The sequence below is a fragment of the Podarcis cretensis genome (genome assembly GCF_951804945.1).
Source record: "Podarcis cretensis genome assembly, chromosome: 14".
NCBI lineage: Eukaryota > Metazoa > Chordata > Lepidosauria > Squamata > Lacertidae > Podarcis > Podarcis cretensis.
In genome coordinates this window covers 32675729-32934009 of record NC_137183.1, presented here as the reverse complement: position 1 = coordinate 32934009, position 258281 = coordinate 32675729, and the positions used below count along the sequence as shown (strand labels likewise).

At 44.5% G+C, this 258281-nt stretch overlaps 7 protein-coding genes and 1 long non-coding RNA gene across 27 annotated transcripts; 3 read left to right on the top strand and 5 right to left on the bottom strand.

Annotated features, from left to right (window-relative positions):
• Nucleotides 1-28207: 28207 nt before the first annotated feature.
• Nucleotides 28208-42837, bottom strand: LOC307202566. Of its 5 annotated transcripts, none has more exons than XR_013832930.1 (4): nt 42742-42837; nt 38863-39095; nt 28753-30555; nt 28208-28373 (listed from the first exon to the last, which is right to left on the bottom strand). It is a non-coding gene; the product is annotated as an uncharacterized lncRNA (long non-coding RNA). The 5 variants fall into 5 exon arrangements; XR_013832931.1 differs by lacking the exon at nt 42742-42837 and adding an exon at nt 42307-42416; XR_013832932.1 differs by lacking the exon at nt 42742-42837 and adding an exon at nt 41067-41143.
• MEIOB (meiosis specific with OB-fold) lies at nt 41145-63223 on the top strand. Of its 11 annotated transcripts, none has more exons than XM_079952585.1 (14): nt 41145-41261; nt 45798-45881; nt 49979-50036; nt 51065-51196; nt 51676-51748; nt 53061-53256; nt 55944-56044; nt 57955-58007; nt 58112-58207; nt 59748-59849; nt 60546-60699; nt 61090-61276; nt 61584-61670; nt 62183-63223. In XM_079952585.1, exons 1-14 carry the CDS (start codon nt 41238-41240, stop codon nt 62321-62323), a joined length of 1488 nt encoding a protein of 495 aa, XP_079808711.1. In that variant the 5' UTR covers nt 41145-41237; the 3' UTR covers nt 62324-63223. The 11 variants fall into 11 exon arrangements, with proteins under 11 accessions (XP_079808711.1, XP_079808708.1, XP_079808718.1 ...); XM_079952582.1 differs by having other exon boundaries at nt 41148-41261; nt 61087-61276; XM_079952592.1 differs by having other exon boundaries at nt 41214-41275; nt 61087-61276.
• LOC307202538 (hydroxyacylglutathione hydrolase, mitochondrial) lies at nt 61585-88145 on the top strand. 5 transcript variants are annotated; one of them, XR_013832924.1, is made up of 10 exons: nt 65791-65953; nt 73542-73723; nt 75632-75696; nt 77940-78057; nt 80058-80166; nt 81669-81772; nt 83255-83356; nt 84392-84471; nt 85618-87810; nt 87871-88145. XR_013832924.1 is itself a non-coding variant. In XM_079952625.1 (9 exons), exons 2-9 carry the CDS (start codon nt 73619-73621, stop codon nt 85715-85717), a joined length of 783 nt encoding a protein of 260 aa, XP_079808751.1. In that variant the 5' UTR covers nt 61585-61670; nt 73542-73618; the 3' UTR covers nt 85718-88145. The 5 variants fall into 5 exon arrangements, 4 of the variants coding, with proteins under 4 accessions (XP_079808751.1, XP_079808748.1, XP_079808749.1 ...); XM_079952625.1 differs by lacking the exon at nt 65791-65953 and adding an exon at nt 61585-61670 and having other exon boundaries at nt 85618-88145; XM_079952622.1 differs by having other exon boundaries at nt 85618-88145.
• FAHD1 (fumarylacetoacetate hydrolase domain containing 1) lies at nt 62351-65750 on the bottom strand. Its single transcript, XM_079952657.1, has 2 exons — nt 65619-65750; nt 62351-64458 (listed from the first exon to the last, which is right to left on the bottom strand). The coding sequence occupies exon 2, from the start codon at nt 64342-64344 to the stop codon at nt 63670-63672; it is 675 nt and encodes a 224-aa protein (XP_079808783.1). The 5' UTR covers nt 64345-64458; nt 65619-65750; the 3' UTR covers nt 62351-63669.
• Nucleotides 88146-88578: 433 nt separating the features above from the next.
• Nucleotides 88579-96900, bottom strand: CIAO3 (cytosolic iron-sulfur assembly component 3). The gene is made up of 11 exons (XM_079952720.1): nt 96770-96900; nt 95326-95421; nt 94578-94721; nt 93865-93997; nt 93011-93145; nt 92264-92382; nt 91479-91608; nt 90973-91045; nt 90666-90806; nt 90115-90272; nt 88579-89915 (listed from the first exon to the last, which is right to left on the bottom strand). Exons 1-11 carry the CDS (start codon nt 96842-96844, stop codon nt 89677-89679), a joined length of 1443 nt encoding a protein of 480 aa, XP_079808846.1. The 5' UTR covers nt 96845-96900; the 3' UTR covers nt 88579-89676.
• Nucleotides 96901-105242: 8342 nt separating this feature from the next.
• Nucleotides 105243-166754, bottom strand: LOC307202498 (uncharacterized protein). Of its 2 annotated transcripts, XM_079952466.1 has the most exons (58): nt 166713-166754; nt 164461-164555; nt 163136-163203; nt 162775-162793; nt 161298-161325; nt 160015-160090; nt 159440-159592; nt 157473-157681; nt 156321-156412; nt 155023-155129; nt 154119-154483; nt 152981-153084; nt 152639-152757; nt 151044-151220; nt 150362-150570; nt 149438-149529; nt 148323-148423; nt 146678-146848; nt 145606-145668; nt 144064-144278; nt 142776-142879; nt 141576-141694; nt 141028-141195; nt 139831-140036; nt 138663-138757; nt 138413-138519; nt 136965-137144; nt 136536-136744; nt 135781-135884; nt 135505-135623; nt 135016-135183; nt 133586-133788; nt 132847-132950; nt 131956-132071; nt 131015-131173; nt 129809-130008; nt 129009-129109; nt 126399-126517; nt 124359-124526; nt 123827-124038; nt 122644-122747; nt 121633-121751; nt 120866-121033; nt 120369-120565; nt 119661-119764; nt 119252-119370; nt 118597-118755; nt 117339-117547; nt 116649-116752; nt 116386-116504; nt 115825-115998; nt 114675-114877; nt 113431-113534; nt 112699-112817; nt 108588-108758; nt 107558-107805; nt 106966-107072; nt 105243-106492 (listed from the first exon to the last, which is right to left on the bottom strand). In XM_079952466.1, exons 2-58 carry the CDS (start codon nt 164516-164518, stop codon nt 105528-105530), a joined length of 8880 nt encoding a protein of 2959 aa, XP_079808592.1. In that variant the 5' UTR covers nt 164519-164555; nt 166713-166754; the 3' UTR covers nt 105243-105527. The 2 variants fall into 2 exon arrangements, with proteins under 2 accessions (XP_079808592.1, XP_079808593.1); XM_079952467.1 differs by lacking the exon at nt 145606-145668 and having other exon boundaries at nt 105244-106492.
• Nucleotides 166755-196800: 30046 nt separating this feature from the next.
• On the top strand, nt 196801-224975 carry LOC307202508 (mesothelin-like). Its single transcript, XM_079952494.1, has 20 exons — nt 196801-196904; nt 197822-197905; nt 199780-199823; nt 201675-201890; nt 202993-203163; nt 204091-204234; nt 204351-204400; nt 205396-205516; nt 206220-206305; nt 206996-207125; nt 207749-207939; nt 209058-209148; nt 210042-210153; nt 211101-211285; nt 212871-213017; nt 214487-214620; nt 216127-216260; nt 219538-219632; nt 220603-220792; nt 222210-224975. The coding sequence occupies exons 2-20, from the start codon at nt 197839-197841 to the stop codon at nt 222305-222307; spliced, it is 2406 nt and encodes an 801-aa protein (XP_079808620.1). The 5' UTR covers nt 196801-196904; nt 197822-197838; the 3' UTR covers nt 222308-224975.
• Nucleotides 224976-226115: 1140 nt separating this feature from the next.
• LOC307202605 (uncharacterized protein) lies at nt 226116-257886 on the bottom strand. The gene is made up of 30 exons (XM_079952719.1): nt 257785-257886; nt 257651-257678; nt 256639-256687; nt 255740-255901; nt 255349-255563; nt 254736-254839; nt 252431-252561; nt 251515-251661; nt 250024-250214; nt 248368-248450; nt 247809-247945; nt 245463-245587; nt 244695-244830; nt 242692-242910; nt 242076-242246; nt 240984-241130; nt 240804-240853; nt 239739-239859; nt 238801-238886; nt 237816-237942; nt 237145-237335; nt 236496-236586; nt 236231-236372; nt 234970-235154; nt 234490-234645; nt 233269-233402; nt 232465-232595; nt 232084-232178; nt 229591-231220; nt 226116-228326 (listed from the first exon to the last, which is right to left on the bottom strand). The coding sequence occupies exons 2-30, from the start codon at nt 257656-257658 to the stop codon at nt 228241-228243; spliced, it is 5250 nt and encodes a 1749-aa protein (XP_079808845.1). The 5' UTR covers nt 257659-257678; nt 257785-257886; the 3' UTR covers nt 226116-228240.
• Between the last annotated feature and the right edge of the window lie 395 nt (nt 257887-258281).

Genomic DNA, 258281 nt, shown 5'->3' with positions numbered 1-258281 from the left:
GATCAAATTAGAAATTGGGGTGGCTTCTGTAAATCTGGGACTGTCCCTGGAAAATAGGGACACTTGGAAGGTCTACTTTGTGTGCATGAACACCAAAAATAATACAGTGACATCAACAGGCAGGGAATTCCAAAGTGTAGGTGCCACCACGCTAAAGTACTGATTTCTTACAAGTGCAGAATGAGTATTATAAGTGCCTGTTCTGCAGATCAAAGTGGTCAAGCGGGCACATGCAGGGTAGAGCAATCCCGGAGTGATATGGTGCAGCCACAAAGGCCACCATAGGAAAAGGCCCCTTTGCCACAATGAGCCCCCCTGCCTCGATGGAAGCGCTGTGCCAGGTGCCCTGCCAGGGGTTGGATGTCAAAGCCGAGGGGACTCCGTTGTCACTTTTTGCCAGCAGCCCCCCCCCCCAATGATGGACTGCCCCCTGCTTGTTTAGGTTTTGTTTCCAGCCATGACATTCGACCAAATTATTCTCCGGCAAGGGCTTTAAAGATTCCCAAGAGCCCGTGAATGCCGGGAAGTTCCGATAGTGATCCTATTTCTCAGCTGAGTGCCTGCATTCAGGCCGAGGCCCATTGATATGCAAAGCGCCCAAAGGGTCCCAGCTCTGAAAGATGGTTTGTGTCTCTGCCTTGTGAAAAAGGGGAGTTTGGGGCTCGAGGGTCTTTTTTCCTTCCCCCTCCCCAGCTCGACAAAGGGAAAGGCCTGAATCTCCAAAGCCACACAATGCCTTATAGAGTGGAGCTTTTCAAGCATCTGACGTGACCCCAAAACGCATTGAAAGCGAGCATTTGCCTTGCAGACTCATTAAGAGCTCTCAATGGGCTCTTGGCAGAGGCCAGGGCTGAGGCTGGCCGCCCGGATTAAGACTTTTGAAGTGTTACACGAACCCCCTGCTTAAACTAATTGCTGCCCCACCGCTCAGGGGGTCAAGTATTTGCATTCATGGCATTGAACAGGCACCACTTGTGGGGTTGACCAGGTGAAACCGCTACTTCATTAGACGGGGACAATAAAAACAACCCCTCGTGGGGGGGAGGAAGAGGGAAAAGGTAGCTGAAAGGGGAAATGGTCAGATCTTTCCAGAGGATCCCCGCTGCATTCAGAAAAAGCCCTCTTGTTACTGCTGCGAGCTCGCTGGAGTTAAGAGTTGCAAAATGGAGCAAGCCATTTTTAAGTGGGGGACGGGACGGGCGCTTTTGTGGAAGATCTGTCAAGCTATTTGGTAAATCGCCCGCTGGGCCTGTTTCAAAGGCAATGTGTTTTTAATGGTTTGCCATCTATCCAGATCATTGTGACTGTTAGCCTGGGTTCTAATCTCCAAACAGCCAGGAGCGAGGACTGGCAATGTGGTACAGAACCCAGCCTCCTAAGAAGTGCAGTTTTCAAGGATGTGGAGTGTGTGTGCGTCGTTTTTGTTTGTTTAAAAACAAGTTCCTAGTCCCTATGGATGCAAATGCAAGGCTGCAGGGCAACTCCTGCTGAATCTCAGGTGCCAGAGTGAGACTGGTTCCCCAAGGTCAGAGAGAGGGGCTTCAGTGTGCTCCTCCCCATGACTGACAGAAGCAGCATAAATTATGCAAAACAGTAAAAATGAGACCCCATTATAAAACATAAGAATAATTGTGCAATTGACTTGATTTGCATAATGCACCACCCAGTTCAGCTCTTGATCTTACAGACTTTGGGTAGATTGAAGGCAGAAGGGACTGTGGAGAGCTGGCATACTGGAAACAGTACAAGGCTTTCTGGAGCTTGAATTCCCACAAGCCGAACCAGGCATTGCATCGCAGCCTAGCATACCTCATCCTAACGTATGTCACAGGATTGCTGAGAGAATGAAAGGGGGGAACTTGCCCTGCATTCCGTCCTAATGAATGGTAGGATTAAAACAGCATTCTTCAACCTGGGGTCCTCCAGATATTATCGGACTACAACTCCCATCATCCCTGACCACTGGCCATGCTACCTGGGGCTGATGGGAGTTGCAGTCCAACAACATTTGAGGGGCACTAGGTTCCCTAGCCCTAGTATAGATTGCATGCAGAGCCCAGAGAGAAAAGAAACTGATAATACAGAACTGGATAAACTGTACAAAACCAGTCAGCAAGCCTTTTTCATAGCAGGGAGACATGCAACTACTCTTGCAGGGAGGGGAACTCCCTCAGAACTACCCAGCCAATCAGAGAACAAGTTACCTCAGCAAGAATCATGCAATTCTGACTGGTTGCTAGGCAGCACCTCTAGTACACTGTTGACTATGTGACTATCAACAAAATTAGACCTTAGGTACTAAATGAATGATTCTTGCTGTTGTACTTCCAGCATATATGGTTTCTTATTCCTTGGGCCTCGTTGTCTATTCCAGTCCTTGACAATATAGTGAACAGTTTATTTCAGCCCAAGATGTCAAAGGCTTTTTCTAGATCAGTTAACCCTAGTTGTGATCCTTCTTAATTTCTAGATATATCTTGGTCCCTATTTGGATTACAAGCATGGCTTCCCTGGATCCTCCTTGCCTCCTAAATCCAAACTGTATCTCAGTTGTTCATCAAATTTCATCCCAACCTTTCTCTGCATAATCTTTTGCTGGTATTTTGGAAGCACAGGTTAATAACTCTGAGGCTCTTTGCATTTGCCTTCCGCCTGTAAGAACAGTTATAGTGGTCCAAATTGACTGGCATGTTTTGCTACTCTCTGATTAATTTAAACAGATGTTCCTTGAAACCATCTCCTGCAACTTTCCTGAGTTCAACTAGGAAATTATTTGTTGTTGCTGTTGTTGTTATTCCTTCTCATGCTGCATTTAGTCTAAGGCCACTTCCAGGCTCATTATTTTGTGAGGATGATTTGGGAGAAAGTTTTTCTCCTGTCTATAACTTCCTCTGAATGCTATTTCCATATTTCTGCAGTCTTTTAATCTTCTGTCAACAAGATCCGCTGCTCACTTCCGACAGTTCCATTCCTCTCACCACTTAACATTTGTTCACAATCTGATAAACCTTAAGAACAAGGGAGCTACCTTATAAGAATGTAAGAAGAACCTGCTGGATCAGACCAATGGCCACCCTTTCCTCACGTTGGCTGACCAGATGCCTTTGGGAAACCCGCAAGTAGAACCTGAGCAGAAGAGCCCTCTCCCCTCCTATGGCTTCCAGAAGCTGGTAGTCAGAAGCATTTCTGCCTCCAGCTGTGGAGGTAGAGCATAGCCATCATAGCTAGTAGCCATTGATAGTCTCCTCCTCCTCCTCCAAGAATTTGTCTAATCGTATTTTAAAGACATCTAGGTGGATTGACTTCACTGCCTCCTGTGGCAGTGAGTTCCAGAGTTTAACTCAGTGCTGAGTGAAGAAGTACCTTCTTTTATATTTCCAGAAGTGATACCTCAGCTGGCAGCGCATGAGACTCTTAATCTCCAGATTGTGGCTCTGAGCCCCACGTTAGGCAAAAGATTTCTGAACTGCAGGGGGGGTTGGACTAGATGACCCTCAGGGTCCCTTCCAACTCTATGGTTCTATGAAAAATCTCCCAACATTCAGCCCATGAGTTTAGTGGCATGAGAGAGGGAGAAAACTTTTCTCCATCCACTTTCTCCATGCTATGTATAATTTTATAAACTTCTATCATGTCACATCTTACCAAAGTGTTGGTGTTGACCTTTAAAGCCCTAAACGGCCTCGACCCAGTATACCAAAGGAGCGTCTCCACCCCCATTGTTCTGCCTGGATGCTGAGGTCCAGCTCCAAGGGCCTTCTCCGAGCTCCCTGTGGAACGCTGAGGTCCAGCGCCAAGGGCCTTCTGGCGGTTCCCTCATTGCGAGAAGCAAAGCTACAAGGAACCAGGCAGAGGGCCTTCTCGGTAGTGGCGCCCGCCCTGTGGAACGCCCTTCCAGCAGATGTCAAAGCGATAAACAACTATCTGACATTCAGAAGACATCTTAAGGCAGCCCTGTTTAGGAAAGTTTTTAACGTGTGATATTTTACTGTATTTTGGGTTTTTATGGAAGCCGCCCAGAGTAGCTGGGGAGGCCCAGCCAGATGGGCAGGGTATAAATAATAAATTATTATTATTATTATTATTATTATTATTATTATTATTATTCCATCAGATGTCAAAGAGATAAACAACTGCCTGACTTTCAGAAGACATCTGAAGGCAGCCCTTTTTAGAATCATAGAATCATAGAGTTGGAAGAGACCACAAGGGCCATCGAGTCCAACCCCCTGCCAAGCAGGAAACAAGCAGGGAAGTTTTTAATGTGTGACATTTTAGTGCATTTTTGGTCTTTGTCGGAAGCCGCCCAGGATGGCTGGGGAAACCCAGCCAGATGGGTGGGGTACAAATAATAAATTATTATTTAAATATAAATTATTATAAATTATTATTCTGCAACCTTTATTTGTAGGGGAGTTGCCCCCACTCCCTTGATCATATCGCTTGCCCTTTTCTGAAACTTTTCCAATATCTTTTTTGAGGCAGCATAACCACAACTGTGTGCAGTACTCCCAATGCAGTCACAACATAGATGGGCAACTGGTGATGTGCAGTGGGAGGCATCTGGCTCTGACAACTCAAGGGTAGATGCCTGGGAGGGTTTGGGCTCTGGCCCTACAGGCTTTTGTGGTCTGGGAGCTTCCCCTGAGGACTCCTGTCCAATGGTCTCCCTGCCTTTGGCGGCCAGCTCTGAGCTCTGAACCTGATCCCACTCCCCATCTGGTGCTTCTGCAGCCTCCCATTTGGTCTCCCCATTACTGCTAGATTCAGGGGTCACGAGAGCTAGGGCATCAGAGAACTTGAATCCGCTTCAATTGCACATGCCTGAGATCCCAGTATGCGACTGAATCCCTCCCGCAAAATACAAACGGCCTGGAATCACCCAGAGCCATTACATTTTCCTGCCTGATACAAAGAAGGCACACCCATTCACATAAGCCAATCGGCAGCTGGATCTTCCACACAGGTGACAGGACAGCATCCCTCACTGCAGCTGAAGGCCATAGGCTAGCTCAGGGGGTTCAGAGCTTGGAAATCCGGGACACATAGCATTGTCTTTCAAACACCTCGCTGCGGCTCCCTCACCTTCCAGCACCTGCTGTCTGGGGAAAGGCCATAGCTCAGTGGCAGAGCATTTCCCTTGCATGCAGAAGGTCCCAGGTTCAATCCCCAGCAGACCCAAGTAGAGCCCCTGCCAGTCAGCATAGGCAATACTGATCTGGATAGTCCAATTGTCTGACTTAAGAGAAGGCAGCTTTCTAAGCTCCTACATAATATTGCCCTTATTGAGAAGTACTTAGAATCTAGTCTTATTGAGAAGACTAGAATCTTACTTAATGTTTAGGAAAGGGACATAGTAATAGAGCATTTGCCTTGTGTGATGAAGGCCCTAGGTTCCAGCATCTCCAACTGGGGCTGGGAGTGTCCCCTGCCAGAAACCCTAGAGAGCTGCTGCCAGTCAGTGTAGACAATATTGAACAAGTTGGATCAGTCATCTGACTCTGTACAAGGCAGCTTCCTAAGTTCCTATTAAAATACTTGTGAATGTTTTCAGCTTGATCGCCGGGAAGGAGCTGCAAATCACCCCTCTGCCGGCAACACCCTCTGCTTGAGACAAAAAAAGGCACAGAGGCATTGTCAAGAAATAAACAATGAAGGAAGGAAGGGTCACTCACTCTCCACGACTGCCCCAGCTTCTTTTCCCCAAAGCTCTTGGAGTTTTCTGTTGGGATTCCCACTATTTAAACATTTGGGGCTAAAGTGTCAGCTATATTCACCCTTTCTGGCAGGGTCAGCAAGCGATCATGTGACCTTGTCACTCACCCATCGTTGATTCCATCTCGCCGGCTTTCTCGTCATGTGACCCTGTCAAGTGTTTGGACAGAGGGCAGCGTTCGCTGTCAAGAGAGATTAACTTGCACAGAGAAAGTTGCCCATATGGAGATGAGTGTTTGGAATATACAGTCGCTGGGCTTCTTGACTTCTGCTCAAGCCAGTTTCCTTCAGTGGCGACAGAGGTGGGTGGGAGAATTGCAGGGGAAATGCATTCATTTTCTTAGATGGGTAGCCTACCCTACACCCAAGACAGGAGGTGGGCAGCAATATTTAGATCTGGTTCATCTCTTTATCTCTTAAACATAGAATGGTGTGGAAAGAAGCCTCCTAGTGATTGTAGTGATTGCCAGTCCCTCAAGCAGCTACAGGAAGCATGGCCTTGAGATTCCCTGGTTTCACTTCAACCTTGGTATTTTGGGCAAGGAAAGAGTGCCTAGCAGCAATTATAGCCTTCTCCATCCTTCATTTGTCCAGTCCTCTTTTGAAACTTTATGAGAAATGGGTGAGGGAGTTGGGGATGTTTAATCTGGAGAAGAGAAGACTGAGAGGTAATATGATAGCCATCTTCAAATATCTGAAAGGCTGTAACATGGGAAAGGGAGCAAGCTTGTTTTCAGCTGCTTCAGAGGATATGACCTGAAGCAATGGATTCAAATGACAAGAAAGGATATTCTGACCAAAACATTAGGAATAACTTTATGAAGGTAACAGCTGTTCAGCAGTGGAATAGACTCCCTTGGAAGGTGGTGGACTCTTCTTCACTGGAAGTTCTTAAACTGAGTTTGGATGGCCATCTGTCAGGGATTCTTTAGCTGTGATTCTTGCATTGAAGGGGATTGGACTAGATGACCCTTTGAGTCCCTTCCAACTCTACAATTCTATGATTCTAACTTGTTGGTCCTCATTATATCTTGAGGAAGCCCCTTTGACCCAGAGGAGTCCATCACAGAAGCCTCTGAATAACTTAGCTCATCTGGGTCCTGGATATGCAGGCACATGGAGACCAAGATTAATTTTCAGAACATCCTTTTAGGAACATAAGTGTTTGGCTGCTGAATCACACCAGACGCCCAACTTAGCCAAGCATCCGGTTCCCAGTGTGGTCAGCTATGGGAAGCCCACAAGCAGGATGTGAGCACAACAGCACTTCCCGCCCCAGTTATGATTCCCAGCAGCTTACCAAGCAATGTCATTTTCCATTCAGTTAAACATGGATTTACTTTCCTACTACTGTTCTGGCCCAAGCTGCCTTTCATCAGGGTTTGTTTGTTTACTGACGCAGGGAGAATGGGCACATTCTTTTGTTCTTGTGATGGTTATGTAAAGAGAATGATACCTCATTAGAGCCCGTTTTCCTTCTCTTGGCTACCTTCAACTCTGTAATCCCCACCCACCCCACACCTGAGAATGCTCACATTGAATCAATTCCACTCTATTCAAGCCAGTCTTCTCCAACCTGGTGCCCTCCAGATGTTTTGGATGGCAACACCCAATCATCCCCATTCAGCACCCAGCTGGGGTTGGTGGAGGTCATAATCCAAAATTTATGGTGGACATCAAGTTGGGGGAGGTTGATTTTGGCAAACGTGGCCTCCCCACTTTGCTGCAAATTTGAGTTTCTCTGACTATTCTTACTTATTCTTCCTTGCATTCTTGGCTACTTGTCAAACCAGCCACCAATCTGCCCCCAGACATCCAGACATCACAGCAAATATGTTGTGATGTGTGGGCTAATGTAGCAGTGGGAAGAAGTTAGATTGGGATCACTTGGGAGACCTCCAACTGATTTGCAGCAGATCAGAAAGGGTTCTCACTCCCAATTGTTTAACAGCAACAAGGCCTTCTAAATTAGGCAGCTGGAATGAGGAAAGATTGGAGGAAGGGAATTAAGTGGGGGATGGGATAGGGGGAAACAATTATCTGGTACTGGAAAAGAATCCAGAGCCTCAGTCCTTCATTTTAAGAGCATGCTGTGTCTGCTCCACTACTATTTTGGTCCTGGTTTTAGTTAGTGGATTTTGGGATTATGGGGTTAAAAATAAATAAAGCAGAGCGCCGCAAGCATAATAACTGCCCATTCATGGTCTAATGGGTCAACCATTGCTCAGGAGGCTACTATTCATTCATTCATTCAATTTATATCCCACCCTTCATCTTGAAGTAAAAACAACAACAACAGCTAGAAAAACCATTCAAGAAACAGTTGAAAACATTATCTTAATCAGTGATTTCATGGTTACCAGGGACCGTTTCTTTTAGCCATCACATGCCTGGGTAAGCAGGAATGTTTTCAAATTCCTCCTGAAAGTTCATATTGATGGAGACAGACACACCTCACTAAGAAGGGCATTCCACACATGGGGAACCACCATGGAAAAGGCCCTAGTGGGTTAATACCAATGGAAAAGCCCCCAGTAGTGGCAAAACTACTTTCCATATTCAGAGTAAGGCAGTATTATCTTGGTTTGAGAGCAGGCTTTTACCTGTTGCAATCGCACACAGATGCTTGTAGGTAAGACAATAATAACATTGTTTATTGTTTACACCAACCTGGTGCCCTCCAACTGTTTTGGAACAGAACAGCCATGCTCGAATTAGTCCCATCATCATTCGCCCATGCTGTCTTGGACTGATGGGAATTGTAGTCCAAAACATCTAGAGGGTACCGGATTGGCAAAGGCTATGTCTCTATGGCCACGCTAGCTGGGGCAGTTGGGAGTTGTGGTCTAAAACATCTGGAGGGTACCATGTTGGTGAAGTCTGGTCTAGGCACATCCTTGGGTCTCAGATGAGCTGAGTGAGGGCTCTTGGGGTGCCTTTTTTCATACCTCTTTATTAATGATTCAGGTAGAAGTTGGCATAATAAGAGTATATACAGTCTGTACATTCCCAAAAGGAGGAGGAAAAAACAGTTTCAATTTTGGCACTGGCGCTTCTTCCCATCCATCAAAAATATTCAAGGAATTTAAGGCAGACCTCAAGCCAGAGAGAACCAGGATGGGGAGGGGACAGAAAAGGAGAGAGAGAGAGAGAGAGAGAGAGAGAGAGAGAGAGAGAGAGAGAGAGAGAGGAGGAATTACAAACCCGCCAAGTTCAGCAGCTTGTCTGCTGGTTTGAATTGCTGTGTAATCCTCTGACATAGAATAAACTCGTGCCATATTTAAAAAAAAAATGCCCAGGCCTCGGGAGAAGAGAGTAACTATAGCCACATGTCTGTGGGCTGTTTCCAAACCTTGTCAAGTTGAAATATGTGAAGTAAGTCCATTTAACCACTATCAAATGGTGCCATCTTAGATGAGTGTATAAAGAAGAGAACTGAACTGGAAAACGAAAACCAACTGCGTGTTCTAGGGCTCAAATAAGTTCAGGCACTTTGCCTTAATGTCTGCCTAATTACTACACAAGCTGGTGTGTGTGTGTGTGTGTGTAATGGAAATCCAGCTTTCTAATGGAGCCAAGATCATGTTTTGGTAATTTGACTTCCTCCCCCCACCTCCTGCATTTCCATTCTCATTCTTCAAATGCATTGATGATTTGACATTATTTGCCCAGCAAAACAATGGTGGCTAATATATTCCTCTGTAGTCCACCCATAGACCATCTGCTCCAAAGATCTGAAATTTCACTGAGGCTGCAGGGGGCTTGGTGGGATGGGACGGGCTCTGTCCTCGTCAGGCACACAGAGCTTGGCATTGTTCTGCTCCCTCTTTTCTGCTTGATGGGAAGTTCAAAGCTGCCCCCCTGAAAGCTTTGCCCCTTTCCTGTCATTATTACAGGAGGCCTGCCGTGTCTTTGTCAAAAATCTGTTTATCGACATTTTTTAAAAATTTTGTTCTTATGCATGACCTGAACTCTTCCTTGAAAGGCTCAAGGAACAACAGCAACAACAACAACAACAAAAATCCTTATAACATGAGGGAAATGTTTGAATGGTCGGGTGGGTGGTGATTGGAGGGCCAGATGCATTTCTCCCCCTGCTGTTAAATGGTCACCTCACCTCAAAAAGGATGTTGTAGAACTGGGGGGGGGGATCCCCCACTCTCATACCACTAGAAGTCATGGGCCTCCAATGATGCTGAATGCTGGAAAAGAAAGGGCTTCACACATATTTTTTGAAGGTGATTCGGAAACTACAACTAATCCAGAATGTGGCAGCCAGACTGATGACTGGGAGTGGCCGCCGAGACCATATTACACCGGTCCTGAAAGACCTAGATTGGCTCTCAGTATGTTTCTGAGCACAATTCAAAGTGTTGGTGCTGACCTATAAAGCCCTAAACAGCCTCAGCCCAGTGTACCTGAAGGAGTGTCTCCACCCCCATCGTTCTGCCCGGACACTGAGGTCCAGCTCTGAGGGCCTTCTGGCAGTTTCCTCACTGTGAGGTTACAGGGAACCAGGCAGAGGGTCTTCTCGGTAGTGGCACCCACCCTGTGGAATGCCCTCCCATCAGATGTCAAGGAAATAAACAACTATCTGACTTTTAGAAGACATCTGAAGGCAGCCCTGTTTAGGGAAGTTTTTAGTGTTTGAAGTTTTATTCTGTTTTTAGTGTTCTGTTGGGAGTCGTCCAGAGTGGCTGGGGAAACCCAGCCAGATGTGCAGGGTAATAATAATAATAATAATAATAATAATAATAATAATAATAATACTATGGAACTTATTCCCACAGGAGGCGCGGATGGCCCCAAACTTGGATAGCCTCAAATTCATGAAGGAAAATGAGGCTACCAATGGCTTCTAGCCTCGATGGCTATGCTTTCCCTCTATGGTCAGAGGCAGCAATGCTTCTGACTACCAGTTTCTGGAAGCCACAGGAGGAGAGCGTGCTCTTGTACTCAGGTCCTGCTTGGGGGTTTCTCATTGGAACATCTGGTTGGCCACTGTGAAACAGGAAGCTGAGCAAGATGGGCCACTGACCTGATCCAGCTACTGGGAATCACATGTTGCTGGGAATCACATGTGGGGAGATTACGGTTGCACAGCCAGGTCCTGCTTATGGTCTTCTGATTGGTTAGCTTATGTGCAAACAGAATGGCTCAGCAAGATGGACATTTGGCAGCCTGATTCAGCAACCAGGTTCTTCTTGCGTTCTTATCTTTCCCAAAGGTATCATGTGTCTGAACCTTGAGGTTGCACATAACAAAATGATACCTAGTTAATCAGTTGCTGGGAATCAATGGGAAGAGCACTGCTGCTGCTCTCATGTCCTGCTTGGAGGTATCTGGTTGGCCACTGTGAGAACAGGAAGCTGAGCTAGATGGGCTTCAATCTGATCCTGTAGGGCTCTTCTTATGATGCTCCCAGCCCTACCTGGAGAGAGTACTTGGAACCCTTGCTTGCATAACAGATGTTCTGTCATTGAACTGAAGTAAAGGGAGCTTCCAGAAATGGAATGGAATTAAAGGTGAGAAAATGGAGAAGGGGAAGTATGACATGAGTTGGGAAACAATAGGAAAACTTTCACACGATGCAGACTCAGGCAAATTCTATTTTCATGGACCTAACTCCTGCCATAACTGTGCACCCACTGGCTGCCCACCACGGTCCAAGGTGTATATGGAATGTAAAAAGTTGAAGACAACAAGCTCATCACCAAATGTAGTTTTATGTAAACCTAAAGGGCAGCCCATTCATCGCACTTGGGAGGGAGGAACACAAAGCCAGCATCTTACTGTGTACAGTTGTCATGCTGCATGAACTGAGCATGTCTGTTCAATTAACAAAGCAGCCTTGGAATTCCTTCTTTGATTAGATACAGAGACATGTGGCTGAGCAGAACGTGCCAATTTATCTTGACTTTTTAAAAAGAAACAGGCCTCTTCTATCGAAAGAGTGGGATGGAGGAGACGCAAACAGGGGCTTGAGTCCTCTTCCCGAAACACAGCTTTATGCAAAAGGAGTTCTGCCTCTGTTCATTTTTCGCCTTGCAATTGCAGAACAAAAGGTTGAAACTGGATAGGGATAACCTAAAACTCTTAACTTACATTTCCCACAGAGTAGAAAAGCAACCAGTAGCGGTTGAAAAAAAATGTTTCCCCATTTCCATCTCTCTTTAATTTTTCTAATTGACTGTGTTTTGCCTCGGTAATGTAAACACTTAGCCAAACATGACTGGCTGCATAGCATGCTATCCTATTCACTGTGTGATCCCAGACTGGCTGGATCATCTGACCAGCTTTCTTGTTCCTGAATTAAAAGAGCAATAACCAAGGAGGGCAGGGCAGATTAGGGATGCCTGAGTGTCTGGAGTGTCTGGATTACAAAGTGGATTTAGCTGATCCCTGCATGCATATGGATCAGGATGTGGCCTGCATTTCCATCAGCAGCATTGCCTAATTCTATGAGGTGGTCTGGGGGCTGACTTTGACACAGACACAGAGGTGGGCTCAGTTGCCCACTATATATAACCATTCACACATGCTCTCATTTCAGGAAATGTGGGTCACTGAGCACAAGGCATGTGCTCTGCCACTGAGCTGCAGCCCTTCATAGAAGCTGCCTTATAGATAGCAGCTCTCCAAGGTTTCAAATGGGGGACATTTACAGTCCTACCTGGAGATGTCAAAGATTGAAGCTGGGACCTCCTGCATGCAAAGCAGATGCTCTGCCAATGAATTATGGCCCTTCCCCAAGCTCATTGCTGAACACTTAATCAATCAATCAATCAGTCTAGTAGTTGGGGACAAGGTTCCATAGAAGACAGCTGAGGTTACATCACCCACTTGCTCTTCTAAGGTGCAGCTGCTGAACAGTGTTGGTGGACATAGTGGTGCAGAGCATGGAGGGAGTGGACAGAGGAAAGTTTTTCTCCCTCTCTCCTAACATGAAAACTTCTGGACTTGAAGATTCAGGACAGATAAAAGAAATGCTTCGCGCAGCACATAAACGATGGAACTTTCTCCTACTCGGCCACCTACTTGAAAGGTTTAGAAAGAGAACGAGACAAATTCATGGAGGAGAAGGCTATTAACGGCTGCTAGCGTGGATGACTATACTCTGTTTCCATGGTTGGAGGCAGCAATGCTTCTGAATTCCAGTTGCTGGAAACCACAGGTGAGGCTGCTGTTGTGCTCAGGCCTTGCATGTGAGCTCTTCATTAGGGCATCTGGTTGGCCACCATTGTTCTGATCCGGCAAGACTCTTCTGATGTACTTGGACTCTCTCCTGAATTAACTCTCAGAGGAGGATAGGGAGGAAAGGAGACAAGCGGTGTCAGCAACTTGAACCTTGGATGGATGGTTCAGATTTGAAACCCTCTTCCAGGAGTCCAGGAGTCCCACTCCTGCAACAGAGCCACTCCCTAAGACTTCCAAAGCCACCTGGCACACACACATCGCCATGGGAGAGATAGAGAGAGAACAGCCGGTGTGCTCTGCGAAGGAACTACACTTGAAAGTCAAGAAGGAGGAAATCATTTGTCTCACTCTTTTTCTGCCGTGAATGGAAAAAATTCTGGGACCACAAAACCTCAACACTACTGCCTTTTCTGTGCTTCCCGACATACTGGGGACAGATGCTGAGGAGGAAGAAAGGCCCAGGAACAAAGCAGAAGGATTTGCAATGATGTTCTGGTTAAGAGGGTGGAAATAAAAAAAAAAAAATAGGATGGGGGGGAGGCCTCCAGAACAGGCGGCCTTTAATTAAGGACCTTGGAATCCATTCCCAGCTGGTTAACATTGCTGCCCCCATATTGCAATGGTTTAGGAGTAATGCTTTGCTGAAGTAATTCTTCTTCCCTTTCATCATGTGCTCCCCCTTTCTTTATTTCTCTCTCTCTCTCTCTCTCTCTCTCTCTCACACACACACACACACACACACACACAAATCTTTCTGCCCTGGGGTATCAGGGAGGCCTGCATCCAAGTTCCTCACGATATCTGGTTTATCTCCAGGTTGCAATAACACTTACAAATGGTGCCCTTCTGGGAATTCAGGTCAAGAGCTCTGCCACCCTTGCCGGGATAGTCGGAGGATGCTTCTTGAGCCAGACACTGCCCCTCATGTCTTAACATATCAGGGTTTAGTGAACAACAGTAAAATGGCATTGGAAATAATACCAGCAGTAATTCAATGGACTGCATGATGAATTTACACAGACGCAAAGAGCTGCTGGCTTAATAAAGGCCTGGAAATCCATAGTGAGGATGTCTCTGCTGAATCTCTCCTGGAAGAATGTTCCACAGCATGGGACTGGTGGCACTCAGCACCTAAATCCTAATTGAGGCCAATAAGGCCTTTGTAACATGAGGGACAGTGTGGTGTAGTGGTTAGAGAGTCAGACTGGGACCTGGGAAACCAGAGTTCAAATCCCTACTCAGTCAGTCATTGCCTCTCAGCTTAACCCACCTCACAGGGTGGCTGTAGTGATTAAATGAGCAGGGACAGTACCATGTATGCCACCTTGAACCCCTTGGAGAAAAAGGTGAGATATAGATAAAACATGAGAGACAGCTAGCAGTTCTCTTCCGGTATATGTGTGTTTGTGTTTGATATGTAGATCAATTTCTCTCTCTCTCTCTCTGACACACACACGTATATATATTTTCTTATAGCTTACTCTAGTCCCAAGAGGTTTTCAAAGTGGCTTGCAAAATATTTGCATAATACTGTTCAAAAAATAACGCTATTCAAAAAACATTTTGTACAAATAATCACAACTAATCACATGACACCCAGTTTGCTTTGTTTCCCATTGACCCTTCTCTCACGCCTTTGTAATTTGGTGAGCATATTGAGTGGGATGGTTGAACAAACCATGGCTAAAGAACGCTGATGGCTTTGTGTTACATAGTTAAAAGAAGCCAAGGTTCATCAGTCAATAACAAACCGTGATTTCAGACTGTGGGCTCTTGATAGTAAAGAACCCCAAGTTAAGCTGCTGGGCCAGTTTCACACATAATGCTAAGCCATGATTTAATGAATCATAGTTTAATGAGCCACAGTTTAGTGTTATGTGTGAACCAGGGCACTGAATTCAATGAACTCAACAGAGGAATAAAAGCCCCCAAGACAGCGAACATGTAAAAGAATCATAACAATCCTTGCAAGTGTTATATGTATTCTTCTCTAAAAAGTGATCTCCACTATTAAAAGTGTTTGGGTGATTTGCCATTGTTGAGGAATTGCCCCCTCCAAACTTGATTCTGTCTCCGTTCCCCCACCCCTTCCACTCGTACCCTTGAAGTACAAAGCCCAAATACTGCTTCTGGCCAAATATGCAACCCAGACCCAGATTGGAGAACAACTGGTGGATTTTACTAGATTAAAACCAACACGTTTTCTTAATTGCTACCAGACACTCAAAGGGCAACTTATTTGCTCTGCAAAGGAAGCAAGGGAAGCTTCCTTTCTTCTTCATACAGAGGGAGCTGGTGTGATTTGTTTATAGCTGATCGGCCATCTTGTAAGGATTTGCTACATTTGCTGTTGGGGGCAGGGAGCAGTATCAGTAATACTACCCATAGGTCTGTAGCCAGGATTTTTTGGGGAGGCAAGCTTCATGTTAGGGGGATAAAACTTCAGTTAGATGAATATTTTTATTGATACATTTGATCTGGGGGGGGGCAGCTGCCCCCCGTCCGCCCTTGGCTACACCCGTGATACTACTCACCCCTTAACACCTTGAAACATGGCTACGTCTCCTCTTACCACCCTGCAAGAATGGAAGCTGAAAAGGGCTGAGAAATCGGACCAAGGCAAACCTGGGAGACAGCATCTCGTTAGCAAGGAGTGAAACTGCTAAATTCTTTGTTTTGTTCTAGTTTCTATTCAAGCTGTGACCAAGAATTGCTCTGGTTCAGCAAGGGTTCGGCAAGCAATGCAACACAGCCTGGAATTTTTTTGGTTTGGGTTCCCACCAGAGAGGAGCAATTAGAGTAGCAATTTGTTACAACAAAGCATCAAGCATAACTTCAAATGAATATGGTGAAGTATGCATGAAATAAAATTTTAAAATAATGGAAAAGCTGAAGAATGTGGAGACTTGGAAGCAGCAAGCTTGTTTTTGATTTGTGCTGTTTCATTAACATTTGATTGTACTCTCCACCCTTGAAGCAGCAAGTTCCCTGTGTGCTCGCTGATGCTTCACATTTCCTGTGGCAGGGATGAGGAATGTCAGCGGCCCTCTAGCGCTGGACTTATGGCCGCATCTGCAAAATCCCATACCCTCCAACATTTATCCGGTGAAAATAGGGACGTCCCATTCCATAATGATAACTTTACTATTTATACCCCGCACATCTTCCTGGGCAGCTTCCAACATATATAAAAACATAATAATAAAACATTAAACATTTTTTAAAAAAACTTCCCTATACAGAATTGCCTTCAGATGGCTCAGGGGTTAGATAACTCCATACCCTCCAGCATTTCTTCAATGAAAATAAGAACATCCAAATGAAAAGTGGGACATTCTGGGATCAAATCAAAAATTGGGACTGCTTCTCTAAATCAGGGACATCCCTAAAAAATAGGGACACTTGGAGGGTCTGCTATCCATTTAAGGCATTATCATACAGTCATGGCTTCCCTAAAAGAACCCTGGGGTCTGTAGTTTTTTAAGGGTGCTGAGAGTACTCTATTCCCTTCTCTGAACTGCAATTCCCAGAGTAGTTTAACAATCAAGCCCAGAGAATGCTGCAAGTTGCACTTCTCTGAGAGGAACAGGAGTCTCCTTACGGGGGCCGGCCCATCCGTGAGGCAAACTGAGGCAGATGTCTGAGGGGGCAGAATCCAAGGGGCGTCTCAGCAGGCACATCCCTCCTGCTGCCGCCAAAGAGGTGAGGAGAAGCAAGATCATGTAACAGCCCTGCGAGATCATGCAGAGATCATGCACAGCCCTGTGAGATCATGATATTATGGGGGGGGGGGGGTCTCACATGATCTCGCCAGAAGCCAGAAACCAGAGCCATGTGACCCTGGTAAGCGAGGATTCAGCAGCGGTAATGAGGGAGGCGGCAAGGGAGGCAGGTGGCACAAGGTGCTTGTGCAGGGCAGCACCTTCCTGTTTTGCCTCAGTTGGCAAAACAGGACAGGCCACCCCTCCTCTTAACCGCTATCTCAGCACCCATAACAAAGCACAGTTCCCAGAATTCTTTGGGGAGGAAACCACGGCTGCTTAAAGTGATATGATACTGGTTTAAATGTATAATGCAGACAGAACCCAAATTCCTGACCAGTGGCTATCCTGGCCAGGGCCAATGGAAAAAGGGTCTAACTGCATATGAAGGTCCACCCCCTCCCTGCCTTAGAAAGACTGATGAAGGAAACCTATCCCTCCCACCCCCAAAGGATGCTAGAGGCCTGCCAGACATCAGTCTGTCGTGTATTTGTATCACCACATCTGAGTGTCATTGCTTTTTAGTCAAATCTTCATTTCAAATTAGTAGCATGAATTTACTTTATGGCTCTGTGCCAGTTCAGACTCAAGTTGCATTCTATTTAAAGTAGGAGGAGGCTTGGGGTTGGGCTTTTTCCTCACATATTAGATATGACTCCCTATTTGTTATACCAAAGGTCACCAACCTTTTCAAAGCCAATGGTTGTTTTTGGAATTTGGTGTAAGTGCTGTTGGTGTCAGATACAAAATGGTTGCCATGGGGAGGGGAAGGCATGGCATGGCACAAAATGGCTGGCACACCTAATTACCAATGATAGTTAAATAGAACCTCCCCTGGTCCCATAAAGTACCTATTGCTCAGGGAAGGGCTATAGTCTTCGTCTCCTGCATCTGCCTGGACATTATTGGAGATGCTGGATTAGTCAGATCTTGATCTGATTCAGTAAAAAAAGTTCTTCTCATTCCAACAACTGTGTAACTCTACAGCATGATGCCATAAATCCTCTTACTGCATTTTTCACGTGTATGCTTGTGTCCCCCATTCGTTTTCCTTCTGGAGCGTGCTGCATATAGAATCATGAAATTGCAGACTTGGAAGGGAACCCTATGGTCATCTAGTCTAATCCCTTGTGATGCAGGAATCACAGCTAAAGTATCCATGGCAGGAGGTCATCCAACCTCTGTTTAAAAACCTCCAAGGAAGGAAAGTCCAACCCTTGTTGAGAAGGTCCATTCCACTGCTGAACAGCTACTACTGTCAGAAACATCTTTCCAACGTTTACTCAGGATCTTCCTTTCTTGTAATTTCAATCTATTGGTTCAAGTCCTACCCTCTGGAGCAAGAGAAAACAAGCTTGCTCCATCCTGCGTGTGACAACCCTTCAAATATTTGAACATGGCTCTCATATCGCCTCTCAGTCTTCTCTTCTCCAAGCTAAACATACTCAACTCCCTCAACTGCCCCACATAAGGCTTGGTTTCCAGACCCTTGCTCATCCTTATGATTGCTCCTTTCTCAGAAGAGGAAAAGAGAATTCATCACGCAGACACACCCTGCCTTCATAGATTTTCATCTATCCGCCCATTGCAATGGCAGGGAACAGTAAATGGATGGTGAGGGTGTTGCTCTCAAGGAACTCAAAAAATGTGCTGAGCCACCAGAAGAAAACATCAAACATCAGCAAAAATGGGCCACCACTTCCTGGCAGGCAAAGCAGAGAAAAGCAAATCCACTGCTACTAAATGACCCACGCATCTCCTACCTGGCCAAGCCAAAATGTTAGCTCAATCCATCATGCAGGCCTAACATGACAGCCTGCGGAGCTGTTGCATGCTTTAAGGACAGCAGAAAAGGAATGTGGGTTGGAGTGAGGACATAAGAACATAAGGAGAGCCCAAGGGAAACCTTCAAGCAGGACTGGAGCATAAGACCAACCCTCTCCCGCGTATGGCTGCTTAAAGGAGATTCTGATTCCTCCTGGGGAAAGCATCACACTCCCCTCAGAGTTCCCCAGAAGGTGGGCTGTTAATCACTTTTAGTGCCCCATTTCTGATGGACATTCTGAAGGCTATAAAAAGTTTATTACGTAAAGGCCACCTGAAAATGATCTGGCTCCTGAGGAGGGTTGTAAGAAAACACACACACACACACACACACACACACACACACACACACACACACACATTTCCTTCACTATTGGAGCTTGTAAAAAGAGCTGCTGTTTCTGCACAGGGCTCTGAGGTGGTTTCCTTGAGGGTTGGAAGTTTTTTTTTTCTTTTTAAGGAAGTTGTGGGTGGATTCTTAGGCATCCATGGGAGTCGCAAGCAAGGGAGCTGGTTGCCCTCTCCTTTCCACCATATGAACCATAGTCCCCTGATTCCCAGCTTTTATGTTTTACAAATAGTAAATTTAAAATGCAGCACCTGAAACATGAGTATTTGTTTCTCATTTCTTTAGTGAGAAATTTCCCTGTTCCCACCTTTCGGTTTTGTTTGTTTCTTTGTTGGTTTGTTGGTTTGTTTGTTTGTAGTATTTACTCACCACCGTCCCCCAGAATTCTGTGTGTGGCCATGAATGGATTGCAGCATGCACCTGCAATTTTGTATGTTAACAAAATGGAGATCTACCTCACCCTTTCAACTGATAGGTCTTTTCTGAACTCATTTATAGCTCTGGTGACAGAGAGTTCCACAGTCATAGAATCATAGGATTGTAGAGTTGGAAGCGACCCAGAGGGTCATCTAGTACAACCCCCTACAATGCAGGAATCACAGTTAAGTCAACCACACTCTGTGAGGGTTGAGGCGATTAAATTGTACTTTCTTTGAGGAAAGGACACATCCTTTTCTTTATAGCATCCTGAAAAGTACTACATGCATTGCTAACGCTGTAAAACTTTCAGACAACATGCTTATGGAATCCAGTCACGCAACAACAATAATAGAAATTGCAATTTATTCTGCCTGCCTTAACAAACGCACTATAAGCAGTAAACATGCTACATAGGGACCAATGAAGCTGCCTTCTGCTAAGTTAGAGAATTGATCCACCTAACTCACTGTTGTCTACACTGACTGGCAGCAGCTATGAAAGGCTGCAGATAGTGGGCATTGTGAGCTCGACCTGGAGATGTCAGAGACTTGATCTGGAATCTTCTGAAGAAGCAGTGGCGTAGCGTGGGGGGTGCAGGGGGGGCCGGCCGCACCGGGCGCAACATCTGGGGGTTAGGGTTGGGGGTACAAATCCACAGGTTAGGGGGTGCAAATCCACGGGTTAGGGGGCGCAAATTACTTGCCTTGCCCCGGGTGCTGACAACCCACGCTACGCCACTGGCAAGAAGGCAGGCAAGACTGAAAGATGGAAGATACACAAGAAAGCACAGTATCAAGGGAGACAAGAGCATTCTGGCAAGTAACTTCTGTACACCTATGAAATACAAGTCAGGAAAATAAAGCAGGAAGGAAGTTCCACATTTATGAGTAAACATGGACAGGGTCATCTTCCAGCAATTTGACATGGCTTAAAGGGCTTCATTAAATCATTCAAATTTACAAGCAAGGAGCAGCCTGAATGATGGCCAGATAAAAGAGTCTGCTCACTCGCTGCTTCCACTTGTGCTTAAACAGCATTGCATGAAGCAGAGAGAAGTTTCCAAAGAGGCTCTTTCTAAGAAGTAGAGCTCAAAAATCTGACTTTTTTGTGCTCCATGCTGTCCAGGAGCAGCTTGTGGGTCAAACAAGGCTACGTAACAGAAAGCCAAGGGACGCAGGTGGCGCTGTGGGTTAAACCACAGAGCCTAGGACTTGGCGATCGGAAGGTCGCAGTTCGAATCCCCTCAACGGGGTGAGCTCCGGTTGCTCGGTCCCTGCTCCTGCCAACCTAGCAGTTCGAAAGCACGTCAAAGTGCAAGTAGATAAATAGGTACCGCTCCGGCGGGAAGGTAGACAGCGTTTCTGTGCGCTGCTCTGGTTCGTCAGAGTCATGCTGGCCACATGATCCGGAAGCTGTACACCGGCTCCCTCGGCTAATAAAGCGAGATGAGTGCCACAACCCCAGAGTCGGACACAACTGGACCTAATGGTCAGGGGTCCCTTTACCTTTAACAGAAAGCCACCATTGTACAGTGGCCAGAGCGCTGGGCTAGGACCTGAGTGACCTGGGTTCAAATCCTCACTGAGGCATGAAGCTTATGGGAGTGACCTTAGGCAAATTGCAGTTTCACCTTGACCTACCTCGCAGGGCTATTGTGAGGATGGAATGAACCAGATGCCAGATCTCACCATGGCACAGACCATAACTTGCCGACTCTGCTGGAAAGTGGGTGCAGGACAGCCTGCCCCACCCCAGCTAGGCTCAAGGCATTCAGCTGCTGCCCCTCAAGAGCCCTTGGGGAAGGGCCATAGCTGAGTGGCAAAGAATTTGCCTGCATGCAGAAGGTCCCAAAGTCAATCTGTGGCATCTCCAGGAAGGGCTGGGAAAAGAATCCCTGCCTGAAACCCTGGAGAGCCGTAAACAACTTTATTATTTTCTCCCTTATAAGCATCTCTCTCTCTGTGATTGCAACAAATGTACCCTATCTAGTCAAGATTTGCTAGCTAAACACTGCTTGCTCTGTATACAAAAGGGTCTCAACAGGTAACTGACCCAGTTACCCCAATAGTGAGCACCTTGTATTCAGCCCAGAAATGACTCAGCAGCCAATGCAGCTGTTTTGAAATAGGGGTTATATGAGTTCTAAAGGCAACCCCAGCCAATAATCTGACCTCTGCATTTTGGACAAGTTGAGAGCCGGCACAGTATAGTGGTACCTCGGGTTAATAACTTAATTCGTTCCAGAGGTCCGTTCTTAACCTGAAACTGTCCTTAACCTGAAGCACCACTTCAGCTAATGGGGCCTCCCGCTGCCACTGCACCACCACCACACAATTTCTGTTCTCATCCTGAAGCAAAGTTCTTAACCCGAGGTACTATTTCTGGGTTCTGGAGTCTGTAACCTGAAGCGCCTGTAACCTGAGGTACCATTGTATAGTGGTTAGAGTGTTGGGCTGGGACTGGGGGGACCCAGGTTCAATTCCTCACTCTCCCATGAAGCTCACTGGGTGACCTTGGGCCAACCATACTCTCTCAGCCTAACCTCCTTCGCAGGGTTGTTGTGAGGATAAAACGAGGAAGAGGAGAACTGTGTGTGCCGCCTCCTCCGAAGAAAAGTGGGGTATATATCTAATAATAATATTCCTGAGCCATCTTCAATGGCAGCCCTATGTAGTGTTGCAATAAAGATCACTTTATTATCTGTGGATCCTGCCCAATACCCAGCAGAGAGATCTCTGCAATATGCTTGCTTTCTCTCCACTTGCACACAAACATCATAAAGATTGGAATTTCACCAGCTGCTGAGAACAATACTTTGTCCTTTCATTTCAGACCTTCTCTCTGTTAACAACTGTATCTGTGTCAGGGGCAAATATAGCAATTGTAGCTCAGTTGTATATATCCTTGATATAGGAACACACACGTGTGTGTGTGTTTGTGCGCAGGTACAGCTGCAGCAAGAGGGGGAAAGAATCAATAACCTGATTTACTGAACGGTGTTTTAATCTTCCTGCCGACTGTCCTTCTCCCCCCCCCCCCCAGACTGACACAGTGACATTTGGCACAAAGGCGAGCCACCTAATGTGAACATGACTTAGTAATGCCAAACAAGGGAGAGGGGCGGGAGGGGGGAAATCGATGGCCAGCGATAAGCACCGGTAATAAAATATTGATGAGCTGGCTGTTTGGAAATGGCAACGGGAGGCTGAGGCAGGAAGGTGCCTTTTTTTGTCATTTATTTATTTAGCGCAAATGAAAAAGATGGCATACGCTTCAACGCAGAGCACACGAGGACATAGTACGAAGGAGGGATGAGCGAGCAAGGATTCGATTCACTTCACACCTGAAGGTGAGACCAGCTGATTTGCACTCACTGAAACAATAAATGAATGAAAATAAATGCGGCCACCTTCTGTAATTTGCCCATCTCCAAATTTTGCACACAGCAGTTCTCTGGCCGAGCAATGTGTACAGAAATGTATATACTATGGTAAAGTGTGCATGTTAGTGTGTATATTGGATAGGGGGGAAAGGCATTACGTTAGAGGAAATTGCTTGGCAGAAATGTGCATATGAAAAAATTGCATAGAAATATGTGTATATGTGGAGAAATTCACACACAAAATGTTGATGAATTTTCATGAAGACCTTTTTTAAAATTATAAAAAAATTACAGGCTGATGTGGAAACATGGAGAACTGAAGACTGGAAAAATGAGGAACAGAGAATTCAGAATTGGCTGATTCATGCATTGCTTAGAAGAGGCTTGCCGAATCAGGCCACAGAAAGCCCATCTAGTCACAGAATCACAGAATGGCAGAGTTGTAAGGGACCCTGAGGGTCATCTAGTCCAACCCTCTGCAATGCTGGAATCTCAACTAATACATCTAGGACAGATGGCCATCCAACCTCTGCCTAAAAGCCACTGATGAAGGAGAGTCCAGCATCCTTTCTCACAGTGGCCAACCAGATGCTCCAATGGGAAGGACCTGAGTGCAACACAATTATTCCCACCTGCAATTCCCAGCAACTGGTAAAGTAGGGAGCTATATACAGCATCAAGATTTAGAAACAGTGTACCTTTCAGGAAGAGCATAAGAAGAGCCTGGCTGTTGATCCAGGGCCAAGACCCCTTCTAGTTCAGCATTCTATTCTCACACTAGGTAACCAATCAGACAAGCAGAACCCGAGTGGAACTGAGAGCAACTGAAATTGATAGATTTGCCCATTCCTAGAGCTGTGCAAGAACATATGGGGAGGGGGGAAGAGGGTCTCCACAAAAGCAATTCCAGGCAGAAAGTGCTTCTCATATATGTGCCTCTCTCTCTCTCTCTCTCTCTCTCTCTCCCTCCCTCTCTCTCTCTCTCCTCTCCTCTCCGCATGCTGGCATTTTTCAAGGAAATAAAACCAAATAGCCATTTGGTTAGCGGATGTTCACTTATTTGAAACATCCCTCCCCGGCGTACTGTGCCTTTTTAAAGCATCCTGGCAGGATCCCTTTCTGCTTTGAAGATGCAAATTGTGAAATATCATTGTCATATCTGCTTCTCAACCCCTCCCCAAATGTGCTTCCTGTTTGAGATGGGATGGTTGTATTTATTTGTTTAGGAAGGGGAGGGGGACTGTGTTTAAAATTCTACCGAGTTCCTTTTATTGTGAATTCATTTGTCCTCTTGCTTCTCTTCCCTTTCATTCTGGGTTCATTGATATATCCTTGACACAAGACAAGACATCTGTTTTCTCTGATTATGGCCCTTTGAATCGCTCCTTCAGTCTCCCTGTCCTCATGTGCTTTTCCCCCTGCTACTAAGCAGTAACAAGGCCCTTTCAGATCTTTGCATCTTCCCGGCGAATTTTACATATGGAAATAGCACCATATGCTCGAGGGGGAAATGTACCAACATCACTGTGTATTTCTAAACGCAGAGCTTCTCTTAATCTTCTGAAGCTACATGTTAACCTCATTGCTGTTGGTGCTGTTATTGCTTCTTGAGCTGGGTGTTGAAAAAATCCACAATGAGTTGCATCTAACTAAGTTCTATGAGTCACTCCATGGAAATGAATGAACCCAAGTTAATCGTGGCCATTCATGTCAATGCAGTTATTCATGCAACTCATAGTTAAACTATGGAACTGGCTCTCACAGGAGGCAGTGGCAGCCACGAATTTGAATGGCTTTAAAAGAGGGTTGGACACATTAATGGAGGAGAAGGCTATCAATGGATACTAGCCACAAAGGCTATGCTGTGCCTCCATGGTCAGAGGCATATGGTGCTAAAACACTGCTTGCTATAAACCACAAGAGGGATAATAATATAATAATAATAATTTATTATTTATACCCCGCCCATCTGGCTGGGTTTCCCCAGCCACTCTGGGCAGCTTCCATCAAAATATTAAAATACAGTGGTCTGTTAAACATTAAAAGCTTCCCTAAACAGGGCTGCCTTCCGATGTCTTCTAAAAGTCTGGTAGTTGTTCTTCTCTTTGACATCTGGTGGGAGGGCATTCCACAGGGCGGGTGCCACTACCGAGAAGGCCCTCTGCCTGGTTCCCTGTAACTTGGCTTCTCGCAGCAAGGGAACCGCCAGAAGGCCCTCAGCGCTGGACCTCAGTGTCTGGGCAGAACAATGGGGGTGGAGATGCTCCTTCAGGTATACTGGACTGAGGCTGTTTAGGGTTTTAAAGGTCAGCACCAACACTTTGAATTGTGCTCGGAAACGTACTGTTGTGCTCAGGTCCAGTTTGTGGGTTTCCCACAGGCATCCGGTTGGCCACAGGATACTGAACTAGAAGGGCCATTGACTTGATTCAGCAGGCTCACCTTACATTCTCGTGGGTCTACTCTAAGTATGACTAATGGTGGCTACAGCACATTTCTCCCATTTGGGTGGATGCTTCCCTGATTTTGTGTCTTGTGCAAACTGTTGCATTTGCTTTGGGTTGTGCTTTGTGTGAAATCCACTGACCAGCCCATTCCTCAGAGGAGTGTCCCTCCCACTTCTCAAAGATGTTTCTCAGGTGCAACTTTCCCCAACCTGATGCCCTCTGGGTGTGCTGGACTGCAACTCCCTTCAGCACCAGCCAGCATGGTGGTAGGAAGTCAGTACTGATGGCAGCTGTAGTCCAGAACCTCTGGAGGGCACCAGTTTAAGGAAGACTGCATCATGTCTTTCAGCGAAACCCCTCTGACACTGCACTCCAAATTTGCTTTGAATTTAACTTTTGGTAAAATGTTGCAGGCGGTACTGGCAGCTGTGAACTAGGGCAATGGGTTTCACATTCTTAGCAAATGCCACTTTGGCAATGTATGGACCACCTTTTGCCCAGAACCACTCAGTGCCCATTATCCCTCAGCCCCTTCCCACCTGTGACAACAACCTTGCTTCGACCCAGAGCAAATCTCTTGGACTGCAAAAAGCATCAGCAAAGCTGGGGGAAGTGTTCTGCACTCTTCTCCTCTGCTAACAAGATTTATGAGCACAATGAAACAAAGGAAAGTGCACCATGTATCAAAGTCACACGGACCTGCAGTCAAGCCCCATAAATAATGCTGGGAGTTCGTTACTACTATGTTTAACAGGTCACAAATTTTCTTGCCTTACACAGAGGCTGTCTTGCTCATGCAACTATCCAAAGACTGATGAAGGGTTACTACAGCTCTGTCATGTTGTAGTAACCTTCTCTTCTAGCCCTTGTAGACAGGCTCTGACCCACAGGACTTCAGAGGAGCTCAGATTTAAGCAAAAAGCGTAGGCTGATAGATTAAGAGACTGAAGTATTAGATGTCTGATCAGGGGAGCCAGCATATGATCAGGTGGCTGCCAATCTGATACCCAACCAAATTCAGTGTGCTGATACTAATATATATGTCCCTATACATTCCAGGACTAGGTGACTCGAAAGATTGCCTCATTTGTTAGACACCAATTAGATTACTGCTGACTGCGAGAGTTTCTCTTGCAAAGTTCAAGAATCTCAAAAGTCCACTCTGCAATTACTTGGAGCAGGGCTTTTAGTGTGGCTGCCCCTGTTCTTTGGAATAGCATTCTTATGAAGATGTGACAGGTACCCACTCTCTGCAGTATCTGGAAGAGAGTTTTTGTTCCGACTGGCTTTCCCAGGTGGATAAATGGGAAAGTGTTTATTTTCTATTGTTTTTATTTTGTTTTGTTTTGTGTGCTGTTTCTTCTAGCTGTTTTTATTGTGTACAGTGTCTTGAGAAATGTGTGTAGAAGGTGAATAATAATAATAATAATGGTAGTAGTAGCAGATGGAGCTGAGACTGACTTTTTGCTTACTCTATTAAGCTTCTGTGGGGGCGCGGGTGGCGCTGTGGGTAAAAGCCTCAGCACCTAGGGCTTGCCGATCGAAAGGTCGGCGGTTCGAATCCCCGCGGCGGGGTGCGCTCCCGCTGCTCGGTCCCAGCGCCTGCCAACCTAGCAGTTCGAAAGCACCCCCGGGTGCAAGTAGATAAATAGGGACCGCTTACTGGCGGGAAGGTAAACGGCATTTCCGTGTGCTGCGCTGGCTCACCAGATGCAGCTTTGTCACACTGGCCATGTGACCCGGAAGTGTCTCCGGACAGCGCTGGCCCCCGGCCTCTTGAGATGGGCGCACAACCCCAGAGTCTGTCAAGACTGGCCCGTACGGGCAGGGGTACCTTTACCTTTACCTTTATTAAGCTTCTGTGGTTCTGGTGTGCTAGCATTTTTCCCACTTGCAATTCCCAGAAACTGGAATTCAGGGGCATATTGCCTCCAGCAGTTAGAAGTAGAACACAGCCATTGGTACTAGTAGCCTTTGATAGCCTTCTCCTCTCTTTGAATTTGCCTAATCCCCTTTTAAAGTCATCCAAACTGGTGGCCCTCACTGTTTCCTTTAGGAGTGAGTTCCATAGTTTAACTATGCACTGTGTGAAGAATGACTTACTCTTGCCTGTCTTGAATCTTCCAGCATTCAGCTTCATTGGATGTCCCTGAATTCTACTGTTATTATGAGAGGGAGAAAAACTTTTCTCTATCCATTTTTCCGCACTGTGCATAATTTTATATGCCTCTGTCATGTCCTCCCCTTACTCATCTTTTTTGCTGAACTTAAAAGCCACAAATGTTGTAACCTTTCCTCACAAGGAACTTGCTCCAGACATGATTACCAGGTACCGCCAAGCCTCAAGGTGAAGTCATGGCTGTAAGATCTTACATTTGAATGAGTCTTTTTTTTTAATGTGATTACAGGGAACATTAACATGCTGACAGTAAAAAAGAAACTTTTAAACTCTGCCCCTCCTTTTATATAAGCCACATCTATAAAAAGTACATTAAAAATTGGCCCAATCACTGTAATATCACTTATACCACCTCCCATTTAAGTAAGACTGTTTCAAGTCCTTGGTTAAGAAAGACCAGGCCTGTATTTATAAACGCCCACTGCAATAATCCTCCTGGAAGAGATTGCACAAGCCTGTGCAGTCATTAAAAAGAAAAATCCACCTCAGATGGGGGAAATGACATCAGTGATGGGGGTTCCTGGCTCTCGTATCTTCTCCATGGAACAGCAGGCAAACCCAGCACGGATCATAGAATTGTGAAGTTGGAAGGGACCCTGAGGGTCATCTAGTCCAGTGTTTCCCAACCTTGTGCCTCCAGCTGTTTTTGGACTACAATTCCCATCATCCCTTGCCACTGGTCTTGCTGGTCAGGGATGATGGGAGTTGTAGTTCAAAAACAGCTGGTGGCACAAGGTTGGGAAACACTGATCTAGTCCAACTCATGGGCGAGTTAAACTCATGGGTGTAGCTAGGGAGCAGGGGGCAGCTACCCCCCCCCAAAAAATCAATACTTAACTGACCAATTGTATCAGATAACTCACCCCCCAAAAAAACATAAAGCCTGCCCCCCCTAAAATAAATCCATGACCCAACTCCCTGCAATGCAGGAATCATATCTGAAGAATTCATGATAGGTGCCCATCCAGCCTCTGCTAAAAAAGGAGTGTCCATTGCTTTCCAAGGCAGCTGTTCCACTATCAAACAGCTCTTTGTGTCAGAAAGTTCTTCCTAACGTTTAGTCGGAATATCCTTTCTTGCCTTTTGAATTCATTGGTTCCTACCCTGTGAAGCGGGACGCGGGTGGCGCTGTGGGTAAAACCTCAGTGCCTAGGACTTGCCGATCGTATGGTCGGCAGTTCGAATCCCCGCGGTGGGGTCAGCTCCCGTCTTTCGGTCCCAGCTCCTGCCCACCTAGCAGTTCGAAAGCACCCCTAAGTGCAAGTAGATAAATAGGTACCGCTTTATAGCGGGAAGGTAAACAGCGTTTCCGTGTGTTGCGCTGGTGTTGGCTCGCCAGAGCAGCTTCGTCACACTGGCCACGTGACCCAGAAGTGTCTCCGGACAGCGCTGGCCCCCGGCCTCTTAAGTGAAATGGGCGCACAACCCTAGAGTCGGACACGACTGGCCCGTATGGGCAGGGGTACCTTTACCTTTACTTACCCTGTGAAGCAACAGAAAACAAGCTTGGTAGGATAAAAGTTACCAGACCAGGTCTGACCTGAAGTCTCCAGGTTTGCCAGGTGGCAGATGAATCTCCAGATGGGTGAAAGTGTTTTTAATCATCGTCAACAACAATAACAACAACAAGATTGTGCATGCAGTTTGCAAACTTCAGTCCCGCAGATGCTGGCTGAAAATTATAGCGGTGATATTCCTGGTGGTCTGATGCCCTCCACTTCCCTTTCCCAATTAATCTCCGTCTTCAGGGCGCTCCAGTAACATCATCAGGGATTGCTCCCAGGTCTCAGATTTGGGCCCTGAAATCTGAGGTTCTGGGATGCTCCTTACCTGGCAGTCCTAAGTAGGAGACATTGGCCCTCTCCCATATATTCAGAGACCATCCAGGCAGCATTTTTATTGTGCATTTGTTTATTTAAATGTTTATAAATCTTTATTTTCATATTGTATATTGCAAGGCAATACACCATCTAAGAACCCAATACAACCATTAGAAGAATAAGAACATCAGACATATCAATAAAAAATAAAAACTGATTGGGGTATTATTGTTTTGTTTGGATTATGTATTTTGTTTTTTAATCTTATTTTTTTGTTTTGAACTGCCCTGAGATCTATGGATGATGGGCAGTATACAAAGTTTGATGATGATGATGATGATGATGATGATGTTTGCTAAACTATGCATTTTAATTATGTTTAATTGCATTTTTAAAATTGATATTATTCTTGTTATGTCACTGCGCACTTTTATTTGTTTCTGAACTGCCATGGTGTCTCTTCCTAAAATGAAAGGCCGTATATGAAATATTTTAAATAATTTTTCTGTGTGATAAGAGTTTTGGCTCAAATCTCCATATGCCTGTGTGCATTCAAAACGTTGGGTTACATCCAATGTTCATTCTACTCAGAGTGAACTCATTGAAATCAATGGACATGGCAAATTTTAGTTTAATGATTTCTGAGTAACCCAAAATGCCATTATAGCTCCTAAAAAGCTGTCCTCCATTCAAACTCTTCTTCTTTCCTAGCTCTGCTCCTTTCAGAAACCTTTTGGAGGAGAGGCAGAGAAACTGAACAAAAGCCAACCAAGTTACCCATGACAGCACTCGCTCCCCGCAAAACCCAGGCTCAGGAAGTGGCCTTATTCCACCCCAGCGCTATGCCCTAGTGGAGGGTATTTTGCTACGAATGATGAAATCCCCAACTTAGTTCAGACAGAAGATGTGTCTTCTCCCTCCTTCCTGCCTCCGCCCCACACCCCTCGCATGAAACAGTCCCCTGATCAAAGCTGCGGGAATGACTGGCACACAGTAATGAATACCCATCCATCCCGAGCTGAGAAAAAGGGGCCCGCATCGAAGGCAGGGCCTTTTCTTCACAAGAGGTTTTCCCAGCTTGAAACTCCACTGTCTGTCAACTCCAATGATATGGCTGGCACTGGGGCTCTTTCCACTGTATTGCATTCTTTTATGTTTGTGAGAGTGGGGGTCAGAGAAGAAATTCTGAAGAAAGAACTGAAATGAAACTTTTAATACTGTAACATTACAGAAGCCAGTGGAGGGCCCAGGGTGAGGATACAGCAGCATGAGAATAAAAGGGGGAAAGTGGGGTGGGGAGAAAAGAATGAGATTAATAATATGAAAACACACATGCACCAAACAGAAAAACTCTGTATTATAGTCAGAAACTTCTGGAGCATGGCAGGGAGAATCTTGCTCACAACGCCACAAATTTAGAAGCTGCAGGCAGGCTGAAGATTACATTTTTCCTTCTAAGCTCTGTAGCAACAAGAGGAAAGACGGGGGGGGGAATATTTGAGGAAGCTTTCCTCACTCTATTACTGTAACACAAAAAATAAGAAGAGACTACAGGATGATGCCAGTGACCCATCTACTCCAGCATCCTGTTCTCACAGTGGCCAACCAGATGCCTGTGGGAATCCCGCAAGCAGGATCTGAGCTGAACAGCACTTTCCCTTCCTGAGGTTTCCAGCAACTGGTATTCAGAAGCACCCATCATGGACAGAAGCCATTGATAACCTTCTCCTGCATGATTCTCTCTAATCTTTTAAAACCAGTGCTTTTTTTCCAGGGGATACTCAAGGGTTCACTGTACTGGCACCTCTCTTTTTTTGGTTAAAAAGTGTGGCACTTACTGTAACAACTTCAACTTCATGGTGAGTACTGGCACCTCTTTTTCTAGTAAAAAAAAAAGCACTGTTTAAAACCATCCAATTTAGTGACCACAACTGCCTCCTGTTTGAGCAAGTTCCATAGTTTAACTATGCGCTGCATAAAGAACTTTATTTTATCTGTCCTGATTCTTCCAACATTCAGCTTCACTGGATGTCCACAAGTTCTAATGTTATGGGGGGGGGGACTTTTATTATCCTCTTTATCCATGCCATGCATAAATTTGTCAACTTCTATCATGTCACCACTTACTCAGCATAGGAACAGAGGAAGCTGCATTATACCAAATCTGAACATTCATCCATCTAGCTCAGTATGCTCTATGCATTCCAGTGTTTTGGGCAAAGAACATTGCCAGCCCTAACTGGAGATGCCAGAAATTGAACCTGGGACCTTCTGCATGCAAAGCAGATACTTTTCCACTGAGCCACAACCCTTTCCCAACAGCCCTCCACTCCTCTGTCACATTCCGGAACCTGGACGTCACCATTTCATTCCATTTGCTAGGACTGGCATCACCTGTAGATCCAGCAGCCAGGACAAATATGCCATCCATCCAAAGGAAGGGCTGATGTCGGGAATAAGTGGATCTTTGTGCCAAATTCAGTGGGTCACTCCTTATGTTCTTAAGCAATGCAGGAACCACTCACTAGAAATTTTAAATCCCTCTTTTTTTTTGTCTTTCGAAAAGAGAGGGGAGAGACAGAAGCTACACAGGAGATAGTGTGAAATCCATCTGTTCTTTTTATCTCCTCCTCCTCCTCCTTTTGAATGAGGCTTTCTTCTTCCTTAATTTGATCCGTGTTGCTATCAGCAAAAAGAGCACTGAAAAGCCATACATCGCATTCAGCCAAAAGCAGATAATGGAGAAAAACTCATAGCCGGAAGAATTTCATACGCCGGTGATCCAATCTATCCTTTTCTTTTTGAAATGGAGAGTGGCTACTTGAGAACAAAAAAAAACCTGATTCTATAGATTCACCTGACTACAGGTGAACATTTGCCCTAACTGGAGGGCATTTTGCACACCAGATAGCATCCTCTTCCGTTATTTAGAAAAATGAGGCTGGGTTTGTTTGTTTTTTTTAAAAAAAATAAGAAGTCTAGTATCTGATTGGCAGGCCAACCTGAGAATAAATAAATTTGTTATTCTTTCAGGGTAGGTGGGGGGGGGAGCAGATATGAAGTTGTAAATCATGTAATGAGACTGAAGGCACCTTCTTTCACCTTTGGTGGACCTGCCCAAAGATTAAAGCCTTTTGGGAAATGATTTATAATGAAATTAAGAAGGTACTTAAATGTACTTTTCATAAGAAACCAGAGGCATTTCTCTTGGGCATGGTCGGCCAAGTGGTGTCAAGGAGGGACAAGATTTTTTTTATGTACGCCACTACAGCAGCAAGGATTCTTCTAGCAAAGTATTGGAAGACACAAGAATTACCCACACTGGAAGAATGGCAGACGAAAGTGATCGACTTTATGGGACTGGCAGAAATGACTAGCAGAATCCGTGACCAAGAGAAAGAGACGGTGGAGGAAGATTGGAAGAAGTTTAAAGTATATCTTAAGAACTGTTATAAAATTGAGGAGTGCTAAAATGTCAAGGGGAAGGAAGATGCAGAATTACAGCTGAAATTGTTTGATGATTTAAGGTGAAACTGAGAAAGATAACAAGTTTAAATTTAATTGGTAAAAAGGGTTGCTGAAAAATTGTAAAAAGAGGATGCAAAAAGGGTGAGGTATGGGGAAGTCTGAGAAAGGAGGTTTATGAAAATGAGGTTAAGAATTTATATTTGTGTGTTTGTTTGTATTTGTTGATGTCTTTACGTTGTTGTTGTTGTTTTGTTTTAAAATTGGAAAATTAATAAAAATTATTAAAAAAAAAAGATATGAAGTTGTAAATCAACATAGCGTCCCTTTTCAAATGCAACGCTAAATGATGGTTTAGCATTACATGACTGAGCCTCAGGCTTGAATGATTTCTCCTCCCCTCTCCTCTGCTTCTACTTTTAAACTAACCACAGCTCCCCATTTTGTCAAAGTATGGGAGAACACTATGGTTTACAACCTTGACTTGTTCAATAACCATAGTTCAGACTATTCATTTCCCAAGACTGGACATTACAGGGAACCATAGTTAGTTTAAAACTGGAAGTGGATGCTTCTAGTCTTTTCCTCTTGCAGCTATGGCAGAGGAGGGCAGTGCGAAGTGTGCATGTTACACACCTAGGGTTACTTTAGAGATGGCACAGGGGAAAGATCACCAAAGAGTTGTCGTTCTGTATGCTCCAAAGGCAAGTGCTTAAGAACACTGATAAAACAAGGAGCTTAAGTTTCAAGACAATGGTGTTCAGGTTCTGTTACCCACAATGGAACTTCAAAGGGGAAAACTTAAGTTACTCCAAAAGAAGTTACAGGAGCACTCCAAATCATTTGTTCGTGTATGTACACAGAAACTAGTAGATCTAGCTGAAAGATTTGAATAGATCATTGTAATACCTAATCATTCATATTTTCTAAGATTACTGTACAGTGGTACCTCGGGTTACATATGCTTCAGGTTACAGACGCTTCAGATTACAGACTCCGCTAACCCAGAAATAGTACCTCGGGTTAAGAACTTTGCTTCAGGATGAGAACAGAAATCGTGCTCCAGCGGCGCGGTGGCAGCGGGAGGCTCCATTAGCTAAAGTGGTGCTTCAGGTTAATAGCAGTTTCAGGTTAAGAACGGAGCTCTAGAACGAATTAAGTTCTTAACCCAAGGTACCACTGTATAAGCTTAGAAGGTAATATTAATCATATTAGAAGGGGGCATGGCTATGAGGGGGTATGGCTATGGCTATCTTTAAGGGATCTGACACTTCTGAATTTGCCACTATGCTACTGGGAAGAACCAACCACTGATTTCTACAAGGGCAAGGCAGACACTAAGAAGGAGGAAGATGACAGCTGCTACTATACCCTAGACTGGAAAAAGGCAGGTGTGAGCCGGTCAAGGGCAGACTTAGACCAGTGAGGCAGTGGCCCATCGGGACTTACAGACTAGCCTCCAATGCCTAAAATGGTTTGAATGGCAGAATATCAGTTCTGCAAATAATGATGATGATGATGATGATGATGATGATGATGATGCATCCCTTGGCTCTAAGGGTCTAGTCACTGAAAACAGGCACCCTAAGATGACAAGAGCATGGCTTCCAGTTTCAGTTTTGCATTATAGCTACCCACAGGCCTGGCTGAGAATTGGTGCCAGAATCCCCATGTTGCATACAGTTTGTCTCACTTGCTTGAGCTATCTAGTGCCATTTGTTCAATAAGCAGCACCCACACCTATATGTCTTGGGGTATGCACAGTTTGGAGAGGTGGGTGGCCTTTGCCTTTCAGCCAGAAGACTGAACAGATGGTCTTCTTTGACTGCTCTTGCATTTATGGTGCTGAGTTGGGGAACCTCTAATTACCATAAATATTTTGTACAGTTTAAAGCTGGTAGGGGGGAGATAGGTCACAGAAGGATTTTCCTCCCTTTTTGGTGTGACCAAGATTGGACAAAAATAGATGTTCCCAGTTCGCAGAAGAGCTCTCTCTGCTCTCCACCCAAACCAAAATGAGCTTGTCACCCCTTCGGCATGTCATTTGTCATCAAGCGGTGTATAATTATAATGGACTTTATTGACATTGTAACTATGAGTGCACAGGTGGTATTCATTTTCAGCACTTTAATTGAAGACAATGAAAGATCTTGTAATACGGAGCCGACATGGTGGATTAATCAGACTAGACCTCAGCTTTCAATAGCCATGACCTTCAGGTCATAAAATTACCGATCAGGAGTTTAAAAAAAAAATTATGATACAGAAGTGGAATACTATTGATTTCTTTTATTTTTAAACATAGAGCAAATGGAAAGATGAACTGGCTTGCTTAGTTTTCATGAGGATCCAAGGAGTAAAGCTCCTTGATGGATACTAATAAGAGGTGCAAATATAAATTGTAATCCTTGTGTCACATATTGCACACAGAAGCAAAATTTGCACAGGAATCTACCACTTAACCCAAACTGCCATACCCCAGCCTTGAAGAATGAACACACATGCTTGGAATTCAACTCAATTTCAGTGAAGCCGATTTCATATAAACGGGTTTAGGTGTAGGGCAGGGACAGCCCAGAAGCTGAATAAGGCCCTTGCTATAGGCCATGACCTCTCCCTAGGCCACACCCCTTCTCCCTAAGCCACACCCTCACTAGCCCTGTTTTGCATCCTCCTTGTGTCAGGACTCTGCTCTTGAATAAATCTATGTTGGCCATCATTATCTCCACCTTGGACCTGGCTCCTTAATATTAGCACCGGAATTGTCTCAAAGAACATGATTCTGAGGCCATGGAACTGAGGGGAAATAATGGAGAATCACAAATCATACAACCTGCAATGCTGCTCATGGTGGCTTTATGATCCATTCATGCTTCAGTGTTCCTTGCAAGCCATCCAGTAAAGCTAAAAGTTGGAAGATTCGGGAGGGACAACAAGAAGTCCTTCTTCACATAGCACATAGCATTTGCTACCACAAGTAGTATTGATGGCCACCAACTTGGATAGCTTTAAAAGAGGATTAGACAAATTCATGAGAGATAAGGCTATCAATGGCTGCTAACCACAGTGGCTGTGTTCTACCTCCACTGTCAGAGGCAATTGGCCTCTGAACACCAGCCACTGGGAAGTGCAGGTTTGTGTGTTGGGGGGGGCAGCGGGGCTGTTCTGCTAATGGCCTACTTGTGGGCTTCCCAGAAGCATCCAGTTGAGCACTGTCATGGGCAGACTTTGGTCTTTCAAATTTCAGAGGCGCCCTGTGCGAGGTCAAATTGTTGCACCTCCCCCACTTCCTTTCTGCTCAGTTCACAACACCATAGTTGTGATGCCCTGCAGCACTCCCTAGGCCTGATGCCACTGCAACTAAACTGGTTGTACTGCCCTAAATTGTCCTCTGTCACTGTGAGAACAGGATGCTGGACTGATGGGTCTTTGCTGTGATCCAGCTGCAGGGCTTTTCTTAACTGAATAGATTATGCCTGGACTAGTCAGCATCTCTTACCTAAGAACTAGAAAAGGCTGTGTCCTTGTCTCTAAAGGGGTTTACAGTTCTGCAGCAGTGTGGACAGAGATTTCATTGTCCTTGTCAAAGGCCCATTTTTTGTCATCAGCTGCACTGAAGAGACAACAGACAGTCTGACTGCTGTTTTACTGGAAAACCAAGTACCCTCTCTTACTGCGGCCCCTATCTCTCATCCATTGTCTTTGAATCTCCTGCCTTTCTGAGGCACCCTGCCCCATTCAATTTACAAGTCGCAATGCTTTTATTCCTCTGGTTACATTCACTTCTTCATCCTGTCTGCTTCCAACTGGAGAAATTAATCTGAATGACTGTGAAAAGGGACCTAAGCTGTTCATGAAATCATTTCCAAAGTAGGGGCTGCTATGCCAGACCCCTTCTGGGATGTCTCTGTCCACCACGGTGAGAAGGACAATTCCAGTCACTGCCAGTTCAGGAAGTGGGAGAAAAGTAAAGACAAGGCTGAAACAAATGTAAAAGAGGTAGCAACAGAGACAGTGGCCATGTGCTCTATTTTACAGATGACACTTTCTATTTGTAGCCCATTCTAAAAATTAGAAGAGCCTGGCTGCTGGATCAGTCCAAAAGCCCAGCTCTCCAGCATCATCTTCCCACAGTGGCCAACCAGATGCCCCAATGGGAAGTCCTCAAGCAGAATCCACTAAGGATGGGGAAGGTTTTAGTCCAGAAACATCTGGAGGATATCATATTGGCTACCCCTACTGAACCTCATTTCACAAAGAGAGCTAGGAAGGGAGGCAAACACATCAGAACTGCTCCAGTTGGATCCCAACACCACTGCAACATCAAGTGCCATGTTAGCCCAAAAGGGCCAAACACCATGAGAACCTAAGAAGAGCCTGGTTGCCAGCATATGTCTTCCAACATCCTCTTCTCACAGCGGTCTGGAAAGCAGGGTATGAGTGCTTTGCCACTTGTGATTCCCAGCAACTGGTATTCAAAGACATAGGCTGTGTCCATATCATCTTTAAAGCACATTCTACTCCCATGCAAAGAACCCAAGGAAATGTCATTTGTTAAGGGTGCTGGGAATTGTAGCTCTATGGTATGTACATAGCCATTTTGCTTCTGATTCCCTTAAGAACTACTGTATATGAAGGAAGAGCAAGGCCCATTAGCAGTTAGCACCAGGACAACAGACTCAGCAGGCTCACATGTCTCTTGGTCACAGTCCTCCCAGCTGTAGAGATATATAATTCTATTCTAAATTTTCGCCAGTAAGTATGTAAACCAGCATATGCAAAAGTGAAGCACACCTGTGCCTCCCCTTTCTTTGTGTGTGTGGCCTCCCTAGGAACAGGATTAGGAAAATCCTCTTGGTGCTCAGCAAGCAAGCATGCTTGACCCAGAAGGAAACTTTTATGGGAATCAGAAAGTACAGTACCATATGACATGTTCCAGCCTATGATAAGGAAACCTGACTGCTGGACAAGCAAGGGAGAGATTTCACAACAGTTTACAAAAAAGAAGCTGCTGCACCTCAGTAGTAAAGCATATGCTTCTCATGCAGAAAGTCCCAGGTTCAGTCCCCAGCAACTCCAAGTGGGACTGAGAAAGATCTGTATATGAAATCCTGCAGAGCCACTGCCAATCAGAGTAGGCAATACTGTGCTAGATGGGCAAGTAACCTGATATGGTATAAGACAGCTTTCTATACTCCTAGAGAGAAAAAGAGAACATGACCAAACACAAACCACATGGAGGACAAAGCTATCAATGGCTACTAGCCATTGTGGCTATACTCTGCTTCTACAGAGGCTAAATGCTTCTGAAAACCAGTTGATGGAAATCACAAGGGGGAGAGTGCTATTGTACTCAGGTCCTATCTGAGGGCTTCCCATAGGCATCTGGTTAACCACTAGAACAGAATGATGAACTAGATGGGCCATTGGCCTGATCCAGCAGGCACTTCTTATGTTCTTACAAAAAAGGAAGGAAAGCCTCAAAATGATACTGAAAAGTATATGAAATATTAGTCTGTTCTAGATGGGTTCCCAGTGCTCCCTCATCCCCCAAAAGACCAGTTTTGGCCTCTGGGTGTACTTATTGTCCCAGCCTGCTGCAGAGATATAGTACCACACTCTTTTATACTTATTATATGTATAATATACATATTTTTGCATGCAATTGTTAGTATGATTTTGCATATTAGTCACACTTTTTTAAAAAATACAAGAGATCGCCTGTGAACAAAACTTTTTTTTTTAAATAAATTTTTTATTAATTTCCAAATTTATAACATACACAAAAACAACATAAAAACAAACACAAAAAATCATAATTTCTTAACCTTATTTCCATAAACCTCTTTTCCCGGACTTCCCCATGCCTTCCCCTTTTTGCATCCTTTATTTTAAACAATTGTTCAGCAACCCTTCTTAGCCAATTAAATATAAATTCATTCTCCTTTTCAATTTCAGCCTAAACTAAACACAATTTACCGCTGCAATTCTACGTCTTCCTCTCCCTCAGCATTTTAGCACTCCTCAATTTTGTAGTAACTCTTAAGATATATTTTAAACTTCTTCGCCTGTGAACAAAACTTGAGTGGGTCGAAACAGCTAAATTCTGCATTTAAATCCGTATGAAAGATTCCCTCTTCATCCTTGCAACCAACTGTATTATCTGTATCTGCTGTTCAATAACCTCCAGATAACCTTAATGCTCTTTACCTTTGTGGACAGGAGATCATCCATCCCAAATGTCATGGCTTTTTGTTTCCAGGAGCTGCAGTAAGTTAAACATCTATTTAAAAAATGTGTTACCTGTGTCAGAATATGGCTGCCATGTTGAGCCCTGAGCTTGACACCTGGCGTGTTTGGGGGAGGAGGCAGATGTTTTCTGATAGCGTTTCTGTTGCCACTGCATCGAGAGCTACACCAGCCGTGACCTCTGTGCACTCACCCTTGACTTCTTTATCAAGTCCAAGACACACAAAATGTCTCGCCTCCATAGCTGTTCATATTCATCAGGGGCTGGTAGTTCTGACAAGTCAATGCTATTGTGGGGGAAGATTTAAAAGAGAGAAGAGGAGGGGGGATCACTTTCATGCCATTGTTGTCACATTTAAAGCGGGGGGGGGGGGAGCAGGCACAATTTTCTTCCTGCATCAGAGATGCTGTTTCCGTGATGAGGAGGGCAAAGTCTCTCTGGCCATACAACTGATCTGGTGAGCCAAGCATGGCGTGCGCGGAAGCAAGGATGGGTTTTCTGGAAAAGCTGGTTATGACAACGTGTCGCGAGCCAGACGGCCTTTTCATAACTGGCTTTCAACAGAAATTCATTTATTCAAATGAAAACCACACCAAGGCAGCAAGCAGCTGGCAAGTGTGTGCGCTCATTTCAATTCTAGGTGTTTGGCTGGTGCGGGAATAGGACTGGAAGAATGGCTGGGTACAAACCATACATTTAGAGCACATTGCTTTTTGCCCAAAGAATCCTGAGAACTGTAATTTGCTACGGGTGCTGGGAATTATAGCTGCGGGGGTAAGCTATAGTTCCCAGGATTCTTTGGAAAGAAATAATGTGCTTTAAACATATGGTACGTATGAAGCCACCATTTCTAGTTATGACTGAAAATATTTGGAGGCTTGAGGCAGAAAATCCAAATAGCACACTACACTCCAATGGTGGTTTGAAAATATATTAATAAACTGATAATTTGCTACCCCTTCCTGGTGCTGCCACCTCAAGTAGACTGCATCATCACACCCAAGAGGGGCGAACCCTAAGCATTTCTGAGCTAACTGTAAAACAATGCTTATATTTTAGTTACATTTTTATAAACTGGGAAGGGCCATAAATTGGTAATAATCTGTTCTGCATGCAAAAGGTCCCAGGTTCAATCCACAACATCTCCAGATGGGGCTGGGAGAGTCCCCTGTCTGAAACCCTGGCAGCACTGCTGCCAGTCAGTGTAGACAATACTGAGCTAGATGAAACAATAAGCTGACTTGGTATAAGTTTGCTTTTAAAGGGTACATTTTGACTTTTATACCTCACCCTTCTCCTTCTCTCAAAAGCCACTATCTGTTTAGGCCTGGCATAGGCAAACTTGGCCCTCCAGATGTTTTGGGACTACAACTCCCATGATCCCTAACTAACAGGACCAGTGGTCAGGGATGATGGGAATTGTAGTCCCAAAAACATCTGGAGGGCCGAGTTTGCCTATGCCTGATTTAGGCCCTCCGGTGAATGAATGTGGAGGAAAAGGGTTGTCACCAATGTTAGTTCTACTCACACTAGCATTAATTGACATGGCTAAGATAGGTTCGTTAACTTCAGTAGGTCTACTCTGAATAAAAAGCATTCCACTTAGCAAAGATTCCAACTGAGAAAATCTTTTGAGTTTGGAACTTCATTTACATCTGTCCTCTCACCACCCTTCAATTGGATATTATGTTGAAACACTCATCCAGTCAAAAACATGCATTGCCAGAGAGCAGAAATATCTTGGATAAGCTTGAGGTTCAACTATTTAAGCACATAAACCCACACAAAACTCTACTCTTAGTAAAACTTATTTGGCTCCACAAGCTTTCAGCTTCAAAACTAGTTTTGTAAAATCATACTACAGTACAGTATTTATTTCCATTTACAGTATAGACCACCCTTCATCCATCAACAGTCCTAGGGCTGATCACAACAACAAACACATACCCAACAAATTAAAATTCAAAATCACAACAACCAAGTTTTATGAAGCCAAACCAAGTTTTATTATTGTTTATAACCCATGGCCATTACAATATAGACACAAAATACTTATGTGTAGAACACAGAAAAGGGTCATCAATCCAGTAAAACAGGTATAAACCCTGAAAATAAGCAGGATTTAAAACATTTGTTTAGTTAAAAGCTCCCCTCGATATTTAGCGCTGATCTGACTCAGGGAGAGTTTGTGCAGAGTAATCACTGAATAACCTTATCTTCTAGTCAATGTCAATGAAGTTTTCACCCACTCACACACCCTCTTGATCAAAGCAAAATCAGTTCCCCATAACAATCCCCCAACCACGTTGAAGTCTCTCCCTTTGCCAGTCTGCTTTCTGCTACTGGCCCTTTAAGGAGCTGGCACGAGGAACACGAGGCAACCGTTGCGAAATATTTGCCAGCTGGCGCGCCTGCGGGCTGAGAGCTGATGCGTTTTCCCGCCCAAACTGTGGTGGCTGTTTTTGTGTAACGGGACACGATTGCAGAGAGAGGCAGTGAAGGAGAGCACCTCCTTTATATATACACTTTGCATGAGGAAAGAGTGTTGTTTATTCAAAACATACATATAAGCCCCATTGTCTGCCAAAAAGAAAGGAAGAAAGAACAAAGTCTAGAGTGTATTATTATTTTTTCATTTATGAATTGTTTCCTATAAAACATCCTGCAGCGATTTAACAATAAAACTGTACAAACTGAAACACATGAAAGGCTAATAAAAATAGCACATGCCCTGTCCCCTAATGTAAACTTCTGAGCGAAACATACACTTTTTTCTCTCTCTGAAGAGGTCAGGGGTATGTACGTAGTTTCCCCCTTTCTGTTTTTTTTCAGACCTCTTGTGATTATTGTTACCTCAGAATCACAAATGCCCTTGGTTGTTAACAGAATACAGTATTAAGACAAATACACATACACAGCTGTAGTCAGTGCTAGTGCTACTCAAGAGTAGACCCATCAGAATTGCTACGGATCTCTTGGACCGGGGATTTGTTGGGGGATTTTGTTGCTGCTATTGATATTTTTTGTATATTTATTTTTGGATCTTTTGTTTTATGTGCACATTATTCAATTTGGTTGTGTTCTTTTTGATGCGTTTTATTTATTGTTTAGTTTTATTGTATTTGTAATTATGTAAATATTTTCATGTTGTCAGTTGCCTTGAGTATGGCTTTAACAATGGAAAGGTGGCATACAAATAGTATCTTAACACCTTTATGTAAATTCTGAGGCAGCAAAAAAATGATGTAAATAAATAAATTCACAAATACACTTGGGGTATACAAATTTAGCCTCCACCTTTTTCATTTAATCTTAAATATATCCAAGGTCAAGCTCTGAATGGTGCTGTGACTCTTGACTGCCTCTCCTCACAGACACTTGAAATGGGCATCTGTGATTAGTACCTCATAATTCTATTTCTGTGAAGGATTTACCTCAGGAGTCTCCATTCTGTCAGTCTTGGTACACAGAGATCAAGGTTCATTACTTAAACCTACCTGTGTTGGATAGGTAGCTGTTGTTCTCATATACCCTTTTTCATATACTTTTCATTTTCTCAGCAAAAATGACAATTTTAATCTCTCATCATAAGCTCAAACAATATTTTCTTCCTCAGACACAGTGACTTCTTGCTTGCTCTACCCTAGTTTTGGCCCTCGTTTTGGCCCACTCCATATTTAATAATCTGGAATAATCCAGAGAATCTCTCTTCCCACTGAGCTTTTTTTGCTCAAGGTACAAACAATTATAATGTAGTAGTAGAAATAATAATAATATCCTAGTTTCCCCTGATTAGCATGCCTACTTCATCTAGCAATCATTGATGAGGTGAACAGCCCTTCAGCAAATCTCACTGTGTGAATATAATACAGGGTGAAAACAGTGTTAAGAAATGCCCAATCCACATTTTGGCTGAAAAATTCTATACCCACCCATTGGGAAGTAAGCCTCATTGAGTTAAATTACTTTCAAGTAGACTGTAGGATTGTACTGTAAACTGTCTTTACAATGTAGCATCCCCATTTCCATCTTTTCTTAACTATACTGTACTCTGTATTTGGGAAGGGGGGGTTCCATTCCTTCTAGGATTGCCATATGTCCTCTTTTTCCAGGACACGTCCTCTTTTTCATGGGTATGTAAAATGAAAGTCGTTACTGTATAGCGATCCATAATTAAAAGTAGAAGTCAACAAATGTGTCCTTTTTTTGCTCTTCAGAATATGGCACCTTACTTCTTCCTCCATTAAACTGGCCCTCACAAAATTGGCCAGCAAAGTCATGACTTCTTTAGTCCATCCCTTTTACATCCCCCATTTGTCTTAGTGCTTACTGAAAAAGGATCTATGAATAGATTTCTGTTTTCAGTTAAAAGCAGTTGCAACATACTCTACTGGCAGTTATTCCGCTCAATTAAATAGGGCGTATTGGGGTGCAGTTTTATGTCTAACCATATGTGTAACCATTCTTAATGCCCTCACAATTCCCAGAGTTCCTTGCAGGGCACAATGGCCATTTACTGATTTAGGTTGGCAAGATAAGACAATATCCGTACTTTCAATTTAAACTGATTTAATTGCCACACTTTCATGCACAGTATCCTGGTAATTGCAGTTTTCTGAAGGCTAGTGAACTTCTAACAGAGAAACAGCTTTTGCAGTTGAGTAATACAGCATGCTGAGGGGAAATACTGAACCCCCCATTAAGATATACTCTTGAGTTCTTGTTGATTTTGGTGTCACAGTTTGGCTTATTATCTTGGCAGTGCTGGCAACAAGCAGCTTCATACCTACGACTCTTTTTAAATCTCATTATATCCAGCTTGAGATGCAGAAGATGCTTAACCCTCCTTTGGTGATTCCACACTATTTAATATTACAATTCAGATGTATCCACCAGTAACACTTTACATATTTTAAAAACTTTGTCTTTTAAATGCCTCTTTGAGGTAATCTGATTCAGTCATTAAAAAAAAAAAGCCCACTAATCCATTTTCAATGGGCAATGAATTATTTAACACTGTATTTGCGGGAAGAATATACTATTGATAGTTGCCTAGGAGGCATAATTGGGCTGCATCTTGCTGCCTAAGACAGCTGGAAGTTTCTGTTTCTTTCCAAGTTAGAATTTTTAAATATGGAAATAGGGCACCTTAACTTTCGAAGGATCTATAGGAAAAAATAACTAGAAGTTAAAAGGGAAGACTTTCAGAATATATTAGCTGGATACACTTTATCCATGTTTAAAAAATAATAATAATCAAACGTTGTGAAATAACCACAGTTCTGTTTGTTATGTATTATCTCCAGACAGCATTCATTTATTTTCACTTATCTAAGATATGCCAGAGATGGCCTGATGGATGAAAAGTAAAAAAGAAAGCCCAACAAAACACAACTCTGATATCTGTCAGTGAATATGAGTACAGTCCAAGGAAAACAGCTTTGAGAACTGACATTACAAAGGGCTTTTAGGCACACTGTCAGTGTACTGATTGTGACTCCTTTTTGATGCCAGTATGTGTGAGGCTTGGAAGTTTTGAACATCCCACAAAAAGTCATTTTTACTTTACAATCTGGGTTTTAAAATGAATGTTTTACAATATACCAGAAAGTCACTAAGGAACCACAACACTTTTTGGCTTCTTGGTGCTGCAGACTTATGGCAGACAATTTTTAGAATTCAGCTTTTGTTAACTCCTAAAAACCCTTTTACTGTTTTTATTGGTTTCTGCTGTTCATTTTTTTGGAAAAAAAAAATCTTGCTGCTGCCATCAGTAGTTCCTTAATCCTTTTTATCTTTTTAGAAATACTGAATGCCAGGAGAATAAACATAAAGGAATAGGCTGAGTGGGTGGTGCTAGTGATAGGGTGGTGGTGGACAAATGCCTTCCCCCAAAATTCCCTGTACAGTGTCTGCGCACTGTCTGAATTAGAAATATAGAATGTCAACAGAATGTCAACTGTTTCAAAATGTCTAAGTTTGTAATAAATTCAAAGAGCTGCTGTAGGCTAGTCCAGAGGCTTGGGCTAGAGTGCATTTGGGGAGGGGGGCTTTTGAGTCTTTCTCTTTGAGAAACATAAATTCTTCAGGCACATGGAACCAATTGCAAAGTTCTTTGGATATTGGGCACAGCTTCTTGCTGTGGTAATTTTAACTTTTCTTGAAATGGAATTTGATTTTTTTTTAAAAAAAAAAAAAAGCAGCAGAAGCAGATAGTTTCTTTAATATATATAATTTATATAATTTTTGCCCCATCCTACCTCCTGAGAGTTCAGAACTGTGGACAGTGGGTGTCTTTATCTTGTTTTCATTTAACATTTAAAAGTTGACTAGGTTGGTAAGAGACTGTGGTTTACTCATTTAGCTTGATGCTATAACTGAAGATTTGTCCCCAGACTTTGCTAATCTCAAGTCCAATAGTCCATGCACAACAGAAGCTGGATTGTTTTACACAAAATTGAACAATAGGGCAAGATGAGAGCTGATGGATAGAAAAATGACGTAGGGGCCAAAGCTGATGCAATGCTCTTCCCTCATGGGATAGTATCCACCAAGAATATCCACAGATAAAAAGCATCAAAGTAGTCATGTGAAATCCATATAGGTTATTACTGTTCTGTATTTACTACTTTTGCACATCTTGAAATCTGTTCAGAAACTGCCACACACATATCATGTCTATCATGAGCCAATTTCAAGCATGCAAAAGTGCCAACATGATCTGAAAGGGTTACATTTTAAAAAGTGAAATTAAATTTAAAAATGTAATTTTTTTTAATCATCTGATCCAATAAAAGAACATAAGTGTTTTTGACAAGTTGAAACAGTTTTGTTATCTATGTTTGGCCATTGCAGCAAAGAAGTCATCCAGAAAGCAGGTGCTGTATATCAAATTAGCTTTTTAAAGAAAATGGCTTCTCTGCAGAATACTCTAAGTGATTTGTTTTGATTTTGCTCTCTTTAAAAGCTCTAACATACTTTTCTGTAGTTTCAGATAAAAAGAATGGCCTACTCGGTTCCAACACAAAATTTTGTAGCCATTTCAGATGTGCATCCAAATCTTGCTCGTCCTGTAGGTCTTGGTGACATAAGTCTTTTTTGTTCTCCAGTGAAACTGTATATCACTATATTATATTACTGCAAAATTATGTAATTGGTTTGTCTTTATATACTCACAGCATTGGCATAATTATTAGGCACAAAGTATGTTAGCTTCTCTTTGTGTACCCTCAGAAAGTGAAAACTGATACTTCTGTTGACCACAGAGTGTGGATGCCACAACTATTGATGTTGACTGGACAGTTCATTGACTGAAGTATCAGAGACTTCTTTGTATTTTCTTTAAATAGATGTTGTGTTGATAATTTCTACAGAGTCTGCATTATAGTATCACAATACATTGGAAATGTATTCTTTTGGACTATGGACACCAGATTGGAAGCTGTGAGCGTTACTCACATGGATAGTCCCATTCATGCACAGCTTCCCTTGACTTCCCTTGAGCATTTGAAAAAAATGATAATTGAGGCAAAAATTTCCATCTCTGTCTGTTGTTTCTTAACTATTAAATGCATGTCAGTGTTCCAGAGAGAGCAAGGATTTGTATGGATACTGGTGTATGTGCATATCTCCGTGTACTCTGACCTCAACAAGCACACATTGCACCTTTCAATCAGATCTGCTCAGAGTTGAGCCCCAAGGCATTTTGCCCCTATAACTTCTGCATTATAACTTCCTAGAACTCATTATGATCATTGACAGGTGAACCTGCTCATAATCTGGATTCCATATTAAAAATGAAGGTTGAATATCCAAACTGCCCGTTACATCCAAAGATCTTCAGCCTGGTTCTATACTGCAACCGTTAAAGTAGCTAAAGCTATGCTGCTTTCTCCTATTTGTGATTAGTAAGCTGTAGTATCTCTTGTGCTGCGTGTGTGCACTCACATGCTGATAGCTGTTACATTACAAGCGTTGCCAATGGCCTTGTGTTCCACATCAGTTCAAGTCCACACCCTCCTTCAAAGCCCCTGGCATGGCACAGCTGCATCATGCAGGAGTTGCTGAGCACTGGTACATTTGTACCAACATCTCTAGCTGCCCAATTCACATAGCAGAATCAACTCACAGGACCAGATCAAAGGGATAAGGCAGGAATGGGGAACCTGTAGCCCTTCAGAAGTTGTTGGATTCCAGTTCCCATCAGCCCCAGACAGTGCAGCTAATGGAAATTGATGTTAGGAGCCATAGTATAACAATATTTGGAGTGCCACAGGTTTCCCATTCCTGGGATAAGGTGCTATCTTCACCTGGTACAGTAATGATGCTGAGACAATGGCACTGGATCCCATATTTCAGTGTTTGCATTGTGGAGGTTTAGCATGACTTAGCAAAACTAAAAAATGTTGCATACAGAATATGGGTGGCAACTACGTACAACACATTGAAAATGTATACCGTATATAGCTTTATTGTTTTATATTTATACTCTTCTCTCATTCATTTTTGATATAGTAAAAAGAAGTATTATTTTGCAGATGGCTGTACTTGTGCGGGTCCTAAACCTCAGAACAAGACATTTAGTCTGCAGTCGTAAACATGCTAATCTGGGAGAAGTAAGCCTCACTAAACTAAATGAGGCTTACTTCTGAGTTGACATATTTAGGATTGTCATGTTAGTCTCATTACATTCAATCTGGATTACTCTCTCAAGGAAATGTGTGTAGGATTGCAGCCTAAGGATTATTAAGTATTTTAGGGACCAACAACAGAGTGTTTGGGGCCTGAAACTCAGATGGCTTACTTAAAGTCCTGACAGGGGCAAGAGAAATATATTTGTATCTCCCAGGACTTTACTGTTCATCCTAACACAAATGGCACACATACTACCGTATTGTGAACTCTTTGTTGATTTTAACATAAAATAAGAGTAGTAATTTCCTCCTATCAAAAGTTAAAGAATGTATTACAAGGCCATAGATTTCTTCAAGGGATGTTTCTTTGGCACTGAATTGAAAGCACATGAAATATTCTCTTGTGGGGTGAATGTATTTGGCCAAAAGATTTTATTTAATGTACAGCATTGAGAGTATCAATGTATGTACCAAGCAAGAATTTAATTGTAGTTTTATTTGATAAACAAATAATGCTTTCAATCTGGAAAAGAAATATGGTTTATTTAATGTCAGACATTAAGTAATTCATATTGAAGGAAGCTAGTAGTAGACTTTATAGTGTGTGACTTTATACATGTGAATCAGGAAGTTTTAAACATTTGACGTTTTATTATGTTTTTATATTCTGCTAGAGAAACCCAGCCAGATGGGTGGGGTATAAATAATAAAATTATTATCATTATTATTATTATTTATAAAATAACTAGCTCTGATAAAATCAATTCTACAACATTATTTCAAATAATATTATATATAACTGAAGCACTATGTTACTGTTTTAAGTTATGTGAATGCCAAAGGTCAAAATGAAGTAAGATGAAGATATAAAATAAAATAAACGAGTAAAAATAACGAGTTTGGAAAGTGTCAGCAGAAAATCCTGGCAAATGGACACAGAAGTTTATTTTCTCCTTTTGATTGGTTAAATGGTATGACTAAAATATCTCAGAATTAAGGATATCTAAAAGAGGTTTAGGAATATTTCTCAAGCTTTTAATTTGGAATTATGGAATTTCACTTTGTTAAAAGAGTCAAATAATGTTGTAAATATAAATTTTAAGAAGACTTTGAAATAAATACTATTGTAAGCAGAGTCTTAGAACATATTTGGGATTCCAAGAACCAGCTCTCTATTATCAGCAGAATTATACACAAGATATTCTGCCATTTAATTAAATTACTGTGAGTTAGGAAATGAAACATTTTGAATGCGAATTAATAGAATGCACGTTAAGAAAGCTTTCAAAGACCTGAGGGAATTATATTTCATTGCAAACATACCCTGAGTGAACTTATCCAGATAAATGCTGGAATAGTTTTCTTGCCCCATCTAGTGACTGAAAGGCACATAGAAATCTGCAAGCCTATTTTTCAACAGGTGTTTTGTTCATTCTGTTTTCCCGAAACCCAATTCAAGAATGTAATGTGGTGTGCTGGTTTGGGGGTGGGGTGGGGGGTAAAGCTAAGAGACCTAATGTTTGGAGTCCTTTTAGGATATGACTTCTTATCTTTGGGGTTTTTTTAAACTAAGCCAGCCAGTTCACTAAACATTACAGTGTTATTGTTTCAACACTACTGATACAAATCTGCAAAAGAATCTTTGTTTGGTGGTAGTTGTTGCCTTTAAGCATAGGTATTTCCTCTAAAAGTCTAAATAAATGCATATTTTAAGGGCTTAATGCACAACATACCCAAATTCATTTACTGCTTCCCCACGCACCTACGTTTTTAAAAAGCATAGCAGTTTCTGAGAAAGGGAAAATTCATGTGGAGAAGTGGTAGAAAGGGAAAGTTTATGGAACCCCTACCTTCTGTGTCACTGTTCACAACTGCCATCTTGGGGAGTTGATTTAGCTTAGCAAAAATGACTGTTGTTTAGCTTAGCAAAAATGACTGTATGTAACATGCAGCTAGCTACCCTGCTGAGAGTTCATGATGGTATAGTAAAAAATAGGAGTTTCTTTAATAGTGAAGAAAAATTGAAATGCTCCTTTTATGCCACTGTGCAGACATGGGAAATCACATGGCCTCCATCTGTCATGGATACTTTAGTTGAGATTCCTGCATTGCAGGGGGTTGTACTAGATGACCCTTGGGGCCCCTTCCAACTCTATAATTCTATGATTTAAACGACTCAGGAACTTGTACCCTAATTGGTTTGACTTTGACATGCCCTTAGCCTATTCCGCAGTGTGCATAAGCTGCTCACTGCCTGTGTAAGTGACAAAAAAGTATATGTTTTCAGGTAAACATTTTCCTTACAGAGACTGAGAGATGTGGGGTCTTTGTATTATTTCCCAGTCTTCATCTTTTAATATATTGAGAAAATCACTTAGGTTGTTAATTTATTGATGCTTCTGTAGAATAAGTGCATTAAAATAGAAACAGTTAAATATGCTTTTTATTACTGAAGGACAAGAAAGTCTGTGAAATCAAATACATCCTGTACATCTGTATTTGATGTATATATTCTGTAATCTCTTTTTTCCCCCAGAGTATAATTGGTATGGTGATTGGGAAAACAGATGCCAAAGGCTTTCCAGACAGAAAAAGTAAAGTTCTTTTAAGCCACAATTTCTCTTTTTTTCTGGCTCTATCTTCAATCCATGGTTTTTCTAACCAAAAAGCATGTGCATCAACTGGTGGGGATATTTTATGCAAAAACTATATTGAAATTAAAGTGTAGATTAACAAAGCTCTAAGAGAGAGTAACAACATGTTAATTGAAATAAGCATCTCATCAACTTGCTGATCCCTTGCTGAAACCTGGCTTAACATTTTTAAGGGCACCTGCATCTGCTAGGGTTAGTTAACATAGCACTGAATTTCCCACTATTTTGTAAGCATCTGACGATATCTGATGATAGCGGAATATTTCATTCCATGCAAAGTTTTTGCCAAAACAATGAGGCACTTGCACTGCTAGTCTCTGCCTAAACTGCAATTGAACCAGCCATGGCACCATTTTTCTCCCATTCATGAAAATATAATATTTTAATTAAAAAAGGAGTGACCTCTAGTGGTAGTTAATGAGATTGTTCTCCTTTGCTTTATACTAGTTGTAGGGAACTTTTGGCCCTACAGATGTTGCTGAACTACAACTCTTTCCCAGCCACTGACCATTTGCTGGGGTAGATGAGAGTTGTAGTTCAGCAACAGCTGTATGGCCCAAAGCTCCCCTCACCTGCTTTATACCTGTTTCTCATTAAGTGATCCTTTGTCCAAATCCAGCTTGTCAAGCTTTTACAGCCACTCCTCTTCCTCTCTTATCATCATTTCTTTGCTCCTGCTGCTGCTGCTGGCACCCCAGCACTGACCTCCATATTTCTTTATCATATCCCATATGCACATCATAAGGGGAAATGGTGGCTGATACTATGGTGATGACAGCCTCCACAACCAATAGGTGTCTGAGACAGATGACAGTTCTGAAGTCAATTTGATTGAGGTGGGCTGTTTTCTGCCATAACTTAACACTGGGCAGAATGTAACAATAAGTACACAATATTTTCATGTGACTTACACGGAATTAAAACTTTTAACTGGATTCTAAAACTGTCTCTGTTTCTTGTCACTGCAGATATTGGATCAGAAAGGTACACTTTTAGCTTCACTGTCCGCGATTCGCCATCTTATTTCATAAATGTACATTCTTGGGGAAGAGAGGACTATATTAAATCACTTTCAGAAAGCTTTAGAGTTGGTGACTGTGGTGAGCTGGAGTTTATTCCGAACATATTTCAATTTCAGTATGTTTCCCTCCTCTTTAAATCAGTATAATGTGTTGTGGTCCTAGTGTGTTATCCTTCAAAGAGTTGTGGACTATTTAATTGGAACCAAATTTTTTAGTTAGATTGAGTGAGAGGGGGGAAAGTAAACTAAAAAGAACCAACAAGATTCAGTATAATAAAGCTGTCATCAAGAGACATGGACTGAAAAAGTAATCTCCCAGATTCCCTCTCAGATGCTAAGCTTTTACTGTTTCAGTCTTCTAAAAACGGTCCATAAATTTAATAATAATAATAATCCAGCCAGATTTAAGCAGTTAAGGCTGAAATTGTATGCAGGTACCCAGGAGTAAAGCTGACTGAAAATTATTAGAACTGGATTGCCAGTGTCTTGCTGAATGAACTTGTAAGCGGTCATTTAAATCCATACTTATGTGGCTTTCCACTGTTTCCCCTTTTATAGTCATAATTGAAAATCCTTTAGTTCAGACAAAAGAGGCTGAAAAGGAAGAAAAATTCAACGCTACAACTCCTAGGTAACTGTAAAGTCAGAATCTTATACCCTAAATAAGACGAAAACAAGTGGCATATTCAGATTCTTGACACCAGATGATACAGATGTTACTCTTGAAAAAATTATATAGCTGTCTGGCAAGGGTTTAGTTAGTGTCCTCCACTAATGCTACAAAATGACCTGACAGCCAATCAACACCAAACAGTTATCAATTACACATTGTGTCCAGATTTTCACTTTTTGAAATATGGCAATTCTAACATCTCTTAACACTGAAACTATTGTAATACCCTGTACTGCAGCATAGAAATGAATCTTAAACTCAGGGCTCATCCACACTTACCTTTTGCCCTGTGCTTTCTAGCAACAGGTCCACAATTTAAAGTGCTGTGTCTGAGCCCCCCTCCCCCCCCCCTTTTTTTTTTTTTGCCTTGGCACTTTCCCTGAGAAAACCTGCTCTTTAATGCTTAATCAAAACAAATATCAGTTTGTGTCTTCATAGATTGCCATTTGTTCTGATTCAGCAGTAAAAAGCAGGGTTTCACGGGGAAAGTGCAGGGCAAAAAAGCACGCACAGAGCTTTAAAGCATGGATGCAGCACAAAAGGAAGTGTGGAGGAGTCCTCAGTCGACATATACTAGGTATTATTTGACTCCATTCAATGTAATTATATTGGGTAGAAAACTGCAAAACCCCTGCATTTTGCAGTGCCTCACAAACTGAGTAATTGATACATCAAACTGGGGTTCATACCCCAAAATCCAAAATTGTCTGAATCACTTTGAACTGGTGCCAAAGTTTTGCAGTGGTTTTGCAGCAGTTGTACTCACACCAACTCTGTGAGATGGAGAGATAGTGAGTGGCCTAAGGTTGGCCCATGGCTATTTGTATAGGGACTCTATCAATTACATCACACTGGTCCTGTATTTGCTGAATTACAGCTTTTTTCAAGTCTTGTTTTGAGCACCCTTAGGTGTTAACGGCTCTTAAAGTACCTTCAGTTACTCACAGCAGATAGCTGAATTGCAATGTCAAAAGTATTTCTTATTGCAACACTAAAATATGCAGAACTATCTGCTTCCAGAGCTTAGAGTAGGTTAATCATCCATTCCCCCCCCCCCCATGAAGCGGTGTCAGTGTCAACTCTGCCTGCCAATGACTTGACTTCTGTTTGTACAAAGAAGCCACTATTCTCTGGTATCAATTGTAATGTGCTTTTCACAACATCAGTATAACACCAGTATTACAATAACCCATAACAATTAAGAGTTCATAATATAGGGAAAAGCCTTTAGTAGTGATGAGTAAAGTATTGTTTGTGTTGTGCATGTCAGCTGCTACAAACTGCTCCTCAGTGAGAATCATTCCGTGGTTAAAATCTGTCCCCACTATGAAGTTGACACCAAACTACTGTCCCTGTTGAATCTACCTGTGAAGAACCCTCAAGATTTTTACTCTCTGGCAGACATTGCAGCCAATGGACAGAGCCTGGAAGGAAGAATCATTAATATTCTTGCAGCTGTCAAGTCGGTAAGTCAGAAAAACTTTAACATATTGGAGAGCTTCTACTGTAGCCCGGTGGTCAAATTAATTTATGTATAGTTAAGGATTTATTGGACCATCTCTGATTGGAGTTGTCTCCTTTTGTCTTGGTCAGCAGCCAGTTGGCTTGATTTAATGCCAAGGAAGGTTTGCAAGTGATATTAATGAAAAAATTCATAAACAGCACATTTTACAAAGCCTTCATGTCCCTAGGCTGGCACCCTGAAGCAGCACAATATAAGGAAGTTTATTTAAAGTCTTTTGACATTCACCCACAGATTAGTTTTTAACTATAAGATTAAGCATGAATGCTAAATTGGTTTATTGATTTAGCACATGTCTCACTGACCCTTCATCTTTGTCCTCTTAAGAAAGTAGGAAGAGCCCTGCTGAATCAGCGCACAGGCCAATCTAGCCCAGCATCCAGTTCTCATAGTAGCCAACCAAATACTTAACGCATGGGTAGGCAAACTAAGGCTAGGGGGCCTCATCTAGCCCAATTGCCTTCTAAATCCAGCCCGCAGACAGTCCTGGAATCAGCGTGTTTTTATATGAGTAAAATGTGTCCTTTTATTTAAAATGCATCTCTGTGTTATTTGTGGGTCATAGGAATTCGTTTCTTTTTTTCCTTTCCAAAATATAGTCTGGCACACCACAAGGTCTGAGGGACAATGGACCGGCCCCCTGCTGAAAGAGTTTGCTGACCTCTGACTTAAGGGAAGCCCACAAGCATAACATCGGCACAACAGCACTTTTGCCACTGAATAGGAATATGCTGCCTCCAACAGTGGCGGTTAAACATTGCTGTCATATTAGCATTAAGAACATGAAACACTTTTCTTTCTTACATACTCCATTCAACGAGGGCACAATCCATTAAGAAGTTCTCTTGCACAGGCCCCATTGCAATTAGCAGGACCTATACAATACCATGCTAAATGCCATGGTGATTGCTGTGTGCAAATGCCATCCAAATCTATCAAACTGCGCTACTTACTTGGTATCACAAATCACACGAGTCTATACAAGTTTCTGGCATCTTCAGTTAAAAAAAAAAGCTGAGTCTACAAGTGATGAGAAATACCTCTCTCTGCCCAAGAACTTGAACAGTAATTGCTACTCAGAATACACAATACTGGACTATATGGTCCACAGGTCTCACCTGAGTTAGTATAAGGCAGCTTCATATGTTTACCAGAGTGGGGGGTATCTGCAAGTCTCCAGCCTTATGTTCGCCACCAGTTAGTGATTATCTCCTGCAAATATCATTTTTTCCAGCTGATTTTCAAGAATTCAGTTGGGCTTACTTTTTATTTTGGAGACCCAGTTGGAAGAGGGCAGGCAATAAGGAATGAATAACATTAATAGGGAAGAATCAGCAAGCAAAGGGAGGCATAAGTACCCACTCTTACCCACTGTTATCTCCCCTATAAGTGCCTCAGAGGAAAACATGGGGTTTGGTAATCTATATGTCTCCTTACAGTGTGCAGTTCTGCCCTTAGAAAGTTGCTATGGTAAATGCTTTTCTACTCTATTGCAAGAGTACTCATGTAGTCTTTTGAATGTAAAAATTCAATAAACTGGAGCAGAGCTGCTTACTCTCCTTCAGCAATGCCCTACCATTTTGCAAGTCCTTCATTGGATTCATTTTTCTGTGAAGAATGAGGTGCACATGCACACTGAGAGACTTTAATTGCAGCCAGCCCTGCTGAAGTGTTTGTAGTGCGGACCAGTGGTGGAAGCTACCCATTGTGACTGCTGGGGCAGAAGCCAGGGAGGCTAAGAGTAGGCAAAACCAGGGCCAGTGGCAGGCAAACCCAACGCATTGTAGTTTTGTCCCCTCCTTCCTCCCTACAAGAGCAATAATGATACTAAGGGGGAAGAAGCTGGCAGCCAATGTTCCCTCCCCCCTGGACCTGTTGTAAGTGCAATTACAAAAGCTGGGCACCACCTCTCTGCCGAGCGGTAGCAAGATTACAGGGGGTTTGAGGCATTCACCCTGGGCTCCTTTGGAGAATTGAAGACATGGTGGATACTGTTGTACCTTTAAGAAATATGGTTTATCAACATATTTACACATTCACTCTGCATGAAGGGAATCCATATTTTACAGCAAGGTCATTTCAAGAGGGGGTTGTTCCCCATAGCAGTATAGCACTGGAGGCAAAAGTATTTCTCCTAGCCAACCTGCCCAAAATGCATCTCAGTCTTTTTTCTCCCTTCCTTTTCCCAGCACACCTTGCTAAAAACACTCTTTTCCTGTCACCCCACACCTAGCTACCCTGGCAATCTGACTACTCAGGCCAAAGATTCCTCTTAGAATGGACCACCAACATCTTTGTCATGTTAATTTCTCTATCCCAGGTGAGGCACTGGCTTGGAAGAAAGCTTAGCCTGTACTTTTCCACTGGCCTCCAGTTCTTCCCTTCAATACTCCAAAAACCAAAATTCTACCATTTATTAATTTCTAGGGTTTGGGGGGTCCCCCCAATCTATAACACCACAAAGGGAGTCAGGTGGCAGCTGGCTAAGGGCAGAGTGAGGCAGGCTAATAGACCAGACTTCACTGGTGTGGATAGCATAGACATAAATATGGGGATACACTATTGCTTTTGACAAGGTTGGTGTGTGCGCAAGATGAATATTGCAAATCATTTGTTGTGCACTTTACAAAGGTTGGAGAACCAAAGTACTTCACCACTTCGGACAGACGAAAGGGTCACAGATGTGAAGTAAGGCTGTATGATGAAACCGAGTCTTCCTTTGCAATGATATGGTAAGGTGTATTCTAAATCACAATCGAACTATACCCATTAATACAAAAATAAGAGGCTACACTGAACGTAAGTACATATTGCTATCATTAATTGAAGCTTCTTATTAATTGTGTGGTGTCTCTGATGATACAGAAGCATTCATTTAATGGCAGCAATATCCATTAACTTCTATAACATACAAGGCTGTCCAATAGAATGGTCTTGAATATATTACCCATTTCTATGAGTTATTGACAATTTCTCCCCTAAGGAGAGGCAGAGTGAAACAAAGCTGCAAATCAATTACAAAAGGTCATGTGGAGATGAGGAAATAAAAGAAGCCATTTAGTCAGTCAGACCATTGATGATCATTCCTTTTCAAAGCAACATATTGTCAAATAGCAACTATAGATTAACCTTTGCGTAAATGCTTATCATCAAGACTTTTATACATTAAAAATGCGTCAAAAAATTTATGGGAGAACATGTAGCAAATACTGTATTAAGAATGTAAGAGGAGCCCTGGTTACGATTTCTCTTTCAAGAGAAAACTAAATAAACACCACTGCTCTTTTAGAAAAACCAGATTACCTAGACAGAGAGGGAAGAATCTGGATAGAAAAAGAGCTTTTAATTTTACAGTCCTTCTTGTGTCTGGGCCAAGTGACATTTCCATGTTCTGAAGCCACAAGGCACAATTTAGTAGTTGTGATGTGCAAGTGCTCCTGCTGTTCCAATATGCAGATAAAGCTCAATGAGCATAGAAGGTGCTCTCATCTTCATCAGCTAGTGAACATTCTGGGAACATACATTTTCATAGACAAGAATGGAAAGCTTCTGCATGTGTGGGGATTTGAATTTGAATTTTGAAACAAGCTTTATTCTGGTTGCGCACACTCAACACATAAATATAGGTTAACATTTCAAGAACTGAAATGTTAGTTGAGAATGTAAATTGGTTAGGTGCAGAGCAACTGCTGCTATGCATGAGACATCCTGCTGCATGCAAGACTGACATCTGAATCCACAAGTATTATAATTTTGCTCACTTTCCCTTAGTCACTCAGCCACTTGGTCACAGCCATGATGCTTTTTGTATAGTTTTGACCTGTGCTCTTATGCTTATACAGTCTGGGTTCAGCATATGCCTCATAAACAAGGGATTCCCTGCTCCAGGTGTCAACCTCTTATAAATAGGACCTCCACACTGGCTCTGCAATTCCCTTCCTTAGTGCTTGTGACTGCTTGTTTTCAGAGGCAGAGTAAGATATATCTGTTTAGCAATTTGCTCAGCACCTATTCCGCCTTAAACCAAAGGAAAAGCAGTGCCCAACCTGGTGATTACAGAATGAACAATGCAAGTAGGGGACTGCAACCTAAGATGGGGAAAAGGTGATGGTAAGGAACACTGAGGTACTTTAAATGAATTCATATCTCCAGGGCCTGATGAGCTACTGCAATGTGCTCTACATGGGGCTACCTTTGAAGGTGACTCAGAAACTACAACTAATACAGAATGCAGCTAGGACCTGAACCAATGGATCCAAGTTACAAGAAAGAAGATCCTGATTAAATTCAGAGAGAACTTTCTGAAAGAGCTGTTTGACAGTGGAATAAACTTCCACAAGAGGGGGTGGAATCTCTTTCCTAGGAGGGTTTTAAGCAGAGGTTGGATGGTCATCTGCCACATATGTTTTAGTTGAGATTCCAGCATTGCAGGGCGTTGGACTAGATGATCCTTGGGATACTTTCCAACTCTACAATTCTATGATTCTTTGACATTTGTTACTTTTTATATTATTGTATCATTTTAATATTTGGAAGTTGCCCTGATACAAGAGTGTCAATATATTCTGTCAACACAAATTGAAAATATTAACATTTTAAACAAATAAACATTTGTATTAATTGAATGCTGCTATTTTTCTAGCTGGGACAATGAATCTATCCAGCTTGCACAGAGCTGGATGCCACGAGAAACAGGTACTTCTCAGTTTTTTATATATAGTATTTTTGCTGAGGTTATCACTAGTGTAAAGCTTTGCCAGTAATAACAAAATAATAAAAAATAATATTTTTCTTCCCAGTAATATTTGCATCAGATGTAAGAATAAATTTTGACAAATTTAGAAATTGCATGGTTGCAACTGTACTCTCAAAATCCATCATTACTACTAATCCCGGTAAGACATAATTCTAAAACCTTGTTAAATTGTCATAGAATGCCTTATATTATCCTAATGCTTTTATTGAAAATTTGTCTATTTATTTAATATATTTATTCTCTCAAGTTGGTATTCAGGGCAGCTTAGAACATTAAAATATGATGGCTTAGGACTTTAAACGCAGTTCTACTTGTTTAAAACCTACAGAATAATTCCCTGCCCATTTGCAACATTGAGTTTCTTTATAGCAATAGTTTAATACCACCTGTTTTACTAAGTGCCCAGCTCTATATCTATCAGTACTTTCTTTTTTCTTCTTTGTACATTTCAAAAGTTCCATCTGTACTTCTATTTCCTCCTAAAACCTCACCTGTGTTCAGTCTATGATCCTTATCTATTGACAATGCTACAATCCATCGTGCTGAACAGACACAAAGCCTTGGCTTTCTTTAATTTTCCTTTATTCCCCATATTTAGTCCATTCTATGTCATTATTATCCTCACACTACTCAGCCATCTGGAGATTTGCTCCTTCATTCATTCACTCACTCTTGGAGCTACCTCCTAAAAAAATGAGATGCCACTTCCCCCTTTTCCTTGAAAACCCATCTTTTATAAAGCTTTTTGTAGAACTCCTAGTCCCAATGCCCTGCTGTAAACTAAGTACTTAATAGAAACATTTTCTGTTCCTGTTTACCCCTGCCTCCATTTCCTTCTTCTCCCGTTTGTCTCTCCCTGTGATGAATTGTAGATTGCGAGTATTCTGAGCAGTACCCTGTCCTCTTGTCCTCTGTAAGGCACCATACACATTGATGATGCTCTATGTATATATAAATATTTGTATAGAAAATACGTGCCTTCATTACATATCTTTAGGTCCCAGGCAAAAACATTTTCTTTTCCCAGGCCTTTGCCTAATTAAACAATCTATGGCCTTTTAAACTAGGACGGGGTATTTCTCCTTTGTTATTATGTATATTTGTGTTTTTATACTGTAAACTGCACTGTATACTTAACTTGTTTACTTACTTAATAAATAAATAAATAAATTTCAGTCCCACATGTCCTTATTAAAAAGGATATAATATATTATGACTGGGAAAGACCTCTGCCTATAACAATGGAGGGCTACTTCCAGAAAGATTAGACAATTCTGGGATAGATGGTATCTCAATGTATGATCTTAAGGCACATGAGGCCACCACCTTGCTGAAGCTAAGCAGGTCTGGGTCTGACCCTGGAGTCCATGACAGAAGAAAGGTGGAATATATGTGTAAGAAAATACATTAATGGATCATCCACCTGCTTTACTATAAGGTGGTCTTATAGGTTTCATTTCTATCAACACAATCCTATATGTGTTAATTCAGACATAAATCCTGTTGACATCAGTGGACCGAATGCCTTGTGTGTAAAGAATTACAGCAATGTCTTTTCTGTAGCAGACATCAACCAAATACATGGAGCTAACCATTTAGCTAAAAAATCTCCCACAAACTATTTTGGCATTATGCAAGTTTACCTTTATTAATACTGCTTTGAAAAATATTTTTTCAAGATACACCAGAAGCAATCAATCTACACAACTTTATAAGAGAAAGTGCAGAAATGTTAGATTTGGATGATGAAATGGGAGATCATTTCAGAGATTCCATAAATGGTGAGTGTTTACCAAGTAGTCCTTTAATCTGATAGAAATATATTTTTTTAAATTAAAAAATTGTCCAGTAGCACCTTAGAGACCAACTAAGTTTGTTCTTGGTATGAGCTTTTCTGAGGCTGATGGACTTCCATTTCATGCAGCTCAATGTGGTGCCTTCCATGGTTCTAGATTCATGTATCTGAATCTAGACTGCTATATATTGCTTAGATTTACCCTTCTAAATGCAAACAGTTCTCAGAACACAGGCTAACTTTTTTGCTTACTTTTTTTTTTTTAAGGACAGCATGTATTCAAAGTTATTGCCACATACTTCAGAGGCAAATGTATGTTAAAAGTTCTCATGTACAATCCATTTGATGCTGCATGCCATTCTGAGAACTATTAACTAGGAAGTATGCTATAAACAGGGAAGTGTTCAGCGATCATGGCTCAGAGAATAAAGAGTGGACTTCAGTCTGGGAAATCATAAAAATTAATTAAAGTTTAACTGCTCTGGTTACAATACAAATGAATAACAGAGTCTTTTCTGTCCAATGGCATATTATGATTTTAAATGTTTTTTTCTTATGGTAAACTATATTTTATTGAAGTCCAAAGTCCACTAGTCAGTGGGAATTTTTTTTCTGTCTTTAAACTTCAGATCAAGTCCCTTTTTAAAAAGACAATCTTACTTTCCCCCCCTGTTATCTTTAGTACAGGCAATAGTTGATGTTTATACAGTGGAGCAATTAAAGATGAAAGCTTTGCAAAATGAGGGAAAATCAGAACCTTTCTATGGCATTATTTTTGCCTACATTTCTATGCTGAATATTGATAATGAGACAACTAAAATAATACGAAACAGATGGTAAGCACCTCATTAAGTGTCCTGGACATTTATTCTGCTCCTCACTCCCATTCCAAATCAGCTTGAAAAACTTCCATCTCTCTATTCCTCAAACCACTTTTTCCTCCTAACTCAGCATCAAAGCCTTTTCTGAAGTACTCTAACCTTATCTAACTTGCATGTCCAAAGATTCTTTGCTCTTCAGCCATCCTTCTTTCTTGCCTTTGAGCCAAGATAGCATGTCTATTCTATATTATACATTCTATTAATGTACACTCATAATTAAACAAGAAGCATATAAAAACAATGTGACAATTTCATCAGATATAATGAATAGGTATGTTAGATGCGTAATAACTAAACACACGTTCATTCATTTAAAATCTTGCCCCCTTTTCTTTTCTGCAGTAGCAAGTGCCACTATGTGGTCAATGAAGGAACAAACTCATGCTCCTTCTGTAGCAGCTTTGTCTCCTCCTCAGATGCCTCACTACTCTTTGCCAGCTTTGATGTACTAGTTGATCTGACAGACCACACAGGCACTCTCCATTCTTGCAATCTCTCAGATACAGTGGCTGAAGAAGCTTTAGGCTGCACGGTAAGAATGTATTAGAAATAGATCTCTTCTATTCAGGTTTATGGTTGAGGTTGTGTTTAGCACGTATCGAGAGCCTGAGATTTAATGCATTGCACCAGTACTGCATCTGATGAAATAGACTCTAGCCCCCAAAAAGTTATGCTGCAATAAATTTACTGATCTTTCAAGGCCCTTCAAGGCTTGCTTGGTTTTGCTGTGAACCTACTGTATGTATGCACTTCTGAAAACACTCATCTTCCTTTTGACTCATGCTTCAATTCATGCTTATGCGCATTTCATACCAATTAAGTTGTGGTCACTCCATTAGGTCCAGGAGTTCCAGACTCTGACAGAGGCTCAAAAAACTGCCCTAAAATGGCACCTTCTTCTAGAACGAAGCAAAATTTATTTTAAAGTAAGTATAGAAATAAGGAAATACACACCTAAATGAGCACCATTCTCCATGACAACCCTCACCCTATTAACATCTTCTGAGGAATCCATTATGAAGTTTCTTTTAGTGAATCAAGAACTGAGATTTGAAAAAGGCGTTTTCTATGATTGCCATTAATATAGACCAGTTTATCCAGCAAGTTCTGCAGGAGGCAACACCAACCAACTTTGGAGGGGCAGGTGGGGGAAATGTCAGCTTGTACATTTTCTGGTAGATAATAGATTTCTGTATGTAACTGCTCATCCAAGTGGATGAAGTTAAAAGTAACTAGTGTGTGTGTGCACCAAGATTTTCCGTGAGAAAACAAGGTCAGAAGGACTAATAGCCCTCACCTGCCCATCTTCTCCTTCAAACTGCCACTGCACAACATAATATGTAGTTCTAACTTTATATAAAATTGCATTATCTTCTTGCAAACTGTATTTTTTGGAGAAGTATTTTTTTTTTTTAAAAAATCTAATTTACTTCTATAGGTTATTATTTCGCCCAATTCACGAACTGGACTGAGAGTTAGTTTGCTTTCTTGCAAACTAGCAGATCCTGTGGAGGCCAGTCAAAACCTGCCTGGAAAAGACCTACCTTGCCCAGCTTCAGAACAGTTGGAAGGAGTCTAAGTTGTTGTAATATGGTGAATTTACATCTGGGGGGGTGCATTGAATTCTCATTGCAAAGATGCTAGAAAGTGTGCTTTATCATTCATGTTTTAAAACTGTGTACTATCGTTTAAGGAAGAGTTTACCTTAGTCCATCCTTCACCAAATTGGTGTCCAGCTTCCATCAGTTGGAACTGATGAGAGACCTAGTCCAAAACATGGTGGATTTACAAGGCTGGCAAAGGCAGACTTAGTCTGACTCAAGAGACCTAGATATACTATCTACATTCTTTTTAAAACAAAGTTTTCATTCCATGTATAACATATTTGAAGAAAAATATACTTATGAAATTTAATTTTTTTCTGCGAGCCTATTTCTTTCAATTTTATATTAGATGAAAAGCAGGAACTGTGTTCTGTGGGATTTCAGACAAAATAAGATTAAGTACATTGAACACTATAAATGCCAAGTTTTTTTATTTCACAGACAACAGTCACATGATACAGTGTGTCTGAAATTTATTGAGGCAAGTAGATAGAAGTTTTGTTTTGTTTACACCTTAGTATACAGTTGCATCAGACTTCATTACAAAATATATTCTAAATTTCACCATATTTCCATTTTGTATGTGTATATTTTAATATAATTTTCCCTGTTGAACTCTATAAAAGCAGTCTAGTCTGGTAGAAAAGAATAATTATTACATTCTTTGGCTGCGCTTTTCAGAAAGGCCACACTTAGTTTATAAGAAAGGCTACACAATCGTTTATGATGACAAGTATAAGCCACAGTGAGTATAAGCTTGCACGTTCCCCCCCTCTTCCTATGGCACGTCCTTCAATAATTTGGAAGCTTTCACTTTCAAACCATAGTTTAGTGTGTTGTCTGAACCACATGTTAATGTTAACTATTGTTTGTTTTTTTAAAAAACCAGCTTCATAACCTATGGTCTGGAGTTTGCTTTGTTCAACAAACCATAGTTAAGATTAACCAGTTTTGGGGGGTCTGCAGTTAATCTAAACTGAAAGTGAACTACTTGCTGCTGCGCCAGAACCAAAGAGGAGAGCAAAGAGTGTACAAGCCTGAGGCTTGTTGTGACTTGTCCTTCTTATGCTAGGGCTTAGTGTGATGCCTGAACACTGTGAATATATTAAATGCCCATCAAGATGTGCTCTCAGCCCTTCTCTCACTCTGTCTGTCAATGTGGAAGAAGCTAGAACCTGAATGAGGGGAAAGCCAATTTTACTTGGTTGCTATATAAGGAGAATCTAAGCTCCCAGTCTCTCCTGTCCCACAGGAAAGGAATGGTTTAGTGTCCCTTTGTTCTACAGTTTGAATCTGCTCTTAAGGTAAAAGGAAACATCCCCTATAAAGGCCGGCATTTCTGCCGAACTACTTGAAACCGCATGCTCACCACCCCCTGGATCCCAGCTTCTATTTCATCATTCTCTTGCAAAGCAGAAACCCCTTTTGGAGTTCCTGTTAGGATGACATCCCCTTCTTCCAGTGTGACAATACCACTGATGTAGCTGATGATGTAGGGGATAGAGAAGATCATGTCTGATGTATCTCCTTCTTGTCGCATCTCCCCATTTACCTTTAGCCAGATCTTCAACTGGTGTGGATCTGGGACTTTCTCTTTGGGCACAAAGTCACTGACTGGACAGGAGGTATTGAACCCTTTGGCCATTGTCCAAGGAAGCCCTTTCTTCTTGCATTCTTCTTGGGTATCCCTGGCTGTCATGTCCAAGCAGAGGGCATAGCCTGCCACATGGTCCATTGCTGTTTTCTGGGAAACTGCCTGGGCTCTCTTCCCGATCACCACCCCAAGTTCCACTTCATGGTGCAGCTTATTACAGTAGTAGGGCTGGATGATGGGAGAGCCTTCCCTGACATAGGCAGATGATGGCTTGAGAAAGAAGAGCGGCTCAGTTGGGAGGGTGTTCTTTAGCTCTTTGGCATGCTCTGTATAATTCCTCCCCACACAGATTATGTTCTTGCCCCACTCCCAGAACCTGGCCAAAGGCTTTGAAGAAGTCATTTCCCCCTCTCGGTAATTATACTTCTGCAGGACAATGAGCTCTGAGTGGGGCAGCTAGAACTTTGCTGCAACAGACGCAATTTCTTCACTTCAATCTGGCTGCTTGGTTCTCAGCTTGGGGAGAAAAATAAAACAAAGATCTGTGGGTAAAACTCATACATTTCCTTCCCATTCAGCTTCTTTTGCTACCAGAAATTCTCAATACAGCTGTCAAGCCCATTCTTTGTACTTTCACAATGCATTAGCCTCATTCACACATAATACTAAGCCAAACTATAGTTTAGCATGAACGAGCAAGGATGCAGTCCACAGTGAGAAAATCCTGGCCACTTAGCTACTTCCCCAACATACTACCTAAGACATGGTGTGGCTTATTAGCATGACATCCGAACCCAGGCTTGTGGTGTTTCCCTCAAACAATCCATGAGCAGTTGGCAAAAAATACATTGGTTACAGCTCATGGTTTGCTTGAAGCAAGACAAATCATCATCCCAGGTTCAAACATTACACAAAGCTATGGCATGAAAGGAACAGGAGGAGCAAGGCAGGCACGATTTTCTCACTGCACCAGCACACTTGCTCATTCACATCATAGCTTAGCAAATCAGACTGTAATAATCACTAGTAGATTGTAAGTGCGGGAACATGGGTGAAAGCTTGGGACTCCCTGTTTTATGGCTGCCCAGCTCAGATTCCTGTCACCTGGCATCAGTTTGTCAGTCACAGATCCTAAACAAGGCAAGTAGTCAGAACTAGAACATCTCCAAATATAACAGCCATTATTTGGGGGGTGGGGTGGGGCGGCAGGCCTTTTGTTGGGGGGGGCAGGACCACAGTTTGCTATGTATTTTTATTGATTTTTATTTATGGGGGGGCAGCTGCCCCTCCCTGTCCCCACTTCACTACACCCATGTATAATAGTCACAATAAGAAAGAAAAAAATCTGTCCCTCGAGTCCCACTGCCCACACAGTTGGCTAAGATTTTGTGCATTCTGCCCCTTCTCAAATGCACTTTCTAATTATTTTAAATGTGCCAGGCTGACTCCAGGCCCTGAAATATTCTGGGTGTTTGGGCAAGCCTTGTTTCATCACCTAAGAGGTCTACTTCCCTAAACAGTGCACTCTGCGTGCGCTCAAAGACTCTTTATTTCTGTTGTTATACCCTAACAAGGCCTAGCTCAACCATTTACCCTTTGCCTCCTCCGCCGTCAGATACTTCTGCAAGGGCGGTCTCATTTTCTAAGCGAGAGTCGCCCGCTGCAACCTTGCTTACCTTTCAGAGTCACACATCCCTAAAGGAAAAGAGCCGCCACTCCACTGCGCCCGTCTCGCCTTTTTTGCAAGGACGCCAGCCTGTCCTCCAATCGTATAAACGCCCCGCCCGGCTCAGAGTCCGGGGAAGCGATTGGCTGCCTGAGACGGGTCAGGGGCCAAAGGGAAAGGGGCTGGAAGGCATCTGCACCAAACAGATCGCCCGGCCGGTGCTTGTGTAAGGGGGCGCGGAGGGTGCCTGGTTGCAGCCTCCGCCTTGGACCATGGTCTGCGGGGGCGGAGGGAGGATCGGCGCCGCTGCCGCAGCCGCTGTGTTGTTCTTGGGGCTCCGATCGGGTAAGTGGAGCCGCAGCAGAAGGAAGCGTCGCCTCCCCTTAACATTGCAGGGTTTGGAGCGCCGTTATCTTGTTAAAAGTTATTATTGAAAAAGCGCCTTTTTCGGTGAGGATCCTCTTGCAGCTGCTCTTGGACGTGTCCTTTATTGGAGGGGGAATCTTGCGCTCTGCGGACACCCCTAGCTCGCCAAAGCCGCTCGTTTTCCTTCTGGTCGCCCGCAAAGCACGAATTGCAAACTGCATGAAATCTCTTGCATGACACTCGGCTTTTAAATGATGAGTTAAAAAATAAGTTAGTCTTCACTGTAAGGCAGGAGACCTTCAAACCTCTTCAGACCCGCGCCCCCCCTCCTAAACCCAGTCTGGAATATGGACACACTTTCTCTGGACATATTTACAGTGCGCGCATACTGGTATCTATTTATAGCTATTCCTTTTCGTTGGGAATTGTCTTTTTGTGGGTGCGGAGGCTTCAGATCTCTGAGAATCTGTGCGACCTGGACGAAGTAGAAATCCCCCCTTGAGCGTTATCTATAACACTTCGACGAATATAGAACGTGTATAGCATACAGCAGGCATCCCCAACCTCGGCCCTCCAAATGTTTTGGGACTACAATTCCTATCATCCCTGACCACTGGGCCGAGTTTGGGAGTGCCTGGTATACAGTGTAGACACACACGCATTCTCTCTCCTTTCTTCCACCTTCTCTTTCATTTTATTATACGTAGCAAAAGTCGTGTCGCTGGTGCAATGACGTTTGAGTGAGACTGACCCACAAGTTGCTAAATGTGTTGGCGGTGGGGGGCGGTCAGCAGCTGAAGGCCCCTGAGGCCATATTCACTTCCAAACTCGCAAGGGCTTAAGTTACCAGCCTCAATAGACACAGGGTGGCGAGTTGTTGAACAGGAATTAGCTCAGCCTTGTTTCTCAACTGGGTGGCGCTGTGGATTAAACCACAGAGCCTAGGACTTGCTGATCAGAAGGTCGGCGGTTCGAATCCCCGCAATGGGGTGAGCTCCCGTTGCTCGGTCCCTGCTCCTGCCAACCTACCAGTTCGAAAACATGTCAGAGTGCAAGTAGATAAATAGTGGGAAGGTAAACGGCGTTTCTGTGCACTGCTCTGGTTCGCCAGAAGCGGCTTAGTCATGCTGGCCACATGACCCGGAAGCTGTACGCCGGCTCCCTCAGCTAATAAAGCGAGATGAGCACCACAACCCCAGAGTCGGCCACGACTGGACCTAATGGTCAGGGGTCCCTTTACCTTTATTTCTCAACCAGGTGTCCTCCAGTTGTTTTGGACTACAACTCCCATCAGCCCCATACAGCAAGCACATAGGATACCATGGCTGATGGGAACACAGCCATGCTTGGCTGGGGCTGATGGGAGTTGTAGTGTAAAACAGCTGAAGGGCAGCAGATTTGGGTAAAACTGCAACAAGGCATCTCCAAGCCTGAGTGAAAATGAGCTGCAACGAAATTGGATGGGCTTTCTTGTCTTACCACTCAAAAAGTCTGAAACTGTGTTTTGACATTAAACAAAACTTTCTCTGGTGTCTCTTGATTGTATGGGCATGCATGACATCTCATCAAGCTGTCATCTGTGAAATATTAAATGCCATTTCACATTATGTCTCAAATGCTATGATTACGTGCCAGCTATCAAATATTCCTGGCTTCTACATACTATTGCATGTTTGCAATTGGACAGTGTCTATTGCATGTTAGCCTCTAAATGTTGTCAAGTACCATAGGTACTTAATATCTGGATAATATTCAACAGCAAATTTCATAAAAGAGAATTTTGAAAAGGAAACTAATTTCAGTTCTACTTCTGGAAGATATTAAATATGGAGGAGAAGAGCAAAGTAGGTTTAAGGAGACAAGTGGATGCTTACAAAGTGCTTTGTAGAATAGTGGAGCTATTTCTCAGGGTGGGGGCACATGCCTGTATCCTGAAGTAAGGAATCGGTTATCATCTTACAGTTTGATAAACAAAATCTGCTGTACATTGTAAGATGGAAAGGTAGCTCTAATATTTTCCTTTTTATTGAATTTGGGAATGTGGAACTCACCGTGTGCTCTGTTCTTCTTCTTTGGCAATCACTCATAGCTGACTAAGATTGTCTTCCATGAATATGGTCTTAACAGTGTGTCCATAAGTGACTGTGGAGGCCATTTCTGGATCCACATGTCCTTTCCACAGTGGGGACTTAGGTTTCCCGATGAGAGTTGATCACAGTGAGGATTTTCCAAACGTTCCTTCCTCTTAGCTCCTTTTTCCCTTTCATCCTGAGTCTGTGCTTCTTCAAAGTCTTTGATGTCTTTGGTAGAGGCTATTCTCCAATTGGAGTGCTTGCAGGCCAGTGTTTGCAGGTGTGCTCTTTTACTGTAACACAGACCACATAGTACATGATACAACAAGGAGTTCATGTGAACTTCCAGTAGCAAAATTGCACCAGAGAAGAGACAGACTTGGTTAAAATGAGGCAAAGTCTTTTAAAAATATATTTATTTATTTATTATTTATTAGATACTGTATTTTTTGCTCTATAAGACTCACTTTTTCCCTCCTAAAAAGTAATGGGAAATGTGTGTGCGTCTTATGGAGCAAATGCAGGCTGCAAAGCTATCCCAGAAGCCAGAACAGCAAGAGGGATTGCTGCTTTCACTGCGCAGCGATCCCTCTTGCTGTTCTGGCTTCTGAGATTCAGATTTTTTTTCCTCTTGTTTTCCTCCTCCAAAAACTAGATGCGTCTTGTGGTCTGGTGCGTCTTATATAACGAAAAATACGGTAGTTTTTAAAAAAATTCACTTGATTGTAAAAAGAACCCTTCAAAGTAATTTACAAAAAAACCACAAGAAAATTATCAACATGTAAAATTAACAATAACCATTTGAAACTCCCAGGAAGTTAAAATAACAATAGGCTAAATACAGATAAAAACTTGCATCAACTTTCTAAACATCTGGGTAAGCATGTCTAAACAATAATGTTTTTGGTAGGGGCCAAAAAAAATACAGTGAAGGTGCCAGCCTGATATCTTTAGGCAGGGAGGTCCAAAGTGTAGGTGCTGCCACACCAAAAAATCAAGTTCCCATGAATATTGAGTTCAAATGATGTTCATGTTAGTTTCAGCTTAACATCATGAAGCTGTTTGTGGTAGTTTTCCCTTTGAGACTGAAAATTACCACAATCCTGTAGTCTGGGATTAGGAAACTAGAAGGGAAGGATCTGGGTTTTTTTCCACCAGTTTGAGTACAAGTCGGTGGGGTTTTTGGAGGTGGTGATGGCAATGGCTGACAGGGTCAATCCAACTTGAAATGTGGATTGAACTCCCCCAGCCAGTTTGTGGAGTTGTACACAGAAGCAGCCAAAGCTATGAGCTATCTGACTTGCATCAGACTTAATCAATGCATTTGATACTACTGGCAGCATATTACAATTAAAACATCTAAAATAAGTTATACTTAAAAAACATCTAAAGCAGTTAAAAACATTCTTCTAACCGGTGATCTCAAGGTTGCCAGAAACTGCATTCTCCAGCTGCCAAATTCCTGGGTAAATGGGAATGTTTTCAAATCCCTCCTGAAAGTTAGTAATGATGGAGATGGACACACCTTACTAGGAAGGGCATTCCACAACCAGGGAACCACCACTGAAAAGGCTCTAGTGGCGATGACACCACCAAATTATTATAATTTAAAAAGTACAGTAGTAGTAGTAGTATAATAATATTAGATTAGTACCCCACCCATGTGACTGGGTTTCCCCCATTCTTTGGATGAGGCTGCTTCCTCTTTAACCCCAGTGTATTCCCAGTCAGTGCATTCCCAGTGCTAAAAGAATGTGCAAGGTGAATAGGCAAACTCTGAGTTGCTATTAAGCTCCCTTCAACCTGCCACTGTACAAAAAAGGAACCTCGGCTTTAAAAATCCTAGCTCATTTCGCACTCCTGGTTATCCACCCTCCCAATGCTTTGTTTTTTAATAATCACTTTCGTTTCTTTTTCCATGGCGCCTTTCACTTTCAGATTTGCTGGCCAGGCCCCATGAGTTTCTGCTCTTGTTTGCCAACCGTGTGATTGACCATCTCCCTAAGACTTTCATAAAGGCTTAACCACCCCACTCAGCTTCTCTAGAACAGAGAACTAGGAGTGTGGGAGATACCCCAGGGAAATAGGGCCCCCCCAACCCTACCCCTTGGTACATCTTTGCGGTAAGCCAGACTTGCTGACAACACAAACAGTGATAATCGCTGACAGCAGTGCTGGGTGGGTGGAGCTCAGCCTAGCTGAGCCATCTGCACAGCTGGATTGTGGAGGTTGTAGGTGTTGAAACAGCCTTCCTAGAGTCTAGACTCTATACAGAGCTTGGGTAGCTCTGTGATGGCTTGAAGACTCAAGAGTCCTGCAGGTCACAGGAAGAAAGGAAGGATCCTTCATCATTGCACTCCACTGCTTGTGTGCTTTAAGGCAAGTTTGTAAATAATCCTTGTTTTATGGGAGCCTGTGGTAGAATTGTCTCCAAATAATATAACTGTGTTATAGGAGCTGTAAGTTTAAGGACCTGCACGAGCTTGCTCTTTCCACCTTCTTCCTTGTGTGTCATATCTTTTCATATTCTCAGTCTGATATCAGGGGCCATTGTAGTACTGATTTTTCTATGCTGATTTGGGAGCCCCTTTTTTGGCTCAAAAGGGCAGGGTGTAAAAATGCCGTACGTAATTAAAATAAATAAACTTCCAGGCAGGGAAAAACCTGCAATCTGGGTCACTGATGACTGTGTCCTGTCGAGATTTGTGTGGACCAGTAACTCTTGCTAGCTTAAATGCTGCTTTGAGGACCCCTGAATAGTGAGGTTCAAGGCACCCCTCTAGACTCAGGGAAGTGTATGGCAGAATCAGGGAACAACGTGCATTTATGTGGAGGTCTGTGGCTCAGTAAGTAAGTCACTTGCTTTGCATGCAGAAGGTCCCAGGTTCAATCCCTGGCGATTCAAGGTAAGGTTTGGAAAGACCCCCTTGTCTGAATCCCACGAAAAACCACTTCTAGTTAGTGTAAATCAGGGATAGACAGACTTCAGTGTTTTTACTGGGATTTCCCCCCAAAGCTCTGCTGAGAGACAGGATTCCTCCCTCCATTGACTGCCAGATGGCAGCAGCCATTCCACCAGGCTGTAGCGGATGAGCATAGCTGTCAACTTTCAGATTTGAAAATAAGGGATCAGCAGCCTCGAAAATAAGGAATCAGCAGCCTCACCTGTTCTGGGGACAGTCTATGGGATATCTAACAATCCGGGATAGCAGCAGGAAGCAGCGGGAAACGGCGCTGGAATAAGGGAATTTCCCACAAAAAAAGAGAAGGTTGACAGCTATGTGGATGAGGTGGGGGAGAGAAAGGAAGCAGGGTGGTTATCGGACTACAACTCCCATCAGCCGTCTTTGGCATTGCTGCCTGCTCAGCCTACTGGGAGTCTAGCGACATCCGGAGAGGTCCACAAGTTCCCCCACCCTTGCTTGGAGTGGACCACCCTTCTCTTCTGTCTCAGCTCCGCTTCCTTCCCATTTGCCAAATGGGAATAATGCTGTTGCTTTAACAGGGTTATTGTAAGGATATTAATAATGTGTGTGTAGCCATTTGAAAAGCTTCTCTGTTTGTATCTGTTTAATTTAATTACTTTTTTCCATTGGGCAAGGCAGTTTCTCTCGTGAATTAAAAAAATTACAACCGGAGAAGCAAGTCTCTTTGTGGGGAGACAAACGGGTTCTTCCGCTTACTGAGAGGCACTGCTGTACACTTTTGAAGGGACTTGGAGATGACTCAGCATAGCATGTAACGATGACTTTGGGAAATGAGGTCACCTCATTTATTTATTTTTACTTTAAACTATTGATGCTGCGCCTCTTGGTGGCTGCTCTAGTGTAGATTGCATTTTTCTGGAGAAGTGATCGTCCATTAAGTTTGAAGCATTAGTATGACAGAATGTAGGAAATGGCCTTAGCTGACAGGTTCAAGCAGCGGTTCCCAAACTTTTGGAGACCATTGCCCCCTTGGTCCCACAAGTTCACCTCTAGTGCCCCCTACCCTATAAAAAGCATTATTCAAAATAGCCATTTGTACAGCTTATTAAGGAAGACAACGGCACAATAAAATATGAAACAGTAACAATTAACTGCATATTTATTCAAAAAATACATATATGCAAATATTTATATATGCTCTGACCTAATCTTGTAACTAAAAAAATAATATTTACTAATGAAAGTGTAAGGCTGAAGGAAGTTTATAGCATAAATTTAGCCACTTACCACACGTGCATAGACCTTCACCTACCACAGAGGTGTGGTAACTAAATTATAACAAAATCAATAAGGTAAAGGTAAAGGTACCCCTGCCCGTACGGGCCAGTCTTGACAGACTCTGGGGTTGTGCGCCCATCTCACTTAAGAGGCCAGGGGCCAGCGCTGTCCGGAGACACTTCCGGGTCACGTGGCCAGCGTGACATCGCTGCTCTGGCGAGCCAGAGCCGCACACGGAAACGCCGTTTACCTTCCCGCTGGTAAGCGGTCCCTATTTATCTACTTGCACCCGGAGGTGCTTTCGAACTGCTAGGTTGGCAGGCGCTGGGACCGAGCAGCGGGAGCGCACCCCGCCGCAGGGATTCGAACCGCCGACCTTTCGATCGGCAAGTCCTAGGCGCTGAGGCTTTAACCCACAGCGCCACCTGCGTCCCTGCAACAAAATCAATAGCTGTTACCAATAATTGGCTATCTTGTACTTGTGAATCTCAGAATCATAAATACAAACAATTGTGATCAAAGGAAATAGCTTTGAAAGCAATAAGAACAGTAAAACTTCTAATATGAAGCGAGGAAGGTGTTTCACTTGGGGTCCAGCCTGGTCAGTTGTAAATACCATACTTTTCCGTGAATAAGACTATGTTTTTTTCTTTCAAAATCATTCAAAAAAGTGTGGGGCGTCTTATACATGGGTAGTGCATAGGGTGGACTTTTATTTGGTTGCTACTGCGGCTGTCAGCGGCTATTGTATGTGTTATTGGTTGGTGCGTCAGTGGTTGTTGCTGATTGGCTGATGATCCAGCAGTTGGGTGGTTGATTTGCAGCTTTTGAAAACTGCGCAAAAAAAGCTCAACAACTCTTTTGCCAATCTCCCCCTGTTTTCTTAAATTTGAGACCCCCAAAATAGGCGTATTATACATGGAGGCGTCCTATAGACAGAAAAGTACGGTAAGTGATCAAGGTGCTTAGAGGGACCCCCTGCTGCCTCCTTTTCTCTTAGCACCACCCTAGGTAATCCCACCCCCAAGACCAGATGGACCAATGGCCAGACTTGGTGCAAAGCAGCTTCTTAAGGCCCTTCCTGCCTATCTGTTGACTGTTTAACTGTCACCCTCCCCAAAATTCTCTCCCCCACTAGCTAAACTGCTCTTTCATTGGTGCATTGGAATATTTCACCAGTCTCCGCCCAGAGCATCGTGGGCGCCACCCCCCCCCCAATACACACATTTGCCTTCACTGCTGGACCCACTGTCTGTCCTAAAATTTGTCCTTCTTCTTAATCTCCTGAAGGTTTGCCGCAATTTCGCACCAGCTTCCTCCACACCGAGTTTGAAAGCAGAGCGTCCAAGGTCATCTCACAAGCCAGCATGAAGGTGGAGCTGCTCCCGGCCCTCACAGACAATTACATGTACCTGCTCATTGACGAGGACACCAAGGAGGCTGCGATAGTTGACCCTGTGCAGCCCCAGAAGGTACCTCTGCCCTTTCTGGGTTTACAAGCTTTGGAAAACACAGTTTAGATGATCAGATCCACACTTGCGGAGTTGGTCAGTGTACACAGTGCCGAGCTAAATGGATCCAATCCTCTTAACTCTGTATGAAGCAGCTACTTATGTTCCTAAAGAGAAGGGCCGTAACTCATTGCTTAAGAGCATCTGCTTTGTATGCAGAAGGTCCTTGTTATCTCCAGGAAAGGTTAGGAATGTCCCCTGGTAGAAACCCTGGAAAGCTGCTGCCAGTCGGTGTGGGCGTCTAGGTGGGGCTCCCCTTATGCTTGATCTGGAAGCTGCAGTTAGTGCAGAATGCTGCAGCACAATTGCTGACAGGAGTGAGGCGTTGTCAGCGTATAACACCTGTGCTCAGAGATCTGCACTGGTTGCTGATTTGCTACCGAGACAAGTTCAAGGTTTTTTTATTAGGCTATAACACCCTTAATAACTTGGGACCAGTTTACCTATGAGATCACTTTATCCAATATGTGCCCACTTGACCACTGCAGATGGCAGAATTGGCACTCTTGCAAGGACCGCATAATAACTGTTTCACATTTGTAAGAACTCAGTTGTTTAGTGTGGCAGCACCTATACTTTGGAACTCCCTGCCTATTGATAACAAGCAGGCTCCTTCACTGTATTCTTTTTAGCACCTGCTGAAAATATTATTGTTTAAACAAGCCTACTCAGATGTTTAGAAAGTTGATGTGAGTTTTCATTTGTTTCAGTCTATTGCTGTTTTAACTTTTTGTATGTTTTCAATTATTGCTATAAATTTTTAGTCATAATTTTATTGTTTTGTCTTTTTTTGTAAACTGCTTTGAGGTGGGTTTTTTCCCCCCCTACCATCAAGTTTAAAGTATCACATGCATTAACTATACTCAAAAGAAGGAAATGTATTTGCTTTTTTCCAACCCATATAAGGAAACTGCTGGTGTTCCTAGTATTTCCTTTTACAGGGACTCCTTATGTCCAAATAGGCATCTAAATGAGATTGACCTTAATAAGCCATGGTTTTGAAGATAGGCCACATTCGCACCATCCATTTAAAGCACCATGATACCACTTTCAACAGTCATTTGAAAGAATTGTGGGACTTGTCATTTGCTAAGGGTTCTGATAGGATTCTCCTCTCGCCCTCCCACAGCTGCAATTCCCATATTTCCCTGGGAAGAGGGGCTAATCGTTCAACTATTCTATGAATTGTTGCTCTTCGAAGGGATTCCCTAGCAATTCTTGGCACCCTTAATAAACTACAGCTCCCAGGATTATTTGGGGGAAGACATGACTGTAAACAACAGTGCTTTTAATGGATGGCGTGAATGTAGCCACAGAAAGTGTTGTGAAATCAACAGTAACAAGAAAATCTGATGAGCTATGCGGAACTGGCCAAATTGACATATAAATTGTGTGACAAGGACAATTGTGACTTCAGGGAAGATTTACAAATTATCTAAAAAGACAACAAAATGATTTGGACTCCTTGGCAGGTTTTGAATAAACATCCATAAATTTATTAGTAGAACATATGACAGATAAGTCAAGGATATGTACAATTTTATAACATGCAGAGAACAATATGTGCAAAGAAATCAGAGAGGGGAGCTGAGGGAAGTCCTTGGGGGGGGGAATAATGTAATTGGTTATTTAGACTGATAATTTGGTAAGTTGAAAGTGTTTAATAATTTTTTTAAAAAAAGTGTTGTGGAATCTTCAGGCCATTCAGCAAGGGATGGGGATGGGGGCATTTGTCCTTCCAGCCTTGCAGTACATGTCTCTTAGCCTCCTTAAGGACTCACAGAATCCACATAAGCCACAAAGCTGGTTGTGACTCAAATAGATTTTGTGAAAAGGTAAATATCTTTCCTCTTCCTCCTGTGTCTGTAGGTTGTGGATGCAGTCAGAAAGCATGGAGTGAAACTGACCACTGTTCTTACTACGCATCACCACTGGTAACCCTTTTGTGTTATATGATTTAAATAAAGGAAAGGTCTTGTGCTTCAGTGATGTACCGTATTTTTTGCACCATAACACTCCCTTTTTTCCTCCTAGAAAGTAAGGGGAAATGTCTGTGCGTGTTATGGAGCGAATGCCTGCGGGGGGTGGGGATCTGCTGCAGTCGTGAGCAGAGGATCCATGGTTCCCCTTCCTTCCCTCCTCCGTGGTTACAAAGCATGGATCCACATGGATCCTCAGGATTTTTGCATTGGGCTACTCCCATGGCATTTCAACCAGCTTCAGTTTTGTTTGGAAATCAAATTTAAGGTCTATGAGGGGGCATCATTTAACTCACTGTCAGATCACATGTCTGTGGCCACAGCATGAACCACAAAAATCATATATCCACTATTTTGTTTAGAATATTTTTTTTTCTTGTTTTCCTCCTCTAAAAACTACGTGCGTGTCATGGTCTGGTGTATGTTATAGAGTGAAAAATACGGGTATGTACTGTTCAGCTTCATGCTGTGGGAGGCTGCCATGGTATACTTTAGTGGTTCCGAAACCTTTTTGGGCCATGGCCCCGTTGATTCCATAAACATATCCCCAGTGCTCCCTACTGTATAAAAAGCATTATTCAGAATAGCGGTTTGTACTACACACTAAAGAAGATGGTAAAACAATGAAATTCAAAATAGTATCCATTAATTGCACATTCATTCAGAATCTAGTTAGAACTATTTAGTTTAATTAATTCAACAAAACCCTGCGACCCAACTGCCTCTCAGCACGTCCTTACACACACACACACACACACACGCACACACACACACACACACAGAGTAATCTCACTGCCCACTCCAAATTTCAATCAGTTTCATTCCTGTTCATTTCCAGTCAAGACACTTTTTAATTTCTCCCCCCCCCAAAAAAAAATTTTTTTAAACAACAACATTGACAAGTCAGTACTTCCCATGGCATTTCAACCAGCTTCAGTTTTGTTTGGAAATCAAATTTAAGGTCTATGAGAGGGCATCATTTAATTTTAACACCACAATGGCCTTAATAATTGTATCTTGAAGTCAAGAAGGACTTCCTCCTCTTAATCGAATTGCCTTGACGCATCTCCCTTTATCTCTTCCCCTGAGCCTCTTTTCTTTGTGTGCCTCTCTTGTGTGAAACAGGATGAGCTCCTTGCTGTAAAGTCACTGTGGTGCTCACTATCCAGGCCAGGCCAAGGCATTTTGCTGCCTGAGGTGAAACAGCAACACCCAACAACCTGCTTCCAAGTCAAGGTGTAGAATACCCAAGTCTGACCAAGGCCACATTTATATCATACATTTAAAGCACTTATGATGCCACTTTGAACAGTCATGGCTTCCCCCAAAGAATTCTGGGAGTGGTAGTTCGCTATGGGAAATTGTTAAGCCACTCTGGAAATGGTAGCCTGGTACGCGTTTCCGTGTGCGGCTCTGGCTCTGGCTCTGGCCAGAGCAGCGATGTCACGCTGGCCACGTGACCCGGAAGTGTCTCCGGACAGCGCTGGCCCCTGGCCTCTTAAGTGAGATGGGCGCACAACCCCAGAGTCTGTCAAGACTGGCCCGTACGGGCAGGGGTACCTTTACCTAACAACTCTCAGCACCCTTAAAAATTCATTGGGTGAAGCCATGGCTTTTTAAAGTGGTGTCATAGTCCTTTAAATGTACAGAGTGAATGCGGCCCTAGTTATTTTGTCCAGAAAATTCCACAAGCACCTTTACCTGGGAATAAAAAATACAGTGACTGTTGTCTAAGTAAGTTCTACTAATAATAGCCCCATTGCAATTAATGGACCTATATTAATTATGTTGATTAATTTCAACCAAATGATAAATTAAAAAGTAAGAATTTGCTGTCATTTCATGATACCTCAAATTGGCTGCCACACTCAGCCCAGTGATAGAGCCAGCCCCTACACACATTACAGTGTTTGTGTCCTGTGCGCCAGTATGGTACCCACACCAATTTTTGCCACACCTACATGCAGCCCCCCCCCCCAGGGTTGTCCATGGGTGGATGCAGGCCCTTGGACCATTGCCCCACCCCCGTAGCCACCCCTGGACTACAGGATGAGGCCATTAGTTCCATTTTTTTTAAAAAAAGGACCAATGTCTTAACTTTAAAGAAAAGCAGGATTCAGGCCGTTTGCTTGATGCGCGTTGTAAGAGACTGCCTCTTGTGTGTTTTGCTCCAAAGTCTGACCATTTTGACCTTCTAGGGACCACGCTGGTGGCAATGAGAAACTTGTAAAGATGGAGCCGGGGTTACAAGTGTACGGGGGAGATAGCAGGGTTGGAGCCTTGACCCAGAAAGTCTCTCATCTTATGTCATTTCAGGTAAAAAGAAAGAAACGGGGGAAATACGTTTGCCCAAAACATCCTCTGAAATCATGTGTTCCGTTTGAGCACTGAGGCACAAGAAGGCCCTGGAGCATGGCAATTGCGTTCTTGTCACCGTTTCCTCCCCACACAAATGTCCTTTGCACGTGGCAGCTCTCTGCTTGTGGAAGATGGACTTCCTGACCTGAAATTCCTGTTTTTTGTTTGGTTTGTCTTTTTTGCTTAAGCACAGGAACACATAATGCACAGTTGCAGTGCTGGCTCAGAATGGCCCTTTTCACCTGCCACAAGCATGGAGCTATCACGAGGAAGGAGAGGTTTGGGGGGGAAGCTTCCTCCTTAAGCAGGGTGACTCCCTGGCCATTTGGCCTGTTTGAAGACGGGGGGCAAACACCCTGTGGCACCAGGTGCCTCCCATGGGAGTCATGTGATGCACCAGAAGTGCCACAGAGTTTCCACCCCTCTGATTTTGGCCCTGTATTGCCCATAAAACAAGCAGATGTGCGCAGTGCAAATGAGAAGACACACAGTCTGTTGCCACATCAGCCTCTTGACAAAGACTTCGTGTGAACAAAGGCCTTCTCTAAGCGCTAATGTCACAGCCTCCCAGCAGCTTTTGCCCAGGAGGTGTTCTCAAGCAGTGGTTGACCGTTTAGGGCATCTGGGAGAAGCAACGAGGAGGTCCTGTCATCCTTAAGAGGCTGCCATGTCAACTATCCCAGAGGTGGCCTTCATCACAGGGGCGGCTAACCCATGGTCTTCCAGAGGTTGCTGGACTCTTCATCGTCCCTGACCATTGGCCATGCTAGCTGGGGCTGGTTAGAACTGGAGTCCAACAAAAATATCTGGAGGGACACAGGTTAGCCTCCCGTGCTTTACAGGGTAGATAGAGCGATAACTTGAACTAGATCTACTTTTGCAATGGTCAGGGATGGGAAATCTGCTGCCCTCCAGTCCTTGCTGGACTCCAACGTCCATCACTCCCCACTTTCAGCCATGTGGGCTGCTGGTAGTTGGGGTCCAATGTCATGTTCCCCAGCCCAGATGCAGGCTTTGTGGAGTATCGCAGACCTCTCCAGTGGGGGAAATGGACACATCTCACTGGCTTCAAATACTGGTTACTTGCACAAGCATTTTTGGTAGCTGGGGGCTTAGGGTTGTATCTGATGCTAGTCCTGCTCTGAGTAGACCCATTGAAGTTAATGAACATGGGCTAACATAGCTCCCTTAATCTCAGTGGGTCTAGTCTGAGTAAAACTCAGCTAAAGACAATCCTGAAGGTCAAACTAGATGTGATGTTAACCAGCTGATTGATCCTTGCCTACTTGCTTTCTTTTTTAAATTTGCTAAGTAGCTGGAGAAGGAGGTGGATCAAAGCTGCAGTGGAGGCCCGAGGGCAAGACCCTCCTCCACTGTACTGTGGTCTGGATTTACGGGGGGGGGGGGGAGGGACATAAGGGGTGCAACTGCTAAATACTAAAGAAAAAGCAAACCTTGGTGGAGGACCACTTGTGTGAGTAACATCACATCTAATGCAGCCTTTAATGGGTGATCTCATAGCCCGCCCACACAGGCGTTCATTGCCCTCTGTGGACAAAGCAAGCCTGATTTCCCCAGTCGCTGCATGTGGTGAGTTGTTGAAACTGTCAGACCCTTTCTCCTGTTGGAATAACCAAGGCCGCACAGCTGTCACGGGTGCTTCTTACAGCTGAGAATTAGTCAAGCTTCCCATATTGCCTGACAAAGAGTTCTGTGCAACCGAGAAGTGGGCGCAAGTCATGACTACTCAAAACACACAATACTAGACCATAGTCATTGGCTTGCATCAGTTTTTCCTCCTCATCCCCACCCCTCTGCTTCTCTTCACCCCTGTGGGTGTTACCAATCTGAGATTCGCCATGTTGGTGCGGAGCGGTCGTGCCCTTGGAGGGCAATTGTGGTTTATATGCCCCATTGCTTTCCCCCTCAATGACTTGAGCTTTTCCACCTTTTTTTAGGTTGGCTCTCTTAACGTGAAATGCCTCTCTACTCCCTGCCACACTTCTGGACACATTTGCTATTTTGTGACCAAGCCAAACAGCTCCGAGCCGCCTGCTGTGTTCACAGGTGAGGGTTTGGGGGCACTTCTTTTGTCTTGACCTCAGCAGCTTGAGCAACACGGGGGGGGGGGGGGGCGGGTTGCAACCTAACCCACCGCCCAAAGAGAGTGCAGGGATTGCCTTCATGAAAATATTATTAAAATGATATTGTAGAGTTGGAAAATATTCAGATAAGTGTAGTCAAAATGACCACGAGGGAAGGTTGCAGCATTTGGGGCTTTTATAAATTCATGTCCCTCCTCACTCACCTTTTCTCTGATTATGTATGGCATAGAAGAAATGGATAGAGAAAAGCTTTTCCCCTTCTGTCATAACACTTGAATTTGTGGACTTGTGATGAAGCTGAATGTTGGAAGATTCAGGACAAATGAAAGAAAAATCCTTCACGCAGCACAGAGTTAAGCCGTGGAACTTGCTCCCACCAGAGGCAGCAGTAGCAGCCAGCTTGGATGGCTTGGAAAGAGGATTGGGCAAATTCATGAAGGATGGAGCTATGAATGGCTCCTTGCCGCAATGGCTGTGCTCTGCTTCCATGCCTGCAGGCAGTATGTCCCTGAATACCAGCTGCTGTGAATTGCAGGTGGACAGAGTACTATTGCACTTTGATCCTGCTTGCAGGTTTCCTGCAGGTATCTGGCTGGCCACTGTGTTAGAGAATAAGATGCTAGAGTCGATGGGCCGCTGTTCTGATCGAGTTGACTCTTCCCATGCTCTTATGTGAAGATGTTCTCTCTGCCCTCCTGATGTCTTAATATAGCTTCACCCAATGCGTTTGTCTGGTTGGGTGTTGGCCACCCCACTGCCTTCATCTGGGTGTGACCAAACACGTTCAGCTGGTTACGTGTTGGTCAAAGCCTGTGATCTGCCACTTTGCTTCCTGAATCCAAGAACTGCCTTCTGCATCTTGACACATTTTCTCACTTCACAGCCCTTTTTCCAGTGTGCAAGTGTTACCCTGAACGGATCTGTCCGTCCCCCCCAACCTTCTAAATGTGGGTGCTCTATAGTGAGTGCGCCTTCACTTTGCTACCCCACCTTTAGAGTTTAAGATCCCATTCTCCAGGAAGATTGGTCTCATGGGTCCTCATATTTTGGGGCACATTTGGAAATCTAAGAAACTTACAGGAGCACCGTAAAAAAAATCCATTTTATTTTAATCCAGTAATATGCCATGAAAACTTAGGAGGAAATGGAACAGGGAAGGGATGAACGCTTGCAGGATGGAAGAACGGAGAGCAACCTCACGAAGCAATGGAGGGCCACATTCAATAGCATTTAGAGACTGCACACAGTTCTGGGTCTGCTGGTCACTCAGCTTCCCTCAAGTCATTATGCTGATTCTTTGTCACTCACTGTAAGCTTCTAGTCCCTATTGTTGAAGTTACTCACCTCTGCCTCAGCAGAATCTCCTTCCTGGTTTACCCTTTTCCACCATGGTGCTCCCAATTCTTGGTTCTTTAATGAGATCATTAAAGTGTGTTCATTCTCCTCTCTCTCTCCCTTCTCTAGGTGACACACTGTTTGTTGCAGGCTGCGGGAAGTTCTTTGAAGGAACCCCCGAGGAAATGTACAGAGCCCTTATTGAGATCTTGGGGCGACTCCCTCCAGAAACGGTACCACGCAAAGGCTCCCTGTTTGGGTCGGGTGTGTCTGTTCCATACTAAAGACAATTAACTTTGGTAACTGTGTTCGCTCTTGGAGGACTCTTGCCAGCCAGGCCAATCTACAGCTCCCAAAACTTTTTGAGGGAAGCAACAACAGATAAGCCAGGGGTGGCTAACCCCCCATTTTGTGGTCTGACCGGCAACAAGCACATTTTCCCATTCCCCTCCAAAAAATATCCCACAGATTCTGGTGGTGTTGGCAAAAATAAGGCACAGAGCTGAGGTTGGGAGCCCAGCACCCTGATGGGGAATACAGACGATGCCCTTTCTCTCCCTGGTCAATCGATTGATGATTTGATGCACAGGGGCAGAGGTGATACCCCGTTTCTCAGCTGATCTGTGCAGGTCAGTCGGTGTGTGAGAGAGAGATTGTGCAAGAGAGTGTGTGAGTTGATCACACCCACCACTGGCATGTGCCACCCCAAGAGTTAGCCAAGCATGAATGCAGCCCTGAGGCCAAAAGAAGGGTTAGTTACGTCCAAATGAAACAGATATAAAAAACAGAGCATCCAGTAGCCCCCACCCAGCTCTTGCATTGTCAAACCAGGAAGCAAAATAACCTTTTCCCAGGGAACGGTTAAAAGACAGACCTGGCCCTCATGTTAGGCAAAGCAATGGAAAAGTATGAATTGCCTCCCCATTGGGGCACTGGGCTGGCCAGAGAGGTTTTAATCCCTCTGCTCACCTCAGAGCCATCAGGTATATATTGTTGTGAGATGGGGGGGGAGTGGGCTGCATGCCGAGACCCCTCTAATTCCTGGAATAGCCAGGCTAACTTCCTGATAGCCTGGGTAATAGACCATTAAGGGAACAAAGGAAGTGGCTTGGCACCAGAGGAAAAATGGGTGGGCTCGCCTCCATCAACTGGCTGGCAAAGGGACAGAGTTGAGAGTAAAGTTATGTGAGCATCAAGCAAAGCAGCAAGGTGCCTGACCAAGATCATATGCTGACTGCTTCTTCCTTCAGCATGATGGTCTGCTGAAAAACTCAGAATTAGGCACAAAAAGCAGTTGCCTTGCAACTTAGGGGTGTGGGAAGCTGCCTTACACTGAGACAGAATCTGTGGTCCATACAGCTCAGTACTGTTGACACAGTACTCCAGCCCTCCAGGATTTCAGGCTGGGGACATTCCCAACCCTACCTGGAGATGTTGGGGTTTGAGCCTGAGACCTTCTGCACGCAAAGCTGTACCCCTGAGCCTTGTTCCTTTCCCTAAAAATACAGAAAGGTTCCAGCCCCCATGGCTCTGAACAAATGGCTGCTTTAAATAGGAAGCTGCATTCTACTGAGTCCTTCTACTTTCCCAGTCCTATTGAGGATTGAACTGGGGACCTTCTGCCTGCAAAGCAGATACTCTACCACTGAGCTACTGCCCTTCCTCAAGGCCTTCAGTGACTTTTAACTGCCTTCCTCTTCTTCCTTCCTTTCCAGAAAGTCTACTGTGGTCACGAATACACCATCAACAACTTAAAGTTTGCCCGGCATGTTGAGCCCAACAACAGCGCGATCCAGCGAAAACTCTCCTGGGCAAAGGCAAGATGGGCTTCTCATTCCTGGAGAGGAGAGCAGTCAGTGGGCAGCCTCTGTTCCCTTCCGCACCCCATGCCATTGGGACAGGCAGTTCCAGTTTGATTCCTTTACTCCGGCAGTGCTAGTCCAGGCCTGTAGCCAAAATGGGCAGGGGTGGGTTTTGCAGGGGTTGGAAGGGTGAGGGCTAATGACTCATAGGTGGGTGGGCATGGCAGGTAACTGAACATTGAGCAAACAATGCAAGTTCTAATGTCAACAGAACCTTTGTCAAATGGTATACTGTTTTTTCCAAAAGTGACGGCTGCCTGAGTGTCTTTGCTGGCTAGATCTCTGGAAGGCGGGAGCTGTTTTCCCATTTCTTTCACCTCCCTTAGAAAAAGGGTCAGGGGTTTAATGCTATTTTTCACCAGCAGCCTTGTACCCAGCCTAGCTTGGGAATCCCAAGAAACCAAAAGATCATTTTGATGAAATCACTATGTTAAAGACGACACTTTTTGAAAAATGCATTTCACCATCTTGATTCAAAATAGCGTCCAGTTGTATCCAAATGTAGACAAAAACCTGCACATTGATCTCAGGAATCATAATCAAAAACTTAGGTAAAAACTAGTTTTAAAAGGTTTGGGTCTGTCATCTTGGTTCAAAATGACATTCAGTTGTATCCAAACTTGGAGGAATATTGGAAGGTGGTGATGCTCCTTCACTGGAGGTTTTTAAAAAGAGCTTAATTAGCCATCTGTCAGGGATTCTTTAGCTATGATTCCTGCATTGCAGAGCATTAGCAATTCTATGATTTTATGAACACCTGCTCTTTGATCTCAGGCACCATCATGCAACATTTGGTTGGATACCTTAAATATCCAAATGCATCTTGAACAGATAGAGTAGTTTCCAAAATTTCTAGTGGATGAAAACTGAACATTCAGGATCAGTAGGTGTAGGCATATCCCAAAGCACTTTTGGATGTCTCCTTGCAGTGGGGTTGGACTCGATAAACCTTTGGATCCCTTCCAACTCTGCAATTTATGATTCCCCTAGGCAAAATACGATGGTGGGGAGCCGACCATCCCGTCGACCATTGGCGAAGAATTCACCTACAACCCGTTCATGAGAGTCAGGTAATTTGTGTTTGAGGATGACGCTTTGGGAAAGAGAAGGTGTGGGGAAAGGTATCCTGCATTCTGAGGAACTGCGGCTGTGGGTCCATGGCTTGAGTGGAACTGGTTTCGTGAGATGGGAGTGGTCAGTCTCTCTGAAAGCAAGAATCTTAATTTGCTGATGTCCTGCATCTAAGAACTATATTTGTCTATTTTTGAAAATTATACATTATTTTTAAGCAGGCACAGCGCTGGGATGGGGGAGTTGAAGTCCAGCGCCTTAATGAGTATGCAAAACAGCCCCATCCCAGGCATCACTTTGATCATTTGAGGAGCACAGAAGGGCAGGAAGCTCTTCCAGCTGTTGCAGAGGGGCTGTGTGTGTGCATGTGGCCCTTAGGTGGTTAGCCAAGGGTCAATGTGGCCCACAGGCCAAAAGAAAAGCTTGCCATACATACATGTGTTGAGTTGCTTCTTATGAGCCAGCTAAACAGGCAGTTTTTCACAACCTGGTGGTAGTTGCATCCATAAAGTCAGAATGAGTGTCCTGGACCCTCCATCTTCCTTCATTGTGCTTGTTGTCTGGTTGTGGCTTACAACAGTGTTGTGCATATGCAACACTGGGCGTGTCCATAATCGCATGCAACAGTCTCTAGGTAATATTAGTTTTCCAAAACTGTATGGATACTCGGAGTATAACCATTGAAATTAATGGACATGGCTAACTTAGGTCCATTTCTTTCAGTGGAAGAACTTTCTGAGTAGAATACCCATTGTATTTTTTACTCTCAGGTAGAGGTGCTTGTGGAATTCTCTGAACAAAATAACTTGGACCATATTCACACCATACATTTAAAGGGCCACTTCAAACAGTCATGGCTTCCCCCAAAGAATCCTGGGAGCAGCTGTTTGTTGAGCAGCATGGCTTGTCTGTCAGCCAGCATGCCTCTCCTCCAAATGAGCTGTGATTGGATTGGAAAGTTGTTAGGAAACTCCTCACAGAGCTACAGTTCCCAGCACCCTACCGTTGAAGCCATGACTGCTTAAAGTGGATCACAATTCTGTAAATGAATGGAGCAGATGGTGCCGTAGATATTCCATTTTCAACAAACCAAATAGCCTGTTATCTCCTGTCACCTACATGCGACATTTTCCTTCTTTTGGCAGGGAGCCGACAGTGCAGCAACATGCCAGGGAAGGAGACCCCATCCGGACAATGGGTGCCATCCGGAAAGAGAAGGACAACTTCAAAGTGCCAAAAGAGTGAAATCCCAGCCGCTTTCCTGCTCTCCACCACCCCCCCTTCTTCTTTTTTTTCCAAAGTTGATTTAGTTAAGGAAGATGAAGTTTCCCATTGCTCTGTTATGTTAAAAATAATTCATGTCTAAGGATCTTTTTTGTTTTTGTCTTAAAAGGAGGTGTAAACAAAGCACTTTGCTCTTATAGGAAATGTCCTATAAGCTATTTAAAAAATGTTTAAAATTTAATTTTTCTTGTATTCCTGTATTTGAACCACTGTGTAACAGTAAGTTTGTTTTTATTTTTTATTTTTTGAGGGGTGCATGGAACTTGGGAGAGGAGCGACCTGGTTGTTTCATAGGTTATCAGGACAAAATTCAGATCAACTTTTTGCCCTCGCTTGTTTTGACTTCTGGGGAAATGTTTGCACCCTCTGCCTCAGATTGAAAAGTGGATCTGTTCTAATTGTTTTTTTTTTGTTTGTTTTTTATTTTATCCATGCATCAGTTGCTTTGAAAACCCATTTTGTGAAAAATCCAGCTGGCTTTGTGAGGCTTGGAGCGAGCCTTCTTGATTTCACTCACATTCCCAGCATCCATTTAAAGCTCCCTTATCCCTCATGGCTTCCCTCAAAGAATCCTAGGAACTGTAGTTGGTTAAGGCTGCCCAGGGTTATTAGGAGACCCCTCGCAGCATCCTTAACTAACAATAGTTCCCAAGATTATTTGGGGGAAGCCATGGCTGTTAAAGTGGAAAAGGTATGGTTTAAAAATGTGGTATGGATCCCCACATTGGCAGCATAACAGTATCCATTTCCCTTCCCCCATCATCCTGAGTCGTTGGCCCTGCTTGGAGTCCAGTAACATCTGGGGGGGGGGGCACTGGTTCCCCATCCTAGGCCATGTCAGCATGGGAACAGCTTAGGGCACAACCGAAAATCTGGGTGGGGGAGAGGAATGTAGTGTTGGCTGCAGTTTTGTGGACTCTTCCATCTTGTAATGCCGCAGTTCTGCCACTTGGGGCAGATGAGGTGTAGAAGGGATGCTGAATGAGCACGCTTGAGTGTCCATGGAGAAACCCCTGTGCGGACATGCCTCTAGCTAGCCAGCTGAGAGTACAGCAAGATTGTGCCCCTGCTTTTGAAACAGCCATGGTACGTGCATGTTGTCCACGCTGAAGATTAGTTGTGTGCTGAGCCACCAGTGCAGACAGCGCAGCAGCAAAACATCAGCATGGAGCACGGCGGAAAATTGCCATTGGGGCAAATAACTAATCTGAACACATCTTTTTGGGCTGCATTGTTCTTTTGAATCTGGCATCCCTATCCAACTCTAATGAAAACCAGGATCAACAGATTACAGAGTCAAGAGAAGGTCTGACCACCCCCCTCTCCCCCATCTCTCTTTTCTAAAAGAAAGCTGTGTTTTTTGACAGTGGTATCGTTTTCTTTTGAGTGTGTCTACACTGCACTTTAAACAAAACAAAATCCCCAGACCTTTTAAAATGGGTGTGTCTCTCAGCCAAGAAACTCTGGGAACTGGAAGTTAGCTTGAGGAAGCAGGGGACACTTCTACACAGTGTACTACAGCTCCCAGAGTTCTTTGCAGGAAGAACCAGTGACAGTTAAAACGCCTTTGACAGCACTGTATACCTTTTTACGGCTCACGTTGGGGCCACGAAACCCCTCCAGATGGACAACCCACTTGCCAGCACCCCTCAAACCGCACCCCCTGTGTTCCTTGTTGATTCAGCTGACTCGTGTACATACCGACATATGTGTATATACAGAAAACTAATATATTGCTATAAAAGAGATGAACTACTAGGATCAGAGTTAAGAGGTGTCACCAGTAACAGGCCAACTCATTTTAAAGCTGTTGCAGCTTCCGAGACCCCTCCCAGAACCCATGGAATTGGGGTCTCGTGAAAGCAGTCTCAGTGCAGTATTGAGATTCCAAGAAGCCAGGAATGTTGTAAAAAACAGTGGAAGAAAAGAGTGTATTCCCCCCCCCCCACACACACACACATACACCAGGAACTATGGAACTGGGGATAATTTAGAGGTGAGGGGGTCTTGCCTGCCCCTTTCTAAAAGCCACTGTATAGTGGCTCCCCAATCTGGTACCCTCCATATGTTTTGGACCACAACTCCCATTGGTCCCAGGTGACAACTGATGGGAGTTGTGGTCCAAAATATCTGGAAGGCACCAAGCAGTCTGCTTTAGCTACTGCTGTGACTGTGTGCCCACCAGCCATGAGTGGCTGATTGGCGCTGCCACAGCAAGAGAAACTACGTAGACATGTTGCTCTTCTTTGCCCAGGAAGCATTAAAAAGAATGCTGCCATCTAGTGGTGTGGAGGTGTGCAGCTGCCTCAGGTGTAAGTTGTGTGGGAGCCTTTTATTCCAAATATTGACAATGGTGTTCTGCTCTGACAATAAACATCTCTTGCGCTAAGCTGTGGTTCTGCCTCTTAATTCTTGGAGCCGAGACTTTCGCCACCAGCAAAGACAGGCTGATTGCAAGTGTTAGGAAGCAAACACAATTTCCCCCTCTATCAGCACTAGAACTTGTGGACATCAAGTGAAACAATGAAGTAAGTTCAGCATCCTGAACCTTTCAGAACTGGATCTGGATGAGTGTTAATTTATCCCTGTGATTTTCAGTTTTAAATGAGAAACTCCATGAGGGCCTAATCACGGAGTTTCTGCTTCCAATTTAGCTGCACCCTTAAACTGCTTCTTCACAGTCTATCGCAATGGTTCCCAAACTTTTTCAGGCCATCTCCACCGTTGGTCCCAGTGCCCCCTACCCTATAAAAAGTGTTACTCAGACTAGCAGTTTGCATGACCCACCAAGGAAGATAATAACACAATAAAATTCAAAACAGTAACAATTAACTGCATTTATTCAAAATCCAATTAAAACTATTTAATTAATTCAACAAAACTGGTGAACTTGATCGAGTGACACCAGCTTTTCAAAGTCTGAAAGTCATTTATACCTCTAGATCCCCCTTGCCTCTTAAAGAGTCTCCTTAGGTAATCCCATCACTCCTGGAGAAAAAGCTTCTTAGCTTTGTGGGTGCAGAGAATAAGGAAGTAATAAAGCAGGCCTGAAACATTTCAGGTTTCTGGCTACAATTCTTTTAAACACCGCACTTCAGTGTTGTAGGTGACATTTTGCTCCCGGTCCAGGATGGGGAATGAATTTCCAATCTCTGCATGAAAAAGGTAGGGCAGAGATTGATTTGGGACTCTTGAGAAGATGATGTAGGAGTGTATGGACACTGGCCTGATCCAGGAGGCTCTTTCTGAAGTTCTAAACTCTTTATCCTGTAGATTTATAACAGCTGCTTTTTTTTGTTACTAAGGGAATTCATTGTAGGCAAGTGGCAGGAATGAGACCAAAAGCACAGAGAGCTCTGGAAACACACTCTGAGCTAAGACAGGTGTACATACTTTGAACCCCAAGAACGTGTTCCAGCCCCCTTTCGGGCAGACATCCAAGAAGCCCCAACCTGCAGCAAGCCACAATACGGGCTGTTTCCAACTGAAACTCTGCAAGAGGCTGACTGCCTGGCCCCTGTGACAATCACTCAAGTAGCATCTGTTAGTATTGTGTTTTCCTTTGCATTGTGGATTATGGAGAGAGAGATCTTGATCTAGGACAATTGTTTATGGTAGCAACATGTAACATGCCCCCCAGATATCATTGGACTCCAGATGCTGCCAGGATGGCCAACAGTCATGGCTGTCAGAAGCTGAAGGGAAGGCAAGGGTATACGGATGAACACAGCTCTCCTTAAAGCCAAACCCTCTGTCCGTAATCATTTTTATTCCAGTCTTTGGTACTAAAGGTGGATTCGCTACATATTTTGCCACCTATGAACAGTCTCTGTCCTTCCAGCAACCACTCTGGAGAGGGGAAGGAAATCAAGAGGGCATGATTGTGACACCACCTGTGCCAACAGCACTCCCAGCCCTCTTCACCACTTGATATTCAAGGTGGCGCTTGACTTCTCCACTGCGTGATACCCCGTGTGCAGGATGTCTCGAGTCTGTCCTGAAGCAGGGCCACCCAGCCACTCCTTGTAGAGTGCCTGCACGGCTCCATTCAGCTCCGGGTTTTCAGGCTGAACCGATTCGTACAGCCTCTCCACCCTCTGGAGAAGATCCTTGCTGGGCTCCCCTTCAGCTTTAATTTGGCCCCCTCCATTTAAGCAGCCTGGAAAGAAACAAGGGGGCGGGAAGAAAGTGGAAACCCAGCCAGATGGGCGGGGTATAAATAATAATAATAATAATAATTACAGTATTAACTGGTAAGAGTGAAAGGGAGAATTCTTAGGATGTTGCCAGAGAGCTCCAAGCGACATATGCAGCCTTTTCTTATCCCCCCTGCGTTTCCAACCTGCAGGTGGCCTCACCTGAAGGACAAGCCATCACCTCGATGTAGTGATATGGCAGCTTCCCCCGTTTCAGTTTCTGCACCAAGTTCTGGATGTTCCGAAATCCGTATGCCAGGGCAAAATGCAAGAGGGTTTTGCCATCCTTTTCCAGCGTCACTTCCTGTAAGTCCTTGTTTCTGGGGAAGAATTAAAAGGGGTCAGGGCGGAACCAGAGATTTGCTACTGCAAAACATGGTCTCTTCAGACACACTCCCAAGGCACTGCTCAGAGTGGAAACTGGCAGCAACGGAACATGGACGAACAGTACAACTTTGGTGGGAAAGTCAGCCTGGTTGGAAAATGAATGCTTCCTCCCAGGCCATGGCTCTCTTGCAACTTCCATGACTGCTTGCAATGGCTGCTGGCTCTTTAGCCAGTGAAGGAGGCTGGAGCAAGGGACAGGCAGCAGCAAAGCAGCAGCAGCAGTAGCACTCCCAATACTTCCTTACTGGAAGAGAGTGCAGGCTGGGGAAAATGGGCTGGGCTAGGACACTTGGTAAGAGCTCCAGGCGGTAATGCAATATCCTTACTTCAGTGCCTTATAGCGAACTTCTTCCACCTGAATACCGAAGAGCTCCCTTGCGGCATACTTATAGATGTGCTCCAGGTAGCCCCCAGAACCGCCTCCAGAGTGCCCAAGCAACTGCTCCTCTTCAGATACACCACTAAACCTATGTAAGGGAGCAAAGAAACAGCGTCGGGCACCATGCAAAACTCGAAATGCCCCGCTGCATGCCGATAAAGGCCAAATCCTGATTAAAGTTCTGCAAATCGAGCACAAGTGAAAGAAGCAAGCCGGATGTAAGCGTAGCAAAGTTAAGCGACTTCGGATCTTACATGCTATCCAAAGGGGCAGGATTCACTTCTGATAGGGTTACCTTCTCCTGGTCCAGTAACTTCACAACTTCTCCTGAAACACAGAACAAATGCAAGGGAGTTTGCATTCTGGATGGAACAGAGACAGGAAGCAGAGAGGAGTTACCAGGCAATGAATTAATCCTCTCTCCAGTTCAGGGATGGGGAACCTCAAGCCTAGGGACTGAGTGCGGCCCTCCAAGCTTCTGCACTCAGCGCCCCTACTCAAGAACTTTTGCTTGGCTGGAATATGTCCTTGAAATGGCATAATCCCTCTGGCTCGCCAGGATGGAGTGATGCGGGAGGTTGTATGTGTAGAAACCTCTGGCAGGATGAGGGCTGGGCTCCATTAACTCAAATGGGGCAGGGTGGAAGTAGTGGCTAGTGAATGGGCAGTTGCACCTCAAGTCAGGGGAGCAGGCAATGGAATCTTCTGGGTGTTTCTAACTCAAACACTGACTGCATCACAGTTCCTGGCTCCGCTCTACCTGTAGTAATCACACAGTCAACCTCACGGGTCTGGTGCTCTTGGATGAAGAAGTCAGGTCTGGAAGCTTCTAACTTCTTGTCGTAACAAGGCATCACTGTCACGTGGTAGATCTGGTCAGGTGTCAAGTGCTATAAATGGGGAAGAGAATGGGATACCTGATCAGCAAAAACTAGTCCTGATTTCATGTTTCTGACAGTGGCACCAGTAGGGCACCGTAAAAGACACACAAGCAAAGAATGAAGGCAATAACCACTTCCAGTTCGTTTGGGTTTTGTGCCTGGTAGGTGGCATTCAGAGGTGTAAAACCTCCATCTAGCAACCATTAACTAGTAGAACCCTTTGCAAATCTGTCCAAACCAGCCTTTGCCCTCCAGATGTTTTGGACTACAACTCCCATCAGCCACAATGGCACTGGCAGTGGATGATAGGAGTTGTAGTCCAAAACATCTGGAGGGGTCCAGGATTGGGCAAAGGCTGGTCTAAACCCAGAGAAGTGAGAGTGAGGTCATTCCATAGGGTAATAACAATCCTGGGTGGCTTGAGATGGTTGCCCTTAAGAAGAAAACAGCAGCAGCAGCAACAACAGCACTGCCCTAGCATGGAAAGGAAAGGGTCTGAGCTCCCCTTTCTGCAGAGGATTGTTTGGGTGAGAGGGTAACCCCTTTTCTGGCTCTCTGCAGAGGCGATCTGATGGGGAGGTCACAAACTGAAGCCCAGCTGCTGCTCCCAGGCTTTCTAGGACACCAGTTCCCCTGCGAAAAGTGCCTGCCACAGAACACACACTTGCTGTTTGGCAAAGTGCCTCTTGACGAGGGAGCCCATCACTTGCTGGGGAGACTTAGCCGTGCTGACGTGAGGGATGATGAAACTCCCGTGGGTTTTTTCGGCATAACAGATCCAGCCTGAAAGAGGAAGAAGAACCAACATCCTTAAGTTGCAAATCCGCCTCCAGGCTCCAAAGGCAGCACCCACCCCCACCCCACTCTCCTCTTGCTGGCCTATTGGAAGGAAGGCCAAGGGATGAAAAGGAAAAGCTGCTCAACTATGTTTGTGTTGCCAGGGATAGAGCTGGACGAGAAAAAGGACTAGAAACCCAAAAAGGGAACAAAATTGCAACAGCATGCAACCAGCTATAAAGAAATATTGGAATATCCCATTTATAGTCCACAGCAGGAGCAGGGAGCCTCAGGCCCAGAGGCCAAATGTGGCCCTCCAGACCTCTCTGTTTGGCCCTTAGGATTCTCCCCAAGCTACCCACTTCACCAGCTCAGCTTTGCACCCTCTCTGAAAGTTTCTGCTTGGCTGGAATGTGCCCTTGTACTCTGATAGCGACTCTTGCTTGCCTGAAAAGCAAGTGAGTGGGAACGGGGAGGAAGCCTACTGCTTAAAGGCAAAATTCACATTCATTGCTCCATCCTCTTTTCCTTCTGGCCCCACCCATCATGGTCTTACAATCTGAGGTTCCTGGATGATGGGTAGCACCAGTTGCAGGGCCCACACCCAACTCTCTCCCCCCCACAACAGCCTTACCTGGGCAGGCAGCAGCCAACATAGGCAAAGCCTTCTTGTCTTCCTTTTCCCTCCGGAAGCGCTGTACAAACTCTCGCTGGCTCTCCAGCAGGCTGAAGTTCCTTGAGAAAGTCGTGTCAAAGACATAATGCACCCCTGAGACAGGGAAGGGAGAGAGGTTAGGTGTTAAGGAAACCACATTTGTGGAGTGGTGGGGGCTTCCTAAAGAGTTCTATACAGGTGTCATTGGACCAATGATCTGACTCTGTGCAAGGCAGCTTCCTTTGTTCCAAATGTCTTAAGCAAAGGGTTACAGCTCAATGGTAGAGGGCCTGCTTTGCATGCAGAAGGTCCCAGGTTCAATCCTCAGCATCTCTGGGTAAGGCTGAGAAAGAACCTTGTCTGAAACCTTGAAGAGCTGCTGCCAGCCAGTGCAGACAATACTGAGCTAGCTGGATTGGTGGGCTGTTCCTAAGCTGTGTCAACTCAACACCCTCTACAACAAGGGTCATCAAAACCATCCAAGTGATAGGCAGTTTGGTCAGGTTTTTTATCTTCCCCCTGCATTTCTTTTTAAATATATTTTTGTAAATGTAACAGAGGGGAAAGAAAGAAACATCATCAGCTAACAATAAGTCCCAACTTAATTAATATGGGCAGTCCATTCAAACAGACATCTAAATGAGAATGACATTTAAAAGCTATTTGTTAAAAGGGTGAAAAGGCAGCAAGATCTGCAGCCCCTGAATAGTTTTATCCTTCCAGCCTCGTGGCAGAAATGTGATGCTCAGGAACAGAGGAATCCGTTTGATCCCAAGTGTGTTTAATTACTAAATCATCAAGCTACATACTTCAGAAGAGACATTGCTGCTCACCTAAACTTTTAAAGAAAGACACCAGTTTCTTGGCTGTGTCTAAAGGAGTCAGTGAAAACTTTGCCGCCAGCGAAGCTCGGGACTGGGGAGATACGGACACCACCACCAGCTTCTGGGAAGCAGAATCTGACGTCTTAAAAAAACAAACAAGCATCAACATGAAATTAGTATTTGCTGGAGTATTTACCTTTTCTATATTGAGGTGCCCTGAGACTTTCTGTAGCTAGCATGAAATGGCTGGATTCTTTTTAAATATATATATATGTTAAGAATCTAGTCCCTAATGCAATGAAAAGTGGAAGACAAACACAAACCTACCAGCAGCTTTGTAACAGGTCTAGATAATTTGCTCTGAAGCCAACCAGAATGCAAACAGCTTGCTAACATTGCTCCTGGCAGTGGAAGAAAATCCAGCCTACTCAGTGGCAAAGGGCTGTAACTCAAGGGCAGAGCAACTGCCTTGCATGCAGAAGGTCCCAAGCAGCATCTCCAGGTAAGGCTTAGAAATTCCCTTGCTGGAAACACTGGAGAGCCACTGCCAGTCAGTGTAGATGGACCAATGGTCTGGCTTTCTGTATAAAGCAGCTTCCTACCTTTATGTCCCTAGATCAGACCCCTATAGCTGCCTTCTCCTGCACAAGTAGGCAAGAAAGAGTTCATCTTCCAGGTCCTCAGGCCCTATGACTCACATGATGACAGCATCAACAACTTACTTTATTGGTATTTAAGACCCTGAGGAGTTCCTCGTGGCTCTGCTGTGTGATTAAGACACTCTCCGCAGACGTGATGCAGCCGCTACATGCCAAGCAGTCATTGAGGGTGATTTTGGCCTTCTCCAGCTTTTGTGACCCTCCGTCCTGAAAGGGAGAGTTGGTCAGAGGGGATGGAGATCAGCTTCCAAGCCTTCGTGAAAAGTACTTCCAGCTTTCACTAGCAGTCATTCAGGGGTTACCTCCCCACCATCTGACGATGATGTTGGGAGATTTTATAAATAAAAGCATCACAGAGGGGCCCAAGGACTGTAACAAGTTTTGGCTCCAGACTGTAGGGCCAAAGATGAGAGATTCACAGTCCAAAGAGCAGAAGGGAGTAATTGCTCTTCTGAGAGCATCCATTAACCAGGACAATTTTCTTGACTACAACTGAAAAGGTTCTCCTTCCTGGAGAGCTGTTAACAAACTCTGCAACTAACTTCCTTTCCAAGAGGCTTCTGAATTCGTAGTTGGGGCTGCAGAGCTATAACCACTGATCCCCAAACCTATTTTGTATCTCTTATGACAGGGATTTAGCTTACTGTATAAGAGGCACAGCAATGGCATCACCTGCTTTCACCTCTGGCCCTGCCCACCACTGCCATGTGGCCCCCATAAGCTTGATGGTGGAATGCAAAAACACACAGCTTAAAAAAAGCTTCCCCAGCCCATCTTATGATGTGATCAAACTGAGGAGGGGAAACTTTACCTTATCAACTTGAATGTAAGTCCCATCATCTTCAATGCGGATCTTTGCTGCTGCTTTCCCAAACTTCTTCTCAACTTTGATGGGTTTTATGCAATCCTGAAAGGAAAGAGAACTACTGAAAATGAAACACCAAAACACACACACCACAATCCATACTTCAGGAAGAAGAAGCAGTGTTTCCTCCTAGACTCCCACTGGACAGTTCAGAAATTCCTGCTTCAGGCATTGATAATCTGGTTGATAGGTAAAGGTAAAGGGACCCCTGACCATTAGGTCCAGACGTGGCCAACTCTGGGGTTGCGGCGCTCATCTCACCTTATTGGCCGAGGGAGCCGGCGTACAGCTTCCGGGTCATGTGGCCAGCATGACTAAGCCACTTCTGGCGAACCAGGGCAGCGCACGGAAACGCCATTTACCTTCCTGCCGGAGCGGTACCTATTTATCTACTTGCACTTTGATGTGCTTTCAAACTGCTAGGTTGGCAGGAGCAGGGACCGAGCAACGGGAGCTCACCCCGTTGCGGGGATTCGAACTGCCGACCCTCTGATCAGCAAGTCCTAGGCTCTGTGGTTTAACCCACAGCGTAATGCCAGGTTTATTCCCCACCGCACCCCATCACACACACACACACCGTGGTTAGGATAAAACAACTTACCCCTTACAGGATCGCTGTGAGGTTTGCCAAGAGAAAGAATGGATGCACTTTACTTTGGACACTTTACATTTTTCATTACATTTAAAACCAGTCCCGTCTTCAATTTGCTGAAGCCAGAACCTTTGATTCCTTCCTTCCTTCCCATGACAACCCTGACCAGACCAAGGCCACCCAATGAGTCTCCAATGCCTGAGAAGGGATTTAAAACCCAGGGATGCGGGTGGAGCTGTGGGTTAAACCACAGAGCCTAGGGCTTGCCGATCAGAAGGTCGGCAGTTCGAATCCCCGCAACAGGGTGCGCTCCCATTGCTCAGTCCCTGCTCCTGCCCACCGAGCAGTTCGAAAGCACCTCAAAGTGCAAGTAGATAAATAGGTACCGCTCCAGTGGGAAGGTAAACGGCGTTTCCATGCGCTGCTCTGGTTCGCCAGAAGCGGCTTAGTCATGCTGGCCACATGACCCGGAAGTTGTACACCGGCTCCCTCGGCCAATAAAGTGAGATGAGCGCCACAACCCCAGAGTCGTTCGCCACTGGGTCTAATGGTCAGGGATCCCTTTACCTTCCCTAACCTGACCCTCTAATCATGACACCACCCCGGCCCCGCATATTGGGGCCGCTCACTCTGAGCCTCAGCAATGGGCGAGCATGCGTGTGCTGCTACTGCTGGCCTACCTCACATGGTTGTTGTAAGGTTTGCAAAGAATACGACACGGGACCGGCCCCAAATGCCTGTATCCTTCTCCTTCTCCTGCCTCCACTTTCTCTCTTCCTCCTCTCCCGCCCCACTCACTTGCGAGGGCCCGATATAGTCGTCCAGGTCCGTCAACTGCAGGACTCCGCTGAAGGGCGACACAGCCGTAGCCATCTTCGCATCTCCCTTCACCGCCACACTGCCGTAAAGCTCCGACGAGGAAGTATATGCTCGTACAACACTGCCTGATAAACAATTTCCGCCACACTGTCGCAAAACGACGAAGGAGAAAAAGGAACACGGAGATAAGTAATGTAGAGTAGCCCCCTCACTTCCTTAATGAGGGCTCCCGATGTTAGCTTGGCTTTCGTGTTTTCTAGGTTTTTTGCCCGCAGAAATAAACGGAGAAACCAACTGATTTAACCTAGACGTGGTTTTCAGCAACCTGCCTATTGATGTCTATGGCCGTTTCATACTTATTCACTCGGGGAGGGAGGTGGAAAGAAACCCGGGCGTTGAGCCCTATATGTCAATCTGTTGTTGTTGTTTAGTCGTTTAGTCGTGTCCGACTCTTCGTGACCCCATGGACCAGAGCACGCCAGGCACTCCTGTCTTCCACTGCCTCCCGCAGTTTGGTCAAACTCATGCTGGTAGCTTCGAGAACACTGTCCAACCATCTTATTCTCTGTCGTCCCCTTCTCCTTGTGCCCTCCACTTTTCCCAAATATGTGAATCTACACTAAGTCTATAAAGGAAGAAAAGAGAATTTCCAAAGAGTTAGAGGTAGAGTGCTCAAAGTAATCATCACTTCAGGTTCTCGATGGCTGCCCCGTCCACGTGCGGGGCAAAAGCCAGTGAAATAATCCATCTGAAAGCTTAAACCGAATTAGGCGCGAAGAAGAACCTGTAATGAGGGGGTGAGCCTGTCGTGCAGAGGTTAGAGTGAAGGACCTGGACGGCTAGGGTTCAAATCCCTACCCAGCCACAATGAACCTCAGGAGGGCGACCTTGGTCCAGTCAATCACTATCTCAGCCTAACCTACCTCACAGGGTTGTGCTGAGGATAAAATAAGGAGGAGAACTTCATACCATGCCATCCTGAGCTCCTTGGAGGAAAGGTGGAATATAAAAGAAATAATAATCCTTCTGAGTTCTGGGTGGTGGTTGCTGGAAACCAGAGGAGGGGAGAGTGGTCTTGAGCTCAAGTCCTGCTTACAAATTCCCCTCTGGGCATCTGGATGGCCACTGTGGATGCCGGACTAGATGGACCCCACTGACTTGATGCATAAAGCTCTGGATGTCGCAAACAAATAACCAACATACATCCTATCCTTTCCTCCTCGTTTCATGGCTCCTATATTGACTTTTGGGATAAAACTCTGAGCTTTTTATTTAAAAAATCTGTAATCACGTGTATCAAAATCTGTGTTATGTCTGCTTCGGTTACCCAGTGCATAAGAAGCTCATAAACTATGCCTTGTTGTTGTTGTTGTTGTTGTTGTCTGGGTGGGGCTACCTGCGAACCAGCTCTGGGATCCTCACACAAGTTATTGCAGAGACATCTGAGCATCTCAGAGCTGGTGCTCCAAACAGGCCTTGAGAACCTTCACTCCTGGCTTAGATTATGAGCCCCTTGGGGACAGATATTTGCATGTGGACAAACTGCTTCAAGTCATAACTCATAAACTGAAATAATAATAATACCCACTCAAAGCCTACAGGACTTGGAATCTTGGAAAGTGAATGTCTGGGCCTAAAAAGAATCCCAGTGTTTGGGCAGCTCTAATAGCAGCTCTAAGCTTAAGGAGAGTGCAGAAAATGCAATAAAATTACTCTGGAGGATGCCAAATCCAGCTAAAATACCCTTTTTAATAAATAGGCTGCGGCTAATAGGAACATGATTCCTATGAACATGATTCATTAGGGGACGCGGGTGGCGCTGTGGGTAAAACCTCAGTGCCTAGGACTTGCCGATCGTATGGTCGGCGGTTCGAATCCCCGCAGCAGGGTGAGCTCCCGTCTTTCGGTCCCAGCTCCTGCCCACCTAGCAGTTCGAAAGCACCCCTAAGTGCAAGTAGATAAATAGGTACCGCCTTCTAGCGGGAAGGTAAACGGTGTTTCCGTGTGCTGCGCTGGCTCACCAGATGCAGCTTGTCACGCTGGCCACGTGACCCGGAAGTGTCTCCGGACAGCGCTGGCCCCCGGCCTCTTAAGTGAGATGGGCGCACAACCCTAGAGTCGGACACGACTGGCCCGTACGGGCAGGGGTACCTTTACCTTTACCTAATAGGAACATGATGTACAGCTGCCACATTGTGTTTTCAAAACCTCTGGCTTGTCCCTCGAGTATGTTTCTGAGCATATTCAAAGTGCTTTTCCCTGAGCATAACACAAATAAATGGTTTCTGTTAGTGCCTAAAGCAAGGTTGGGGATCATCTGTGACCCTCCAGAAGTTGCTGGACTACAACTCCCATCATCCCTGGCCATTGGCTGTGCTGGCTGCTCATACTATGATCCAGTTTTGGGGTGGAACTAGATAGAGAATTTTAAACAACAGCTTTGCTGTGTGTGTCAAAGTGATCAGGCTCGAGACACAGAGCCAGCCCCAAGTATTTTCTTTGCAATGGGAATAGCAGGATAAACAACCAGGTCATAAGTTGAGGTCTTCCTTTGCAAGGGAATAAACAAATAACCAGACCAAAAATAAAAGTTAAAAGCTTTATTTCCTTTAAAAAGTGTCACACAGCGTAAGATGTTATTTTCCTTGTGGAGTTTGAGGACTCATCCACACTTTCCTTTGCTCCATATTGCTAGGTGCAGTCTGGGATTTCTAGGTCCACGTCTGAGCACTTGTCTTTCCCTCTCACTGATTTCTCCTTGAAAGCATGCTCTTTACCGCTGAATTGGAGGAAATGGCAATCCAGGGAAAAACCAAATTGCCATTTGTTCCGATCCAGTGCTAAGGAGTGGGTTTTCCTGGGTGAAGTGGTGGGGCGGGGGGAGCTCTGGGGCACGGACTGAGAAAGTGCAGGCCTGAGCCTAGGAAGTGCAAGGCAAAAGGTGTGTGGCTGAGCCCTGACTCTGGGGGAAAGGGAAACAGGTTGGAGTGAGGATATTAATCTGCTTAGCACACTACCTCTGAATATTCATGAACACTGAATATAACAGACCCTCCAAGTGTCCCTATTTTCCAGAGACAGTCCCGGATTACAGAAGCCGTCCTGGTTTCTGATCTGATCCTAGAATGTCCCACTTTTCCTTAGGACATCCCTATTTTCATTGGATGAATGTTGAAGGGTATGGAGTTATGCAACCCACGAGTCCCCTGAAAGCAGCCTTGTACAGGGGATTTTTTGTAATGTTTAATGTTTTATTATGATTTTATATATGTTGGAAGCCTCCCAGAGTAGCTGGGGTAGGGTATAAATTAAAAAATAAATAAATTTCATTTTATGATGATGATGATGTTCCTATTTTCATCAGAGAAATGTTGAAGGGTATGATAAATTCACACACAAGTATACCAAGGATCCAAGCTAAGAATCATTTAGAGAATGAAAAGTAAGTGCATTCCCCAAGACATCAGCAAGTGAGAGTGCTGAAAATCCTTCATTAGATAACCACCTAATTGTGGAAGGAATTTGTGGAAGGAGCATGGCTCACTTTACACGCAGAAGGTCTCAAGTTCAATCTTGGTATTTCCAGGGAGGAGTGGGAAATACTCCCTGCCTGAAGCTCTGGAGAGCTGCTGCCAATCAGTGCTGACAGTACTAAGCTAGCTCACCAATGCTCCGACTCAGTATAAGGCAGCTTCTTATGTTTCACATCAATTGTGTCTACATGCCTAATAAGGTTCTGCAATTGGCCATTGGATATCCACATTAAATCACCATGTATTGATCTCCAAAGCACAAAGGACCCAGCTTTTTATTGCCTGCACAAAGTTTGCGAGTGGACTGAACTCTAAGGGGTGGAGGTGGAGTTTGGAGGGTGGAAAAACACAATGGTTGGTGAGGCACCAAGAAACATCCAGCTACTTTTCCAAACTCAGATGTACAGAAATAAGGAATGTTTACTAAGAAATATTAAATATTTTGCAAAACATTGTGGAAAGCAAGGTTGGATTATAGGAAAACAGTTGTAAGAAAGTAAGGGAGGACAAGGGAGGTGGAAAACAGGATTGGATGGGTCCATGCATATGAAGGGGCACCTCCATAGATGTCCCCTGTGGTGTTTCCAAGGGTGTGAGTTGCAGCACCACCAGTGTGGTTATCTGTTGCACCAGTAGGAATGGGAATTGCAGAACCACCATTGCCGTTGCCTGTTGTGGCACCGGGGATGTCACTTGCAGAACCAGCAGGAATGTAGCCTGTTGCTGCTCTTGGGGTGTGAGATGCAGAACCACCTGTGAGACTACCTGTTGCACCACCAGGAATATCAAATTCAGAGACAGGAGGAATTTTGCCTGTTGCACTACCAAGAATGTGAGTTGCTGCATCCCCGGGAATATGAGTTAAATCACCATCAGAGACATCCTCTGTTGCACTACCAGGAATTTGGGTGACGTCCCCACCATTGATGTCTGGAGTGGCACCACCAGGGAGGTCAATTGCAGAGCCATTGGGGATGTTGCCTGTAGTGCTACTAGGGATGTCAGATGCAGCAGCACCACACATGTTGCCCATTGCTGTAACAGGGGTCTGAGTTGCATCACCACCACTGATGGTGCCTGTTGTGTGATGAGGAATTTGAACTGCAGAACTACCAGGGGTGTTGCTTGTGGCACCACCAGTTATGTTGGTTGCAGAACCACCAGTGATGTTGCCTGTTGCTCCACCAGCAGTGCCGATTGCAGAACCACCAACAGTATTGCTCCTTGTTGTTGTGCCTACAGAGACATAAGTTTCAGAACCACCAGAGATGCTCTCTGTTCCCTCTGTAAGAATGTCAGTTGCAGAACCACCAGGAATGTTGCCTGTTGCACCAACAGTAATGCCACTTGCAGAACTATCAAGGATATTGTTTGTTGTGCTACCTGGGATGAACGTTGGAGCAGCATGTGGTATGTTGCCTGTTGCTGCAATTCCAGTGTCTGTTGCAGCACCATCAGGGATGTGACCTGTAGCACCAACAGTGATGTCAGTTGCAGAACCCCCATCAATGTTACCCCCTGTGCCTACAGAGTTGTAAGCTGCTGAACCCCCAGAGACAATTTCTGTTGAACCACCAGCAGCATTGCTTCTTGTGCCTATAGAGACGGGAGTTAAAGAACCATCAGTGCTGCTGCCTGTTGCCTCTCCAAGGATGCCAGTTGTGAATCCACCAGGAATGTTTCTTGTTGCACCATTAATAATATCAGCTGCAGAACCATCAGCACTGTTGCCTGTTGTATCTACAGAGATGTGAGTTGCAGAACCACCAAGGATGTTAGTTGCAGGGATGTTGTCTGTTGCTGCACCAGCAATGTCAGTTACAGAACCACCAGTGAGGTTGTCTCCTGTTTCACCAGGGACACGTGTTGTAGGACCATTAGGAATGTTGCCTGTTGCTGCACCAGCAATGTCAGCTGTAGCAACTTCAGGGATGTTGCCTGTTGCTGCACCTTGCATGTTAGTTGCAAACCTGCCAGCAATGTTGTTTCTTGTGCCTACAGAGATGTGAGTTGCAGCACTACCAAGTATGTTGCCTGTGATGCCATGAAGGATGTCAGTTGCAGCAGCATCAGAAATGTTGTCTGTTGCTGCACCAGCAGTGTCAGCTTCAGAACCACCAGCAGTGTTACTTCTTGTTGTGCCTACAGAGATGTGAGTTTCAGAACCACCAGCAATGCTGCCTGTTGCCTCTCCAAAGATGTCAGTTGTAGAACCATCAGAGCTGTTCCCTGTTCCTCCACCAAAGATGTCTGTTGCAGCACCATCAGGAATGTTGCCCGTTGCTGTGCTAGCAATGTCATTTGCAGAACCACCATCAATGTTGCCTGCTGTGCTCACAGAGTTGTGAGTTGCAGAACCTTCAGACACATCTATTGCGCCACCAGGGATGCCAGTTGCAGAATGACCAGCAGTCTTTTCTCCCATTTCACCAGGGATGTCAGTTGCAGAACCACCAGCAGTGTTGCTCCTTGTGTCTATAGATACATGAGTTGCAGAACCAAGGATGTTGTTTGTTGTACCACCAGGAATGTTAGTTGCAGCAGCATTTGAGATGTTGCCTGTTGCACCATCAGGGGTGTCAATTGCAGAACCACCAGAGATGTTGCCTGTTGCTGCACCAGTGATGCCAGTTGCAGAGCCACTATAGAGATTGCCCCCTGTTTGGCCAGGGATATATACTGTCAAACCACCAGGAATGTTGCCAGTTGTGCCTACAGAGATTTGAGTAGGGAAACCACCAGTTATGCCGCCTGTTACACCTCCAGGTTTGTCAGTTACAGCACCATCAGGAACGTTGCCTGTTGCACCATGGGTTATTTGAGTTGCAGAACCACCATCAGTGTTGTCTGCAGTGGCTACAGAGTTGTGAGTTACAGAACCTCCAGGGAAATTGCTTGTTGCAACAACAAGGATGCCAGTTTCAGAACCACCAGCCAAGTTGCCTCCTGTTTCACCAGGAATGTGTGTTGTAGGACCACCAGGAATGTTGCCTGTTACATCACCTGTGATATCAGTTGCAGAACCACCAGCTGCATTGACACCTGTGCCTACAGAGATGTGAGTTGCAGAACCACCAGTGATGTTGTTTGTTGTGTCACCAGGGATCTGAGTTACAGAACCATCAAAGATGTTGCCTGTTGCTCCGCCAGGGATGTTAGTTGCAGAACCTGAAGTTATGTTGCCTGTTGCCTTACCTGGGTTGTCAGTTGCAAAACCACCAGTGAGGTTGCCTCCTGTTTCTCCAGGGATGTGCCTTGTAGCACTACCTGGAATGTAGCCTGTTGCACCTCCAGGGATGGGAGGCTCTGTATCACCAAGGATCCTGCCCGTGGCACCTCCAGCAATGTCAGTTACAGTACCACCATAGATGTTGCCTGTTACCCCAACAGGAATGTGAGTTGCAGTGCCACCAACAATATTGCCTGGGACATTAATTACAGCACCCCCAAGAATGTCGCCAGTTGCTGCTCCAGGAATGTGAGTTGCTGCACCATCAAGGAAGTTTATTGAGATGCCTCCACTTCCAAGGATGAGAGTAGTGGTCTGTCTTGAGATGTAGGATGCAGTCCCTCCTGGCATCCCTCCTGTGCTTCCTGCAGGGTGGAGAGTTGCCGCACTGTCAGTGGTGCCTCCTTTTTGCCTGCCAGGGATGAAGGTCACAGCCCTCTGTGTGTCCCCTGTGGCAGCTGCAGAGGCGTCAGTTGCGACAGTGGTGGCATCTCCAGGACCATGAATTGCAGCTTCTTCAAAAGTGCCCCCTTTGGTTGTTTCAGGGGAATTGGCTAGAACACTTGTAACATTTTGGGTTTCAGCAGCTCCAAGGATATTGCCTGGGGAGCCTCCGGGGATGTCATCTGGGGCTCGTCTAGGGATTTGCGTTGCTGAAAATGAACATGAAAAAAAGAGAGAAAATAATCAGTTTGGAAACTTCTGAGCCAAGTGGACCAACAATCCAACTTGGTGCAAGGCTTCTTCCTGTGTTCCTATGTTCTGCTCACTTTTCTTCTTCTTAAGAACTTCATTCTATTATTCATACCTACCTTGCATCACTTTATCCGCCTTCCCTGAAACCCAGCCTTTCTTTGGCCCTTCCTTTTGATCTGGGTGCCTTTTTCCTTCTAGTTGTCCATAACTCTCCTCCCTCCCTCCTCTAATGTATTATTGTAAACATCTGGCCCTCCAAACCTCTTTATGTGGCCCTCAGGACTCTCCTACACCACACCCTCTTCCCAGACACACCCGCTCTCTTTAGGCCACACCCATCACTGCCCCTGCTTCACATCCAGGTAGGGTGGGGAGAGACTCCCTGCCTGAAACCCTGGAGAGCCTCTGCCAGTGATTGGAGACAATACTGAGTTAGATGGACCAATGATCTGACTTGGTATAACTGTGTGTCACTATGCCTAGTAAGTCCCACTGAACTGCCTAACTTTAACTCGCTATGTGGGCTAAACTCTTTTAGGGGTCAGGGGAGAGGAACAGAATGGTGGGGGAGCCACCCAGCAATGTCCAGCTGCTTTTCCAAACTGAGATGTTCTGAAATAAGGAATGTTCAGCAATAAATATTAAATATTAGATGATAGAGCTTCCACCAAACCTTTCTTTCTACTGCTACTAAGGAAAATAAGATTTATGAAGAAAAGAAGGGGAAATGCTTTCTACAGAAGCCACACATGGTCCTCTTTTCACACAACAACCTACATCTTTATTTGGGGTTGCCATAAGGCCAGAATTTCCCGGACATGCACAGAATATTGCAGTTGGCAGCAGTGTCTGGACAAAAATCGTGGAAATGTCCGGGAAAATCCAGATATATGGCAGCCCATGTTGGCAGTGTCATTTTTGCCAACTTTCCAAAAGATTTTGCCCACCCACCCCCCAAAAAAAGCTCAACAACTTTTCTGTCCAGATCTTCACTGTTTGAAATATGGCAATCCCATTTTGTACAAATTTCACGGTAATGTGAAGCTAGAAGGATACCAGAATACTTTGATGTGCACCATTGGCTGGACGGATTATTTATTGCATGATAAATATATTCTGTGTAATCAAACACAACAAATTCAAGATTCCAGAGTAGCAGGATGCTAGAAAACTGCTACCACTTATCTGGAAAGACACTGATACACAACACTGTAGTCTGATTCCAAAGAGTGTCTCTTATTTAGGCAAATTTGCAGGTGGGTTGTGAAACAGAGGTGCACTATGGGGAAATGGTTACAATAAAGCAAGGGAGGAGAAGGCAGGTGAAAAATAGGACTGGGTGAGTCCATGCATATGCAGGGGCACCTCCAGAAATATTTCCAGGGATGTGAGTTGTATTGCCACCAGTGACAGAAGTTGCTCCAGCACCCGGGATACTCTGACTGTATGCTGTATCCCTTCCAGGAACGGGAGCTGTAGTTCTTCTAGGAATGTTGCTGTTTGAGCTTCCATGAACTGAAGTTTCAGTAGCTCCCGGGATGTGAGTTGCAGAACCACCAGGGATGTTGCTTGTTGCTCCACCAGGGAGGTCAATTGCAGCACCTCCACCAATGGTGTTGCCTGTTGCTCCTACAGAGATGTGAGTTGCAGCAGCATCAGGGATTTTCCTTGTTGCTCCACCATGGATGTTGGTTGCAGAACCACCAGGGATGTTGCTTGTTGCTCCACCAGGGACTTGAGTTGAGGCTCCTCTAGTAACGTTGCTGGTTGTGCCTCCAGGGATGTGAGTTGTACCACCACCAGGGATGATGCCTGTAGAATTTCCAGGGATGTGGCCCATGGCACTCTCAGGGCTGTGTGTTGTAGGAGCAGCAGGGACGCTGCTTGTGGTGCCTCTTGTGACGTCAGGGGTATTGCCTATGGCACTTCCAAGGGTGGGAGTGGTAGTCTGCCTTGAAGTGCAAGATGCAGACCATCCAGTTGTCCGTCCTGTGTTGCCTCCTGGGTGGAGAGTTCGGGCACTGCCAGAGATGCCTCCAGCCTCTCTCCCAGGGAAGAGGGTTGAAGCACCTCCCTGGATGGCCCCTGTGGCAGCTGCAGGGACCTCGGTTGGAAGAGTGGTGGCATCTCCAGGACTGCGAGACGCAGATTGCCCAGGGGCATCACCTGTGACATTTGCAACGTTCTGAGTTTTGGCACCTCCAGGGGGGTGATTTGCCGTTCTTTCAGGGATTTGTGTTGCTGCTGCAAATGGAAAGAGCGGAAGTATCAGTTTGGGAACATGTCAGCTAAGAGGGCCAACAATCTGACTTCCTATGTTCTGCTCACTTTTCTTCTTTGTTTTGGTTGTGAAGAAGAAGAAGAAGAAGAAGAGGAGGAGGAGGAGGAGGAGGAGGAGGAGGAGGAGGAGGAGTTTGGATTTGGTATCCCGCTTTATCACTACTCAAAGGAGTCTCAAAGTGGCTAACATTCACCTTTCCCTTCCTCCCCCACCCAAAAACACTCTGTGAGGTGAGTGGGGCTGAGAGACTTCAAAGAAGTGTGACTAGCCCACGGTCACCCAGCAGCTGCATGTGGAGGAGTGGAGACGCGAACCCGGTTCCCCAGATTACGAGTCTACCGCTCTTAACCACTACACCACACTGGCTCTCTAAGAAGGGAATGCCACCCTCAGACTGAAGGAAGGAAGACCCTCCCCCTTAGTAATGAAAGGTTACCTGTGGGTTTGGGTTGTTGATCACCCAGGAGGCAAAGGCTTTTCACCTCTGCAAGTTCTTCCTGCCATTTAGTAAGGCTGGGGTGAAGGGCGACGATCTCCTTCATTCTGCGATTAAAAATAAGTTTTGAAGCAGCAGGTGAGGTATTTTTTTAGAGTGGGACCTTTTGAGCAACATAAGATTCTAGGAGGCTCTATTCAGAAATTTATCTATTTCCCCATTCTCTCTCTCTCTCTCTCTCTCTCTCTCTCTCTGTCCTATCATTTTCAACAAAATTCAAGGTTATATGATATAGGGGTGGATGAATCTGTCAATGTTGGTTTCTCTCAGTTTCTCATTTTTTTCCTAGTCTTAAGTTCCACCCCATCAGTCTGCAATATTTGTTTATTTGTTTTTAAAAGTCCTCATGAAAATTGTTAAGTGTTTTAGTGCATATGTCTCCTAGTTTTTGTACTCAGTCTTGCCCAATATGCACATTTTTACAAGCCACCCTTTCTTCTGCATTTCTGAACGTTATTTTCAGTAACAGATGCCTTTTCTTTCTTTTTTTGCACACTCCCCCCCCCCCCATATTACGCCACCTCTGACTTACGTGGAATGGAAGAGTTCACATGTTGCCTTGGAGGATGATTGGGGGTGGCGGGATGTCCCCAGAGTTGGTAGGAAGTTGGAGAGCAAAAGGTGGTAGACTTCGTTCCACTGAGAGGAGTCCATTGAACCTCCTCCTTTCTTGAGGAAGAGCAATACATTGTCCAAAAGCTCTTGCTGGCTTTCAGGGGTGAGAGCAGCTAGTGGGGAAGGTCCTTGACACATAGACAAGATTTCTGTGGGCTTGTAGCTCTGCGTGGAAGACACAGGGATGAAAGAAGTGGGCTTCACAACAGTCCAGAGAAAGAAAGAGCTTTCAGGATTTCTGTAGGGTGTGCCAGTGGTATGCTTAGGCTCAACAGACTTGTTCACAAAACATATCAAGAGATATGAATGCAGGGAGGGAGCTGGCTTTCACAAGCCCATTCCACTAGATTACACGTTGATGGAAAGCACAAAATAGAGCCTATCGGCAGATCCACACCATACATTGGACACACATTGGACATACATTGAAGAACACAAGAACAGCTTACTGGATCAGGCCAATGGCCCATCTAGTCTAGCATGCTGTTCTCACAGTGACAAACCAGATGCCCGTTGGAAACCCGTAACAGGATCTGAGCACATGAGCACTCTCCCCTCCTGTGGCTGCATCTAAAGTACCTCACTCCCCCCCCCGCCAAGAATCCTGGGAACTGTAGTCCCACCTCATAGAGCTACAATTCCCAGAACCTTACCAACTACAGTTCCCAGGATTCTTTGGGGGAAGACACATGCTTTAAATATGCATTAAATATGTTTTAATGCACAGTGTGGATCTGTCCTGTGTTTGGCTATGAGATGCTCTTCATTGGCATGAACCAGAAAATTGTGTAGAAGTCATCCAAAACAGGCACAAAACAGAACACTGTCTTATCAAGGAGAGGTATCAGAAAGTTGGAACACATAGATCAAGTGAGACTGTGGCCAAGGAAATAGATTTTAGCACATCACAAAATGGCATGGGAACCGCCCCGCCCCCCAAACATTACCTTGCAGGGAGGGCCTTTGAGCCTGGACAAATATTCATGGAGCGAGCCATAGTTTTTAAAGTTCTTCACGACCCCAAGAGCCAGACTGGCCAGGGTGGAGTTGTGCAACATCTGGGCAATGACAGTTAAGTCGGCTGCTTGGGCTGGGCTGAGGGCAGAAGGGTTCTCCATCTGTGGATTAATTATAAGGAATTACTGTAGGAAGACTGGAAGCTTTGGAACTAGACTGGTTTGCTTGGGACCACTTCTGGCAAGACCCATTTCATTTCCAGAGGAGGTCTGGCTACCTCTGATACTTCAGCTTCATATCTGGACTTCATCCAAAGTGGATGTGCACCCCTAGTCTGCATCATTTCCTATGCAATCCGTTTTCACTTGTGTCTATTCACCCAGTCAAATGCCATTTATCAAGTTTTGTGCCAGGCTTTGCTTTGTCTTACCTGAAGGCTTCCACTATTCCCAGTGGTGATGGTGCCCTGGAACACACCAGGCATGGGAGATGGGGATGGGCCATTTAAGATAATTATTATATAAGTAATGGGGGGTGTCTGTATCAAATTCCAGGTTACATACAGAGCTGCCTTATATTAACTCAGGGCAATGGTCCATCTGGTTCAGTACAATCAACAATGACTGGCAGAGGCTCTCAGGATTTTAAATAGGACTCTTTCTCAGCCCTACCTGAAGATGCTGGTGATCCAACCTGGGCCCTTTGGCATGCAAAGCAGGTGCTCTGCAACTGAGGTGTGCTCCTCTCCCTACTGCCTGATGTCATGGACTGGTTGGACACAGAAGAATGGTGGAAGGAACCAGCTGAGGCTCAGAACCCAGGGATTGCTAGTGAGACGACGATAAGTGGACACAGGGAGAAGAAGAAGAAGACTGGAAGGAGGAGCTGTTGAAAGCTGAAGAGGTAACAGGGTTTAGTAAGTCTGTGGCAGAGGAGTCCAGAACTGGAGGCAGAAGTGGAGGCTGGAGAGGAGGGAGGCCAAGAGGCAGAGAAGAGTCTGGCATGTATGTCTCCCCCTCCTGCTGCAATGAGCTCCCCTGCCTCTTGGTCTCCCAGAACAAGAAGAAGCATTAAAAGGATGGTGAGAAGTTAGCTTCATGCAGGTACACTCTCTAATTGCTTGGGGAAAACCCTGGTGAGGAAGGGACTTAAGCAGCTGTGAGGAGGTGGGGACCTTCAGACTCAGTGACTGCTTCATGGGAGCATGGGACCTACTGGAGATGAGCTGCTGTGCTCGTTAGGCCTGACAATCCTGTGCAGATGCTGTTTTTGCTAATAAAGAATTACTCCAACTTGCTCGGTGTGATTTATTGCTGGCTCACTCCTGTCACCCGCACACACTAGACCTTTTCCTAGTAATCAGGCTGCCCTTGAGTGTGTACAAAAGTTCAGATTCTTAGCTAGTGGCCCCGTTCTGTAAAAACACCCCACTTTCTAAAAATCAGGGGGTCTTGGACTAAACGATCAGATGTCAAGGAAAATCTGGAAGCACCCTAACCATTTTTGGTATCCCATCAGTGAGAGCCTTTATAGACAGTTTAAAAATTCATGCTTCCAGAGTCTGGTGCCAGCTTCAAAGCACTGTATCGGATAGGTCAGTACGTTTCCGAGCATAATTCAAAGTGTTGGTGCTGACCTTTAAAGCCCTAAACAGCCTCGGCCCAGTATACCAGAAGGAGCGTCTCCACTCCCCATCATCCAGCTCTGAGGGCCTTCTGGCAGTTCCCTCCGTGCGAGAAGTGAAGCTACATGGAACCAGGCAGAGGGCCTTCTTGGTAGTGGCGCCCGCCCTGTGCAACGCCCTCCCATCAGATGTCAAGGAAAGAAACAACTATCTGACTTTTAGAAGACATCTGAAGGCAGCCCTGTTTAGGGAAGTTTTTAATGTTTGGTATTTTATTGTGCTTTTAATTCTGTTGGGAACCACCCAGAGTGGCTGGGGAAACTCAGCCAGATTGGCAGGGTAAAAATAAATTTATTATTAATTATTATTATTATTGGCCTGGACCTCTGTTGTTTTTGTATGAAAACCCTTGCTTCCTTTTGCCCTTAACCCTGTGAGGATGTTCCTGCCTTGGTCCCATTTTACAGATGGGCAATTGAGACTAAGAAAGCAGCAAAAGCTTGCCTACTTTTTCTCCAACTGAGCTGTGATTGGATTTGAGAGTTGTACCTCATAGACATACAATTCTCAGCACCTTGGGGAAACTATAGTTCCCAGGATTCTTTGCAGGAAGCCATGACTGTTAAAGTGGCGTAAGAGTGCTTTAAAAGTGTGGTGTGGATGTGACCAGAACAGGTCAGTATTCTGTCTGCACATCCAGCCTTGGCCACCGCTCCAGGTCTGCAATTAGGCGTGGCTTCCCTAGGTGCTATTGGTCACAACTAGCATAGCTATAAATGAACTTCGCCACACCTCTATGTTTGGATTGCAGCCTAATATCGTTAACAGAGCAAATTCTGTGCAGGTCTACTCAGAAATAAACCCCACTGCGCTAAGTGGAGCATACTCCCAGGTTGCAGCCTAAGAGACGTGGGGCTGCATCTACTGTCAGAATAGACCAATTGAAAATAATGGAGATGATGAGCCTGAATCCATTAATTCCAATGGGTCTAATCCGAGTAAAATTTAATTGAATGCAACCAATAAAGATACTTCACTGTTACATACCTATTTATGGAGTATGAATCCATTTATTCATTCCTGCTGTAGATACTGCCTACCCCACTCCCCCCCCCCAAGAATGTGGCTGATGGGGGTTGTAGTCCAAAAAAGTCTGGAGGGCCACAGGTTGGCAAAAGATGCTTTTAAGCTTAGTTCAATCAGTAGCAATCAGTTGGTCGAAATGCTCAGTATCCCATGTAGGGCTGGCCTAATCAGTTTCAGTTCTTCCTTGTTTCTCATTTTTCCAATAATTTTGTGTTTGTTTGTTTTAATTTTGGTTAAGCCTTCATTAAAATTCAGAAACATTTTAGTGCATATTTCTCCTAAAATACATGTTTTTTTATGCAGTTTTCCTTGATGGGCACGTTTGTGCAAAGCAATTCCCCCTAGCTTAATGCGTTTTTGCATGCTATCCTTTACTCCTGTATGCATTTTTAGGCCTGCGTTGCCCCATCTTTCGTATATATTGCTTGGGTGGAGCACTGCATTGCAAAATCTGGAGCGGTGCAAAGTTCAAAGGATACCACTGGGTTTCTGTTAATATATTGTTGCAGAAACTGCAAGTGAAATGTGAATTGGACTGAATTTCTACTCCACCCCATGTCTGATCCCACCTTTCGGGGGCATGGGTGTGGGGTTAAAAGGACCACATTACTAATGTTTGTGTGTGTGTGTGTGTGTGTGTGTGTGTGTGTGTGTGTGTGTTCTTAAAGAAAACACCACCATGAAACATACCAATTCAGCTGTTTTCAACATTATTATTATTTTATTAATTGAGCAGATCAGCACAACCACAGAATAAAGAGCGGGTAGAAAGACGATGCTCTGGATATCAGCAACCATTTCCAAAACACAGAAAAATCATGTTTGATTTAGAACCGTTGTTACATGGTTAAATACAGTGTTCTTTTTAAAATATGTAAGGAAGATACCCACCCCAAAAAAACCCTTCTTGCTTAAATTTTGACAGAATTCATGGGTGATTTTCCATGTCCGTACTGTCCTTGAAAACATTACACCATCTGTGTTAAAAATCTGTGTTTGCTTTAGAAGAAAACGCACAGCTTCATTTTGCTGCTTCTCAGCTTAATGATGATACTCAAGCATCGAAAACTGAACCATTACGGGAGAAATTTGCTCCCCAGATTGCTACTGATTAAACTAGAAAGACAATTTGGATGCCAATCAGGTTGATTTCTGAAGTATTTACTTTCTAAAGCAAGCAGTAGCTTGAAAACTCAAGAAGAGAAGAAAGAGTGGAATATAAAGAGACTACAGAGAACATCAATCCCTTCCCTTAAAGATATGTCAGCTCCCTTTTGTCGATTTTAGGCTGGATGAAGATACTTTCATCGTTGCACAGGGCTGCTACTGTTCCCTGCAGAGGAAAGAGGTGGGGCAGCCCCCTCTGGAGCACAGTGCCGAGAAAAACTTACTCCATCAAGTTCTGGGTAAAAAGCTTGAAGTTCGCTCAGCTTAGCCACTGCGCAAAACTCCCCCAAATTCTTTGTCAGCCAGTCTCGGATTCCTGTAGTCCCACCATCGCATGCTGACTCTGTGGAGGCAAGAGAATGTGTCAAGCGAAGATGGACTAAAATCCACAGCTGGGTTCCTTACAAATGATGAATTTGTGCAGAAATAATGTTGGAAGTCTATTACACCCTCCTCCTCCTTCCCTGCCCTTCTTCCAACCAACAGAACAGTTTGCCCCAAGCACCGAAGAGATAAACCTCTGAGCAGATAAACTGTTCATAAACACTCAGCAACTAGTGGTTGAGGTTGGGGGAAGGTTGGCTCAATTGAGGTTGGCTCAATAATTAGGTCCACCAGGCCAGTGAAACTGTTTTGGCCAAGACCCCACCACCACCTGCCCACCACCTGACATACATATCAGCCGGTTGTCAAAAGGGCTTTGCAGGTACTGCCTATCAGCTGGTTGTTGCGGCTTTCACAGCACAGCACTTTGGCCCATGTGACTGAACTTCAAGCTATGGTGACAAAATGGGTCACCTGTGGCATCACATGATGAGCAGGTGAACCACTACGCTGCTATGTCAAGCTTGGCCCACAGGGGGCAGGGGAGATAAGGATTTGGTCTGCCAGCTCGATCCATTCCCCGCTCCTGTATCAGGGTGAAATTCCTAAGACCTGCCCCTTTGGCTCCTTACCTGAATCAGCGAACTGATAAGCTAAATAAGCCTTCTGGAAGTCATACACATCTTGCCTCTTCCTGGCTGATAATGTTGAGTAGAGACCATCCATCGCTTTCACACTGAGGAAGAAACACAAGCAATTCCACACATTGGCTTGAGTCACACTTGTTTTCCACCTATTCACCATATTCATTTACTAGCATCCAACCTGCCCTTCCTCCAGTATAGGCCTTATGGAACCATGGAAATGAAATGGAGCACTCATATTCAGAGGCAGAGAACCTCAGAGCACAAGGTGCAGAGAACAAACAATAGTTTGGGAGGGCTATAGCTTGCAACTGGCTCTGGAATCTTTTTGGAAATAGAGGGTTGTGTTCCACTAAGTTTTACTCAGAATAGACCCAATGAGATGAATGAACCTCAGATAGTCATGGCCATCAATTTCTTTTCTTTCTTTTTTTCTTCAATTTTTTTTTTTTGGTTAATTTTCCACATTTATAACAAAAATGACATCACAAAACACACACAAAATAAAGACACATTTCAATACAAAAAAAACTAAACACATAAAACAATTACTTCTTCAAATACCTAATTTTTATAACATTGTTAACTGACTTTCTCAAATCCCCTCTAACTGAATTTCATTATATCACTTGTATAACAGTTCTCCAAATGACCATCACTTTCAATGGGTCTCCTGTGAGTAGGACTAGCATTGGATGCAACCCAGAGTGCTGAACTAGGTGGTCTGATGAAACCAGCCTTTGTGTCGTCAACTGGGTGTATCTGCTTCCAGACTGTGGCTATTTTGGGGGTGGGGATTAAGAAGATAAGAACATAAGAAGAGCTCTGCTGGATCAGGCCAGTGGCCCATCTAGTCCAGCAGCCTGTTCTCAAAGTGGCCACCCAGATGCCTTTGGGAAACCTGCAAGCAGGACCCGACCACAAGAGCACTCTGCTCTCCTGTGGTTTCTAGCAACTGGTATTCAAATTAAGGTTACTCAAATGAAGTTGAGTGGAAGATCTAGCACAATAAACCAGCTTCCCCAAATTATAGTAAAATGCACTGGAAAGTGTTGGAATAACACTTGCTCGAGGCAGCAGAATCTGGTGTCCCCCACAACAAATCAGTATGGATGCTCAAGATGCAGATTGTGTGGTAGCCACCAATGTGTACAAGAGGTAACCTCTGTCTGTTATCAAACTATGTGAAGGGACCTAGAAACTACTGAGGTAAATGTATGCCAGCTACTTACATGGATTGGTAATATGGGCAGGGCATACCCAGGGGTAGCAGCTCAAGAATTGTTCCATTGACACCCGGGAGGAGGAGATTGAGTTTCTGGAACCAAGTGTTTGTGTCTTCCAGGGAACTGGTGGCAATCTGTGGGAAAATGATCTCCGCCGATAGCATCAGCATGGTGTCCCGCACTTTGGGATTGCTCAACAAGCCGCGGTTCTGGAGGAAGAAGCAAGAGAAAAACCAGGGAATAAGTGTGACTTCATTGAAAATCAGGTTATAGGTGGAAGCAGAAGTGTTGAAGACATGTTACTATTTCTGCAGCAGGGTCCCTGTCTCCAGCATCCTAGAGCTACCCAACCAGGGGAGCTTTGAAGCCATTGAGAATAAATCTTCTCACCCTTGGTGCTGATTGTAGCCAATCAGTATGAAAGGAGGTGAGTGAGCCACTGAGGATTGGCTCCTAGGGTCACTCTGGAGAAGGCACACAGGAAGAAGACAAATGAATTGTTCCATATGCTCCAAAGCTGAGCATTTAGGAACACTGACAACACTAGGTGAGAATGGTGTGTAAGTTCTGTTACATACAATGGAACTTCAAGGAAAACACAATCTAAGTCACTCCAAATGAAGATATTGGAGCACTCCAAACCATTTGCCCAAGTAAGCGCACAGAAAATAGTAAATGTAGCTGAAGGGCAATGGAGATCTGCATTGATTGTTATAATGCAACTCTAATTGTTTAATATTATAAGATTGTTGTACAATCTTAGAAGGGGGTGTCACTGTGGGTATCATGAAGGGACCCTGCACTTCTGATTTTGCAACTACACCCAAAAGGATCAACGAAATCAGCTGACAACGTTTCACACAATGGAGAACAATGGGCTAGCAATGAGAACCCTTGACAATTACATGAGTTTTGAAAGTTTGTAGGAAATTGGAAAGGGTGATCTCGAGTCCCAAACATCAGGAGGGCCCCATCCTGGTGAAGGTTGTGCTACATAGCTTGAAATCCACTGCTCTGGAGTAATTCCCAGCTACCCCAAAGGTCACAGACCATGCATTCCCATTGGAGTTGACCACCAGTGCTCCAGTTACACTGCAGAAAATCACAGTCTGTTTCCAGCCCCGGAGGAAAAGTCTGTCGACAAGCTTCTGTTTACCTTCAGCACCAGGGTGTTGAACTCATCCAGGTACGCGCTGAGGAATTGCTCTGGCTCCTTCTTTCTCTGGATGGCTTGGAAGACGAGCACCATGGCTGAGCTGCTGTAAATGGTGTGACCTTCAGTGGACAACTGAGCCAAGGCACTGGCGGAGAAGAGGTCCAAGGAATCTACCTGCATTTGGAAACACAGAGCTGGAGTTGGATGGAAACCAGGCCTAAGCTCGGAATCCAGAACTCTTCAAACACCCCAAGCTTCCAATCGTCACTGAGTCAGTAAGGTGCAGATTAAACCACAGTTTACCAAGGTTTGGGTGACACAGGAAACTGCGGTTTTAAAAAAAGGAAGTGAAATTTTCAAACTCTTCCTTGAGTGATCTTATTAAAGCTAAACTGCCCAAGGGGAGCAATGATGGGGGAGGGGCCCTTAGAGGCTTTGTGGGCACCAAGGAAAGGCCTCAAGGGCAATACATTGGTGACCCATGAGTTAGTGTTATGCCCGAACCAGCCCAGAGTCAAGAACACCACAAACGTTAAACTCCAAAGTCTGTGCCGCTCTCACCCCACGGAAGTCGCTTTTCAATGCAGTGAAATCTGAGTAGGAGCCATAGGCAGAAAAGGGTCCAAAGAATTTGCTCAGCCACTCTTGGTCCGTGGAGGCCCCCTGAGTGCAGGCAGAACCTGTGGCAAAATCATAAAGAGAATTAGAAATGCAGGTGCACATTTCTGAGGTTCAACATTCTGGAGAGGCTCTTCATCAGGGGTGGGTAGAAGGTAAAGTCTTCCTTGGGGTGGGTGGGGAGGAGATGTGCTTCCTTTGCTTACCTGAATTTTGTTCTTGGAATTCAAGAATCCTCTTTATGAAGGAGAATATATCATCTGGATTTTCAAATGTGCTGTTGGCATGGTGATCATTTAAACCCTCCACTCTGCAAGATTAGGAAGGAGGTTGTAATCGAAGTAATAATACTCAGTTTGGAGATTCAGAAGAAGGGAGGAGCGAAGTTAGGGGGAGACATTTTGGATCAGCAAAGCATCTTCCACTGACAACTGGGGAGGAGGCCCATCGCCCAGTGACTGGGCACCTGCTCTGCATGCAGAAGGTCTCAATCTGCAACATCTGCAGGCAGTGGTTGGAATGACTCTCTGTCTGAAATACTGGAGAGCTGCTGCCAGCCTTTGTTGGCAATACTGAGCCAGATGAACCAATGGTCTGACTCAGTATAAGGCCCTTTCCTATGATAATGGGCAGAACTCAGTAGGCAGAACATCTGCTTTGTATGCAGAAGTTCCCAAGTTCAATCTCCAGGTAGGGCTAGCGGAGATTCCCACCTGAAACCCTGGGGAACAGCTGCCAGTCAGTGTAGACAATACTGAGTTAGATGGACCAACCGCCTGACTGGGAGCAATGCAGTTTTTGAGTTTCTGTGACTGCTCTCCTCACCCTTTGCTGGGCCACGCCAAATGACTCCGCCATCACCCCCACCTTGGGATAGGCATAGAGTTGGTACCTACATGGCTGCCAGAGAATCACAGGACATGTCACTGGGCAGGAAGCCGAGGTTCTGGGCATCAAGACTGCTCAGGAAGAGAGGGAGCCTTTGCCCAAACCACGCAGCATAGTCCTCTGTGGTGAAGAGCTTCAGCACGCCACTCAAGTGGCAGAAGATCTCGCCAAGGATGAACCGTTTGGTCTCCAAGTTGGGCAACTGAGTGAGCTGGTGCTTTAAGAAGAAAGCAAAAGGCACAGAAGGTACCGCGTTAGGAGAACAGGTGTACCTAGCTAACTAACATCTTAATGTCAAAGTGTATCATTTACTAGGTGCCCTCTAGATGTTGTGGACCTCAGCTCCCATCATCAGTCAATAGGAGCTGTAGTCCAAAATATCTGGAGGAGACCATATTAGATACCCTTGGGGTAGATGACCAGCAATAAACACAGTTAAGGAAAAGGCGCACAAATGAAATGGCACAGCATAAAACAAATCTGCAACTAAATCAGTAGACAACAGCTAAAGGCAGGCCAATAGTCATTGCTGTAAGAGGTTAATTCAACAAGATAGGCTTACCAAAGGCAGCGCCAAGCAAATGGGCTTGGGGAGGAAGTTCTTGAGCTGAGGTGCCAACACAGAGAAGGCCCTCTATTTAGCCTGTATAATGGTCTTCCCCAACCTGGTACTCTCCGGAAGTTTGGGACTGCAAGTCCTATCAGCCCCAGCTGGCATGATCTATGGCTGCCATTGGCAAGCTGATGCCCTTCAGTGCTGGCTGGGGTTGATGGGAGCCGAAGTTAGAAACATCTGAAGGGCACCAGGTTGGGGAGGTTGAAGTAAGGCTGTTGGGCAATAGCCCATCACTCTAATGGAGCAACCTTCAATAGGGAAATGTGTTAGCAAAGTCACTTGATTAATGCCAACAGAGTCCAGAGATAAAAGTCATGATAACACTTTACTGAGTAAAGTGAACCAAAACTATGTATAATTTGAAAAGAAACGACAGAGAGTGTTTGTCTTTCAGTTGAGGCCTTGTACAGGGCAGGGAGACATTCAACCAAACATAAAGAGGGAAAAACTCCCCCAGAACTACACAGGCAATCAGATCACATGCTGTCTCACTGAATATCATACCACTCTACCTGGCTGCTTAGTAATACCTCTAGCATTCTCTGTTGGCTTCTTGACGTTAACACTAGTAGAATTAAGTAACAAACTGAATGAGCCCTGCTGCTGCACTTTGAACAAGGCAGAGGGAGGAAGAGGGGAGTCTTGCAAACCTGTTGGGCAGCCGCATTGAAAGCATCCATGAATTCTCCAATGTTGTGTGAATCAAGGGAGCCAAAGACCTTCCCGGCTTTCTCACTGTCGCGCAGGGCATCACTTGCTAGTATGTACTCAGCCAGTTGAGATGGCATGAGTCTCGCAACTGCATCCATCTAAAGAATGAGCAAAGCTGGTTCTTAGCAAAGGAAACTGTTGGCGGAGCAGGGACAGGGGGATCTGTCAATTTTGTTTCTGTCAGTTCCTCATTTTTACCATATTCAATTCAGCTTTCTGCATTTTTAAAAAATTCTTAGTACGAATTTCATCCAACAGACAGTTTTGATGAATGTGCGTGTTTGCCAAGCAATTTCCCCTAACACGGTGTATTTTTGTATGTTATTTTCTCGAATATATTCATTTTAATGCACAATTCCCCCTTAAATATGAATTCTGGTAAACGCTGGTTGGTTGGAAGAGAGCACTGCAAAATTCGGAGGGATCAAATTTCAAAGGGCGGCTACATTTTGGTTCTTGTATTGTTTTAGAAAAGGGCAAATTAACTAGGCTAGCCTTTCAATGTGAAATTAATTCAACCCCCCCCCCCCATACTTTTGGCTAAGTCATGAATAAGCCTCTGCCCCCTGCCTCTGGTTCAGCAAGGTCACTTACCGGGTGGAAATCTCCATTAATGGCAACCAAGTCTTTATAACTGGCTAATGAGCTGAAGGAGCCAAAGTTGGCTGTTAACCAACCCAAGCTGCCCCGAGTATTCTCAGTACAGGGATCTCCTGGAATGGAAAAAAGAAAAAAAATCACTCTTGGAGAATCATTTCGTGCATCCAGGACCCCTTTTCCTGAAAAAGTGACTCCTTGCAATATGCTATCACACTATATTCCATTTGCACTGGGGGCATGATCCAGCTGCTATGAGTGGTGAAGAAGCAGAGGAAACAGCCTTATACTGAACTGGACCAATGGTCCATCTTTGCTTCCAGTAACAACAGCGCTCCCTGCCAGCTGGGAAGCAAGCACAGCAATTACACCCACCTAGCAAACACCTTCTGGTTTTGACACCTACCTCCTTGAGACGTCTTGGTCATCAGGTAGCCTTTGGCAAAGTTGTAGACATCTCGGCGACTGTCTGATGACATATGTCGAAAGCTGCCATCCAAACCAGCCATTCTGGGTGGGAGAGGAAGGAACAGGAGGGGAAACGTATTAAAGTCTTTATAACAATTAACCTCTTGTTTGCTGATAATGATGGTGATGATGATTTAAACTTACTAGATTTCTTTTTTCTTACAAAAGTAACTTACGATAAGAACATGTACATTCAAACCAGTGTTGAACAAAACAGAAAAATCTAAAACTCATTCTTATTTTTAAAAGGCAGGATTAAAACAGCCCCACCCACTCAAGAAGGCCACAGATGATTAAAAGCCAATGGTCTGGCAGAAAACAAATGTTTTTGCCTGGTGCCTAAAGATATGTCACGATGATGCCAGGTGAGCCTTCCTGGGGAGAGCCTTCTGCAAGAAGGGAGCCACCACTGAGAAGGCCCCTTCTCAAATTGCCACCTTCTGGACCTCTCATGGAGGGGACACATGAAGAAGGGCTTCAGATGGCGATCACAGGGTCTGGGTTCATATGGGGAGAGGCTGTCTTTGACGTACTGGGATCCTGAACCACACAAGGCTTTATCAGTCAAAACCAGCACTTTAAATTGGGCCTGGAAACTGGTTCCTTTGCCCCCTCCTGGCAAACCTGCAGACGGTTGAAGACTCACATGGCTTTGAAAGTGCTGCAGGGGATGCTCTGTGGAATGGCTGCCAGGGCTGTGGCGTTGATGCTGGGAAGCACGAGGGTCAATGTTTTCTGGAACAAGTCTTCGTACTGGGAGGTTAGCAGGCTCTGTAATTTGCTGAAGATGGCGTCAAATATCTCGTCCCTCACCTCCATGTTTGCCAGGAACGTCACGCCGCTCTGCCAACCAGAAACACAGAAGGAACAGGTCATGGCCCCAGCCTTCAAAATGGCCAGAGTAGCACAGAGGAATGTGATTGTGCTGGAGAGAAGAATGGCAGAGAGACAGAGCTTTGTGGCCAAGTGGGGGTTTGAACCCCTGTCTCCCAGGTCCTAGTCCGACACTCTTACCACCACGCCACACTGGGCCTCAGATGTCCCCACAGAGAAGCAGCGAAGGATGCAGCACCAGGAGAGCTCAAGAAATTAAAGGGATCTTATTGAATGGATATAAACCAAAGCTAACAAAAGACAACTCACCTGAGCAGCCAAGGCTGCAAACTCTGTCATAAAAGCAAGGACGTCATCAACAGGCTTGTTCTCCAAAGGTTCCAGAAGGGCGCTGACTTTATCAGGATCATCCAGGGCTCCAGAGGCAAAAAAGACATGAGCCAGTTGGGTGGCAGTGAGGTTGCCCCGGACATCAAACTGTAAAAACACACATTCGAGGACATACTTAGAGACTTCTTCAACCCTTCCCCAATCGGGTGCCCTCCAGATGTTTTGGACTACAACTCGCATCAGCCCCAGCCAGCATGCTTGCTGGGGCTGATGGGAATTGTAGTCCAAGACACCTGGAGGGTACCCAATCGGGGAAGACTGCTTTAGAAGATTTGGGGAGGGAGAAAGGTAGGCAGCCCTTTCCTTCTCCCATGTGTGGGATGAAGCTTCTCAATTGGGCTGTTGTGCAGAATATTCACTTCCACCCCTCCTGAAATGAAGAATTATTCTTTTTGCAAGTGTGGAATGTGGAAAACTCGCAGAACTGACCTCTCACTGACCCAGCTCACTCAGGATTGTCTACACTGGCTGGCAGCAGCACTCCAGGGTTTCTCTGGCAAGAGTCTCACCCTGCCACTCTTTGAAGGCGCTAGGGACCTTCTGTATGCAAAGAAACTGCTCTGCCCTCTTCCCCTTTTCAGGAGGAGTCTAATGCAAAACAGACTTCCTAATCATTTGGTGGGGCTGGGGCTCTGGAGCACAGGGTGGGCATTATGCATCAACATAAGGCAACCTCTGCAACGTACCCCATTGAACGTGGCCATCAGCGTGGTGAAATCGCCATAAGGAGCTTGAGCTGCGAAAGGCCCCAGGTTATCTTGCAGCCATGCCTCCGAATCCCCGGTGTTGGAGGTACACGCCGATCCTGCAATGTTGGTAAACAAACAAGCCTTTCTGAACAGGGTTCCATGTGGGATTCATTGGCATAGTTGCAGGTGGCAACTCATTCGGCCAAGAATTCAAAACTGGGTGGGTTTGATCTCTCTCTATTCCTACTCAAGAGGAATGAATTCTCCCCTAGGTGCCCACCTCCCTGCTGGATCCCTCTCAGGGCCCATTCCCAGGGGCTCGTGCCTCTACCTCTGTTCCCCACCGGCTCTCTAAAGTACCTAGACCCCACCATCCTGGCGTCACACATTGCCCATGGCTAACGATGAAGGAATCTGTTGATTTCAGTCTCCCTCAGCTTTTCATTTTTCCAATCTTTAGTTCAGTTTGCCATATTTCCATTTCAGTTTGTAATTTAATTTTATTTTTTTAAAAAATCCAATATATGGGAGAATAGTTTCTCCTATATACATGCTTGTGTGTAATTCTGCCTAATATACACCCTTTTTTGTAAAGCAATGTTCCCAAATATAATGCATTTTTGCCTGCTATTTTCCATGAATACGTGAATTTTTATACATACTTTACTCAGGCATCTGCATTTTTTTCTACATGATTTGGTTGGAGCACTGTATTGTTCAAAGGACTGCAGTATTTTCATTCTCGTTTTGTTTCAGAAAGTGTGAATTACTGTTAATAATAATTAAATTTCTATACCGCCCTTCATCTGAATATCACAAGGTGGTTTACAATATAATCACCCAAAGGCCTGTTGAAGAGGAACATTTTGTCTGGTTCTTAAAGATATGCAATGAAGGCACTAAATTAGGAAGATATGCCTTGAAATGGAAATCAACTGGATCAGCTTTCTCCCTACTTCCAATCCATGGCCCCTGAACTGCAAACTTAAAATGGTGCTACCGAGTTACCTGTGGTCTTGTGCTGGTTGTCAAGGTAGGAAAACAAGGTCCTGTAGACGCCTAGTTGGTTGGTTGGTAGTATTGCAGAGTAAACTTGGCTCAGCGAGGACACCCTGAAGATAAAAGGTTGTGTCAGAAATGTCTGCATAAGAGCAGAACAGCCTTCTGGATCAGGCTGGTTAAACGACTCCTGTGGGCCTCTTGTGGCCCATGGGCCTTAGGCTGCCTACCCCTGACCTAATGAGTGCAACATCAAGTGATGACTTCCTGCAGTGCTCATAGTTAATATGTCCACCACCAGCCACAATGTATCTATCACAACATCTTCAACACTCATAAAAACTATGGTCTAGCTTTCCCCAACCTTGTAGTCCAAAGAATCTGGAAAGCACAACTCCCATCAGCATCACTAGTTCTCAGTGGTCAAGGATGATGGTCATCCTCAACCATTGGCTATGCTGCTTCAGGCTGGTAGGATTTGTAGTCCAAACCATCTGAAGGGCACCAGGCTGGGGGAGCCTGAACCATAGGTTGCTTCTTTCTCTCCAGACATGGTTTCCAGACATGAATCTCCTTCCTGCTCCTTTAATTCAGTTTCCCACTCCATTGGATAGAAGCTTCCAGTAATGAATTTGGCCTGTGCACCAGAAAGGAGACCATACGGCAGTGTGGACTGTTCCATGTTTTAATAAGCCAGCCAAGCCCTCCTCCACAATATTCCATTCCAGTCCCCCTGGTTTGCAGTCAGACAGAATCCCACTGAGCGTGCTCAACAGTGGTGGCTGGTGCTGATGAGGACTGCTGGGGTGGAAGGCAGGGAGCCCAACAGTAGGTGGCGACAGAGCCAAGGACAGGCAGAGACAGCTCATTCTGGTTCTGTCCCCATCCTCTTCTCTACTGAGTTCTCTACAAGGACAACACTGAGACTAAGGAGGAGGAAGTTAATAGTACTCTGCATAGCCCCATGGACCAACCTTGCTGATTCTTAATTGGGCTGCTTTAGGGTTTTTCCTCATTTAGTCCCCCCCGCCCTCCGCAACCTATATGTCGTTGTACTTCCACGAATCCTGTGCTTCCCCCAAATTTGCTGATATGCCCCTCTTGCACATGGGATCCACAGTTTGGTTACTTACACATTGGCACACTCCTCTGAAAACTTGTAACAGTGAGAACGACGGCAGTTTATACTCACACAGCTTGGAAGGCATCACAACCGGAAACATAAGACAGCATCTCTTTGGATTCCTTTGCGCTGACACTTGGCAGGAAAAGCAGCAGCCTTGTGGACAGCAAATGAGTCCAGTTTGCAGGGCTGAAGGTTGAGAGTTCAGATCCAATCGTCTCCACAAAATGAGAGAGCACCCTTTGCCTTATGCCTTCCTCTTTGAGAGACGTTATTCCAAGCTGCAATTTAAAGAGAGAAGGAAAAAATAGCAAACTCTTTTGCTTAACTATTTGGATTTATCTTAACTTTGTTGTCTACAATGGGCAATGAGAGGCTGTCCCATTGACTGTGATTTGCTGCTTATCTTCCCCCGGCTGAGCTGCAGAGATACATGTAAGGTTCATTAACATTCTAACTTATCAGGTGAAAACTGTCAGCAATAGAATGCATACAAGCAATGTGGGTTCTGTGAGGGAACGGAAAAGTCAGTTTGGGTGGCAAAAAGACCTAACTTGATTTGGAGTTTTGCTTTTCTTTAGTAAATATTTGAAGGCCGTACCTTATTGGCATCTGTGTTGAATTGGTCCAAATACTGGTAGATCTCTTCCAGTGGTTTGTTCTGCAGTCTTGCAAGAATCTGGCACATCTTCTCATCTTCATTGATGGCATCAGACTTCAGGGTGAGGGATGCAAGTTGCAGTGGAGACAAAGATTGCAGAACAGCCATCTGCAGGGGAGCATTAAGCAAATGATGGCGAATTTTTCAAGCACTCTGTAATAAGTTGCAATGCCTACATATGCACTCCTTATGTTTCTGGTTTAGAGTTGGCACCCAATTTTTTTTAAAAAACGCAGGAGAGACTAGAGAACATCAGAAAAATTACTGCTCAAGCAGGAAATTGTCAACTATAGAATGTGCACAAACATTGTTAGGGAAGGTCAGGATTTTGCTCATGTGTCATCAAGGAGCAGAGGTGAGAGTTATGGACAGGGAGTGTGGTTGGGGAATTGAGGGAGCAAGGAGCCCAAATGAAATTAATTGGGATTGTACCACCCCATTTATTCTGGAGAATCAGCATACAGTGGTACCTTGGGATGCGAACGGGATCCGTTCTGGAGCCGCGTTCACATCCCGAACAGAACGCAAGACGCGATGGCGCGTCTGTGTGTGCAAAGGTCATGTTCCGCCACTTCTGCGCATGCGCTTGACGTCATTTTGAGCGTCTGCACATGTGCGTGACGTCATTTTGAGCGTCTGCGCATGCACGAGCTGTGAAACCTGGAAGAAACGTGCTCTGTTACTTCCGGGTTGTTCGAGCGCAACTCGAACGCGCTCAACCCGAAGCACATTCAACTCAAGGTATAACTGTATTTGGGTACTAGCATACTGTGTTGTTGCGGGGAAGCTTCAGGGAAATTAAGAAATCTTTCCCTATAAATCTTTCCCTGTATGGTCCTTGGGATGCTTTACCCTGCCATTTGACACTTGAGGTACACATTTTTAGGATCCACCTTATTTTTGTGACTGCAAGCTGTTTTAAACTGCTCTTTAACAATGTGTTTTAATGTTGTCACCTGCCCTGGGACCTTAGGGTGAAGGGCGGGTAATAAATAAATAAGCACCATCTTTCTGCCCAAAGGTCAGTCCATATAATGCAAGGATGGGGAACATTTATCTCCCTACAGATGTTGTCAGACACCATCTCCCATCAACCCCTGCCAGTATGGCCAATGGTCATGGGTGATGGAAGTTGCAGTCCCTAGAGGGCCTCACACTCCCTATCCCTGATACAATGGACTGCCTAGACTATTTAGATCAGGGTTTCCCAAATTTGGGGCTCCAGCTTTTGTTGGACTACAACTCCCATCATCCCTAGCTAGCAGGACCAGTGGTCAGGGATGATGGGAATTATAGTCCAAAAGCAGCTGGAGATCCAAGTTTAGAAAGTCCTGATTTAGATCTTGGGTGGGCAATTTAAGGCCCAAGAGGGGGAAATGTGGCCCTTCAAGCTTCCCTGTATGGCCCTCGGGACTCTTGCTAAGCCACACTTCCTCCCTAGACTATGGCCCCTATGGCCCCTGCTCTGTGCCCCACTCCAGTGTGTTTGCTTGGCTGGAATGTATCCTTGAATTGCAGTCCCGCCTCTTACGTGCCGTGAAAGGCAGGGTATAGAACTCTCTGGCTTTTGATTGGCTGCACAGAAGTAAGAGCCATGTCCATCAGTCCACAAGGTTTTTGCCTCTGGCCCCGACCACCAGTGGCATGCAGCCTTCAGAAGGTTTACCACAAAAATTTCCTCAGGTTGAAAAATGACACTTCCACCATCACTGATTGGGAACAATTGGACTTGCTAAAATAGCAAGTACATTTCTGAGGGGATTTCATCTCTATCGAGTGAAACAACCACATGAAGACATCTACATGCGTGGTTGGAAGCTTCTTTCTCCTAACCACAAAAGGCTAAGCGGGGGATTCCAAACTGGCTAATCTCTAACCATCTGCTAAGTTACTTTGGCCATAAATTACTTCACTTGTTTGCAAGAAATGTTACCGTGAAAAAGCCTGATAGGTCCCATATCCTGGATATAAAATACTCACTCCATCAAAATGCAAATTCCAGCTGAGCAGGTCCTGGTATTGGGCGTATTGGCTGAAGTTCCCAAGATTGACTTCCAGCCACTCCTGAACGCTCTGAGTGGGCCTTCCACATGCAATACCTGGAAGGAGCAAGAAGCTGTTCATTCCCATGAACCATTTGCAGCAGCCTTTACAAACCTGATGCCACTCAGCAAGGGAGGAACAAATATCTTGTTTATCAGATCTTAAAGTCAGTTCCAGATATTTCCCAAGACATTTGTGATTTTTTTAAAAAAAACCTCTCATGAAAATTAATCAACATTTTGGTACAAATTTCTCCTGATGGGTTTTTGTATGTGGTCTTGGCTAATATACACATATTTAAAGCAATGTTATTTTCACTAATATATGCATTTTATGGATGTGTTATAGATGCATTTTTGTACACCCTGTTTGGTTGGAGAACTACATCAAAAGTCTGGAGAAGCACAAATTTTGAAGAATAGCTGTGTTTCAGATGGCATATTGTAAGTCTCTTTGCGTTCCCTTGGGCAAGATAGAGTAACAAATTTAATAAATAATAATATTGGTTTAGTAAGTGTAAAGTAGGCAGATTCTCATTAAAATGCGAACAGAACCTATTTTTCCCTAGTTCCTACCTCTAGATGAACTACATCTCCCATCAGCCCCAGCATCATACAGCATGCCAGCTGGGGCTGATGGGAGTTGTAGTCCAAAACACCCAGAGGGTGCCAGGCTAAGGCTGCAATAGAGCATGATGACAGTGATGCAAAACTCAAGTACAGAAGGAAACTCAGCCCCCATTCCCAACCAGTCAACCAGGGGCAGATCCACACCACACTTTTAAAGCACACCCAAGCACATAGCTTGCCCCGAAGAACCCCGGGGACTCAAGTTTCATCTGCACAGAGCTACAGTTTCCAGTATTCTTAATAAACTACAGTTTCCAGGCTTCTTGGGGGAAGTCATGCGCCTTCAGTGTGAATCTGCCCCAAGATGTAATTGTATTAATTGTAGGCAAGCAGAAAAGCTGCGAGGGGGAACCAAAATCCCTCCAGATGTTGCTGGACTCCAACTCCCATTGCCCATCACCCACTGGCCACGCTGGCTGGGGCTGATGAGAGCTGGAGTCCAAGGACATCTTCAGGGCCCTTCCCTAAAGAAAAGTGTACAAAACAAGGGCTTGGTTTTACTTTATGCTGCTAAGCCAAGCATGGCAAAAAGACAAAGGCTCTTTGCATTCCCAGCCTCACCTAGAGCCTTACATAAACAACTCTCAGAGCTACAGTGCTTGGCCAGTGAACTAATTGATTAAAGAGCTTTTGTGCAGCAGACTTAAAAACCAACGGCACCCTGTCAATCATGATTAGAGCACATATTTATTTGTCTTTTGATTTTAGGAAATTTACATCCTGCCCTGAAAACCACATGCAAGGCACCTTTCACACTTTGAAACAACAATATATCATAAAGCAAATTACATAATTGGAATGAGAACTAGGAAGTGTCACAACTCAGTGGTAGGACATCTGCTTTGTGTGCAGAAGAAGATCCCAGGTATAATCTCTGGCATCTCCAGGTAGGGCAAGGAGAGAGTCCCTTGCCTGAAACCACGGAAAGCAGCTGCCAGCCAGTGTAGACAATACTGAGCTATATGGACAAATGGTCTGACTCAATACATGGCGGCATCTTCCCAACAGAGTAAAAAAAAACCAACAGCAGTAGAACCAGCTATTAAGAATGCTAAGTTGGCAAATATCTAAATAATAGAAATTCTTAAAAGGTTTCAGCTCAGTGGCAGAAGACTGACACCGAAGAGGACCATGCAGACCTCATGAAGGAAGGGAGTTCCGCAGTCTGGGTGCAGTTACAGAGAAAGGCTTTCATAAAAATCCTAACCACTCCAGCTTCACCTGTATTTGTCAATGAAGCTGGACTGGAAGATTCAGGACTGACAAAAGAAAGAATCGCTTCTCACAGTGCACAGTTAAACTATGGAACTCACTGCCACAGGAGACAGTGGTGGCCACCAACTTGCGTGGCTTTAAAAGAGGATCGGGCAAATCCATGAAGGAGGAGAAGGTTATCAATGGCTACTAGTTACAATGGCTATGTTCACTGTGAGAAGCAGGATGCCTTCTGGGTACCAAAATGCTGGGAATCCCAATTGGAGGGAGTGTGTCTGTGGCACTCAGGAGGCTTCCCAGAAGAAGAATCTTCCTGGCCACTGTGAGGACAAGATGCTGGACTAGATAGGCCTTTGGCCTGATCCTGCAGGACTCTCCTTGCGTTCTCTTGCTCTCACCTTCCAAACCCACAAGTGGCAGGAACCTTCTCTACGTCTCTTGCACAGGAGAAAACCTCTTCTGCAATGGCATCTGGTTTCCACACATGGACCTACCATCTCAAAAGAATGGGGGGAATGCCTCCCCTATGACTCCAGTAATATGCACATTCATTCAGATGTGATTAACTAAAGAATGGATCTATTAAATCCCATGATTAGTTGAATATGATTGTTATCTATTTCATGAAGCGACAGCCCTGATTGATTCAGATAGATAGCTAGGCAGGCAGGTAGGTAGATTTTTTTAAAGGGGCTTGTGTTACCTGATTTGATTTTTGTAGTCAAAAAAGCTTTGCTGAATCCAAATACACTGACGGCCTTTCCAGGCAGGATGTTGGCGAAAACATTGTTGAAACCTTTCAATCTGGGAAGCAAAAGGGGCAGACAATGTCACTGTTAGCCAGAACTAGATGTCTTCTCAATGGCAAACCCAGTCAATACTCTAACCACTAGGCAAGCTTTTCACCCGCACAGAACTCCACCCCAGGTTATTCTGAGTGCACACGATGGAACAAGCTTTTTTTCTTTTCTTGTCTTGTCCATTTTGGCCTTAGAGTGGTGCTGTCTTTGCACTCACAGATGGAAAGATGTGCTTTACAAATAAGATTTCATCATACCCTGTAAGCATCTCACTCCATCTTTTTGGAGGGGACTTGTAGGAGTGACACCAGCTAAAGGACTTGGCCACCTTGTTTCCTGGGCCACCCTGCCGCTTCACTGCACAACAGCACTGCAACTGGCCAGGAGGAAGTTTTCAGCCCAGGTGGCTTCAGTGCTTGACACAAGGGAACCAACAATTAAGTGTCATCTGACCCTAGAAAATTGCTGATACTAATCTGGGTCATCCTTCTGAGTCACCCTCATTGGCTCACTTCCGACTGAAGTGTTGGGTGGCTTCTCTTCCTGCCATCACCCGTAATATTTCTCTTTTGGTGTGACTGACATGGCTAGCAATTTATTTATTTTTGTGCCAACAGTCTGTTATTGCCTTTGTTTGCCTGATAGGTAGGTTCAGGTTTGAGGCAAGCATTCATTTCCATGCCACGCAACGCAACGCACTCACATTTTCTGGTAGGAGTCACACGATATCTTGAGTGGAATGTCCACCACAAGGGTCTCATTGAACTCATGCAGAACATTCTGGAAGATAACTTGGAACCAATAGGCGAAATCACTGGCTTTGAACTTCGGGAAGTTGATCGCTATCCTTTGGAAGGCAATGCTCAAGATGGAACCGGCGTATGAACTGCTTTGCAGTTCCATCTGTGAACAGAAATCGCCACCCGGTATTCATTAAACAACTCTGCACATGCTCTGGTACTCCTGGAACCCCACCCCACCCCCAAAGCGAGGTGGGGCCTCCATGTCATTTCCTTCAAGGCCCTTCTTGCAACCTACTCTTCCCCCAGATCCTTTGCTTTAATCTCCTAGTCCATATTGCCAACTGAAATGAAGCGTAAATTTGTGGAACATTTACTCACATGGATCTGTTGCAACCCTTAGCCTGTCTCTTTCCTCCCCTACCCTTAGCTTGCCACTGAAATTTAGTCTACATGGTGATCTCCTTGATGGAGGCACCTGTCTTCTGTCGCTATGTTATTCTGTAAAGTACCAGGTATGCTTCTACTACTTATTCAAATGCTACATCCTGCCATGACCACAATGCTTGCTGATTTGGGCTGATGGGAGTTGTAGTCCAAAACATCTACAAAGGGCACCAGGGTGAGGAAAGCTGCTCTAGTAAGAAATCAGGCTTACCTTATACCACAAGGCAACATGCTATGTGCAGTCATAAGCTAGTCAAATCTGTGTATAATCTTTGACATCCCCTTGCCCCATATTTGCCCAATCTGTGGAACTCGCACTGTGACAAGCGTCACATAACACATTCTGCATTTGTAAGAAACCAATTTTTTAGTGTGGCAGCACCTACACTTGGAAACTCTCTGCTTATTGACAAATGGCAGGCACCTTTGCAGTACTCTTTTCAGTGTCTGCTAAAAAAATATTTGTTTAGACAAGTCTACCCAGACATGCAGAATGTTGACATATATTTTTAATCTGGTTTGCATCTTATCATTGATTTTAATTGTTTTCCAAAGGTTTCTAATGGCTGTTCTTGATGGCTTTTAACTGATAATTTTATTATATTATTCTTTCCGTAAAACACTTTGATGCAGGATTTAAAAAAACACACAATAAAGCAGTATATGAATTTTATGAAATAAATAAATAGCCCCCCCAAAACTCCCAGAGAGCAGCCACATACCGGGGCAATGGTGTTCAGCTTGCCCAAGAATATGGCAAGGTCTTCCACGGTCTTCAGGTTGCCCATGATCTCCATGATGCCACTCCCATCAGCCAGCGCTCCCGATTCCACCGCCAACTCAGCCAGCTGGTTTGCAGATAGCTCTGCCATTGCCGAAATCTGAAAAGGTGCACATTTTGCTGCTCATGTACAGTTGCAACCAATAGTAAAGGTAAAGGTAAAGGGACCCCTGACCATTAGGTCCAGTCATGACCGTCTCTGGGGTTGCGGTGCTCATCTCGCTTTATTGGCCAAGGGAGCCGGCGTACAGCTTCTGGGTCATGTGGCCAGCATGACTAAGCCGCCTCTGGCGAACCAGAGCAGCGCACGGAAATGCCGTTTACCTTCCCGTCGGAGTGGTACCTATTTATCTACTTGCACTTTGGCGTGCTTTCAAACTGCTAGGTTGGCAGGAGCAGGGACCGAGCAACGGGAGCTCACCCCGTCACAGGGATTCGAACCACCGACTTTCTGATTGGTAAGTCCTAGGCTCTGTGGTTTAACCCACAGAGCCACCCATGTTTAAAAAAGACTTGGTACACAACAGAATGTTGTGTACCTGGGAATCTGTGGCTCTCCAGGCTGGGTCTCTAGCCCAACATCATAAGCATATAAGAAGAGCCTTCTGGATCAGACTAAAGGCCTGCCTAGACCAGCATCCCCTATGGCCAACTAAACATCCCAATGGGAAGCAGGACCTGAGACTCTCCCCACCTGAGATTCCCAGTGACTAGAACCCAGAGACATGCTACCTCTGACAGTGGAGTTTAGAACCTAGGCATCATGTTATGGTCAAGTTGCGCCGCTCTCCAAGGACTTGTCTCTCCAATTTGCCCCCACTTCAAGGGCTTACAATCTGCCTCTTCCCCCAGCACAACCCCTGCTGGCAAAGTTTCCCTTACCCCATTGAAGTTCACATTCACTGCCAAAAACTCTGCGATGCTGGCAAAGGCACTGAACTGGCCATAGTTGCTGAGGATCCATTGGCTGCTGTTGGTGTTGGGAGAGCATGTGACCCCTGCAGCAGAAGAAAGAGTTTTGATCACTGGGCAAGCAAACCTGAATTCTCCTAGAAAAGCAGTAGAATAAGGACCTTCTGAGTGAAGCTGCATGCAGTTTGGGGGAGGCAGGGCCAGCATCCCTCAAAGAATTTTAGTTCTTCAGCTAGAACAGTGGCTCCCAACTTTTTCTGCCATGGATTGCTTCTTTATTTCTCTGCCTGTAGTATCAGTTGTAACATTCTGTGCTAGATGCGGTACAGTTTTTAATTATATTTTTATTGCTTCTTCTTGTTTCTTGTTTCTTATTTACTGTATTTTATTGAATTCCATAGAGCAAGATGAGGTTTTGGTTTAATCCAGCGTTTAACCAAGTGGGTGGTACTGCCCCTTGTGGGGTGGTGGGGTTACCTAGTGGGGTGCTAAGAGGCAAAGGGACAGCAGGGGGCGCTGGAGATGCAAATGGGTATCAGACTTTGAAAAGTTGGGTTCACAAGTTCATCTGTTTTGTTGAATGAATTAAATTAAATAGTTTTCATTCGAATAATTGTGCAATTAACTGTTAGTGTTTTGAATTTCATTGTGTTATTATCTTCTTTAGTGGGTCTCGCAAACCACTATTCTGAATAATGCCTTTTATAGGGTAGGGTAGGGTAGAAGGCACTGGGGATGAGATTATGGAACCAAGGAGGCAGTGGCCCAAAAAAGTTTGGGAACTACTGGTCTAATCCAGTAAGCCGCTCGGTTGGGGTCATGTTCTTAAGTTCCAAAAACAAAGAGCCCGTCTTCTGATACCTTGATCTGCCTGATAAGATTCCAGGTAGCTGAATATCCTCGCATGAATGGCCTTCTTCTGCCCCTCCGTGAAACGATCGAACACCTTGTCCATCACTTGCACCCTGAGGAAGACAAAGATAGTGAAGGGCTTGTATCAAATGGGGTCCCAAAACTCCAGCATAGTTCATGCCCTTTTAGAAAGAGAGGCATTACCAGGTCAGAGGTGAACGATGGAAGGAAAGACAAACAGGATGGGACATAAAGGTGGACCAAGCTATCAAGTACCATCTGGATGTAGGGATTGATGACTCTTCGTTTCTCATTTTTTCCAATTCTTAAATTCCACTGCCACATCATTTGCAATTTCTTTCTATTTTTAAAGAGGCCCTCGTGAAAATCATCAGTATTTTAGTGCAAATTTCTCCAACATACATTTTCTGCATGCTGTTTTGCCCAATAGACACATTTTTTGCAAAACAGTTATCTCAAATAAAAGGAATTTTTGCATCTGGCTTCACTAATACATGCATTCTGAAATGCACACTTTACCCTAGTATAGGCATTCTTTGTACACGTTACCTAGCTAGAGAATGGCACCACAAAATTCAGAGAAGTGTAAATTTCAAAGGATAGCTGTGCTTTGCATTGTTTCAGAAAGTGAAAATTTAAAATATCTTTAAATGAGAACTGAATCCAATTTCTCCACTGTCCCTACCGTGATAAGGCTAAAAAGACAAGGGTGTTTTCCCAGACTTACAAATTTTGGTGAGACTGGCAGTCAATATCAAGGGGAATCAGCAGCAGGTCCTTTGGTTTGAGAGATGGCAGGAGGAACTGGAGCTGAGTGCCAAACCAGAATGAGTATTGATCTGCAGAAAAGGTGCTGAACTTGAGCGTCTTGAAGACCATCTCAAAGATCAAGTTACGGATCCGGAGGTCTGGGAGGACGAACAGCTGTTTCTGCAAGGGAAATGGACAGGTGGCGTTCCAGGCACATGCAAGATTAGCGGGTGATGGTTTGTCCAGCAAAATCCAAATCTAGATGTGAGGAGATTCTAGCTTTTCAATGAGAGTTTGCAGTGGAACTCTTTATTAAACTGTCTGCCTGTAAAACAAGCTCATGGATAAATACAATGGGATGAATTCTAAGCATAGTGCGATCTCCCCCAAACCGGTCCCTCCAATGATGGCCAAGACTGAGGAAATTCATCATCCAAAACTTTTGAAGGGCACAAGCTTGGGGAAGACAGAGGAACACAGGAAGCAGTCTGACACTGAGTCAGAGTTGGAAAGAAGATAAAGTCCCGACCAGAGACGAATGGTTGATAAAGATGGCAGACTACGCTGAAATGGCGAAAATGACCAGGAAGATCAGAAACTAGGAAGAAGGAGAATTTAATAAGGAATGGGGAAAATTTATAAATTTACTGTAAACAACTAAAAACTTAGACAGGATTTTAGCAACACTTGTAATGTACTAAAAACTAAGATAAAAATGGATTGAGTTAAGAAATATGGGAAATTATATGATGCAGTAGATGAAGTTTGACAATGGAAACCATGGAAGGGGGAGGGAGTCTAAGGATTCAATGAATCCTAAATGTTGATGATTATGACTGTTGTTTGAATTTAATTGTACAACGTAAAACTGAATTAATGAGAGAGAGAGAGAGAGAGAGAGAGAGAGAGAGAGAGAGAGAGAGAGAGAGTCAGACCATTAGGCCATCTTGTCTATGCTGAGAGTGCATTCAAACATGGGGAAAATGTTCTAGTTTTCTTGATTACACTTGTCACTGCTTCTGTCCTGCTTTCTAACATTCCTTCCACACTGCAGTGACTGTTGTGTTATGGAACAGTGTGGCTTTTTCGCTGCTGTACCACTATGTTTCCCCCCATGAAAACAGCAGCAAAGAACTGTATGCTGGTATACAACCCCAAATTTTGCCACAATAATCCCACAATCTTCTCCATTCCCAGCCAGGGAAAGGCTGCATGACTCATTGCACATATCTTCTGCCACAAAGCTACAACCTTCCTCAAGTTCAAGAGTGCAGGGAGAATGAATTTTGTGGAAAGTGCAATTGTTCAGTGTTGACTGTGCAAAATGATTGGGGGAGGGAGAGGAGCAAAGATTTGCAAGTTAGAAAATGATACTTTCCTGTCCAGGTGAAAGCACAGCACAATTACCTGGTTTACCGCAGCATTGAACTCAGCTGTGAAGTCCCTCATTTCCTCAGGGGGGCGCTTCTCTAATTCCGCCAAGATCTGGACAGCAAGGCGCTCATTTCTGAATGCGTTTGTAAAAATCATCATGGCGCCCATTTGCTTTGGAGTCAGGGCAGAGAGGGCTTCAAACTGGCAGGGAGAAAATTCATGGAGAAACAGATTCAGCAGACATCCAAGAAATTTAGCTTTGGTTGAGCAAGGACAGGCATATTCTTCAGTCGGCATTTTTATAAAGAAACCTAATCCTAGCTTAGTGCCATGAACGCTATCGTCATGAACTACAAGAAAGTCAAATGAAACCAATCAACCATTTTTTTTTTAAAAAAAACCACCTATTTTTAAGAATGAAGGAAAATGGAGTTTTTAGAACACAACCTATCTATCTGATTTAACCATCAAGTAGCAATTCATTTCTGGGAATATGCAAATTCATCCTGAATATTCACTTACCCCGTTAAAATTCGGATATAAGATGGCTAAATCAGTGTAAGGCACAAAACGCACAAATCTGTAAAAGAGGAGTTGCAGGAAGCTCTGGCTGTTGTTGTAAGCACCAGGGAATGCTGTCCCTAAAAATCAGAAATTTGCAAAACGAAAACACAGAAATATTCATTTATACAGATAGTCTTCACCATACTTAGCAGACCACTCATCTGCCAGAGCAACATCCCAAGCCAGGCATGACACAGCAGGCACTGCCACCCCTAAATTCCATGAAGCAGGTACCTGAGGCATTGATTTGGAATTGCATTATTCTCTTCATCAAATTGTAGATCTGGATGGATGCCTCCTCGGGTAACTCTGGGAAGACCTGATCGAAACCTCCAAATCTGCAAATGAACAGGAGAGAAATGAAACGAAGTAAATACCAGACAGCTGGAGTTTAAAGAGCTAAAGCTATCTGCCATAAATAGCTAACAGAAGGCACTATATCTTCTCAACAACCATGTGAAGTAAGTTAGGCTAAGAGCTGATAACTGACCCATTAGGAAGTGAGCAAAAGTGAGCAATGGGAGGTGAGTTTCAAATATGAAAATGCACATGCTTTTTGTGTGTTTATTAAGTCTGGTGAAATGCTTTTTTGTTTGTGCTTTTCTGACAGTTGTGAAATTGCATGTGTTCAGAGTATTTTTTTATTTTTTATTTTATTCTTATGCAATAATTTGTTAGACTTTGTGATGTATTTTCTGGCACCTTATTTAATGCATTCCTTTTGGGGAAGAATGGGGGGGGTCCTATTCTGGCAACCACCTTAATCTGGGCCTGCTTGCAGGAGTGAGCTCCATAGTTTATGTATGCACTGTGTTAAGAATTGTTTTCTTTAGTCTGTCCTGAATCGTCCAACATCCAGTTTCTACCATTCAACTCTACTCCAATTCTAATGTTACATGAGAAGCAGATTGACCAACGAAATCTGAAGCTGATTGATCCAAAGGGGCCACTTGCAATTGATGGGACAAGTAATGAAAGGTGACACCTACATGGCGCGAAAGGAGGCAAAGCTGACATCGAGAGGAATCAGCTGGAGCAGGTTCACATTGATGCTGGGCAAAAGGAGTTTCAGCTTCTTGGTGAACCAGTTCTGGTAGTCCAAAGCAGTGAATTTACGGAAATTGCGGGCCAAGTTTCTGAAAATGGTGCTGAGCAGTTCCAACCTCACCTCGGCATTTCTGATACCCGGGATGTTCTTCTGCAAAAAGGGGAGGAAAGGTTCTGAAGGAAAAGGATGATTTAAGCTGCTGCAAATCTACACACCAGATGGGAGGGCATCTGCAGAGCAAAAATATTACCAACACCACCCCAAGAAATGTTGCTGATTCGATCAAAACTCTTCTTGTTTCCACTGAAGCTTCCTGGATGTTTGCTTCGCACTGGAGGGGCTGGAAGTTGATGGTTTCTTTGGAACTTACCTGTTCAAGGATGAAATTGAGCCTTGTCAAGAACACATCCATCTTTGCAAGTGGGATTTCAGAGCGGCCAGTCTCTAGGCTCAACAGAACCTGTCTCAGGGTTGTCACATTGACCAGAGCGTCCGAGGTTGTGATGACGTCTACCAGCTGTTCAGTGCTCAGGGTGTTCAAGACGGCAAACTAGAAAACATAGACACTACTCAATCATAGATTTTCACTTAATTACAAAAATAGATAGGGATAACATACAATTTATGTTGCTATACCAATGAGGGACTCCTGCCAACCTAGCAGTTTGAAAGCACGTCAAAGAGCAAGTAGATAAATAGGTACCACTCCAGCGGGAAGGTAAATGGCATTTCCGTGCACTGCTCTGGTTCACCAGAAGTGGCTTAGTCATGCTGGCCACATGACCCAGAAGCTGTACGCCAGCTCCCTTGGCCAATAAAGCGAGATGAGCGCCGCAACCCCAGAGTCAGTCACGACTGGACCTAATGGTCAGGGGTCCCTTTACCTTTACCTTACCAATAAGGGACAGCCCATTTTTGGGTAAACGTAATGATTAGTGGGTGCACTTTAGGTCTTTGAATGCAGAAGGTCCCAGGTTCAATCCTCAGCACCCCCCCCATTAAAAAACAAAACAAAAACTCAGTAGGAAATGATGGGAAAGACATCAATCTGAGACCCTAGAGAGCTGCTGCCAAGCAGAGTAGACAATACTGAGCGAGATGGGCAAACAATCAGCTTTCCATACAGATAACTTGACATATGAAATGGTTCAGTCTTTTCAAGGGAAAATAGGATCAATTGAAAAAGGGTTAGATGAATTAAGAAAAACTAAATGTGGGACTAATTGACGGAGGGGTTTTTTTGTTTTAATTATAGGCTATAAAAACAATGAACGCTGTGAAGGGGGGGAAATAGATCAAATATAAACTTAAGGTTTTTAATCCTGTTTGTAAAATTTATTTTGCTTTAGGGAAATATAATCTGAATCCTAAAATACTGGTCAAAAAGGGAAGGGGTTAATTTATATTTATTTAATTAGTTTTGTAATATCTTTTGGTGGAGGAACAGTTCAGGCTACTGGGACACAATTTGGGGTACAAATTTGTTTTATATTTTGTAAACCTCTCAGATAAGCAGAATATACAATAAGGAGCATATACAAGAAAAGAAGATTTGTCATCTTCATCATTAATACTATGCAGCATAGTATTAATTTTTATGCACCAGCACATTCTCCCCCCTTCCTTGCAAAGAACAGCCATTTTATTGCTTTGTTACAAGTAGGGGGCTGCCCCTTCCATGAAACCTTGCCCCCGGGGTCGCTGTCTGAATGCTCAGGTTTCTGCTCTGCACCCACAACCCACATGCCCCTGAGTCTTGCCTTCTTGGCAACAACTTCATTTTTCAAAATTTGCTGGTCATCAAGAAAGCAAACCTACAGGATCGAAGTCTTCCTTGATGGATTCCACTTCTCCCAAGGTGGCGTCTTTGAAGAACGAGCCCCAGGCAAACTTGATCCACTCAGCAAATGGTTCACTGGGCTTTTCTGAATGGGTAATAAGAGGACACAGGAAATATTTGAGCCTTTCATTATACTAGAAGCCGGTGATATTTGTCAGGGGACATTTTAAGTAGCTGGGGCTCTGGGATTGTTCTACATGTTCCCCATGGCTTCTTTGGTCATGTTACCTTTTAGGTCTTTGAGGTTCTGGATGATCCACAGTACGACAGCTCTCCTGAAGGGTTCTGCCATTTGGGAATGTGCTCCACTAAGCCCAGCAACACTGTCATGACACAAAGAGCAAAGATGATGAAACGACACACAGGCACACATATATACAATTGCTAAGAGCTTGCCATCCTGTGGAATGTTGCAAGAGATTCTGGGGCACACTTATCCGGTTGCACATGGTATATGCCTCAAGAGTATGACCAGCTGTTCCATCTCATTCCATCCCCCTTCTGTGTGATGTCATCCTGTTCTGCCCCCTTATAAGCCATTTCTTCCCATTTCATTTAAAATGCATTTTGTATGCGTTTTATGCATGCCATTTTCATAATATACACACATTTCAATGCTTTTGAAAGCATTCACCAGTAAAATGTACATTTTGTACCTATCATTCACATAAAACACATGCTTTTCCATGCACACTTCTGCACAATTTTTCCCACATTGCAAAATCCAGAGAAGTGCCTCTTTTTCACTGGGAGTCATGTTCCAATCTGCACACACGTCTAGGAGATAGGAACTATCTAATGTGACAAAATTCCTGCTATGCTTCTGATCTGCAGGTTGTATCTGCTCTTTGAATTAGGGGGAAAGTTCCCGCTGGAGTCAAGGGGAACTTCAACCATGGCTTCAAGTTAACTTGCTTCAAATAAACCATCGCTATTAACCAGTTAGTCAGTTTGGATGAAACAAGCTGTACTAAACAAAACTGCAAATAAAAATTTCCAAACACCTCCTCTTAGCCACGTGGGGAAGAGGAGGCCTGAGTCCACAAACCTATCGCTTGCCAAGCTATATTCCACTTTGTGCTCATCACATTAAACCATGGTTTAAACAGCTATCCACACTGGCACATCAGCAATACCTTCCTTTCCTTCCTTTTTAAATTAATTTTTATTTCAATAACTTTTTATTGGGCTTTATAAACAGGGATCATAGGAATAATAAATGATAACCTGTGACGGCTGTGGGCAGGATTCCAGCTCTAGAGTTCTATGATATTCTATAAGATTCTTCTATGAGATTCTATGAGCATTGGAAATGGCTCAGCCCACAGCGAGAAATGGACCAAACAAAATCCCTCCCTCATCCTCTAGCACCCAGTGAACTCATGTCAAGACTTACATGGCGGTAAAGGAGTTGTAGTTTTGGGGGGCGAAGTAAGCAAGGGTTGTTGCATTGACCACAGAGCAGAGGAAGCGCAGTTCCCCCTGAAAAGTGGCGTTCCAGTCTGCTGCTGTGTAGGTTTCCATTTGAGAAGATGCAAGGGTCAGATAATTTGTCAAGAGCAACTGCGCAACTTCAGTGTTTGGGAGGACCGTGATCTTATGCTGCAGAAGGATTAAACAAAGACACCTCCAAGGAATCAGTTTCTAAATGAAAAGCACAGAATCCTCTATACAGTGGTACCTTAGTTCTCAGACTTAAACCATTCCAGAAGTCCGTTCCAAAACCAAAAGCATTCCAAAACCAAGACACGCTTTCCCATAGAAAGTAATGCAAAACGGAATAACCCGTTCCAGACTTTTAAAAACAGTGCCTAAATCAGCAATTTTAACATGAATTTTACTATCTAACGAGACCACTGATCTATAAAATGAAAGAAATGAACAATGTACTGCAGTCACACACACAATCAATCAATCAGTAGCTGAAATGGGTTCCACACAGTCACACAAAAAAAGAGCCACAAAAACGCAAAATAAATAACAAAAAAAGACCTCAGCGCAACACTCAAAACAAAAGTGTCGCACTCAAAACGGAGCATGTTCAGCTTCCAAAAAAAGTTCGCAAACTGGAACACTTACTTCCGAGTTTGCAGTGTTTGGGTTCCAAGTTGTTTGAGTACCAAGGCATTTGAGAACCAAGGTATCACTGTATATATTTTTCCAATGTCCCTAATTGTAGACAGGATGCCTAATTTAAACTTAACTGTATAACTATGTTCCCATGTGTTTTTAAGAGTTGGTTGTTTTGCTAGAGTTAGTGAGTTAACAGTCAGAACCCAAGGCAACAGCATCACTTGGCAATTTTATAGTACTAGGGGCTATCGCTCCTGCTCATTCCCCTTGCCAACCCTGGCTACCTGTTTGCCTGGCCGCCACCCCTGACCCCCCCCTCCCTCTACACCTCACTCACCCGCTTGCAAATCCCTCCACAGCATTGCTGTTTACTGCCTTGGGATTCATTGGAAGGAATGGTGGGACAGAGATTTAACATTAATCACAGTAACTTCAGCTGTGATTCCTGCGTTGCAGGGAGTTGAACTCAATGACCCTTGGACCCCTTCCAAATATTCTACAAGAGTTTCAAGGGAAATACCTGAATTGCAGCCCTGGTGAATTGCTTCAGAATCATCTGGACAAAGTCAACACTGCTTTCTTGGAAGAAGTTGACGAGGCGCAATGCCAAATCCATGCTGGTCAGGGTGTTTGAATGTACAATCATGTCTCCAATCTGGATCGGAGTTAAAAGATCCAATACTGCGTACTGGAAATAAGAATGTCAGAATGTCAGAAGGGACTGTTTGCTCTTTCTGCTCACTTCCTGCTTGCACTGGCTCAGCATCTCGCACAGTGAATACACCCCTTGAACATGCTCCCATGTTGTTGAATGCCAGGACTGGACATTCTCCCTCCTATCTGTTCCCAAAAGTAGAGAGGTTCAAAGCGCTTCTTTCTGTGAATGCTAGCACAGCTCCGGTTCACAAAGGTGCTTTCCCCCACCTCCACCAAAAGGGGGAGAGCATTTTCAGATTTTAGATGTTGCACCCATCAGACAATGCCACTTGGCAGCCATTTTGTGACTAGCGCCCACATCACTTTCTCAAAATTTCAAACATGCCCACTGGTTTGCAAGCACTAACTTACAGCATCAAATGTTTGGCGATAGTGTGAAACCAGCTGAACGTATGGTACTTCCGTATAGAATTGCCCAAAGTAGGTGAGTAGCCAATTTCTGGGTGTGGTTTGGCCAAAGCAGGCAGGACCTGGAAGGAAGAGACGGAAGCAAAAGTCATGACTTATCTGCCCAGTGGGAGAATGTCAGGGCTGGCCCGAGACATTTTGCTGATGGAGAGAGAGCAGTAATTCCCCTCTCCAGGATTTGAAAGGCCCACATAACTGGCATCAAAAATAGGTTCCAGGACTAAATTCTGGCAAGTTATCCTGAACATTTTATGTATTTGACTTTAATTGAATTCTCATTTTTAACTTTAGATTTTATATGCTGCATAAATATATTTACACATGCATTTGCAGTATAGAAATGAATAAATGAAAAGCTAAGGCCTGTGCATTCCAAATACAGTGATACCTCTGGTTACGTAACTAGTTCATTCCAGAGGTTCATTCTTAACCTGAAATTGTTCTTAACCTCAGGTAGTGTAGTGTAGTGTAGTGTAGTGTAGTGTAGTGTAGTGTAGTGTAGTGTAGTGTAGTACAGCATCAAAAAAACAGTGTTTTTATTTGCAGAATATGGATAGATATCCTTTCAAAATGAGAGCAAGAGCAGCAAGTGATACTGAGGACAATCTTAGCTGTCATCCAGAATCACTGTGCAAACATTGGCTATTCTACAGTTCCCCATGTTGTGAACGGGGATTTTCAACTGTGACAAATACGAAAGAACAGAAGAGAAAAAGGCTTCTTTGTATTGATGAGGAGATGAGACTAGAGAGTTTGTTTATCTCAGATTAGATCTAATACAAATTACCTGGCAAAAGGAAGCTCACACCTCTTATTGAGTTTGTAGACATACTTCGTGTACACATGTAAGAGACTCATTTAAAATTATACTTTGGGAATGATTCATCTTATGTAGCTGCATTGTTTTATACTTTCTGGATGTCCTATGATCATGTTATAAGGTAATTGTTATAAATCAAGCACTGCTAGGAGTCGTTTCTTTTTGTTTCCCAATGTAGTTCTTATCAATAACAATTTCTGGTGTGGCACGAGCGAATTTTTATTTGGAAAGGGTGGCCCAGATAAAAAAAGTTTGAGAACCACTGCTTGTTCACTCCTCCTATTTTCCTCCTAACAGATCTGCCCTAAAACCCAGTTCTTTACCAGTGGTCTGAGACTTCTGGGTTAGGAAAGAAACAATGTAGTTGACACAATCCTTCTTCCTTTCCTGTGGAATTTCAGAGAAGCCTCTGTTGATCCCAGTAATCCTGGGATAAGAAGGAAAAGGCACCGTTAGAATATATATACACTATACACTTTTAAACCAGTTTCATTGCCCCAGTTCATTCTGGGAAGAGTGATGAGCATGTTGGGAGTTCTCCATTGGCTAGTCCAGGGACAAGCTAGATCTCCATCGCCCCAATCCTGGTGGGACCAAATGTGACTGGGAACCATAGCTGTCAACTTTTCCCTTTTCTTGCGAGGAATCCTATTCGGAATAAGGGAACTTCCCTTTAAAAAAGGGAAAACATTGACAGCTATGCTGGGAACCCTTCTACAGGGATAGACTTTGCAGCCAAGTTCCCCACCCTAGCTGCTAATTTAGTAACGTGCATTAATTTCAGTGAGTATACTCTGAGTAGGCCTAACGTGGGACACAACTCTAAGTTTTAATCTGGTTTTTTAGGAAATCACATTGACTGCTGCTGTGTTGTTGTTGTTTAAATTTCTATTCTGCCCTTCATCCAAAGATCTCAGGGAAGTTTACAATATAAAAACACATAAATACATATCATAATAACAAACAAATACAATACCCCTCCACACACACATTTTAAAAGGGCATAGATTGTTTAATTAGACAAAGGCCTGGGAAAAGAGGAATGTTTCTGCCTCAAGATATGTAACTGAGGTGCCAGGCAAGCCTCCCTGGAAAGAACATTCCAGAAGCAAGCAGCCACTGCAGAAAAGGCCGGTTCTCGTGTTGCCACCCTCCAGACCTCTGGTGGAAGAGGCACATGAAGAAGGGCTTCAGATGTTGACTCACAGGGTCCAGGTTGGTTCATATGGGGCAAACCAGTCCTTGAGGTACTGCAGTCCTGAGTTGTTTAAGGCTTTATAGATGAAAACTAGCACTTTGAATTGGGCCAAAAAAGCACTTGGCAGCCAGTACAGTCGGACCAGGATTCATGTTATATGCTCAAACTGTCTTGCCCCAGTAACAAGCTCGCTGCTGAATTCTCCAGAGGCAGACCTACATTTAACACATTGCAGTAATCTAACCTAGAGATTACCAGAGCATAGATGACAGAGGTTAGGCTGTCTCTGTCCAGATTTTATGTAAATCCCTCAGAGGTGTTTTCTTATAGCACAGTAAGCAGTACAAAACATGGATAAATAAATATGTTCAGAGGGGACATTCCCCCAAAATAAAGAACAGGTCAACACTCACACAGACTTGTATGCCTCGCAGGATATACTTTTGGGGATTTTCCCAAGAAACTCTGCATTCACACTGGACAGGACGACCACCAGTCTATCCTCAAACCAGACCCGAAAATCAGCATTGGTGAAGGTTGAGAACGCCACGCTCAAGCGCTCCATCGTCAAGGTGAGCATGGCCATTTTCACATCCATTGAGATATTGAGCACGCTGGTAGAACTGGGCTAAAATGGGAATGAAAGATGATTACAAACTTTGGCAGGAAGATTTCGAGAGAAGAGGGTCGGAGATCAGGGAAGGTCTTGTTACTGCTTTAAATTTCGGGGTCCTTCCTTGAATACCAGACAGGCACCTCCCTGTTGTCTTTTCGGCACCTACTGAAGACCTTTCGCATGCAAGGTGGGTACTTTTTAAAATCATGCTCCACCCCTTCCCTTAAGTGAACCTGTGAAGCTGCCTTTTATCAAGCCAGACCACTGGCTCAGTTTTGTCTACACTGAATTCCAGTAGCACTCAGGATTTTTTCCTCATCCTTCCTAGAGATCTCCCTATATAAAGAGAGATGTAAGGTTGTCATCATGCAGCTCAAATTAGAGGATTTGCAGTGCCACGTCACAATTTGCATGAATTCTAGCTGGGGTAGGGAAGCAAAAGTGAAGGCAGGATGCACAACAACACTGGCCATAGCAGAGGAAGGAGAAGAGAGGGAATACCAACAAGAGGCAGTTTAAAACAACAGCAGAAGTTTAAAATAAGTAGGGAGGGACACAGAGGGAAAGCAATAGCAGACGATGGTGGGATAGTTTATGTGCAAGAGAGTTGCACCAGAGGAGGGGGAGAAGGCAGAGACCTGGGGTTAAAGGTGAAAGCTAGGGGTGCGGCCCCTAGTAAGAGCATAAGATGAACCTGCTGGAACTGGTCAATGGCTCATTGATCATTCCCAGGGGACCTTTGGAGGAAGCCATTACAGCCAAACCAATTTGCATGAGGTGTTTCAAATTCCTCCACAGTGGTCTTTCTCAACCTGTGGGTCCCCAGATGTTGTTGAACTACAACCCCCACCACCCCTAGCTAGCAAGGCCAGAGCTCAGGGATGATGGGAGTTATAGTCCAACAACATCTGGGGACCCACAGATTGAGAACCACTGCTCTACAGTGTGGCACTCACCAAAGCATGCACAACTTTTGCACAGGGGTAGCCAACACGGTGCCCCTCAGATGTGCCCAGGAACTCCCAGGATTCCTCACCGTTCCCTGTGATAGCTTGGGCTGGTAGAAGCTGTGACCCAGCAAAATCTGGAGGGCATCACGTTGGCCTATCCTGGTGTAGCTCATGGTGCCTGTTAAGTATATCAAACCAGACCACTACTCCCTTGGCCACCAAGACACCAACCACCAGGTCAATAAGGTTCTATTTGCTAGAAGACCTTGCAAAACAACAACAACACACACCCAAAAAAACAGTTGCTCTAGAAGCTATTAATTAAAATGCCATTCCATCCCATCTGCTTGCCTAAGATGGGGTTTGCTCCATGATGCAAAAGACCTTACCTGAGACAAAGACCGTCTGACTCTGAGTCTCGGTTTCTGAGACTCTGGGTATCTTCGGGTAGCCTAATAAAAATTATTATTATACTTACTGGAGAGGGCGTGAACGGACAGGGACATTCACATAGCTTTGGCACATATTATTAAAATCTAAGAAATGGCTTATTTCCCTGTCCGTCCATCCATCCATCCATCTACCCCCATAGAGCCCATCCTCTGAAGCAGTCATATGGCAAGGGCAGGTTTACACAGCAAGATGCCATTGGTTTCAAACTGGTTCAAAGAGTCATTGCTTATGGCTTCCCTCCCAAAAAATCCATCAAGTCAAGGACATGCTAATTCAAACAACTGTCATGGATGCTTCAGCTGCCATTCCTGCATTGCAAGGGGTTGGACTGGATGACCTTTGGGATCCCTTCCAACTCTACAATTCTATGATTCTGTAACTCATACTTGAAGGCTGCATCTGAAGCCGGTTGACACCAAAGGACCACAGCAAGAGGCAAATATGTTAAAGGCCCCCTACCCTTATCATGAGAAGAACCCCAGCCTAGTTCAGACTGCTTGACTCTTTCTGAATGGAAATTTGTGTATTCTGGGGGTTAATGTTATGTGCCATATGGCTCAAACAGTTGTCAATGGCCCATCTGGTGCAGCACCCTGTTCTCACAGTGGCCAACCAGATGCCTCTTCTGGGAAGTCTGCAAACAGGACTTGAGTGTGAGATCCCTCTCCCCACCGGCCATTCCAAGCAATTGTTACTTAGATGCATGCTGCCTCCAACAGCAGAGGTAAAACAGCCTTCTGGTTCCTCCATGCATTTGCCAAATCCTCTTTTAATGCCATTCAAAGTTGTGGCCACCAGTGCTTCCTGGGGGAATGAGTGCCACATTTTAACAATGGGCTGTGTGAAGAAGGGCTTTCTTTAGTCTGTCCTGAATGGCCCGAAGTTCCAGTGCTGTGAGAGAGGGAAGAAAGCTTCTCTACATCTGCTTTCTCCACACCTTCTGTCATTCCAGAAAGTCATTTCTGGTGCCCTGCTCAGCGGTGGAAGGCGGGTCCCTGAGCTCTGTACCTTTTTGTAGGCAATGTTGAATGCATCCCAGAAAGCAGCCTGGTGATCAAGGCCAGGCAGCTGAGCCAGCCTTGTGAAGACCATCTTCACTTTATCGACACAGCAGAGCATCTCTGGATTCACAGTCAGCTGAGCAAGTTGTACTGCTGAGAGTTGCCCCATGTTAGCTGTCTGAAACAGAGAGAAGGCACACAGAAATGAATAGCTTCATCCACCCACCCACTTTTATTTTTTAAAATAACTTTATTTATTTGGTTTTTCATATATGATACAAAACAGACATCACCATTAATTAAAATAGTAAAGTAATAAGGTTCCCCAAACCTTCGGACATCCCTCCATGGGCTTCATTTCAAACTTTCATTTCTACAGGTTTTTTTTACTGTAATCTATCTATTAAAAGGTAAAGGTACCCCTGCCCGTACGGGCCAGTCTTGACAGACTCTGGGGTTGTGCGCCCATCTCACTTAAGAGGCCAGGGGCCAGCGCTGTCCGGAGACACTTCCGGGTCACGTGGCCAGCGTGACATCGCTGCTCTGGCCAGAGCCAGAGCCAGAGCCGCACACGGAAACGCCGTTTACCTTCCCGCTGGTAAGCGGTCCCTATTTATCTACTTGCACCCGGAGGTGCTTTCGAACTGCTAGGTTGGCAGGCGCTGGGACCGAGCAGCGGGAGCGCACCCCGCCGCAGGGATTCGAACCGCCGACCTTTCGATCGGCAAGTCCTAGGCGCTGAGGCTTTAACCCACAGCGCCACCTGCGTCCCTAATCTATCTATTAAGTATCCATAATTTCCAAAGTTCATGTTATTTACAAGTGTTATTGTATCCCTGCTAATGATTTTTAACTGTTACAGTGGTCTCTCAAGTAGTCCATCCGCTTTTCATCCTGGGGAGTAGTTGGCATCATGTTACCTTAGCCTGAGAAGATCTGAGTTCAAATCCTTGCTCAGTCCTGGAGCTCACTGGGTGCTCTAGCCTAGTAATCTTCAAGTGTTTCAGTCCTAACACCCACACTGAACCCAAACATGCATTTGGGGACCCATTTCTTAATCTTTCCCCATATCTTTGCATGGTGGTGGTGCTCCCGTTGCAATCTGCCTTGGATCAGGTCGCAACTCACTAGTGGTTCCTGACTCATTGGCTTAAGACCAGTCTACTGCTCGGGGTTTTGCAACGGCTGAAATGTGATTATCCCTTCTGCAACACCTTACATGTCTTGGAGGAAAGTTGGAATATAAATATAATAATAACCTATAGCAGTTAACATTTATATGATGCTTTTATATGATCCAAGTTCTTTACCCACTTTATTTCATTGCATTTCATACAACAGCCCTGTGAGGTAGGCCAGTGTTATCATCCCCATATTGTGAAGGCTGGAAGTCAGGCCACTGGCCCATCTATCTCATTACCACCTACACTGACTAGCAGCGGCTTTCCAGGGTTTCAGGCAAGAGTCTCTCCCATCCCTACCTGGAGATGCCATTATGGATTGAAACTGGGGCCTTCCGCATGCAAAGCAGGTGCTCTACCACGGAGCTAAGGGCTTAAGACCAAAGGATGAACTGCTCCTCTGCTGCTGTGGTAAAATATGGACCAGACCCTGGTTGATCTTAATAGCAAGAGCATCACAGCTGATCTTACCCCATTGAAGCTTGGGTCAAGAGACATCAAATCTGTGATGCTAATGAAGGACTTGAATCTCTGGAAGTTGAGGGAGAGCCAGTTTCCGGTTATCTGGCAGTCTGAAATAAATAATAATAATAATAAATGTTTCTGCAATTCTGCAAGTATTTAGGAGCACCAGATGAACAAAGCAAATGCTTGCAAATATTTAACCAAAGTTCCAAAAGATGGGTTGTCGCTGCACTCTTGTTTATGCAGCAATGTAAAGTAAGAACCAGTGGATTTTGCCAGGGATGAAAGGATAATTTAATTTCTAGTCAACTTCACTTTTGCATTCGTTCATTCCTAAGGCCATTCCATAAATGCTCCACCACTGCCTGTCAAATGCTGCCCTGAACAAGGCCCACCTGGAACCAACAATGACCTTCTTTTCACAGCCTGGTGAAGACTTCCAACTTCTCCCTGGAATTTGATCCCATTACTATATCTTAGGAGTCATCCACACTTCCATTCGCCCCACCACTTTCTCCCTGGAAAACCCACAGTTTAGTGCTGAATTAGATTGACATTCGCTCTGGTTTAGAGCAAACAAGAGGGTTTTCTCAGGGGAAGCAGCGGGCAATGGCAAAACTACTCTGACCTGAGCCTAGAAAGCACAGGACAAGCAGAAAACCACTCCGCCACGGGACAAGCGAAAGTGTAGACAAGTTCTCAAGTTCTGTTCTGGGTTGCTCCACCCCTGACGGAAGCTTGCAATTTATGTTTTGTGTATTGATTTTATTTCTTTGAATACTGACAGTTTTATATTAAGCAGTTTTTATATCTTTAAACATGATTGTGGAGACAGTCCTGTGTTAGATGGCTAACAAATTAATTTATTAATAACAGAAATAAAAATGATGGTGATGGTGACTCCATTCTGTTTGCACACTAATCCACACAAATGATCCCATCATATTTCTGCCCAGGGTTCCTTTGGGAGGAGAGATGGGACAGCAGTTTAATAAGTAAAGAAACAACCTGTGAGTGGAGGGCTGATGTTAAGATTTCAGAAGAAAGAAGTGAAGGGATCCAAAACTGACTGATTCCTCCATCTGTGCATGAGTTAGGAAGCCAGGAAACAAAAGGCTCACCTGTTTTTCGAAGGGCCTGGAGGATCCACTGGGCCACACCAGTCTTGGTCTCCAATGACATCTGGTCAAAGGCAGAATCCAGCCCTTTCACACTGCAAGGCATCCAAATGCAGGGACACCATTAATCCAGAACACTTTGGTCTCTAGTTCTGCCCACCAATGCAGCCCCCGACAGATTACTCCTGAGGAATTGTGGCCCTCTATAGATTGGCTACCCATAGTTTACACGCTCTGATTTGCACACCCAAGCCAAAGACTGAAAAATCAGCACCAGGAGGCACAAGAATAATCCCTTGGGTGATTCAATGTGCTTTTAACTCCTGGCAAAAACTGTCCACAGATTCCCCACCCCGCTAATCTGAATGAAGACATTTATTCCATAGGTTGAGGCCACTACTAAGAAGACCCTCCTCCATACTGTGGCCAGATCTGCCTCTGTCCAATGTGTACAATCCTCAGGTCCCCTCCCTAGAAGATCACAATGACAGGGGCAGTCTCTACAGAGGAAGGCCATCTCTCAGCTAATAGTATTATAAAACTGTTGAGTTGGAAGGGACCTCAAGGGTCATCTAGTTTTGGCAACCCAATCTCTGTTTACAAACCTCCAGTAAAGGAGAGTCCACCACCTTCCTAGGGAGTCCATTCCATTGGCAAACAGCTCTCACCACCAGAAAGTTATCCCTAATGTTTAGCTGAAAGCTCCTTTCTTGTCATTTGAATGCATTGGTTCAGGTCCTACCCTCTGGAGCATCAGCAGCAGAAAACAAGCTTGCTCCATATTGCCTTCTCCATCTCATCTGATCTTGGGCTATTTAGAGCCTTAAAACTGTCTCCATAGCAAAACAGCAGCCAATGCACCTCCTTCAGCCTGGGTGTTATTATATACACCCAGCATGAAACCCCACTAATCAAACTTTTACTTACATGGGTTGTATCTGCGTGCAGTTGGGGAGAGTAGGAAGGGCCCCCAGCTCCTCCACTGTGATGGATGGGAAATAAATTATCAGGAGCCCATTGAACCAGGACAGTAAATCAGGCATTGGCATGGAGGCAAAGTGCGGCTTCAGGAGTTGGAAAATCCCCCGTAACATGATCTCACAAACCCGCACATTGGTTATCTCTGTGATGCTCCCCTGGAGACAAAGAACATACAACCATCAAATGTATGGAGGTTTGTTTCTTTTATTTCAGATTTGAAAATCTGCTTTATCCATGGCGTGAACGGCAGGGGTCTTAGAAAGCTCTGCATTCAAACAGAACAATGGATCTAAGAACCTAAGAGGTTCTGGGTGAGATACTGGGTGAGATCAATGGCCCATCTAATCCAGCATCCTGCTCACACTTCCCCCAAGGGGAAACCTGAAAGCAGGACCAGCTACAAGCACACTCTCCCCAATTTTGGTTTCTAACAGCTGGTATTCAGAAGCATTACTGCCTCTGCCCCTGGAGACAGAGCGTAGCCCTTGTGACTAGTAGTCAAGGCTAGCCTCCTCCTCCTCCTCCTCCTCCTCCTCCTCCTCCGCCATGAATCTCCCAGTTCAAAGCTGGCATCCAACACCATCTGGAGATTCACCATTCCTGTCTTCCAACATTCAAAGTGGCTCACCTGTGCCTGGATGCTGAGAAGAAGGCTTTGGAGCTCAGATATGCTTCGGCTCTGAAGGGTTGCCATCACATTTGTTGCCTCCGTCTCAGCACTGACCCTGGCGCTGTCTGTTAAGGTGCCAGAGATAACAAGCAGTGTTCCCATCTGGGTTGTTGTCAGCAAATCCAGCACTTCAAACTGAAAGACAAGGGGCAGCGGGGAGGGATAACATCATCACCAGAGCTTCATTCCCTGTATGAGTGTGGTGGGCAGGTGTAAGAAGCCCCTTGTGGTTCAGGCTGTAGGTCCATCTAACACATGCTTCTGATCACCAAGGGTCAGCTGGTAAAGCATTGCCCAGTTGGCCGTGGCAGGGCCTCCTTGGTGGTGGCTCCCACATGATTGATTTCCAGGAGAAATTTAAAGAACATTCCTGTTTGCACAGGTGCTTGACGGCTGAGAGATAACAGGCCACAGCAGGCACAACATCAATAACTGTGGTGGTATACAATTGCTTCTAAACATTTTCAATGTTCTAATTTACATGTTTTTAGAGGCTTTGAAAATGTTCCACATGTTTTCTTTATTATCCTAAAATCTACTGTTTTATTTATTTATTTCAAGTACGCCCCACCTTTTCCTCCTGGAAGCTAAAGGTGGGATACATGGTTCTCCCTTTCCCCATTTTATCCTCACAATAACCCTGTGAGGTAGGTTACACAGAAAAAGAGTGACTGGTCCAAGTGGTCTCCCACGTCCTAGTTGGATGCTCTAATCACTACACCATGCTGGCTACTATACCCCATTGGCTTAACATGATAGGGCGGCCATTGGGAGGAAGGGTAGGATACAAATTTAATAAATAAATAAACACCTCACAGTGAGCACTGAAAGATCTTCAGCCACCTGAAGTTCAGCAGTCTCACAAAGAATCACCACCCTCAAAACTGTTAGCATGAAGGAAGAACCCCTGTCAAAGGGGAAGAAGAACCTGGTCTTCGCATGATTATTGCCCTCACTCCCTGACTTCCTCAATGCTCATCTGCCACAAGCAGGGGAAGGGGACTTGAACACCTCATTATCACCTCATTCACTTGCCAGATCAATTGCTCTGGTGCCCTGGCAGATAATAACAATGCTCCTGCTCTGGGGTGGGGAGAGAGAAAAGGGCCTGGATCTGGACACTCCCTGCCCCCCACCTTCCTGCCCCACTTCAAATGAGGCTGGGGGTTGGTGGTGGTGGGGAACAACACTAAAGGTAAAGGTAAAGGGACCCCTGACCATTAGGTCCAGTCATGACCGACTCTGGGGTTGTGGCGCTCATCTCGCTTTATTGGCGGCGTACAGCTTCCAGGTCATGTGGCCAGCATGACTAAGCTGCTTCTGGCGAACCAGAGCAGTGCACAGAAACACCTTTTGCCTTCCCACTGGAGCGGTACCTTTTTATCTACTTGCACTTTGAGGTGCTTTCGAACTTCTAGGTTGGCAGGAGCTGGGACCGAGCAATGGGAGCTCACCCCGTCGTGGGGATTCGAACCGCTGACCTTCTGATCGGCAAGCCCTAGGCTCTGTGGTTAAACCCACAGCGCAACCCGCTGGGGAACAACACTACTTACACCATTAAAAGAGGGGTTCAGGTGAAGAAAATCATTGTAGTCTGCAAAGCTGCTGGAGAGTCCGAAGTTTTCCTGCAGCCAGTCTCTGCTGCTTGATGTCATGATGGTGCAAGCAGCTCCTGCAGGGAATATGGAGATGCAATCGTTCCGCCCACTTTTGCCCCTGGCCACACCCCCTTATGACTCTGGCACATTCACCACCAGCAGGTGGATCCCAGAAGATTACCCCCAAGATAATGTGGTCCTTCAGCTGAAAAAGCTCCCCGGCCCTGGCCTTAAAATCTTAATAGTTTAACACTATTTCCAGCAAGGGAGAAAAACCACAAAATAGCCATCTATCACCTTCTTTTGTAAGTTGTCTTTTCAGAAAATCCAGACGCTTTGTGCAGACAGCCTTTTGGGTGCTGTTGTCTAGTTCATGATAGACAGAATCGATCCCTTTGTAGCTGCAAAGCAAGCAGAGCAGAATGCATTTTTGTACATTCTCCATGACAGGAAAATCCAGTTTTCTTTGCACACATAATTATACTTCTCTGGCCTATCATAGGAAGCTGCCTTATACTGAATAAGACCATTGGTCCATCTAGCTCAACATTGTTTACACTGACTGGCAGCAGCTCTCCAGGGTTTCAGAAAGGAGTCTCTCTCACCCCTATCCAGAGATGCCTCAACTGAACCTTGGACCTTCTGCATGCCAAGCAGATGCTCTACCGCTGAGGTAGCCTGTTCCACTGTTGAACATCACTTATCATCAAAAAGTTTCTCCTAATGTCTAGTTGAAATCTTGTTTCTTGTCATTTGAATCCATGGGTTCAGACTGTACTTTCTAGAGCAGCAGAAAACAAGCCTGCTCCATCTTGCATGCAACAGCCCTTCAGATATTTGAAGGTTGGTCTCCTATCACCTCTCAGTCTTCTGTTATCTAGGCTAAACATACCCAGGTCCCTCAATGGTTCCTCAAAAGGCTTGATTTCCAGACCATTGATCTTCTCGGTCTACCTCCTCTGCATACATTCTAGCTTGTCAATATGCTTCCTTAAACTGTGGTGACCAGAACTGGACTCATATTCCAGGTGGGATCTGACCAGTGGCTGGAGCTAGCCGCTCCTGCACCTGGAGCAGCGGGGCAGGGCGATTCGCCCACGAGGTGATCAGCACGGCAGCGTGATCACTTTTGTGGCACGGCAGCGCAATCCACCCAGGGGGAGTTTGTCACACACCCCTCTGGGATGGCACCCAGGGCAGGCCACCCTTCCTACACCCCTGGATCTGACCAAAGTTGGTCCTATTATGTCCCTTGATCTGGACACTAGACTTCTGTTGATGCTGCTTAGAATTGCATTATCTTTTTTCAGTTGCTGCATTGTGACAAACACATGGCAGGACTGACATCTCTACCTCTGACAGTTTTTCCATTAGAGGACGTCCCTCCATCAAGTACAACCTATAGACCATGCACCCTCAACCTGAGCCTACTCACATATCACGGAAGTCTGTACAACCAATTTTGGTCGGGAAAAGCTCCAGGATCTTTGCATCAGCAACAGGCAGGAACCGCATCAGTTTCACCTGAAACAGGTCTTTCAAGGAGGGTGAGCAGAGGTCGGGGAAGCTCTCATTCACCTTCCTCAGAATGGTCTCCAGCAACAGATAGCTGGCTCCGCGTTCAGGTGAGGGCTCCAGGGGCAGCAGTGATAACTGAGTCAAGTAATCTTCCATGAAGCGGATGCTCTGGCTGCGGAGGGTATGGACAACAGCTTCTGCCAGGCTGGCATTGGCCAGGACACCATGAGCAATGGTCAGTTGGGCAAGCTGGGAGGCCGTCAGGACATCCAAAGCTGCAAACTAGAAAACGGGTGAAAATCATGAGTTTGGTGCAGGCAGTCCTAAATGGACAAAACAATAGCTCTTCTAAGGACTAGTCTTGACCATTTCTCCATGTCCCTCTGAGCATGCATGGAGTATATGAGGAAGGGCTTGGTGGTAGAATATCTGCTTGGCATGCAGAAAGTCCCAAATTCACTCCCCAGTAGCATTTCCAGGTAGGGCTAGGAATGTCCTCACCTGAAACCCTGGAGAGTCACCGCCAATTCCTATGTCCCTAAAGGTTATCCCCCTCCCCATATACAATGGTTCTAACGCCCCCCAATAAAAATCTAGCCTGTCACAGGGAGCCTATGTACTTGTCAGGAGGGCATAAAAATGAAGTGCCTCTGAGCATCTGCCTTTTCTTTGTGAAGCAACATCTGTCTGCTTTTTTTAAAAAAAGGCCAGAGTACTTCAGAGCACATGCAGAGTGCCTTCCCTCACCCCCACCCCGACAGGAAGCCTTCAGGTTGGAGTGAGTTATTCTCCAGAGCCACAAGTGCAATTGATTTTCTTACCCCATCAAATCCACTCCAGGTCTTTAGGAGGTCATTGTATGAGGCGTTGTTCAGGAAACTCTTCCAGTAGCTCTGAATCCATTCTTTGGGTGAGCTCTGTGGGCAGCCTGAAAAGCAACATCAAAAGGAGCTTTGTGGTGTGGGCAAGGAAATGGAAGGACCAAAATCTGCCACCTGTTTAGTGAAAGCTAATGAAATGTGTGGAGCTGGCAGCAATGGATAAACTGATTGATGCAATCCAGAAAAGAGGAAGCATGAGATGAAAAGAGATGGAACTATGTTGTGAATACTGGAATGCATTGTATCGAAATGAAAGACTAGAAAGATATTTGTTTACCTAGATTATGTATTTATTTTTCCCCTCACTCTCTTTTCTGTTTATCAATGTATTATAATGCCGTTTTTCTCCCTTGCGGTAGTTTAATGAATAGTAATAAAATGAAGAAGAAAAAATGTATTTAATTTTTTTTAAGGAGCTTTATTTTTCAAAGGGTCAAATGGAACATTTTTTAATGAAGCAACTAGGACTATTATCCCACTCAGTATCTGTACTGGAGTTGAAACTGACTTTACATATATAAATCTTGTTGTTGTTGCTGCTGCTGCTGTTGTTAATTGTATTTGTATTTCATGTGGTTGTTTATATTATGTATGTTTTTTATTGTAAATTGCTTTCAGATGCCTCATTATAAGTGATTCATAAATGAAATTAATAATAATGAATCCTGAGGTTGGCAGGAGTGTGAGGTGCTCCTCTTTAAGATTCCACCTACACAAGCCCTAATTCCTAATCTGCAGTTTCTGAACCAAAAGAAAACCAAAACACAGTCACCCTTTGTAATTTTGCACCCCTCCAACTGAAAGGTTTGCACAACAATGAATATAAAAATATATGAGTGGAAACAACTGCATCATATAAGGGGGAGAATAACTGCTTGCAAAAACGTGTATAAATTTGCACCCAATAAATATTGGGAGAAAATAATTTGCACAAAATGCAGATGAATTTCCATGTGGACCTTTCTTTAAAAAAGAAAAACGATCAACTAGATGCAGGAATAAGGTGAGCTTTTCCAACATAAAGCTGGAAAAATAAGAAAACAGGAGAAACCAACATTTGTTCATCCCTAAATAAGAGAGGGAGTCCTGTCCAATACAGGGCTGTTCAATGGCTGCAGGTCCACGAGTCATGTGACCCTGAGCTGTTCTGCTGGCTCAGATTGGATTGAGCTTTTCTGGAGTTATGACTCTTGACCGCTTGTGAAAGGAGCACCAGAAGGGGCACATTCCCCACTTACTTTGTATTGTAAGGAATCTCCCAATCCAGTTGGCAACCTGTTGCTTTGTGCTGCTGTCCATCCCAGAATATGCACTGTCCAGAGCCTGGACACTAATGATGGGAGACACAAGAAGGGAAATAAGCATCTTATTGTTGGTTTTATCTGTTCAATACCTTACACAGGGCAGCCTCTGAGGGACAAGGTCTTGTATCCGATGCTAGTCCTACTCAGAGAAGACCCACCAAAAACAAGGGCCATGATAACCAACTCCAGTTTATTTATTTCATTGAGTCTACTCTCAGTAGAGCTTAGCTGGAGACAACTCGTGCAGCCAGGCTCCAAAACCTTTCAAATGCAATCAAATGCCCAGACAGAGGAAAGTCTTACTATTACACCAAAAGGTTGTCAGTGATGGTGCTAGGCAGGCCTCAGCTGGGAGAGCATTCCACAAGTGTTGGGAAGGGGGTTACAAACAAAAAGGCCCTCTCCCTGTTGCCTCCCTCAGGTGTTTCTTGTGGGGTGCAAAGAGAAGGGCCTCAAATGATGTTCTTTTTGGGAGAGGGGGCCAGTCAGGTATCCTGGTACTAAGGCTTTTTAAGTTAAAGCCAGCGCCTTGAATTGGACCGAGAAATCTACAGGCCTCATCCCCATCAGCATTCTGCAGCAGCAGCCATTTCCAAACAGCCTTCAAGGGCAGCCCTGGGTATAACTCATGTCATCCCTGTGAATTTTGAACCATACATATCTCTTGTGCAAAGGACCTTTCAGACTGCAGTATTCAGGATCCAAACATCTGCTTGAATCCTGCAACTACAGCTGTCTTGAAATTCTCATCTCATTGAGAGGGAACCAGAGGGAACCAGCTGCTAACTCTAAATGTTGTCCTCTTGATTGTAAAAAAAAAAAAAAAAAACCTCAGAGTGGTTTACAAAAAAGGGAGAAAAAACAATGAAATTATCAGTAAAAACAATGAAAAACGACTTAAAATCTTCAAAAAATATATGAAAATCAATAAGCTAAAACCCAGTTTAAAACACAGACCAACATTGTACATATTGGGACAGGCTTGCCTAAACATAAATGTGTTTTCCCAAACAGGGAAGGGGGTTGCCTGCTGTCAGTAGGAAGGGAGTTCCAAAGATTGATTTCTTACTAACAATTGTCACTTACACAGTAGCAAAGCCATCACAAGTGATGGGAAGCTGAGTCATGCACTCTAGGACATTGGAGTTTATCGCTGCCAGGTAGGAGTGCATTGTGTCTTGAAACCAAGAGGCAAGGAAGCCTGCGCTCTGGACCCGGGGGTCTGCCTTGATCTTTTCCCACGCTGCATTCAGCAAGAAGGTTTTGGCTGTCAGTGAGATTTGGTCCCCAGAGACCTAAATAGAACAGAAATGTGGAACAGTTGGTCTCAAGGAGGAGAGATAAGTGGGGTTAACCTGGCACTTTATTTTTGCAACACGTATCCAAATTATCGCTACACATCACGTGGCTGTTATTTAAAAACAGAAGGATAGCTTGCTGGATCAGACCAGAGGTCCATCTGGCCCAGCATCCTGTTCTCACAGGGTTCAACCAGATCCCCATGAGAAACCTACAAGCAGAGCCTGAGAGCAACAGCAGCACTCTCCTCTCCTGTGATTTCCAGCTATTCAGAAACTTTACTGTTGGTGCTGACCTTTAAAGCCCTAAATGGCTCAGTCCAGTATACCTGAAGGAGCGTCTCCACCCCCATCGTTCTGCCCGGACACTGAGGTCCAGTGCCGAGGGCCTTCTGGTGGTTCCCTCGCTGTGGGAAGCCAAGTTACAGGGAACCAGGCAGAGGGCCTTCTCAGTAGTGGCACCCACCCTATGGAACGCCCTCCCACCAGATGTCAAAGAGAAAAATAACTACCAAACTTTTAGAAGATATCTGAAGGCAGCCCTGTTTAGGGAAGCTTTTAATGTTTAATAGACTATTGTATTTTAATATTCTGTTGGAAGCCACCCAGAGTGGCTGGGGAAACCCAGCCAGATGGGCAGGGTATAAATAATAAATTATTTATTTTATTATTATTATTATTATTATTATTATTATTATTATTATTATTATTATTTATTAAACTTTTATTTTGCTTTAAACAGGTACATGTAAACAGGTTCATATAAATATAGATATTATTATTATTATCATCATCATCATCATCATCATCCAACCATGGAGTCAGAGCATAGCCATTGTGGTTAATAGCCATTGATAGCCACCTCCTCCATGAATTTGTCCTGTTCTTGTTTAAAAGCATCCAAGTTGGTGGACATCTTTGCCTCCTGTGGGAGTGAGTTCCATCGTTTAACTATGTGCTGCATGGAGTAGCCTCTTCTTTTCTGTGTCCTGGTCAACTGAGCTATGCCTCTTCAATGCCCCCTAAGCTAGCTCACTGCCCTCAAGCCAGGGGGAGGATGCTATTACACTAACACTGCTAAAGTAAGATTCCCCTGCCACTCCAACTAGCTTCTGTTTGTGAAACAGGGCGATGGCACACTCCAGTCCTTAGCTCAGGCAACAAAACGTCTTGGGACCACCCAGCTTATTCACCATTCAAAATAGCACAGGCAGCAGCATCAATCAATGCATATCTTGATATATGATGCGTACTGCATGCACATGCACACACACACACAAAATTAGTTTTATAATTCTCAGTTGCTCAGCTTTAAGCTCTCTGCTTGCAATAGGTTTACACAAGTTAAAATCCTGGGGATGAGAGAGTTGCAAATGCACAGGAGATCCTGGTCTGAGCTGCAGGGCAATTTGGCTTTGTGACCCTCTGTTCCTTTGCAGCCCTATGATTCTGTACAGGTCTCCGGGTCTCACTGCAAAATCTTCCCTGCAAAACGTCTCTGGGGTGTCACTTTCTAAACAGAGCTATCCATTCGCAAACATACAGGTTGAGCAGAAGGGAAGCAAGCACAACAGGTCAGAAATTCTAGTTCCAAAGGAGCAGCCCTTATCCTACACACCTTACCTACCTACCCAAGCCCAGATGCAACACTGGTCTTCAGCAGATCCTAGTGTCCACCAGAGAGGTCCTAACAGCACACAAAAACTAGGACCATTTTGCATAACCAAAGAAGGTTTCTGTGAGAGTACTAATTACCTGCAGATTTATCTCATTCAGGGCTTCCTGGAGCGTGTCTTTGTCAACATTTTCAAAGAGCATCAAGAAAGCCCCTTGGTCCAACCGGGCCTCAGAGTCTGTGATGGAGCACTTGAGGACGGAGGCCAGCTCACTTGACGTCAGGTTGGAGATCTGTAGAGCAAAAGATGTATTTGTGTCATTTTCTGTGAATTATTTGCACTAGCAGTAGCAAAACCAGGTACTCTTTCAAGCCCCAATACTCATCTTCACAGCTACATGACTTTTAATAGGTCCAATCCTTCCCTTAAACTCTTCTCTGCCCTTGACAATAATTGCTCCCACCTCTGTTTCTACGCCTGGAATTTTCATTTCCGGGTTTATTTCGTTTCCTAAATAACATTATTTGATAACTCAATGCAAGCTTCCCAAGAATTGAGCTTCCTAAGCTGAAGCAAAGCACTGGCATGACATTGGCTCCATGGCAATTCAATTAAGATAAACTTTACAGAATCTGAACTGTTGAATAAGCAAACTTGCAAGACCTTATATACCAAACTGCATTCTTTTGGATATTTAAAGGCTGGCAAAGATACCTGATCTGCTGAGCCACAAGCATACTGTGGCAGTGTAAATTGGCATGGTTCTTCAAGCGTGGCGTTTAGCTCTGCCCTGTATAAAGAAACACACAAGATTATAGATAATTCTGCCAACCAGTCAAATACGTTTCATCTCACTTTTGGCTACTGAAATGATTAAATAATTCAGCCTGCAATTCTCACATAGGTGTAAGCCCCATTGAACAAAGTGACACTTCCTTCCAAGTAAACTCACATTTGATTGTATTACCAACTTACTGCTTTTTGTTTTTTAAAAGCTGCACAACATATGGAGTGGGGCTCCTTATTCATTTCAGACATACTTTCCTGTTTATTTAAATAGTTATCAATAGTTATCAATTGCACCCATCATGTAAATACAGCAAGACATCTATACCACATACAAACTGACAGTCACTCTGATAAAAGCATCATTAAAGCTGGGGGGTGTTGGAAATCATATTGCAAAGGCTTGCCTGAATAATACAGTTTTCAACAGATGTCTGAAATTAGGCAGGTATTATTCCTGTCTAGTTTCTACTGGCAGGGAGTTCCACAGGGTAGGCTCGGTCCCTAGTAAAGGCTAACAAAAACTCAGGAACACGGGAAACCACCAAAAGTGTCCTATCAAAAGAGCTCAGTGATTGAGGTAGTAATGAGATGATCCTTAGGGCCCAAGTCCTTTGGGCTTTGTGAATTAACACAATAACCTTGAATTTGGCCTGGTAACAAATACGTAGGTTAGGAAAAAATTAGACCCTAGAATGAATGGCCTTATAAGGGCCCTCTGTAGCTGAATGTTGAAAGATTCAGGGCAGATTTAAAAAATACTTCTTCACACAGTTAAACTATGGAATGTGCTCCCAACTTGGGTGGCTTTAAAAGGGGACTGAACAGATTCATGAAGGAGAAGACTATTGATGGCTACTAGCCATGATGGCTATGCTCTGCCTTCAAAGTTGGTGGCAGCAATGCTTCTGAATAGCAGTTGCTGGACAGTACAGGAGGGGAGGGGAGAGCTTTTTTGCTGGGGTCCCTCATGTGAATTTCCCACAGGCATCTGGTTGGTCACTGTGAGAACAGGGTGCTTGACTAGATGGGCCCCTGGCCTGTTCCAGGAGGCTATCTTCAACATGGAGTCACTTTGCTGCTAACTCCTCAAGTGGTGCTCTCTGGGCCCTCATTTGGGAAGCCCCTGAGTTATGGGGCCCTAAACTTTGGCCCAAGGTCCACCTTAGCTATACCACCAGCACTTAGAATTCTACCCCATTCACCTGTACCTGCTGATGGAGGAGCAGTAGGTTGATGCTGTGAAAACAAACAGACAAAAAGTAAATAATCACAGTGTTCCTATATTTGTTTTTAAAAACAGTTGCTTTTATCTATATTCTGGTCATTTCATTGCCTGCCACCTTTGAAGCCTGGCTTGTAACCAGAAGCAATAAAACATAGTATGTATGTATGTATGTATGTATGTATGTATGTATTGATTGATTAAGTGGTATATCTATAAACATAAATAAATCTTATGAGGCTGCTGGATCCAATGGAACAGGGGAGTCAGAACCCAGTGCACAGCTATACATGCTTCAGTCAATCGATGCAACACAAATAAGTCTGGGTTGAATTACGGCTCTGGTGAATCAACTCTCCTTGCTTCAGTTAGGAGACATCTCAAGCCACTGCTCTTTCAGCACCCTGGACAGCAGCCCCATTCACAGGGCAGTGTAGAGGAGCCTCACTTATGGCTCCTCTACACTTTGCTCGTCCCATGCCTAGAAAGTACAGGTCCGAGAGATCTTCTGCTTCTCCCAAACTTTCTGGGCATGTGCCCAAGTGGTTTTCCATTTGCCCAACCACTTTCCCCAGGAAAACCCACTCTTTACCAAAACTCAATTGACATTTGCTCCCATTCAGTAGTAAAGAGGAGGTTTTCCCTGGGGGAAAGTGGCAGGACAAGCAAAAGTGAAGATTGACTGTCTTCTTGTGGGGTACAATTTAGCATACTCTGAACAAGCATAGTTGAAATTTGGGGAATGTTCCATTAACTTTCAGGCATCAGGTTTCAATGCCTGTTAGCCAGATGAGCTGGTAGAGTTCTCAGCTAGCAGAATGGACTGTACTGTTTTAGAGTGCAGGTGGGAGATGCCATTTTTGAATATTCTCTTGCATTTTAAGGGGGGGGGGACCCTCGAGATAGAAAGTTTGCACTTGCAAGGAGCAATGCTCGGAATTTCTTCCCAATGTGTTAGGCTTCTATTTGGAGGAAAGTTTTTCTTTAAAAGCATTCAAAGGAGCATTATGTAACCTGAAGTGGTGCAATCCACACTGCCACTTCAGGGTTAGCTATGATTCCTACACTGCAGGAGTTGGATGAGATGACCCTTTGGGTTCCTTCCACATCTACAATTCTATGGTTTTACCACCTCATTGTCCTACATCTGTAGATCATTTCCACTGGAAAGAAGTGGGGCAAGGAGAAAATCACTCAAACCCATGCTTTCTAGGCATGAGACAAGCGGAAGGGTGGACGAGCCCTGTGACAAAGAACCGGGATGCTGGAACTGCCTTTCACATAAATAGGTCATTACATTAATGCCTTAGTCCGAAACAGTGCTTTGAGTTCAGGTTAACTTGTGTGTGATATTGGTTATGGGTCTGGATAATTATCTCCTTCCCACCCACTACCAGTCTGCCATAATCCCCTGACCCTCATTCTTGTGCCAATAAGATAAAAGTAAAACTGATCTTACTTACAGATTGGGTAGGCCGGACACTGATTAAAAAAAAGAAAAAGACAAGTGGTCAGAAAATCAGGATTGCATATTGCTCATATTTAGAGCTGGATCTATTCTAAAAAACTAGTGCTGTGAATGGGTCAAAATGACAATGATGGAAAGAAAATCTCCCACACGGGGGGGGGGAGGGGGGATGTTGCATCAGAGTGTTCATATAAACATTGATTTGAATTGTTTGGTCATTGTTCACCTGTGATGCAACTGGCAAGATCTTCTTCTGAATAAATGGTGCTACTTTCAGGACAGACACTAAACTGGCAAATTAACTCCAACAGCAAATGGATCATGTTGCCACTGTTCACCCCCCTCCCCATACTTACTGGATTCAAAGTGATAGGATAGGATCGGCGAGAGCGATAACCATGCCAGCTGCCTTCCGTCCAGCCCCCTTGAAATGCAATTTGAAATAGTTAGAACACATGAAAGGATTAGTCTTCCAAGAGTTTGCTTAAGGATTAAAGCAGGCTTGGCCAACATGGCGCCCTCCAGATGTTATGACTACAATTCCCATTGTGACTTGCGGTCAAGGATAACAGGGGTAGTAGTTCACAACATCTATAGGACATCACATTGGCTGCCACTGAATCAAAGCAGTCTGAGTTAGAGGCCATCATCACATCTTGTGGCAGGGAGCCCCACAGATTAGTGGTGTGACATAGCAGTCCTTTCTTTTGTTAGTCCAGAACCATTAGCCCCTCTGAATTTTAATGCTATGAGAAAGAGAGAGAAATGTTTCTTACTCACAAGTTAAGAGAATCTCCAGGATGGTCTGCTGTTACTGCAACAAATTTAGCTAACAGCACAAGTCTGCTCATGTCTACTGAGAAATACATTCACTGGGCCTTGTTCCCAAGTGAGTGAATATAGGGTTGCAGCTGAACAGTGCAGTCCTATGTCTCTTTACACAGACATAGCTCCTATTGTGTTTGTTGGTGGTTACTCTCAAATACATGTGTACGGAATTGCAATCTAAGGCTGTCACCTCATTAAATATTAGTGGATTCATCACATGGAGTTGTATCTAACCAAGTTTAACTTAGAGTAGACCCACTGAAATGAATGGAGCTGAGTTAGTCATGGCATGGCCAAACCGCCAGAAGGCCACCAGGTCAGGGAAGACTGATTTTAGTCAATTAATCTATTCTGCATAAATTTGCACAGAAGCGAAAACAAACAAACAAAAAACACTCTGAAGTAGAAGCACAGCTGCTTTGATTTTAGCTTATTCAAGTAAGTGTTACAGCAGAACTCTCTTTCAGAAAATGTTCCCCATTCCCCAATTTATAGAAGACTCCTTCCAATATGGTGCTTGCCACAACAGTCATTTTTGGTTAACTACTTCCACTAAAAGTAATTTGAGGCACTTTTTCAGAACCAGCTGCCTCTGTTAGGAGGGACTTTCTAAACAGCTAAAAATGTTTGACTGAACTGATTAATCAGCTGGACATTACAAGCTGGGCAATTAATCAGTTGCATAGAAAAGCCATGAGTCACTGCTTTAGCTCTCAAAGAATGTGATGACTTATCCCTGTAAAGCTGATTCACCTTCTAGCCCCAGAAAAATGCCTGTTTTGCTCACTGTGTAAATATTTACTTGGATGCATTTGATTATGTTAATTATTGGGAAAAGAACTGGAAAACCTACCTGAAATGAGTAGCAAAGTAAAGATCGCGTAAATGGGCGGGCCTTCTTTTTCCTTCATGGCAACTCAGTTTTCCAAACAGGCCTTCCTTGCAGTGCTATAAAGCATAAAATATGACCTCATAAGAACATAGGAAGGGCCTGGCTTGTTGGATCAGTCCAGTCTCCTGTTCCCCCAGTGGCCAACGAGATGCCTCTGGGAAGCCTGAAAGACAGGACCTGAACGCAACAGACTCTCCTGAGTTGTGCTTCCGACAGTGGAAACAGAACACAGCCATTGTGGCTAGTAACCACTGATAGCCTTAACCAGTGCTTTGTTTCTTTAAAAACGTTTAGGAGTTCTCTCATTTTGACTCAAGAAAATCACCATTTTATAGTTCAAATCGGGGGAAATAAATACAGTCAATGGTACAAAGATTCACAAAATGTTTAGGGGTATGCGTACCCCCAGAAAAAAAGCACTGGCCTTATCTAATCCTTTTTAACGCAAACCGACTTGGTGGCCATGACTACATCTTGTGTAGTGGGAGCAAATCCCATGGATCACCCAGTTCAGGCCCTCCCTCCGAGGACAACCTTCCTCGCTCTCCTGAAGCACCCATGTGCATCCTTTTGAAACTCTGCATAATTCCAGAAGTGATTTGTCACAAGGGTTATGAAGGAACAAATCATTAGATCTTCCAGAGGAGTGTCTTCTGGGCTTCATAGTTGCTCTTCTGCTCTAAGCTACAGTCAGATTCGCAAACAACTTTCAACAGTTTGAGAAGTATCACACTTTTTGTGTGCATTCATCTGGTTATGTTCCAATAACACTAGGAGGCATAGAATCATGGAATTGTAGACTCGGAAGGGACCCTGGGGTCACCTAGTTCAACCTCCTGCAATGCAGGAATCTCAACTAGATCATTCATGACAGGTGGCTATCCAACCTCTGCTTAAAAACCTCCAGAGAAAATTGCATGACATAGCAATTTAATATTGATTGACTGATTGATTGCATTGATATTCCACCTTTTCCTCCAAGGAGCTCAAGGTGGTATACATGGTTCTCCCCCCCCACCCGTTTTATCCTCACAATAACCCCCTGTGAGGTAGGTTAGGGTGAGAGGCAGCAGGCTTCATGGCTGAATGAGGATTTGAACCCTGGTCTCCCAAGTCCTAATAGGTCACTCTAACCACCACACGGGCTCTCAGAGCAGATGGGGAAGGGACAGCTCACCTGAGCACACCATTTTCAAACCAATTTGATCCATTTTTAATCATTTTTTAAGGGAGTGCTAAAACACTGGCCTGCCCCTCAATTTTAACACCAGTTTCACAATGATTTCAATATTTAAAAGTGGAGAGAAATGTAAACACAGGGATAGAAGGGATACATATTGAAAACAGTTGGGTATTTATTTATTTATTTATTTATTTATTTATTTATTTATTTAGAAAAAGTGTTTTTATCCATTTAATTGTGTGTAGTTTTTTAGAATTAAAAAATTAGGCCACAAAGCACCATTTTAAAAAAACTGAATAAAATCTGCAGCTAAAATTTCACTGCCAGGAAAGTTCATGGAAGTATAGAGGGCTGGCAATTGGCTCAGCTGCTCAACACATTACTTTACATGTCCAAACCACAGATCATCAACCCGTCATATAAGAGGAAAAGGGAATGAGGCTTAAGAAATTTTAACCTAACCATTTATAATATAGAATGGGCTTGATTGTAAATAGAAAATATAAAAAATAGAAACAGCTGGCATGGCAGGTATTATTATTATTATTATTATTATTATTATTATTATTATTTATATACCACCCTATACCTGAAGGTCACAGGTTTGTACTACATCTCCCATCAGCCCCAGAATTGTATGGCTAAACTGGCTGTCATTGTATTGGGAGTTGTAGTCCAAAACATATGGAGGGCCCCAGATTAAGGACTGCTGATCTAGATTAATAATTTTGGGGATATTTTAAATATCAAAACCCAGAATTAATATTCCAAGTGTTGGTAGCAGCAAAGCGGCCTATAGCTCAATATTGAGTGGGCAAATGGTCTTCCCAATGAATTTCTAATTTCTACTGTTTTAGGACAGAATCCAGCTGTTCCTACTGCCCCCAAAATTAAGGCACAGAAACATAGAACTGTAAAGTTAGAAAGGACCCAAGGGGTCCAACCACCTGTAATGCATGAATCGCAGCTAGTGCATACAAGTTACCCCCATCCACCTTCTCTTCCCCTGCCCCTCCAAAACCCACCTTACCGTCAAAACGCCGTCATGTGTTCCGGAGGCTGGCAGGTGGACCAGTGTAAGTGTCACAGTCTCCCGTGACATCTCCTTTTATACCCAGGTCTCAAGCCACTAGGATGGAATGCAGTCAAGCCGTACAGGTGGCTGCTTTGATGCAGCTGCAAAGAACAAAAGAAAAGGGCCCCACCCTTCCTCCTGGGGCACCCTGGCCTTTGGGGCACATTGCACTCCCCTGCAGAAGGCTGGGCTCGCCATAGCAGAGGAAATCCACCTTGGTGGGAGCCAGTGGAGTGGCTGGGGACCAGTTGCCATGTGCCGCTCGTCACATGGTTCGCCCTTGGGTGCCTAGGTTTTTCTTTCAGAAGCAGCCAACATTCTTTACTTGTTTGTTTGCTTGGTTTAGTCTACTTCTGGGCTCACCTTACACTGTGCATGTTCACTCGACCGCTTCAAGCTGCAGAATTGGCACTCTTACAGGTGCTGCATAATGTTTGTTCCGCAGTTGTAAGGAACTGATCTTCGGAACTCCCTGGCTATTGACATCAGGCGGGTGCCTTCACTGTACTGTTTCCAGCTCCTGTTTAAAACATTTCTGTTTAGACAAACCTATCCAGATGTGTAGAAGTTACACATGTTTTCATCTGTCTCTAGCTTGGTATTGATTGTAATTTGTTTTAGAACGTTTTCAAGTATCTGCTTTGTTTTATTGCTAACTAGCTGGGAGTTCCCGGGGCTGCCTGGGTATTTTTATTATTGTGGTTTTTAAAATGGATAGTGCAATTTGTGAACCACTCACACCAAGAATTGGGTGAACTCAATCCAAAGTAATGTTTTGGTCCACCATCTTGATTCAAAATGGTGTCTGGCACTCAAGCATCAATGTAGAGCCCCTAATCCCCTCCAAGGAACCCTCATGATGAGTTTGGTGATGATATCTCAAGAGGTGGCCAAAGCAATGTCAAAAAATGGGCACAGGAGTGCCAAAATGACATTTCAGTCCATCATCTTGATTCAAAATGGCGTCTAGTGTCCAAATGGTAATGGAGTCTGCCACCCCACCTCAGGAACCTTCATGACAAGTTTGGCAATGAAATCTCAAAAGGCATCTGAACATAAAGAGAACAAATGGACAGACAAGTGGTAACAATTTTGCTAAATAAATAAATGCACTTCCACTATTTAGAGACTGCTTTTCACTGTGGATGTTCACAAAAGGTGTTTACATGACAATCAGTGGAACAATTCATGAATCAATCCCATGCTAGTTCTACTGTCATAGGATATAACCAAATATATCAAAGATGGATGCAAACACACATCTAAATAACAACCTAAATTACAGCAAAATGTTGTTGTTGTTGTTGTTTAGTCGTTTAGTCGTGTCCGACTCTTTGTGACCCCATGGACCAGAGCACGCCAGGCACTCCTGTCTTCCACTGCCTCCCGCAGCTTGGTCAAACTCATGTTCGTAGCTTCGAGAACACTGTCCAACCATCTCGTCCTCTGTCATCCCCTTCTCCTTGTGCCCTCCATCTTTCCCAACATCAGGGTCTTTTCCAGGGAGTCTTCTCTTCTCATGAGTTGGCCAAAGTATTGGAGCCTCAGCTTCACGATCTGTCCTTCTAGTGAGCACTCAGGGCTGATTTCCTTAAGAATGGAGAGGTTTGATCTTCTTGCAGTCCATGGGACTCTCAAGAGTCTCCTCCTGCACCATAATTCAAAAGCATCAATTCTTTGGCGATCAGCCTTCTTTATGGTCCAGCTCTCACTTCCATACATCACTACTGGGAAAACCATAGCTTTAACTATACGGACCTTTGTCGGCAAAGACAACAGGCATAGCAAAATAGCCTATAGCAATTATTATCTATTGCATACCCAACTATTAAACTTTACCCATGACGATTCCACCAAACATGGAGAAAACGAGCAATGGGATGTGAACATCTTCAACATATATCAATCTGTTCTTAAAAATTGGATTAAATAGATCAGGGGTTGGGTACCATTTTTTAAAAAATATTGCTTTAAAATGCTTATCCAGGGAGATAGCACAAACCCATTTGTAAAGTAAATACGGTATGCCAAATATATTCAGGAATTGACATCTGCAGTATTTCCTCCCATTAAGCTACAAAACTGTTCTCCACATCCCTGTTGCATGTGCAAGTACAGCTCCTAACAAGCCACTGAACCTAACTTTCCTAATGATAAAAGCTGTTGGACAGATTTCCTTGAGAGGCAGTGGGATCTGCTTCGATAATAATAATAATAATAATAATAATAATAATAATAATAATAATATTTTATTTATATCCCGCCCTCCCCAGCCGAAGCTGGGCTCAGAGCGGCCAACAACAGTAAAATAATACAGCATTCTAAAATCAATTCATTATAAAATCAAATTAATGGCAACCATTGGGATAGAGTTCTATGAGGATTACTGAAGGAGGGGGTCAGGCTGTGCCTTGGCCAAAGGCCTGGTGGAACAGCTCTGGCTTGCTGGCTCTGCGGAAAGATGTCAAGTCCCGCAGAGCCCTAGTCTCTTGTGACAGAGAGTTCCACCAGATTGGAGCCACAGCCAAAAAAGCCCTGGCTGGCTCTGGTTGAGGCCAGCCTAGCCTCTCTGTGGCCCAGGACCTCCAAGGTGTTGTTTTTTTTTAAAGACCGTAAGGTCCTCCGTGGGACATACCAGGAGAGGCGGTCCTGTAGGTAGGATGGAGATATTTCGACGGAGGCTGGGCATTCATCTGTCCTGGTTGCTGCCGCTGCATCCTGCACTTTAGACCCTGTATATAAATTCAATAAATAATAATAATAATCCTGCCTTGAGCAGGGTGGGGGTCAAACTAGATGACCTCTGAGGTTGCTTCCAACTGTATAATATGTATAATGATTCTATAACCCATGGTTAATTAGGACCATTAACCCACATCATGCCAGAAACAACAGCCAAGAATCTGTTGCCCTTGTGTTACTTATTTAATACACTTTCTATGCCTCTTAATCATCAAAACCTTGAGAGTTTTCTCAAATCTGCCTAACACTTTCAGAATCCAACCTGCTAACAGCCAGTAGTTTTTTTTAAAAAAAAAAAAAAAGAAAGGAAAAAAATTGGCGCTGCTTCCCCGTTGGCCTTTACACATCTCACGTTCCCTTGAGGTTTGATTAATCCTCTCCCTTCATTCTTATACAACCTGTCCTTCGTCAAGTGAAGGGCAGAAATCATTGCATATTTTAAGGCTGCGTAACCAGATCAGCATTCTTGATGTGCTGCTCAAATTGTAGACAATCAAGATTTAAAGTGGGGGAGAAAGAGAGACCAGTTGACCTAGGGAGGCAATCAGAAACTCAGAAGATACTATTGAGCTGGTAATCTTCTGTTGAATCTCTATGTGCGTGCTCAGGTCAGAGAGTTTTCGAACCTGGCAACATGTCAAGAAGTGGTTCTATGTCTCTGACTGTTCAACATTCTGAATTGGCTGGTTTTCCTTATGAGTTGAGAGCATAAGGCCTGCTGGATCAGGCCAATGTCCCATAGAGTCCGGCATCGTCTTCTCACAGTGGCCAGCCAGCTGCCCTGATGGGAAACCCACATGCAGGATGTGAACACAAGAACACTCTCCCCTCCTTAGGCAGATTTTGGGGAGCGTGACAGGTTCGGTTGCACTGGGCGTGGGGTGCGATGCAGAAGGCAACACAACTATGATATAGAATGGAAGACGAGAAACAGGAGTTGCCAGATTTTGGTGTTGCATGGGTGTCAGGGGCTGAACTGAGGAGGAATGGTGGGGGCCGCCCCACCTTCTCAAGAACCTTCCCAAGAACAGGAGAACAATGGTCTGCAGAAGGTCATAGTTCAGAGGGGAGTAGCTGGGAAATATTGGGGAAGCAGCAGGAAGAGAAAGCACCAGGGGAGAAACAACTGACAGACTCAGTGTCTCTTGAAAGCATTTCTGACCCCCCCCCCTCCCAGAACCAGGCATGCCTTGAGGGTAGTTGAACAGAAAGCCCAGAGACAGAAAGCACAGATCAGCCAACGCAGGGATGACGTAGAATAGGAGAGACATAGGGGGTAGGACTTTACTTGGAGCAATGCCATTGTCTTCGGGAGACACCTTCCTTTCTCTCTCTCTGTGAATATTGAATAAATTACTTGGTAAGAACTCCTTTATGTTTCTCTGCTTCTTGGCTGCCACCATGGGAAGGATAGGATTCCTTGAAGCCTGACAACGGGGCACCTCTGAAATTTGAGACTCCAAGGTCCGCCACTGCCTGTGGTTTTCAGCCATCATGATTTATAGTCAGTGCTAGCCTTCTCCCTCATGAATTTGTCCAGTGAAACATGCCTGGTGCCATCATTAGCAGTTTCAAGACCAGCAGGGCTCTTCTCATGTTCTCAGCTGCATTGTGTTTACTGTTTTCCGAAACCAGCTGCCCCACATTGCCTTGCATTTCCTTCTGATTTCAAACACAGGAGCTGTCATTCAACAATGGGCAGAAGTAAATCCCATACATGCTTAGAGCAAGGCCCCACTGAGCAGAGTAAACAACTTTTTACACAAACAGCCACCCTTCCTGTTTGGACAGTGCCAGCGTACCATGCAAGCCCTAATCTGTCCTCCTGAGCCATTCACAAGATATCAAGGGGGACTGCTCTGGCGGTGATGTGAGGGGAAGTGCAGGGAGGGCCAAATGGTGCAATTTTCTTGACAGTCATTCGTCAAACTGGCACTGTGTACTGAAGAACTAAGCAGTCGATTCAAACTAGGAAAGAGCTTTTTATAGCCTAAGACTGTGCATTCCAAGCCTGGTGTTGTTCAGATTGATTTCTGCCAAGGATGGGGGCAAGATTTCCTTAAAGTTCCAGTGTACACTGTTCTCTTGAAACCAGAACCCCTTGTGTTGTCAGTTCAGTCTTCCGAAATGTTCAGCTTTGGAGCATACAGAGTGACTCCTCCTTGGTACTTTTCCTGTGTGCCTTCTCCAGAGTGATCCTAGGAACTAATTTGGACTGATTGGATTGGTTGGTGCACTTCCTTCTACTCTGTTGTTGTTGTTTAGTCGTTCAGTCATGTCCGACTCTTCGTGACCCCAACCAGCGCAGGCCAGGCACTCCTGTCTTCCACTGCCTCCCACAGTTTGGTCAAACTCATATTAGTAGCTTCGAGAACACTGTCCAACCATCTCATCCTCTGTCGTCCCTTTCTCCTTGTGCCCTCCATCTTTCCCAACATCAGGGTCTTTTCCAGGGAGTCTTCTCTTCTCATGAGTTGGCCAAAGTATTGGAGCCTCAGCTTCATGATCTGTCCTTCCAGTGAGCACTCAGGGCTGATTTCCTTCAGAATGGAGAGGTTTGATCTTCTTGCAGTCCATGGGACTCTCAAGAGTCTCCTCCAGCACCATAATTCAAAAGCATCAATTCTTTGGCGACCAGCCTTCTTTATGGTCCAACTCTCACTTCCATACATCACTACTGGGAAAACCATAGCTGTAGTTGGCTCCAATTTGTTAATCATATAACATGACTTTTGCTTTAATTGTTATATTTAGTTTTGTGGGGGTTTTTGTTGTTGCTTTGTTTTATAGATTGTAACTCTTTCGCCAACGATTTGCTAATTATCCTATATGATTTATGCTGTATTTGTGATGGTCTTTTGTTATTTTTATTTATTGTTTGTAAGCCGCTTTGGGAGTCATTTGAATGAAAAACGATATAGAAATATAATCAATCCAACCAGTCCAAAAGGTGAGAGTGCCATTGAAATTCTACGCAATATTGATCCAAGGTAGATTCCAATGTATAGTTAGCAGAGTAACAACTTAAACACATTGCAGGATTCACCCCCAAAATAGAACAAAGACAATTAATATTTCATCCACCAGAGCTTTACTGCTACTGAAGGCAAATGAGCATAATGGTCACAAATCCAATACATTCAGAATTTATTTATTTTTTAAATCATTTTTATTAAGTTTCCATTTTATATAAATATAACATATTCAAATTTTTCACATTATATTCCGCTCTCGCGAGCACTCAACTCCCCTCCCTCCCAGCCCATGATTACCTTAAACTATATCTTTTTAAATTGCATTTCATCTTTCCCCTCTTTACTCTATTCAATTCTAGTAATCACAAAATTATGTTAATTGTAAATTGGTGCTTTCTATAAACTATCAAGCTTTAAATCAGTCCTGTCAGTGTTGTTAAATGTTTACAATTATCTTTCAAATACTCTATAAACTTATTCTAGTCTTTATGAAACGTTTGGTCCCGCAGGGTTCAGATTTTCCCAGTCAATTTCGCCAACTCAGCATATTCCACCATCTTTGTCTGCCAGTCCTGAATTGTTGGTAAGTCTTGTTGTTTCCATCTCTGTACTAGTAAAACTCTTGCTGCAACAGTTGCATACCTAAACAGTTTTTGGTCTTTCTTGGGTATTTCCTCACCTATTATTCCTAATAAAAATGCTTTTGGTTTCCTAACAAATGTAACCTTTAACATTTTCTTCAGTTCATTATATATCATATCCCCCAAAATTTTGACTTTATTACAAGTCCACCACATATGGAAAAAGTTGCCTTCCTTGACTTTTCATTTCCAGCATTCCTTATTTTTACATTTTTACATTTTAGATAACTTAGTTGGTGTTATATACCATCTATACATCATTGTCATCACATTTTTACATTCAGGATTGGCACTGTCCATAAGAAATCCAGTTGCAGCAGACTTAACTTAAACTTACAATAACTTATAATACGACCAAAAGGAAAAAGAGACAGAAAGAATGAAACTCAGGCTCCTTCTGACCTCACTATTGTAATCAGCATGATCTTGACAGAAAGAGATAACAGAACCAGTTTAAACTAGCTGTATTCAGCTTCTCTGAAGGAATAACCCAAACATCATGAACCTTCTGCTTGTTTCTTTCACACAGAGAAGCTTCCAGAACCCTCTTGATTTAAGTAGAATAGGAAAGATCTCTACACATCAGATCGATACTTTCTGGGCTAAGAAATGCAAACTGACAGAAAGGACTTCCTCTCAATGGCTAAAACACTCCCCTTTCATGCTGATACGACAGCTCTAAGATGCTGGAGACTGCAATCCTTGTTGGAAACCTGCTGAAAAAATAGTAATGGGTTTTCACCCCCATGTGTCCCTGGACTGTTACATCTCTGCTGAATGGCGGTCAAGTGAGAGCCGCTGCCCAACTACAATGTCTACTGAAGGGCAAGTAATAAAAACATGTGTATGCTTAGAATATCAAAACCACCTTTATACCATGTCAAATTCTTTATCCACCTTGGTCAATGTTTACTCCTCTGTTTAGAAGCAAAGACCCTGCAGGGTCTCAGGTAAAGAAGTCTCTCACCTCATCCACTGGAACTGAGGATGCTAAGAACTGAAACTAGCATGTCCCACCTGCAAGGTGTGTGTTCTACACCTTGTCCCTCCTTGGAGAACAGCTTCAGGAAAGGATTTGGGGGTGGTGAAGTAGGAGGCAGGGACAGGGCCAAACACAACATCCCCTGCCTCCCAGGTGCCACTTCTCAGTCCAAATCTTCCTCCCAGAGAGGCTTTCCTCTGGGAAAAACAACTGTCATGTTTTAGCTACTGAGGAAGGAAATTGGGCACTGAATAGGGAAATAGTGAGAGCATGCATGTGAGGATGGGGGAAGCTAAAGCAAGGGAGGTTGCAAGAGGAAGTGGCTAAGAAAATCAGCAGTGGGGGAAGGAAACTGGAGCTCTCTCATTGAAAACATTCAAACTGCCATCTAAATCTAAATAAGGGAGCTGGGCATGTTTAGCCTGGAGAAGAGGAGGTTAAGGGGTGATATGATAGCCATGTTCAAATATATAAAAGGATGTCACATAGAGGAGGGAGAAAGGTTGTTTTCTGCTGCTCCAGAGAAGCGGACACGGAGCAATGGTTCCAAACTACAAGAAAGAAGATTCCACCTAAACATTAGGAAGAACTTCCTGACAGTAAGAGCTGTTCGACAGTGGAATTTGCTGCCAAGGAGTGTGGTGGAGTCTCCTTCTTTGGAGGTCTTTAAGCAGAGGCTTGACAACCATATGTCAGGAGTGCTCTGATGGCGTTTCCTGCTTGGCAGGGGGTTGGACTCGATGGCCCTTGTGGTCTCTTCCAACTCTATGATTCTATGATTCTATGATTCTAAATCCATCTCCAAACTCCACCTCTCAAATTTTATAGTTGTTTTTTTCTAGGATGTAATATTTTTCCAACTGTCTGAATTTGGAAGCATGCCAAAGGCACTTGTTGTCAAAGTACATACTCTTCTCTCTCCTTCTCTCTTTATTTCTCTCGCTCTCTTCAGGACGGTTAGATGGCCTGGAGCAAAATATCTCCCTTTGAACCACACCCTTTTCTGCACACTTACAGATCTAAAAGTGTTCTGAGAATCTTTTGCCGACTCTCGTTCTTACCTAACCCAAAGGTTATCCATTGCAGAAATCATGCAATTTCATTACTTCAGGCTGATTCTCCTCTCCACTCTTTTGAATGTAGCTTTCATAATGTTATTAGATTTTCTTGGCATTCAACAAATGTGTTTCTCCCTAATCTGTGTTGTGTGATATTACTTGCAGCAAAGCATGGCCAGTTCACCCCCTCCCTCAATGCTCTAATGCCTTTAACAGCACAGGTAAGAAAGGAAAAGCAATGCATGGAGACAAACGCTTTCCTTGTCGAACTTCTGCCTCTCATGATGACATGGCTATAGGCGCAGAAGCTCTGCCTGAAATCAGAGTGACAAGACAACCCAATTTCAATGGGAGTGTAAAAATGTAAAGCTTGTATTATTAAATAGCATTAAGTAGCATTTGTTTATAATAATGGGAGTTGCTATGTGTGGTTTTTATTAAATGTGTGCATTTTTCTGCATATACAGTGGTACCTCAGGTTAAGTACTTAATTCGTTCCGGAGGTCCGTTGTTAACCTGAAACTGTTCTTAACCTGGTACCTTGGGTTACATACGCTTCAGGTTACATACACTTCAGGTTACATACGCTTCATGTTACAGACTCCACTAACCCAAAAATAGTGCTTCATGTTAAGAACTTTGCTTCAGGATAAGAACAGAAATCGTGCTCCGGCGGCGTGATGGCAGCAGGAGGCCCCATTAGCTAAAGTGGTGCTTCAGGTTAAGAACAGTTTCAGGTTAAGAATGGACCTCCAGAACGAATTAACTACTTAACCCAAGGTACCACTGTATGGTTTTATAACAATACATTTTTCCAATTGTATTCAGTTCTCCAAATTTCTGCAATAATTCACTATTTTTAAAAAAAATGCTTGTGAGAATCCATCTGCATTCTAGTGCAAACTTCTCCTAACAGACACATTTTTGTACAGTTTTGACCAATGTTCACATTTTGCAAGCAATTTTATGCAAACAATGTATTTTTGTACCTTATTTTCACTGATGTCTTCAATTTTGTGCACACCTTTATTGATATATGCATTTTTGCGTGCAGTACTTGGCCAGAATTGCAAAATTCAGAGAAGGGTGCACTAAATTACGCTAGATTTCTGAAAATGGCTTTTACATTGTGTGAAGGCTCAAATATTATCCTGAAAGTAATAGTTAGGGAGGCATCGGGGAAATGGAATAAACTGCCACGTGGATGTTTTGGATTGGTGACTAAGCAATGGGGATGGAAGAGGCAGGAGACTGTGAAGGAGAAGGCAAGGCAAAGAGAGTCAGAAAACCAAACAGGATTTGACCAGCTTGTACAGGAAGACAGTTTTCCAGTCCTTTAAGCTCCATAGCAGAGCTAGCAGAATGGAAATCCTCAAGAGCTTCTGCCAGCCAGTGTAGACAAAATTGAGGTAGGTGGCCCAGTGCTCAGACTCAGTATTCAGCAACTTCCTATGTCTGTTTATATTTCTTCACTGCTATTTCATTAAAAAGCAGTTTACAACAGTACATAAAAACAAAATAACCATATAAACAGTCAAATTCTGACAATTAACTATTGTGGGAAGATGAATTTATAATTGCCTGTACAGCGGTGCCTTGGTTCCCAAATGCCTTGGTTCCCAAATACTGAAAACCCAGAAGTAAGTGTTCCCGTTTTCGAACTGTTTTCGGGAGCCAAATGTCCTATGCAGCTGTCGGCTATTGTTTCCAGGGCACCTGCACCAATCAGAAGTTGCGCCTTGGTTTTCGAACATTTCGGAAGTCAAACGGACTTCTGGGTGCTTTCGTTTTTGCTATTTATTTTGTGTTTTTGTTTTTGAGGCTTTTCCAGTTAATTTGTTTTTGTGACTGTGTGGAACCCAGCTCAGCTACTGGTTGGTTGGTTGGTTGGTTGGTTGGTTGATTGTGTGACTGCGGAAATGGATAAAAGCCCCTCATCCAAACAATGACTATCATCCGTGCAGGTAAGGAAATAAATTATTTTTAATTTTTATCATCTATAATACTGTCTTATTTATTTTATAGTACAGTGCATTGATAATTGCTTTCATTTTACGGATCAATGGTCTCGTTAGATAGTAAAATTCATGTTAAATTGCTGTTTTGGGGTTGTTTCTAAAAGTCTGGAACGGATTAATCTGTTTTGCATTACTTTCTATGGGAAAGCACGCCTTGGTTTTGGAACGTTTTGGCTTTGGGACAGACTTCCGAAATGGATTAAGTTTGAGAACCAAGGTGCCACTGTATAGTCCTGGCAGAATAGAAAAGTTTCCAGCAGGTATTGAAAGTGTGGCATACAAGAGCAATGAACCAACCCCTTTCTGTTAACATTCCTTTTGCATTGTCTTTCTGCGCCTCCCGCTTCCATACCCTCCAGTATCCAGCTGATCAGAATTAGGAAGCCTGGTGGGTTTTTGGGGGGAGTCCCCAAATTCTTGCAGGAGCCAGCTGATGTGCCACAGCACAGGACCAAAAAGAAAAAAGAGGACATTCCAGGGTCCAAACAGAAGCCAGGATGGTTTCTGCAATTCTAGGAAGTCCCGCTCAGATTGGGACAGTTGAGGGATATGCCCAATAGTTCAGTATTGTCTAATTGACTGGCAGTGGCTCTGCAGGGTTTCAGACTGAGGCCTATCTCAGCCCTACGTTGGAGATCTTGGGAACTTGGTGTTGAATGGTCACTTTAAAATGTGAAGGTTCATTATTATTTCACAAGTTGTGTATGTCTTTAAGGGCCAGGGCCAAGGCAAATAACGAGACCCAGTCTTACAGCTGTGAAACACAGCAGGTGCTGCTAGGTTGTGTTAATTAAGCTGTGTCAGCAATTGGGTATAGTATATAAGGAGCAGCACCTAGCTCCCTCATTACCCTGGGGGATGGGTTGGTGGTTGGGTCTGGTTTGTTGTTGATGTATTTAGTGTATAAGGAGTTTTTGTTTTTGTTATTAGAACCTTGTTTAAGTTATTTTTGAGTCCCTTTTTACTGCATGGTCTCCCCAGCAAGCTCTCTGCAGTGCTACTAAACTGCAAATAGCCAACACTTGGGACCTTCTGCATGCAAAGCAGATGCTCTAACCACTGGGCCATGACCTTTGCCTAAAGGAAGGTGCCTTTCACTGAGTCAGGCCATTGGTCCATCTAGCATGATACTGCATACACTGACTGGCAGCAGATAGAACTTGGGACTATCTTCATGCCAGGCTGATGCTCTGCAACTGAGCCATGAATGATTGCGTGACCTGGGGACATATCTCAGTGGCAGCTAAGTTACTTCGTCATACCAGAGATGGTATTGCTGGGTGTGAATCTTTTGGCTTAATCCCCAATGTGGGAAAATGGTAGCAGGGTGTAGCTGACAGGCCTCGTCAAAAGGCGTGGCTGCAGTAGCTGAGTACATCTATAATGTCTTCCTGATACCAATATCAGTCCATTTCCTGCACAGGGCACATCTTCCTTGTTGAATCAGAAGAAAGCTTCTTATAGCAAAATTATTTGAAATTTCCTGTTTTCTTTGTTAGTAGCCACTTTCTGGGTTAGCGGAGTCTGTAACCTGAAGCGTATGTAACCTGAAGCATCTGTAACCTGAGGTACCACTGTACCTGAGTTTGATGTTTTCCTCTTCCCTCCCTTTCCCTTTTCCCTTGTGTGTTGTGTTCGATTGGAAGTTTGCAAGAAGGGACTGCATTTGTTTTTGTTTTGTTTAAAAAATAATATATTGATCTTAAGAAAAAGACAAACAAAAAGAACATGATTGTACTGGTATGGCACAGTGCAATGCAGAAAACCAAGCAAAGCCTCTCACCATGGAGGGGCTAGAAAAGAAAAAATCCAGATTTGAAATTGATCAAACCAGAAACAATATGAGGTTAGAATTGGGCTTTCGTAGCTCTAGTTGCTGTAAGTAAATGGATGGTCAGTTCTTTATTTTGAAGACTTACAATATCAATAAAGGACTGTATTGTTTTAACTGATTGAATGTAAGCCACACTGGGAGACTTTCTGGCTGAAGAGTGGCATAGAAATGCTCTAAATAAATTGTAGATTTAAATTATTGAGAAATTAATTATGTGGTAAAGGTAAAGGATCCCTGAACTGTTAAGTCCAGTCAAAGGCAACTATGGGGTTGTGGAACTCATCTCGCTTTAGGCCCAGGGAGCCGGCGTTTGTCCACAGACAGCTTCCTGGGTCATGTGGCCAGCAGGACTAAACTGCTTCTGGCGCAACGGAACACCATGATGGAAACCAGCGCGCATGGAAACACTGTCTAGCTTCCCGCTGAAAGCAGTACCTATTTATCTACTTGCATTGGCATGTTTTCGAACTGCTAGGTTGGCAGGGGCTGGGACAGAGCAATGGGATCTCTGAATGTATTGGATTTGTGACCATTATGCTCATTTGCCTTCAGTAGCAGCAGTAAAGATCTGCTGGATGAAATACAATTGCCTCTGGTCTATTTTTGGGGAATCCTGCAACACGTTTAAGTTTTTACTCTACTTATTATATGATGGAATCTGCTCTGGATCAATATTGAGTAGCATTTCAATGACATTTATTTATTGCATTTATATCTCACTTTTCCCCACCTCATGCTGCTACCCATCTATCCCCTAACATAAGAACCCATCTAGTCCAGTATCCTGCTCTGACAGTGGCCAACCAGATACCTGTGGAAAACCAGTAAGCAGGATTTGAGCATAAGAACACTCTCCCCTCCTGTGGCTTCTGGCAACTGGCATTTGGAAGTATTTCTGCTTCCAGTGTGGAGGGAAGGCAGAGCCACTGTGGCTAGTAACTGCTGACAGCCCTCTCCTCCATGAATTTGCCCAATCGTCTCTTAAAGCCATCCCAGTTGGTGGCTGTCAGATGGCAAGGGTGGTTGCTCACGAGTAACCAGGCAGGACTCCAACCTGTCTTTTACAGGTTTTATTTGGTGCAAAACTATTTATAGTGCAGAACCCCAAAGTTCATGTCTGCCTCAATCGCTGGCAGAATCCAAGAGTGGCTTTTTCCGGTTTTGTCCCCAACTTAAGAACTTTGTCACCCCCAACCTTTTCCTTCTTTCTTTGCGCTTTAACCCTCTGCACAAGGTGGGCAATGGAAGAGGCGTGCTTCCCTCCTGGCCGGCTTGACCAGGAGCGGTGCTGGGGCTCACAGCAGCATCCCCTGATCCCTTTCCCTCTTCCCCACTGGAGGCGTGGCTTTCCCCACCGCAGGAAGAGGAACTGCTTCGCAAGACTTTCGGAGGACCCCTGTATCCCAACAGCCCCTCTACCTCCCTTCCCTGTTCTGATGGCATTTCCCTGACAGTGGCTATCCCTGCCTCCTCTGGGAGCCAGTGCAATCTGCTGTATGAAGGACTTCCTTTTATCCCTCCCAAATCCTTCAAGGAAGAAAAAACTTTTCTCTATCCCCTTTCTCCAGGCCGTGCATAATTTTAAAAATTTCCATCATGATGACTCTTACTCACCTTTTCTCAAAGCTAAAAAAACAACAACACAGAGACACACACACAACAACATTTCTTCTCTCATCAGATTGTGGTTTGCAGTGCCACCTGTCTGTGGCCAAGTAGTGCAATGACATGCTTATATTTTTATTATATGTATAGATACATGCATACACACAGTACTTTCCCACTGGGAAAATAGGTGCCTCTGTGTGTGTGTGTGTGTGTGTGTGTGTGTAGAATTTATGTACCGCCCTATACCCAGAGGTCTCAGGGCAGCTCACAGAAGAGATCACAATATATAAAATCAAAATAAGAACAATAACCCAATAACACACACACACACACAAAGGCCCACATTTTAAAAGGGTATAGGATGTTCATCAGGTCAACCAAAGGCCTGGTTAAAAAGGCACATGTTCTCCTGCAATGATTTTGCAAAGTTTTTTGCAGATAAAATCACTCAGATTTTGGAAGAAGTAGACTCCACCGTGGGAGCAGGGCCGGGGCGGGAGAGTGCTAGAGTTTTGTCTAGTCAAGTTGAGTGGGATCAATTCCAATCTGTTACCTCCAAGGATGTGGACAGGCTGCTTGGACGAGTGAAACCAACCACCTGTCTCCTGGATCCTTGCCCATCCTGGCTTATAAAAGCTAGCCGGGAAGGACTGGGTGATGGGCTTCGTGGGGTGGTGAATGCTTCCCTCCGTGAGGGAGCCTTCCCAGACCCACTGAAAGAGGCGGTTATTAAACCGCTTCTTAAAAAACCATCTGTAGATGTGGCCACGGTGGCCAACTATCGCCCAGTCTCAAATCTTCCATTCTTGGGCAAGGTGATTGAGCGAGCGGTTGCTGAACAACTCCAGGCACGCCTGGAAGAAGCGGACCATTTGGATCCCTTCCAGTCGGGATTCAGGCCTCATCATGGGACTGAAACTGCCTTGGTCGAACTGGTTGATGATCTCCGGCGGGCTAGGGACAAAGGTGAGAGCTGTTTCCAAGTTCTGCTGGATCTCTCAGCAGCGTTTGATACCATCGACCATAACATCCTTCTGGACTGTCTTGAGGAGCTGGGAGCTGGGGGCACTGTCATACAGTGGTTCCGCTCCTTCCTCCTAGGCCGTGTTCAGAAAGTGGTGGTGGGGGATGAGTGTTCAGACCCCTGGGCTCTCACTTGTGGGGTGCCTCAGGGTTCTGTCCTCTCCCCCATGCTTTTCAACATTTACATGCACCCGCTGGGAGAGATCATCAGGAGGTTTGGGCTGGGTGTTCATCAGTATGCGGATGATACCCAGCTCTACCTCTCTTTTAAATCAGAACCAGTGAGGGCGGTGAAGGTCCTGTGTGAGTGTCTGGAGGCGGTTGGAGGATGGATGGCAGCTAACAGATTGAGGTTGAATCCTGACAAGACAGAAGTACTGTTTTTGGGGGACAGGAGGCGGGCAGGTGTGGAGGATTCCCTGGTCCTGAATGGGGTAACTGTGCCCCTGAAGGACCAGGTGCGCAGCCTGGGAGTCATTTTGGACTCAGCTGTCCATGGAGGCACAGGTCAAATCTGTGTCCAGGGCAGCTGTTTACCAGCTCCATCTGGTACGTAGGCTGAGACCCTATCTGCCTGCGGACTGTCTCGCCAGAGTGGTGCATGCTCTGGTTATCTCCCACTTGGACTACTGCAATGCACTCTACGTGACCTTTGAAGGTGACTCGGAAACTACAACTAATCCAGAATGCGGCAGCTAGACTGGTGACTGGGGGCGGCCGCCGAGACCATATAGCACCAGTCTTGAAAGATCTACATTGGCTCCCAGTATGTTTCCGAGCACAATTCAAAGTGTTGGTGCTGACCTTTAAAGCCCTAAACGGCCTCGGTCCAGTATACCTGAAGGAGCGTCTCCATCCCCATCGTTCTGCCCAGACGCTGAGGTCCAGCGCTGAGGACCTTCTGGCGGTTCCCTCATTGCGAGAAGCAAAGCTACAGGGAACCAGGCAGAGGGCCTTCTCGGTAGTGGCGCCCACCCTGTGGAACGCCCTTCCAGCAGATGTCAAAGTGATAAACAACTACCTGACATTCAGAAGACATCTTAAGGCAGCCCTGTTCAGGGAAGTTTTTAACGTGTGATATTTTACTGTATTTTTGGTTTCTATGGAAGCCGCCCAGAGTGGCTGGGGAGGCCCAGCCAGATGGGCGGGGTATAAATAATAAATTATTCTTATTATTCTTATTCTTATTCTTATTCTTATTCTTATTCTTATTATTAGGAATGTTTTTTGCCTGACGCCTAAAGGTATACAATGAAGGCTTCCCTGGGGAGAGCATTCCACAGACGGGGAGCCACTGCAGAGAAGGCCAGTACTCATGTTGCCACCCTCCAGACCTCTCGAGGAGGGGGCACACGATGGAGGGCCTCGGAATATGATCTCAGGGTCTGAGTAGGTTCATATGGGACAAGGCGGCCCTTGAGGTATTGCGGTCCTGAGCAGTACTCACCATGAAGTTCTTACAGTAAGTGCCACACTTTTTAACAACAAAAAAGAGGTGCTGGTATTGCGTACCCTTGGATACCCCCTGAGGGGAAAACCACTGCATACACATGTCAATAAAGTTTAGCAAAATATGTTCAACCTTCAGACGTGTATGTTGCTATTACAGAAAAGCAGTGGCAGCAGCCTGGCACTCTCTGTGGCCTTCTCTATCACAGTGCCTCATTCTGCGGAAGGGCCCTTTCATCTGAGTGAGGAGGGATGGAGTTGCAGCAGCGGTGATGACGTTCAATGGCAAGCAGGCAGGCAGGTGGACAAATCCACAGCTAAAACAAAATAAAAAAATTCCTTCCAGTAGCACCTTAAAGACCAACTAAGTTAGTTCTTGGTATGAGCTTTCGAGTGCATGCACACGAAAGCTCATACCAAGAACTAACTTAGTTGGTCTTTAAGGTGCTACTGGAAGGAATTTTTTTATTTTGTTTTGACTATGGCAGACCAACACGGCTACCTATCTGTAACTAAATCCACAGCTGTTTGTGAAATGCCACCTGGAGCACATGTCTTCCTGAGCCTCAGTTTAGGGCTAGTTCCCCAGGTGGCGCTGTGGTCTAAACCACTGAGCCTCTTGGGCTTGCCGATCAGAAGGTTGGCAGTTCAAATCCCCGCAACAGGGTGAGCTCCCATTGCTCTGTCCCAGCTCCTGCCAACTTAGCAGTTCGAAAGTATGCCAAAAAGTGCAAGTAGATAAATAGGTAAGGGAAGGTAAATGGTGTTTCCTTGCGCTGCTCTGGTTTCGGTGTTCCATTGCACCAGAAGCGACTTAGTCATGCTGGCCACATGACCCAGAAAAACTGTCTGCGGACAAACACCAGCTCCCTCAGCCTGTAAAGTGAGATGAGCGCCGCAACCGAGTCATCTGCAACTGGACTTAGCTGTCAGGGGTCCTTTACCTTTACCCTTACCAAAACATGATGGACACCATGCGCATGCCTAAGTGCTAAGCTGTTCCTGAATTCATAAAATATGGATGGTTGGGAAGGACCATTAAACATGCACTGTGAGTGAATTGAAGTTAATACCAGCCGCCACAGTGTCTGGGCATACACACCCCTTTGAAAATGCCCAGCTGTTTTCTCCTGGTGGCTGGGTGGCTGGTGTTGTTACATAGTTTAGTCACTAGGTGGCGGTGAGCCCACAATATATCATGGTGGGTGTCGGGAGCTTCCTGTTCCTGTTCTCCTTTGAGAGAGACAATAAAGCTACTGATTGACTTGTTCCCGGATCCACACCCACAAAGGCAACAATAGGGGGAAATAGTAGCCCTCCAGACATTGTTGGACTCCAGCTCCAATCAGCCCCAGTCAGCATGACCAAAGGTCAGTGGATGATGGGATTTGTAGTCCAGCAACATCTGGACAGCCACAAGTCACCCATTCCTGCTCCCATTAAAGGCTCCTCCTTGAATGGAAACCGTATGGTGCACTTAAAAAAATTATTATGCAGTGCACACTTCATTGCTCCTTCGCAGCCACAACTTTACTTGATCCACATCTCACATCATATGACATCAGGTGAGTGACAGGTGGGCATAGCTGGAGGAAAATGGCTGGCAAGCCAAACTGGGAGAACTGGATATTTGGCCCATGGACCAAAGGTCCCCCACCTGTGTTCTAAGCCATCCATAGCAGTATAACTACTGGAGGAAAACTTTTTATTTATTTATTTATAATATTGCATGGTAAGGGGTTGGACTAGATGATCCATGAGGTACCTTCCAAACCGTCTATAAATTGTTTTTTAATAATTGCTGTTTCTAGAGGTTTTTTGTTGTTATTGTTATCTGTAAAGTATATACACAAAGTATCAAATGTGGTGACAGTAATAATAATACAACAAAACAACAACACCACAAACTGGCTTATAAGTATAAAACCAAATTTACTAGAATAATAGCTAGAATAGAGATAGACTTGTAACCATTCAAACAACAAACATACTAAAGTGCCATGTGCAAGACAAAACCTAGAGATACTGTAAACATTTATATCCTGTCCTTTCTACCCAAAGCTCCCAGGGTGACAAGTAGATACATAATTCAAAACAAAACAAAGCAAATACTTTCTGGAAACAGTTCAAATGTTCTAAAAACAATTGCAATTAAAAACATTTTTTTCCATCCAGTGGTTATGAGGTTACCAGGAGCAGTGTTACTCAGCTACCAAATGCTTGGATAAACAGGTATGTTTTCAAATTTTTCCTGAATTTTAACGCTGATGGCAACAGACACACTGCACTAGGGATGGCATTCCACAAATGGGGAGCCACCACTGAAAAGGCCCTGTCATGGGTCAGAGCCAAACAGGCTGCTCCTGGTGGTGGCACCGCCAGCAAGGTCTCACCTGCTGATTGTAGGGTCTGGTATGGTTGGCATTTGGGAAGGTGCTCATTTAAGTACTTGCTGGGAGAGCAGATGTGGTTTCAGAGGGAAAGCCCAAATGAGGAGTTGGTTCAGCTCCTTTCCTCCTATGTATTTGGGATGCCCCTGTTTTCCTTCTGCTCAAACCTTTTCATGGGTGATGGTTTTCCAGAAGCTCCATTGGCTGTTTTCTGTGATGCCTTGACATTTCCTCCATTTTGATATTTTTCTTTGTTAGTTCCCATTTTAGAATTGCTGCTTACCGTCATTTGCTTTAAGCTACCTTGAGTTGCTTTATCGGTGGTGATATGAACAAAACTATAGCAGACCTGATTTCTCCTCCAGAAGCAGTCCATTCAGCAAAATCAAGTGCAGGCATAGGCAAACTTAGCCCTCCAGATGTTTTGAGACTACAATTCCCATCATCCCTGACCACTGGACCTGTTAGCTAGGGATGATGGGAGCTGTAGTCCCAAAACATCTGGAGGGCCGAGTTTGCCTATGCCTGGTCAAGTGCATAAAACACATGACATCATAAAATTAGCTCATAGAATCATAAAACTGTAGAGTTAGAAAGCGTTCCAGGGGCCATCTAGTCCTACCCTCTGCAAAGCAAGAATCACTACAAAAGAGTATCTGAAAGATGGCCATCCATTCTGTTTAAAAAACCTTCCACAAAGGAGTCCACCATCTTCGGGGGGTTCCTCTGTCAAACAGATCTTACCTTAGAAAGTTCTTCCTAATGCACATATACATTTAAAATGCATGTGTAGCAGTAAAATTAACACATGCAGTTTGTTAGAAGGAAAACAGGTTTGTTCTCAGTGATGGGAGGGGTTTTCCTTAGTAGATCAATTTACAGATCTGCGCTGTACTGTTTTAGTTCTGCAATCTATACATGTTTACATGGGAGGGAAGCTGAAAGCAGCTGTACTCAACCCCTCTGGGTGTTTTGGGACTACAGTTCCTATCAACCTCAGACAGCCTGGCCCATCAATCACTGGAAATGTGCCCTGATCTTCATGCCATGACTAGGTGTCTTGTTTAACCAGCCTGGCAGAAAATTGGCCCCAGCCCTTAGGCTTATGAGAAGCGCATTCAGTGCTGTGCCCTTGCTGACCTTTCTAGCTGAGCCAATTACTTGCCTGGCTGGTCCTCCGAAATGCTAGCGCAAGGCTGGGCCCTGCATCAGCTGTGACGCCACAGCCTGGGAAAAGAGATTGCCAGGGGCCTCAGGACTCCCTTGGAAAGGGGCGTAGCTCAGTGGTAGAACATCAGCTTTTCCTGAAGACGGTCCCAAGTTCAATCCCTGGCATCACCAGGTAGAGGTTGGGAAAGACTCCTCACCTGAAACCCTGGAGAGCTGCTGCCAGTCAGTGTAGACAATACTAAGCTAGATGCACCAGTGCTCTACCATTGAGTGACACTTCTTCCCCTGCATGTAAGATTTTTAAGTGGGCAGATACTGGTGGTTTTTTAAAATGAATTTGTATTGTTTTTCATTACAAATAAAAGCATCTTTGGCGATCACTCATAGCCGAGTAAGATTGTCTTCCATGAACACAAGCTTAACAGTGAGTCCGTAAGTGACTGTGGAGGCCAATTCTGGATTCACACATCCTTCCACAGTGGGTACATAGGTTTCCGGGTGGGAGTTGATCATGGTGAGGGTTTGCTAAGCATGCCTTCCTCTTAGCATGTTTCTCCCTTTCATCCTGAGTTCAAGCATCTTCAAAGCCCATGACACCTTTGGTAAAGGCTATTCTCCAGTTGGAGAACTCGCAGGTCAGTGTTTCCCAGTTGTTGGTGTTTATACTACATTTTTTTAGATTTGCCTTGAGGGATTCTTTAAACCTTTTTTGTTGACCACCAGCATTACGCTTTCCATTTTTAAGTTCAGAATAGAGCAGTTGCTTTGGAAGATGATAATCAGGTATCCACACAACATGGCCAGTCCAACAAAGTTGATGTTGAAGAATCATCGCTTCAACACTGGTGATCTTTGCTTCTTCCAGTACACTGGCATTGGTTCCCCTGTCTTCCCAAGTGATGTGTAATTTTTTTCCGAAGACACCATTGATGGAATCTTTCGAGGAGCTGGAGGTGGCATTTGTAAGTGGTCCATGTTTCACAAGCATATAGTAAGGTTGGTAGCTTTGTAAACAAGCATTTTGGTTTCCCTACGAATGTCCCAGTCCTCAAACACTCCACACTTCAATCGGGAGAAAGCTGTGAGAGTGATAAAAGCATACAACTACAGTAACAATCAGAGACAACCCACATCTGCTGCTGCTCCCAATTCTGCATTCAGGTGGGTGTAAGGAAAACAAGAACATTTGTCCACCTGGCTCAGTACTAACTGGCAGAGGCTCTGCAGTACTTTCAGACCTGGTAGCTATTGCAGCTCTACCTGGAGACTCCAGGGTTTGAACCTGGGACCTTCTGCATGCAAAGCAGATGCTCTCTCACTGAGCCACAGCACTTCCCCTTCACATTAACGTTAGCAACGTTGCTAGCTTTCTGGGAAGGCCTTTGAATTGCTGCAGACTTGCTTTGAAGTAGGGGGCAGGAATCATAAAGTTTCTTCAACTGTTTTCGACCAGTGTGGATGATAAATCAAGCCCAACCATGCCTGAAGAAGAAAGTTAAATGCACAACAGCAGTGCAGACTTCTCCAGCTGGAATCTAAGAGCATTGGCTGAAAAAGTGAAGAAGTCACTACGTGTTCTGTCAGAAACATTCCTTGACAGGTACAAGTGGCTCCCATTTTAAAAATAAGCCCCGGGCAAACAAACGCCTCCTGGTAATTACCTGGAACACTTTGGCAGGTGTGGCGGCGGAGGGCATTTGTCCTGACAAGTTTCATCCTCCCCTCTCACAGGTGTGACTAAGAATACCTGTCCAAAGAGCCAGGAAGATGAGGTGCTTCTGCAGCCTGAATTTCTGCAAATGGATCTTGTGATTGGCCAATGGGGAACATGACTGTGCACATGGCATCAGAAACATAGAACTGTAGAGTTGGAAAGGATCCCAAGGGTCAACTAGTTCAAGCCCCTGCATTGCAGGAAGCACAACTAAGAAGAACAGCACATGGAGAAATGGATCTGGAATGAAACCAGAGGTGGATTTAGGGCAGAACCACTGCTTCCCTGCACTGGGTGCAAAGCCAGCGGGGGTGGGGGGACACAACTATGACACAGTGAATTGAACAGAATGGGAGCCAAGAGGCAGGGAGTGCCGAATTCTGGGCTTGCAATGAGCACCGCTGAAAATTTAAAGGCCAACGTCCGTCCCCGATGAAACCATTAGGCAAAGCGAGGTGACTGCCTGAGGTGGCAGGTGCTGGGGGAAGGGGGTTATGTGTCATGTGTGGAGAGTCTACCTCTACCTTCGGTAACTTCATAGATAAGAATTAACGAGCAGTTTATTTTTTATAGTCCTTTTACTCAGCTTTGTAAGCAAAAATCCACATCCCTCCACAAGGAGAGCAGTTGGCTACTTTAAATCCTTCCCTCCCCGTCGCCAGCAACATCCTGCACGCCAACAGGAAGTCCCTCCTCCTCTCTGCATCTTTTGTTCTCTAATACGGTCGGATCTCCTAGTTCGTTGGGAGGGAGGGTCAGGAGGGTCCCCCCCCCCACTCTCTAATGATGTCTCTGCTATCTGTCCCCTCCCTTCTGTTTCTCTTGCCATTATCTCGTAGCTAAGTAACTCCTGCCTAAGTTGCTCTGTGTCTGTCTCCGCTTCTGAGACAGCTGTAGGCAAGGTGTGGGGGGGGTCAAATCTTCCCCCTCCAGCTCCTCTTCTAAGAGAATCTGCTCTGCTTGAGAATGCATTCCCCAATCCTCTGCTTCAGCCCATTCCCTGACATTAGGAGAGTAGAAACCAGGGGAAATAGGAAGCAGTCTAATAGCAAGTCGGATCATTGGTCCTTCTAGTTCAGTATTGTCCACACTGACTGACAGTAACTCTGCAGGGTTTGGGGCAGGAGAAAGAACCCGGGAACATATGGAGAGCCTGCTGGAATCCAACAAGCAGGACCTGAGCACAGGAGCCCTCTCCCCTCCTGTGATTTCCAACAACTGGTATTCAGAAGCATGACTGCCTCTGACTGTGGAGGATAGCTATCAAGGTTAGTGGCCATTTTTAGTCATCTTTTTTCAAGCCCTACTTGGAGATACTGTGGATTGAACCTGGGACTTCATATGTCCACAACAGATGCTCTACCACTGAGCTATTGCCCCTCCAAAAAAAAAAAAGTAAGTTTTCAGTTCGGAACGAAGAGCCAGTTTAAATATGAGAATCCGAAGCTGTTTTAAATGGGAGGCTGGTTGCGTCCAACAGAATCAGCAGGAAATGGGTACCAATATATCTGACATACCGTTGAAGAGAAGAATTTGAGGTGGATGGGTGGACATATGAATTCATTTCCATTTATGAATTGCTTCTTCTAAATACATTGAAGTGGCAATGATAAAAAACTTTAAAAACAATTTTAAAAAAATACAAAAATGGTATGTCTGAAAGCATATCAGTTTCATATATAAAAACAAAACAATCAAAATAATTCCATCACTCTCTTTATTACAGTCACCAAAGCAGAAACTTTGTACAAATTTATAAAATAATAGAAAACAAAATAGAAAACAATATCAATAAAATTCCTAGTAACCAGGGCTGGTCCACCCATGAGGCAAGCTGAGGTGACTGCCTCAAGTGGCAGGATCCACAGGGACCGCGGATCCTGATGTAGATCTTTATTCCCCCCCCCTTGTTCCTGATGTTGATATTCACTCCCACTTTCTTCCCTGGCAGGGAGGGAGCTGCCATTTTGTGGTTCACCTCAGGTACCAAAATACCTTGGGCGGGCCCTGCTCATAGCTGTCAACTTTCACATTTGAAAATAAGGGATCAGCAGCCTCGAAAATAAGGGATCAGCAGCCTCACCTGTCCTGGGGAACCTCGAAAATAAGGGATCAGCAGCCTCACCTGTCCCGGGGACAGTCTACGGGATATCTAACAATCCAGGATAGCAGCAGGAAATGGCGCTGGAATAAGGGAACTTCCCGCAAAAAAAGGGAAGGTTGACAGCTATGTCCCTGCTTGTAACTGTATCATACTATAGAGCACAAGGCATAAAGAACAAAATTAAAAGTTTGCAGCAGCACAATACTTAGCCACTCTAGAAAAGGAGGATGTTTTCTGACCTGAAAGGAGTCAAGGAACATAAATTGCATTTGATCGTCCTGGGAATTTCTTTTTAAAAAAATGTTCCATAAAAATCATACCAGTACCACAATAAAAGGAGCAACACATAAGAACATGAGTTACCAATTCTACCTCTTCAAATTCACAGGGACATTTACATTGACAATGGAAGGGGAGTATTAGGGGGAAATCCCCTCCAGGACTGCTGATGGAAGGATGTTTAAACACACCAGAGTAAAGGCTTTGCAATGTTTTTGAAGAGAGAGCTCGTAAAGATAGGACTGCATGATATTTGAGGTTAAGCCTAGAAACAATTTCATGCATATAAAAACAATACCCACATCCGGCATATGAAGCAGCCTTGGCCACAGATCTACTTTGCCTCGGGTCTGTTTGGCTTTATTCCCCCCCTGCCCAATATATTTTATTGTGCTCTTAAAATTAGAACAAGGAAAAAGAGAACCAAGAACAATATTTCCGGTTACAGATCTTGGATCTGTTGAACAAATTTGGCTTTGATTTGCTGCTTGCTGGTTTACTTTGGACAGGAGCACTTCACAAGAAAGGGGTGAAGAGTTGATAATCCCTCGTTTTGACATAACAGGAAAGAGTCCAGGACGCCATGGCGTTCCAACAAGCCTTCAATCTGTATTATGCTGAAGATGGAAAATAAAAGGTTGACATGGGTGGGTTAGGTTCTGATGCATTGAACATTTTGGCAGTGCCAAAGTCCACCTTGGCCATCCAGGCTGTGCCATGACAGATTTTCCTCTAGCACAACGGAAATCAAGCCGGTATGTGCTTCTCTTGGCCTGAGCTTGGCTTTCCCAGCCAGATTGGAGCTTGAGAACTTTGTGACGGAGAGCCAATGAGACTTTCCAACCAACAAAGTAACCAAGAAAGGCAATCATTTGACCATCACATTTCAAGATGAGGAGGGGGCTTTCACAAATAAGTCGTGACCTGGTTTGCACATAGCACAAATCTGGGGTTTGTTTAATGGTGGTTTATTCACATTAGCAAAGTCTCTTATATAACACAAATGGAGTCCGGAGAGAAAAGAAATCTGGGGAGCACTTGCAAATAATGAACAATGGACATGCCTCAATTATTACATTATTTATTTATTTCATAAATTTTATACACCGCTTGATTATAAAAAATACCAAAAACCTCAAAGCAGTTTACAAAAAGGTAAAACAATAAAATCAAGACTAATGTACAGTCATGCTTTAAAAAGTAGAAATGTTAACATACCAAAGCAGATTAAAATTACATCGACCTTCTGAGTGTCTTTCTTGTGTTGTGTTGTGTTTTGTTTTGTTTTGTTTTGTTTTGTTTTGTTTTGTTTTGTTTTGTTAGTTACTTGTTGTTGTTTAGTCATTTAGTCGTGTCCGACTCTTCGTTACCCCATGGACCAGAGCACACCAGGCACTCCTGTCTTCCACTGCCTCCCACAGCTTGGTCAAACTCATGTTGGTAGCTTTGAGAACACTGTCCAACCATCTTGTCCTCTGTCGTTCCTTCTCCTTGTGCCCTCCATCTTTCCCAACATCAGAGTCTTTTCCAATGAGTCTTTTCTTCTCATGAGGTGGCCAAAGTATTGGAGCCTTCGCTTCAGGATCTGTCCTTCCAGTGAGCACTCAGGGCTGATGGAGAGGTTTGATCTTCTTGCAGGCCATGGGACTCTCAAGAGGGGGGGACTCCTCCAACACCATAATTCAGAAGCATCAGTTCTTCGGCGATCAGCCTTCTTTAACCTGAAAATAACTTAACTGGATAAAGCTTTTTTGCAATGACCTCTTCCTTCAATCCAAGAGCAAAACTTTGGCCCTTGTGAATCTCCCTCACTATAAAATCTCCTTTCCCCATTTCCTACTGCCTATCCAGAGCATGTCCAGAATTCACAAGGCACTCTTCACTGTTTAGCGGCCTGTCAGAGCAACTAGCGCCATTCATTACAGTGCACAGTTTTATCCAAATATTTATATTTCCTGACACAGGGGTAAAGGAAAAGAAGGCATTTGGTGAGTGATCCAGAGAATCCCAGTGTGGTGAGTAAATAATTGTGCCACACCTTGTGGAAACAGGATGAATAGCATGGAATGAGTAGTGTTTGCCTCCTTGAACAACATGGCCTCGGGTTACATATTCAACCTCCCTTTTCCCCAGCCCCATTCACTCATGGCACTTAGAGGTGTATCTAACCTGCTGCTCACTTCTCATCCATCCATCTATCCATTGAAAGCATCATTCATTTTACCTTGTGTGTCAGCAAAAGCACCCGGAGCCATGTAATGTAAACCCCATAATAAGCAGAAAAAGGCAAAGTGAGATGGTCACCTCAGGTGACAGAGTTTGAGGGACTGAGTGAGGAACATAAGGAAGCTGCCTCCTCCTGAATCAGACCATTGGTCTCTCCAGCTCAGAATTATCTACACTGACTGGCAGTGCCTCTCCAGAGTTTCAGACAGGAGCCATTCCTAGCCTTACCCGACAACCCCAGACATTGAACCTGGGACTTTCTGCATGAAAACCAGATATTCCACAGCTGAGCAACAGAGCCATTTCTCAGCTTGAGACCAGCTTACTCCCGAGATCACCTTCCCCCATACATGCCCACTCAACTGCTTCAATCTGCTTATCTGGCACTATTATAGGTACCATGTAATACTGGTTCTGCATTTGTTAGAAATCAATTTTTAGTGTGCAATCAGCCACAGTCTGGAACTCCCTGCCTACTGATATCAGGCAGGTGCAGTCCCTGTACTATTTTCAGTACCTGCTAAAAACATTTTTGTTTAGGCAAACTTATCCAGACATCTCTCCTGCCAACCTAGCAGCTCGAAAGCACGTCAAAGTGCAAGTAGATAAATAGGTACCGCTCCAGCGGGAAGGTAAATGGCTTTTCCATCCGCGGCTCTGGTTTGCCAGAAGCGACTTAGTCATGCTGGCCACATTACCTGGAAGCTGTACGCTGGCTCCCTCAGCCAATAAAGCGAGATGAGCACTGCAACCCCAGAGTCGGCCACAACTGGACCTAATGATCAGGGGTCCCTTTACCTTTACCTTTATCCAGACATCTAGTACTCCTATTAGGAGGTGAGTATACATTGCAATAGGTTTGTTTTTGGTGTGGGTTTTTCTTTCTTCTTTTGCTGCTTTATTCTGAAGTATTTAAAAACATATCAAATGGTGGGTGTTTGAAAGTTTTAGAGATTTTGCAGGGCGGGCTGAAGAAACCACAAGGTAAAGCATTGCCTTGCCAATTTAAAATGCTTGGTCCAAATTTCAAACAGTTACAAAATGTATTTGCTGCTGTGATACCTAAATCTAGCCATTACATCCTTTCTTGAATTTATTATAATATTATAATTTAATGCATTTATTCACTGCTAACTGCATTTAAAGACTCAAAAGGACTTCAGTTGTGGAGAGAGGGGACATATACATATGCAAATACAAAGATTTAAAACAGCGTCAAAAGGGACCGCTCTGCAGTTGAGGTGGCCCTGAGGAAATGTCTTCCGATCAGCCCCTGTGGGGTTTCTCTGTCTCCGGTGAGGGACAGCAGCAGCAGTTTCCCCCAAAGCTGTAGTGGCACTATATTGAAGGGTTCATAAGCAGATAAAAATATGTTTCCATGCTGCCTGGGAAGAGGATAGCAGGTACAGCTCCAGATTTGAGATGGCAAACATCTTCACAATGGTGGGGCCCTCAACAAGTGCCTGATTCTGTTACATTTTCTTCATCATGGTAGGATTTTGAGCTACTCACTGATCTTGTTTGTTCAACTCCTCTTTTGATCTTGATACTTCCAGATCAGGGATGTTGCTCAATTTTGGGGAAGTGACCACAGTTCTGCTTGCATTGAGGGTGTTGCCAGGAGGAATTGATCCCCCTCGGGGCTGAGTCACTCACTGGGAAGAGTCATTCAAAGGTCCATCATGTTAAGCCTACAAAAGGTGTTAGATATGTCAACAGATAATAGGGAGAATGATGGCTGTGCTTTGAAAGGGCAAAGTGGGGCAGTGAGATGAGTCAGTGGTTCACTCCTTCAAGCAGCATGGGGACAGCGGTGCCAACTTGAATAAAATATTGGGGGGCATGTAAGCCCTGCCCTGCATAATCTATTACAGTCATGCATTGGGTTACAGATGCGTCAGGTTGCGTTTTTTCGGGTTACAGACCCACCGAAACCCGGAAGTACCAGAACGTACGCAGACGTGCAGCTGCAGGTTGCAAACACTGTGAGTTGCAAACGTGCATCCTGCACAGATCACGTTCGCAACCTGAGCATCCACTGTACAGCGCATACACACACTATTTGAATGGCAATGCCCATCAACTTGGAGCATACTCAACCTGTGAAATACTCTAGTATGCACCATGGTACATAAGGATTCCAATGCAGGAGGGAGCTGTAGTGTGGAGGTATTGATCCTGCAAGGAAGGGCATCAGGCATGAAGTAGAACCTCAGCCTTGGGCCTACCTTCTTCTGGGAAGATGCAGCAGCTGATCAGGCAGGTCTTGGCCTTCCTGTTTCTTCTTCCTGCCTGATGCGCTGCCCCCTGATAACCACAGAACACCCTCTGCCAATCCAACCTGACTTGCAGTGATCTGTGGCTGTGAAAACTGACTCATCCAAGGCAGCGGCAGAGTAAGCCACTCGGGCCCCTGGGGCAGGGGTGGAGCGCACCTCCCATAGGGGCAGGGTGCACTGCGGGGCCTCCGGAGTCTGCCTGCCTCCTCCCACTCAGCCGCCCTACAGCTGGGGGGGGAGGCAACAGGCGGACTGTTTGGGCAGAGCGGAGCCTGCGTGCGCCCAAGCCACCACGTCTCTCCCAGGAGAGATGTGTGGCTCAGGTGCACTGCAGACCCTGTGGTGAGCTCCACCCGGCATTTTGTCATCCCCCCCCCCACCGAGTGGTGACACCCAAGGCGCCCTGCCCCCACCGCACCCCACTTCCTCCGCCACTGATCCAAGGTCCTCCAAATATGCTTAATTTTGCTAATGGCTTGACTGAATCCTGTGCACAGCCCTTCTTCTCATCTTCTGCCTTTTGTTTGCCTCTTTCTTGAACTCCGAGTCACTTTCTCTGTTCCCACTCTGCCCCTTGCATCACCTCTTGCAATCCTCCATCACCAACTGTCTTCACACTGACAGCGCAGAGAATCATTGAATTGTAGAGTTGGAAGGGACCATGAGGGTCATCTGGTCCAACCCCCTGCAATCTTTTGCCCAACATGGGACTCAAACCCACGACTCTGAGATTAAGAGTCTCATGCTCTACTGAATGAGCTATCCTACATGAGACTTCTTCATGCAGCACAGAGTTAAACTATGGAACTCACTCCCACTAGAGGCAGTGATGATGGCCACCAACCTGGATGGCCTTAAAAGAGGATTAGAGAAGGATTTCCTCTGCCTTCCTGTTGAGTCTCTGTTTCCTGGGGTACAGCAAGAACTAATGGATGCACATCTAATGGATGCACATCTCATCCAGTTGCCAAACCTTTCTTTAAAAAAATAAAAATAAACTTGCTTTCAGGCTTTGCTATGGAAGCACAAGTCCTTAAAGATAAATTATTGGTTGATTATTCACCTTAGGGCAGCAACTCACCTTGCAGTGTCTAAGAGCTGGAGATCCTTGAATATGGACTTATTTGAAATCTGGCTGGCACAAGTCTGGGGCGTAATTCTGATGGAAGAATTGACCAACAAGATCCTTGAGAGGAAATGACATTTTAAAAAAACCTGACAGCTTTAATAAAATTGGTTTAACAAAGAAACATGGATATAGACCATGGAAGACTTACTGTAATTTATGGAATGATACATTCATATATATAATTTAAATGTGACTTTTTGTTTTGCCTTTAATATGTCTTATATAATTATGCTTTTTTGGACAATGTCAGGGGAGTTGTAGAGATGGGTGGAGGGAGCGAGGAAAGGAACATGTTTCTGTCTCTATCGTTACGAAAAACTAATAAAGAAAAGCTTTTTTAAAAAAATAATAAATAAAATAAATAAACAAACCCACAAACCACAGGGTGCGGTTGGCACTTGACATGTGTCCTCTCACTTCAGATGAAGGTATTAGAGGCAGAGGAGTCACACCCTGCCTTCATAATGAAAAGCAGAGCACTTGGAGCCTGTCACTTTCAGCCCAGCACACGAGGAGAAGGAATCAGGTATGTACCTTGCTCAAAAAAGATGCTTCATGCTCGCTTTCCTGCCCTCTGCTAGATAGTTTGGTGAGTTTTGTTGCTTGAAGGGAAGCCTGCCCTTTCCTGTTTCTCCACCAATCTCTCATCTAAACTGCAGCTCACCATCAAGCCCTGTCCATTTTTTAAACTTGCGCACATTGCGAGAATCAGCTGAAGTGCTATCTAAATAATAAATATTACTACTATTATTATTTAAAGCGCTGACAGGGTTACACATAGACTCAAGATATGGATTTTTAATGCACTATATTGTGAACTGCTCTGGCATCATTGAAATGAAGAGGGGTTCAGAAGCATTTTTTAATTTAAAAAAATCCTTAAAGAGAAGCAAAAGTGTTGTGGGTTTGGTAAGTCGGACCCAGTTTCTGAGGTCAAAGGTGGACTTTGGAATTCTGGAGACTTGAGCGAGGACAAAATTTGGCCCACCCACCCCCACCCCACCCCCAATATTTCTTATTTTCAGAATAATTCTATTTGGTCTAGTTGCTTTTTAATAAATCGTCACAGTGCTATTTTTCTAGAAAAAGAGGTGCTGCAATGCACCATGAATGCCTTCCTCATTCTCTTATAATGGCAATGGCACCCACCTGAGAGGTGCTGGAACTGAGTTCCGGCATGTTCCAGCTGGAAAAAAGCCATGGATCTTATCAATATTATTATTATTTTGCACCCCCTTAGCTTAGTGCCCTGAGCTGGAGAACCACTCATAATTGCCTAAATCCATCGCTGCTGAGGTCTCTGTGTTTGCAAATTCTGGAATGCCTTTAATGCTGCTTTTCTAATGAATTTCCTGTTCTTTTGATGATCAGGGAAACCTGAAGAAAATTATGACCAAAACTGAAATTGGTTTCATTTATTTCTTTGTGTGGTTTTTTTCCTAGAGAGAGCAGATTTAACCATGGGGAGGGACCCATTTGGAATAATGCTACGTCGATCAAGAGTATTTGCTTGCATTGTTATGTTTGGTGAGTACAGTTATGTTTGGATGCTGTCAGCTCCCAAGATGTCACTGAAATTCACCTGAGCCAACCTGAGAAGATTGACTGGCTAGTGACAGGCAAAATAGAAATTGTAAAAACAAATACCGGTAGCTAAACACGGCAAATCACTGAGGTGAATTTTAGATAATATTGACAGGCCACTGAAGGGTGAACTATAAATTGTGAACAAACAACCAAATACAACAAAGCGCTGAGGTAAATTTTAGAGAGTCCTGCTTGGGCAATATGAGAGGCAAAAAGCAGCTTCGTAATCCTCTGAAGAGAGGTTTCTCAGGTCTCTAAACTGCCACAAAACTTCATCATGGAGCAGGAGCAAAAATAGGAGTTCCAGTTTGAGTTTGGGGAAAACTTCCAAAATATTTTGAAGGAAGTAAACCGTTTTGACAAGGTATGGGAGAGATTTTTGGGGAACGGGGGAGGATTGGGGCCTTTGAATTCTTCGGAGGGGGGGAGTCCTTTTTTAAAACCTTTTTAGACATTTCCCTAATGCTCCTAGCTGTGTGGGCTGGGGGAAAATCTCACTGCAGTGAGGAGTGAAGAGATCAGCCTTCCTTTCCTGTGCACACCTAAGTTTATTTTAGGACAAACAAGATAACCAGCTGCATGCTTCATTCAAGAGAACATCTAATTTGGGTCTCAGTATAGCCCTTTTCTTTATGGATTCACATCTGGGTGTTGCCATCATATAATTAGAAGAAAATTAGAGCATGCAAAAGCAAATGATAGGAGGGCATGTTATTTATATTATATGTTATTAATTGTAAACCCTCCAGCTTTTTTATGGACAGAAAGAGGGAGACACCTCTAATGCCCCATTATTCATTCTAAGGATGACTGGCTGAGAACCACCTTCCACATTTGCATGGTACATTGTTGAAAGCTCTTCTTCCACCAATTCTGTGCTGTATTAATTTACTCTGCAGTAAATTCCAGTCTCCCACCAAATGTAAAGCCAGGGGGTGCTTGGTCTGCTAGTAAAGGTCCAGTGGTACCTCATTTTCCGAACGTAATCCATTCCAGAAGGCCGTTCGACTTCTGAAATGTTCGAAAACCAAAGCAGTTACTGCCATAAGCATTTACTTCTGGAAAACTCAATATGGAAGCCGCGTGGCATGTTCAACTTCAGAAAAGCGTTCGAAAACCGAAGCAGTTACTTGTGGGTTTTCGGCGTTCGAAAACCGAAATGTTCCACTTCTGAGATGTTCGAAAACCAAGGTACCACTGTACTCTGGAAAAGCACAAAAGTCATTGGTTATCAGTACTTCAAAATACATATTAGGGAGATGATGGAAAATTTGATGTCACTCAGGTGCAAATGAGCAAGTCTGACAAGCAGCTTTGAACAAGCAGCTGCTTGCTGGGCTCTGGCATCTGCCTGCCAAGAAAGCAGCAAGTTCTCTACTGAGATACCGAGATTGGTCACAGACAAATGGGGAAAGAGCGGTCAATCAAAGGATAGCAGAATAAATAAACTCCAATGGTGAGGTTGCCTTCTCCACCACACCCGGGACAGCAGTTTGTTAGTTTAGCAGGCCCAGGAGTTGCCCCACTCTGCCTACTGGAAGGGCCAGCTTTTCCAACTGTGGGGGGGGGGGAAGGTGCACAACATGTGCCTCCTCCAAGGCCTAGCATCACACACCTAAGTGCTGTATTGTCAGAGCCCCAGTTTATGCCAAGCAGAGCAAATAACAGCTTTGGGGACTTTATTTGTTTTTGCTGCTGAAGCAAAGGAAGCATTTGACAAAGGACATTTGCTGGGCCAGATTTCCAAAGGTGAGCTACATTTGATTCGAAGAGGTGTGTGGGTTTTTTCCCCTGAAGCCTTATGTGTCTTTCAGGTTGGGTGATGGCAGCTACTGCCAGTTCTGCGCTGAAGTTTCCAGTAAGTATTTTCTTGGCTTGTGCATACTTGTTGGGCTTTCCTCTTGCTATGGAGGGGCTGTAGCTCTGTGGTAGGACACCTGTTTTGCATGCAAAAGGTCCCAGGTTCAATCCCAATCCAGGTATAGCTGGGAGAGACTCCTGCCTGAAACCCTGAAGAGCCTCTGCCAGTCAGTGTAGACTTCCTCCAAAGAATTCTGGGAGCTGTCGTTTGTTAAGGGCACTGAAAGTTGGAATAGGAAATCCCTATTTCCCCCTCCCAGAGCTACATTTTCCAGAGTTCCCTGAGAAGGGTTGATTGTTAAACCACTCTGGCAATTGTAGCTCTGAGTAGGAAACAGGGGTGTCTCCTATCAACTCTCAGCACCCTTAACAAACTACAGTTCCCAGAATTCTTTGGGGGAAGTCATGACTGTTTCAAATGATATCATAGAACTGTAGAGTTGGAAGGGACCACAAGGATTGTCTAGTCCAACACAACCCCCTGCAATGCAAGAATCTTTTTGCCCAACATGGGGCTTGAACCCACAACTCTGAGATTAAGAGTCTCACGCTCGTGTGAATGTAGCTTCAGAATAAGGCGGCTTCCTATATTCTTATGGAGTTCATTGCAGCTCCATGTAAAATAAGCACAAAAAAAGCCAGGCTGTTATTACTGTTCCAGCTCTGTGGCAACAGATGGCCAAGGAAGACCAGTCAGAATTACCATTTAGAAAAAGAAAGAGAAAAGGCCACTCATTTGATACCACCCTCCCCATCCAGCCAAGCACAAAGGCATCATTACAGCTGATCAAATTCTAGACAGATAAAACATTCAAAAACGACTAGTGAGGGATGGGGCTTGGGAGGAGTTCCAGGGACCAGCTGAAGAGGCCTGGGTGGCCACATTGGAACCCGAGGCCCAATGTCCCCCAGCCCTGCAATAGTGCAAAAGAAAGACTGGTATGGATAAGGTAGGTGGGCTTCAAAGAGTCCAGGTGTTTGCCCAAAGAAGCTTAGAATATAGGTGAGACAGCCAGAACCCACAGAGAGAAGGCAGCAAGGCTGGAGGTCAAGGAAGATCAAAGGTTGAGGACCATGGACAGCTCCAAATGAACAACTCACGCCAACAGAAGCAAAGGTCTTTAAATTATTGGTGTTAATTCTTCTTATTGGTAATTTTGTTTTATCTTTTCTGTAAATCCTGTTGAGATTTGTTTTTTTTTACAATATCATGGTGTATAAATTTTATGAAACAAACAAACCCTCTAGTCTGAAGACACACACACCTCTTTCATCCTGCAGCGTGCACACCCTGGTGTCGCCAGACTGGTGATTTGTGGTGGGAGGCACCTGCTTCTTCAGGGTCAGGGAAGATTCTGTGACAGTCCAGGTTCTGAATCTATGGGCCCCAATAGTATGGGAGGTTCCAGCTCCTCATCTGGTGCCCTGCAGCTTCTTGTTCATTATCCATAGAATCACAGAATTGTAGAGCTAATAGAAACCCTCAATGCTCACCCAGCCCAACCCAGCAATGCAGGAATTACAGCTAAAGAATCCCTGGCAGATAGCCATCCAACCTGTGTTTAAAAGCCTCTGATGAAGGAGAGTCCACTTCTCTGATGAAGAAGAGTCCAACTCTCACCATTAGAAAGTTCTTTCCTATGTTTAGTAGGAATCTCCTTTCTTGTCTTTGGAATCCATTGGTTTGACTCCTACCCTCTGGAGCAGCAGAAAACAAGCTTGCTCCCAGGCTTCCATTAATCTGGAACACTGATGGATTCAGGGAGTCATGACTTCTTTGGGCACATGTGATTCCCCTCTGCCTCAGTCTGGGCCCAGTGTCATTCATTCATTCTTCTTCTGCCACCAGGTTGCTGGCTTGCCAGGCAGCCAGTGTGGCACATTCTCTCCAGCAATCCTGAACTCCCTGGGACAGAAGGCTCTCGGACTCTCAGTGCAGCAGATTGAGAACTGCATCCCTGAAAGCATGCTAGCATCTTCTCTGCCTTCCTTGAGCAAAGTTCAGGGCTGGGACCCTGAACAGGCTGGCGCCATCCTGGAGAAACTGTTCAGTTCTGGATACCAGGTGAGAAGAACATTGTCCCCTTGCATATGAAATACATACAGCTGAGCAGGAACCTTGAGGAGACATGGGAGTGAAGAAAAACATCTCACCTGGTACAGGGAACTTCTGCCAGAAGTTGAAGTTTTCTTGCCAACAGGAGCTGCCCATCGGCAAATCTTGCCTTGGGGGAAGAGGTGTAGCTCAGTGATAGAGTATCTGCTTTGCATGCAGAAGTTCCCAGGTTCAGCACCCCAATGGAATGACTGAGAGAGTTCCCAGTTTGCAACTCTGAAGAGTCACTGCCAGTCAGTGTGAACAATGCTGAGCTAGATGGACCAATGGTCTGACTCAGCAGAAGGCAGTTTCCTATGTGCACATTGGCCGCTGTGTCTAGCTGGTCAGAATGATACTGGTAAGAAATCGGTCCAAGGAGAAATGGGTCAAAAGCTCATATAGAAAGAAGAAAAATGTCCTGACTAAAGAAGAATGGCAACAGGAGTTATTAGAATACTCAGAAATGGTGAAACTTACTGGACGAATAAGAAATCAAGACAATTTTTTAAAAATATAGCATGGAAACCATTTATTGAATATTTACAAAACTCTTGTAAACAAATTAAGACTTTAGCAGGATTAAAGTAAAAACATGCAGTGACAAAAAAATATATTGACTATCTGGGATAAACAATAAATAGGGTTAACGTGGAACTGCAATAAAAAACAGTATACTGTAAATGTAAGAAACCACAAAAAGGGGGTGGGGAGTCAAATTATGATGTGGAATAATTCAAATTTATGTTTTGTATTTGTTGTAAAATGAAAATTATATATATGTATGTGTATGTGTGTGTGTATATATCTATATCTATATCTATATCTATATCTATATCTATATCTATATCTATATCTATATCTATATCTATATCTATATCTATATCTATAGATATAGATATATAGATATATAGATATATAGATATAAGTTCATGTAGAAGTCCCTTAAGAACATGACTCAGTGTGGGCTTGCAGTGTCTCCTAGCTCCAAGCTACCAATTCAGTCTTCTGGGTGAAGTTGACTATTGGATGACCAACCTGGTTCCTACAGCTAAGAGTTTCCTATTTACAGATTCAGGATGGCCAGAGCCTTGCAGCACTTGGGAGTTTGGTGGTTGGGTTGAGCCACACCAGCCTGGAATCCATACCTGCCCAGGTGGTCTTGGACGCTGTTAAAGTCCCAAGCTTTGCCAAGCAGCTGGAGACCGTGCCACCCACTCTGAAAACAGCATTTGTGGAAAAGGTGAGGCCTTTCTTTTTCCTGTTAACTCGTTGTAGCATTTCGATGCTATTATTTATTAAATGGTTTTTTAAAAATTCTTCTGTTCAGCCAAACCAAACCCCCAGAGCAGCCTGCGATCTGAAAGACATGGCACAAAAAGAAAAGGGGGTGGGAGCGAGAAGGGGAAAAATAAACTCAAGCACTAGTTCTTAGTTACAGGATCCTTGACCTGTCAGAATGGAAAGGAGAGGGGGAGCTCAAAATTTCCAGCCTTTCAGGAGAACTGACAGGCTTAATAATAACAGCTTTCATGTTTTTAAAAGCACTTCACATACATTATAATTATTGTAATCCTTTACAGCAACAGCCACCTCAAGGCACATGCCACCTCAGGAAAAATCTTACCACTGCCTGCACTGCTAAGCAACACCTTCCCCCATGCACTTCTTAGCTAGTTGACTTTAACACCAGCAGGATTAACCTCAAATTATCAATTGAATGATCCCTGCTGTTGCATTTCCAACCAAGACAACCCTGACAGGTGGGAAAATAGTGACTCGGTGAGCTTTGTGGACCAGTAGGTATTTTAACCTGGATCTTCCTAAGGCCACTTAGGGATAGGGGAGAATTTTGGTTCAGTTTTCATTTTAAAGTGATATGAGGTTTTGTGAGGGCCCTGATCTGACTTATTGCAGTTTATTGACACTGTGCTTTGACTCAGGGAAGGTGGAGAGCATCCCCAAACCATATTTGTCCACCTGCACACCCCTAATATTTATATTCCGATGGATTGTTCTCACACTTTTGCCTACCACCCAGGAATATGCAGATGAAGAGTCATCAATACATATTTTAAATAAACAAACAAAGCAGCCACGATGGGCTAGATGGGACTGTCATCCAGTTCAGCAAAAGTTTGCCCCCATGAAGAATAACTTTGTTTTCTAGCTGGTTGCTGCTACAGCGGGATTTAACGACCTGGTGCAATACACCCCGGATGGTCTGGTTCCCTATATACCAAAATCACTGCTGGTCCCTGGTGACACGTTCAACATTCAAGATCTCAATGACAAGCCATGGACCCCAGAACAGGTGAGACAGGGAGATGACTCACCCTTATTTCCAACACCTCCTGGACATCAAGGAGGAATCACGTGTCCTTGTTATTAACGGAAATTGTTTATGTTCTTCTTGGTTTATTCCTATAGGCTGCCATGTTGTTTCCTGATATAATCAAGAGGGTCCCTGAAATCCACAGGTATTGCTGACCCCTAATATTCTTTTTCTTTTTTGGGTTTTTTTCCTCTTTGAGGAAAAAAGGCCACATTTATTCATAGCACTCTTTCAAATGGGTGGCTTTATTGGAGGGGAATGGTCTAGAGAGGAGAGGAAAGGCCCACCCATTAGCCTAGAGGGCACAGTCACTTAGTTGTAACTCTTGAAACCCAGCTCATTCTTTTTGGGATGCTGATGAGGACACTTCAGCAGCCTCCTCTCTTCAATTTTAACGCTCACTGGGCATGGGATCCCAAGAATTGGAAGGGACTCAGGCCATCATCCAGACCTGGGTAGGCAAACTAAGGTCTGCAGGCTGGATCAGGCCCAATTGCCTTCTGGATCTGGCCTGCGAATGGTCCGGGAATCGCCTCATGGATCGCCGGCGCGCACGTTCGTTCCTTCTCCCTCCCTCTCCCTCACACGGCGTGGCGGTGGCGCCTCCCTCCCTCCTCCTGGCTTCTCCCCGCCCTGCCTAGAGGAGGAAGGGGGCTGGGCTTTGTTAGTGCCAGCAGCAGCAGCGCTCGAGTAGCCGCCATTTTAAGCATCCCCTCTTCGGAGCCCTTTCGTGCTCCGCTCATCGTCCCTCCGCTGCTCACAAGACACAGATAAGCAGCCACCGAGGCTTGTGGTGCTCTTCCATAATTCCCCCCCCCCAAAAAAAAATATAGTCTGCCCCCCACAAGGTCTGAGGGACAGTGGACCGGCCCCCTGCTGAAAAAGTTTGCTGACCCCGATCCAGACTGACCCCTCAAATCCACAACACAAGAATTAGTTGGTTCTGCCAGCCACCGGTGCCCCTGATCGAATTATGAACCCTCCATATTAAGTATTTCAAAGGCAAAAGAGGAGAAAGGTTAGAAGATACCCCACCTCTCTTCTGCATACACATTCGACTGAGCCCCTCACTTTTTAAAAACCACTGGTGATGTTCTTCACAACTATCTATTCATTGCTTATGGTCCCTTGAATTTTCAGCCTATCCCCTTCCATACTGCAAGGTGTTACTTGTGCAGTCGCTGCTGATATGGATGATGAGAGATTCCAACAGCTACTCAACGTTCTGGGGCAGAAGAACGTTCAGCTGAGCGAAGAACAGGTCGGCTTCTTTGCATGCATCTTGAGGGCTTTTTTGAGATCAATATTTGAAAGTATTTTCAAAGACCTGAATTGGATTTCCCGTCTCAGCTTTTATCCTTGGTGTGTGTTCTTGGGGATATGATAGTAACAGAATTGGGGCCAGTCATTCAGTTAGGTAGGGTAAGGAGACCACCTCAGGTAGCAGGTGATGGGGAACTTGGTACTGTTTGTGGGGTTTTGTTGGAGAGATTATTGCTGTTGTTGCTGTGGGTTTTTTGTATCTTTATTTTAGATCTTGTGATTTATGTGGAAGTTGTCCAGTTTGGTTGTATATTTTTAATGTTTTATTTATTTTGTTATTTTCGAGTTAGGTAGTGTTTTTTTTTCTTTCATGTTGTAAACCACCTTGAGCATGGTTTGAACTGTGGAAAGACGCCATACAAATAAAATTATGTATGTATGTATGTCCCCACAGTCTGCCCTAATCTTCTCAGCCAGCCCAATGCCCTCAGGTATGGTGGCGTATGCAAAGGAAATCTTTTGGGGCTTAAATTTTGCAAAACCAGCTGCAAAACCAGCTGCAAAACCACCACAGATGGGTGCATTGTTGTTGTTTATTTTATTTTATTTTTAAGGGAAAATCCCCTCACCGTTTTCTGAAATAAATGACCTGCTTGTACTTCTTTCTACTTGCTGACAGAATGTTCTGGTTTGTTTTTCAGCTGAGCTGCTTAGCCAAGAGGGTACTGCTCAGTGGACCCCCAGAGGATTTAAACAACTACCCTAAAGACTTGTTTCTCTTTTTAAGGTAAATGTAGAGTAGTATTATAAGATGTGGTGGGGTTGGATGATGCCCATGAGTTCTTTCCAAGCTTGTGATTGTGTATTTGTATGGTTGGAATCCACCAGAGGGAACTACTGAACTGGCCATACTAGTCTCTTTGTTAAGACATAGGCCCTAGCCAGGCTTGTAAGCACCCTGCTTTTACATGACTAAAGAGTGGTCATGTTGCTATGGAGATGACTGGCTGGTGATGCTCTTTAAGGAGGAAGCGGGTTCTTCCCCACACCCTCATCTGTCTTGTAGATAATAGAGCAAGAAGCCAGGGGATGCTCTTTTGTTTAGTCTGGCTGATACCGAGTGCTGGAATGACACAGAGAGGCTTGTCTTGTGCTGTGCTGAATCCAAAGCTATGGTTTGGGGGGACCCTCTCCCCCAGCAACCTAATGAAGAAGCAAGCTCTGTTTTAAATACTTATGCTGTGAGCCCCTCCATCCTATGCTCAGGTTGTATATATGTTCAAATAAAACCACCATCTTAATAAAAGACACCACATTCTCCAGTTATCTTCATTCCAAGGAAACCAGAAGTAAGCATTGAACCTCTGAAATATTTTTGCCACTTGGAGACTGGGGTGTTCACAGCGGTGTATTAAACACAGAGTGGGGAGAGTCAATCCATATGCACAAACATTCATTAATCCTTTCTTGTTTCTAGGCCTTCAGACCTTGCAGCAGGTGAAAACTGCAAGGAGTATGTCACTCGCGTCGGAAAAGCCAATATTGATGTCCTGGAGAAAGATTCCCCACAACGGAAACAGCTTCTGTCAGAGGCGTTAGCTTGCCTGGTAAGTAAAGTAAAATTCTGGCACCCTAGGCAGTGATAAAAGCAAAAGCATTTATTCAAGCTTGCGTCTGTGCCGAATAAGTGGCACTCTGGACCAAGAAACTTTCAATTTAACTCAAAAACACCCTGGAAAAAAATACGCTTCACAGCACAGACTTCAGTTTTATCTCTTATGCCCATGACCTCAATTTGAAATACAATCAGTTTGCCAATAATCACCTGATATCACATGATAGAAGCTGGGTTTTATCTCTCTTCTCCAGACTGAAAAAATACAATTAGTAGATGAGTCAACTACTGTTCCAGCTTATTTACATATTTTTATCAATGAGGGCCAATTTTAATAGGTGAAGCAGATTTTAGACTACTGAAGTCCTGGTGTGTTTTTCATGGGAAATTGAAAGGCAGCAAGTATTGGTCTACTCAGTCTCAAGTTATCTCCCAGTTTCTGAAATATCTCATAATAGTACCTATACAGGAATACAGATAGAAACTAATTCGATGAAATATATTTGATTATTTGGTTAAAATATAGGTTATTAATCAACTAAATTATTTTAAGATGCTGATAGCTTCTCTTTTTAAAAAAAATTACACAATTTTTTTACAAATGATTTTCTGTAGGACATCCATGACCTACAGGTAACCAAGGAAGATGCGGCAATTCTGGGCCACTTAGTCTGTGATCTTGGTGCAGACTACATCGCAGCATCCGGCAACAATTTTCTGACGCAGTTAAATCAGTGCCAGTCTTTCACACCCGAACAAATCAAAGCAATCCAAGCTCTCCTCGGCAGTGGAAGAACCTCGTTTGGGTAGGATCACACTGCAGGGTGTTTGTTTGTTTGTTTGTTTGCTTGCTTGCTTGCTTGCTTGCTTGCTTGCTCTTTTGGAGTTTTCTGAATTCTCCTGAAAAGAAAACTGGTTGTCAGAAATCTGTTTGGCTTGCCACTGAACCTAATTCATTTGCATTTGCTAGTGCAAACAGCATTTCAAAGCTAGAATTGTGGGTTTTTGACTGGAAATGCTCATCATGAAATGTTATATTTGCAGCAAAAGCTACGCTCCCTAAGAGGAAGCCATGCCTAACATAGATACAGAGTCAGTTTATAGAATAATACCTAAAAAGCCGAGTTAGGCTATTACCATGTCACCTACTGGCAGAAGCTTTCCAGGTTTTCAGACAGGAGTCATTCCTCACCCTTCCTGAAGATGCCAGGGTTTGAACGCAGATGCTCCACCACTAAATTTCACAGCTTCAAAAGCCATGCTCTGTAGCTGAAAGGTGGGTTTTGCCTAAGAAACCTGAATCTCACACAAACGAAAAGCAACCACCAATTTACACAGTACAGGTTTCATTTCACCATGCAGAAATGGATCTAGAGGGAGTAACTATGATCTTGCAATGTCGCACAGGTTCCGCATCTGAAACCAAGGCTTTAAATGACAAATACTTGATGTTGGATCCTTTTGGTTTAGTGCTTGCAAAATGCAGTCGTGCAACATTTGAATTTTTATTTTATTTCCTTTTCATCTTTAGCGGCATTGCAGTATTCCATCGGTTATACGGCACCAGCAGGAGCAAGTGAGGGAGAGCAGCAGTGCTGCGAGGTTGGGGGAGCCTGTCTTGGTAGTGTCCTTCAGGTGTCCCAATAATACCAACCTAAAGCTTCCCTGATCTCACTGCTTCCTCACCCGCAAATGCAGCACCAGTGGCAGGAGGGCAGTGCCCCTGCTGCCTTGTCCTCCTTGTGTTCTGCAGCTGCTCAATGCCTAAAGAAGGAGAAATTATATTCTAAATGTCACAGACATTGCTTCTGATTGGAACATCCTTTAAACTCTCTCTCCGTGAAACTCATGCCCCTACTTCAGAGTTCCGTTGTGTTGATATGTAGCTTGCTGGTAATTTTCCATTCCCTTTCTTTCCGCTCAGGCTTCCTTCAACATGGTCAAATTCTACCCTGGAAGAACTGAGTGGTTTGCTCCCTATATTTGATCACAGTATCCTACAAAGTATTCCTGCAGTAAGTCTCTCTCCCCCCCATAATCAAGGGGAAGCAAAAGGGTATTTAAGTCTCTGTTGAAGTGCTGTGCTCTGGGTCGTGTTTGTTTGCCAGGAAAATAGGATGGGGAAATTGTAAGTGGGAATTATTGTGGACCTCACTTATCTTTGTCACAAATGTCATAAATTGAACCTAAGCAGCCTAGCCTCTTCAAGTCTTTATCTCCACAACTTCTTGTTCTACTCTATTTTCAAATTCAACTTATATACACTCTCTCTTCCAACCTTTAGTCAAATGCAAGGAGAGTGGACACCTTGTTAAATTTCTGTTTCCCTTTAATTGTCAAGCTCCTAGTCAAAAATGTTGTGCAAAACCTCCTGAGAAAACATCCCCTTGTAAACTTTTGACCCTCCTGTGCAAAACTTCCAACTGTAAACCTTTATCCTTCCCGTGCAGGAGACTGCTAAAGCAAAAACCAACTGATATATAACAACCAACCAGAACACAAAATGTTCGTTAATGTTCCATCACTAGTGCTGCCACTGAAGTTCTGTAAATGAGAGCAGGCAAGGGAAAGGTCACATCTCATGATTCTTCATCAGTAACCATCTTTCATACGATGGGTCTTGTGTTTGCTGTGACTTTATACTGAACTGTTTGTAACTGCTTTGTGCAATGATGACTTTGTTAGCCATCTTGAAAGGTAAGGTGGGATAAACCTAACATCATCACCATTTTCATATTATTTGCTGCGGTATTCTGTTCTGAAAAATAACCATCTTGGTCATGCTACTAAACCCCAAATCCAGAAGAAGGAAAGGAATCTATGCATTCAGTTTAACTAACTGAGAATCGCATAGATTTTCTAGATTTTACATCCTTCACCACATAGGTGTTTCTTTTTCCTTTTGCAGGGTATATTAAAACCATGGCTGAAAGACTTCTTACACCATACCCATATGCCAACAGGACAGCTGGCATCTGTTGTGAAAAACCTCCACCCCTCCAGGCTGAAACGTAATTCAGGTATACAGCAACACTGCTTTTAAGCTTGGAGCTATTCTCTGGTAGCATTGGAGCCAATTAACACAAACAGCAGATCCCATGATAAAGCTGTTACATAGGAAACACAGAAAGTTGCATTATACTGAGACAGGCTATTGGTCCATCTAGTTCAGTATTGTTTACACTAACTACCAGTGACTCTCCAGGGTTTCAGGGAGGAACTATTTGCACCCATACCTGAAGACACCAGAAATGGACCATAGATATATGTGAAACAGATGCTGTTTATATTGCCAGACTTTAGATTGCCACTTCAGTTTGCAGTGAGGGGATTAGAGGGGGCATTCCTGAAGTCTTCTCCATATGACCAGAAACTCCTGCTAGGGACGAGGAAGAAATTCAGTTTGCATCTAAAGGCAAATCTACCTAATTCGCCCTTTCCAAAACAACACACAAAGTGAAACATAGCCACCCTTCAAAATTCAGACTTCCCTGAATTTTGCAGTGCAGCAAGCTGGTCCCAAGCTATTAAGGACTTGATATACTAACAGTAGCACCTTGAACTTTGCCTGGTAACAAATCAGCAGCCAGCGCAAAGCTCTGAGCAGACAGGATCTCACTCCCACCAGCAGCTGTGTTGTAGCATACGGCACTAACTGCAGCTTCCATATCAAGCACAAGGGAAGCCCCACATAGTTAATTACATAGTTAATACAGGTCACAGAATTTAGCCTCTCTCCAAATACGTATTTAGCAGAGAGCACCCTACAGCACATAGTCTGTACTCCCTGATTCAGAGGCACTATGCTTCTGAATCACTTGTGGCTGAGGAGCAAGAGGGGTGGACCTAAACAGACAGAACTTTGATAGGATCCAGCAGGGCTCTTCTGATGTTCTTGCATCCACACGGGCTTGTCAGTTGTGCAAGTTCTTCAACCCTGGTTAACTATTGAGTCTTGCCTTCCCAGGATGCCCAGCTGATAAGACCATAACACAGGAGGTGCTTGATGATGAGCTGATGCCTCTTTATTACAATAACGAGGAATTACGCCAGTGCTTGGATGACGCAACCCTGCAGGCCAATCTCAACAAGATCTCAAGTTATGCTTTCACTGAGGAGCAGTTGATGGTGCTTAAAGAAAAGCTGGACCGGGTAATCGATGTTTTGGCTTTCATAGTTTGCTAAGAGGGGCATGGAACTGGGGCTTGAGTTCAGCCATTGCTCATCTGAGACTGCAGGCAAAGGAGAGTGGTCCAAGCAGGTCAATAGATTGAGGCCTTGCATTCTCTCTGTCTCTCTCTCTGTCTCTTTCACTCTGCCCCCACTCATTCATTGAGGTGAATGAGTCACTGCCCCACCAATCTCAGCCTGTCCTCAGCAAGCCCTCTCCCTGCCTATCTCCTGACTAGGGAGGAAAAGTGGCACCGATTCCCTTTCCTTCCCCGTCTACCAGCTCTACCTGGTACGCCAGCCGAGACCCTACCTGCCTGGCACTGTCTCGCCAGATTGGTGCATGCTCTGGTTATCTCCCACTTGGACTACTGCAATGCGCTCTACGTAGCCTTTGAAGGTGACCCGGAAACTGCAACTAATCCAGAATGCAGCAGCTAGACTGGTGACCAGGAGTGGCTGCCAGTACCATAATACAACAGTCCTAAAGGATCTTCACTGGCTCCCAGTGCATTTCTGAACACAATTAAAAGTGTTGGTGCTGACCTTTAAAGCCCTAAATGGCCTTGGCTCAGTATACCTGAAGGAGTGTCTCCACCTCCATTGCTCAGCCCAGACACTGAGGTTCTCCTCCAAGGGTCTTCTGCTGATTCCCTCACTGCGAAAAGTGATGTTACAGGGAACCAGGAAGAGAGCCTTCTCGGCAGTGGCACCTGCCCCGTGGAACACCCTCCCGTCAGATGGCAAGGAAATAAACAACTATCTGACTTTTAGAAGAAATCTGAAGGCAGCCCTGTTTAGGGAAGTTTTAAATGTTTAGTGTTTTATCCTGTTTTTACTATTCTGCTACAAGCCACCCAGAGTGGCTGGGGAATCCTAGCCAGATGGGTGGGCTATAAATAATAAAGTTGTTGTTGTTGTTCCATCCTGCCTTAGTCTCATGCAGCCTTGTTTCTGTTATGCTCCAGTTCGTCCTCTGTGAAATGCCATGTTGTTTGCCTTGCTGTCATGAAATTATGTAACTAATGTAATATAAATAGTTAATTGTGTAAGTTAGGTTGTCAATATGTTATTTCACCCCATTAATTTCAATGCAAATGAAAGCTAATGCAAATTGCAGGGGGGGGGCATAATCAGTTATGTGTTGTTTGTATACTGAAAGCAGTAACACCAGCAAATATCGATTGAATTCACTTGATTTCTGTTCTGCACACGGGTTGAAAAAGTGAACACCAGCCATTTCCTCTCCCCTTTTCTTCGTCATCAGAATTCCCTAACATTCCTGCTTCTTACTTCCAACCCATCGGGGGTGACTCTGCCTGTCATGGCCTCTGGAGTTGCCTGTTGTTGATCTCCTCTGCATTCCTTCCCCCCAATCCTGAAGGGCACCAGCTCTCTCACTCTCTTGTTCTCTCTCTGTATCTCTCTCTGTATCTCTCTCTCTCTCACACACACACACACACACACTAAGGCAATCTGTCTCCTGATTGATGTGCGCTCTGAGAAAGGGCAAGAGGTGCTCCAGCAGCGTTCACAAACACTGATTTTTATTTTGCAATCCCTATAGCTCTATCCTACTGGATATCCCGATTCGGTTATCCGTAGCGTGGGAGGCATCCTCAGCCTAATGACTCCTGAGGATATTAAGAAATGGAAGTTCAACTCGCCAGACACCCTTGTTGCTTTGCTGGACAACGCACCTGATGATGAAGTGGTAACGTCAGTCTTAAAAGCACAGCCTCCCCAGATTTACTTCTTCCCCTCGTTTTCCAAACTAGAAGTTTATTTTGATTTTGTGAATCGCTTCCTAGAAGCAAAACATGAGGAAACATTTTACATGCGTAAAGAGGTGCATTTGGTTGCAAAGTTTTAGAGGGACGGCACTAAAATACACAGAGGTTATGATGCCTCTGTTCTCCTCTGCTTTTTTAACAGGTGGTAAAGTTAATGAGTGGGTGGCATTGTGGTCTAAACCACTGAGCCTAGGGCTTGCCGATTGGAAGGTTGGTGGTTCGAATCCCCGCACCGGGGTGAGCTCCCGTTGCTCGGTCTCAGCTCCTGCCAACCTAGCAGCTTGAAAGCACACCAAAAAGTACAAGTAGATAAATAGGTACCACTCCGGCAGGAAGGTAAACGGCGTTTCCTTGTACTGCTCTGGTTTCGGTGTTCCGTTGCACCAGAAGCGGCTTAGTCATGCTGGCCACATGACCCTGGAAAACTGTCTGGTGACAAACGTCAGCTCCCTCGGCCAGTAAAGCGAGATGAGTGCCACAACCCCAGAGTCGTTTGCGACTGGACTTAACTGTCAGAGATCCTTTACCTTTTTAAAGTTAATGAGTTGTTTCCCCTTCAGCCTACCCCAGTGCATTTTGGTGCCTCAGACCAGATTTCTGAATATTCAGAATACATAAAACGTTGTTAGAATGAGCCACAATGTGGAGACAGCACAGAGCATTCATAAGACTAGTTCAGCCGACCAAAATCCACTGGAAAAGTCATAGAAGTTGGCTCATAACATGTCGGACAACTGAGCCACCCTACTTCAATATTGCCTGATTGGCAGTTGCTCTCCAAGGTTTCAGGCAGGGGCCATTTCAGGCCATACCTGGAGATGCCATTGAGGATTAAAGCTGGGACCTTCTGCATGCCAAGCAGCTGCTCTGCAACTTTGCTGTGGAACATAGATGCTGCCTTATGTCCATCTAGCTCACTATTGCCTACACTGACTGGCAGCAGATCTCCAGAGTTACAGACAAATGACATTCCCAGTCCTACCTGGGACCTTCTGCATGCAAAGCAGGTGCTTTAGCACTGGGCTATGGCTATTTTATCTGAAAGCCACCTGAGTCCCTGTCTGGGGGAAAGGCGGGATATAAATAAATATAATAATAATAATAGCTCTTCCCAAAAAAATATACATTTGCAGAATGGCCCTGAAACCCATTGTTTTCAAAGGTTGCTCAGGTTTGTGCAGGTTTGTGCATTGGGGGTGCATGGCCATTGTGGTGAGACCCCTGAGAACATTTCCTTTTAGGACAAGGATAGAAATGGTAGAAATAGTAAAAGGTCAAAATAGTATACTTAGCTGAGTTTTGGCTAGTTCATTAAGCAGTGTCTTAGCTTTGCTCATGTAAGACATACTTACAAGCCAATCTGTTTTGGGTTGGAAATTATTTCTTTTAGGCCAGGGAGATTATTCAGCAATATGGCAAGTCCGGAGGCCAGTTTGATGCCACAGCTCTGGATGCTGTTGGGGGACGTTACATGTGCTCCTTGACCCAAGGCCAGCTTAAAACGATCACAGAGAATGCTATCAAGTGAGTAAACTGCTTTAAAACTCTTCATCTCTTAGCAAGAAAAGAGGTCCACTTTCTGCTTAGCAAATGGCTTCTCCACAAAGAATACCAGGAACTGTAGTGAGGAGAGTCATTAAGAGACCGTAGTCCTCTCACGGTGCTACAATTCTCGAAGTTCCTTGGGAAGGTTATACCACTCTGGGAATTGTAGCTCTGGGAGGGGGAATAGCGGCCCCCTAACATCCCTCAGCACCCTTAACAAACTACATCTCCCAGGATTCTTTGAGTGAAGCCATGACTGTTAAAATGGTATCACAGCATTTTAAATGTATTGTCAAGTGCGGGAGTTCCCCTCTCCCTTCTGGTGGTTCAACGATAAGAATTAATTAGCATTTGGTAGATTTATTGTCCTTTTATTACAGCATTATGTTGCAATCACAAACAGGCAACCCTCCTCAAGGATATCAGTTGCCTACTCTGACTCCTCCCCACTTCCGCAGCAAGAAGTACACCAACGAGAATTTCCTCCACCACCACCCCGTGTCTCCTTTGTTCTCTGACATGCTTGGACCTCTGAGTTCGGGGGGAGGGAGGGAGGGGGTCTCCCCCACTCTTGATTGATGTATCGCCCAGCTGCTCCCTCCTTTCTGGTTGCTTAGCTACTATCTCATAGCTGGGTAGCTCCTCTCTCAACTGAGCAGCTTCTGATATTCCCCCTCCTCTTCTGTTAGGAACTGATCTCCCTGCAATTGCATTCCCCAGTCTTCCGATCCAGACCAGCCCCTGACATGTATAGTGTGCAAGTGGGATGGTAATGGGAGAGGCAGAATCCAGGGGTGCTATTTGATTATTAAGATCTTGGGCTTTGTGGTCTTCCAGCGTGGGCCTTTAGGTTATGTGCATTACTTCAGTTTTATAGCGCACAATTTCTTTTCACATATTGTATTTTATTCTGTTACAATTTGAATCGCATAGAATTCCAATCGTAATACAATATGGGAAATAAAAGAAGCAATTAAAGTACAACTAACATTCAATATGTATATTCAGTGTAATGGATGTGCAGTCTCCCATCTTCACAAATCCACAAACATAAAGTGCATTGGGGTGGCCTCGGGCCAATCCCTGCCTCTCAGCCTAAACTACCTCACAGGGTTGTTGTGGGGATTAAATCAGCCCCACCCTGGGGTCCTTGGAGAAAAAGGTGGGATATTAATGAAATAATATATAAACAAAATACTGGTGACCCATGGACAACAGTTTGGGGGGCCCTGGAAGTTTATAAACAGAGGTTGGATGGCTGTTTTTCAGAGATTCTTTTGCTGTGATTCCTGCAATGGAGGGGTTTGACTAGACGACCCTTGGCGTCCGTTCCAACCCTAGAATTCTATGGTTCTATGACCTAGTGAGCTCAGCTCTTCGACCCCTTCATTGCAGTGAATAATAAGCAAAGCTGAGAGAAATGTGGAAGGGCTTGGAAACTCGCTCACCTCTTCTTTCCTCTCCCTCCTTGCCATTCTTGAACAGGAGTGCCAAGACCCTCAACATTGGTGGGTGTCCTCAGACTACCAAGGATATCCTGTACCCAAAAGCCAAGAGGGCTTACTCTGACCGACACAATGAGTTCCCTGCTTACTATAACCTCATCAAGCCATACCTGGGTAAGTCACAGCATCATTTTCGGAAACACCTTTGCAGTCTAGGCTGAGCATTGCAGTTTGTTGAAATGCAACTTGAAAGCAGCTGATCAGCTCATCCATTCGGTTAAATGGGGACACTGCCCCACTAACCTCAATCTGCCCTCCCGCCCACCTTCTTACTTAGAGATGGAAGAATTTGTCAATTTAAAACAAATGCACATATTAGGGTATGTGTATGACAGCATAGTGAAAATAACATACAAAGATGCATTAGATTGGAGAAATTTTCTTGCAAGTATGCATATAGTTGTCACAACTGCATGCAACTCTTTATTAGGAGAATTTTGCACTAAAGTTTTGCACTAAAATTTTATGAGGGTGTTTTGTTTTGTTTTTAATAAAACTCACAAACTGATGCAGAAATGTAGATAATTTAAGTTTGGAAAAATGAGAAACCAAGAGAACCGAAATTGGTATATTTGTCCACCCCTAGCCTTGAACACCACCATTATATCTGGTTTGGATCAAATTTTATTTCCTCACCATCCCTATTTGCAGGACTGAGAAAATTAAAACAATGTTGTGGGTTTCATGGGGGTTGGTCTGAATACCCTGAGCTCCTTCCAATTCATTGGGTGCTGTACTCAGTGAGGGTTAGAATCTAAGAGCAGAGGTTGCTGGCCTGGTCAGACAAGTTTATTTGTAAGACGGTGACCTTAGCCGGCCACTTAAGAGCATCCCAATAGAACGAGCTGGGTTGCAGGAGCTACAACTAAGTGATAGCGCCCTACAGGCTAATAGGTGGGCTTTTCCTCCAGCCCCCTCACCTAGCTGCTAGGCAGGAAAACAAGAGCCAAAGTAGCTGAACTGGGAACAGGCTAGAAGCTGGAGACACAGAGACATGCTTGCTCTGTGCTGGATCCAAAGCTGGGACTACTGGAGAATTTAAAGACACCGTGAAGAGTTGGGTACTTTCCACATGTAAAGAGTTGCCTTTATTAGGGAACTTTGCAACTGAGTTCTAAACATAACTAAAAGATCTCTTTCATTGACTCAAGAAAGGTTGACAATAATAATAATAATAATAATTTATTATTTATATCCCGCCCATCTGGCTGGGCCTTCCCAGCCACTCTGGGCGGCTTCCATAAAAACCAAAAATACAGTAAAATCACACGTTAAAAACTTCCCTGAACAGGGCTGCCTTAAGATGTCTTTTGAATGTCAGGTAGTTGTTTATCGCTTTGACATCTGCTGGAAGGGCGTTCCACAGGGTGGGCGCCACTACCGAGAAGGCCCTCTGCCTGGTTCCCTGTAGCTTTGCTTCTCGCAATGAGGGAACCGCCAGAAGGCCCTCGGCGCTGGACCTCAGCGTCCGGGCAGAATGATGGGAGTGGAGACGCTCCTTCAGGTATACTGGACCGAGGCCGTTTAGGGCTTTAAAGGTCAGCACCAACACTTTGAATTGTGCTCGGAAACATACTGGGAGCCAATGTAGGTCTTTCAAGACCGGTGTTATATGGTCTCGGCGGCTGCTCCCAGTCACCAGTCTAGCTGCCGCATTCTGGATTAGTTGTAGTTTCCGAGTCACCTTCAAAGGTAGCCCCACATAGAGTGCATTGCAGTAGTCCAAGCGGGAGATAACCAGAGCATGCACCACTCTGGCGAGACAGTCCGCAGGCAGATAGGGTCTCAGCCTACGTACCAGATGGAGCTGGTAAACAGCTGCCCTGGACACAGATTTGACCTGTGCTACATGGACAGCTGTGAGTCCAAAATGACTCCCAGGCTGCGCACCTGGTCCTTCAGGGGCACAGTTACCCCATTCAGGACCAGGGAATCCTCCACACCTGCCCGCCTCCTGTCCCCCAGAAACAGTACTTCTGTCTTGTCAGGATTCAACCTCAATCTGTTAGCCGCCATCCATCCTCCAACCGCCTCCAGACACTCACACAGGACCTTCACTGCCCTCACTGGTTCTGATTTAAAAGAGAGGTAGAGCTGGGTATCATCTGCATACTGATGAACACCCAGCCCAAACCTCCTGATGATCTCTCCCAGCGGCTGCATGTAGATGTTGAAAAGCATGGGGGAGAGGACAGAACCCTGAGGCACCCCACAAATGAGAGCCCAGGGGTCTGAACACTCATCCCCCACCACCACTTTCTGAACACGGCCCAGGAGGAAGGAGCGGAACCACTGTAGGACAGTGCCCCCAGCTCCCAGCCCCTCAAGACGGTCCAGAAGGATGTTATGGTCGATGGTATCAAACGCCGCTGAGAGATCCAGCAGAACTAGGAAACAGCTCTCACCTTTGTCCCTAGCCCACCGGAGATCATCAACCAGTGCGACCAAGGCAGTTTCAGTCCCATGATGAGGCCTGAATCCCGACTGGAAGGGATCCAAATGGTCCGCTTCTTCCAGGCGTGCCTGGAGTTGTTCGGCAACCGCTCGCTCTATCACCTTGCCCAAGAATGGAAGATTTGAGACTGGGCGATAGTTGGCCGTTGTGGCCGCATCTAAAGATGGTTTTTTAAGAAGCGGTTTAATAACTGCCTCTTTCAGCGGGTCTGGGAAGGCTCCCTCACGGAGGGAAGCATTCACCACCCCACGAAGCCCATCGCCCAGTCCTTCCCGGCTAGCTTTTATAAGCCAGGATGGGCAAGGATCCAGGAGACAGGTGGTTGGTTTCACTCGTCCAAGCAGCCTGTCCACATCCTCGGAGGTAACAGATTGGAATTGATCCCACTCAACTTGACTAGACAGAACTCTAGCACTCTCCCGCCCTGGCCCTGCTCCCACGGTGGAGTCTACTTCTTCCCGAATCTGAGCGATTTTATCTGCAAAAAACTTTGCAAAATCATTGCAGGAGAACATGTGGCCCGTACTGGGCCCCGATGTTACAGGTGGTTCCACTAAATTGTGAACCACCTGAAAAAGTCTCCTGCTGCTGTTTTCTGCAGATGCAATAGAGGCGGTGAAGAAATTCTTCTTCGCCGTCGCTATCGCCACTTGGTAGGCTCGACGTTGAGCTCTAACCTGTGTCCGATCAGATTCGGAATGAGTTATCCGCCACCGGCGCTCTAGCCGTCTCAAAGATTGTTTCATTGCCCTCAGATCCATGGAAAACCACGGGGCTCTCCGGGCTCCATGCAATCGGAGAGGGCGCTTCGGAGCCAAACAGTCAATAGCCCTGGTTAACTCCGCATTCCAGCGGGCCACCAGGGAATCAGCTGAAAGGCCATCAACATGGGACAATGTATAACCATCAAGTTTTCACCAAGTTTTCTTCTTTCAGGAGGTGCTCCGGGTGAGGATCTGAGGGCACTCAGCAAAAATAATGTCAACATGGACATCAACACTTTCAAGGGCTTGCGAAAGGATGCCGTGATGGTGAGTGGGATAACGCCGTAGGGCTGAAGATGACAGGGCTGGCCTGCCCATGAGGCAAGGTGAGGCAGTTGCCTCAGACAGCAGATATGGCTGGCGGCCATCTCCTCCTCACCCTGCCTCCTCCTCCATGCCCGCCATCACCTAGTACAAGTCATTTTATTACAGCCAATGACCAGTATCAAGGCAAATACACCAATTACAAAATTTAAAAACTCAAGACAAAATCAGATGATGTAAAATCACATATACATAAAAAAGGCAGTTCTGGGTCATCATTTATCAGTCAGAAAGGAAACCTTCTGACCCAGGAATGTCCATCAGTCGGTACATTACACTAATCCTGGGTGCTAATTATTATAAGTCGTATTTTTATTGCTGCTGCACAAAACTTGGCCACCTTGAATGTTATAACAGGATTAATAGCTAGGATGTTAAGACAATAGCTAGGATAATATCGCTGGCCTCCTTTTGCTCCTGCCTTCAGCACAGGGTGGTTGTGGCTTCAGGGGAGGAGGGAGTGAGGGAGGACTGTGGAGGAAGAGGAAGGGGGCTGCGGAAGAGGTGGGGGTGGTATTTTCTGTTTCTCCTGAAGCGGCAAAACATCCTGGGCTTGCTGTGGAAAGCGACCTTCAGAAAGAGCATCAAAATAAAATGAAATGAAATTTATCAGAGCACAATTCAGTCTTTGACTGGGCTTCTCTATCAGTCCCTGGGGGATTTCTATAGATCACACCCCAGCCTTCTCATGTAACTGTACCGGGAGTAGTGTTGCTAACAAACTTGCACCTACGGCAACAATCGGAACACTTTGGAAGTTCCTCTCAGTGAACGAGAGAGAGAGAAAGAGTGGGCCATATACACATACACACATATACATATATCCTTTGCCGCTTACATTTGCAGTTGGAGCTTTTGAATCCCAGCAGGGTAGACATTGCCTATAACCAACTCCCTTTGACTCATTTCACAGCAACTAAAACCCACCGATGTCAAACACTTGCTGGGGATGAATTTAGCAGAGCTGAAGACTCAAGAGAACGATCCCTTCGTAAGAGACTGGATCGTGAAGCAGAAGCAGTCTGAGCTGAACAGCCTGGGCCTTGGGCTCCGAGGGGGGATCCCTGATGGATACATTGTTGTGCCTGACGAAGAAAAGAAACGTAAGAAACGGGGGGCATTTGCTTTCGAGGGGGTTTAAATTCCAATGATGTAGGAGGTAAATGATCCACAACAATAATAAAAGCTCTCCAGCTTGAGAATCAGTATATAGGAATTATGAAAATGTCTCCAGGTGTCTTTTTTGTGTATACAGTGGTACCTCTGGATATGAACTTAATTCGTTCCGGAGGTCCGTTCTTAACCTGAAACTGTTCTTAACCTGAGGTACCACTTTAGCTAATGGGGCCTCCCACTGCCGCCGCACCGCCACCATGCGATTTCCGTTCTCATCCTGGGGCAAAGTTCTCAACCCGAGGTACTACTTCTGGGTTAGCGGAGTCTGTAACCCGAAGTGTTTGTAACCCGAGGTGTTTGTAATCCGAGGTACCACTGTACAGATATATGTACTACTTTATTTTTTCATCATTTATTTATTTTTGCAGTCTGCCCTTCCTATAAGGAGTTCAGACAGTGCACATTCCCCGCCCTGCTCCCATCTTAATTGCACAACAACCCAGTAAGGTAGTGACTAGCCCAAAACCACCACAGAGTTAGATGAGATCCCAAAGTTTAGCTAATTCAAACCACTGCAAAAGCATCCCTGATCAATGGCCATCCAGGTTCTGTTTAAAAACTTCTTACAAAGGAGAACTGGCCGCTTCCCAAGGGAGTCACTTCCACTGTCAACCAACTAAAACTGTTGAGAAATTCTTCCTTAAGTTTAGCCAAAAATACCCTCTCTGCCCCATTTATTTTTATTTTTATTTTTATTTTTTTGTACTTTAAACCCATTGGTTTGAGTCCAACTCTGTGGAGCAACGAAAAGCTATTTTGCTCCATCATCACTATGACTGACAACTCTTCTGAATGTTTTGAGATGGCTGCCATATCGCCTCTTAATCCTGTCTTCTCCAAGTTAAACACTGTGTACACACCATGCACTTAAATCTCATTTAAATCAGATTGCCTCTCTCAAAAACGCATGGGTACTGCTGTTTGTTCAGGGTGCTGGTAACTGTAGCTCTGTGGGTGGGGGGTACGCTACAGTTCCCAGGATTCTTTGGGTGGGAGCCATGTGCTTCAAATGTATGACTTGTCTCCCGGAGTCAAGGGCTATTGATTAATACTAGCCATGATGGTTGTGCTCTACCACCATGGTTCTGAACTCCAGTTACTGGAAGCTGTGGGAGGGGAGAGTTGCTTTGGCAATCAGAGGTCCTGTTTGTGGGCTAGACATTAAGGCATCTGGTTGATCCCATGACAACAGGATGCTGGACTAGACAGGGCATTGGCCTGATCCAGCAGGCTCTTCTTAGCTTCCTGTGCCTGTCCCCTCCTGCTTCAGAGTTCTCACCCTTTCTCTGAAAGATGAGGAATCTGACTATAGAGTCATAACAATGTTGTTTCTTGTTTCTCCAGAGACCTCCGGAGCGCCCCGTGCCACCACCATTGCCCATCTCCTGCACCTCTTCCCTGCGTTCCTCCTGACTCTGTTGCTGACTTCTTTCCTTTCATGAAACTCTCCTGCTCTAATCAAAAAACGGGCAATGTGGTAATGATGATCAATCTCATTTTGCTGCCATTTTCTATCAACTTTCAACTTTGCCTGTGGTGGGAAGAACAAGAATACCCTTAGGGAAGTGGGTGAAGGAGATTATTTTAGGAAGTCAAACAGAATCAGTTCTGGAAGTCCATTCAACTTCCAAAATGTTCAGAAGCTGCGTTGGATGTTTGTGTTCCAAAGACCGTTCGCAAACCGGAACACTCACTTCCGGGTTTGCAGCATTCGGGAGCCAAAACGTTTGACTCACAAGGTGTTCGGGATCCAAGGTGCGACTGTGTGTGTGTGTGTGTATATATACAGACATACATATATAGATATGTAAGCCACCCTGGGATCTTAGGGTAAAGGATGGGTGTTTAATAAATAATAATAATAATATGTAGAATGCTTCATTCATGCAGCAATATCATTTGCAAAGTAGGAGCTTCATAGCCTGAGCTATGATGAGACACCAGGACCTGTATAAATTATGCAGATAATGTAGAATTAGCTGCTTTTGTCCAACTTACATGGTTTGTTTCTGTAAGCTATAGGGGGTGCAGCAAGGAGCAACTTTGAGCTCTAAAGCACCACCTTCTGAAGTGGTGGCTGCTCATCCCACACAGTTCCCGGGCTTTAAGCTTAACCAGGCAATGCCCAAATATTTTCAAGCAGAAAGGCCACAGCTCAGTGGGGAGAGCGGATGATTGGCACACAGAAGATCCCAGGTTTCATGGCACTTCCAAGCAAGGCTAGTAGAGAACCACGCCTGAAATCCTAGGGAGCTGCTGCCAGTCAGTGTAGAGAATAATGAGTTAGTTGGACCAGTAGTCTGACCTACGTTCCTCTGCCTTTGACAAACAGGGAAGGGGTGGGAATTAAATCTGCAGTCCTTGGGATTTTGTGCAACACAGAGTTCCATACTTCTCACTTTCTCTGAGCTTGGAAGAAATTTCAGGAGCAGGTTTAGAGGGTTGCTTTTCTTTCAGAGGAGAGAGTATGGATGTGTTGTGTTGAGGTTAGAGCTAGATGAATTTGTCGGTTTCCATTTCCTCCCTCTGTTTCTCATTCTTCCAGTCTTAAGCTGAGTTTATCACATTTCTGCATCAGTTTCCAGTATTCCAATATTTCAGAATTTAGTTTGCTTGCAAAAATATACTATGAGAAATGCAGTTTCACCTAATATGGGGAAGGACCACAGCTCAATTGTAGAGCATCTGCTTTGCATGCAGAAGGCACCCATCCCCCATGGCGTCTCCAGATGGGGATGGGCTGAGAAAGACTCCCTGCTTAAAACCCTGGAGAGATACTGCCAGTCAGTGTGGACAATACTGAGCTAGATGAACCAGTGGTCCAACTCATTATCAGGTAGCTTCCTATGTAATATGATGCACACTGGTTTGTTATTTCACTTATATATACATTTTTGTTTGGGCAACTAAATTCAGAGCAGTAGCAAATTTTGAAATCTAGCATTGTTTCCGTTCACATCCAGCTTCAGTAAGTGTGAATTGATTTCAGTTTATTAACAGAGAGAAGAGATAGAAAGGAAGTAGGCAATTCCAAGCATTATCAGCATCCTAAAAATCAGCAACAACCCATTATTTTCCTCAAGGCTGCTTCTGCCCAGTTAAGTCCAGTGACGTGAAGTCTGCTTTTCTTGCAAAACCTGCCTTTTTCAGTCCTCTTTCCCCACTGCAGATGAAGAGAACCTCCATGCCTAATGGACACCATTAATGGACATTGGTGTCCATTAAGCAAAAATCCCCTTTTAGCTACCAAGAAAGATAAAACTTTCCATAATAGACCAATGAGTCCAGGGCCAGCCCCAAACATTTTGAAGCCTGAGGCAAAACAAAAAATGGCGCTCCCCTCCCCACTGGGGAAGAAGATTGGAGTGAAGATTGAAAACAGGAACAAAGGAGAACTAAAGTTCTATATTGGGACCCACTGCCCCTCTGAATCCTGCCGCCTGAGGCAGTTGCCTCAACTTACCTCATGGGTGGGTTGGCCCTGAATGAGTCTATAGGATTTCCTAATGCCACACACAATCCTTTCAGTATGATTGTTGATGCACAGAATGCACGTTATGCAGTCATATGATCAATCAGCTGACCAGAAGTGCCTTCACAGCAGACATCTTGAAGTCTCCAGAAATGTCATAGTCAGTCTAGCTAACCAAGAGAGTAAAGGGAAATGCTGTGGTTGGAACTGTCTTGGGCCATGAAGAAGAACCTGCTGAGCTCAAGACTTCTTTCTAACCAGGGGGAAGACACCAGTCTGCTGACAGGGCCCGTCACTATGCACCAACTGGGTGAGCAAGTGAGATGGACTTGGAAGGCATAGTTGCAGCCTTCTGGACAAGCATTGTAAGCTGATTCTAGCCCTGGGAAGAGAGGGGCTTACGTCAGTCTAGCAGGGTAGGCTTCTCTTGAGGACTAGGTGCCTGCTTGCTTCGTAAATTGGGAAAATGTGAAAGGGCTGCAACTCAAAGGCAGGCGGGTTGGGGATCAGTGTTAGAAAAGGGTAAGACAATAACAGAAAATCCGCTGGGGAATGCTAAGGACACCTGATGCTATATAACCTGTTCTTTTGACTCATATAAATGGCTTATATGTATTGTGCAAAATAAACATCTGGTCTTCCTCTCTAATATGGCTGCTGTGTCTTTGGCATTCCTGGTGTAAGATGTCACACTGACTTCTAAAACAGGGCTGGGGAACCTCAGGTACAGGATCACATGTGTGTGCCCCCTACCTCATGCCTCTCTACATGGACCTCAGGATTCTCCAAGCCTCCCCAGACCACACCCCCTCTCCCTAGGCCACACCCACCAGCGCCCCTGCCTCACACCCTCCAGTGCTCTGGCATGACTGGAACTCTGATAATGCCTCTTGCTTGCCTGGATGGAGGAAAGAGAGAGAGGGTGTGTGGGTGTGTCGAATGTAGCCTACTCTACAAAGGGACATATCCACCACTGTGCCCACTTTTCTTCTGGCCTGCCCATATTTTGCTGCTCATCTTCACCCCTTCCTCACTGCCTGTGTTGAAGTTGGGAACTCCCTTAAAAGGAGGAACGGAGAACCTGCAGCACTCTAGAAGCTGTCAAAATATAACGCAGAGGTATAACTTGACGTAGGAGGAACATAATTCTGCATTTTATAATTCTTTTTACCCCCCCCCCTCACTCTAATTTTAGCCACTAGGGGTTGTTGTTGTTGTTAAAGTTCATTTGGGCCTCAGTTTACATGGTTGTGTAGGTAAAGGGACCCCTGACCATTAGGTCCAGTCGTGGCCGACTCTAGGGTTGCGGTGCTGCTCTCGCTTTATTGGCCTAGGGAGCCGGTGTACAGCTTCCGGGTCATGTGGCCAGCATGACTAAACCGCTTCTGGTGAACCAGAGCAGCACACGGAAACACCGTTTACCTTCCCATTGGAGCAGTACCTATTTATCTACTTGCACTTTGATGTGCTTTCAAACTGGTAGGTTGGCAGGAGCAGGGACCGAGCAACGGGAGCTCACCCCGTCGCAGGGATTCGAACCGCTGACCTTCTGATCAGCAAGTCCTAGGCTCTGTGGTTTAGCCCACAGCGCCATCCGCGTCCCATAGTTGTGTAGACATTGTGTCAAAAACTGTGTTGATATACGTATTCAGTTTATTTCCCCCACTCTCCAGCCCTTCTGCCTCCCAGCCCAGCATTCCAAAGGGGGAGGAAATGTGTAAACATCAAAGCCGGTCAAAATTAAAACCAATTTTTATTTTTTAACACGTTATTGAAATTAAACAGAAAGTCATTTCCGCAGAAAGCAACTTTGTGATATTAAGGAACTTGAACAGTTTAGGATGGAGAAGGGAAACAGCTGGACTTTTTTAAGATCAACGAGCATGAGATTTAGAGAGGTATACAATGGAGTCTGGAAGTTATATCAATTAAGAGCTTCAGGTAAGCTTTCCATTACTTCTATCAGAACCTAAAACTCTTTCAGTGGTAAAGAGGGCGGGGTGATATCTGTCATTTTGGATTCCATCAGTTTCTCATTTTTCTAATCAAGTTCTGTTCCCCACATTTCCATATCAGTTTGCAATTATTTTTTCAGCATTGTAATATTAATTTATCTGAACATACATATTTTTGCAAAGCAATTTCCCCCTTGCATTTCCACGTTATTTTTTGATAATATATGGATTTTTATTCACACTTTACCCTTGTTTATGCATCGTTGTACATATTACTTGGCTGGAGAACTGCTTTGCAAAATCTGGAAAAGTGAATTCCAAAGGATGGCTGAGTTTCCGTTCGCGTATTGTTTTGCAAAATGCAAAGTAAGTGGCTTCATCTTTAAATGCAAACTGAATCACATTTGTCTCCCATTCTTCAATGTGACTAATGCTCATCTGGATCATGGCAGTTTTGAATAAGGACACACTCAATATTCCCACCTCCTGAATTTAGCAGTTGGGCAGAAATATGTTGTTGTTTTTTATCAGCCACTACAAGTTTCTCAAGCTTCTGGTTTTGGTGATTGGTACCTGATGTTCCCTGAAACTTTGGCCAACATGCTACAGCCAAGTCCAATGAAAATACCTATTGCTAATACGCAGTATAGCACAAAATATACAGAGTTCTGATTTAGGGTTAACATAGGATTAAGATGCCTCCTTCCTTTCAAGGTAGTGCCTCTGCTGCATGATAATCAACATTCCCCAGCATTCAAGACACTGGATGCTTCCAAGCAGTTTCTGTTTTCGGATGTGGTTCAGTCACATGCCAGAAAATTCAGGTTGTGTAATTATAGATGGATGGGACTCAGATCTTGTGCTATAGGCTGCCCACAAAGGGAAGGAAGAACTGGGAAGGGACATGTCAATTTGAGTTCTCTCAGTTCTCATTTTTTCAATCTTATATTCAATTGTCCACATTTCTACAAATTTGCCATTTTTTAAAAAACTAATGTACTCTTTGTGCATTTATCCTAATAAACACATTTCTCTATGCAGCTTTGACTCAAGCACATGTTTTGCAAGCAATTTTCCCTAATACAATGCATTTTTTAATGTTAGTTTCATTTTAATGCACAATTCTCCAAAACAGATGCATTTTTGTAAACATGAGTTGGTTGGCGCACTAGATTGCAAAATTCAGAGAAGTGCAAATTTCAAAGGATGGCTGTGTTTCAGTTTTTGCACTGATTCAGAAAGTGCAGACTAAGTAGGTTTGCCTTTAAATGTGAACTGAATGAAACAGAACTGGGTCTCTGAATAGAACAGCCTGGCCACTTAACCAGCACAAGCAGGGCCTGGGTGAGACAGGAGTCCACTCTCCACATGTGATTTGCAGCAACTGATATTCAGAGGCAGACTGTCTCCAACTGTGGAAGCAAAAGGCAGCCATCATTACTAGTAGCCAAGGGGCAGAGAAAGCGGTTTGCTTTCTGCTAGGTTCCCAACTCTTCAAGCTGACTTGAATGGATGGGCTGAGCAAAGCCAGTCTTCTTGCTTCCCCTTGCTCGGAGCCAACCTGAGCTGCTGATGGTGCAGTTCTGGTTACTAACACAGGCCCAGAAAGGAATTCAGGAGCACAGCTGTTCCAGGAGGCTCAACAGACCAGGATCCAGCATGCACAGAGGACAGGAAAGATGGTGCTGGATCTCAGCACTACCTTGAGTGTGGAAGTGTCACCATAACAAAATGAGGGTAGAGAGAAACACAGCAGCTTTGCAGCAGGCAAAATTTGCATTAGGCACAGGGCAGTTACTATGCACATAAAAGTCAGAAGAGACCCACAGTCCAGAGAGCACTGGCGTTTGATCCATGGGTTCCAAACGGCTCCCCTTGTAGAACTTCGAAGCTCTTGCCTTTGCCGTCCCCAGTTTCTGTCGGGAGGTGCGAGGAAGCAAAAATACCCTCAGAGAAGCCTCCTCTGAAGTGGGATTCCAACCACAAGGGACAATGTCAGAAGAAGACAGGTGGAGGTTAAGCTGGAAGATGATCCTGGATGGAGAAAGCGGAGGGGTAATTCAAATGAGCCACTGTTGCTTTTGCATTCAAGATCCTCAGATTTGCCAGAGGCTGGAAATTCTACACTGTAAATGCCCTTTCCTCACCATGAATTATGCAAAAAATAGTGTACAAAATAGAGATCAGATTTCTATAACCTAGGGCAGAGGTCTGCAACCTGCGGCTCCGGAGCCGCATGTGGCTCTTTTACACCTTTGCCGCGGCTCCGGGGCGGATACTAGCGAGGGGAGGAGGCGCATTGTGCGCCCCGACACTCCCCACTGTGGCGGGCGCTGTACTGGCTGTGACGTCGCATGGGGGCGGTGCGTGCGTTAGTCACGCACCATCCCGACGTCACCTTCCCGCCTGCCCGCCTGCCCGCTACATTGTAAGGGGCATGTACGCTGGTCACTGCATTGAAAGGGGGCATGTACGCTGGTCACTGTTTTGAAGGGGAGTGAAGAACACACACACAAAAAAAGGTAACTTGTTAATTTAACGTTTATTTCTATGAGGAGGAGTAATTCTGAGGGGTCAAACAAAGAAATAATAAAAAAGTGACAAAACAGTTATTTTTATAATGACGAATTTTGCGGCTCCCAGTTTTTTTTTCTTCGGAAACGGGTGGGTCCAAGTGGCTCTTTTTGTCTTAAAGGTTGCAGACCCCTGACCTAGGGTTTTGTTCTAAGCTTCAGACACTTTGGAGGAGCCTCCATAGACCCACTAGGCCTCGGAGGGGAACCAAATCCACCTTTTCTGGGCCAAATATCACATATGTAGCCTTAAGGGCTGTTGTTTTCAGAACACAAGAGCTGTTCTGTGAAAGATGGTGTACATCAAATTTTGAATGAACTTGAATGCACTTTCTCACCCTCCCCTGCTAATATGCCTGGTGTTGTTAGGGAAGTCTGTTCAGCCACAGCCTTTTCAGTGGGAGGAAAGCTGCCTTGCACCACATCAGACTATCCAGCTCAGTATTGCCTACACTGACTGGCAGCAGCATTCCAGGGTTTTAGGCATTGGACATACTGAGCTCTATCTGGAGATTCCGGGAATTGAACCAGGGACTTTCTGCATACAAAGCAGATGCTCTACCACTGAGCCATGGCCCTTCCTCATAATTTAGAACATTGTTTCCCCCCGATAAGTCAGTCTAGTCCCTTCACAGAGGTCATTCCACCATGAAGGTGCTATTAAGGTAGAGATTCCCTGCCCTTAGACATGATAGATATTTAGCAGATACTTCACAGGCACTTACCACTTAGCGGCTGAAGATTGATGTAGCCATTGGGTGTTGGCTGCAATGGTGGTCTCGTTCTCGAAGGGGTTCTGCTGGTGGCTCTCCTTGTGGTTTGAGGTGAGACTCCTGTCTTAGGGGATGTTTCTGGGACATTAACGGTAGTCTTGCTTGAAGCAGTTGACATCGTTTCCTTCATTTTTGTGGCAGCACTGAGAGGTGCTGGGGTTGTGGCATTGGGCATGGGCTTAGGTGGTGCTGAAGGCCTTTCAGAAGATGTAGCAGTCATGCCAGGCATAGCGGAAATTCCATTGCTAGTGCCAACTGTGGTTGCATTTGCACTATGAGTGTGGTTTGGGCTGATGGCAGGTGTGTAGGAAACAGTTGCACTGATGACAGTAGTCACATTGGTGACAGAGGTAAGGAGACCTGTATCGTTGATCGTGGTGGTGTCGGAGGCTGGTGTGGTGTTGATGGCGGCAGTCAGATTGGTCTCCATTGCAGTGATAGGGAGACTTGTATCATTGATCGTGGTGGTGTCAGACGCTGGTGTGGTGTTGATGGCAGCAGTCAGATTGGTCTCCATTGCAGTGGTAGGAAGACTTGTATCATTGATCGTGGTGGAGTTGGAGACTGGTGTGGTGTTGGTGGTGGCAGTCAGGTTGGTCTCCATTGCAGTGGTAGGGAGACTTGTATCGTTGATCGTGGTAGTGTTGGAGACTGGTGTGGTGTTGGTGGCGGCAGTCAGGTTGGTCTCCATTGCAGTGGTAGGGAGACTTGTATCATTGATCGTGGTGGAGTTGGAGATTGGTGTGGTGTTGGTGGAGGCAGTCAGGTTTGTGTCCACTGCAGTGGTAGGGAGACTTGTATCATTGATTGTGGTGGAGTTGGAGGCTGGTGTGGTGTTGGCAGTCACGTTGATGCCTGTTGCAGAGGTAGGGTCAGGTATTCCACTGACAGTATCATTTGAGGCAGTTGTGACATTGGAGGAGGTAGCCATTATTTTGGTGGAAACTGCAATGGTGGAGTCTATCGAGATGGTAGGAAAAGTTGTGCTATCAGTTCCAGTGTCGCTGAAATCTGCTGAACCTCTGCCAGGGGTAGTTGTGTTGACATCTCTTGCTGTGGGAGGGGCGGATGTTCCACTGATGGTATCATCTGAAGTAGCTGTGACACTGGATGAGATAGCTGGGACTTGGGTGGACAAAGCAACTCTGGGATCTATGGCGACCCTTGTGTGGGTGATGTTGGTGGAGACAAAAGAAGTTTCATTGGCCGCAGTGCTGGTTTCAAAGAGTGGTGTTGAAAGGGGTTGCATAGCAGCACTGCTGCTGGAGAACACTGCTGCATTGTCACCAGAAGTCACTGAGTCACTTGTGGCAAATGAGGTTGACCCCGTACTGGGAGCAGTAGGAGGATCAGCTGTTGGAGTGTCAATGGGTGTTGTAGACTCGGAGGCATCTGCTACTGTGATGCTGGTTGCTGTGGAGGACAGAGAGGTCATCCCTCCTCTCAGACCAATCTCAAGAGTGTCCAGCTCAGACTGAAAATGGCTCTTGATCCACAGAGCTACCGAAGGATCATTCTCAACTTCTTTCAAATCAGGCAAATTTACACCAAGCAACCCTTTCACATCCTGGACGCTCAGTTTCTGCAATACATTTGTGATACCTTTGCTCATTCGGGCAGGTCCCTGTGTTTTAATTATGATTTCCTCCAGAAAATGACCTTTCTAGTCTGCTCTTGCTTCTCTCCACTTTAAAAGCATTAGAAATGCAACCCTGGGTCTACACTACAAGCCAGCATCAGTTCCAATACTCTTCAATTATTGTAGCATCTCCTATTACAGTTTGATGTGGGTGATGTGAGAATGAGAATCCTCTGTTAGAGACCCTGCACCCCATATCATGGAATTATTCCTCACCCACCCCCTGCAGTGTCCCCTGAAAAGGATAAATAATGGTTCATTCTGCTTAATTGTCCATTTAAATGTGTTTGTGGGAGGGGGGGTTGGTTTGGTTTGTTCTTGTTTTTATTATGTATTTTGTGTTTTTATTTTGTGTTTTTATACTCTGTGAACCACCCTGAGTTCTTCAGATGAAGGACAGTACACAAATTTAATTAATTAATAAATAACACTGTAATGTTTTTACGCTTGTAAGAGTCTAGCACAGCCTTCATCAACCTGGTGCCTTCCAGGTGTCTTGAGCTACAACTCCCATCAGCCCCAGCCAGGACAGCCTTGTTTTGGACTACAACTCCCATCAGTCCCCAGCCAGCATGGCCATTTTAGACTACAATTCCCATCAGCTTGTGCTGGCTGGGGTTGATGGGGAGCTGTAGTTCTAAAACATCCAGAAGGCACCAGTATGGGGAAGGTTGGTCTGGCAGATAGTTCCACATTTTGGCTTAAACTTCCTAACTGATGGAATGGGTGGGAAATGTTGAGTTGGCAAAGTCTTGCCCAAGGCTGCCTTTAGAATCCACACAGTTCAGCCAACTGCAGCAACTCACCTGTAGCTCTTCTGGCTTCAGATTAACAAATGTGGCAATATCCATCGCAACCTGAGATCCAGCCAGCCTTTTCAGGTCCTCAGCAGGAGCTCCACCTTAAAAAGGGGAAAGGAAAAGGAAATGGGAAACAGAGCAGCTCATATATTTAACAAGGTGGGATGGAAACCCCAAAGCCACTTAAAAGAAGAAGCTGCCTTTAAAATAAAAATGGGGCAACGTCTGAGAAAAACTGGGAATGCACCCATTTCAGAGAAAGGTAGTCCAGATTCTAAGAAATGTAAGAAAGCACTCCCTTAATTATGGAGGGGAAGGTTCATCTGGAAGCAGCTTCGTTGCCCATGGTGGAATGGAGGAAAGTTGCGGGAAAATTAAGGTACCCACCTAGATATGGCTGAATTAGGGGATAATATGCACTGGTTCCATTTTGGCTTGCAAAGGCTGTGCGTGCTTTTTCATAGAGGATGTCTTTCTTGCCTTGGGAACAGGAAGAAATATCTAATTTCTCAGCATGCCTGCACAAAGCAAAATACAGGGGGTGAGATTGGACAAAACAACTGCTTAAAAGCTTCAATCGACTTGGAAGGCAACTTAGCTGCTGACACAAAATAATAGCTGGTTCAAGGGACATTGAAACCTTTGCCCATTTTCCTTGAGCAGCCCCTGTGTGCTTGCCTTGATGCTCAAACCACATGCCTGAGTAGAAGGACTGGCAACTTGGGTCTCACCTATGAAGGTCTGACCCTGGGGTCTGGCAAGGTGCCAGTTCCATTGGGAAGACCCACATTGTCAGCCCCTGGCCAGAACTTTGGATCGTTGAAACGCTGTCTCAGTCACACAGGAGTCTCTCTGCTGAGAAAATCTCACATGGCTGGGATGGCATGAAATGGCTCCATAGGGGTGCATTTTATAACATAGTTGGCAGTGAGCTCAACAAGGGAACTGATGGAGAAGAAATTTGGTTTGGCATTTTAATGACAGTTCTGTCAGTGGCTGCTACCCATGATGGAGGTATGTTCTGCCTTCACGGTTGGAGGCAGAAAAACCTTGCAAATGCCAATTGTTTGAAGTCATAGTTGTGGGGAATATGCTCGCCCAGGAAAAGAAATACCCTTGGCTCTGAGTCAGTACTTTCCATATTTGTTTCTAGCAGTAAAGCCCTCCACCCCACCCAAGGCAGCATCCTACCGAATTGCTTCTGGGTTTATTTGCTTCAGCTGATCTTCGTCCAAAAAGCAGAGGTATTTCCCCTCCAGCATGTCAAGTAATGGGCCCGTGAGGGCGCCCCCTTCTTCCATGTATCTTGACACCAGTCGCCTGAGCTGCAAGATGAAGAGTTCAGTTTCAGGACATGAACAGTGACACACTGGGTCACCTGTGGTGGCACATCTAGCTCTGACATCCAACAGTGCTGTAGGACTGCGGCAGGCAACGTAAAAAGCTTGTTCCAGCAGCTAGAGTAATTCCTTATGTATCTGCATCATCTAGGAACCAGTTTTGGCTGATGCCCATTGGGGCTGGTAGGATGCAAGGCAGGAGGCCATCAGTAGGTAGCGCCAGAGCCAATGACAGGCAGAGCTAACCAATTCTAGTTTTGTCCTTGGCTTCCTCTCTGCTGAGTTCTGCAAGTAGCAACTCTGAGGCTAAGGAGGGCAGAGGAGCCTGGCAGGCAGGCAGGGCCACCTACTCAAATGGTGGAAGGAAGGAAGGAAGGAAGGAAGGAAGGAAGGAAGGAAGGAAGGAAGGAAGGAAGGAAGGCAGTGATTGGCTGAGAGCAGACTGAGTTTGGTGGCATTGAAACTATTTTGCTATTCCTTTAAGGTCGTGATGTGAACTGACAAGGTGAAAGACCTAAGATAAGGTGGTAGCTTTTTCTGTAACTCCCATTGACTAGTATGAAAAGTAAAAAGAACTGGGCTTTCCTGCTTCATTCTTCCTTTCCTTCCCTGAATGTAAAAGCAGAGTTTAGTTTGTTATGAGCAAAGCTTATCAGTTAATAAGAGAAGTCTGTGTTTAAAAAGTAATGCTCCTTAGAATCATCATTTCTGTAAAGAAGACCTTAGTGTTGCAATAGCAAGAGCAATACCCCCCCCCCACTGGATACACTGCAGGGACACTAAGCAGAAGGTCCCAGGTTCAATCCCTGGCATCTCCAGCTAGGGCTGGGAATGCCCCCTGCCTGAAAGTCCAGAGACCTGCTGCCAGTCCGTGTAGGCAGTACAGAGATAGGTGGACAGACCTAGTGGCATGCAGATTTGGGAGCTATTCTGGGGAAGGTTGCCTTTTATTGTTACCGTAGTCATACAGTTTTACCTGTAATGAAAACTGATAAAAATGAATTCATTTTAAAAAGAATCTGGACCGACTGGACTTTAATGAGTTCACCCATCCCCCATTTATATATGTTACCTGAGCCATCTCCCAGGCCCCATTATTTCGGCTGAGCAAAGCGGCAAGTGTGTCACTGGAGGTGATATTCCACCTGCCAATCTCATCTGCGCTGTACAGGCGTGAAAGGAAGCCAAGAAGCTTCAGGTGGTCCTCTGGAATCCCATTGGGGTAGATCTAATAAAGAGGGTAGGAAGTTCATTAGTTGTGGAACGAGCAACCTTGTTTGCTAGAAAACCCATCACCCTTGGCCAACATCAGTAAGGCAAAGGCTGCAGACATTTCTGTGGCAGCCAATCAGCGACATGCACAGCCAGCTTCTTCTGCTTCCAATTTGCACAGCCAGCTGTTTCTGAGCTCCTCCTTGGATAGGAAAAAGGTACATTTGGATCAATTGTAGTGAGGGCACCACAACCAGAGCAACCTGGCTGCCCTAAAATTGCCACAGCATCATTGAGCAAAGACTGCAGTGCACAGATACATCAATGGCCCTTCAGTTACCTCGTCCAGCTTCCTTTTAATTACTGTCAAGTAGTCGTTCGGAAGCGGCTGCTCAAGCAGTGGGACCAAGTTGGCTTTCAAAACCTCATTGCTCAGGCAGGCATCAAACTGCTGGGCGCTGTCATAGTGGACGATGAAGAGCGGGTCTTCCAGTGAGCTGGTTGTGACTGGAGTGGACCGGCAAGCTGTTGGCAGAATTTCACAGGCAGGGAATGACCTTGCAAACTTGGCAATTATGGGAAACCATCACCCGTCTCTTTGGCTTCCCCCCCCCTCTCCATCAATAGTCAAGAAAGCCTGTGACTTTTAATACAAATTGTTACCATGCACCAAACATACAACTTTAAAACAATTGCCACATAAAACAAATGTCTTAACCTAGGGCTGTCATACAACATAGAGCTTCTCTTCCATAGTCAGACATTTTTCAACCTCAGAATGTGGAGACTGTGGGGTATTTAGGATATATGGTTTATTGACACATATAGACAGCCTGAGACTATGATGGAGGGGCTCACAGCATTAACACCCCAAGAGGGTCTTGCTTCTCCCATAGCCACAGCCTTGGATCCAACAGAAATTAGGCATGGTTCTGTCTCTCAGGGGACGCGGGCGGCACTGTGGGTTAAACCACAGAGCCTAGGGCTTGCCAATCAGAAGGTCAGCGGTTCGAATCCCCGCAACAGGGTGAGCTCCTGTTGCTCGGTCTCTGCTCCTGCCAACCTAGCAGTTCGAAAGCACGTCAAAGTGCAAGTAGATAAATAGGTACCGCTCTGGTGGGAAGGTAAACGGTGTTTCCATGCAATGCTCTGGTTCACCAGAAGCAGCTTAGTCATGCTGGCCACATGACCTGGAAGCTGTACGCCGGCCCCCTCGGTCAATAAAGCGAGATGAGCACCGAAACTCCAGAGTCGGCCACGACTGGACCTAATGGTTAGGGGTCCCTTTACCTTTACCTGTCTCTCAGCTGCCCAGTCTACTTCCTGCTTCTAACTTCTCCCTCACACACCTCAACTCTGGCTGTTGTCTTTCTAAATGACTTTGGCACTGAGCCATTTCCTTTGTTACCTTAGTGACTCATACCATTACCTCACCAGGAAGCTAGCCTGGCTATTCCAGGAACTGATTTCATGCTGGATCCAGGAATTAGAGAGGGGCTCAGGCATATAACCTACGTACCTCCAATCTCACAATGAGATAGAGATATATAGATATGGACAATAAACTAGCTTCTTCTTTTCTCTCTCTCTCTCTCTCTTACTTTCTGGTGCTCGTCTAGTCCGAGGAGGGGAAGCAGATTTCGATCCAAGTGACTTTAAGAACAAGATTGTTTTCGCTTTCTGTGAAGCACTTTGGCTGTCAAACAGATCTGCCACCTTCCTGAAGAAGATCAGTCTCTCTTCCTGTGTAAAAAAAAAAGGGGGAGATCCACCTGAATCTGTACATCAATGGCAAATCTTAAGGAATTACGGGGGGGGGGGTACAACAACAACATGTGAAGCCTGGGACTCTTCTGCTCCCCCTACCTTGTTAATGGCGTCCCACGTGGTACGGTTTATGTACAAAGCAAGGGGCCCGAGATCTTCCAGGGTTCCATCATCCCAAGATGCAGGTGCCCTGTGTCACATGGAGACATACAATCCTCAGTTGCTTTATGGAATCCTTGGACCAACCTGCCACCCTCTAGTTTTTTTCGGACTACAACTCCCAGAAGGCAACAGTCAGCACAGCACAATCAGAGATAGCCTTCACCAACCTAGATGGACCCACCTCTTTTGCTGAACTGATATGCTAGAGTGAAAAACAACTCCCAGATAAGGTGCAGGGAGGGCTCTTTGGGTATAGTCAAAATAATAAAGAAGAAAATATGGGTTGAGTCAATGCTTTCAAGGACTATGGTTGGCTGAAGAGTTGGCTGAAGTGTTTGGGTGGCAGATGATGGTTGGCTGGAAGATGATACAGCCAAGATGGTACATTTTTCCTATATAGGGCATGTGCAAATGGAATGCTCCGACAGGCTCTTTTGGACTCTGTCCTGTGATACATTACTGAATAAAGCCTGACTAACTAGGTATTTCATGTGAGCCTCCATACTGAACCCCCAAAGATAATTTCTCCCACATCACATGCAAAACAAACATAAACCAGAAAGGTTTGTCTGTCCCTGTTGCTCACCCTTGCGAAGTCTTCCCACTGCTCAGAAGCACATTTAAGGCAATCCTCTGGGCAGCTGTGAGATCAGGACACAGTTTCAGGTTCTCCAGGACCGTTGGGTCAGAGTCCAAAATGGTGGCTGCATCCATGTCACACACGAGGGCTCCAAGCTTCCGCAGCTGCTCTTTGCTGAGTGAGGTATTCGCCACTCTCTGGTGAAATATTTAATATTAGGACCAAAGAAGGAACATGCCCATTTTGCTCTTACAGTTGCTAGTGTTCATTCCAGCAATGGCAGAACCAGGGGCAGCCACCCATGAGGCCAGGATCCACAGGGGCAGCAGATCCCAATGTAGATCTTTATTTCCCCCGCTTCTTCCTGATATAGATCTTCCCTCGCCCATTCTTCCCTGGCAGGGAGGGGGATGCCATGCTGGGGTCTCCGTCAGGTGCCAAAATGTCTTGGGTCAGCATCCCTTCTTATTTGGTTATGGGGAGGTTAGATGACATTGCATTAAATAAAGTGTTATCCTGTGTGTTTCTCAACCACCTTCTCCATCACTTTCATTGTGGCCGCCTGAATTTGCCAGCATGTGTTTGACTCCCACTTGAAAATAGGGACAGCCTGAAAGTGGTCCCCCTCCCCCACCGCCCCCCACATGGCCTTTGCATAAGGAAAGAGCATCACTCACAAAGCAACTCAATGCATTCTCCAAGAGTTTGTTCCTTTGGGTTGATCCGTTGGCCAGCAGAGTTAGATTCCCTTGGGAAGCCAGGGTGTAAAACGCTTCACAGTTCTGATGATTTATTTTGTTGAGACTGGAAGATACGTGAATCTTCATTATTTGAGAGGCAGGGCAGGAGTGCAGGAAAGGTTTGGTACTACAGACGCTTCCACTCCTCCATATCCAGCTTTTAACTACAGTCATACCTTGGTTGTCGAAAGCCTTGGTACTTGTCTGTTTTGGCTCCCAAACACCACAAACCCGAAATGAGTGTTCCAGTTGGCAATCGTTCTTTGGAACCCGAATGTCTGGCATAGCTTCCGTGGCTTCCAATTGGCTGCAGGAGCTTCCTGCAGCTAATCGGAAGCCACGCCTTGGTTTCAAAATATTTTGGAAGTCAAACAGACTTCTGGAATGGATTCTGTTCAACTTCCAATGTAAGTTCTAAAATGATAGCCTAAATGTTATTTTTCATCTTTGTGTTCTTTGGGGCAGGGAAGGAGAGTCCTATAATGTTAAAATTGGCATACAGGAGGAGTAATAACATAAGAAGAGCTTGCTGGATCCGGCCAATGGCCTATCTAGTCCTGTCTCACAGTGGCCAACTAGATGCCCAAGTGGGAAACCCGCAAATAGGATTCAAGCACAAGGGATACTCTTCCCTCCCTCCTGTGGTTTCTAGCAACTGGTGTTGAGTGATAGGTCTGGAGAATGAGCACAACCACCTAATACATTTAAAGCACATGTGCTGCTCTAAAGAATTCCAGGAAGTGTTGTTTGTCAAGGCTGCTGGGAATCGTAGCTTTGTGAGAGGTGAACTGAAGTTCTTTGGAGAAAGCCATATGCTTTCGATGTGCTTTCAACATTTGGTGAGAGAGCTAAACAAAGCAAAAGAAAGTTCCTGACCCTTGACTTAATTCCTCAGAGAAGACAATTCCTCAGAGCTACTCACGGAAAGAAAAGCAGCACATCGGGTGGGTAACTGGTGAAATTTGCTGCCTGGTTGTTTCTGGAGAGAAGTTTTGCCATGCAGGAGAGCTGATGGGAAGAGAGCCAGAATTACTCCCCTTACATCCTTCATGAAATAAAAGCTGGATCTCACCCCCTATCCATTCCCTGATCGGTGCAACATCAAGCTTGAAAAAACAAACTGGGTGTCTGGGTGTGCACTTTCTCTCTTTCTGAATCTCGCAGGGAGGGCTGATCTGAGGGAGAGAAGTCACCCAGTGGGGGGTGCCACCTGTTCTACTACACTCTCTCAAAAATTCAAATGTACCCACAGGCCTATAAGGCTGGTAAGTATAAGGCGGCACCATTTTCTATAGCCTTCTTTTCACCCCGTGCAGCACTGCTTCCATTCTACTGCAGTTCGTATTCCGCCCAAAACTATGTTTTTCATCTTGCTGTCACCTGTGATGAAATTATGTAACTTAGGTAATTCATTGTGTTGTCGTTATGATATCCTGCCCCATTCATTTCAATGCAAAGGAAACACAATGCAAATGCGGAGGACGTAAGTGTGTGTTGTTTGCAAAATAGAAGCAACAACAACAGTGAACGCCAATCGTATTTGCTGGATTGATTTTGGTTCTGGGCATAGGATGCATAAACAAACATCAGTAATTTCCACTCCTATTTCTGTCTTGGGAGGAATTCTCTGACCTCACTACTGGTGACCCCTGTCTTACAAGAGAGCTCTCCTGGCCTCCTTTGCACAGGACCCCAAATTCAGAAGCAGCCAAGAAAGCACCCTAGCATACTAATACAGTTTGGCACTCCTTTGGCCCCTGTCTCATACCAGCACCATCCTGCCTGAATCCTATGATTGAGGGGAAGTGAGGGCAAGAGTCCTCAATCCAGCCCCATTTGCATCCCATCTGCATCTCTCACCTGTTCCTCACTCAGGTTGGCATTTTTAATCTTCACTTCTTGGACCAAAGAGGGCAGCTGTGCGGGTGTCAGTTTGGTGGCAACATTGCACTGGAAGCCTTGCAGGATGAATGCAGAAAGCCTAGAAGCCACAGAGGTGAATTAGTCTTTCGCTGCCAATTTGCTACCAAGCCAAGTTCAAGATGTTACTGTTAGCATATAAAACCCTTATCAATTTGGGATCAGTTAACCTATGAGGTCGCCATACCCCATATCTGTCCACTCAACCGCTTTGATCAGTGGAATTGGCACTTCTACAGGTGCCACATAACACCCATTCCACATTTGGAAGAACGCCATCTTTTAGTGTGGCAGATTCTACACTTCGGAACTCCCTGCCTATTGATATCAGGCAGGCGTCTCTGCTGTACTCTTTTTGGCACCTGCTAAAAATATTCTTGTTTAGACATGCCCAGGTGCTTAGAAAGCCAATGAAAGTTTTAATCTGTTTTTAATCTATTCTTATTTTAACATTTTGAACGTCTTAAAATTCTGGTATTAATTTTTCTTATTGATAATTTTATCATTTTACCTTTTTTGGCAAACCACTTTGAGGTTTTGTACTTTTTTCACCATCAACCGCTGTATAAATTTTAAAACTCAACCATATTTCACTAGGTGCCTTTATTATATATATATATATATTAGGCGCCAGGAAAAAACAATTCTCTATAACCAGGCCTTGGGCTGATTAAACAATCTATGGCTTTTTAAATGTGTTTGTGGGAAGAGGAGGGTAATTGGTTTGCTTTTTGCTTTTTCGTAATGTATTTTGTGTTCTCATTTTTACGTTGTGAACCTCCCTGTGATCTTCAGATGAAGGGTCGTATACAAATCAAATAAATAATGATGCTGAAAATGAAAATTTCTAGTATGGAGAATTAAATCAAATTCGATTAAGCCAGGGAGAGGGCTTCAAATCCATGGAGCCAATGGAAAGGTTGTCAAATGCTGGACAATTGTTTTTTAAGATAATTCTGGCTAGGGGTCTCTCCACTCCTGCACCACTGTGGGCCCACAACTCACTCTGTGTAATTGTCCGTGCTGGACAGCACATCTCCAAACAGAACAGATGCCTAGAACAAAGAGAGGGGTCAATTCAGTAGCAAGGAAGAAGCAAGATGGCAGAGCAGGCCTGTCAGGCTCAAATTGCCATGCACCACCTCCAAGGCAAACAGGGTTCAAGAGAAAAACCAGAGTCATTACCTGCTGTGGGGACCATTGTTTCTCATTGATTTTGTGGAGATCTGGGATCTTGCCTTGAATCACCAGTAGCGAATTTGGGACGTGGTCCACTAAATCATCTGGGACATTATTCAGAATGTCACTGAGGGAGGACGAGTTTGAGAGGATCTACAAGGTTGAGGGAAAGGTCATAGAACCAAATCAGAGTTCCCCAATATGGCTTATCTTATGCGGCTTTGCCCCATTCTAGTGCCCTTCAAATGATTTGGACTACAAGTCCCATAAGTCTCAGCAAGCACAGGGGCTGATGGAAGATAAAGTCAAAATGGATTTGCTAATGATAGCTGTAGTCCAAAATGGTCATGGGGATGGGGGCTAAGGGGAATTGTAGTCCAAAACATATGGCGAGCAAGAGGTTGGGGAAGGATTATCTAATACAGGGGTTGTCAACCTCATCCCTACCGCACACTAGTGGGTGTTTCAGGATTCAGGGTGGGCAGTAGGGGGTTCTATGGCACAAGCTGAACCCTCCTTCCATCTAGCACTGGTGGGCAGTAAGGAAATTTTACCATGAAGGAAGATGCATTAGTGGGTGGTAGGTATAAAAAGGTTGACTACCCCATATCTAATGATATGAGCATTATCGCTCTGCCCCAAATAACTGAATAGCTTCCTACTGCAGCCTGCTATTTTATCTACCGGTAGGCTTATGCAAAACAAGGAATTTGGTCAAAGGTATGGGCTTCTGAAGCCTGAGAATCCCAGCTGTCATTTAAAGCAGAGCACAAGTTTCTAGTCCTTGTGACTTTGAAGAAATGTTTGGGTCTTGCCGGATGAAATCTCATTGAGGGAAAGAGTGGGCTTCCAGTTATTGGGCCTACTAGATTGCAAGGCTCTACAAAAAAACCTTTCTATGCCCCACAGCTAGCAGAAACGTTAAAAACAGTACAAATCTTTAGATTTCCCTGATCTGCAAAGTATATTCAGATGGATAAATTTTATTTCTTTTCTGGCTTTTGTAAAACTGAAAGTAACCAACCCCTAAGCTAAGACACTTCCAAAAAAACCCAACACATTTACAAAGGTTGTTCCTGTGCCCTTTAGCCCATTTACCTTGCTAACAAAGGCTTTCCTTAAGTGTTCGGAGCCTTGCCTGAGAGCACTCAAGAAGGCGGCATTCTTTGCCAGCTGAATTGCCAAATCTGCTGAGATTGAGTCAAAGCTGCTGCTGGGCAACCCTTGTGCCAGGGTGCCAAGTCTCTCAAACTTCTCAGCGGTATCCAGCTACAGTAAGAAGGAAAGAGGAGGAAGGTCAGAGCTTCAGAGAGGATCGCACTGTCCTGCAATATCAGTTCCCAGATTTCAGGGGTGACTGTGCAAGATGATGCCCTTCTTAACACCAACAACTTTGGTCATTCTCTTGCCACACCCCTCTGAGCCCAAACTGAACCACTGCCCACAGCTGCTGTGCCTTCACTTTGGGGTAAGGCAGTAGCTCAGCAGTAGGGCACCTGAGCTGCATGCAGAATGCCCTGGGTTCAAACCCTGACATCTACAAGTAGGGCTAGGAATGTCCCTTGTCCATGAGAACAGGATTCAATGGGTCTTTGGCTGTCCAGAACTGGAAAGAGGCAGGTGGACTAGATTCCCCCTTGGACTGGCCTAGTATGGTGATATTTGCAGCTCTTTCCAAAAGTCAACCACCAGAGATGGGTGTCAGATTGCTTACCATGAAGTCGCTGCGTAGGATCTTGTTCACCAGCCCTTGGGACTGTCCCCTGTTCCAGCCATTGACCTGCCCAAGCGATTCCAAGACCTGGGGGTCCACCAGATCTTGCAGCATCAGATTTGAAATCTGACCAGTGGTCAGCCCCATGGCCTGCTGCCCCAAGGCCACCAGAGTCTGCCTGTCAAATGTCTTGACTTGTGCAACAAGACTCGTAGCAAGCTGGGAAAGGGAGACAGATATAATTAAGGATTGGGAACTTCTTGAATGCCAAATGCATTCAGGGAAAAGTCCATGCAAATGCAGCCACTGTTTTGGTTTTTCCAGCATGAAAATTTTCAGATTCAGTGTCTGCAGACATGATCCTGAGACAACTGTGTTCAGATCCTGACTCAGTGATTCAGTGGTTAATCTTGTCCAAGACTCTCTGATTCTCAGCCTTAGTTTTCCTATCTGTTAAATTGAAATGACAGTGATGCCTCTTATTTTTTGCATAATTAAGTTCTACATGGCATAATGTTACCAAGATTCCATGCTTTAGTGCATTTACAGGCACACAGTATAGAATCATATTGGATCGCAGCAGAATCATTGTAAATGTAATGCTATCCCACAAATAATCCTGGGAGTAGTTGCTGAGCATTCTCTTTTCCCTTCAAATAACTGCTATTTCCAGGATTCGCTTGGAAGAAGCAATTATTATTAATCCAGTTTAAGTCTACTGTGTAGCTATCATAGCATCAGTTATCTGTACTGTGAAGTTAAAGAAAACAATGCACCTTTTGTTGTTCTGATTCCTGGGTTCCAGAATACCAGTTTCTGGAGGTCTTTACTAAATCTGACTTTGGAATGGGAAGTGTGACCTCTCCCACCATAAAATGTGATGCGTAGGAGAGAGTCATGGCTTGGGCTAGGACCATGAAAGTCAGCACATCACCCTCTTCCGAGCCCAGAAATGAATACATATAATTTAAAAGTATTTGGGGAAGGAAACCTTTGGGATGTTTAGTCTCCAAATCCATCTGGTGCTCTTTGTACCAAGAACCCCCCACCTTCATGTCTATGATGGCACAATCCTAAGCACATTTACTCAGGAGTATATCTTGATGTGTTGAGTAAGGTTTACTCTCTAAGCACTAAGACTGCATTTACATAGGGGACGCAGGTGGCGCTGTGGGTTAAACCACAGAGCCTAGGACTTGCCGATCAGAAGGTCGGCGGTTCAAATCCCCGCAATGGGGTGAGGTCCCTGCTCCTGCCAACCTAGCAGTTCGAAAGCATATCAAAGTGCAAGTAGATAAATAGGTACTGCTCCGGCAGGAAGGTAAATGGCATTTCCGTGCGCTGCTCTGGTTTGCCAGAAGTGGCTTAGTCATGCTGGCCACATGACCCGGAAGCTGTACGCCGGCTCCCTCGGCCAAGAAAGCAAGATGAGCGCCGCAACCCCAGAGTCGGTCACGACTGGACCTAATGGTCAGGGGTCCCTTTACCTTTACCTTTATTCCATTTCCCATTTTCCTTACTGATAATTTCCCCATTATAGTTGAGCTTTCATGCAATGTAAAAGCCACTTATGTAAAACTAGCAAAATATAGTGCATATTTAGCACTCATTTCTGCGTTAATTGCTTCCCCAAAAAATCTGTTTGCAGCCCCCATTGACCCCAAAAACAATGGGAGCACAGTGATGGAATTTGGGGTGGTATACCAGCATACAGTTCTTTCCTGCCATTTTCATTGGGGAATAGATGCAATATGCTGCCCAATGACATTTGTTGTTGTGGCACACCACGCCCACTGACGTGAATGAAATTTAGTATGACATGCAGATGCATCAATGAAAGGGGCACAGTTCCAAAACACAGCTGTCACGGCAGTGTGCCAGGACTGTTAGAAAACGGGACAGAAACGCTAGCATTATAATCAGCAAAACTAACAGAATATTCCCCATGTCTGAATGCATCCTAAGCATGCAGCGTGCAATCACAAAATTCGGAGGGATCTCACCTGGCGGTCAGATGCCGATGGCAGAGAGGAGTTGCAGTAGCGGTTGACCTGTGCAATGAGGTTCAGGGCCTTGTCAGAGCTGAGGCTGGAGATTTGGGTTGAACGTCTAGCAAAGCAAATGAGCTGGTCTGGAAGACTTGGGAGGAAAGTGGGTGGTGTGTTAGTTCCTTGCTTCTTCACACATGATATTTTGGTGACTTGTTATATTGAGTCAGAGCCCTTTGCTAACTCGCTGAGAACAAGATGCACCAGTGCTGCCAATCCAGTTGAGACAGAACAGAAGATTCTCAAAATCAGCCAGAGCTTGATGTGCTATAGCAACAGGGTTTTTATTAGCCCGAGCAGATGTTCTAAGCACATAGAGTGAATGTGCATGGAAAAAGGCAGAAGCCATCGATTTATTATGGTTCACATTTTTATGCCAATTTGCCCAAAATGCAAGCAATTTCCCCTCATTTAACACATCTTTGTATTTTTATTTTTTTTTCTAAAAGGCACATTTTTATGCAGACTTTATCTATAATATGTATTTTTGTACACATGACTTGGTTTGAGAACTGTATTGAAAAGTTTGGAAATGTGCAAATTTTGAAGGATGGCTGTGTTTCATTTCACATCCTTTTTCAGGAAGTGCAAATTTGGGTACATTCACCTCTGAATGCAAACTGAACTGAACCCATGCCTAGATGAGGACCAAAACATTTGGAGGGCCCCAGATTGGCCAATGGCTCTTTTAGCCACTTCATAAACAGTCGCTTCCACACCTACCTGTCAAGATTGAAATCGGAATCGACGGCAAAGAGGGCCTCAGCATACATCTCTGCCAAGTCTTTATGGAGCCTGTTCCTGTTGATGAGCACCAGGTTGTCTGGGTTGAAGGCAATATCTTGGAACTAGGAAAAGACACAGCCATGTAAATGCTTGCTGGGGAAGCGCAATGCAAAGTGGGATGCATAATCAATTATGCACCGTTTGTGAACTGAAAGCAGCAACAGCTGCAAATGTCAATCATATTCCCTGGATTGATTTCCATTCCAGACATGGGAGGAATGAACAAACATTGGCAATTTCCTCTCCCATTCCTGTTAGAATTCTCTGACATCCCAACTCAGAATAGACCCACTGAAATGAATGAACCTATGTTCACCACTGGGGACGTAGGTGGCACTGTGGGTTAAACCACAGAGCCTAGGACTTGCCGATCAGAAGGTCGGCGGTTCGAATCCCCGCGATGGGGTGAGCTCCCATTGCTCGGTCCCTGCTCCTGCCAACCTAGCAGTTCAAAAGCACGTCAAAGTGCAAGTAGATAAATAGGTACCACTCCGACGGGAAGATAAATGGCATTTCCGTGTGCTGCTCTGGTTCGCCAGAAGCGCTTTAGTCAAGCTGGCCACATGACCCGGAAGCTGTACGCCGGCTCCCTCAGCCAATAAAGTGAGATGAGCGCCGCAACCCCAGAGTCTTCTGCGACTGGACCTAATGGTCCCTTTACCTTTAAGTTCACCACATCCATTAATTTCAATGGAGCTACTATAAGTAGGACTGGCATTGGGTGCAACCCCTTCTGCTCAACATCTGTCACCTGGCAGCCGTCATTGATGTCTGGCTTACAGCCGCTCTGCAAGAGAAGCCAACTCAAGCAGAACCCTCCCCTCAGTGTCTCTCAGCAGCAAAGGAAAGCAGGGCCACTCCACTGGCCCAGTGGCTTTTGGCTCCTCCTCTGCTTGGAGCTTTTCCACTCTAGCTGGTCCTTATGAGATCTTTGTAATGAACATCTAGTGTCTGGGTTTGCTTTTTGCCCTCCTTCCTCCCAATGGCATGTGGTGAAATTTTTCCTAGGGGCACAGTTTGGGCCAGAGGCACCAGCTTGCAAGGGTGATGGGGGGGCAGCACCAATACACGTGAGCATCGTGCCTCCCTCTCTAAGCTGGGCAGAAACTTCCTGGGCTTTGGGAAGGAGGCGTCAGGATTTAATACAGTCATACCTCGGCTCCCAAATGCCTTGGAAGTTGAACATTCTGGCTCCCGAACAATCAAAAACTGGAAGTGAGTGTTCAGGTTTTCAAACATTTTTTGGGAAGCTGAACATCTGGCGCAGCTTTCGCTATTGTTTCCAGTGCGCCTGCACAATTGGAAACCAGTCGGAAGCCGCACCTTGGTTTCCAAACATTTCAAAAGTGGAATGGACTTCCAGAACGGATTCCGTTCAAATGCCAATGTACGACTGTACTTTAACACTCCAATTTACCCAGAACATTTAGGGGACTAGCATAGTCCCCCTAGTCTACTGACTGCATGCCACTGCTTACTCCTAATCCCTTTGCATCCGTCTGTCTTGAGATACAACGGAGTACGCTTCTGGGGGTGAAGCCAAACTGCTGTGTTAGCAGCACCAAAGTGACCTCTCCAGGGTGGAAGCCTGAACAGTGTGTATGGAGGTCCTGGACTGGCACCAGCTTGGCTGCAGGAGTTGCTGGGAGGAGGTGTACAACTGCCTTACGGACTCCATGCCAGATTTGTGTAGGGTTTACTCCCTTCTCCTAAAGATATCCCACAAGGCAGCAGTGGTTTTGGATCAGAGTTTTCCTTCTCCTAGATGGTCTGCCTTCCCAGGTTGGTGAGCTTCATCCGCCCCTAACTTCCCTCTACAGCATGTGCAGAAACCACATTATTGACCATTGGACCCACAATTGGTCTCATCCGCTCAATCCACCAGAACCTTTCTTAGCATGCAGGGGAAGTTTCTAACTCACTGAGGGTTTGAGATCCATTGGCTACCCTCACCTGGTTTAGCTAGCCAGTCAAAGCTGTTCCTGGGGTGTGGCCACTGTTGCATGCTGGCCACAGGTGAGAGCTGGTGCAGGGTGGAGACCAAAGGTAGGCAAACTATCCCAGAAGGAGCACAACATGCCCCCACCAGAGTTACTACCCCTCCCCTAACACTCCATACACCCCAAGGTGCTAGTGGCATAATAGAAGCCAGTTTCAGAGCTCGATATTCTACTTCCAGTTTCCAGTGAATTTTCCATAATTTTCCATTGAGACTCAATCAGCACCACCACATTATCTCCAGATAATATCTGCACCAAAAGCAAATCCAGCAGAAATACTTACTATGGTTGCATTGTTGTTTGTGAGTAAACGCATGTCCCTGGCATTGCTGTAATGGATGTAATTCCCAAGATATGTGACAAGCCAATCCGATGTCTCTTTATCACTGGGATTGTAGCAGCGGGGCTTCACTTGGGCAGCTGTGACATAGATCAATGAAGGTTCTCAAAATGGAGCAAGCCCTCAAATGTCTCATATATATACCAGGCCCACTGCTAATCCCTGCTTTTTTGCATTTGATCACCTGACACCTGCAAGCCCCTCTGAGCAACTGGCTGCAATGCAACACAACGTTCTAACGTTCTCACTGCTTGAAGTAAAAATGCAAGCTAGAGAATGGGGATAAGCTGTGAGGGAAGGTAAAGGTCCCTTTTGAAAAGGGAATGACAGGACAACTTGTACTCTGCTGACAAAATTAGAAGACACACAAGTCCATTTCAGAGGTTCTTTAACATGTGCAAACAAATCAGAATGGGTGCTTAATAAAGAGCAGCCACAGTTCTATACTAGGTTGTGAAAGCAGCTTCATCTTTCTGTGGCTCCAGCCTGGATATTGACTTACCTGCCAGGTAAGCTTTGATGGAATAGTACACTTCTTCCTCCTTATCTTGGGACATGCCTGTATTTCTGTTCAGCTTCTGCACACTGCAGACAGAAACAATGGAAGTTGGAACAGACAAATAAAACTTTCTTGTTTCTTCGCTTTGCAGTTCAGACCTATGAGTGGAGTGAATTGCCTTGTGTGGCCGCCAGAAGAAACCAAGAAGATCCATTGTTGAGAAGATCCATTTGAGGATGCCAAATTTAGGCCTCAATATTTGAAAGACTACCTCCTTCCCTACAGACTGTCTCAAAGGTCAGCAGAGGGGGCCCTCTTGGTAGTTCCATCTCCCCCAGACATTTGGGAGAGAGGCAGGAGAGAGCATTCTCTGTGGCAGCCCCTAAGTTGTTGAATTCCCTCTTCAGAGATGTATCTGGCTTATTCACTATACAACTTTCAGCAAATGCTGAATATTCACCTCTTTACACCGGCCTTTGGCACCTGAGACATGTGTTTTCGGGGCCCACCCTATTCCTGGGATTGTAATCTGTTTTAACTGTTTTTAATTATGAATGTTAAATTGACATAACCCACCCTGGAACCCAGTGGTGAAGGACAGGTAATAAATTCATTGTTGTTGTTAATAATAGCATAAGCTCAACAGAAATATGTAATTTCATTTTGAATATATTCAGAACCAAGCCTTTGAACCTGGCTACAAAAGCCTGCCCCTCTTGCTCTGCCAACCTTCACTTTTTTAAAGTAAGATGCTTCAAGAATGTGAAGGCAAAGAACTCCAAAGCACTATGATACAATTCTCCTCTGCCTTCATAACAGCCTTATAAAACAGGTTAGGTGAAAAGACTTGCCCAAGCTGGAGTCTGCTTCACAGCTCAATGAAATCTGAATCTGTCTAAATGAATATTTACAAAACCAGGGCTCAGTTACCAAAATTTGGTTGTGTTTAGACTAATCTTGTGAAAAATATAAAGAATGTAAAGTGAAAAATTAAGGAAAACCTATAGGAAGGATATGAAGAACAGAGGTTATGGCGACTGAAGTATAAAAGATGTGTGGCGTAAACGGTGGAAGTCTTTTTAAAACATTTTAATTAAGGTTGATATCTTGCAAGATGGAAATATATAGCCGTATGCAAGCATAGATCTAGAACTGTTATTTATGGCGAACACTTTTCTATTTTCTAAATTTCTATTTTAAATCTTTCCTTCTTCTTTATTCTTTTACTCCTTTTTTCTTTCTTCGTTTATTCTTTTTCCCCTCCCCCTCTTTCTTTCTGAATATTGCTTTATAGATGTATAAATAATTATGTTTATGTGTATATGTATGAAATCTGTTCTGCATTTCCTTTCTTATTTGATTTTTTTTGTATTCAATAAAATTTAATAAATAAATAAAAAAGAAAGAAAGAAATCTGAACCTGAAACTCTCGTGCACTAACTGCTATCCGTTATGACACAGAGACACCAGTGGCAGACCTTAAGCTCTCAAATTTCAGGGGTGTCCTGTGTGACACCAAAATCCACCCCCCGCCTCTTGTCTTCCATTCTGCATCATAGCTGTGGAGCCCCCTATGAAGCCCTCAAGGCTCGACGCCCAGTGCGACCTCTCAATCCACCTCTGCACACACATGCCCAAATCAGAAAGAAGAACTCTTACATTTTACGGAACGACACACAGCTGGTATTCATGGTCTCACTTGCATTGAGCAGGTCGCCATCGAGGAACATGAAGTAGGGAGCCAGGCGGCCACTGAGCCACATGTCCACTTCTGTGTCGTTGCTGCTGGAAACTACAGTCGGCCACACACCAGCCAAGAGAGCTGCCTTGGTGTCATTTGGAAGGATGCCCTGCCAAAGGAAGGCCACAAAAATAATTTGTGAGCGTTAGAAATCAGGTGATGCAAAGCCTGGATCTGCTAGAAAGTGAGAGGTAGGACATACAGGAGGGTGAACTTTCAAAATCCACCTGAATGAGAAGAGTACATTCCGTTCCAATGTAACCCCAGTCTCACATTTTGGCATTAGCTTGATTTCATGAGCTTCAGAGCTTGTCCAAAGCTTGTACAATAGTGTGGTTGAAACTTATATGCAGTGTTATTTTCTAGAAAAAGAGATCCCGGAACTCACCATGAACACCTCCCTTGTTCTCTTATGATGGCAACGGCGCCCACCTGAGAGGTGCCATTGAATGGCAAATGTCAGGCTCAGAATCATAAGAACATCAAAAGAGGCCAATGACCCATCTGGTCCAGCATCCTATCTTACAGTGGTCCTGCTGGAAACCATCATCCAGGAGGCCCAAGAGCCCACCTTAAAACCAGGAATACCTTTTGCAAGCCCCCAACATCTTCTGCTGCTCAGATCCATATTTGACCTCTCTCAGAGGAAATCCCATTTCCCAACACTCCTCTGCACCACCTGGGCACAACCCTCCTCTTCCTTTCTATCTCCATAAGCAGAAGGACTAAAGTTTTTGGGTGTTCTTAAAGGTAAAGGGACCCCTGACCATTAGGTCCAGTCGTGGCCGACTCTGGGATTGTGGCGCTCATCTCGCTTTACTGGCCGAGGGAGCCGGCGTACAGCTTCCGGGTCATGTGGCCAGCAAGACTAAGCCACTTCTGGCGAACCAGAGCAGCGCACGGAAACGCCATTTACCTTCCCGCCAGAGCGGTACCTGTTTATCTACTTGCACTGTGACGTGCTTTCGAACTGCTAGCTGGGCAGGAGCAGGGACCGAGCAACGGGAGCTCACCCCGTCATGGGGATTCAGACTGCCAACCTTCTGATCGGCAAATCCTAGGCTCTGTGGTTTAACCCACAGCGCCACCCACATCCCTTCTTGGGTGTTCTTATCCTACATAAAAGTAAAAACATGATGTCCAATCAGTTTTAAAATATGAGTGTTGCATTTTTCCTGTATGTTGCTATATCCCAGGTGTGGGGAATCTTTGGCCCTCCAGATGTTTTTGAACTACAACTCCCATCAGCCCAAGCATGACTGTACAATGGGCAGGCATGATGAGAGTTGGAGTTCAGCAACATCTGGAGGGGCAAAGGTTCTCCCCACCTGCTATATCTCCTCCTTTCTTCAGTGTGGATTTTAAAAAGAAAAGAAAAGAAACTATTTCTGTCATTTTTCCCCACTTACAGTAACATTTTTCTCATTAAATTTATCAATAAAGGCTCCATTCTGCTTATAGTTCCGTAACACAGCAGTCAATGAAGGCTTGTCATTGAGAAATCCCTCTCTGGCAAGTAAGTCAGCCAGAGCATCTGGAGAGACTGTGTTCACAATCTGAAAACAAAAGCATAAAAAACCAGCATTATAATTTGAAAGAACAATAGGCTTGGGTTATAAAAATACAATTTAAAAAGAGGCTGGTTATTATACAAAAATAAATTATTTGTACAATGATTCTGCACTGCAGTTGAGCAGGCTACAAAAACATTTATGCAGACTTTCAGAGTAAATCTTTCATTTGGTGCTATTTAAACAGTGGTTTTGGCTCATGAGCCTTGGGGAGCCACAAGCTGTACAGACCAAACGATGTGGAGGGGAAGGGAAACTTTATCATCCTAAGGGCCGCATTCCCTTCTGGGCAACCTTCTGAGGGCCATGTGCCCATGGTGGGTGGGTCCAAAGGCAAAAGTGGGTGGAGCAACAAAAGTTAAATTCAGCTTCTTACAGTAGGATGGTTTCTACACACAAACACACACACATCTCATTCGTGGTGCTGGCATCCTGACTATGAAATGCCTTTCCAAGGCAAAATAAGCAATATCCCTCCTTTCCTGCATTCAGGGAACATGTAAAGGCTTTTTATTTAAATAGCTATCATGGCTTTTGATTGATAAGTTGTATGAAGTTTTTACACTGCTGTTTTCAGCTCCTTTCTGCATCATGCTACAGTGTTGTTTTAAAACTGCTTTTATGTTATTTTGATAATCATGAGCTGCCCTCGACTCCCTTAGCTTATAATGTGAAATAATAAATCATCGTAATGAACGAATAAATGCATCATCCTTCCATAAATGTTTTGACGGAACTGCAGCAGCAAAAGCACCTTTTGGAGGTCCGACGTGGGAATGAGGGTCTGCAGATCTTTCAGAGTCAGGAGGCTGGCAAAGCTCTGAAACATCTCTTCTAAAAAGACAGAGAAGCTGGAGTTTGCAGAGAAACAGCGGAGAGAAGAGTCTAAGAATCCAAAGGACAGAAGGGGCAGGGAGAGAGAGAAGCAGATAAAAACAGTGAAATCTTTTAAATTTCATAACTTGGAGAACTGTAATGCCCCCTCCCCCCCCCAAAGAAAAACCATTATCAGAAACATTTGTCACAGCAATTTCACAACTGGTATTCAAATGCTATTTTTTAGCAATGAAGCTGAAGCTTTACAGTAGGTGAACATATCAGACAACACAGCGATTCTTCAAACACCTCTTGTTTATTCACAGGCCAGAACAGAACTGAACTGAAGGGTTCAGCCAGCCTGCTTATATAGAGCTCCACTAGAATGCAACAGTAACCATTTCCTGTAACTATCCAATCACTGAACGTCACTTTCGATCCCTTATTTGCATATGTGGACCTAAACTATCTACAGCATCCCCCCGCTGGCCCAGGGTGAGAACTTCAGTACATAACAATCAGAAACATCTGTCACAACAATTTCACAACTGATATTCAAATGCTATTTTTTAGCAATGAAGCTGAAGCTTTGCAGTAACATTAATAATTAGCACTGATGCAGAGCACTTCAATGGGGCAGAGCCTCTGCCTGGCCACGCAGTGAGTCCATCTTTCCTGGTCTCAAGTTCAATCCCTGGCATCTCTAGGTAGGGCTGGGAGAAACCCCTGCCCTCAAACCTTGGAGAACCACTGCCCATCAGTGTAGACAAGACTGGGCTAGATGAACCAATGGTTTGACTCAGGATGAGGCAGTTTCCTATGTTCTGATGTTTCTTCCTATGCTTTGCACATAGCAAGCCTTACAACAACCCTGTAAGGCAGAGTGGTATTATTATCACCCATATTTCAGATTGGGATGGGGGCTCAAGTTGCAGATGGCCTATAGCACCTACTCATCGCCGGAGACCTCAAAGACCACGCTCTTCCCCATCATCATTGTCAAATACTGACACATTCATACAAAACCACATGCAGTTCATATATAAACACACACACCAAACATGCATGCTTCTGCCTAGCAGCCTCAGGAAGCTCTGGCAGCACATTAACAGCTGTCTCATGCTCATAAACATTTTTTAATGATAGAATGATGGCTAGCTGACAAAAAAAATGAGCAAGTCGATGCCTGCAGTTCAAATTCAATTCCTGAAGCTCTACAAGTTAAAAGTGTCAAAAGGGGTCATCTCTGCACTCTCCTCGGGGCTGGCCTTTGCCAACCTGATGCCCTCCAGATATTTTTCACTAAAGTTCCCATCAGCCCCAGCTACCACAGCCATGTGGGTTGGGGATGATGGGAAACATGATCTTGAACAGGGGCTACTGTTTAATTTTGGGTTGAAACAGAGGTTGACTAGTGACATTTGCCTCTTTCAGCCCTGTGATTTATTGTCAATTTTGCTTTTCCCCAAATCAAATGGGTGGGAACCGCATGTGTTTTGGCTCTACAGTATATAAATTCAAGCCCTGGATTGCTGGGCTGTTAGACAACCTTATAGAACAGGGGCAGGGAAACATGTATCACTCCAACTGTTGTCGGAACCCAACTCCCATCAGCCCCAGCCAGCATGAGTAATGGTCAAGAATTATGGGAGTTGTAGTCTAACAGCATTGGGAGACCTGCAGGTTCCCAGTCCCTGTCATAGTATGTTTTCCGTCCAGGCATGGGCCACCAATTAAGCTTTAAAAAACTGAATTGGAGTTAGGGGTGGGAGAGAAATTCAATTCAGTTCACATCTGAAAGCAGATCTATCAAATTTTAATTTTCTAAAACATAGCTGTCCTTTGAAATTTGCTCTTATCCAAATTTTACAACACAGTTCTCCAACAAAATGTTTACAAACATGCATATATTACAGGGAAGTATGCATAAAAATGAATATATTAGTGAAGATAGCATACAAAAATGCATTACATTACGGAAAGCCGCTTGCAAAATATGTACACGAGTCAGAAGTACAGGTAAAAATGTGTTTTGAGATAATTCACACTAAAATGGTGGTGAATTTTCCCAAGGAGGGTTTTTTTAAAAAATAAATAAATCTCAGTTTACTGCAAAATGTGGAGAATTGAATTTAGAACTGTAAAAACATGAGAAACTGAAATTCACAGAGTAATTGCAAAACATTTAAGAGGAGTCAGATTGAGTCCCTGAATTGCCAGAAACAGGCAGAATTGCCCCTTACCGTTAGAATTCAACCCTTTCAGGTAAGGTAGCTGGAAAGACTGAAAGACTTCCTTTTGGAGCTGAGAACTCATCTTGGTAAACTGTGCATCGAGACCTTTAACACTGGGAAGGAAAAGTATATTGTTGTGCAGATGGTGGATGGATTGGTGGGCAAAAGAGAAGAGAAGGGAAAAGATTAGTCTTGTATATACATGTCAGGCTCCCCTTCCACAAAGGATGAGGCTATGGATTCAGGGTGGGAGAGTAAATTGCACTCAGGAGAACCAGTGGGGTTGGGGAAATCACATTTTCAAATGATTGCAGTTTTGAGTGCTGGGAGTATGGATGTAAAGGAAGCAGTAATTTCCATTCCATCCTATCTCCATCACAGTCAGAGCTGTTTCCATTCTGCTACAGTTCGGATTCTGCTAAAGCCAACATGTTTTTGATGGGATTTGCTAGCATCCCTAGTTGGGGAAATATGGTTTATTGTCTTCAGAAGACCTTCCCTTTTAGCTGTGGTGCAGGCAGACATTTTTAACCCCTGGTGAAATTGAAGGACATTGAGCAATGAAAGGGTAGCATAGAGAGACTCTTGGTCATAGCCACAGCAACATGAACACAACCCATACATTGCCTGGTACTGTTCGCATCCCATTGTCTCATTGTGAAGGCACTGGAGCATGTCGACAGAGATGGCCGAGATGAAAAGCCGAAGCCTCTTCTGGAACCAGGATGTCACAAAGGCTGTCTCATTGAAACGATCCTCGTTTCTCAGCTTCTCATCCCACAGAGCCCTCAGTATGATAGTTTTCCATTTTGGGGAGATCAGGGAAGAGTTCATGATCTGGAAAGCAAAAAGTTGACCTTGAGGAGTTTCTAGCTGGGAAACCGGAGCTCACGAGGAAGTGGAGAAAAAAGGCAGGGAGGGGAGTCATCATCATCATCATCATCATCATTTATTATTTATACCCCAACCATCTGGGCGGCTCCCAACAGGATTAACATATTTTTTACATATACCTTGCGATCAAATGCCTCCAGTGCTTTCTCCAGCTCCTCCCCATCCACTTCACTGAAGAGCACCCTGACTATATCTAATGAAACCTCCTCACTCGACTTCCTTAGCACAAGTTCCAAGGCGCCAACGATGAAAGTGCTGTTCACTTCAGTCAGGTTCTGGAGCTGAGGAGAGAAATGGGGGAACCTTCGCAATATTGCCTCTTGTGTGCAGGAAGACAGCGGAGGCCTATTCATTAAAAGGAACAGGGCCATGCTCCTACCCCACACCCCTGCAGAGGGACTAGCAGAACAAGGGCAGGGCTGGGTGGCTCTGCCTCATCCAACCCCCTGCCAGCCCAACCAACTGGGGATTTCGGATTCCAGCTATTTCCTCTGATGGAAGTTAAGCTATGGAACTCACTGCCACAGGAGGCAGTAGGAGTAGACAAAAGTCATGGAGGAGAGGGCTATCAGTGGCTTCTAGCCATAATGGCTATGGTCTGTTGGAGGCAGCAATGCTTTTGAACTCCAGCTGGAGGAAAGCGCAGGAGGGGAAAGAGCTTGAAACCTGTTTGCGGGCTTCCCATGAAGGTTTCTGGTTGGCCCCTGTGAGAACAGGATGCTGGACTAGATGGGCCATTGGCCTGAACCAGCAGGCTGTTCTCATGTTCTTAGTATTCCTTCCAGCCTGCTAGGTAAAGCCCAGTTTGGCTTCTACCAATGTGTGTGTGCGTGAGTATTTTGGGGGGAGGGTGTTGTTGTTGTTTTGCCTTGCACACCACCTACTCCTAGTGGGCATGCCACAAACACAACAGTGGTGTGAATTGAGTACCACTCCCAGCGTTCTTTCTGGGCCCCCTGCACATGAGCAGATCTTTATTTGGTTCTGAAAACGTAGCCCAGGGATGTAAATCACTTACATTGTCGCATACAATATGGGTCAGGTTTGGTGATGTTTTGACATCCATCCTGGGAACAAACAGAGGTGGGGGGGGGGAGAGAGAAATGCACATAGGCTGAAAAGGTAACAATTCAAAGGAGGCTGCCTAAATTCCACTGGTGGATTAAGGTGAGCCAGTTTCTATAGCCTGCAGTACACAAGGGTGTGCCTGATCCAGATTCCATCTGCAGCTCTGGAATTCCCCCATCCCAAGAAAGTAGAGTCATATTTTCCAAGGAGGTCCCTCTTTCTCCTCCCGGTTTCTCACTATTTATGGGTCTTCTTAGTTCAATTTTCTGCTGTCTGATTAGTAGCTGTGATGAGCTATTAGCTGTGATTCCAGTATTGCAGGGGCTTTCACTAGAGCTCCCTTCCAACTCTAGAATTCTATGCCCAGCCCACTATTTTCTGAAGCACATGAAAATTCCACATACACACACACATCACTGTTTTACTGCCCATCTCTTGACCTCGACTAACCAGAAGCCTAACCCAACCCATCTTCCTTGCCTGCCTTCCATTTTGGAACTGACTTCAGCTTGGTTTCCCAGCTATACATCTACCTCATCCAGCAATTCCAGTTATTATGCATTGCCCCCTGCAAAAAAAAGATGGGTGGGGTGGGGGGCCATAGATACAGAGCATTGCTTTGCATCCATCTGAAACCCTGGAGAGCCACTGCCAGTCCGTGTGGCCAATACTGAGGCAGAGAGACCAAGGCAGTTTCCTATGTTATGTTCCTAAGAGGAAACAATATTTGCAATTGTAATTTTATATGTGACAGATGCAAACGTAGGAAGATTGTGTTGTGTTTCATGATGGGTGTAAAGCCGAATAAATATTTGATTGATAGGGTCCCAAACCTGGCCCTCATAGGCACCTCCCTTGGTGTCCATCAAGACCTCCTGTCCCCGTCCCCCCCGTTTTTTTTTTTAATTTTTAATTTTAATCTTAAAAATAAGGGGTTTGGGCTGCTCGCACTTTAGAAATACCTCTCCATGTCTCCACAGACTTCTGAAGCTGTTGCAAAAAGAAAAGAAAAAGAAGTTTAGCCAAGTTTCTTCTACAGTTCCCCAAAATGACTATCCTTTGATGCTGTATATGAGATGCTGTAAGTTTCACATACCATTAATCTTAGCAGCAGGGCACTAGAGGAAAAGGAAAAAGAGGCATTGTTATAATAATAGTATATTAATTCCTAATTTAATATGTTGCTATTGGTGACCATGCGACCATGTACCATTCCCTGAATTCACAATCTCCTTGTGTGCCTGTAGTACAGAATAAAGAATCCTCTCTTTTTTAAGTGTCTAGTCTTTATGACTGCAAAATTAACAAATGTTTTAATACACAAGGATGGAGATATAGATAGATAGATGATAGAAAGATAGATGATGATAGATAGATAGATAGATGATAGATATAGATAGATAGATAGATAGATAGATAGATAGATAGATAGATGATAGATAGATGATATAACACATTATTCCCCCTCAGCTGTTGGGAAGGGAACATGATTGTTCCATTTTATGTTATTTTTTAAATGGGAGCACGGCTTCAAAAAGTTTTAAGAATCCTTTCTCTACAGCAGCTGTCCTCAACTACAGCTCCCATAAGCCA

What these genes read in the sequence shown, in the direction of transcription:
- MEIOB (XM_079952582.1), top strand. Translation starts at nt 41,238, where the DNA reads ATGCGTTTTCCCGCCCAAACTGTG. An exon ending in AGGCTTTCCAGACAGAAAAA is followed by an intron (nt 50,037 to 51,064) that starts GTAAAGTTCTTT and finishes TTGTCACTGCAG; the next exon opens with ATATTGGATCAGAAAGGTAC. An exon ending in TTCAACGCTACAACTCCTAG is followed by an intron (nt 51,749 to 53,060) that starts GTAACTGTAAAG and finishes TGTGCATGTCAG; the next exon opens with CTGCTACAAACTGCTCCTCA.
- FAHD1 (XM_079952657.1), bottom strand. Translation starts at nt 64,344, where the DNA reads ATGACTTCTTCAAAGCCTTTGGCCAGGTTCTGGGAGTGGGGCAAGAAC.
- LOC307202538 (XM_079952622.1), top strand. Translation starts at nt 65,881, where the DNA reads ATGGTCTGCGGGGGCGGAGGGAGGATCGGCGCCGCTGCCGCAGCCGCT. An exon ending in CTCATCTTATGTCATTTCAG is followed by an intron (nt 78,058 to 80,057) that starts GTAAAAAGAAAG and finishes ACCTTTTTTTAG; the next exon opens with GTTGGCTCTCTTAACGTGAA. An exon ending in GCCGCCTGCTGTGTTCACAG is followed by an intron (nt 80,167 to 81,668) that starts GTGAGGGTTTGG and finishes TCCCTTCTCTAG; the next exon opens with GTGACACACTGTTTGTTGCA.
- CIAO3 (XM_079952720.1), bottom strand. Translation starts at nt 96,844, where the DNA reads ATGGCTACGGCTGTGTCGCCCTTCAGCGGAGTCCTGCAGTTGACGGAC. An exon ending in CTTACATTCAAGTTGATAAG is followed by an intron (nt 94,722 to 95,325) that starts GTAAAGTTTCCC and finishes TCTCCCTTTCAG; the next exon opens with GACGGAGGGTCACAAAAGCT. An exon ending in GGGTCTTAAATACCAATAAA is followed by an intron (nt 93,998 to 94,577) that starts GTAAGTTGTTGA and finishes TGTTTTTTTAAG; the next exon opens with ACGTCAGATTCTGCTTCCCA.
- LOC307202498 (XM_079952466.1), bottom strand. Translation starts at nt 164,518, where the DNA reads ATGAAGGAAAAAGAAGGCCCGCCCATTTACGCGATCTTTACTTTGCTA. An exon ending in TGTGACTCCTACCAGAAAAT is followed by an intron (nt 129,110 to 129,808) that starts GTGAGTGCGTTG and finishes TTTGCTTCCCAG; the next exon opens with ATTGAAAGGTTTCAACAATG. An exon ending in GACTACAAAAATCAAATCAG is followed by an intron (nt 126,518 to 129,008) that starts GTAACACAAGCC and finishes TGCTCCTTCCAG; the next exon opens with GTATTGCATGTGGAAGGCCC.
- LOC307202508 (XM_079952494.1), top strand. Translation starts at nt 197,839, where the DNA reads ATGGGGAGGGACCCATTTGGAATAATGCTACGTCGATCAAGAGTATTT. An exon ending in AAACAGCATTTGTGGAAAAG is followed by an intron (nt 203,164 to 204,090) that starts GTGAGGCCTTTC and finishes TTTGTTTTCTAG; the next exon opens with CTGGTTGCTGCTACAGCGGG. An exon ending in TCCTACAAAGTATTCCTGCA is followed by an intron (nt 209,149 to 210,041) that starts GTAAGTCTCTCT and finishes TTCCTTTTGCAG; the next exon opens with GGTATATTAAAACCATGGCT.
- LOC307202605 (XM_079952719.1), bottom strand. An exon ending in AACAATGGTCCCCACAGCAG is followed by an intron (nt 240,854 to 240,983) that starts GTAATGACTCTG and finishes TCTTTGTTCTAG; the next exon opens with GCATCTGTTCTGTTTGGAGA. An exon ending in GACTAGACGAGCACCAGAAA is followed by an intron (nt 235,155 to 236,230) that starts GTAAGAGAGAGA and finishes TTCTGCCAACAG; the next exon opens with CTTGCCGGTCCACTCCAGTC.